Genomic DNA, 260455 nt, shown 5'->3' with positions numbered 1-260455 from the left:
GAGGAGTAAATCTGGTCTCAGCCAAATGGGTCTTAATGAGAACCACTCAATTGGCAGCACACCCTTTGCCCCACTTAACTGGGAGAGGAGTCTGAGTCTGAATCCTTACTTAAGAAAGAGAAATTTTACAGTCGTCATCATCACCATCAGGATCTAAAATGTTGATCTAAAATGCTGATCAGGAAACTCCAGCAACATTGCTCAGATATGGCTGTTATGACTTCCTCTTATGTATCCAGGATTTTTCAGGTTTGTCCTTTGTTGAAAGATATTTTTCTTCTCCTGAACTAATTCAGGTTTGTGGTATCAGCGTTTAATAGACAGTCACAGCACTGAACTTTGCAGCCTGGAGAACTGTACTGCCGGTTTTGTTTAACCTGTTCCAGTTTTAACTCTGGCTCAGATCCTTCCATGAATGCCAGTTTCATCTGAAAGGGAGGTAGGTGTTTGAGAAGCAACCACATCTGAGTATGGGCTACTGAGATCATCGCAGTGAGGCTGTTCACCATTGGAACTGCTTTCTTCTATCTGGCTCCCTACAATCACGTGTCTGTAATGTATGGAGATTTAAAAAAACACACAGTTATCAGGGATATCTGTTTGGAAGAGAGATAGCAGCAGTTTCATAAGGAAGTACATTATCAAAGTTTTTAAAAATACAGAAGATGATTCTTCTAACACAAAAGACATTGAATCCAGCATGAGAGATTCTTTTGGACTTCAGCCCTCTTTATTCACCATGAGAATCATGTCCTTACCTGGAAATGGAGTATGGACAACAGTGTCATAGTGTGAGCTGTGGCTGATATGTGGTGACTTTCCCCCTCAAGATGGGACTTTCAGTCCAGCCCTTAAGCTTGGTTCTTTAACTGGATTTTTAAGGAGGAAACTAGAAACTTTGCTATGACTTGCTCTGTACCAAGGGTGAAGGGAACTGTCATGGCTGCTCCTGGGAAAGAGAAGAGGGATGAGCTTCGTGTGACTGTGAATGGGTGTCACTGGGAACAAGAACAAGAGAGATGTGTAATACTTGGGTAAGATTCCCTGACACTGGGGTTGGGAAAAGGCAAGGCACAGCCCTAAGGGCCAGTGGGGATCTGAGGAAGAAAATGGGACAGACCTGAAAAGGAGTGGGTAGGACTATGGTAGCAGGAAATTTCCAGTGTACAAATAGTAACAATACAAAGATGTTTGGTTCTGCCAGAAAAACAAGTTAGGGGTGGGGTGGATGGAGCGATGCTATGAGAACAGCAGAGTGCACCCTGCCTCCTCCTCCCTGAGCCTTCTTCCCAGCAGCTTCCCAAACTTCACCCTTAATAAATAGCAGATGAATCCTGGCCTAGAAGCAGTAAGTTCCATTCAGTATAGCTGAACACAAAATCCCGACTACTACTACATCCTTAGGGCTTCAGAGGTGGGGAGGAACTTTACATTAGGAAGGAAAATGTAACCCAAAAGTGAGAATGAAAATGGAAAACTTCTGAAAAATCTTATTAATGTCCTGGAGCCATGGCTTTAGAGATGAGAAAGAAGACATCTTTGACTAAAAGCCAGTGTTTCAGTGGCCAGACAAACGTAACAACCAAAATCTAAAAAACAAGATAAAGTAAATGGGATGAAAAGGAAAATAATTACTTTTAATACTTTGGAGGAAAGGAAATAAAAACTTTATAGCTTCAAATTTATGTTGATTAATTGCTAATGAAACTTTAAAATATTTGTGCCTGGCAAGACTAATACAACAGGGATTTTGCCTAATGGTAATTCCAAAAACCAAAACAAAACCCAAAAGTCTCAGCAACAGGCCCACCACAGGCAGGCAGATTTGAGGTTTTCTTTGCTATGATGCAGGCATATTCAAGACACCTCTCTTCTCTCTGTTTGACAGAAGCAAGACAAAAATACTCTTACCAAAACAGGACGTTTTCTTTCCAGTCCATTAGGTAGCTAAATATCATCAGCTAGCTATCCATATTTTACAATCAGCTGGAGAACTTGCATCCCAGAGACCTGGAGACTGTCTGAGGAGAACTCTGTCCAGCTGTTGTTAATCATTAACCGTCCCTGGAATAGCAGGGAAGTTTGAGGAGGCTGGAAGAGCCCCAGTGTCCCAGTACTCAAAGACGGCAAACTGATCAAGCTAGGTCACTGTAAGGCAGGGCAACTGACCTCAGGCCCAGGAAAAATCATGGAATTAAAACTAAGATAAGATACAACTGAAAAAGTATTTCAAAGGACAGAAAAACTAATTCCAGACAGCGTGGTTTATAGAAAGACAGGTATGGTGAAAAATGTCTGATGTCATTTTTTGAGAGGGACACAATTTGAAGAATAAAGGTGGCTGCATATATGTAACTATTTAAGCTGCAGTAAGGCATTTGACTTAGTATTCCATACTGCCTTCTTTAAATAGAACTATACACAAGACCCATTAAACAGGTATTATGTGAATCAGGCTTCTCAAAGAGTAACTGGAGACTGATCTTTGACTGTGGCTGTTTCTAGCAGGGCTCCATAAGCACCTGATTCTGTTTTGCATTTTCATCAGTGACCTGGAAGTAAATGTAAAGCCACTCTGAATGAAAGATGCAAATAAAGATACAATGGGACAAGGAGGAGCAAGCAGTCATATAGCACAGACTGGACAGCTAGTTAAGATGGACCTATTCAAACAATGTTAATATTAAATTAAAATTAAATTTAAAGCCTCAGCTCTGGCATTAATATTTTTTATTGAGAACTGCAGATTTTTCATAGACTGTTCTCCCTAAAGACAGTGAATTGTGGCACACACAAAAGCTTGAGATACTCAGAAAGAAAGCAGAGCTAATATTTTGTATTTATGGATTTCTGGGGACAGACATGATCTTTGAAAGCTTGGAGTAGGTGATACTGTGATTCCAAAATTTCATATATTTATCACACTATCTATCCACAGTGATCACCTTTTGACATTCTTCATTAATGAACAACTGTAATTTTTTAAAATGCAAATACTTGTTTAGCCCTAATTTTATTGAAGAAGTTTATCAGTTAAGCCAAGATGCAATGCCAAGGCATTGTGATTTAGCTAGGCAGAGAAATAAGAAATACTGACCAACTTAATAAACACAAGAACTTGTTCTCCTCTTCAGAGACTTTGGGAGCCTGCATCCCTGCCCTCAGTGGGCATCACTCTCAAATCTCTTCCAGTGCACAAGTTGTTTGTGGTTTGGTTTATGTCCCTTGAGAGTGAGCTGACATAATCTCAGGACTGCCTGGACTGGGCATGCTGCACCCTCTGAGGAGATAATGTTGGATTTGATAATACAATTGTTCATAGGACACTATTTGAATGCATGGCTCAAGATATTTCACTCTCTTGATTGTCACTTGTAAATGTCTGTCTGGTCACTATTAGATAGAAGCCTTTTTGTGTCATTTAAAACCATTTAACAGTTTGAAAACAAAAAGCCCCATCATTTCAGTTTGTAGGAGAAAGGGCAAAAACAAGAAAGAACTTCAGAAAGCATCAGAGAACACCTTAACACTAACACAGCCTGCTTCCCAGTACCTGAGCAGTGCAGTCCACTGCACAGCCCACCTGGATGGATGTTTGCCTGGTAGAACCAGACTCGGAGACTGTCTGAGCAGCAGCCACACCAGCCTTGTTCTGACCTCACATCCAGCAAGTGGTGTCCTCTCAGCTGCAGAGTCACAGGGCATGGGATTTCTGGAGCGACATGGGCTATTGGTAAGGATCCTGGCTCTGAGTTCACACATCCATTCACACAGTGGCTGGTGCTAAACCAAACCCCAGCCCGTTAGTTTTCACTTGGAGTTATCAGTTATCTCTGAAGAGCCTCAGCACCACCCTAACAAGTGTGATACCAATCCCCGGCCTCTCTCCAGTGTCATGATACCTGCTAAAAGGTATGGAGCATGTTTCTTTAGATGACAGGAGTGAGAACACTTTCCTGTGAAGACACTGTAACTTGAGCTCTGGTGGCTGAAGCCTTATAACAGGCTTTGACAGTTCATAGCTAGCCATTTTTTACAGCCTCTCTCCTGTGGGTCTGACAGCTGCTCACATCGAAGGGAGCTGGTTCTGTCAACATGAAAAAGTTCTTCTAATGATGGAGGTGTGAAATACCACTTTATCCCTTGAAACCAGAGGCTTGAGAATAGCAAGATTATCTGCTTTTTAGATTAAATCTAAATCCCAGCAGAAGTAGGGAGGTGTACTCTGCACTGGTAAGGCCACACCTTGAGTATTGTGTCCAGTTTTGGGCACCTCAATAAGAGAGAGATATCGAGGTGCTGGAGCAAGTGCAGAGGAGAGCAACGAAGCTGGTGAAGAGCCTGGAGAACAGATCCTATGAGGAGCGGTTGAAGGAGCTGGGACTGTTCAGTTTGAGGAGGAGAAGGCTGAGGGGAGACCTCATCACTCTCTACAACTACCTGAAAGGACACTGTAGAGAGGTTGGTGCTGGTCTCTTCTCACAGGTAATTAGCGATAGAACAAGAGGGAATGGCTTTAAACTGCAACAGGGGAGGTTTAGACTGGACATTAGGAAAAAATTTTTCACAGCAAGAGTGGTCAGACAGTGGAATAGGCTGCCCAGGGAGGTGGTGGAGTCACCATCCCTGGATGTGTTTAAGGGTCGTTTAGATGAGATGTTGGGGGATATGGTGTAGGGGAGAACTTGTAGAGTAGGGCTGATGGTTGGACTCGATGATCCCAAGGGTCTCTTCCAACCTGAATGATTCTGTGATTCTGATTCTATGAAATTCAGAAACTATTGGGGAGAAATTCGGATAGATCCCCAGGAACACTGTATGTGGGAAGCCAGCTGTAATGACTTAGCTGTCTCAGCTTCTTCTGACACAAGGACAGATGCTGTAATCTATGCAGACAAGTCATGTAGACCTCAAATACTGGTCTTGTGAGGGTCCCGACCATGAGATTTAAGTACCACTGAGAAACCGCATTCTTTCTGAGTTCTTAGCCAATCTTGGCTAGGTATTTCAAGATACCTGGATGTGAGAATATGTGATTACCACTAGTGAGAGACAACAGGTAGAGATCACAGTCGACTATTTCTTAAGTGAGCTTATAGACAGACAAACTGTCTATGAAACTACTGATTCCAGGAAACAGTCTACTGTGATAGGAAAGAGAGGGCTGAAGAAAGTAGAGAACAGGAGCAACTGCCTTAAGAAAGTAGAAAACAGGAGCATGGTCTCCTTAGCCAGAGAAGTACCTCTCATGAGGATCTTGTTATTATAGTATTAAAAAGGACCTCCTCTCCCCAAAGACAAGGTAGCATGCTCAAGTAGAGCTGTGAGATGTCTTACTGTCATCTGAAGGAATATGGTGCTTTGAGTGTCAGATTCACTGCCTTTGTGTACAGAAATAGATACTTTTTTGTTACTGTAATATATGGTGGTTATATTGTTCACTAATGAATATCACAATCTTGAAGATAAGCTAAAAAAAAAACCTCTGAAAACTATCTGCCCTCATGTGAGATCTAGGATATTGCTATAGATTTTTTTTCTGTCCTAGGGACAAAAATCCCTGAGCTGTCAAATATCCAAATTAGTTCTCCAGTTCCAGGAATGAAGCAGCTGTTGCAATTGATCTGGACAGAGCAAAAAATTGAAAGAGCACCTGGACATTGTACAGTCTGGCCACCAAATCAGTGGTTATCTGTCCATGAAGGAAACTCTCACCTGCAAACTGAGAAGAAAGCTGGCTGTAGAACAAGTGTTTTCAATCCAACTCCCACATCTCTGTTTGGCAAGTGGAATCCTCAAACTGTGTTACAATATGCCCCAGAAATGTTGGGTAAAAGTTGGTGATAGTCAGGGGGAAAATATCTAAACATTGAATTGGGTTTCTTGTGCAAGAAATCTGTCTGAAGCCAGCAAGACTCATGCTGCCAAGCAGTTCAGAGTCCCTTGATTGATCCTCTCTGTGGCTACTATGACAGCAAGAAATGTCGACAAACGGTGAGACATACAGATCTTCCAACTCTCTGGGTACCCTTTTTTTTTCCTCCCCTACACTACACTGTCTGCTAGGAAAGTGATAGCCAGTAGATTTTGGATGTCCACAGCAGTCTCAGTCACAGCTGTCAGGACCGCACAGCCTCCAGTGAAATGCATGGGAAACCTGTGTGTCCTCTTAAGAGGTCCAGGAAGGAACTTTCCCTGCTCCACTTCACTGCATGAAGTTCCAGCCTTGGCCAGGAGCTGTGTCCAGCCACTACCCTTATTTTTCTGTATCATCTTGTATGGCAAGAAACATAGTTGAAGCGAATGTTAATAGTGGCTCTTGATTACAGCAGTGTGGTAATCTGCTGCCTTGGCATGCTAATGGCTTTGAATTAATTAGTCCCATGCCCCGAACCTTTTTTCTTTATTTATTTCTGTAGGGATAGTGTAATGGTGACAAAAGGGACTGGGACATAGATTCCTTGCTGCAGCTTTCTTGCAGGCATCAACCCTTCCCCCTCTCCCCAACTCACTCATCTGACTTGGCACCAAATTACTTTGTATTGCAGAGAAGAGTGTGGAGCAATCAGATCATGGACTCAGGTCCAGGACCTCTCAGTGTCTAAGGACTATGCTGTGGCATAAGTAGATCTAGTTGTTGCATATGCCTTTCAGAAGACACTTTTGACACTGACTTCTTTTCTGTGTGGATATGCAGGTAAAAAGCAGACTATACTGTGGTAGATTGCATGCCCTTGCCAAAATAGTAAGACCTTGGCATACACAGTGGTGGAAGAGATATAATCACTGCATATAATACAAGGCCAAAATGTAACCTTCAGGGACCCCCCAGAAATCCAGCTGCCAGTAAAGACAGCTGACATGCAGCGGTGGAGGTTTGCTCAACAGTCAGCTGAAGCAAAAAGGTACACTCTTATGAACTGCCAGGCATGAAAGCAGGATTGTTTCACCAGGGGGTTGAGCAAGTTGGAAGAGTACACGCTGCCCTATATCCCCAGGGCTTGACAGAGAGATGGATGAGCACAGAAACAGTGAAGGTAAAAGTTCTCCAGCCTTGACCAGTGACGTGTATGTACGTTCATTGGGTGAATGTATCAGAATTATCACTGGCAAAGAGAAGGCAGATTTCAATATAAAAATTAGATGATCATCATGCCAAGGATAATGGATGGACTGCATAAAAACAAGATGACAGGAGGATGGTGGAAGTTAACAGGAAGAACTTCTTTCAGGCACCTCACGTTTTATTGCTGGAATTGGGAGAAGTGTAATTGGAGTAAGGTTAAAAAACAAATGGAACTCAATCAAAAAGGGCAAGTTTGGGGGGGGGGGGGGGGGGGTTGTTGAATAGTCTCTTCAGTCCTAAACTTCTTCTAGTATGTTACAAGCCTAGAAAAATGATAAGACAGGATGATTTCAAAGCCTAAGCAAAGCTCATCCAGTACTGCTTTCCATTAATGATTCCTGGGCTCTCCACAAAACATTCCTAGACTTCCTTTGTTCAAAACAGCTCTTTCGATGGGCAAAATTGAACATATTATGGATAAATATAGATATTTTAAAGCCAAGTATTTCACTCAGTAACATAATGCAAAAGTGAAAATTTTTAAAAAATCAATACTTTTGTTTAAGTGTTCCAAACACTCTGAGGCTTTCATGTATAAAGACTTCTCCTGACAGCTTTTTAGGAACAGTAAATTAATGGGAACATACCTCCGTTACCCTGTAATTTTATGTCCATTTCCATGTGTTTCTGATATTGTTAGTTTGCCTCCTGCTTTGTGGTTTATTTTGGCAAGTTGCTTTTTTTATTGTTGTTGTTACCTTTTGTGAGCATGCCAGAGGCCTTAGGGTGCCAATAAATTAGAATATTAGTGCTCCTTTTTACTGCCATATTATACTTGTTTCCCTCTGCTTGTTTGTGACCTAATCTTGAACCTCTGCCTAATCTGCTGAGCTGAATTTTCTGCGTCCTGATCAGATTAGGAGGAGCAGTGGGCAAATGCATCCTTGTTTACATAAAACGTGTTTGCCAGAAAAAACTAGCAGCAAACAAAGTAAACCAAATGTAGAAAGCTGCAAACAGAAACCTGTCCTTAGACAAAGTTCAAAATCACAGGCAGCGTTAGAACTACATTCCCATTCAACATGTGGGTGCTGCACATCAGTGGGCGCTGGGTCTCCACCAGGCAAATCCACCGCAGCTGAATTCACAGGACAGGGTCTATAATCTTTTAGGAGGCTGGGGATGTGCCTGTCAACAGCGAGGTGTTTATGCAGCCCCTCTTTTCAGTCATGGAGATTTCAGGTGCAAACATGCTACTAGAATAGATTAGCTATTCCATCCATCTGCCACTGGAGGATATTTCCCTGTTTCATCAAACCCAGCTATAAAAACAGTCTGGATAACATGAACATGGGGCTCTGGGATCTCTGTCTGTAGAGCTAGATATGCTGCACACACTTAGAGCCTGAAGATGCTATTGGGCTTTACTAGGCTTTACTCTCTAGCTCAGATCCATCTCTGTCTCCCTAATGCTGAATAGTACTCTACTGAAATTTAAATTAAGGTACTCAGGTGAGAGTGACTGAATCACACCTGTAAACTTTAATCACTAATGAAATGGCCTGAGGATAATGCCAGGAGATTTTGTCCCAACAGAAAACCCAGTTTAACCATGTTGTCTCAGTCCTAAACTGACTGGTACTGTGAATGCTACACATCCATGATTGGCAGGAGTTTCAAGTCATTTCACATCCACACTTCCAACTGGTTAATACTCTCTCTAAGTGTATTTGTAGTTTTACCATGGGCTTACTATGCTGAAAGACAGAAGTTCAGATATGGGCCATCTTTGGGAAGGAAGGTGTTGTCATACTCCTTCCAGGATTTGCAAAACAAACAAACAAACAAACAAACAAAAAAAGAGGAAAATTTGCCCAGATCTTCAGCCAATTATAAGTCAGTAATTTCTGTGAGTTAATTTAACCTACAAGAACTTAAAAGTGTTTAGGGACTGAGTCATACACTTATTTTAGGCAAGAAAGAAGCTTGCCTAACCTTTTGCATAACAGGCCAGAGAAAGATGGAGCATAGGCTCCTCACAGTAATTTTTGGATGAATACAAATGCATGTTTTTCAGATGTTCAGTCACCAAGTAAAAAAAAGAATTAATCACAACCCATTTGATATTCTACTCTAAATTGTTCCAGTGAATCATTACCTTCACATAAAATATGTGGTACACCCGAGTTTGTGTAGCATCAGCTTCCAGCCACTGCATTTTAGTAGGGTACTTTACCGTCTGATAGTTATCATGGGGCTCTTGAACTGGACACTAGTGTTCTAAAAGATGCAGACAGTTCACAAGAAGCATCTTTGAGCCACTGCTCCTTGAGAAACTAATTGATTTGGGTTGATTTCTCTCACTGCAAAATATGTTTCTGGAACTCAAATCAGTTTTTTCCCCAATTCCTCCCAATTTCTTTAAAACCCCTTTTAAAGAGTGCATTCTAACATAAGTACAACATTCTTGGGATGATCTAAGCAAGGGCACACATACTGTTATCTTCCTGATCTCACTAATAAATTTTCTCTTAATTTGATCAAGGCTTACAGAATTGCTTTGGGAGCTTGCGTTCACCTGTTTTACCACCATGATTCCTACTTCCTTCTCAGGTGTGGTTTACAAGAGGTACTTTCCCATTCTGTGTGTAGAACAGACACTTACTTCCATAATATGCAACCTGGAGAGCTGGGATATGTAAAATGCATATTGTTTGCCAACATACCTAGCAGGCTAGACTGCTCTGCCTAGCCTTGTGGTTTACTGTTCTATCTTTCTGTCACCTGCAAACCTCATCAGTTATGGACTTACTTTTATCCAGGTGATTAATACAAACAGTGAATAGCTGTGGGTTGAGAGACACTCAGATCAAATGATAACATAAAAAGTGTCATCTCTGTGTGCAATTATAAATGTTGTAATTGCTGGATCACTTGAAGCAGTGAATGACTGTTTCATGCAGATTATTTTATCACACTAATCTATACTTACTTTATCTCTGGTTGTACTTACTTTACTGGAGTTGATCCAGAGCGGGACATATACAGTAAAATAAGGAAAAGAAACGTCACAAACGCAGCAAGCCCAACCCAAAAGGCTATGACAATAGAATCTGTGGACACAACACAGTAATTCTGTCAATGGTACCATAGCAAATAGAAAACACAGCAATATAATTTATGATCTCTAAGAAAGGTGTGTCATTTAATTAATTCAATGTAATTAAACCCTTGAGAGAGAGCAATCTGAGTGCCAATTTGTTAAAAGTGTTAAGAGTCTCCTAGCAGTTTATCGTAACAGTACGCAGCCAGGGCTGGGAGAGAGATTGGCAAAAAAAATCTAGTAAGTGTGATGGTGACTAGCACTATAGGTATATTTAGAAAGTAATACTGAGCCCTGATGGGCTTCACAGTTTCAGCTCTTTGCAGGGGATACGGTTTCTTTTACAAAATTACAGTGCAGTAAGCAGTGTGGTACTCAAAACTGAGCCATCACCGCTCGGCCTATAGCCAAATCCTGCTCTTAGGCGAAAAAGTACAACAACCCATGATCTTTAAGATGATACTTTTAGGGAGGGAATTCTAGCCTTGAAGATATTTTCTACCAAGAGAAATATCAAGGAAAGCTTGTTGAAAAGTGCCTGGGACCCTCACAGCACATCAGTCCAGTGGAAGAGAATGTGAACCTTCCCCTGTTCAGCTGCAATACTTCATCAACATAAAATTGTTCAAAATGCAACCTACTTTATCAGGACTAAGTGGTTTCTTTAAGGAACAACTGGATTCCTAGCACTGATGTATGGGTTCACAATTGGTTTAAACCAGCCTAAAATCCTGCCACTACTGTTATCCCTGACTCAGATGAAAACTTAGAAGTTTTTTAATTAGTAAAAGAAAAAATGATGAACTGATCCCTGACCTGGCTAACCAGTGCTAATGGGAGTATGAACTGGTTGGAGGAGAAAAGGGAGTTGCTCTTTCATGAATGAAGGCTACGGTGTTGCTGAAATGCCTGCCTCAGTTAGGGGCTTGCTGTTAGATGGGATGAATCTGCTCCTGCTCTAGTCAGTGTTTCAAAAATGCCCCTTCCTGGGATCAGTGTGGTAGTGCTGAACATCCCAGTTAAAGCCTTGAAAAGGTTGGTTGTTCTGCAGGGCACAAGTCGAGAAATGCCCCAAATTCATAACTGGCTACTCACTTAGACTGAGGTGAAAAAGAAGGGTCATTGACCCCAGAGACAAATATTGACCAAGATAAAATAAATCTTCCATCTGAAAGGACAGAAAACATTGTGTTCTTTGAAACAAGTCCAATATGTTTGATTAGGTGTTTCTTTGTGAAAAAGTTCAGGACGTGTTGTCATCAGAGCCACAAAGAGATTAGGGGGGATTATTCCAGCTCCTTTTAAATCTAAAACTAGGGCGGACCCAGCCAGAGTCTTATCAGAAAGCCAAGTTTTGGCTGGGCTACTGAGAAATAAGAATGTGGAGGGTCAGCTTATTTTACTCTTCCTCTGTTAAAAAAAGTTTTACTGAGCTTTAATTCAGAGGATGGTAAATTAGCATGTGAGGGTCAATACTCTGACCTGCTCTTCCCAAATTTATTATGGGAAAAAGCGATAGAGTGCTACTGCCCGCCAACTCCTCAAGGGAGAATCAGGAGACTTCTGTTTAAAAAAAAAAAAAAAAGAAGTAAGCTCATGGTCCAGGAATATTCTGAAAAGCTCAAAGTTCTGAAGTGTTCAAAGCCATCGGGACAGAAACGAAAGTTTGGATTTACAGAATTCCGTATCAGAGCTATTGTGTTTTCATCTTTTAAAAGCAGCTTTAATACGATTCATGGAATTCACTGAAGCTAATCAAATTTGCTCCATGTCTCAGGGGGAGTTTGAACTCTTGAGGGATAAACAGAAACTTCCTGGGTTTAGTGCTGCAATTAGGATTTTTTTTTAAACTGGGATAATGTATTTTAACAGTATATAAAAAGCTCTTCTATTGCTAAATTTTACAGCCACCTTTTGTGTGTGTGTACATATGTTTTTAAATAGCCTATTAGTTCATGGGCCAATTAAGCTTTTTATTATTTTTGTACAAAATGGAGAGAGCCGTACAACACTATTAACAGAAAGCAAGACCATGACTTTATAGCTGGATTTAGATTCATTTTCATGAGACAAACACAGTCTCACAATGCTTCAGGGACAGGACACATAACAGACAAAGAAAGTACAGAGATTCAGGTCTCTGTTTTACATTAAATAATAAAAAACCCCAAACAAACAAGCAAAACTGAATTAGGGAGCTATAATCCCATCCCAGGTGTTGTAACGACTCTATGATTCATTTGGGTTGATTCAGCAATGCACCTAAGCAAACACTCAGGTCCCATTGCAGTCGGTCAGCAGAGGCCCTCTGGAACATCAGTGCAGCAGTTATTGTAATCCCGGAGGTATCCTGCGTTTTGCCGAACTTGGAATGTTTGTGGCTATCTGAGGGGAAATTATTACATTTCATCTCCAGCACAAAGGGCAAGGACTTGCTGAACTTACTTTGGCTACACACTTCCAAGCACGTGAAGACAATAATCCCAACAGTGCCTTCTGAAGGTATAAGAATGTAAATGTTATCCAAAGACAGGAAAACCTACAAAGTATAGTCATTGCTTGACTAGTGCTTTTATTCAAAACAAGGAAAAAAATAACCAACTGTGGAATTATTTTCCTTGGTGTTTTCTTTATAACTTTTAACTCACTGTTCTCCCACTGGTATTTGGAGAAGGAAGAATAAAACTACCAAAATGATGCAGTCTCCATTCCTCCTAGACTGCTGACATGGAAAAATGTCTATTTTTATAGGAAGAAAAAAACCCAAGCAAACAACAAAAAACCCCAACCGAACAGTTTCACTTTCCTGGCTATCAGAAAACCAAGTCCAACATTTTTAGTTTAGAAATTGATACAGCCAATGTGGGCTCTTTAAAAGACACAAATCATGGAGCAGAACTCCATTTTGACAAGCTGCCTAGAAATATCTTACATAAACAGCTGCCCCAGGGAACTGAAATTGCCTTAACATTAACCTGCTGAGGGGAAAAAAAAAGTACATCCCAAACCCTACACCTGCATCTTTTTCTTCTTTGCCTGGGAGCTGAGCAGCTAAAATACAGAAGCCTGTTTTCCTACAGATTTGTTTCCCAAAGCTGAGCCCAAAGGTGATTTCCTCTGGTGTCCAACAGGTCATGATCTCACACTGCAGCCTTTTTTGTCAGTAAAGGTCTTTGCACACAATGTTCTTCCTCTATTATCTGGTCACCAGCTGTAGGAACTTACAGATATTTTGTATCCTTGAGGTCTCCACTCCTTTGTAACTAGATCCAGTTGGAGTTACTGCAGGAGCAGAGGAGATGCATAAACACAAAGTATGATTGCATAAATCATCTCCTTAGAATATAAAAAGACCTGAAAGGTGGCAGACTTCTCTACTTCTTTAGGGGGAGAGGACAAAAAAAAAAAGAGATCAGTTTACTCTGCTTTCTTAATGGAAATAAAGCTTGTGAGATCTCTCATAAGCACTCACACACTTGTGTGTGGTAATTTCCTTCACGAAACTACCAACGCATTTAAATGAAATTAAACAGAGGGTGAGCGTCTTCTCTCAGAAGCCCAATTTCTACAAGTTTCAAGAAAACAGGCAGCTGGGTAAAGAGAAATATCCTATAAATTGCAAGGGAGGGAAATGCTGTAACACAAATCCACCTCTATTATGTATCAGGCAACCCAAATGTTAGGAAGATGTTATTAATGAGAAAAAAGGGGAAAGGTTAGAATCCTGATTTTTGGGGTTTTTTTTTGCTGTCAGCCACGTGCTGGGGACCTACAGCTAGCTTAAGTCAGAGGTTTGGGGTTTCCCTGATGGAATTTGGGCGTAATTATCTGCCCTAACTTTAAAATTAAGATAATCAGAGAAGCTCCTTATAACCTGTCTGCTCCCAGCAGCACCAAATGTTGCTCTACAGCATTATGAAGCAAGATTTCATATATGGAAGGATGTAGATATTTACACCACCTTCTTTAAGACATGATGCTCTAAGTTTGCAGGCAATGAACCCTAGGTTCATCAGCGTAGACAAAAAAAGCTTTTCTAGAGGCAGTGCAGAATAAGAGTTTCTTGCTCCCTTTTCTTATTCTTGGTTTCATAACACAAGTGAAGGACATGAAGCTCCTAGCAGTGTCAGTTCAATCTTTACTATTAGAAAGACAGTTTCTTGCACTGTTAATTAGAGACATGAAAATATTTTGAAAGTCTATCACATTTTCCTTACAGAACAGATCACTATAATAACCTTGGGGAAAGCAATTTTAGTCTCTGAAACCATATCTGAACAGTTGTAGTTGTCTTCAGTAAACTAAACAGCAACCAGTAAAGCCCATAGCTTTGTCATTCGAATGAGGATACAACCATAGGTAGATTTTGGCAGAAATCAAGGGAAAATGCTGCCTACAGCATGAGTGACTCAGACATGCCTACCTGCTCTCCCTTGATCTTTGTCAGTCCATCCAACTACACTCAGTTAAATTAATCCCTCATGACATAGCTTATCATTTTTCAAAACCTAACCAATGCAGTTACATTAGAAAAAAAAAAAATTACTTGCCACTATAAGTAACCATAGAAAGGCATCGCTATCTCATTGTGCAAAACCAAGTGTGAAACGGAATTAACTGTTGCAGGGTGAATGTGGGGAATGCTATTTTTTATTATATACTTTGAAAATAAACTTCTAAACCCAGCAGCATCAGCTTCCATGGTAATAAAGTATTTTGACAATAATGTATATTATTACTTTATCTTACAGTTCAGTAGCACTAAATCAAAGGAGGAAAGGTAATAGAATATGTTTTCAGGTTGTTGTTCCTGGCTAGCGGAAACATACACTCTTCTTTTACTAAGGTTTTGAATGTTTATCAGTTGTAATGTAAGCCTTACATCCCAAGATGAAAACACAATAGTGTTACAAAAAGCTCTGCTCATTCAGTCAACTTTTCTGATAGTAGCAGGTAACTCACACCCCAAACTACAGATTTGCAAGTCATTAGGTTTCCGCTTAACAAATGGCTAAAAAAGACTCTGTCCTTCTAAATAAAAGTTAGTATCAGCAGTCTTATAATTTCAAATACCGTAAGATAAAGCAAAGAGTTTCACTATTAGCAATAACTGCTATTAGAGCACAGTCAGTTTGGATGGCAGACACCCATCCCTACAAACCACGCACATATAATCCGGCATGGTCACTATTGCAAGGAAAACAAAAAATAAGTCAGTGAGACAGGCTATGCAACATTTTTCCTGTACTAGATTAGCACCTACTACTCTACAATACTTACATTTATTAACCTTCAACTTGCTTCCATCTACTGGAATTGGATCTATATAATCCCAGTAATATTCATACGACCAAAAATACTCAGAGGAGTTTGTTCTGTTAGCCATTTCAGTGGTGCATTTTAAACCAGCTCAGAACTCCAACCAAATACTTTTTTTCATCGTACTTCAGCGCCCTCAGAAAGTGATTGCGTAACTGATGCCTATGTAAATCACTCTGGGGTCCTGCAGCTCAAGGACTGCCTTGGTACTAAAAAACATCTAGCAGCAATGAATATTAATGTCTGACAGATATGTAACAGCAGCCCTTAAAACGTAATCCTCGCTTCCTGGTGGGCGATTACATTATTCCTCAGCGTTATTTTAAATTGAGATGGATGTCAAGTAACCTAATAATGGGGTGGACAAGTGCCAGCCGGGTCACAAACCCTTTCCTCTCCGGAACTCACAGCAACACAGCGCTCTCTGGAGCTACTGAGGACAGCTGGGCTGAGAGAAATTTCTGAATTTCTCTTGATGTAAAGAAGTAGGCAAGACATGAGAAAATGACTCATAATTACAGGATGTTACGGGATGACCGCGTATTTTGCTTTGCTACTTCTTCACCCCCTCCGCCCCGAAGGCAGTGACTGGAGAGGCCGCTCCCCAGCCACGGGAGCCAGGCCAGCGGCAGGGCTTTGGCTCCCGGCAGGCCCGCGCCGTGGCAAACACACGCGTACGTGCTCCGCTGGGGTTCAGGGAACGGCTCACGCTAAACCGTGACACCGACCCTCAGCCCGCTTTTGACGGCGCCGCTGAAGCCCCCAGGGTACGCTGCAGCTGCGGAGGCCAGGGCTGCCCGTTCCGTCGTCGGGCCTGGGCACTCGGAGGCACGGCAGGGCCTGCCGGACACCCCAGGGGCCCCTCCAGACCCGGGCGCAAGGCTCGCCCGCAGGCAGCCTTCAAAACGCGAAAAAATCCCTTTTTCCCGTGCCCCCCCCCCAGCACTCGGACTCCCCCAGAGGCGTTTCGGCAGGCGCCGCCGCGGCCCCCAGGGACAGGCCGACAGAGGGGGCGGCCCTTCACGGCCGGGGGGTGGTGCCGCGGGGTGGGGGCGGGGACGCACGGCGCGTGGCCACGCCCCCGGCGGGGCGGGCGGTATTTCCCGCCCTGGCGGGCAGGGGGCGGGGCGCGCGCGCGTCGCTGCCGCTTCCGCCGCGGGCCGTTCGAAGGCGATGGCGGGCGCGCGCTACTCACCACTGGGCGTGGTGGGGGAGCTGGGCTCCCTGGCGCTGCTGGAGCTGGGCGGCGAGCGGGGGCTGCCGGAGCAGCAGCAGCAGGAGCAGCGGGCGGGCGCGGAGGACGCGGACCTGCTGCCCATGGTGTTCCTCTGCGCCGGCTGCAGGCGGCCGGTGGGCGACACGCTGAGCTGGGTGGCCAACGACGAGGAGGCGGGCTGCATCCTGCTGCGCAGTGAGTGCTGCCCCCCGCCCTGCTCCCGCCGCCCTACCGCCGCGGCCGCTGTTAGTCACCCCCCTCCTTTCCCCCCTGTCCGTGCAGGTGCGGCCACCGGCGTCTCGGTGGACGAGGAGCGGAAGCTCTCCAAGCGGCCCGGCGAGTGCGGATGGTGAGGCCCGGAGCCCCGCTGCTGCCCCGGGGGGTCCCCAGCGGTGCCCTTCCCTCCTTCTCCTGAGGGAGCCGGGAGGGCCCCCGGGAGGGCGCTGAGGAGAAGCCCGGTGGGCGGGAGTGCCCGTGTCCCCCTGGGCAGGGCCGGGGGGCCTGCTGGACCTGGGCACTTATTTCGGATGGTCTGTGCAAGGTGCTGGTGTATTAGTCTTGCTGAGCTCAGCCGGCCTGAGGAGCCCCTGGGAGCGCTGGCTGAAAGATGAGTGCTCATAGTTGCACTATGCAGAGCAGGAATGGATGCTCTAAAAAAATTGTAATGGATGGTTTTTTTTTTTTTTTAGAATAGAGATGGGGATAGGTATTTCTTTTTCTTTTCTCCTGAATAAATGTTATGTATCTTACTTACAGCATGATAGAAACATTATTCTGCTCTGGCTGCTCACTGACCCTTGGCAACATCTACAGATGCACACCAAAGCATCTCGACTACAAGAGGGATTTGTTCTGTTTTGATATTGACTCAATTGAAAGGTAAAGGCAGGATTTTTATTGGTAAACCTTGCCCACTAAACCTCACCCACCAGGCATCATACTGAGGGATGTTCCTGTTAATATTTGCAGTGTGTCTAGAGGTAGCAGTTTCTGCTGCTTTGTTCCAGGGTGGTTTTCTGTGTTACTGTTAGCATCGTAGGGCTGAAGTGTGAGAAACATCGTCTGTGTAATGTTAGACAATTTTAGAAAAAATAAAATACCAGGGCTGCCTTTTGTATAAAAAATTGCATACTGCCCAAGAAAGTAACACTTGGTACACAATACAGGAGGGTTTCTTCTCATTTGATCAGAAGAGACTATGTGTGTGCTCTGCTTTAAACCACATAAAATGAGCCTGTAGTCATAGGTAGTACCAAATAGGCCTGGCTATAAGCTATTAGAGGTAAACATTCTCAGCAGATAACATGGGCAGAGGGGCTTAAGCAGAACTTAGTGAGGTCTGACCTCTGCTAATCAGGTCTGCTTTTTCCTTGATAATGTAGGCAAAAATAAATCTCAAAACTGAGTATGTACTCGAGGCTCTCACTTAACTGTCTTACAGTCAAAAACTGTCTAGAAAATGAAGGTGTGCTATTGTGTTGGGTTTTAATGGTTTATAGCACTTTAAAATGGTCTTTAAATATTTTTCAATAACTATATCCTGAATTGAGTCTCCATGCCAGAGTGCTTTCATCCAAGCATGACTCTAGTAAACAGTGATAGGTTACCCTTATTTCTGTCTGGGCCAGTTTTAATGTTTCTGCTTTTTGTGAAGTTTCACTTTATTCTGCTGTGTCTATGTGGATGTTCACCTTCCTGCCCTGGACAGTTGGTTTTTTTCTCTTTCCACAGCTATGATGCTTTGCTTTTTCCATGGCAGTAAAATTCTCTGGAACACCAGCATGGCCACAAAATGGCATTTTCTTGGGCAGTAATGGTGATGGCTGGTCCTCCCAGCTAGTGCTACGCTATTCTCAATGTCTGCATAATTTTTCACTGTGTACTGTAGCACCAGAATTCATGATTGTCTCTTGGAGTTCTAACTTTCATAAAGTGTCTTGGTAGTTCTGTGCTTAAAACTGTTTTCATTCCACCACACAGTTTGTTTACAAATTACCAAATATGCAAGCTTTTTTTGTTGTCTCTGGAATCATGCTTCCACTTTGTTAGTGTATTAATCATAATGTCATAATTATTGAGAACAGTGGATGAGCCCTACAGATGTGTTTTGCCTTTTGAGTGAAAAGTGCATGATTTAAACTGTAGTGTATCAGTTACATTCTAGGATCCTCAGAAAAGCAAGCTCTTACTGATGAGGAACCTTTAACTCTTGAAAGTCGAGCTGTCTTGGAAGAGGTGGTACAAAGGGTAAGATTTAACCTTATAACTTTTTAAATCACCTCTAGGAAATGTTAATATTCTTACATAGTTTCTACAGAACAGCTTATTTCATCCAGATCAATTCTTTGGGTTTTAACATATGCTATAATACTTCGTGCTATTAATATCTGTGTTATGCAAGATTTTTCTTCAATTTTAATGTTAATTAGCATTTTCTGTTTATCAAGCACAGCATTAGGTGCCTCTTTATGTCTGTCAGAAATCATAAATTTAGTTTCTAATTAGTTCTGATTCACTTCTCTAGATTTTCACTTTTAGTCATGTCTCTTCTATCTTTCATGTAAACTGACTTAATGCTTTTGCTGTTACTTTGTACTGAAATATTATATAATAAATAAAGTTGACATTTTGCTCTTCTGAAAACTTGTGATTGCAGGTAGGGAGAGTTGAGAGCAAATAACGTAATGAAGTTTGCTCTGAAAGCTGATGATTGTCTAGCAAAAGATGAATGAGCAGATCTGACACCAAGGTTGGAGACAATTACAGATTTGAGAAAGTGTGGAGAGTTAATGTTAGTCGAGTGAACTTTCAAACTATGAAAGTAGCAGGAATAGAATCAAATAGGACTGGTGATGCAAGATCAAGTTTGCACACTTACTGACATCTACACGTGCTCTTTTTATTGTCAAGTTCTGTTTATAACTGAGTATCTTTACCTGTTTACAGGCAGACACTGTATTAAAGGCTCTGGAATCAAGACTGACTGCTGTTGAATCGAGTATGGCATCCCTTCACAACAAAGTCTGAAAGAAATTATGTGCAGGAAGTTTAACTGCAGGAGAACGATGTATGTGGAACTTGTAATCCTCTGGAATCTGTGGGATCGTCGCAAAAGCTGTGCGAAGAACTGGAAGGCATTGGTGGCTCATGCTGCGGTAGAACAATGCTGACTGAGTCTTCACCATAGACGAGAAGTTCCTCTCTTCTGTTAAAAGCATACCCCAGAAAGAAATAGAATTTTTTAATTGAGTTTCTGTAGACGTTTAGATTTAACTATTTATTTCGATTTTTATTTCTGAAAGCAAAACACTTATTTCCTGAGTTCCTTGCTATTCAATATCCACTGAACTGGGTGTGCATCTCCTTCCAAAACCAATTAGAAAATACATCCTTGTGATGTCTGAAGGAGCAACATGTCATTTTTCTTGTCTTCACAGCCTTTGCTTGACCTGTGCCGTTCCTGTCTGAGCACGATAACTGTATGGGTAGTTTTGTTAGTTGTCTTTTTTTGCAAGCTCAAGGCTAAAATGTCATGTAAAAGAAGGCTTTAAAAGCATTAGATAAAATGGCTTTCCACGCAGTATTGAAGGCCGTATGTTTTACAGCTTCAAGGGGAGGAAAACAAACAAAGCTGGTAGTAGCAGCACACTTTTAAGCAAAGCTTGGTGCATATATTTGAGCAATGAATTCAAAATGCTAATTGAGAACACTTGTCAGTATTTTGTTGTTTTAATGCAGATATTTCAGTTATTTGTCTTTGATCTTCTGTGTATTTAACTAATTGTCAGGGTTTCTTATATAGTGTGAGTATTCCAAGTAATTTTCTTCTTAATAAAACAAAAGCAGGCAGTTGTAGTTTTAAAGGAAGAATAATTTTGAGAAGGCTTTTTGCTACCCAACACTACTTAACCTCAATTTGCAGTAGTAAAATTTTCTCCAAAATCCTAGAATGAATTTTCTACTGTTCTCCCCCATTGGTAGGCACTGTTTCTCTTGATGACTTCTCACCCCACCTTTTCTCTTACTGCTTTGTTTTGAAGTAGTAATCAAGTTTAGCATGTAGTGATGGGTCTCGTATTCTTTCATGTTCAGGTAACTAAAACATTTTGTTCCTTGCATACCTGCCAAAGGAACTGTAAGCACTAATCTTTCTAGTCAAATTACCTGGTGTAATTTTTGAGACATTTTCTTCTGTAACAAGTTTTTGAATGCTAGTAAATGGCATAATAGACTTCATCCTGGACGTCTGAAGAGAACCATGAACTCTGCCCTTTAATTGAAGGGTGGGTGATGTTTTTCATTATATACAGAGTATGTTTTTGTTGGGAATGTTAACAGTTGATGGCTTGATAGGCCTACCTTTTCAGACATAATCCTTTTTTCAGATATGTGTGTATTTAACATGTGGATTTCCTTTTCTACTAAGGACAACTATGGGAGCGGGGACACAAGCCCAGGAGGATCTCTGTAGATTTTTTTTTTTGTAGAGATGAACATGTGTTCAATTTTTTTAACCAAAGATTGAGACAACACAGCATGATCTTTTATATCTGTATTCCAACAAAGCAGCAGCAAAACACAAAGGTGCAAAGATAAACTTGCATGTTTCTCTGATACTTCCATATCCAAATTATTGGCATGTTAGAGGAGACTGAATAACCTAATATTTGTCAACCTGGAGGTAGCTTCTAGGTGGGTTCTTGTAGTTGTTCAATTATATTATCTAAACTGTTTTAGATCTACCCTTGATAGAAAGAACCAGGTTTGGCTTCAAGCAGCACCTGTAGCTTTAAGCATGTTCCTCCATTAAATGTGGAGGACAGCTAACTGGTTCAGAGTGAGCTCCCTAAATAGATTCACCAGCCGAGTTCCTTCTGAGACTCCTTTAGATAGATTCCTGGCACCTGTCTCCTGCGTCCTGTATATTGCTACTATGTGTAACAAAAGTATATAAAAGTATATGTAAGCAAGTATTCAAAATAAGAAATGGTTGCTTATCTTAAGGTAAGCATGTGAATTCCATAGATATCCCTCTTTTCTAGCTACTTTGGGAAACATACCTGCTGAAGAAAGAACCCAGAAACCATAATCCCACTAGTATGCCCCTGAATTCACAGGCAGAAATGTCTACAAAGAATCTGGATTACAGTGTTTTCCTGTGATGGAACATACACAGGTAACATGTTTTAAAAGTGCCTGTTAAGTAACCATTTTTTCTACTTGCTTTAGTGTTATGGTCTTCCATATCTTTTCTTTAGTGAATACCTGCATTTGGCATCAGTGTATATTTAGAACAACGTCTCTTAGCATATTGTAGGTGGGAGCTTGAGTACATTAACACAAGAGTGTCTCTTAAAATAGTGTTTCCACACTCTTCAAGGGTTGCCAGCTTCTGCTTTGCTGAGGTGTGCAATGAACAGTCTAAATTTAGAATAAATTTCATATGAATGTAGATATTTATATCTGCATGGGGAAATGTGTGTATGTATATTATTACAAGAAGCTGAAATATTTACTGTGAAGTTCAGTTAGGAGTTAGTATCTTGAGTAGTTAACTGGACTAAAGGTAATAGAGAATTTTTCTGTTTAAATGTATAAATGTGTATTATAGTACACTTGAACAATTTTTAACCGTTAAGGAGAGCTGTAGCTGTTACCTAACCAAATCAGTAGCAAAGTTTGTGTGCCAGCGGGATGTACAGTATGCAGTTATGTAAAGGTTATTGCTCCTTGCTTAATAAGCAGTACCTATTACTGGGTGACAGTTCTTTCTATACCCAGTTTCTCAGTTTCTACCCTTGAATGCAGGATAAGTAGCAAGTTTAATTTTTGGGGGGAAGTGGCATGCTCTGTGGTACACTTCCTTATACTTGTCCTAGGGACTTTGTGCGTTATGTGCTGGAAGGGAGAAAAGTACCATTTCTTTTAGTGAGTTCTTTAACTTTGTATGCAGCTAAAAATGGCAGAGGTTTAGTTTAAATACAGCAGTACTTTGTAACTCACTCTAATTAGAGAGAAAGTGGTATAACATAGAATATGTGTCTTCAGAGGATTAAAATTGAGGTTTCCGTATCCCCTGATTCAAACTTTAAAACAGTCTTCTGTAACTTGAAAATGACCCCAAAACACTGATAAGAATAACAAGCAAAACTCCCCGTGTAGAGAATCCACTAGCAGGAAAGGAATGAGGTTGGAGAAGGCAATACGTTCCACACAAAGAATGTATTTAAGGCTGGATAGTGTTGCGCATGTTCTCTGTAGTTTATTAATAAGCACATCATGGAATTGTCAATTGAAGAAAAGTGTCAAACAAAAGCTGTCACAGGTGTGTTAAAAGATCTGTATATGATTAGGAAAGATGAAAATGGAGTTGGTTTAGATGGGATGAGCTCATAAGCTGTTTTTGAAGCAGGGATAGGGAATAAACAGGTGAGCTATATTTTAGTCCTAGCCTTCCTCTTATGACTGTAGAGTACTGTTTGCTAGAGTGTCAATGTGTCTGAAATACTGAAATTCTGTTAACTGTTTAACTTAAACATACCCACCCCCGTTTCCCAGTGTCTTTTGCCCCAGGTAATGCTGACAGGAACCTTCCCACCCAGCGCCTGCTGACGTCTTGGCTACTGTTACAGAAAAAAGCAATGATTTGTCTCCTTTCTTACAAATTTTGTCTATACTAGCATATGTGTCTGTACTTGAAAACTGTCCCTAACAGCTTTCTTTCCCAAACTCATCTTTGCCAGAAATGCTTGTATGACTTCAGAGGATATTGGTCAAAGCTTCCATTGGTGGTAACTGTGTTGTCAAAGCTGACATGCTGCTATTTCACAATAGTTCTGTGAATGGCATGAGCTGGGAAGATAAATACATGCTATGCTTTGTGTTCTGTGTGAGCAAAATCTAGCCTACTGTGGTCCTTAATCTTCTCGAGTTGGGGGAAAGCTGCTGCATGACAGTCGTGTTAACCATGTAGAAGTATTGATGAATGGACTGTAAAGCATTTAGCAGCACACATGTACTTGTCTGTAAGGGCCTAGGAAACCTGAGGGAACCAATATGGGGACAATCACTCCTTTCTGCATGAGAGAGTGGAGTGTCCAACAAGGATGGTTAGCAAGATTTGTGCTGAGTTTGGCATCTGGTAACCTTTCCATGTGCCTTTATCTTTGTTACAGATGACACTGATCAAGCTGCTGAGGTTAGGACTTCAAAGTTGCCAAAGTGACAGAGCCACAGATTGGGTGTTTTTTTAATTTTTTGCACCAAAATTTCAGGTTAGGCTAAGATTCATAAGTTAGGTGGAGATTGCTTTTGTTGATTTTCCAAATTTAGTACTGCATCAGAGGCTGGACATACCTTCCTGAAAACATGTCCCAAACAGGCAGTGTTGAGAGTGGTAGCTCCTGGCTAATCTGTATTATAATTGTAGCTCTTGATTTCAGGAGAGGTCTAAAAGGTGAGGGTCTCAAAATTCTCCTGGCTGTTGTTCAAGTTTTTGTTCTGGTAATAACAGTAGAAGTAGTAAGTAGGAAAGGAGCAAAAATTAATGTTCTTGTCTGTGATTTCTGCCCTAAAGAAAAGGTTTGGAAAGGGTATAGGGAGCAGTTAAGTGTGCACTACATGGCAAGGCGTGGTAGAGCAAAGGTCGAGCAGGTAGCAGTGGGCTGAAAATTGTAATTGCTGCTGTTAATCTTAAAGCACCATGGATATAGCTGGGGCTTCCTGGAAGGATACCAAGCAAGCAAGATGGCTGAAAAGACACAAGGAATAGAAAGAAGGGAAAGTGTAAAACAAAACTGCTACTCAAGGTGGGACAGACTTCACTTGGAGGGAGAAGGGAATTGGGGGTGGAGAGGACTGAGATAAAGGTGGAAACACTCTTAGGCTGTACTATGAATGCTCATGAGAAAGGAGAACACCCCTTGACTGAGGTTTCTAGATCAGAAGGTTAGGGTCCATGTGTCCTCTGCAGGCAAGGAAAGGTTTCTTCCCTGACTAAAGGTGGTGTCATCATTTAGAGACGTAAGGTAGATGTGTAAAGTGAAATGAACCATTTGGCAGGAAGCCCTGGTGTCCACTAGTGCCCTGTAGTTTATCCCATTCAGGCCTTGAGAATCCACTAGCTGGAAAACCACCCCCATCAATGCCTCTTTCCCTTCCTTTTCAACTGGCAGGATAGACAAAAGCTGAAGAGGAGCCTGAACTAGAGAAAGTGTGCCAGAGCAGAAGGAACAGAAAGTGAAGAAGAGAAAACTGGCACATAATATCCTGACAGGAAAGCATGATACTGTGGGAGTAAGCATGAAGAAAATAGATGTGTGATTCCTAAAGGAGCAAAGCACCTGAATCTGTTCAGTTCCAGAGAGATCTGAACATCAGATTCCTTTAGGCCTTGTGTATACAAGCAAACTGACTGATAAAGCTACAGGAGAGTAAACTGACACAGCAGATTGTTTCTGGAATAAAATAACTTTCATCCTCAGAAAAATAGATTTATATGGTGGGGAAAAACCAGAGCAGGCATTGTAGTGCAGATGCATGTCAAGTCCTCTATCTGAACAAGGCAACAGATCCTTTGAAAACCCTTCTCACAAGTCTTCAGGGCAGGGAAGGATTGCAGAAAATGTATTCCATAACTGAAAAAAGAAAGTCAATGAAAATTCTCAGTGAAAAAAATAACAGGAAGAAAATAGCAAAAGGAGCTTAAGTACTAGTAGATTTTTTTCCTCAATATCTGTATGATCTACAGGAAGTGGTAGCAGGAACTTAGCTCTTCTTATATGGAGCAAAAAATTGCAATGTATTAATTGCTTTAGCTATCTAGTCAAAATAGTAGCAAGCAGCTATTATTAATCTAGTTACAATGATATCAGCACTTACTGTCCAAATTTTCCAATTATTGCTAATTCCCATTAATAATATAATTAAAACTGTTATATAGAATTCTAACCATCTCCCCCTCTTCTCTTTTTTGTGATGTTCGCCTTTGTACCCGTGGTCAGAGCGGAGGGTCTTTTTTTCCTCAGATGGGATGGTGCAGGTATTTCAGTGCCCAGGTTCTTCACTAGGTGATGTACTGATGTTGGTAGTGAGGGGTTAATTAGGACAGCTTGATGTTATTCATGCACACTTCCAAGCAGCTGGCTGCTAACAACATCTTTCTGATTGGTCTACAAATTCAGTAATATAATGTTAACAGGGTAGCAAAATCCATGAACATATATGGTATAATGCTTTGGTGTAATAATTGGAGTTAAACAAAACTAAAGCTGAAAACAAACATTAAACTGCTAGGCAGCTCTGCCGTTACAGCCAAGACAAATTAGACTGTAGTCAACTGACTATTGGCAATGGGCTGATGCAGCTATGACCAAGCTAAAGAAGTTCAAGACCAGACAAGCCCCAACCATGTTTCTAAAGCCTTTTATTGCCAGGAGAATACAAGGGCTGTGGCCTGCTAATAGCAATGATGACACTGTATTGACTGTGCTATGGGGCTATAATAGAAGTCAGGTCCATTTCTACAATGCCAAGTAGCGTGATGCCATCCCCACAATTCTTTCCCTGTGTCTCCCATGGCTTCCTACCATGGGGCTAGGGAAGTGGAGCATTGTCAGCTTGAAAATGAGCACAGAAACACAATTGTGTTTTCTTTTAAATTAACAAGAACTCCAAGCTCAGCCAAGTCACCCAGGAGACCAAACCTATGTAATTTTATAGTACAAGGCTTTGTGTTTTCTGCTAGGACAAAAGCGCTGAGGACATAAATCAGGAAAGATCCTCTTGTTTTCACTCTCTGCTGGTGTGAAAGCTACATTTCCCCCCTAACCCCTGAGGGCTAGTGCTTATACCAAGATGACAGAGAAGATTTGTTCTAAATCTTTTGTAAACAGAGAAAACCCTCCCATGGCAAATAGACATTTCAAATAATAAGGAATTAAAAACCAGGAATGCATTCGACTCTTCTGGCTTCTTTTTAGCTATGCTAGACTACCAAAATTACATTATGTTATATGTTATTGCACAACTTCACATGAATCTACTCCATTAGTAGAGCCACTTCAAACATTTAAAAATTATTTTCCATGCAGTTTTCTTCTCCAATAAGAATTTGCTATGAGAGGATCCAGGTATAGATGTGTTTCTTACAGTGTTTCAGATGGAAGAATTAAATAGTGGGCACTACCCCTAGTGGCAGTAGGACAGGGAGGCTGCTCCGGTGCTGGGCAGAGGGAGAGCTGCTCCTGGAAGACCATGTTCCTGCTTGATATCCATGGTTTGAGCAGGGGAGGTGATACTGAAGAGGGCAGCAGAATGTCTTAAGGATAGAAAAAGATGCTTTATTTCATTAACAATTTTAACATTCAAACTGTTTAGCTTATCCAGGGAGTGGAAATTTTAGTGTTGTCTGTCAGTTCATCCCTGAGGAACAGAGATCTGTTAATGCAGGGACCCTCAGTCTAGCAACACAGGAGGGGTCAGTGCTTTGGACTGCAAGCTAGGCTAAAACCATATTGGAAGTGTATGATTTTTAACAGAATCAGTAAGGCAACTCCTACGCACTGATGTGCTCAAATAAAGGATGCTCCATGGCTGGCACTGTTCCCAGCTGGCTGTGGCTTTGGGGGGGGCCCTGGGCCGTAGCTGTGTGGGTGGCATGGTTTGGAGCAGCCCCCGAGAGGTGTGGGGCTTGCAGCCAGGGCTTGCTCCATCTGGCAGGGCTGGTGTATGGGCAGCCTTCCCTGGGACCCTTCCCAGTAAAGCTTTCCCTCCTGGGCCCCAGTTTAAAACCACAAACAAGAGCAGCAATAACAACAACAACAACCCCAACCCAACAGGGATGGAAACTGGGTTCAGATACACCTCCTATTTGGATGCTTGAAGGTGGTTGACTTTCAAGCTGCTGGCAACTGTCCAAATGCAACCTCAGGAGCTGAAGCCAGCTTTAGGCTCAGGTGCTCTGGCATTTAACCAGTGCTTAAATGTCCACTTGGGAGCTGAACTTCAGGCAGCCCCTCTACTTATTTAAATCTTGACCCAAACGACTTACTAATATATAACTGCCAGATTGATATGCATTCTATTTTTTTGCTTGCTAATATTACAGCAGGGTAACAGAGGCTCGCAAACCTGCTCGCAGTGCCTCTGTCCCCGGCACCTGTGGTCCATCCAGGCTTTCCTAGTGAGGCCGGGAGAGGGCACATCTCCATAAGAGATTTCACTGCCGCTTAGCAGTGATAATTAGGATTTTCTTCTCCAGCTTATTTTGCTCACTCAGGACTTTGGTTTTTCACTATGTAATGCTGCGTGTTTTTTGCTTTTCTTCACGTATTTGTTCTTCAAGATGAATTTGCAGCCCAGCTGGAAACTGCCAGCTGCCCTGCTTTGTTACTTGGAGGTAGGAGGTGTGGGTTTGTTGAATAAATACTCTTTAGGCTCAAAACTATTCAGATGGAGCCACAAATGAGTCCGCAGGACTCTCATCTGTTCCTTCCCTGGGGGTTCCTTGGGGATGATGTACCATTATTCCTGTGATGCTTTCTATGAAAAAAACCCTGAACAAGACAGGTTTTTCTGATCTTGAGAGTAGATCGAGGCTCACATCTGTCTTTTGCTTCTGATAGATGTTATAGAAGCAAAAAAATGCAGCAAGCATTCATTTAATCCATGTTAAGGAGCAAATGACCATTATTTGACAGAAACTAAAATAATTAAGCTTATCTTTACAAAGCAAAATAAGATAAGGTTGAAAACATGAAAACTTGCGTATTTAAGGATTTCTAAAGTAGACCATAATCTAGTTTTCAGTGGCACTGTGGCACTCTGGAAAAGAAGACCACAGCCTGAAGTTTGAATGACAAACTGCACACTGTTCACCATGAGCTAATTAACACTGCTGGCAAAGCCCAAATAGTTCCTAAAAGAAACAAAACATCTACCCACTGAATATGTATTTAAAAATATCCTGGAACAGAGTGACTTCATGCAGCGATTCCTGTGTGAGTAACAATAGGCTCTTCATTGTTCACATTTCAATTTTTTTCTGCATTTTTTTTCCAAATCACCAATTTTTGCATCCTCTTTTGAGCTGTGAGTAGCACGCATCCAGAGAAGAACACTGGATTTAAGGTGAACCCCTGAAAACCTATGGTTCTCTGAAACTACTGCTGTTTTTTAATGGCTGTTCTTTAAGCCTTGCATAAGCAAAGCTCTGCATTATATCAAGCCAGCAGGGCTTTTCTGAAAGCAGCTGATGAAAAAGGAGGGTTAAGCTTACGTTTCATATTTGAGCAGGAATTAACAAGGCTCGGAAGCAGTTTGCAAACACACAAGATCTTCCTGGTTGCTGCTATTGGAAGTCTTTTCTTAGAGGATCTCCTCCCCAACCCCAGTACAAAGGGCTGGGTTGGCTTAGCTGTGAAGTCCCCATTCATAAGGCTGCTGTTAAATTTCAGGCTGCTTATTTTATCTAGCCCAGTGTCTTGTTAGCCCCCTTGCTGGAGTACTAACCCAGCCCCTTAGGCACAGTGAAAGCTGGGTAGCAGGAGCCAGGGCTTAGGGACACAACTTGCAAACCACTTCCATATTTGGATGGGTTTTGGACTGCAGTGCTAGCTAGTCCCAAAGGCTTTACTCAGCAGAAATAAGCCATACCGAATAACCCACCAAAAGATGGTGGGACCAGATTCCCTTCAGGGTACTTTTCCTTGGCAAAACATTGGCCAGTGAGGTTTAAACTGCTGATTGTCTTTATTAGCTGTCCTGAGTTAAAAAAAAAAAATCTAGGTGGTTATTTGGCAATGGAGAGTCCTCACTAACCACTTTGAAGCTCCTGCATTAACATTAGTGGGTCAGCCAGAAGAAAATCATGTGAATGCATGTGTGGCACGAGACTGCCAGCCCTCGCAGCTGATTCACCTGCTGCCTACGCTCTGCCCACCTCATGCCCATACCCCACAGACATGGTGCTGCCATGTCTCTCTCGCTGTGAGATCCCATGTGCCAGAGGCTGAGCGGCACCTACTACCACAAGGCAAGCAAGGGAAGAGCCACCTCCTAGGAGTTTCCATCCCTCAGTGGCACATGCTCCTGTCACCACCCTGCATGTGGCCCACAGTACCTGAGCTTTAGCTAGAGGAGCCCTCAACACAGAAGGGCTTGTGTGGTTGCAGAAGTCCCCTGCAGGGGAATTGCATGCAGGATTGTACCTACAGAAAAGTCCATGGAGGCTCTTCTCTCGCTGCAAACCAAACTCCAGCAGTGGTGGTGGTGGTGGTGAGTTCATTTGTTTGGTCCCTGCCCCATCAGGGAGCTGCTGTTGTGTTCTTCCCCAGTCTGACTGCCTTTTCTGTCCACACACTTACTTACGTGTTGCTGCAGAATTCAAAACCAAAGAATAGGCAGTGTCATATAGTTGCAGCCTTGGCTGTGCTGCCTGTCACATCACTCCATGTGGGGACACTCACCAGCCCAAAGCTTGACTCCAAGCCCCAGCCAGAGATTGTAACAAACCGGGGTCTGTCGCACGTAGTGCTGTGGCACTGATGTCTGTGCTGGCACCTCCTCCCTGGGATGTCAGTCCCAGCTGCGAAGGACCAAGACCACCACTCACTTGTTTGAGTGCCTCTGGATGCAGAAGCAGAGTTCCCACCATGCAGCATTGTAGCTCATAGTTCCCCCCTCCGGCCACTCTGTACCCCTCATACTTGTGTCTTGCTCACCAGAGACTTCGCAAAAGCTCTTCTGAGCACGTAGGAGTTGGGAAAAGCCAAGGCAGCAGAGAGTCAAAGTCATGTGCAAAAATAACAGGCACTTGGAGGAGTGAGTGTGCTTCAGATGGCCCACAGTCCTCCCCACCTCACTGAGCCTCCTCTGCTGCCACCAGGGTCTTTGCTGAATCTATGGTGTCCAGGTGTGAAACTGGATTCAGATCAGACCAGGATTACTGAATTACTGGTGGCACTTACTGACTCAATATTGGGCACAAGCAATCATCTCCCTTAAACCAAGATGGATGGTGCAACCGAATGCAGTAACATGCATGGGAAATCATCACTGAAACTGTAAAATTTGATATGGAATTAATCATTCAGTAGAAACAGATTTTTTCCAAACTATCATTTTTGTTCTCTCCTCTGCCCTGGCTACTGCGGCAGTGGCTGAGGTATAAAAACTTGCACACTCTGTTTGTGTTCCTTTCCAAAAATCTGTCAGATTTTTTCTTGGATAGATTTTTTACCTACTGTTATTAATTTCCACTGAAAACTATGATATTTTACTGCTTCATGTTTACATGGTCAGATCAGTAATGTTCACTGAAATGGTGTTGGGTCAGGTCATGTATGGTCCTTTTGAAATGGTCAAGCTTATCTGATCCTAGGACATGTACAGGAGAAACCATGGGCATGGAACCTCATTGCTGTACACCACATCAACACAGAAGCGGATAATACAGTACGAACATTAATCTGCATAAAAAGTCAGCTTCGAAAAATATTTTAAATATACTCCAGCTCCTGGCCAAGCATGACTCCTTGGCATTTAAGAGATTTTTTTTTTTTAAAAAGATTAACTTCAGGGGTAAACAATCACAGTCATTGGCCAGTCACAAGCCTGGCCAGGTGTCAAAACATAATCCTGTTGTGTCAGGGTAAAGTCAGGGAGATGTTAGGGATGCACCAGGTCTCCCCTCTGCTGTCCAGGTGTTTTGTGGGCCCTCAGTGACCAGGTGAGCAGAGACATCCTGGCTACCAAGAGCTGTGGCCTCCTCAGGCCTTGTCACTGGCATCATTCCTATCTGGGGACTGCCTCTGTCCCTGGTGTAAGTCCACACTGTGTTTGGGATGCTGGATGTGCTTCAACCTCACACTGCTTAATGGGGGCCCAACTCTTCACCAGCTTCACCACCATCACAGTAGTCCTTTGCTGCCTTCTATCCAGACGTGGACTATTTGCTTTAGTGGTGCACTACTCCAAACCTCATGCACACCCACTGGGAAACACCTTGGATGTGGCGGTAGAGTTGAGGGTGTTTCCAGTAAGTCTTTCCTCAGTCATGTCTCTGATGCAAAGAAACCCAGTCTCCTGCCAGGACCAGCTGTGGTCATGGTGTCTGCAGGAGCTGCCTTCCTGCAGGATGCAGTCTGCCAAGGTGCCCAGAGCCATCCCGGTGCTTCCCTGGTGGCAAAGGGTAGGCATCTGCTGGAGGTCAGAGGTCTGGCACAGTTGCAGAGTAGCAGCAATGTTTGCAACACCCAACAGTGATGGCCTTTAGATTACTCTGCCCTTGCAAAGAGTTACTGGCCCAGGCTAAAGAAACCCCTTGGCATGTGCTGTTGTCAAATCTGGTGCCTACAGGGGTAAAACACAGCTTCTAACAGAAAGCTACATCAAGCCTTTGAGTCAGAAAGGAATGGGCCCACAGGGCCCCAGATAATTCAAGGCTACGTGGGTCTATCATTCACACGAGGCAGATCCCTTTCCACACTGGCAGGAGGAAATACCATTTAAAAAGTTTATTAAACAACATAGTGTGTGTAAATTTGATCAGGAAACACAGAAAGATAGCACCCCAACAGGACAGAGAGCAGAGTCGTCCAATGCAGCAGAGAGCAGCAGTAACAAGACAGAGATTGGGTTGTTATCTAATCCAGATAGCTCAGAAAAAAAAAAAACAAATAGCTTGAATTCCAGAAAAAACATACTGTTTCCCAGAATTTTTTTTTAAAATCTTGGTCATCCAGCTAAGCAAGTAGCTGCCACCACACAGGGCAGAAGATACTGAATCTGCTGGCTCCCATGGGACCAGCACCTCAGCTTCAGCATCTCACTGTGAACTGGTATGGAGCTAGCACTGCCTTGGTTGTTCATAATGCTTTTCCTGCTGGTGAGATTTTATTCTCTGCTAATCCAAAAGGCATCACCTAGTTTCTGCTTCCTCCTTTGTTTCTAAAGTATACTTCAGAATATTTGCAGTAGGAGCCCTAGTAACTCTTAAATTGCTGCCTGTTTTACCCTTAAGAGAATTATCTGTCTGCCCTCATGACACATGACACTATTTTTTTGGGAATGATCACATCCTTCTTGAAGATTGTTTTGTTTTGTTTTGTTTTGTTTTGTTTTTCTGCTCTGCTTGGAAGAAGTGGATGTTATCTTTGAAAACAGAGACAATACCATGGTAAGCCTGTCAGTAAACGGCTTCACATAGTTTGGGAGCCTGGACCCCACAGCTGGCTGTTGTATCTGGAGGGAGGAGAATTGAAGTTGGTGCAATTTTCTGAGAAGCATCTGATCTCTGGAAACTGATAACAGGCTGCCATGCCCTGTACTGGTTAAGGAGGTCATACCACAGCTTTGTGTGTGTTTCTTCTCATGCTTCCTTCCTCAAGGGAGTTTGTATGGGAGTTCAGTGTACAAATAACAAAACCCCACTGTGGGGATGGGGTGGCTACTGGGTTTGTGTGTTGGTTTTAAACCACTGTCTTGTTTGGAAAGTCTTTTCACAAGGTTGTGCCTATGCTTTCCTACGCAATCACCCATGCTTCTCACCATCCTTCCTCTCTGTTACCTCCCTTTCATTTGCTACAACTCTCTAGCTGGCTGCCACCAAACTTCAGGAGAATGAAACCTTGAGCCTGTCTGGGACATCTTAAGGCTACCTTACCACAGATGATGACATTGATAGTGATCAAAATGCATGCTTGGATAGAGTTACTGCCTGAAAATAAAGTACTTTCACACAGGAGTCACATAAGTGCTTCAAATCCTACATAGATTCTGGTGAAGTCTGTCATTTTCCTCCTGGATTTCTGTCTTGAAAAAATCATATTCTCTACAGAAAAAAGAAAGAAAACCAACTTAAATTATTATTTAGTAAAGACTTGAGAAATACTCTCCCTTATAGACAGTAGGCTTCCTGCATGTTTAAAGTTATTGAATTGTGACTGAAGGGCAAAATCACTAAAGCATTGAATGGGTCATTAAAACTCACAGAATGTTCAGAAGCTCTTCAGAGGTTGGTGTTCCCTGCAGTGGAGATGCCATCTGCCTTCATTTGCATTAACAATGTGTCCTTTAATAAGTGTGCCTCTTACCTGCTGCCTCTGTAATGCACCCCAGTCCTTGGGAACTGCAGTTTCAGGGGAATCAGTCTGCCCATATAGGAGCTGTGCTGGTTCGCACCAGCTAGCCAAGGGCCTGGCTCCATTAAAGCCAGCAAGAATATTTCTCCATTGTTTTAACCAGAAAATAATTGAGTAAAGTAAGCAAAACCTGTTGTGCTTTCAATCCTCAGGATGCTATATTGGAAAAGTGATTTTCAAAGAGGGCATTTTCCTGTGGGGGTGGAGAAGAGCTTGTCTTTCATTCCCTCATTTCTTCATCCATCTCCTGTTTCTAAATGAACATGTTCCAAGTCATACTTCAGTCACAAAGCACAAGATGGGAGTAGTACCTATCTGGACTCCATTTTCTCTAGAGAAGTCTTCTGGCTGGGTGGAAAGGACACACAGAAGGAACTTAGGGCAGATTGGGTACCACTGCCAGCTCTCTTCCTTCATGACTTCAAAAAAAGGAAAAGGAAAGAAATAAAAGAAGAGCTTTGTGAGGGAGATTTCATCCGAAATCATGCATAGCTTGTGTTAGGGTTCACAGGAGGGTTCAAAAATTATGTGTAAACCTGGTTTCTTCTTGCACTACTGTGCTACTGTTTTGGCTTGTTTCTTTCAAAAGGGCCTGGCAGAGCCTCCATGTAAAAAGATAAGGGAAAACCCAACCCTGTTCAATTGTCCCCATCACTCACACTCTTTCTTCTGATAAGAGCTGTCTGACAGAGAAAATGGTGATGGGGAAGCACTCCCGGCTGGCATGGCTGAGAGTTGGCTTTTAAGCTGTTCTGTGCCTTTCAAACTGTTATGCTGAGGAAGGGACTTGAAAAAGTTGCAACGTGTGGAAATACTAAATGGAGAGAAATCTTATCTACATTTGTTGGTGTGCTTGGCTGCCTGCGTGTATGCGCCTAGACACGAGCACATTGCAGAAGAAGGGCAATCTGCAAAGTGCCAAAATTTTCAAATATCCTGTGTGAAACTTGAATAAAAACTTCTCTGATTTTCAACAGCGTTGAATAGTACAGTGCATTAATTTACTTCTCTCTGCTTTACTGTCTTTAGGTTAACCTGTGTCTTTTGCTCACTTTAACCTAGATGGGTAAGTCTTGCTTTCCATGCAGGCTCATTTCTATTTTCTCATTCTGGTAACTTAGGTCAGTGCTGTTTGAGGTGTCAGCTCTGAAGCTTTCCTCCTGCTTCCCTTGAAACTAGTGGGAATATTGCCAGTGGTGGCAGGGGAAGGAAGATCAAACACTGAGTCTTTTGCTGAAGTGAACTTTGAAAATATTCATTAATTCAATCATTTCATGCTCACTGGTTTCTAGCAGAGCTGTAACTCCCTTCCTTCCTTCCTGGAGAAAAAGAAATGAAGACAATCAGAGTTTCAATTAGATGTATTACAGATCAATTGGCATCTCACAGCAAAATAGTTGTTTGCTGTCTCTGCTTTGTGTGGTAAGAAATCTTGGAGAAGAAATATACTAAAGCTCAGGAGCCTGAGGAAACGTGCCACGCTCACTGCCACGTGTCAGTCAGCAGGGAGATCACTGTGAGCTATCTTTTCCTCTGGGATTTTTTGTATATCACAGCCGTCATGTTTTATCAGGCTGCTGGAATTTCTCCAAGCTGCAGGAAAGATGTCCTCCCTTGGATATTTTCTTAGCAGAAGGGAGCATGTTCAAAACGTATAGCTTTCAGTTGGATGCTCCCTGAGGTTAGCTCCCTATCAGGAGGGAACAAGAAGGCAATTTCCTTCCAGGCTGCTCAACATTTGTCTGCAGTAACCCCAGTGTCTCCCTCTGGAAGTGTAATAAGCAAGGGATGGTTTTCATGGGGAGCTCCCTCACCAAGCATCAGAGTGGTATGCAGGAAAGCCGGTAGCCCTGCCTCGTCACACAGCTTTGAGTCTCCTACAAGCTGGCATGTGAACACATTTCACATGCACCGTGCCAGTCCTCATGTGTGATATTTTTTTTTTTTTTTTACTTATGGAGAGGGGCTTGCCTGTCTGCCTGTTGATTTGTCTCTCCCTGCAGTAACTTTTGATGGACATTTCAGCTAAGTTTCAGAAAGGGGTAAGAGTCTCCAAGGTAACTCTGGGCTATAAGCTTTGTGAAATTCAGCAGTGTGGTGAGGAAGCGATATACAGTGTCCTACTGAGGGAAAAGTGGGCAGAATTAAATCATTATACATTCTGGACTCATACAGCCTCAGAGGAACTGCAGCACATCACAGCTCTCATCTGGTACGGGTGTGATGGGGGACACGGAGCGGCTGGAGTTACTGCAGCATCAACAAAGGGAGTGGGGATCAGGGATATCACTCCATAAGGAATCCTGTAGCTTTTATACTGTATGTTTGGGTTTGTGGTGGGTGTCCTAATGTCTAACTGATTACCTTGGCTGGATGTGGTTTCATTATCTTGTGGATGGGGCATAATATGAAACCACATTCTTGGCGGTTTAGATTCTACCCAGCTTCTCCTTTCAGATGCCAGGGTGTGAGGTACTTATGCAGCTTTAGGGCTCCAGAGCTGTTATTCAGACACAGCAGTCTGATAATAATAGTCTTATTTTTGTCCCTTTTTCCTCCAGAGGTTTTCAACTGTGTTGCAAAGGCAGGTGAAAGCATTTGAAGGTTGGGAACCAAAGACCTTGCTTCCACATGTCAGAGGGATGCTATAAGACCAGCATGTCCGAAGCAGAAGGGAATGGCAGACTGAGCGAGCTAAGCCTCTGATTTCTCATTGTAAAATCAAGGAAAACTTTGCAGTTTACTTTGCTGGAGTCACTACACAATCCTTGACCCACCAACAATGAGATTGTGGTTTGGATGGGTGCAGCTGCAAGGTAGACCAGACCAGGAGGCAGCTGTGCCATGTCCCCCTGAGTGACAGCTAAGGCAGAGAGTGGCCTTTGATTTCAGTCAAAACAGGAGCAATGCAGTTTTGCATCAGGCTTGACCGATCCAGGTGCACAGGTGTGTCAACAACTTCCTTAAAGAAAGAAACCATGTCACCTCCCACTGAAAAAAGTGAAGGCCATAGGCATGGCTAGCAGTGGGGCAAACTGGCTTTGTGCCTAGGGCACCACACAACGAGGTGGGCTGAGGCCTAACTCCAGGTGCATTGCCGGGTTGCTGTGTTTCCTTGTCCAAATCACTCTTTGTTCCCCGCTTGGGAAGCAGGGATAGAAGAAGACAACTTTATGCCATGAGGGGACAGGACCTTAGCTCTCGAGTGCTCACCGGGTACTCCAGTGATGAACCTTCTGGGAAGTCAGTCTGCAGGAATCTTCTTATGGTCACCAACAGTAGTATTCCCAATGCAGGCGATGCTGCAATGGCCAAAAAGAAATTCCCCATTCTCCTCCATTCAAACCTGAAGCCTTTTGTCTAGCACATCATGTCACTTACCGGTATGGCAAGGTAGTCTAAAGATTTTTATAAATCAAGCTGATTTAGTGACTGTATTTTCTGATGCCATCTCAGTTTTCATACTAAAGGAAATTAGTAATTTTATGCTAAAAGAAAAAAAGAAACAGACACTCAAGCTCTAGAAATTTCCCTCAAGCAGAACTTGCTTTCATTTCCTCTCCAGACTCGTGGTTCTGTAGCTGCACAGCCATGTGTAATGCAAGCTGGCCCTCTTCACAAAGAGCAGTTATACCTTCTTGAAAGGGGGGCGGAGGGAAATGGTCACCAATTTTAAAGTTTCATATCTGTCTTTCCGGAAAATGTGAGGTTCCTGTTAGCTGCAGCAACTGGTTTAATCAATAAGCTAAATAAACAATATTCATCTGGAAAGAGTTAGCAGCCCCATCAAGCAGAGGCAAGTGAAGAGCAGTACATTTAGTGCTGCTGTGTGAGCTGAAGTGTTCAGCTCAGACTTTGGGAGAACTTCTCTGACCCCATTTGTCTGTCTTGATTGAATAGGAGCTCCTGTTGTTCGTTTGCACTCACGTGGACTCCAGCTGCTTCAAACATACAGTCTGCTTCTCTCACTCTTCATTTTACACATACAAGCCTGTGAACACTTGTGTGCAGACACACTTGCATCACAGCCATGCACGTCCACAAGCATACATACGCTTCCCCATGCACTCACAGGCACATGCAGGCACATTTTCTCTCTTAGTATTAATGTAGATTGTATTCACATATGCTCAGTGATTGCTCTCATCTCATGCTGGAAGCAGTCAGGTTAGCCTCAGCTGGAGACAGCCGTGCTACGGATCGGATGGCTCTATATGTACAGTATCTTCCCTATTAATTGGCAAAAGGAACATTGAATAATGCCTATAAGGAGTGAGGGCCACATCCCCTCATCTGGCATGGAGGTGGCAGGAAGAACCTGTCCCAAAGCTTGCCCAGGCAGAGAAACTTGCTATGAGGTCAGTCAGGTGTTAATAATGCATGGCAATTTTTCTTCTAAAAAGGCATCTAAAAAGATAATGCATGACTGATCATGAATTTCACAGAGCAAATGTCTAATTGTCAGCTTAACCTTTGGTATGCTTGGTTGACCCAACAGGGTCGCTAGCACCATGTGTCATCACCACAAAAACACCTGTCTATCTATTTTACCTGTCCTTGATCTACTTAGCTTTAAATTAGGAGGGGAATACACCTCTAGATATGAAAGTGCCTGGCTCCACATAGTGCTGCAAAAGACATTTGTATCCCACCCCCAACAGAAGGAACAGAGGTGGAGCAGGGGTAGTGAGAAGTGACACAGAGTGGAGGATGGCACATCTAAGAGCCGTGCTGGAATCCACCACTCCTGAGCGTTGCAGGGACTCCAAACACGAAAGGCTATGGGGTCAGCCCAGCTCAGCCATACAAAGAGTTTCTTTTCCTTGTCTTGGCTTCCTTCTCCATCTGCTCCCCGCCATGCCATCCTTCCTCTCCTTGGCACTCACTCTGGCAGATGAGCGAGTCACTTAACTGGGTCATGAACTTGGGAAAAAAAACTCTTGCTGCTTTGCTGTCTTCTGATGTACTGGGGAGTTTGATGACTGCCTGACCAGCTCAGCTCAGCTGAGTGGCAGGGCTACCTGAAGTGCAGCAACCACAGCGAATGCCTGGGGCAGCGAGGGAGGAGGAAGATGGTAGCGGAGGGCTGGGACCTACTCCCTTAGGCGGAGGGGAACTGCTGAGGTTGCTCACGCCAAGCTGTGAAGCTCTGCTCAGGTATTGCTGTAATGTGCTCCCAGACTGGGATAGTTTCATTACTAAAAAATGGGAAGATACAAAAGGGGAATCTTTTTTGCCAGACAAAGGCTAACAGCCCTGAGAGGTACCAAAGAGGAATCCAATCCTGTTTTACGCTTAAGCAAAACCACTAAAGTTAACCCCAGTGGCAGAAGAATGAGGCTAATCTTGGCAAGACTATCTCAAAGTAAAGCTAATGCACCTCAAATAGCTTTGTTGGGGTTGCGCTTTTGGCTAGCCCATATGGCCTGGTTATACTGAAGTAAACAGCACATCTTTTAGCAATGAAGAAAACATCTTGTTAGCTTCAGCTGCCTCCTTTCTATGTGTCTTGAAAACCATGCTGTTTTGTCCCATGACTGCTACTCCTTGTGACACACACAAGGCTAATATTTTTAGTATACTTTAAACAGAACATTTTTTTTCATTCAATTAATAAATTAAATCTAGTAAACCCAATTTATGTCCTCCAGGAGAAAACAAACCCCTGTTTATTGTACAAGTATCAGGGCTATTTCCTAAATGTTAAATAAAATCTAAAGGGATTATCACGTAAGCTTTACTGAGGATTGTAGACCCCATATTAACAAAAGGCAAAAATAGCCATCCCAGAGGAGAAAGGAGGAACAAAATGGGAGCAAAAGTCAAATAATTCCATGATTTTGTCACAAGCAAGGTAGTGATCTCAAGTCTGTAGCATTTCCATGTATGAGATGTTCTTGGGAAGTCAGCAAGACTAGTCTTGTAAGTAAAGACTTGCCCATTTGGAGAAAATAACTGGAATAGCAAGTGTCACATTAGGTTTCCCACACAGGCTATCCTGAAATAACTGCTTTGGGTGGGAACTCTTATTGAATAGAAATTGTTTTATTCCAGAATAGTGACATCTCTCTGGAAAAGTGTTAATTCTTTTACAATGATATCTGTTCTGCCATCATCGTTTTTGTTAGTTTCCCCACGCAGCCGGGCCCAGCCTTTGTTGTGTGAACTCTGTGCTAGCTAGGATTGGAGCTGCCATTCTGGGCTCAGGTGGTTTTTTTCACTTGGTGCAAAAGCAAGTTTTCTACCATTATTTTTTGTATTGCTTTTAGAATGATGGAGGTTTTTCTTCATTTTTTTTGTCCATGAATGTTCAGTAGTCCTTCCTGAGCTGGTCTTTTTTTTTTTTTTTCCCTTTTTTCTATTTCCAGACATTGATTGAAGATACTCCTTTCTTTTCATTTTTGCAATTATTACATACGTAAACAGCTTTGACTCCATTTACATTTGATGTCTGCACAGTACCATTTTTGCAGACCTTGAAACAAGAGCCAAGACCCCTCTGTTCCCACAGTGAGCTCCATGAGGTGAGGACCCTGCCCTAGCTCCCCCCCAGAGCCCTGTGGAGTATCTCCAGCTTGGAAAAGTTTCTTGAAGGGAAGACTTGGACACGTCAGGCTGCCTCGCACCTCTTTGGGGTCCAGCAGATGAGTTATGGGCTTCCTTGTCAGCAGGTTCAGGCCTGGTTTTCAGCACCAGTCAAACGGAGGCTTGAAATGGCATGTGAACCAAGATCCTCAGCCAACAGCTTTGTTGAAGAATATTCAACAACCAAATACAGCATAATTTCAGTGCCAATAAATGTGCCACATGTGAATGGATGTAAATATGAGTCAGAAAAGCTGTCCAAATAGATGTCATCATTAGCTTCTGCTATCAGTAGAGGGTTCTCTAAGCATTCAGGTATAATGCAAAGTCCTTGGGAAATAATAATTTGAACAAATCAGTAAGTCAACAAAAATCATACTAGATACTTGGATTGCATATCTGGGTATAACTTCATTAACTTTACTACATATTTATACTAGCTGAGATTTTTTTTTATCATGTGAAACAAATTTACAGGAAAATAGTATTTTGCAGACAAGTTCAACAGAAGGTGATGTGTAAAGACCATTTGCAATCTTAACTAAAAGTGAATCAGAAAAATATTATGGACTGAAGGGTCATTGAAAGTCTGCACATTTGACAAACCTCTCTGCAGAAGGATTTGTTTTGTTCTCAGTTCATGCCCAGGGGCTGAAAATCAAACACAAATGTCAAGGGTTCACCTAGCTCTTCAGTCTGCTTTTTTGTTTTGTTTTGTTTTGTTTTTCAAATGCTAAAAAAAAACCCACAAAAAGAAAGAAGGAATAGTTGTCAGAAAATGCTCTGTGAGCATACACAACCCTTTTCAGTCATATATTTTTCTTTCAGACATCTGAAGCTTTTCTTCCTGGTAGGATGTCATTAGCATATAATTAAGGTGCCAGATCTGTGACATTTTCCTGTATGCTTAATGGGGTGAGTTCCTGAGGTTTCTTGGGAGTTTTTTTTCCCCAGACTGAGGTCAAACAGTTAACTAGTCATTCCTTTCCTCTTTCTATTTATACACCATGCAAGGAGCAGGATGTAGTAACATTCTCTTGTGGTTCACCATAAGGAAAATATTCTATTTCTCTTTGGAGACAATCCTCAACAGGCCCCCACAGCAGTACTTCATTTATGGCTTTCTGAGGGAAACCTCTCTGTGTGTCCTCCATACCAGGCACAGCAGCAGAGGAAACTTCTGTCTGCCGGTAAAAGCTTTCTTCCCCTTCTCTTCTACAGCACACCTCTCCTTCCTGTCACACTATATCATAATTAATTTGAATATTAAAGCTCTTTCTCAGAGAAAATGCTGTACTTTTGCCCAAAGTCCATGACCTGATCCTAAGGACCGCCGTAGTCTGTAAACCCTGTCCAGGAATTTAAGCCAAGAATTTACCCATCTGCAGTTATATCTAAACAGGAATGGCAGTGGCTTTGCAAGGGCACCTGAAATTTTTCACGTTTGTGTTAGAGACCTAGCAGGACTGTGTCGATGCTCTGGCCCTTCTCTAAGTGCCTCTGTGCCCAGGGCATGTAAACAAAAGAGCCCTGAAGGCCTCCATAAAGGCTCCTCATTCATAGAGTGCCTGGGGGAGCAGGGGATACTGCCCAGCAATCCATCTGGAAAAGCAATTACAGTTGCCTTCCCCAGTAAAGGAGCTTACAGGCTGATCCCCAGCCCCTCCTCAGCTGCAGACAAAGAGGAGAGAAAAGAGACTCTGTGAGTCCCAAATACCTTTTCACGGGTGAGGAGGAAATGTCCCACGGGTTTTGTTTTTCCTTTCAGGCTGTCAGCGTCCTGTCCTTTTGAAATCTTTGTGTTGGGCTGGCTGGTCTCCACCTCCACTCAGCGCTGCACAGGAGGCTTTTCTCTGGGAATAACTGGGGGGAGAAAGAAGCAGAAAACGTCACTTATTTTTAAAGAGAGAAAACTTCCCCTGGGAACAGCTGGGTGCCTTTTGAGATCACAGACTTCAGGCTACCCAGCACTTGAAGCTCTTCTGCTCTTTCCTTTCCAAGATGCTCCCTGAGGTCTGTGTTCATACCTTCCCCTTTATCTAAAGCCCGAGGTGTTGCAAACAAGATCAGCACTGAGAGATAACAGTCCTTCTGGCTGGGAATCTAGGATGGCAGCATGGACACAGGATGGAGCTAGTTGTGTCCAAAGAAAGAGCAATTTGCTCTTGTTGAATTCTAACTGAATTTCTTGTGAGAAAATTTCTTGTGACCCTGTTTTGGGGAAGGCTTTTCTGAGTTGGGGAGGAGGTCTCCATCTTGTTGCTGGGCACTTATCTCTCAGCAGGTCTCCCCACTTTGGTCAGATTCTGCCCTACGTAGCTTAGGAAGTGTCTCTGGCAAACTAGTCTGCTTCAGTCTCTGAAGTCCTTCCCACACAGGCTCTGTCCTTTAGCCTTGATCTTTATGGTGTAAGAGAAACTCTTTTGGATCTGGGGGGGGGAAACAGGAGGGCAGATGAAAGCTGAAAAGGATAGATCCCTCTGAAAATCATGCTGTTGCTATTTAGAGGCACAAACACTGGCTTATAAAACTTATGCTGTACACTTAAGTTTCATAATATAACATTGGCTTCTTCATACATAAAACATGCCAAATCCTACATGACATAAGAAGGATTTTCAGTGACAACACAGCTGCTGGGAGAGGTTTAATCATTTCACACAACTTGTTGTGGGTAACCTGATGATCACGTGTCCAGCAGGGGAGGATCTGGCTGTGCATCATCAGTTACCTCCTCTGAAGGAGAACATTTTATGACCAAACACAACATCTGGGGAAGATAAACCAGCATAGCAAGGAGTGTTCATCTGGCATCTGGCAAGTGATATGAGCAGGGCATGACTGTGTTTTGCACTTTTTGAAGAAAATGAGCAAGCAATCCAGGATGTGAAACAAGTCATGGATACATTTTTGCAGATGATCTATTGACTTCCTCATGAATGACATGGAAATGGATTGTAATTTCCAAGATGAAAAACTATATAAAATATGATCTCCAATGAAATGTCTCTAAAAATAATAACATTTCAATCAAACAATTCCAGGAGGAAACAGCAATGCATTTCTCCTGTGTGCACATAGACAGTGCCAATAATGTCTATATTATTTGTTTTCAGATACACACTTGTTAGACTGCCATCTTGAACAGGCAAGGAGAAAGCTAATCAAAGCATGGGCTTGAAGACGGAAAAATCTAACAGGCTGCCATTGCTCCTGCAGAACGCATTTCCTCTTTCTACTGGTGCTTCCCAAGAGAGAATGGCAATTTCCCAGCTAAGGGCAACTGTCACCCTTTGTTGGGATACTTGTCAGCATTGGTCCCAAGGTAGATTAGAAGGTATAGCTGTGCTGTGTAGTAACCATACATATAGGCTTCACTTAGATGTCACTTGCATCCTGGAAACAGCCCCTTTTGTCAGCATAGTCCTCGTACCAAAGGCAACTGGCATGACAGCCAGTGCTCCCTCCTAGCTTTGTGCCAGTTGCAAACTCTAGTCTGGCCAGTATCCATGTCTTACTTCAGCATTTTGTTTGGTTGAACTGCTGAGATCTGTCCTAATGCCTCTAGTAGGATCAATGCACCTGGTTTTGGGGGGATGGTATCCTGTCCTGGCACAACAGTGAACACTCTAGCAATATCGCCCCATTGTTACACAGTATCTGGCTTTTTGACCTTAGTTACATGGTACTGATGCTTAAAGCATCTCGCCATGTTGGAACTTTTTACACTGTGTGATGAGAATAGCAGCTCATGAGCCAGGAGATGGGCTGAAGGAGGGGTAACAGGGAGCCCCTTAAAAAAAAAAAAATCACAATTACTCTAAAAAGCAGTAAAAAGGAGAGTCTGCAGAGAGAGCAGCAATGGGGAAAGAGTTTTGATTCCTCTCTGAGAGCTAGCACTGGAGTTTAGCATGCTCTGCTCCAGAGTCTGCTTTCCCCAGTCAGAGAGAGGCTGAAGTTCGAAGGCATTTGCTGGTAATGCAGCAGGGTGCTTTGCAGTGTCCCTGCCAGCTGTGTTCCAGCTGCGCCTCCCAGGGGCAAGGGGTGCAGTGACCCACCCAGGACCTGTTCCGGAGCAGGCATAGATGGGCCCACACCTGCACCCCTCTGACTTCACTGCATAGTCACCTTCACAGGTAGCCACCTGCCCAACTTGATATAGTTAACCACAGCCAAAACTCGGGCACCCAATTGGTTTCAGCTTTTCTGTCCTTGTCATTTCAGATGTCCAGCTAACGATCCCTGTGCTGCAGGCATGTTGTCCGTGTGCTTAGCAGCCCTCATTAATTCATCGAAATGGAGTGTGATGCTCATGGTTCAGCATTTTCCTGTGATAGCAGCCCGAAAATTGACATCCAAGTATCAGCCTTGCAACTGGTTAAAGACATTAGAATAGAACTGCCTTTCTGATCCATCCATTTAAAATAATTATCAGTTAATTTAGGAAATCATTCAGTGGAGCACTGTGAATTGACTGGAGCAGTCATACTGGCTTGAACTTGTTGACTCGACCTTTCAGTCAGACAACAAAGAGCTTGTGTTGAAGTAGCTAGTCATTGTGCTCATCAGGAAAAATGATTTCTCCCTTACAAGTGCGTACATATTTGTCTGTGTAGAGCTTGATGGAAGATTTAAAACAACTGCCTACTTGCAAGCTTGATAAGCATATTCATAAGGAAACTGGTGCACTTAAAATACCCAGACTAGACCCAAACAGCTACTGGCTATTCCAGTTGAAATGACTATAGCAACCCTAGCATCACAAATATCCTTCTTGACAAAATTACCTTCTAAGGCTTACAAAACTGAAGGGGAGTAAGAAGATTTAGAGAATTTGCATGTGAATATGCAAAATGACAGTTTTTAACCAGCTCTAATTTTTAGCTAATACAGTTGTAAAGAAAATCTTGAAATGTGGCTCAAAGAAATCCACTAAAAAAATCTGTCAATGAGGCTTGTCTGAATCTGCAAACAGCCCTATAATAAGCCTGATTCCTGGGCCTAAATCATGCATTTCAATGTATCTGGCAGTTAACTCTGAAACCTAACAATGAAAATGCAAACATTGGCACTTTTCACTATTTACCTGCTTCTCATTTTAGTGGAAACATCCAATGTACAGAGTCACTCCACATATATTCTTATGATTTCACAGTCAAAAAATCTCAATCTTTCTCTCCCTGCTAGGCTAAACATTTAGCTCCCCTCTCTATTTTCCATACAATATCCAGCAGCATGTTGAATACAAAACATGATGTGGGAACATTCAATTAATGTGATTAAGACACAGACTCATGTTTCATGCTAATCATTTCCATAATTCAACAAAAGCCTGCCCCATTTTTAATTTATCTGGAGCTGCCACCGAGTTTCCAGTCTGCTGCACCAGAGCCATCCAAAATGTAGGTCAGGCTTGCCAAGTCCACTTCTGCATGAAGCAATCTGTGTTCTTCCCCAGGGGGTGGGTGCGCACATCCTCACCGCCTCTCCCGCTGTCAGGGTACAGCCAGGCTCCTGCGGCTCTTTCTGCTGGCTGGTGGCTGCTTTGCTCTGCTTTAGGGCTGAGGGATGGCTCCTTGATGCCTCGAGTGAGAAAATGAGTAGAAAGTTACATCCTCATCGTGCATTGGCTGGCTTTTAGTTGCATCAAGCCCATGAGGGTGGCCAGCTGTCCCCAAACCTAGGGCTGGTGGTGCCATGCATTGGAGGGGGCGTCCAGGTGACAGAGTGGCAGTGACTCCAGTGCTCCCAGTCTGTCACTGAGCACAAGCACCATGTCCATGGTGAGAAAAGAGAAGGCCCATGTCAAGTGATCCTCCCAAAGGCTTGAGCACAGATTAAAATTATAACACCATACGGTCTGGTTCCTGGGAGTCACCATGGGGGTGAGGGTTGCTCCCCAGCCTTGCTGCTGTTAGCAAGGAAAGATTGGGAGCTGAAAAGGAAAAGGCCAAGGGCAGGAAAGCCCAAGCACACCAGGGAGGCAACTGTGTTTTGGACAGACTCGGTGGGAGCAAGCTCAGAGACTGGGGAAGCAGCCAAGAAAGAAGGTGGCTACAATACCCAAAATCATTATGTGTGGTGTGTGCAAGTTGCCTTTCATCACCATGACAGGCAGCTTGAGCTTCTGCAAGCTTTGGAGAAGGACAGGGAAATCCATGGTTATGCCAGGCAGTCAGGAGATCCCACATTAATTCACCAGAACTAATACTTGGTCTGAGGTTTCGATTGCTCTGTCAAGAGTCACTGCACACCCCTTGGATAAAGTGCTGTTCAGACTGTTAAACTGCATGCAGCAAACCAGCTGAGGCAGTTTCACTGGTTCCAGTAGTCATTTCCCAGGCTTGAAACAGGGAGGCTCACTCACATTTTAATCCCTTTTCATGGAACAAGACATCTCCTATATCTGATGCAAACTTTAATAACTCCCTTGTGAATGATATCATGTCCAAAGACACCTGTTTCCCAAGATAAGGTATTACTAGGATGGATTTTCCTCACTGGTTGTGTAACACAAATTAAACGAGTGACATGATAAGCATGGGTGCCCTGAAACAGATGTCAGCCCTGAGGCCTCAGCCCCATGTCTTCCTAAAAGCTACATTATTAAGTTGGAGGCTTTGAAATTCCACTGAGTACAGATATAATGTTGAGAAACTGCAAAACCCAGGTAAGATATTTAGCTGTAAGGAATCATTGGAAATCTCTCTCACATGGCTGGGGAACTTTACAAACTACCCTGAAATTCCTTAAGGTACCTTTGTGGGGGGCAGATCTTTCCTCTTCTGACCCTTTTCTTGTCTCTGACTTACAAAAGTTTGGACAGGAAAAAATTCATATGCAATTGTGAAATAATACATAACATGAAATGAAGGGCCTCTATTGATACTGCACATGTTACCTAGAGGCAGTAACTCAACAGGTACATGTGATTTCCCACCGTTGACCACTAAAGGGGAAGAGCAAACATTTTGTGAAGCTTCATTATGCTGTAGATAAATCCGGCACTAGACACACGTGCAATAGCCCAGTGTGTCCCACAGACCATCTGCCAACATATCTTACGGACTTTCATGCATCCATGTCAAACTCCCACTAAAGACTGCCCCAGGGCTCATGGCCAAGACTATGGGCAACTTGATATGACTTTGTAGGCTGTGAATCCCTGCTCTGGAAACTGCAGCTTTAGGTAGTTCAGAACTGGACATAAACTGCATTAACTGTGCAACAGTCAAGTGTAATGTCAATGAGCTTCATATATTATGTGTGCAGTCAAGGACAGTGTGGTGGACACAATCCAATGATCTAGGGCTTGTATTGCATGCTTCCAAGCTAAATTTCAAGCTGAAATCGTAAACTTGGTCCTTTGTTGTTTTTTTGATTGGTAGGTTATAAGAATTGTAAAGAGGAAGTCTTTTCTGGTCCTAAGCAGCAAGCGTAATTACTATTTTTGGTCATCACAGATGCTTAAGCTGGCTAGAAAGCAGGATGTCTGAGCTATGGACTTTTTCATCAAATTCAGAACTATTAGCAATTTTCCACAATCTCTCTGTGGAATTCCAAGGAAGTTTAATTTCAAAACAACAGTCCCAAACAAAGTCTGCCCAGCAGCTCACAGTCCTATGAGATGCAATGAAAAATTTCAGGCATCAGGGTTTCTCAGAGAGCTCAAAAGAATCCCAGCTCTCCTGGACCCCCAGAGGTGTGAATGCCTGCAGCCATGGTCCAGGCAGTACTGAAGATGTCACAATTTTTCTGTTAGTTGTTGTGGATTTCCAGGCTGCAAGATCACAAGGATGCCAGCTCCAGGGCAATGTGCCATGAATCTAACCCAGGTTCTTCCCTGTGTCCTGTGCACTGGGATGGATAATAAGCTCACTGAAGCTGCTTGTTTTGGACAAAATGTTCTTTATTCAGTGAGTCGGCAACATCAGACAGTTTCCATTTTGAGCTTGTACTGTTGACCTGGAAAGCTCTGTGTGTCTGCACAGGTTGGGAGAGGCCAGTGTGACAGACAGCTCTGAAGATCATGCAGAAGGGAAAAAGAATGAAAATAAAGAGGGATGGGAGTTCAGGGAAAGTCCCAAGTCCACAAGCAACTAATCTGACAGAATCCATGGAGCGGTTGACTTGCTACACTTGTCTGATGTGACATAGTCTGATGTGACATTGGAAGAAATACTGAGATTTTTCTTCTGCTAGCACTGTTCTGGTCTATTCATCACCTTCAGCTTTTGGTCCGGAGTGCTCAGGTTTGTTGAAAGAGAAACTGTCCACACGTTCTCTCCTTTGCTGCCGAAAGCAGGACTCCATTCAACCTTGGAAATGCAGTAACACTTCTGAGGCAGCATGCTCAAGGGCCTCTGCCTCCAGCTGACAATCAAATGGGAGTGAACCACAAAGGGAGCAGTTTCCAAGAAAGACTTGCTATTAATTAGCAATGCATTTTTCATATGATGTGTGGTGATCGTAGAGAAGCTTCAGAAAGTCAAAGACTCCTTAAACTTATTCTAGAAATGTATCTGGGCTGTAATGGTAACTAGGTTCATAACTAAAGGCAAGTTCTTATTTTTAAACTTATCGCAAGTTCTTTCAAAAGTTTGTGAAAAAGAAATAATCCCGTCTATTGGATCATCCAGAGCAGGTGAATAAACATCCTTCTTTGCATCATTTCTAAGTATTGGAGCATTGATTGTAAAGTTCTCCATTGATGGTCTTGACTAGCTAGAGTTTACAAATGCTTCCTTGGGAGCTGCTTTTCATTAAATAGCATGCCTTGTAGCAGCTATCCATTTATGGAGCATCAAAAAGGATGAAAAATGCTGTGGGTTACTACTGTCCCTGAATACCCTTTATTTATAGGACATTTGAGTCATTTTTGCAGTGGCAAGAGCAACGGTGAGTCTAACATGAACATCAGAAGCAAAGCACACAATGTAAATATGGAAGCTGGCTGCTTCTTTGCCAAAAAGCTTTCCCAGAATTTTGTTGACATCACAAAATTTTATACATGCATACATATATGTCAACATCTATACAGAAGTGTGTGCATGTGTGTGTGCATATATGCCTCTTGATGCAATCCTATGCCTAATAAATCACTATGGCCCTATAAAATCCCAATTACTAATGTGTTTAAAATAAAATATGAATGTATATTTATAACTATGTGTAATATTTTATATAACACTCAAGAACAGATGTCCAGGGAGCAGCAAAATTTTAATTAAGGTTTTTCATTGCTTTTTCTAAAGAAGTCAAATCAAAGTCCCACTGAAAGACAGGAGTGAGACATTAAGAAAAACCCACACAGTGACAAATGTTTACATGTATTTTATAACTTACCCTGTACAGGACATCTGTGGCTCATCTAGTGTAAAAAAGCCAAGACTATCTGGTATGAGGCTTTTTTCTATGTATGTTTCTGTAATGATCATGCCATGAGTAGTGTGAAAAAAGCTTTGGTGTCCTGAATTTCTCTTAGCATTTGCCACATAATTTATCAGCACTTTATAAAGAGGTATTTTAGAGCCAAGAAAGCTACCTCAGACAGCACCAGCAAACTGTGTGTTGCTGAAGCCACCAGTGCTGGGCTAGAAGCCCGGCATCCCAGGGTAACACCATCTGGGAGGGTAAGGCCACATGCCAGGCAGAGGTGCAACAACTGCCTAGAAAAACAGATCCAAATGAGCTTTAAGTAGCAAGTGTGGGAGCTGGTAAGAGTGTGGCCATGACACTATGGAGCACGGTGTGGCTTGGACAGCTGGGCAATTGCCCAGTGCTATAGGCAAGATTTGCAGTGATGCCGTTTCTACACTCTTGTGGAAGCTGCGGTAGTTGGTTTAAAGCAGACTACAAAAACATGGGCATAACATCAGGAATACGCTTGACCTCTGGGTTGACACATTTTTAAGTGTGTGTCTCAGCAACTATAACTCTGCTGGCTGAGGTCCTCACAAATTTTGTTGAATTTGAACCATCTTTAGACACAAGAAAGTCTCATGCCTGGTTTGCAAAGAGGTACCCAAAGGAGAAAAGATTCAGGTCATTGCCCAATGTCCCTGAGGATGTCCCTGAGTGCACTGGACACAGGCTAATGCCAGCCTCTTGCCCCTGTGAACTTACCAAGTCAGAACAGAGGTGGGAGACAGTGGACTCCTCTTGTACATGGAAAGGGAAATTTTCCTGAATTTAAAGGAATTACTGAGCTGGTCCTAGAGGCTGGAATAATAGTGTTTCCCAGAGACCAAACCTCCCCACCACGCAGCACTGGAGGCTGTGCTCAGGGTCCTTTCTGCATACTAGGACAACTCCTCCTATATGTGATGGAGAGGTTATCTCCAGATCCTTGTCACCTTCTCCCCCACCCCATACTCAGAGTCTGGGATCTCTCCTGGTTCCATGTGGCTGGGGAAGCCCTGCGGGACGGACACCGGAGACAGGACGCAGCAAAAGACAAACAACCAGACTGTTTCAGCGTGCCTTTTCCTTGTATATTGAAGCGGATCCGGATTGCCTCTGAGCCAGGCTCCCCAGGAGAGTCATCAGCCTGCTCAGAATGGAGCGATATAGCACAGGAATCATTTGTTTGCTGTCCTCCTAGTGTGATGACTATTGCGTGCTATCAGGGAACCATGCACTAGGTGATGTAAGTGCCTTCCTGTGCAGGATCTATTTCTTCGCAGCCTGTCTCCTCTTGGGCTAAACAGCGCTGAGATGGGTCAGATGTCACCGAGCTGGGCTGGCTCTGCAACTTCTCAGCCCTGATGGAAATGCGTATAATAGATAACCTGACAGGTATCCCCATCTAATCTGCCTCAGTGGAAAAAGGATAATATTTTTCACTCTGCTGCATTCACTTGAAGGCTTTTTTTATGTAAACATTGATTTTGCCTGACTAATGTAAGTGGCCTAATTAGACCTTGTTTCTGAATAGGTTTAGAATTGCTGGTCATTCTATGCTACTCATAAAGCAGCACTGTGTTAAAATATTCTGCTTGATTCATTTCATTCAGTATCTCAAAGGAAACTTCACAGAAAAAAATACTGTGAAATCAGTAGTAAGATGTTCACTCTTGATTCTAATTACTCTCCATGGTTATATTTAAGCATTATTAGATATGATTAAGTGCACGATCAGTAGACAGACCTGTTTTTATACCTAGCACTTAATATTCAGAGAAGGCTGCTGTGATGCGTACCTCACAATGTGAGTAATGTGATGGAAATCAATTAACAGGTGAAAAAACACGCTGGTACATGAAACACTATTTGAAAAGGGCACTCAGTTCTTCCCTGGGATCTTACTCATTAAACAACAAAAGGAAACCCACACAGATGAAGGCTAAACCATTCATTTGAAAGTTTTTAATTTCTTCCCTAAGGGAAGATAAAGAATATTTTTAAACTATATACTATCTACAGTGTTATAAATCCCTCTTTTTTGGCCTAAAACATTTGATACTATAGTACATCCTATATGCTAAATGCTTTGCAGATAGGCGCTTACTAATGCAAGGGAAGTTAACCTCACAGAACTTGTCTGGGATGGGGAATGTTGTTACTCCCATTTTACAGGTAGGAACCCTGCTGGACAAAGAAGTCAAAGATTTCACTCAAGGTCTGGAAAATCTAAAGCGCAGGTAGAAGCAGAGCGCCAGCTCCCAAAGCAGAGATCCAGCCAAGCTGGAGCAGAGCGCTGGTTCCCAAAGCAGAGATCTAGTGGAAATTTGAAGTGCAAACTACATAGTTCAGAACCATGAGCCAGGAAAGCACAAGAGATCTGCTAAGCTGTCTGAGGCACCAGAGTATTATGAAGATGTGCTGCGGGACATGCTCTTCAGGCTTTGGATGCCTCTGGCCTGTCACAAGGTCCCTGGAAACCAACCAACTGCCACCTTTAAGCACACCACAGTGTCCTGAGGATATGGACAGCATCCACTTCCAGCACAACTAGTGCTGCAGCTGCAGTTTCCAGGATGACTGCACCTCAGCAGCATCCTCGTGGGGCTCAGAGAGGGCATTTGTGGTGTGGCCCTTTTCAGTGAGATAAGAAAATATAGACCCAGAAAATAAAGGAAACAGGACAGTCCTGTCACCATGCTGGAGCCAAGGTTTTGAATGCAGAGATCATTGTCTGCATAGTTCTGGGCCAAGCAACCTTTTCTGCAAACTATTGTTTTAAGTGACACCTAAAGTCTTTCTTTTTCTCTTTTTATTTTTTTTTTATTTTTTTTTAACTTCTGCAGTGTTTACACCTGTTCTGTGAAATGGGTTGTTTTTATGAAATGGGCAACTTCCAGACTTGTGCACAACTGACTTCCTTTCCAAACTCCCCTCTACTACTTTTTCTCCTTCCTAACCTGGCAAGTTAAGTTTCTGAGACAAGAGTGCACCTAACTCATCACACTGCCAAGCAAGCCTTTTGCTTAACTACCAACAAGTTGACAAACACCTCCTGACATGCTATAGGTGTCATCCCTTCCAGACCACTTTCCTCTTCTCATAATATTCTTATTGCTCTTTCTTTTCTTTAGTCCGTGTTCTGCTCTGAAAGTTGTAGTCATTCCTCATTGGTGCTGTTTTACCTGGAAATCAGCTTTATGACACTTTTGCAACCAGTCTATCACTTCCAAGATGCATGCAATACATTGTGCACTTGTTGTAGTCAATTCAAACATGAACTGTGGCATTTTGTCTGGATTTCCCAGACATTTGGCATCTTGGCAGGTTATCGGTGAAAATTATTGTCTTTCAGGCAGAGTTATTATACCAAATCTGACAATAACCAAAAATGAGTGACATCAGACATCATGAGGACTGTGAGACACACAGTAATACCACATCCATGGCGACCACATGTGTCTGCAAGCAATATGTTTGGCCTTGCCTGGTTATCACCTCAGGCTTTGAAGAAATCGTTGGTGCTGACGTGTTTAATGCTTGTAGAGAGAGAGGCTTATAATTACTCTGGCAGAAGCAGGCCACATTCATTCAGTGGGAAAAAAAGTGGCCTTTTCCCATGCCTAGAAATGTGAATGCGTGAAGAAAAGTTCATTCAACTGGACCTGCACATAAGCCAGCATCCATCGACTGTCATCTTGAGGAAGGAACACTAGATGTTCTGTGGCAAAATCCCTGCTTCTCCACCTAGATGCTCCATGCACTCATTTCTGCATCTTTTCCTCTGAGCCTTGCTGTTAGTTCTCCTCCCTGTGCAAGCAATGACTCCAAGACATACATTCCATATTTGCATGGCTACAACTTTGCAAGTGCATGATACTTAACAAAGCAAAAAAAAAAAATAATAATAATAAAAAAATTGACAACAGATGGTCTAATAGGACAAAGCTGAATTTGAGGATTAACCAGACCATAATAAAAGCTGTCATTACAGGTTGTCATCATTGGTGAGTTATTTATTAGCTCTAAACAAACAGTGTTCCCTTCAGATACCAAATGTCAAATGTTTTAATATGTAGAAAGCAAGTCTTCCTCTTCCAGCTGCTCTCATTTCATCCTGCCAGCTGTACTGTCTCATCTTCTAAGACCTGCCAAAGAGCCTAACATTAACATACCTTATTATGCACATTATTTTGCCAAAAGAGGCCAGATGAGGCCAAATCATTCTGATAATAAGCCCTGCTGTCATTAAATACTATTATGCATGCTATTGTTGATCCTAAAACCTTTGTGGAATATTAATGAGAGCATCCTTGGCATTTGCTGCACATATTCTGGAGTAAATGGGTTTGGCACTTACTAGATCTGTTCACAGTCCGAAGGGATCTGTTACTATATTGGTCACTTCTGTAACTCAGGAAAAAAATAGGAATTGGCTGGTATGCAAAAGATTTCCAATTCTGATAAGATTTCTTTCTCCTTTAAAAACCATGCAGTTAAAGAAATAATGGTTTGGGGGAGTTGATTTGGATCCTTAGAAGTAAAGAAAGGGAGGACAAAGGAGGGAATTGCCTGAGGATGATCCAAATGTTTTATCTCTTTTTTTTTGAAAACCTTTTTTAAGGTCAGTTTGAAATGAAAATGTCATTGTGAAATGAGAAGCTGAAAATGCCATTGTGATAATAGAAACTGAAACATTTTAAATTCTCTGAATGCTTTTTTTTCTTCTTTTTTAAAAAAACTGAAACAATGTATGATACTTTGACCTGAAGTTGTGAATAGCTTTGGTTAACCTAGAACTACATTTTTCTGTGATTTTATTGCTTGGAAAAAAATAGTCACCTGCTCTAAGTGTTCTAACTTTTGGGGCAGAGTACTTGACATTTATCTTGATGTTTTAAAGTTCCTTTGACCCAAGGTTTCAGCTGTTATTGGAATCTTCTGATTTGTTTTCTTAAGTTATTTATACTTTAAAAAATCAATTGTTTTTCCTTTTGAAGTCCATTTTCTGCAAGTCTTTTGACAGTTTTTATGTAGCATGATTTCAACATGGCAGTAACACACAAAAATGGTGGGAAAAATTGCCATAAGCTCTCAATTGTAACATGACCATAAATTCAAGCCTTATATCTGTTACGGGTGGCCCCTTCTCAGATATCTAAAGGTTAAAGCCTCACTTGCTGTGATTAACTAGTCAGGATCTCAGCCAGCTGCACACCCTTTACCAGGGACCAGCAAAAGCAGAGGCAGAAAGTTATTGCGGTCATTTTTTTACTGTGCCACAGAGAGGGAGTAAAAAAGAACACCCAAAAGGGAAATATTTTCGACTCATAACATCTGGCTGGAAAGAGATTACATGCCTGTTGAAAAGACAGTTTCTGCCCCTAGAGGTGCAAAATCTTATTGTTTTAAGAATTTAGTGTTTGCTTTCTCTCCCCACAAAGAAAGTCTAAAAAAAAAAAGTGGGAAAAAAAGATAGGGGGTCTGTACACCTGGGTGCTCTGTCTGCCAGACATCAGAGGGTTTTGCTCTGGCCCTTCAGTGACCTGGGAGTTGCATTGCAGGTGACAGGCTGCCCTTCCAAGCTGCGTGGGGGCTTTGCAGGGAAGCTTGCTGGGGCACAGCGTTCCCAACATGTCCATGTACAGCTGGCCCATGCTGGGGTAGCCCACGCAATCTGGAAGGTGGAGCTCCCCAATAGCACTGGCCAGGGACTTTGAAGGAAAGCATGGCTTGGGAGCAAATGGTGTGACTTGACAGACTGGGGTAAATTTCTGTGCCTCATCTGGCATGCAATCACTCAAAGTTCAGCTCAAATGCCAAGAACATAGACCCTGAGCAACATACCTATTCTTCTTACTTGCACTCTATTACTGTTTGGTTTTGACAGCAGCTGGTTTTGGTGTGTTTGGTTCAGATTTCTCAATTTTCAGTACTTGAGCAGCCACCACTATGGAAACTAACTTAACATATTTTCCCTGACCTTTTTGTCAAGCTGTCACTTTAAGTAATTTATTTCAGTTCATACAGAGACTGCCCTTCCCAGGAGCTATGCCTGTGGTTGTTTCTGGACTATAATATTGACCTAATGTGCAGAATTGGACAAGTCAAGGTATATCTCTGCACTTCATGATCTCTTTCACATTCAAGGGCACTGTGAATGGAACAAAACTTGCAGGGATATAGGATGGAGCCACAAAGGGGCTTTTAAGAGTCTCAATGACCGTGCAACTGCCTGCTGCCATGATATTGGAGTACTAAATGGCCCTACGAAACATCTGCTTGCCATTGCTCTGCTTTGGCAACGCTGAGGGTCTTAATCATACTTTACTGCAAGTCTTTCCACATGTGTGCTTATATGCTTAGTATAAGTGTGGTTATTCATATATTTTTGTGGCAGAAAAAGTAAAATCTAGTGTTTTTCTTTTCTCATATAAACCCCTCTGCAGTCTGGTCTTCATTCAGAGTTCAGGACCTGTTTTGACAGGAGGTAGCTCTTTTTAATCAAATTTTTACTGCATTTATTTCACCATCACTTGCATCACCTGGGAAAGCTGTGATGCCTCCTCGAAGCACGTGACCACAGCAGTTGAAGGTGATGGGAGAGTGGAGAGGGAGTTTTATGAGCTGAGCATGTGGGAGGCCCACACTGGTGGGAGAAGGAGCTTTCCAAGCACAACACCTGCGGGTGGTGATGGGAAAGGGGTGAGGGACCTGCTCTTCCCCCTCCGAGACCCTGGCTACTGCTGGGACATGTGGCTGCCCTACATGGCAGGGTGGGTATGGCCTGCAGATGGGGCAGGCTGTGGGGCTGCGTGGGGTAGAGCTGGCACTGTAACTAGCACTGCCCTCCAGCAGACCCCCAGATGTGGAGCTTAGCCCATGTGAGGCTCATCTGCTTTTTAGCTCCTTCATGGCCTGTTGCTGCCACAGATGGACTTCTCTAGTAGCCAGAGGAGCTTGGCTGCATGTAGCTCAGGTGGATGTGCAATAGCTGTACAGCAGTATTGGTGCAACTCTTGTTTTGGAAGGGCTGTGGTCTCCCTGCTCCTCTGTGGGGCAAGGAGGTGTGGTGAAACCCCTAACTTGTGGGAGGTGCTGCAGGAGCCAAGTGCGGGAGCATATCACACAGTCCCTGCAAGGCTGGGGCTGCTGGTGCAGCTGAGGAGCTGTGACTAGCTGAGCAGCCTGCCATCCTGGTGTTCCCTGCCACTGTCCCTGTGGGGAGCAGCTTTCACCCAGAGCTTCCAGGGTCATCTCGCTGGTGCCCTCTTGGCCAGCCCAGAAAATCTGACCTGAGCCACTGTGCCACCCCACTTCCTGGGTAGGGAGATCCCTGGGAAGGATGTGACCACACTTTGCAGGTAGTTGCTGTCTCTTCGAGCTTTGAAGCACGTTAGTGATGCAGCAGCTCTCTGTGCAGGGGTACTGCCAGTGCCTGGGTGCATACATAAGAGTAGGGCTCTCCCACACATGTGTGGCTTTGCAGACTATCTAAAGGGAGATAAACGAGTTTGTCAGAGCAGCAATTTCTTCCCCAGCTGCTGGTGGGCCCAAAAGAGGCTGAGAAAACAGCCAGGGAGAAGAAGGTGGGAGAAGGGAAGCGGGAGGTAGATGCCAGGACTGCAGAGCTAACTCTGGAGGGAACTGTTTTGGAGGAGCTCCTTTATCAGTGCAGTAGTGTCTGGGTTTGGGAAATGGACCTGCAAGGTCAGAAGAGAGGAGCGCTGCGTGTCCAGGGTGACCGCAGCAGCTGGAGTGAGAAAGCTGCTTTCCTAGAGCTGTGTGGGGAGCACAATCCCAAAAGGCAGAGGCCAAGCACCCATAGGTGAACCCCTATTCCCTTAGAGAAATACTGAAGGTGCTTTAGGAAAAGGGTATGGCAGTATGTTAAGTGCTTTGTGAAAGTCCCCTGAAGATCAATATTTTGCAAGAGTCAGAACAAGTGTCTCAATTTAAGACTAGAAGAGAAAATAATGAGTCGTGCTATTTCTTATTCTTGTCATACTGTTCTCCATTCACTAGTTAATTTTTTAAAAGTTTTATTTTAATTGCATTCTTCTTTCATAACATCTTGGACTGTGATGTAGGTATTGCAGCCATACCATGAGATGCTTACCTTTATATGCACAAAAATGAGCTCTTGCTCATATAATATGCAAACTTTGCTGGTTTGGTCTAGATATTTAATTTCAATCAACAATTTAAGCTGAAAAGATTGAAAGTATAATCTTGCTTCCAATCAGCTATAAGACTTCTAATTGAAACTGACACATCATTTTGGTTGACATTTGAAGTTTTGGTTACAAATACAGCATTTTCATGATCACATTTAGGAAAAAATACATTTTTCGATTAAGTTTCTTTTGTATGTCAGTGTGACTGGCAGGTCATTTCTTTCTTTCTCAGTAGTTAATAAAACTGAAAGGAGTAATCAACCACCTAAAAGCTGTTATAAAATGTTGCGTTCTGCTTCTGTTTCTAATAATGATAGTCAACCAACTTACTGAAAACTTTTCAGCTTGCATCCTTCAGATTCATGATCTTCAATATATTTTTATGACCCAGGCCGCAAAACAAAGTCGTCCAGAGGAAGCTAGGGAATTCCTCTTGTCTTCAAAATCAGCCAGAAAGATCACACATCTCTCAGAGACAGAAGTGTTGCACATACAGAGCGTCAGTATGGTGTAAAACAGCATACTTTTTGTTAATCCAGTCTTTCTGCTCAAAGAGAAAATTTGGGTGTGGGCACTTTCAGGACCATTTTGCAGAAGCTGAGCTGATGGCACTAGAATTGTGTGACAAGCTGGAAAAAAAGAGGGTAAGAATTTGCTTCAGCTAGCCTGCAGTCTGAAAAAATCCCACCATAAACCTGGCACCTGCATTTCTTCAACAGACAAATGGCTATAGATTATAACATACTTTACCAATGCATAGGACATGTGCTATTCCCCAGCTGTTGTAAAATGTATACCCCAGCTTTCAGAAAATGGTTTGTGGAAAGCCCATGTTAAAATAAAACCAACAACTTCTTAGGTAACATCTTCTGTCACCAAAAAGAAATAAACACAGAGCACATGCCTAAAATCAGAGTCAGAAAAAAGGGCCAAAGTGTTTTTAGATTGTCTGGGTTCCCAGCCTATGTAAGGGAATGACTTTAATTAAATTTAGCCAAGCCTCAGCCATTCTTTCTGTGGTTGACTTCAGTTGTACATCTCACTTCTTTGAACAGCTCTTCTCAATTGCACACAGGCAGCTTTGTTTATAGCGCAGAGAAGGATCAAATGGTTTCCACTGGAGCGGGGGAAGGGAGAGGAAAGGAAGGCATTTTCTTCTCAGTGATCCTTGCCTACAGAGGAAGCTTTATAACTTCACAAGAGAGGGTACAATATGTTCAGCATATGTCAGTCTTTCCTCCCAGTAAGAGAGATGAATCACCTGTTTTCTCTAGAAGGGGGATGTTTAAATCCTCTCTGTTCATTAGGAATAGGGAACAGCTTTCTTATTATAATGCATATTAGTAATAATCCCAGCAAGAATAGTAGCATATGCAGTTGATGCTTCAGATTGACCACTGATGCTGGCAGAAGAGATCTTGAGGAAAGGCCTGTTTTTCATGAAAAATGCAAAGTACAGTGTTTGGTGTTCCAGTAATTCAAGGCCTAGGGTAGGAAGCCTGGTTCATTCTGCACGGGGTCACACTTCTTCACCGAGGGCACTAACGAGGTGGCTGGGAGCCCACTGCAGACTCTGGAAGAGGAACTCTGTCACCTCAGAGAAACAATCTGGCTCATAAACACATAAAATTAGGGCCTGGAGAGGAGTAAGACAGGCAACACCTCTTCCAGGGAAGTGGGTTTTAAAAAACACCTACAGCAAAACATATATGTGTGGACTTCATTCCTCCCCGGTTCAAGAAGGCATTTCAATACAGTGTAATAGCAACAATTCATGGGCTTAAGTCCTTGCTAAAAGCCAAGTTTCTGTCAGAAACTCCCCAGAATAAGTGTGGTTTGCAAATCAGGCTGCAAAGTTAAGGAAAACATTGCCGCGTAACCTCAAGAAGGGCTATGGAAGCTCCACTGTAAATCTGATATTTGCAATTATTTCTGTGATGACAGCACCCATCAGCCTTAGCTGGGACATATTTGTACTGAGGATGCTGAAAACAGGGAGTAAGAAGATACTCCTCGCTCCAGAGAGTTTGCAAGATGAGTATAAGACAAGCCAGTGAAGGGCAGATGGACCCCAAGGAAACCATAATATTGTGTCAACCTGAAATGATTTGTCTGGTGGATGGTTTGATTCTTTAGGCAATTTGTTGATTCTAACAAATTGCAAATATTTCAGAAGGCTACATACATCATTCTGTGATAGAGTCAGGAATTCCTCTAAGCTCATTTTACTGTTTGCTTTGAATCAACTTCTTTTAAAATTGTCATATAAAGGGGAACATAATTCTTCTCTTGTCTGACAAGAGCAGAAAGAAGTTCTACTTTGAAAAAGCCAAATGGTTTAAAATGTTTTTGCAATCAACCTTTCTTGGTATAGGAATTGATCAGTCATGTGGGAGCGAATGTCCCACTTGCGCAGACAGTCATGCCTGCACTGAGGTGAAGAACACATCACCCAGGGTGGGTCAGGCCCCTCACAACGCAGGTTTGTCATTTATTTTTGTGTGAACAAGACATAAAAACTAGCCAAAAAGCACCCTGTGTACTCAATATCACAGTTTGCTTCTGATCATGGGGCAGGGCAAGAAGTGGGGAGTTGAGTGCAAAAGAGAAATTATTGCTCTAAACTCAGATTGAACTGAAATAGTTCAACAAATGAAAATTTGTAAAGTATCAAGGGATTTAAAGTATGGAAGGGTTTATCTGGGAAGCAAGTAGTTAGAGCAAACTTTAAAGAAAGACCCTTGACTTCTTTACATTTATGATTTAAAGTGCCTCTTACTGTCTCTAACCCACTGATCCCTGGAAGTAGAGATGGTTTGCTGGGGAAGGAGCACATTTTACCAACACTGTTCTGTGTATGCCTTCCCTAAACACCTGTCAACAGGCATTCCTGGCAAGGTGAGCTAGTGAAGAGCCTGTATGTATGGATGTGCAGCTGCCCTTCTGCCCCATCCCAGGAACATGAACATGGTGGGTGTCAGGACAGTTCTTCCAATCACACTGATTTCGTATACTAAAAGTCTATACATTTGCCCTGATAGATTTTCTCTCGTTCATTTAATGATCGATTATGCAATGCCTAAGTGTTGATTAGACTGAAAACATTCCTCAACTCTCAAAGTATTTCACTGTGCTGAAAAAAAAAGGAAGATAGACACCACTGGTCAATGGGATCTTTAGAATCAAGTTTCTGATGCATTTATAGCCATCTGTAGCACATACTGTTCATGTCAGCAACTTCTTATAATATCTACTAATCATTTTAATCCTTTGTAAAGTATGCAAGGGAGTATCGTGCACATAATGTATGACCTAGATTGCTGAAGTGTTAGGAACTGTGTTTCAATAGATCTAAGATCTTAGGAAATCCATTTCCTACAAGCAGAAGAAAATAAATCTTTCCCCTGACTAATTCCATCGTGTACCTATGCCTGTCACTGAAACACTCCCTGTGCTGCCTTGGCCTGAATATTGTAGGTGGCAAATTTCTTGCAGCACCTTAAAACCTGTTTAAAGTTCTTCAGTGGTATAGAAATATTCCTTATTGATTTATACAAAGTAAACATTCTAGCTTGTGTCAGAATAATTCAGAGGATTATTCTAATTTTAAAAATATTTTTTTTTGAAGTTGAAAAGTTTAATTGTAGCCCCAAGCACAAGAGTTGTGGAAAAGCCTGAGGCTGAAACTGTACTGCCTTTGGATCTTGGATAGCCTATTTTATACGCATGATGTTTTCCTTTCTCCAAGTTGGAGAGTTAAAGCTATGCAAGTCTATTTTGGAATTAAATAAAACATTTTGCTTTTATAGCCTGACAGTTTATGGGCATTTAGATAAATGCATAGGCAGCATTTCAGATTAATACATTTACTATCAGCCTGGATATTTTACCTTTAAAAAGGAATCTGGCTGAAAGAGCTGGAAGAGTCTATTTCAGTGAGATCTCTCTGGTTGCTGACTAGACAATATTTAAAGAAGTTGTGGTGCATATTTCAGCAAGGACAGGATAACCTCACCCCTCTGACCTGTATTTATTCCCTCCATAAAACAGACCCTAATGTTCAGGTCCCTGAACAACTGCTAAGCACATAATGGCTGCTCTGTTTTCCTACAGAGTCGCTGCCCTCTGCACTTCCAATTTACACTTTATAAAGTGCCGCAGCACAGCGACTCATAAAACTCAGTTTTAGTGAAATTTGGGGTGGGAGAGGGTTAAGCCTCAAGCACCATCGAGCTATTGCACTTGGCCCATGCCCTGGGGTTTGTTGCAGGGAAGGTGCTCCCCTGAGGAGGACAGGACACCCGATGGACCCTGGGTGCTGGGGCCAGCAGAATGCCAGGCTGTGGTGGGAAGCCTGGTTGTCTGCACAGCCGCTTCCCCCACCTGCTGCTTTGAGGGGGATGAGACATCATCTGTAGTCAGTGGTTTCTCCACTGGCATGCCTTTGTGGAGAGGGCATCGAATTTGGTCTTTTGTGCTGCCACTTCTGCGGTGGCTGCTGCTGCTGCAGCCCTCCCCTGTCATAGCAGCTGGGATGGCCTGAAGAGGCCTCCAATGCTGTGCTGTGGTGCCTGGACCCAGCTCCCTCCCCACCAGCCTCCCACCACTGCTAGCTCCATCAGAGCCGAACGTGCTGCCTTGAAACCAAGATGACCTGTTTTGTCCTCGTCTGCAGGAAAACCCAGTTTCACCCCTGGGGTGGGTGAGCTTCCCCAGGGGCTGTCCGCCCCATACAGGCCGAGAGCCAAGCCAGCTCGTCAGCCCCATGTGGGTGCCCATGGTCCCACTGCCACCCCAGCTGGCTCCGAGCCCACGGTGGGCAAGCAGTGCCCGCTGTGTGGGGAGGAGCAGGGAAAATCCCCCTGGGCACTCCCTCCTGCGGGGCGAAGGATGTGGGGCCAGCAAAGCCACCATGCCCAGTCTGCCATTGCCGGTCACAGCAGAGGTTACCTGCCAGCTACGTTCAGGGAAGGGGACAAGGTTCACAGGCCTGGCTCTTTCTTCCCCCACGGCCAGGCACTCAGCCCCACAGGCTTGGTGGCAGGCGCAGGGAGAGGCAGCACAGGGGCAAGGCCGACTAAAGAAGGCGCCTTGCTGGGTGGGTTGGCTGTGTGCTGCCTGCATGCAGATTTTCTACCTCCCTGAGCTGGAGTGAAAGTACTGCCAGCCAGAGTGGCTGGAGAGGCAGCTCCATAGCACCGGGGCTGTGCAGCTGCCTGGCCCCCACAGAGTGGTGACGAGCTCATTTCTACCCAGCCAGGGGCACACAGCTCACACAGTCACTTCAAAGGTGTGTGCCAGTGAACTGGGGGCATTGTTACACACTGCATTGTGTCCCTGAAAGACCTAATAACAGAAACGGGCAATTACGTAGGCTTCAAATGGCCCCCAGGCTTCCTTGGAGCCATTTGAAATGAAAATGTTGGCTTAAGCTAGCTGGATTCATAATTGATTTATTTTTTTTGTTTAATGAAGCATTTGCATCTGCCCTGCCAGGGGTCTGGAGCCTGGTCCAGAACAATCCCCTGTGTTGGGCTCCCGGTCCCCGGGGAAGCCCCTTCCTGGCTGCCCGCAGGGACACAGCAGCAGGCAGGCTGCCACAGCACAGTGCCATGCATGGCTGGCCTCGCTGGGCAGGCAGAAAAGGGTTGGGGGGTCAAGCAGAATGTGACAATTCTCGGAATTGTCTCTACTGAGACTATTGCTGTTTTCCAGGCACTGATCTCATGGACGAAAGGCCAGGAGCAGATCACTGCTGTGCCTGTGCCACAGTCAAAGGTGGCCTGTATCTGACCTGCCTCGAAAACAGATCCTGAGCCAGTTTTACACTAACCTGCCAGTCAACTGGCCTTTCCATTTCACAGGAAACCCTGAAATTTAAAAATGTGTTTTCATTTCAGATCAATACTCAACTTCGAGTTTCACAACTGCCAGTGAATTTAGGTTGCTTAAAGATCTTTTTCAGGGTTAATTCTGAGTCCATCTACGTAGCACAGCCAACATGATTTCCATCTTTTATTACCAGGAAGAGTATCAGATGTATTAATTTAATGCTTGTTTAAAAAGTCACAGTTTGACTTTTTTAGACTTTTTCGATCACATTTCCTTTTCATGCAAAATTCATGGCATAATATTTTAAAACTCTGCATTATACCCGGATGTGTGATTCTCTGCAAATGAGAACTCGTGCATTTCAATGTATAGGTAGTATTTTTGTGTATGGAAAATCGCTTGAATTCCCTACAGAAAGTTTTCAGATTTAACATCTATACTTACTGTCTGTGGAGATAATACTTCAGGAACAGAATATTCTGTAATGTGTTACAGGGATGTGGTCTTAAGTCCTTACTCAGACAGAACTGCTGCTGATTGCAGAGTCTGGTTGTAGACAAGCAACGGGTATAATACACAGAAACCACATTCTCAAAAATGTGCAAGCAGTTCAACAGGAATTATTAGGATTTACTGCATGCATTTGCTCAAGCTGATAAAGGGCTGCATTTTCAAACCCGACTTTAAGTGCCAAAATCTTTTGTGTCTACTAATTCACTTTGTATGTACACACCAACATTTTATAGTGTTGTAATTTCTCCTGCCTGCTATAAATCTCTTTAGAAGGGATCAAGTTATACACACTGAGAATACACAAAGCATATTGAAATCTTGGCCCCGCTAAAATGAATGGGAGTCTTGCCTCTGGCTTCTGTAAGTCCAAGATTTTACCCACGAAGTTTAAAGAACAAGAGGGTTTCTCTAGGCTTAAAAGTGTTTTTCTTCCCCTTACTGGCATTCAGAGTTATACTGCACTTTTTGATTTTTTTTAAAAACATGATATTGCATTGCTTCAATAGAAGGAAAAAGCAGTGCTCTAAAGTGAAAGAGAACAGTGCCTAGTCTACTAATGAACTGTAATTATCCTTTTATTCAATAGAAATTGCACTTAACCCTGAGCAATGGGTTGCTGATTCTGAGAAGAAGCAGGTTCTGGGCAAATTTTGTACATTAGTACATGCAGAGCAATGCCTATATGTACACGCAGACCCACAAAAAATGGCTTTCCAGTACCTATCAACTAATTCATCTGACTTTTAGAGCAGCAGAATAAAACTACAATAAAAGTTATGATAATTTAGCTTTCCCACAAATTCCTTTCAGTCTGCTCATTGTGTATTTTTGTCCATTTTTCCCTGTTTTCCACATAGATGACTAGACTTGAAAATTCTTTATGTCAGTCCTCACCTTGGGAAGATGTTGAGATAAGTCCTCAGTCACTAGATTATACATCTTTGTCATCTGTGTACAGCTAAAAAACATCCATGAAGATCATTCAAGATAACTAATTTCTATGTTATGCTCATCCTGAATTCTTGTTACATGTCTAAATAATTGTATTTACTCTAGAAATACATGTTCAACAGAAATTCAATTGAATTATTACGTAATTACGCTGTCTGTCTGGGTACAAAAGTCTCTGACTCAAGTTAGTCAGACTTGCAGATTGAATTAGTTGTCTTATCTTGAATGAGAGGCTAAAAGAAGGTCAGATCTAAATTCTGTCGAGCTCAGGAATCCACTGGCTTTGCTGTGGTGGTAGAGGCCAGACCACAAAGTGCCATTTGGTCTCTGATTCACTTTTACAGGCCCAGTTTCCCTGATGGGCCCGAGTGAAATGCAACTTCTTCCCCAGTTGCTAGAGAGCTAGTGTAGAGCCACCCAGCTCAATGTGGGACCTTGCGGCTGTGCTCCTGGGGGTCTGGTAAGACTCAGCAGAGACCCGTGTGCTCATATTGCATTGGAGATACATAACCGCACACCAGAGGAAGGCATGGCTTCATTTTGGGGAGTACATAAAACAAATGGAGTCTTGGCTGGCTAAGACCTGTGCTACTTACATCAGAGCAGAATTTGGCCTTTCCTGTTTCAGATGTCCACATTCCACTAAATCCCTTGTTCTGTCACTAAAAATCCCTTGCTGCCAATCCAGATAGGTGCATTGCAGTCACAGACGTATTCATTTTGTTGCTAGTCCACTCGTACCTATTGCACCAAAAGTAGTATTTCTAAGACTGTAAGTGGCCTCGGGAGTAATTTTTCTTGGAGACAGTGGCATTATTGGCTCCTTTCAAAGAGATTTCTATAGTCCCTGTTCCTCATAAAAGTGTCTGAAAACATTACCAGGCAGGGATGATCTGGATGGATTTTGGAAAAGGTTTTTATCTACTTCAGACCCTTTGTCAGAGTTTCAGCAGAGAGGCCTTGCTGTGCCAGTGAAGATCAGTCCTCTTTCCTCCCTGTGGAAGAATGCTTTCTGTTACAGATAAGACACACATCACACATCGACTAAGTGGTGTGCTTCCTGTTTTATTCCCTTTCTCCTCGAATTAACTCTCACAGAGAGGCTGCAACTACTTTAAAGGCTAGCCACTGCAGGACTGTGACTTCCCAAGGCTGCATGCTCTGAAATTGAAGGAACTATTCATTTGCTTATGATTAGCCCAGCCTAAATGGGAACTTGATTACTTACTGAGTTCTTAAAATAACCCTCTTTACTTGCATTCTCTTTGCCTGCAGAGATCATTTGGGCCCATATGCAGCACTGATTGGTTTTAAGTTTCCATTTTGTTTTTAAGAACAGGAGGTTTCACATGCCTAAAACTACCCCTTTCCTCTCCCCGCTTTCATTAAACCAACTGACAATTGACATGTTTAACTTTGTCAATTTTTAAAAAAATATCATAAAGTTCACAGCAGGTTTATGTGTGGAAAGACTCTCCTTTCCTCAGACATCCAGCTGGACCAAAGCCATGTCAAAAATTTCCTGTAAGGAAGACATAACTAAAAAGGAGAGAGGAATTTTTCAATGACCCCTTCTGCATTAAAAGCAGCTTCATAGCACTGCCGGCTCTGCCAGCTTGCTGAGCTAGAGTCTGCAAGGTCACAGCTGTAACGGGCTTGAAACAACTTCCACGGGGGCATTTCTATAAGCGTATAGAGCTGGATGCAGCTGTTGTGTGGATGGAGAGCAGGGGTCACTCAGGAGTTACATGGCTGCTACCACATCACACAGTTGAGAGCACACGTGTGGTAGCAGACGTGGCTAATGGGACACAGTCGGGCCCTCCTATTCAGTAAATCTTCCCCTGCTTGACTTCATACACACCCTTTCTGTCCTGTGAGCACGTGTAGCAATGATCTGCTGAACTGAGGATATGAGCCTGGATTTCATCCCTGCTCCGAATGTTGCCTGATGTGCAGCTGCATCCTACCATGAGTCATTTATGCTGTGTGCAGGTTCGCTCCAGAGACCATCAGAGTCAATGGGAGACTTTCCAGCAATGTCTATGAGCTTTTAATCAGCCCCAGGGTGAAAAGCAGAACTCATGACCTGAGGGTGCTGCAGTGCCGTTGTCTCTGCTGGCAATGGCCACGTCAGCACAGAAAAACATAGCTCGTTGCCTTACTCCAGTGGGCAACTTACTGCGGAACTGTGAAAGAGGAGGCCACAGCTTTGTGTAGGACATTTAAACAGTGCATTTTGTGCGTTGGCTCAGTCTTAAAGCACAGTCGTGTCTGAAGATTAACACCGGTTTCCAGCCAGCTAAGCAAAGAACAAACCTTTCCTCTGAAAGACCTCCTCAGACTGGTATTTGAATCACACTGGGAAAAAAATTGCCAGTTAAAATTTGCAGGGGAAAATGAAAATAAAAGTGTAATGTAATGTATGTGCTGACTGGACTTATTCCTCCTTGAGTTTTCATCGTGGGAGTTGGCAGCTCAGTGCAACTCACAGCCTAGCAGTGCCTGGAGAGTCTGTATGCTGCACGTGCTATAGGAGCTAGCTTGGCAAAAGCAGTAGCACATGGAGACTGAGATTTTCTTGGCTGCCTCTCCACCATATGCAGCTCAACACTTGATTATGGTTGTTCTACCTTTAGTGTGTTATTGTTTCACAATGCTCCCTGTAACAGCCTATTTTGGACCTCGATGTGTAGGCTCTCTTTGTAGCATCTGTGCTCCTCGGGCAGAAAGCACATGCTTAGTCTCCTCTGACTCACTTTCCAAGCCTCATTGCTTGTAAGCAGCAAACGAGGTGGAATCCCAGATCTCTTGGCCGATTTAAATGGGCGGTGTCCTGCTAGGCAGCAGAATCCTAGCAACTTTGGGATGAAGCAACACGAAGCAGGATACGCAGTGTGCTCTTAGCTGTGGCATGTGGGAACAGCTGATATCACCTTCCCCAGGATGGGATTTAGTCACCCACACTGGGTACAAAGCATTAAGAGAAATCCACTGTAAACAACCACCGAGGCTCAGAGATAGCGAGAGCATGGAGCTTTAGCACTTGAATGAGGGTATGTTCTTGTCTCTCCCATGGTAAAAAAGAGCAGGTCAGGGAGTCAGCCAGCCAGCTTCCCTCCAAGGTGCAGGACTGTGGCAACCGGGGAGATGCAGAGGTGTTGAAGGCTCTGGTGGCAGCTACAAAGCCCTTGTTGCCAGATGAAAAGGGGAGAGAGTCCTGTGGTGACCGGGAACAGCATGGTGCTGAAAGCTCTGGTTTTAGGAAGGCCAGGGTCACCACAGGACTTAAAGGTCCCAGCTGCTTCAGATTGCGTCAGGCTGGAATTTAGCAAGCAAATATGACAGAACAAAACATTCACATTTGCAAAGTATTAAGTGGTATCTTCAGTGCAAGACTTGGCTTTGCTTTTACTTGCCATCACAGCTTTGTTTTATGGGGCTCTGAAGCATGGGTGTGGGTTGCTTTGGAGGGTCCAGCTTCCCTGGTGTTTGAAATGTTAGAAATCTTCCAGTCATCAAGCAGCAGTCCCATTCCTCCAGTGCATGATGCATTCCTTTTTACTTCTTCATCCTTGTGTAGCTATACCTCTGGCTGAGCAGAGAGTAAATTTCCACACCAAGAGTACACAAAAGCCTATGGAGATGATACGCCCATGGAGATGACGAAAGTGCATCATTGCTATCCCAACAGTGTCAGTGCAAATGCACAGGGACAGTACTGTGGACAGGGGGACTGCTTAAAGGACACAGAAAGATATTTTCAGGGGCATAGAAGGTTGAGATCTTTGAACTCTTTGAGATTCAGGCACTGTAGCATAAAAAAAGAGCATGGGAAGAGCTAGAGACTGAGGCGAAAAATCCAGTTACTATTATTTCTGGTCATAGAGGATTGAGAGGAGCTGGTTTGCCTTGCTCCTACTGAAGCGTGCTTAGATCCAGAGCAGAGGAAGGGACTTTGAGGCCCGCAAGCAAGAAGCAGTGTGGGAGGTACAGCAAAGGAGATTTCCCTTGCAGGGCTCTGGCCAGGGCCTGCTGAAGCTAATACGTGGTTGTTTGCCCTGGACTTTGGTGGGAGTTTCAGTCGCTGAACTGTAGAAACCAGTAAAGTCTGGTTCAGCCTCAAGTAGTTGGCTTTCAACTCACTGACATTTTGTGGTGATACCATTTCTTCTCCAGATCAGCTTCCAGGATTGCATTACTGTTGCTGCTGAAAATATTATTTTCCCCAAAACTAACAGCAGGGGTCAGAAAGGATTTCTTAACATCCCAACCAAGATCGTCAGTTAACTCAAGAAAACCCCCTCATTTAAAAAACGTAGTTAATCCCATCTTTTCACATGCCAAAAGATTTCAAACAAAACTGTGGGTGTGAACCTGTTCCTTCATATTAGCTGGAGACAACATTGAGGCAATCTATTATCTTTAATAGGTAGAAACTAAGTCAAAACTACTCAAAAGTTGTTCTCCCTCCATCTGGGAGAACCTCAGTGAGAAATCTGTTTAGGTGTCTGAATGGTGCATCCCCAGCAATTTCTTTTTTCCAATGGGAGAACAATTCCAGTTCAGATTGGAAATTCCTTATATGAAGAGGAAAGCACTTTACAGACTTCTTGTGAAACCCACAGCTTCTCTGTATTTCCCACTTCAGCTTGTAACCAATTTACAACTGGAAGGGCTGAGAGCTAAAACCTGGGTAATTCAACAAGCAATTAAAACCGACTCAATTCCAGTGCTAAACGACTTGAAAAAGCAGGTTACTGTGGCTCCACTGAGTAGCGTGTGTAGATTTTTATGCCCAGGGGAACATCACTGAGGTAATTGCCTTTCCATTTAGAATAATACGTTTTACTCTTTGCTGCCTAACTTGGTATTTTTAAAAGAACCATCTCCATTAACGTGAGAAAAGAGACACTGCTCTTTAGGCTAAAAAGCCTGAAAACTTGTTAAACAGGAATAGAGCATCTGCCATTAACTGTTTTGCAGCTGACTTTTTGGGACTTTTTTCCAGTCTAAGCAGAGTTCACCTGCATAAATTCAAGACTCCATGCACACCCCAGCATCAGCCAGTATTAGACTAAATATCTTATTTTTCATTCACCTAGCTTTGCTAAAGTCTTCTTCACAATTTTCCACCTAAATCATCATTCACAATCATGACTAACACTAAATCATTTTTGTTGCCTGCATATGTTGCCATTTTACAGTTTGTGGGGAGTTTTTAGTCATTCATAATCTTGGTTTGATTTGAATTAAATCGTACTGAATATGCATGTTTAAGTAACCTCCCTCACTTCCTGTTATTGAAAGAACAGATTGAAATAAATACCTGTATGTTACCAGGCATCCCCTCCCGAAATGAAAACATACATACAAAGGGATGATGGGATGCAGGGAGGAAAAAAAGGAAAGTATCTTTAAAAGCAGAATAGCAGAAAGATGGAAAGAATTCAAAGAGAAGGCAGTAAAAAAACACCAGATGCAGTTTGACTTAGCACTGGGGATACACTAGCTAGAAATTCCTCTGTGGATATTTTTGATCTGAGAGTTGGCTGAAAGGAGCCTGAAAACTGTAAACAAAGAAGTTGGCTTCTGCTGTAGGATTTCTACTGGGTTCAGTGCAATGGGGTTTTGTCCATCTTTTGTAAACAAACAGGTTTCTGTCACAGATCCCCAATTTCACTATCAGTTTCTCCTCCTAATAGAAACAGCCAAAAGGGCCCTGAGTGCAGCTCATGGCTTGGATCAGAAGCAAATTCTTGTCTTGCTGTGGGAAATTTCATGGGCTTACTGAGGACAGGGCTGGAAGACACCTCAGGAGGTCAATCTCACAGCTTAAATGCAAGATCAGTTGTACTTAACCCCTCCTGACAGATGTTACTTCAGCTTGTTCTCAAAAACTTTCCCTGCTGGAGCTTCCCGTTTCCCAAGGCAAGATGGTCCAGCGCTTTGTCCAAAGCTCATTAGAAAGCTTTCCTCACAACTAACCTAAATCTTCCCTTGAGGCCATTAATTCTTCCTCTATGCCCTGAGCACATGAAAGAGCAGTTTATTCTTTCCTCTGTGCAACTACCTTTTATGTAGTTGAAGATTGCTGGCATCTTTCCCTTCGTTTTTCTTTTCTTTAGCCTAAACATTTTCATTTCCTTCGACATTTCCTCACAGGTCTCGTTTCTTAGACCTGATTCTCATTGCTCTCCTCTGAAATATTCTCCACCTCACACCCTTCCTGGAGAACTGTCCCTAAAACTAGACAGAGCAAGCCAACCAACACCTTCACAACTAGACCCAACAGAGTGAAAGGATTATTTTTGTTTGTTTTATGCGTGGCATTTCTGTCTGTACCTCTCACCATTGGGAGCTTTCTTCTCAGCAGTTTGTCATTATTGATCCGAGTTCATCCTGTAATTGCTAAACCACCCAACCTTTTTCTGCAAAACTGCCCCGCAGATGGTTGTTCTGTCCTGTATTTGTGCGGATGGTTCCTATGGACACACAGAGCAGTGTGCTTGTCCCTACTGGATCGCAACTAATGTTTTTCCAGACTGGGTCCTCAACTGGACAAGATTAATCTAAATTCTGTGCCAGTCCTTGAGTTGGTTTACAGCCCTACATAGCTTCATAGTATCTGCGTAGTTGTTAGGTGTCTTATCTACCTCATCAGCCATTAATGAAAGTAGTGAGTAGCACTGGCTCCAGGACAGATCTCAGGGGAACTCAGCTCAGTACAGTCTCCCAGGTTGAAAGTGAATGGCTGAGAAATATTATCTCACTCTCTTCTCCTTCCTTCCTCTTTTTTAGAGCTGCGGGCAGGTGGCAAGGCCACTGGCTGAGCCCTGGCCTGAAGTTAAGCTAACTGAGCAGGACGTGGGAAATTGCTGGACGGGACATGAGAAACTGCCGGACTTGGGAGATAACAATGTGAGAAGCTGACATATGTTACAGATAGCCCGTAAGGTGTGGCTGGATTTTGCAGGTGGTTAAGGAGGTGTTAAGTGAACAGTGGCCAGAAGTCACAGATAACTGGAGGGAAGCACTGGGGAGTCTTTCTGGGAATAGAACATTGCAAGGACAACAGCGTACAGTTTATCATATCCAGGAACACCATATAAAGACAATATTGCCTGGGTACCAGTATCAGAAATACCAAATTTGGTACAGCTGTAGCAAAATTGGGCCAAATGAAGAAAAAGTAATTAGGGGTTGGATGTTTATTTGGAAGAAGCCTGGGGTGGAGAAAGGGAGAAACAGCACAGCAAAAAGGAGGATTAATAAATGGGAAAAGGGAGAATAAGATACATGAATCATGCAATCAGGATCCCATGACAGACAGTCCTGAGCCTGATTACAGCTCATGCAGGGCAATGTACCAAACCTGTTGCCCTGATCATACTATACAAGCCCAGCTTGTCTCTTTGGTCAGGAGGATGGGGAGAAGGAGAGCTACTTTCCCTGGCAAAACCAGGGAACATCCAATGACAGATCTTGGTGTCACCATGCCTGTGCCAACTCTGATGGCACCACCATCTTTCCAAGAATTTCCTAACACTCCTGCAGAGCTTTTATTTTTAAACTTGATCAGTTATTTGGGCCTGTTTACAGCATGGCTCCACAAATAGTTGTGGCAATGCAGTAAGGGCATAGTGTGCTGCTGCTCAGAAGTGGAAATACAAGGCCAGGAAAGGCACCTATTTAAGGCTGTATTGACACTAAAGCCTCCATTCCATTAAACCTTGGCCTGAGAATAAAAGAAAACTATTTTACACTATAGCCTTCTCCTAGCCAAGATTCAGACCTTTCTGAGTGAATAGTTATGTGTTCCTGCCTCTCATTTCCTCTCCTTTTATTCAGACATTTATTTATCATCCAAAACCAGAAACCTGGGGATTAATTTATTCCTTACAGTGTGGGGGTTTTTTTTCCTGATCTTCCATACAACTAAGAGAGAATTTTTGTCAGCTGTTAATTTGTCCCGATTCTATTTATATTTGCATTCTTTCTCTCTGTGATAGTTATTTCACTTCACCCTCTGACATTTTGTTAGTCCAAAATGGGAAAGTCTGGCCCCACTGACGTCAAGAAGAATTTAGCTATTGATTTCACTGAAAATGCAATTTCAAACAGTGACCCGACAGCCTGCAAAAAGCTATGCCCAGGCTCTCTGCATGCAGGAGGCTGTCACCTTCATCACACATCACTTTCATTTTCCACTTATCTATCTCTAGGTCCAGCTCAGAAATACTCAGAATCAGTAACAGACTGGAAAGATGTGAGCCTTGATATTAACTATCTGCTTATATAGTTTCTCTGATGTTGGCTTCAGTTACCCATAACTGGGGGTCATGCTTTGCTGCCAAGTCACTGAGCAACTTCCTCTGTTTAAATAGAATATGTAAGCCTTACTCTTTTCCAGAGTTCATGACTCTTTTGTAAAGTGTTTTATGATACAGTTGTTATAGAATCCACCATCACAGTAACAGCTACAGACAAGGCTTCACTGTGGGCCTGGCTTCAAGCCCATTTAATTGAATGGAAGTTTTTCCATTGCTATCAGTGGATACATACATCAAACTGCACCACACATCCCACTGTAATAACAACGCCACAGTGTTTTGAGGGACACGTCTAGTCACTGTTTTTCTAGGGAAAAATCAGAGATCATGAAACTAACCCCATGTGGAGGATCCACAAAAGGCTTGTGGATGTCTGAGGCCCTTGAAATACACTTTGAATGTATTTTCAGAGAGTCTTTGCACTGGTACTCAGTACGGGAGCCATGTTTAATCATTATGCATTAATTCATACAAAAGGCCCAAACTTTCTCCCTTTCGTCCATCATTTTCAGAGACTCTGTTCATATGAGATTTAATATTGACTGTTCAGTATTGAATGGTGGAGCAACACATGGAGTGTGATACATCCTTTTACCACGGTGTTAGGTCAGGTCAGCATATTAAGTCGTGGCCCTGCAGTAGTCAAGAAGTAAAGCTGGGCAATGGACTCCAAAGGGCTCAGGACTGCAAGCACTTTTGCACTTTGGGGTAAGCACAGGGACACATCCCCAGCATGTCTGTATCCTAAGTGTGACCATGTCACAGCTTTAGCAACTGCCTTTCTGCAGAGAAAACATGTCACTGTACTTCACGACGAAAGAAATACCGTATTCTTGCATGGCATTGGTTTTCATATGTGCACCATTTCCTTTGAGATATGTTGGGCGGCATTTGACTCAGCAAGTGAAGCGCCTACTGTGTAAGAGCATTTGGGAGATGGTCATTGGAGGCAATTAAGGAAAAGGCTGGATCAGCACATTGTATCACATTAAAATCACAGTACCTTGTGAAGGATGTTGGAATTCAGAGAAGCTTTTTGATGTCATATTTTTAAGTCTCACAGAATACATTTATTATTAGAGGAAAGCATAATCTTGGTCTTGGATACTTTAGATGACTTAGCTGTTGTGCAACTGGATGAATCAAAGTACATTCACAGTGTTCTTGTCCATGCAGTTTAAGCTGAATACCTAGAGGCACTCAGATGAAACTTCTACTGCACTAGAGCAAACACAATAGAGATTGTGTTTTGTAGAAACAATATTAATACGTCCTCATACAAGGAGAGCTTCTTTTCACATTCCTTTAGGTTCAGATTCATCCTTTGTAGCCTGACTCCAAGTGACCAATGCGAGATGCTGCAGAACAAGGACCGGACAATTTTTGAGCATGCTAGACAAGAGGAAAGCTTTTCTCCCACTATTAGATTGAAGCACCAGTTTGCCTAACTTCTGAACCATGTGGGGGAAGAAAAGGGGAGAGGCTGCACTTTCATAAATTCCCCTTAACATAGATCTGAAATAGTGATTTTTGTTTCCCTTATAAATGCAAAGCTATTTTCTCTTTATTAAAATTTTCTCTTTATTAAAAATGATCATGAAAAAATCATTGTGAACCGAAGATTTTAGGTCATTAGAAAGACAGAAAAATATCTCTGCTAGGGGAAACTGGACTGCAGCTAATCCTGAGCGATCAGTGCCCAGTTACCCTGGTCATCTGTTTTTCTAAAGCTTCCCTGAATGCTCCTCATAGGGGAGGATCTGGTTTTTCAGTGGTAACTGTTATTGCCTGTGCCTGAGGGAATTTAGCAAATTAATTCAATTGCTCTATTTTATTTGCTATGTTTCTGGTTTTAAAGCAAAACAGCCTGTATTTCAAAATTCCTTTGTAATGGATAAAGAAGTAAAGAGAGTCCCTCGAAGTCTGTATTAACATGCCAATTCAATTACAGTGTAATTATCCAGAACTGTTACTTGTTGAAATCCTGTCAACAAAAATAACTCGCCCTTCCCCTTCAGATTACTCCAGCAGCTCCATCTTCTTGACAAGGATTTTGAAAGAGAGACCACCTTCCCCCCCGCCCCTTTCAGACTGAAGGCAGGGAATGAAACACAGATGTGTTAATCATTATAAACCAAGGAATGGTGGAAAATGTTGGGGAAAAGGAGGACAAAGCTGTCCTGACCAACCCACAGTTGCTCCTCCAGGGCAGGATGGGACCCTTGGGCAGGCTGGACCTTGCTTTCCCTGGTGTAACACTGCAGGCTGCTGCTGCCTTCCCTGATTTACACCAGCCCGGACAGAAGGAGGCCCACTCCTGGCAAGCTTTATCTGCAATTCATTTAGAAAAGAGGCAGGTCCTCTCCTCTGACCTAATTGAAAACAGGCGGCCTCCTCCTAATTGTGCGCTCTGACTGATTCATGTGCATTAACGGAGGAAATTGGAGAGGAACAGGGTTCTGAGTTGTCATTAATTTCCCGCACTCATAGGTCCATACATTGGGAATGCTGGCTGTTTATCTATATATATCATTCATGTTGGTCTGTTCCTCTATGTAGAAACTTGACCTCAGGTAAAATACAAGCATTGGGAAATTTTTTCTGCTCTAATTCTAGGCAAGTATGTAGAAGGATACTGTTCTTCCAAGAGGCACCTCATAACCTGATGTGGTTTTTTTTTTAAAATATAAAAAACCTCGTAACTGCAAGAGATGACTGTAGAGTTAATATTGTTCATAATTTTGCTTCTTTTCCTCAAAAGACCCTTTCCATGTTTGGTTCTGGTCACCTGCAAGAAAGTGGTCTGCTTTGGTTAAAATATTACAAAGCTGAAGTGGAAAGCTTGGGGGCACCACTTTCCTTCAGCAGGGTGGCCAAGGACACCTGGAGACCCAGCAAAGCAGCGTGGGAAAACCCTGCCAACACGGCCAGTCTCTGCCTCAGCGGGGTCTTGTGGTCTTGAGGAGGAGCAGAGTGTCTCGCAGAGCCTGGAGAGCATCTGGCAAGTTTTGAAAATCAAAATGCTGGGAGCAGGAGAGGGCCTCACCCCACCAGCTGCCACCCCTCGTCTGGGGAAGGTGTCAGGCACCGGTGCCCACCCCCAAACGGGGGGTGAGCGGGGGACTCTCGGTATCTTGCCATGTCCCAGCAAGCAAATGTTTCAGTGGTGCTTCTGCCTTTGTATCTGTTGGTGGGACCACCCTGCCCACGTCTTCTGCCCACCGCCAAGGGCCTCCTCAGGCAGGGGCTGCGCTGGCCCCATGGCAACTGTCTCAGAAGAAGACACCTGTGTTTCTGCTGGTGGTCCACTTGAAAACACCTTTAAGGAGATGAAAGCTTTATTGTCCTTGCACTGTGAAAACACCATCACAACTTCTCTGCTTTTTTCTTGTTCTCTTTGTAAAATATTTTGCTATACTGTTACTCCTCTCCTTCTTCGTTCAAACTTGGAACATTTGTACCCACTTGAATACATATGTAAAATGCTGCTCTTCTTAATTTGTCCTATTTGTCCCTTTAAAATCAACCCTTTCTCAATTTAAACCTGCAAGAGACCTTAAATGTTGCTTTGTTTGAACTTGAACTCTACAGCATTGGATAACTGGCTCCATTCAACCCAAAGCCTTCAGAAATTTCAGGACCGAGATGGTCCTGGTACAGCCAGTCTGGATACACTCAGGGCATCCGAGCCCCAGCAGCTCCTGCGTACAGCCCCGCGTCACAGAGTCTGGTGTATGGGGTCCATACGGGGTCTGTATGTGTCCCTTCCAGCAGCCTGCGGGCCTCCCTGCCACATTTCCTGGTTTTCCACCGTGGAAGGCACCCGAGCTGGGTGCAGCATATGGAGCTAAGCTGTGTTTGTTTATATACCTACGCAATAAAAACTGGAACCCAGCTGTGTCTTTATGATTTCCTCATGCTACTAATGAGAAAGGCTTCATTAACTGTGCTATTAATTGTTATCAAGGCTGAACAAAAAATAAATTGCCAGCTCATAGATAGGTGTTACATGCACCTGATTTTTAAAGAGATATCAATGTGTCCTGTCCTTCAGACTTAAACTCACAGCTGGACAAAAATACACAGCTTTACCAAATTCCTCCTAGTCACTGCTAGTATGGAAAAGAAAGAAGGTTGAAGAAGGAGACATTGGACTGACAGGGAAAGTTTTAGGCAGTAACTCTACCCTGAACTTGATATGCTTATTTCTATAAGCGAATATCCAGTACAAAAGTTGATTTTTTTTCCCCAAGCTATTTTTATATATTTTTGGTCCAGTTCTCTTCTGTCTACAACTTAAAACCTTCAACAAATAGCCAACAGAATGAGGATGAGAAATCCCCCCTTCAGTCAGCAGCTTTAGGAGGTTTACATCCTACAAAGTCTTATGTGCTCTGAATACAGAGTTACATTATAAGTAGTACAAAAACAGCAATAAAACTTCTAGACAGTATTTTAAGTCTGTGTTTGTATTTTCAGTGTTCCCCTATCTATACAGGTCTCAGGCCTGGGAACTCTCACACAGTCAAATAACTTAGAGTTATTTGAAAGTCACCACAGGATTTGGAATCTTGATTGTATATATCTGGTCATGTATTGAATGTGCTTAAGCAGAAATAGAAATTACTTTTAATTGCAATCAGGCAACTGTACATACCAAAGTCACCGCAATATGCTAAGGAGTATGCTAATGTCCCCCAGCATATGCTGATGCGGTGACACCAAGAGAAAGGCAGAGAGACATTTTTTGAGTGGGAAGTAAAACACAAAAGATGAGATTGTGAACTTTAATGAAGGCAGCAGAAATTTGAAATCCAGCCTCTTGCCCAGTCTCACCCTGCCGCACCATGTAGCAGCAGCAGCCGGACCCTGGTAACCGTGTCCCCTCTGAAGCTTCCTCCTGGCTCTCTGCTCTAGGTGGTGTGTGCGGGGGCTTCTGGATACACAAAAGCTCTGCTACAGCAATGGAGGACATCTCACAGCTCCTCTCACAGCCTTTGCTGTAGTGTCCCTTCTAGGATTTTATTCACCAAACAGCGTGGTTTTGCAAGGCACAACGAGTCTTTTGGAAAATTGCTGCTTATTGAGTGCCATTTCTGGAAACCAGTGAAACTGAGGGCCTCCTTTCAAGGTTGGCATGGACCACCAAAACGGATGACGCTTGAATTATTACCTGTGCTCTTTCCAGGTCCACTAATGCATGTGAAAAAGGGAACCTGCCTTCACTGTTATGGTTAACTGCAGAGTTATTGATGGGAATTTTAAAGCTATTTGTCAGGCGGAGGTTAGGGGAGCCAAAAAGGGCAAGAGATTTAAAACAAGTCTGCTGGGTGCTGGCCAATCATGTAGACCAAGAATTGAATGTGGGTGGTCTTGGAAAAGAGCCAGTCGAAATAGGGCCTGGAGATGGTGTCATCTTTGACTCCAACACATTCATATTTTGGCTTTCTAGCAAAGGTTATTTCTTCTCTTTATTCTGCAGTTCAGCACAAACATCTCTCTCATTTTCTAAAATCTGTGGGATGACGTGTTCCACCTGCCAGGTGCAACACAGTTGACCAGAAAAATCACAGCAAATTCCTAGAAAGAAAAGACCAAGACCAGGCCCAAGAGAAAGTGTCACACCTGCTAAGTCATCCAGCTAGGAGAAAACTTGGCATTAGGCTCTCAGAAAGGTGTGTAAAAAAATCTTGAAAATTACAAAATAAAGCAGGTTGACGTCAGTGGGACCTGCCCACACACTGAGCTTTGAAACCTACCTTAAAATGTTTGTGGAACTGGTGTAAGATGGGTGTGAGGCTTTGATATCATCCCCTTAGCTGCCACCAAAGTTTTAAGCAGGTCAGCTTGACATTTTCCTAGCAGAAGAAGGGATTTTTAAAATTTTTATTTATTATTCTTGTTTTCAGTAGGGGTTGGAAGTGTATATAGGTTTTGTAGCACTTTTGAACTATTGCCAAAATCTGATTCCCACTGAGTCAAGCTGTGCCCTGCATCACCGTGTTGGTATGGCAGGGGCCTTCCCAGGCCACAGAGTCCCAGATGTGCCTCCCACTACCCAATTTTGCCCCAGGTTACAAACACATTTTAAAGATTTTAAATTATGGAGCCAAGCTAGACAACATTGTGGTTCTCATAAGCATGGTCACTTGCTCTGCCTTGCCTGACTTCACTTGCAAATCAGAGTTTCTCATCTCGGGGACTATGATTAACCAACCAAAGGGGCAACCATTTGGCTCTAACCTTGGATTTATTCCATAAATGGTTTCATTCTTAACATATATCACCTTGAAAGCCTCAGTGATTCATTTATGTTCAAGCATGGTGGAAATTTTTGTTTGTTCCCATAATTGATGCCACTTCAGTTTGTTGTTACTTTGCTACTGTCATGTGATAAAGATTTCAGGGTAGACGCATAGGTGAATTGTAGTGGTGATTTGGATTCTGTATTAACCTTTGCAGGAAAACATTGCACAGTATGTTAAATGGTATCTTTAGGGGTTATCAAAGGGGTGCAGCTACAGCTGTACCAGCTACAAATAGGCAGAGCTGTCAAAGGCAGAGGATTTGCAATTAACGAAAGAGAAAAATGTTCTTTTCCTTTTTTAGTTCTTCAAATTCACCATTAAATGGCAGGACTAGATACAGAGCATTTCAGAAGAGCTTACTGGATGCTGCTTAGGGCTAAGAAAATAAAAGTGATTTTTCAGTACATCAGCCAAACAAAGCAAATCAGCTCAAAATCCCTCTGGAGTGAACTAAGTTACAAAAGATTTTAAATTCATTTCTTCTGGGAGGAAAAAAAAATCAAAACTAAAAGGCAGCATTAATTTCTGCACAAAATAACCCCTTCAACCTGAACAAAATGCTGATTTCTGGACTTGTGGAAGAAAAGCAAACAAAAAGGAAAGTTAGGGCATTAAAAACTGCAAGAAGAAATGTCCCCCTTTTCTAACCATTTCAGGGCTGAAAGGACTCCCTGGGATGTGGGTAAATTTAGTTCTTTTCCTTCCCCTACTTGAGGAGAGTTGACTCCCACCTCCCAACCTCCAGTTTTATGAATCTCTTCCCCAAACAAATGTGTTTCCAGCCCAGAGAGTTCTAAATCTCCCGATGATTCCAGGAAGACCAAGGCCACATTTTTCAATGAATTTACTATTTGCCAATATACATACATGACTCTGCCCCAGTCTAGCACAGACTATTATAAATATCACTTATCCAATGCATTAAATGTCTATTTTTAAGTTGCTTGCCTGTGCTTTAAACAGTGAAAGCAAGTAAGTCCAACTGAACTGGTGTCTGTGAGGTTGGGTTAAAATGTTGTTCTTGAACCACTGAAGGCTTTCAGTTGGGCTGGAGCAGCCAGGTGCAGGTAGAGATCTGGCCACCTCATGAGCTCCTCTGAAAGGGACCAAAGAGGGTCAAATGTCCTGAGGCCACAAAGCATGCAGGCTTCCTCACTGCAGCATGCTGGGAAAGGGAAAAATCTTTCTGATTTTCTTTTTTTGCTTGAGGTTTTCATTGCACTTGTATAGGATGGAGAGCAAGGGGGAAAGTATTTTGTAATCACTCTGCTTTGAACACCAAAATGTCTCCCCGTGGCACTGATTCTTCGACAAAAACATCTGAAATCACTGTTGATGGGGTGGAGCAGTCGCTGTCCAAGCCTGAGCCCAGCAAGCTGGTGCATCCAGATACGTGGGGCTGGGGATGGGCAGCACCACAGGCACTGGGACAAAACCAAACACACCCTGCAACAACAGCAGGGGATAACCTACCCAGATAGGATTGGTCCTCTTGACTGCACTGGCTAGCAGTTGACCAAGGCAGTGAATCCTAAATGTTTTGCAATCTTTTTAAAAATCTTTTCCAGCATAACAGTGGCTATTTTCCACACCTGTCCACTTTTATACTCATAATGAAACTTTCACTTGTCATACTTGTGGCATTGTGTATGTTAATGGGAAAGTATTTCCTTTTGCTAGCTTTAAAGCTGTGGGATCTTTGTCCAATGGTCTCTTGTCCTTTTGTGACTGAGAGCAACACTGTCAGGTAGGTGTGTCTTCCTCCGATGTGCTCTGCCCTCGTTTCATGTACGGCACCTCATGTCGGAAGCAATGAGGGACTGAAGCCAGGCTCTGCCCTCAGTGAGGAGAAGAGAGCCAAGCACATGTGGAGGAACATAGATTGGATGGGGGAAATCTTTAGTCTCCACGTTCATCTACCTTGGAGGACCTTTGTCTGTCACACTGGAAGAGCAAGACAGAGACATCGTTGCATCTGCAAAGCAAGATATTCAGACCCTGGTGGCACTCAGCAAACACCAACCAAAGAAAGGACCCAACATTTATGGGCTACTAGCTGCAAAACACAGACAGAAACAGAATCTCCTTTAGCGGAGGAGAAAGCAAAGGCCTGTCTGTGTGAAAAGATGGTTTTAGCTATCAGCAGCTAAATTGGTCTTTAGATGTTCCTGAGGTATTTATAGAGCTTCTGGAAAGGGATTTGAAAATATGCTATAATTAAGCATTTGAACTGGAATAATGTTATGATAAATGATCCTATGGAGGTCCCAAACACCTTAAATAGCCACTCTGTGCTCCTAAAGCAGAATGTTATTGGCTCTGATCTTGATTTAATGTCCTCAAAAGGGGCTTTAAAAACAAACACAGGACAGAGAAGTCAAGCATCAGGTTTTTATTTCAGAATTCAAAAGCCTAATGAGGTAAGGAAGCTACCAAGAGAACTATAAAAAGAAAGGCAAAAGGTTGAACAGTCAACGAACTTGAATAGGAGGTGGCTGCAGATGCTCATGATATACAACACAGGGCAACTGCTAAACTTTTTATTTAGATGTTAATCAAATCCTTTCAAAATAGAAGCAAGAAAGAAGGGATAATTCCTTTTCCTGTACTTCATCAGTTTGTAGTGGGAGCACCCATCAGCTGTCAAAGAGGCTGATGGCTGCAGGGTGCTTGCCTTCCATTCTGGTAATAAGGTTTTGATGAGGAGTGCACTTTTTGACAAAATAATTGTATTACTATCTGTACTACTATATGTACTACTAACACAGATGTAGCTGAACTGGCATAAAGGTATCTTTTACCACCAATACATTGGTCCTTAATGATGATTATTCAGTAGTCATAAAATACATTTTCATCAATATAACTTCAGTCATATTAAGGAGACCATGCAGTGCCCGGCCATCTCAGGCCTTAGTTAAACTGAGAGGGCTTTACTACCACAGAGAAACCTTGCAAAAAGCAGCAAAGATCACTCTGTGAAAACAGAAGATGAGAACAATTTTATGGAAGTCTCTCCCAACTGCATTTGGGTCAGATGGCAAAATAACAGAAATTTCTGGCACATGTCATGTCCTTGAAAATGTCAAAATGCAGAAAGCAAAAGCAGCCACATTTTTTTTGGTCACAGATGACGTGCCAGTGGTAATCTGGTGCATCTTAAAACAGCCTCAACTTTACACAGATTCTTACGTGCATGGTATAAACGATTTCTGCATTACATGGCTGTACAAAACAGCAATGTTAGCAAAAATACGTCAGTCAGAAGTATGGTAGAGCTACCACTTGAGCCTTGGCCTTTTAGGAAATCCTTTCTACCTTAGACATGTGTTAACTTTCAGAATGACTGGGTGAATTTTGGAAGAGCAAAGAATCCAAAATGCAGCTGGCAATGGACAGTTAAATCTTTAACATTTTGTCACATCCTCACTTGGTGTGGCTGCTCATCAATGCTGAAAGAACTGTAACAATTAACATCTCCGAAGAGACTTCATAGGTATTCCTTCCTTACTATGCAACTACAAATAATACAACATTTTGATTTAAACTGTTTTCAGAGGTGGGATAGCTGACAGGCCTTTAGGAGACAAATGCAATAGTAACAATGAATGCTATGGTGAAAATACCAGTGAATTTTCTACGGACAGCCTTTTCTATCATCTTGTCTGCTGGCTTTTCTGACAAACTCGGGACACTATTTTTTGAAGTGTCTGTCTAGTTATGGTTTTTCTCTCTCCATAATGAAGGCTGGAGCTCAGGCAGGTTTCCCTGTCCTCCAAAGAGCCACTCAGAGCAAACTGGGTAATCCAAACAATTCCAACACTACACATGCCAAACAAATACCCTGACATCATCCTCATTTGCCACGTAAAATCTATAGCAAGCGCAAACATGCTTTTACTTTCTTTCAATTCAGCTTTAAGTATGCACAAACTTACCTTAACCCACTGTAGGAGAGATGGTCTTGCATATATTTTCCTCTTCCTGTTTTTCTATAAATAAGCTGAGTTTTGCAACATTGTCTATTAAACTAACACTGTTTTCCTTAACCTCTGTGACAGACAAACTGGATGGGATGTAGCATGTGATCATGGGGTGAGTCTGTGGTACTGTTATCTACAGTAAGTCCCAACGCTACAAACAAATTTTTGTTGACTTCAGTGAGCTGAATCCTGGCATGAAGTCTTTGGGCTGAGCAAATGAGGATATCAAAGTGTGGATCCTAAGGAGACCTATACCTTAAGAATATTAACAATGCTGTAAGAATATTAAATCTGAATTCTCCTGACTTCTGTGTATGGAGCCAATCTTTGGTTTAACATTACATTAATGGCATTTTTATGCTGTCATTCAGATGCATGAACCAAACATGCCAATATGCACATACAGATGTTAAGAGTACTTTAAGTTCCTCTAAGATTTTGTAAGCATAGGGGATAAAGCTAAATGGAACAATTATTCTAGCATAGTATTATATACAGTAATGTCCTGAATAATTCCAGATGTGTGGTGTCTCAAAGAAGTGAAATCAATCAGTCAAAAGCAATTGGTCCAGTGAAATTACAAACGTGTGTGTGGAAATAATAAGAAATGAGGGCCTTTGACCACTTCTGTGATTTTTTAAGAGCCGCTAGAGGTTCTTTGTTTGGGGTGGGTTGTTCATTTAGCATCTTGGCTTTGCTTAAACAGCCAGGAGACTTTCATATCTGAATTAATGTGTCTTTTTTGCAAGAAGCTGACATGGCATATTTTCATTTCCCCTTAATATGTCTGTGTGCATACATGTATGTGTGCATATATATATCTCTGTATCAAATAAATATGTATCTGTCAAAATGAATTTCACCGTGAAATACCTTCTTGTAGAGAGTCGTGACTAGGTTTCAGAGCCTGGCAGGGTCTTAATCCAATCTTCAGCACAGCAATGACAGGATATGCCCTGAGCTGTGGCTTGAAGCAGCTCCGCAGTTCTTCCCCTGGTACAGAGAGACAAAATGAATGATCTGTATTTCCTAATGGAATCAGTTAAAAGAGAGTTATGTCCAGCTGAGGCCACCACCTCACCTCAGCTCTCTGATGGATGGAAAAGCTGTGAGCTCTGATATGGTTTTGATGTAGCTGCTGCTTTGCTGTTTCCTTTCTTTTTCCTCCTTAAGTCAAAGCAGGGTCCAGATCCATTGGAGGGCTACTCTTCCCTCCACCCCTGAAAGCTGCTACACAAGCAGTAACTCACCCCAGCCCACTTGACTGTGTATCGACTCTGTGCGGTACCGATCCTCAGGGCACACAGATGCCTTCCTCCCTCCCCTGCCCTCGCATTCCTCTTATGGACTGGGCCTTTATCCCACTCCATGAGCTCTGCAAGGAACACCAGCCCACTCGATGATGCAGCCAAACACCAGTGATAGCTCAGCACTGCTCTTCTGCCCTCACTCTTCTGCCTTGGCACTTCATCCAACACCTCCCCCCAGGAAGAAGCTTACAGCCCCCTGACACTTGCTTTTTGGAGTTTGAAGTCTCTTTTTCATGGAGCTGGGCTCACGTCCTCAGCCTGAAAAGGAGAGTGTCTGAGGAGAGCTGGAGTACACATTCAAGATGTATGTCCAGCTCTTGTTTATGTACAGCTAAGGCGAGAACACGATTGCATCTGTGTATACAAATGCATTCAGACTCCAGGGAAATTCAGGGTTCAGACTTGCTGCTGGCCCCTCTTTCCTACTGTGAACAGAAGGGAAACCCACACACCCCACGGAGCAGCTCTGGGTCTGGGTCTGGATCTCGCAGCTGGCTGTATTTATAATATGCTTAGGAGTAACCAAATCCCATTCTGTGACAAAGATGATCGTGATGATAACAGGAACACGCTCTGCTTTTCCTGAGCAGTCAAGTTCATGGCTCTGTGTGTCGTGCAGCAGTTGCATGAGAGAAAATACAATTTATGGGCTGTATGTTTGTTGTCTATGAGTGTAAGACTTCATAAATAATTCTAATAATTTAAATCAACAGAATCATGACTTTTTAGGGTGAGCAGCTACTTATTCAGATGGCAGTAAACAATCTCTGCACAGTAGATCTCAGTAATTAGACAAAAGAGACCCTCAGAGTGTGTCACCAGTGTTGGGAAACTCCTCTTGGATTTAACCACCTAGTTCTCAGTTTTATGGATAACCCTAATGTCAGCCATTAAAAATTAGCTGGTGAACGAAAGCTTTAAGCAAGACAGGCTATGAGCATAATAAGGAAAATAATATTAATCAGGACCATGTTCAGCTTCCTACTGCTCTTGGTGGCTTCCCACTGGGCCTGTTTAATGTCTTTGCTTGCAGTGGGCACGGAGCAACTGGAGGGCAGTGAGCTGGCCACAGAAGTCAGCAGGAGCTTTCCTCTGGCCTTTGGTAGAGCAAGGCACTTGGTAATTCACCTGGACTTCTCAACAGAAAATCACAGAGCTACAGACAGGACCTTGGTATAAAGTGTTGAAGTGTTTTTAGTAAACAAGGGAGCACAAAGCCACATTGCAAATTCATCAGGTTTGCTCTATGTATTTCTAGGGCTCTCTGAGGATGACACCAACATGATCTCTTTGAAGCTGTGCAATAGCCATGGGCAAATCCGAGCTACCAGTTTGCTGTAGGAACACCAGGGGAGCACCTCACCAGCGCTCACCCTTGCTCCCCTGCTTCGCACACGAGAGCTGCCCGGCAAAACTGGCCAGCCCTGCGCAACGTGTGGTGCAGCTCCAGGCCTGTAGACTACAGCTGCACCTTGGCTGTATCTCGTGCTGCCAAAAGGCACTGGAAGAGGTCCAGCCACCTCGCAAACTCTCTTCCCTGCAAATTACCACAGCTCAAGGTTTGCGACGACTCAGCCAGGTGGACAGTATGTTGCTTCTCATTTTTGGAAGCCAAGCAAAGGACTTGACTGACTTCCAGCTAGAGCTGCAGCACATAACTTATGTTAGTGTGTGGAGTATTTGGCAGGAGGAATCCCCCATAGCAAGAGTACAAATGCACTGGCCCGAAGCCCCAGTATTTATCAGAACCAGAGGAGCCTTTCAGCGCACGCAGGAGTGACTACAAGGCCATCCTTTCTGGAGGAATTTCAACCTCCAGCCCCAGTGGAGAGGCAACCCTAATGGGGCTGGGGCTGGGGGGACACAAACCCTGCCTGATAGTTTCTAGACAGACTTGTGCCATTTCAGTAGCCTTTAGTCATGGGGGATTATGGTGCACAGGAACAACATGGGAATGCAGCTTCAGCTGTTTAATAAGGAAGGACATTTTGCTGTGCTTATAAAACTAATCAGAGTGTGTTTGTCTCTAGTTTCTGTAACATTTAGGGGGGAGGAAACAAGGACTTTGTGGAATTGCACTTGTATCTCCAGTGCATGGGATGGTTTTGGAGCAAGAATCATGTCCTGTCAGAAGTGGGTAAGACAACGGGGAAAAGGTCGATGGCAAATTTGGCAGTTTCTGTACCATTCAGTGGAGAGATGAGTAGATTTTAGATGCACTGAAAGCTTCCTCTGCATTACCCATCCTGTGACACAGTGTCCTGTGCCAGTGGGAGTCAGATGATAATAAACAGCTTTGCTTATTCACTGGGTTAGAAACCCTCATCTGGGGATAACTTTTCCATCCTCTTTAATGACAAAGTTAGAAAAGTGGAAGCATGTTTGCAAGTGAGTGAACAGAAAGGAAGGAAAACTGAAAAGCTAAAAGCCAGCTCTCCCAACAAGATTTTCAGTATCATACAAACCCTGATAAAATGTGAAATCATTCTCTTCTTGTCCATCCAAGGAGCTCAGTGAGTGAGCCAGGACTGAGGGAGCAGGTCTGGGCACAGACGACCTGCAAGGCAGCATGAGATAGGCCTTGGGGGCTGCAATGGGGCTCCCTTGGGCAGGGGTGTGCACAGGGTCCAGAGCGCGGCTGCTCAGGGCCATCTGGGACTGTACACCCAGGGCCCCAGTTATGGCTGAGTTGTTTTTTGTAGCAAGGTGAATCAAAGGTAGGAGACCAGGGAAGACAGGTTGCAAACATGCAACCTGGGCCTCCAAAGGGGCGTCTGCATCCCCAGGCAGGCTGAGACACTTTGACTGGACCTGTGGGTGAAGATGGACAGTACATCTTGTAGCTCAAGCATGTGCTACAGGATTGGACTCCTGTAGGCAGAGATTTTTCTGTCCTGTGCTTAGTCTCTGGTGGTGTTGGGCATGCCTCCATGAAGGCTTCAGCAGCTGCCTTTTCACCAGCAGCCTGGGAAGTGGTAGGGGCAGCTCATGGCGTCGATGGGGCAGCTGTGGTGGCCAGGGAAAGGCAGCCCACCTTTCCTTACAGCAAGTTCTGCTCTCATTGAGGTGCAGAGACTGACCTCTGTGTGGGCATACTCTGCAGATGAGTATTTTAATGTGACTGTCACCATCGCCCTGTCTTCGTGACCAAAATAATTTGGTTTTAAGGCATTTTCAAGCAGTAACCACAGGATATTTTTAACTGACTTGTGCTTGCAGGAAAAATATAGTGACTTTTATTTAAATACAACCTGAAATTACCAAGCCCACGTTTATAGGGCATGTCAAGTGGGATGTGTAATACCAACATGTTCTACAATCGTCATGACATAGCTATATATGGTGGAACACCCATTTTATATAAAAATCCCTGTGCTGAGCACGAAGTGAATGGCTTTTCCACACCTGATGCTTAGAGGGGGAACGCCATAAAATCAGCTGCTAAAGAGGCTTCTGTCTGTTTTGCTGCCAATACTGTGCTGTCCAAAATAATACTCTCCCTCTGCATGCAGCAGCTTAACATCTGCTTGTCATGAAGGTGATGCCTTGCACAACACAGAGGCCCTTATGCATGGAGGCTTTGGGAAAGAAACCTTCACCAGCGTTAACTATTGATAAACAGAGCTGCCTCCAGCCAGACCCAGGTCATCTGCACTGGGGCCATCTAAAAGTTTATCGCTCTTGGTCTGGCTGTTGCTGGAAGTTGTCGCTCCTGTTGCAGGGGTAACTAGGAGGTGGTGTGCCATTGGGTCTGATGGCAACTCGCATCATTGGTGGCCAAGAGGTGGCACATGAACCAGTCCATTGCCCTTGCTCTGAGGGGTTTGGCAGACAAACAGGGCTGCAGGCTGGGGCAGTAAATCAACTGAGTCTGGCTCATGGAAGCTCAGCCAGACATGTCTGGACCCCCTCACAGCAATAAATTCCTTATGCTTGTACAGAGAAACCAGTTCTCATGGGCCAAATGGGAAGAACAGAGCCCCCGTAGGCTCAACAGGTAAGCACATTGCAGACTGAGGGTCATCCTAGGACCACCTGGCACTTGAGCCATGTTCTTACTCAATGCCAACCACACTGACTCTGCTGAGGTGGTTTATATCAGCCTTGGGTCTGGCCCTCAGGCTTTACACAGGCCTCCCAGTGATTTTAACCAGCATGTGGCATGTAGCACATTGTAGGTTTCTCCATTGAGATTTCACATTATCCACTGTTGCCTAATCAGGAAGGCTCCATCCAGTTTAATTATCCCATTTGCACTAAGCTCCACAGACAAAACTGCAAATTATTAGGAACTTGGTGTCTAAAAGTAGGATGGTGCAGTATCAGAACCCCCACCTTCATTTATGATTTAAAAAAAACCCCGATTAATTATAACAAGCCATTGGAATCACCATCCTTCTTCTTCCAAGGAAAAAGTTACCATCATAAATAACAAAAAAATAACCAACACAGAGAAATATTGCATGCTCCTGTCAAGTGCAGAATTAACAGAAGATATCATTATGCCTGTATTATACCTATCAAACTCAGAAAAACATGAGGATCTGAAACAGAAATAATAAACAGATAGGAGAAATCAGCCAGAGGCACATACAGACATGATATACCATGGAGGGATTTTTTAGGCTTTGGTGACAGAAGACATTTGGATTCAGAAACATTTGCCAGGGGCCATCACTTGCTGGGAAAGCTGAGACCATAATGCCTTTCAGTTCTTTTTCAAGGCAGCCTGACATGCACGTCGCTATGCAAGGCTAACACAAGTTAATGAAACAAGTGGCAGTATTTTACAATCCGTGCAATCACTGAAATGATTTTTCTAGCATATCCTTTGTTGCTGTATTATTGCTGTGGACTCTTTTATACTAGGGTGGATCTGGACCTACTGCATCACCATTTATGAAGCCAGTATGTTCATCTGATCACAGGAATTTTTGGTGTATGTGTTCTGGTTTAATAAATGAATTTGATTGATAAAGAAAAAACCCAAGGAGAAGGGAAGGAAGAATGGCTCAGTCTTTCATCTTCTGTGAAGGTTATTGTGGGACAACGGAGGAGCCATGGGTGCTGAGCCGTGTGACGTGACAGCCTGCAGAGCCTCTGACAAATGGTCTTTGACAAGAGCAATTGACAAAAGCAAGAGCCAGTGCCTGAATTTTAAGGACTTTCTGCTTTATTTTTTTCCTTGTTTTCAGGAAGGCTGTTGTCAGACAGCTGTTTGATGCAAAGCAGACTGATATATTATACAGTCCCTGTGCGGATCTGAGGGAGATGAACGTACGATCTAGCCCACCCTCTTGCTGCCCATCTTCACTACATCACACGCAAGGTGCCCGGCGGCCCTCACCCAGACTCCTGCCTTGCTTCAGTTCTGGTGGGTCATCTCCCACCTCTGAGGGGCCCGTGAGGAGAGCTACATGCATTGCATTAACAAACAAGCCCTGCCTGATTTCCCCATGGTACTTGAGGGGAAATTCCCTCTAAACATCTGTAAAACTCATTTAGACTTTTCCTCCTAACCACCACATAAATGCTCCTTTTTGCAGGGCCTGGAAAAAAATAGACACAACTTCTGAATGTGGAGAAGACGGTTTATCACACTAACCAAAATTAACTCATTTTTACCCTGTCCTACATTTGTTTGCTAGGGGCTGCAGTATCCTTGGGAGAGAAACCATCTTCATTGTGGGTATTTGCACAGCACTTAGCATAAATTCCTCGCTGGTCCTTGACAAGTCTTCCAGGCATTCCAGCTACCCACATAATATATTAAAGCAACAAGTAGCTCTCTCACAGGGCTTTAGCTGGGACAGGCTTGCGTTGTTCGTTCCTCTAAAATCCCGTTCTCTTTGTTTCCTTCCAAATATTTAAACAAATAGTATTTTCATTTCAGGCTTTTTAACTCTTTACCACACCTTGTGGGATCTTCCCAAAGAAAAATGCTGGGATTCGCAAATCCTGATACTCCTGGTTAGCGGATATGTGCATGTGGAGGACACACACACAGAGCTTCATCTGTGCCTCAAGAACTCTATATAATCCTACCTCTGACTCTGTTTTCCCAGTGGGTATTTATCCCCTGTCTCTGTTTTCATAGCAGACATAAGCAACAAGCTTGGAAGGCAATCAACACTTGTGGACTATGCCAGCTGCAGAGTTGCTTTACACACGTAGAGTTGCATAGAGGAAAAACTAGTCCTATCCTTTCAGTTCAGTGGTTCACCTTAAAATAGAACCTATAGCTTTGCCTTGAAAAATCAGCAGCATGAGACTTCATAGCCAGCTGGTGACTGATACCATTTCAGTCAAAATACTGGAAATGCAGGATAGGAAGGGATGGGCTGGGCTAGACCCTCAGTGGTATGGACAGCCAAACCCTACCTGAGAGTTCAGAAAGGCAAGCAGAGAGTTCAACCTCCATGTAAGACTGTGCTCAGCATCTATGAAAAAAATGAATATCAGGAGTAAAAGTTTCCAAAGCCATCACTGCAGTGTGCCACAAGGAGAAAACAAGAGGGGTCAGGGAGAAAATTAAGTTTAGTAAAGCTGGAGAAACAAAGAAAGTCTGGAGGTACAGTTGGCGAGAAAGGAAGTGAATTGTGGTCTGCAAAGACAGCTTGGCTGTGTGGCATCTAGACTGTGTCTGGAGGGCCTTGGACAAAGCTTGTCCATCAATTAGCGTTAGAGTTAGGGTAAGGTTTTGGGATTAGAGAGGCTGACAGAAAAAGACTGTAGGTGCAATTAGCACACAGACAGAAAGGGAAATTTGGGTTGACAGGAAAGGCTGACTGTGAGATATTTTTCAGCTTGAGCAAAGCCCTTGTCTAGAGTTTGATCATGAGTTAGGACTACGTTTGAGAGAGGAAGAAATCAAAGACTTGTGGCTGGAATTAGGGTTGAAAGAGGCTGGCCAACGACGTTATGGGTTGTTCATAGAGCTTGACTGTGAGATATTTCTCCTTAGGGCAATACCTAGATGAGCTTGTCTGAGGGTAAATGTTCATTTTACCATTAGGTTGGCCATTAACATTGTGGTTGAAAGAGGGAGAGGGCCTTGATGTTCAGTTTTCATGTGGATGTAAAAGACCTGCCCCAGGGAACTGATAGCTGCAAAGAGAGCTTGGTTGCAAGATATTTTGTCTGGGCTATGTCTGGGTGACCTGTCCAAATGTCATCCTTCATGGATGGTTACAGTTAGGGTTAAGGTTGAGGGGTGGAGGTAGCATGGAAGTACAGTTGTTGTGTGCAACAGGAAAGTTGTCTGCAAGAGAGCTTGGCTATGAGATATAGTTTTTGCATGGGATATCTGGAGGGCCATGTTCAAAGGTTGTCCCTCAAGTAAAGGTAGGGGTAGGGCTAGGGTTGAGAAAGGAAGGTAGCCTGGAGTTGCAGTTGACTTGGGGATGGAAAGGGGCTGCCTAGAGGAAGTGTGGTGCCAAGAGAACTCAGCTGTGAGTTATTTTTCAATTTGGGCAATGTCTAGTGCACTTTGTCCAAATGTTGATCATCAGTTAGTGTTAGATTTGGAGTTTGGGTTAAGAAAGGGAAATGGCTGGAGTTGCTATTGCCTTGGGGTGGAGAAGGCATCTGTGAAAAGGAAGTGTGGCTGCCAAGAGAGCTTGGATGCAGGGTATTTTTTATTTGGGCAATGCCTGGGGCTCCTTGCCCATAAATCAATTGTCAGTTAGTGTTAGGTTTAGGGCTGAGAGAGGGAGAAATCATGGAGCTGCATTTGACATCAGGATGGAAAGGGAAGTGTGGGTTGCTGAGAGAGCTTGGCAGTGAGATATATTTTGTCTGGTTACCCTTTCCAAAGGTCAGCCATCCATTACTGTTTAGGTTAGGTTAGGATTAGGTTTAGGGTTCAGAGTGAGCCCAGAGTTGCTGTTGGAGAGGGGCTTGAAGGGGACTGCCAAAGGGAAGGGTGGCCTGTGAAGAGAGTTTGGCTGTGAAACAGATTTATCTGGGATATATCTGTGAGACCTTGTCTAGCAGTCTGCCTTCCACCACGGCTGTAGCTGAGAGAGAAAGCCTAGTGCTGCTTTTGGAAAGGGGCCACCTGCGGAAAATCTTGGCTGCAAGTCAAAGACAAATAGTTCAGGTTGTCCCATTCAGGTGCTCCCTACTTGTCTGCAGCATAGTCCAGACCCCACACTGAGCAACTGGTGCAAATCTTGAGCATTTCTGAACCAGTTTGGGTCTACCATTTTTTGTCCATATGCAGAGAATAACAGAAAATGGTAGTGTAAGCTTGAGGTTATTTTTTCTGTTTAACCTCCTCCTAATGTCTCAAATATAAATTTGTTCCTGTGTGTTGCATGGAGCCCTTACCTGGATTGCCGTGATGGTTTGAAAATAAACATTGTTTCTCTCAGTCATGATTTGGGAGTGAAGCTGTGGGAGTTTTATTAATACAGATTGGCTCAACTGCCAGGTTTTAAACAATTCTGTCTAAGACCAGTTCATTCCACCTCCCTTCTGCTACACCCCATTCCTGCATCTAGCCCCTTTTCAGGGCTATTTGGTCCTGTCCCCTCTGACAGCTCACAGGAGAACTCAGGGGCTGGGCCTGGCTCATGGGACATGGTCACAGGGTCCTAGCGTAGCACTGCTGCTGAGGACAAGCTTTTCTGGAGAAAGTGCTTGGGCAACCTTGCAAGAAGGTATTTTCCCAGCTGCAGATTGAGAGATGGCCTCTTCCCCATCACACTCCCTGGGCCATGAGGAGTGTGGGGTGCACTGGTGTGCAACAAAACTGGAAGCTCAAGAGTCAGGACGACTGCTGGGAGAAGTGACTCCTGTATCTCACCAAATTCATTGATTAAAATACTACCTACTTGAGCCTCGCTGCCAGCATCCTCTTCATGGGGACAAGTCCCTGACATTTAGGGGAGAAAGAGAGGGCGTGGCTTACCAAAGACACCACATCTGCTTGCAGCTGCTCTCTGCAGAATTTAGCTATCACCTGTAGAGGAGTAAGTAGCACAGGGTATGTTTCAGAGTGCTACCTTTACCCATTCATCTAGTATCTTTTGGAAGGAGTTAATCATGTGCAGAGCTTCCAGGCTCCTCTTCAAGCCAGGCTCAAGCATAACATGAAGTCTAAGAGCAGCGCTTACACTGTAAGTGCTGTGAGGATGCCAGCAGGGTTTTCCTCAGCTGGCTTTACCCTGCTCCACAGTGCCTAATATCACTGCTTGCCCAGGGTGTGCATACCTAAAAAAGTGCCAGTTCACATTTTGGGGTTTTTGTTTTGTTTTGTTTTTTCCCATGGAAAGGGAAAACAGTCCCAACCCAGTAAAGCACATGCTAACCTTAAATTCATGTCTATAACACATGTTTTTCTGGACTGGGGCTAACACAGACTTTTTCTTAGCTAGTCAGTGGCAGCCTTACACCAATTCAGAGGATGCAGCAGTCCAGTAGGATCTATTTTACAGACATGCCCCGGGGTTTTAAACTGTCTTGGTCTTTTACATGATTTGACCAAAACCCAAAAAGCTGCTGTATGGCTCCTGTACTTGATATTTTGGGGCTGTGTCCTCCTGCACTGAAATAGGTGAGACTGAGGAAACTTGCCAAGACTCTCAGAAGTAAGAAAAACAGGAGAGACTAGTCATTAAAACACTTAGCACCTACTTCGAATGCAATTTGCATCTCTGTTGTATTGTAGAAAGACTAGCTAAATTTTCTCAGTGACAGTCAGATATAAATGAGATGTATCCCCATTTTACACATAAAGAAAAGGAAATAAAGATTGTAAAAGCCCAGTTTTCATGCCTGCAAGGGGCCCAGTATTCCTCTTAGAGATAGTGGGTTTGTGCCTTTGGAAACACTGTAGGAAACACCTGGTGGGATATACATCCAGCCCATACCCCCAAGGGAACAATGACTCAGAGTAAAACCTCCCATGTAGGCATCCCTGCTGTGTTCCCACCCTGCTGACCTCGCTAGACTACATCAGCTCATCAAGAAATTGCAGGCTGCTCCTCATCATCATGGAAACTCTGTTCTTCAAGAGGAAATCAGAAATGCTATTTTCTTACAAGTCCTAGAATATAGGTTCGCTTGTGTTTCCCTCACGATCTCTACTGGGAAACAATGACAGAAAAAATTATGCCTGACTCATGCCTTTACTGGTTCATACCTGAGGAGCCCCAGTACTGGGAAGAGCTGTGCAGATAGTCAGGGAGAGCTGTTATTCGGTGGGTTGAGGAACATTTACATGTCTCTTCACACAGTCTCTTGGCATTTCACGGGCTGTTGTGCAGCCAAGCTTCTCACAGGAAGTCATGGGGGGCAACCTAGAAGCCCTTCACCCTGAAGTCACACAGCTGCTGTCAGTGGAGAGCCCCTTGGATTTTTCCTGGTCAGAGTATCCAGGAGAAATGGGCGCTTAGCACAATTTGTTGTCATAAGTTAGTAAGCAAGGCCCAGCAAGCTAGTACCATCTTATGCAAAGCTTTCAGGCCTTTCACATTTCGGCTTCCAAGCGCAAGAGGACAGGAAAGTACCAGGTGTGTAGGACTCCTTGCCCTATGTCCCAAGCAAAAGCAACCCCGTTCTTGGGGCAGCTCAAAAGCTTGGCAGATACCAGACCTGCCACCATCAGATACCAACCTATGTATTGCAAGAAGAGATGGCACCAGACTAGGGGCTCAGGGAGCCTGTGTCCCAGGCTGCTGCTGAAGGAGCTGCAGCCCAAGGATCACAGCCCACCCAGGGCCACCATGAGGCTCATAATGCAGTCCCATCCTATACTGCACACCTGCTATGTCCAGCTAGACCCTGTACTTTCTTGTTCATGCAGCCCCAAAACAGCACAGCTTGGTCTATGCATTTGCTCTGCCCTTCACAATCCCTGGTAAACTATGCTCCCATGCCAGAAGCTCTTGTAATCTAAACAGGATGAAAAATACAAACAAGACAGGAGGATGTCCCCTCAGGAGAGAGGGACATGGGGGATTGATGAGGGGAGGAGGGAGGGATTGATTGCAAAGAAAGGTTGTATGGCAATCATTGGCGAATAGAACTAAAATAGGACAATTTCTTATTCTGAAATCCGTCAGTGCTGCTTTGGGTGACCTTTGGCAAATCAATTCATCTCTGTCAGTGCTTCTAGTAAATGGGAATAATACAGCCTTGCTGTCTGGAGAACCCTTGGTAATTCTCAGATGAAAGATGTTTTTACTGGTACCAGTATCATCCTTCATTGTCATTAGCATGATAGCAGATCCATCACCTAGCAACAGAGCAGCAACTCTTCCTGCTCTTATTGTCCAATATTTTTCTTGAATTTTGGCTCTATAGCACTCTGCTTTTCATTTGGAGAGATTTTACAGCTTGTGACTGTTCTTCTTCCCTTAATGTTGCCTGCTATGGACAAGCACAGCTGCCATCTCCCAAGTGCCCCCCTGCACCCTTTCACTCTCCGCTTTTATCTCTTCCCAGACCTTGCTGTACATGCGAGTGGTGAGAGAGTATCCCCATCAGCTGACACAACAAACTACATTTGCTTCTCTTAGCTAAGGCACCCCAGCAGAAATCTTGAACTTTAAAATGTAAGTATAAACTTTAGGTAACCTTTAAAATATAGTTAGTTATCAGATTTGCACAAATTACAGGGGAAAAAATGGTAATCAGGAAACTTTCTAAAATTTTGCAGAAGCAACCATTTTCACAGACATTCCAGGCATCAGTTTCAAGGACAAAGACGCATGTACATAAATAACACCAACCACTGAAGGTCAGGAGTCCTGCCAAGTCCTGTGATGCTTTTAGACGTGTGATAGGAGCAGTCCTTCCGCCCTCAAGTGGTACATAGACCAACCTAAACCACTAAAACCATTAGCATCAGCAACAAATTGGAGAGAGGATCAAAGAGAAAGACAAAGAGAGGAAAAGCACTGTCCTTTCTTATCCAAGAAGGTCATTCCTAATACTTATTATTTGTGCAAGCTAGTTTTTATATCATTACTTAAGGGAAGCAGTTTTAAAAGAAACAACCAAAATCTCCAGTGCTTGAGTCTGGGTCAGAACCTGAATCCAAGATCAGATCTGTCGGTTCATTACTGTGACGAGCCATAAGTTACCTTACCTCCACTGAGTTCAGTGAAGCATCACCAACTCCCTTCAGTTGGGGATTTGGGCTAAAAATACTTTTAGTTATTTTTTTAAAGTGCCTGTCTCTTTGATTTGAGGGAGGACAATCCTGTAGCCTAAAACATGAAGATGCACCAGTTCTGCTTGTACTGCAAGATACAAGGACTGGTACCCCACTGCCCTTTGGGGGTGAGAGATCTGGTAGATTTGGCTTCTTTCCTTGGAATGACTGCTATAAAACAGCACTGTCCCTGGGTCATCAGTCTGACACTTCACAGGAGGATGATGTGCCAGCGGGATGTTTATTGCCTAGTAAACCGCATGCTGTTCCCTTTGGTTGTTGCTGTAAGGCAGAGTGATTGCTGGCATTCAATGCATATACAGCTCCTTTCTAGGGGAAGGGACAGGAGGGAGTCTGCATTTCAGATGTTTCTGGGCGCCAGTGCTGTGGGAGAAACCCTCCCTTTCTCCCTCAGATGATGCCTATCAGGAGGAGCACAGATGTTTGCTCATGGAGCTGATGCATCCATCATCATTAGGTTTCCTTTTAGAGAAAACTCTGTAAGGACCATTGCTTTTTCCACAGTGTTTGTGCTTTTGAGTGAGTTTTTTTGTGTGTGTTTCTTTCTTAAAGGTACTCTGGTCTCATGTGTGAAAAGAAATTATGTTTTTGGTGTCTCAGTTGGCTGTCAGGATCCATTTCTCTGACCTCAGCTTCCCTGAGTCTCAGTAGGTTGCTGCTTACAGCAGCTCTTCCAAGTCCTGGCAACCTTCTCCCCTTTCTCTGTTCCCAAAGAAGTGAGAAAAAAAACACACTGGAAGACAAGTAAGTGTGGAATAAACAAAAACTTCTTCCCTCCACCCCTTCCCTTTGCTCTTTGTTCAAGCACAGCAGCCTTGGAAAGGCTCCTCACTGGAAGGCAGGCTATATTTGTACTGCTTATGCAGCGGCACATTGAGGAGTAACAGAGGAATAAAGCCGCAGAGGACCAGGCCCGTTGAATGGGCACCTGAGTGCACTTGATTCAACATTGCTAAAGAAGCAGATTTTACTAGAAACTGCAACTTCTCTGAAGATCTATACAGAGGTACTCAGCCACCTCCCTCAGCCAGCAGAGACAGGTCGGCTCCTTCCCAGGGCAAACGTGGATTGTTCAGTCAAGCTCCTCCATCAGCTGACTTAGAGCAGGAGCCTGCCTCTCCCGTTGACTGGGAAGGAAGCTTCACTGCCTAATTTAATGAGCTCAGTGCAGGGCAGGAATGTCTCAGTGCAGGAGTTGGGAATGTCTCCCGAAGCCTGTGCTAGTCAACATCAGCACATGCATCTGAGTTACCAGCCTGATGAGCAACAGAGAAGGCATTAGTTAGATTTTTATCTTATCTCCCTTTCCACGGCTGTCAGAAGCCTGCCTCTCCCTCACTGGAAAACACACCTCCTTGGGATGCATTTTATACCCTCACAGGCTACTTGTTCCCAGAGGAATAGCTTATACAATGAACGTAGACTAGGGAGAAATATGGAGAAGTTGTGCACAAGGATTTTTAGAACCTGAATTAAAAACAAAAAAAAAAAAAGCTTTTTTTGGTGCTTGCTGGGGATTTGAGAAGGATTGAGATGACAAACTTAATACAGATGCTGGTTGTATTTTAAAGGGGAAAGGAGTGGGGCATCACTGCATGACAAAAAGAGTAGTTTCATGATCAGAGGGAGTAATTAAGTCAAGCCTCCCACGGATCAGTCCCATGGCCGGAGTCTGTGGAGCCCGTGGAGGACACTGGCTTTGACTGAAGCTTTGCCACAGTTGCAGTGGTCACAGCAGCTACACCCTGAGAGGGTACTCTGGCTTTTGTGTGAGCTGAGTGCAACCTGCAGCCTGTCCTCTGCAGGGAGACAAGCAATGGCTCCCTCCTCTACCTCCCGGTGTATTTTCGTGAAACTTCTAGGAACAATGTGATTTCTGCAACTACTGCATCCCTGTGAACTGGAGCTGAGCTTGGCCAACAGTGCAGAAATGACAAGACATACACACTGAGGGACAGAAAACAACTAATAATGTTGCAAGCCTGCTTCCTCCCAGTTACCTTGTGTGTGAATCAGGTAACAGACACTCACCTGTGAGTTAAAATTCATGTAGAATGATATTCATGTATAGTAAAAATGCATGAATACATGACTGTAACCCTCAGTTTATATTACTAATTTTTGAAAACTACTGTATAGTCAGTAGCTCTTCAAAACTCTGAAGGCACAACAGCTGCTCCAATGCATCAATTACTTTTTCTTTCAAAGATGAAAAAAACTGCACACAGCTATATCATGTTTCCAGGTCAGTACCTGGGCCTAAGCAGTGCCGTCACCATGGTGCTGCCTGGGACTTGAGACAGAGAATGACAACGGTAATTGCGAGCAGTTTGCCTTTCTTGTCCCTTATCACCTGAGCACAAAATACAAACCACAATGGTTTTAAGAAAACGACTTTCAAGATTTCATTTAACATGCCTAAAAGGATTTGAGGTAAGGACGCTCAGTGTAAAATGCTTGTAAAAATTGTTTCCAAGGTGTCAGCATCTCTTTAAATAGGCTGAGTCTGATCTTCTATAACTGCCACATAATCCTATCCTTCTAACATGGGATGCGCAGGTAACTAATCGGTTTTCTAATCTGGCTGTGAGCTAGGGATTTGGTGTCTTCGTTCAAAGAGGATTGCAGGTAGCTGAATAAAGATGAGACAGGACTCCCTGAAGATGACACTGTCCATGCAAGCTGCTCTCTTGGCAACCACAGTTTGAGAAGCAGAAAATATCCAGAGAAAAGGATGGGCTGGAAAGAGGAGCAGTTGCCTGAGTACACAGATGCTAGGCTCTGCCAGAATGCATCTACAAAGACAGGAAAAGTGGAGGATATTTGTTTTATGACAGCCTTTCTTCCCTGTAATGTTTGACCACCCTTAAATCATTCTTGTAAGAAGTTTGCCCAAGTATCCCACAGAACAGGCGGTGAGTGGGCTCAGGTGGATGCCACATCCCCATTTCCTAGAAGGATCGTTTAGCAGACGTGCCAACAAACACCGCGAGGATTTTCATCCTCTGGTGCTGTCAGCCTGTGCCTTCTCATCACTTATGGATTTAGATCAGGTGTGGTAGGCAGGGAAGTATCATCTTCCATGAAATCACTTCTTTGGGTTACAGGGCAATTCTCCATCTCCACCTCAGCCCCGTGCTGCCGCCCGAGCACCTTTCACAGACCTGGAGAGGCTGAGGAGCAGCAGCGGTAACACAGAGCAAGTCTGCTGAATCCAATGTGTCTCTCCCCAGTTTATTACAACCAAGGAGGCCTTCTGCTTCTGCATCCACTTTCCCTTGCCAAGTCACGATGCCCTGTCTGCGAAGGTACAATTAATCACTATGGAGACTGTTGCAAACTCACCGATTTGGGCTTAGTGTTTCAGCTGAGCACTAAGCAACAGGTGCTGGGCAGCTTTTTGGAAAGAGCTTTTTCTTCACGCTGGTGTGCAGTGCCTGAAGTCAAAGAGAGGTTTTTTCCCTCCCAGCTAGCAGTAAGTACTCAGGCCAGGTGCTTAGGTGGGATTTCCCGAAGCAGAAGAGTCCTATGACATGGATCAAGCCCCTGTCACTGGTGGAGATGGTGGGAGTGGGGGCTCATTCATCAGAGGAACAGTTGGATTCAGATTTGTTTGGAGGGTCTCCCATTTTTCATGCTATGGAGGGTTTTAACCCCACAGAAAACTCGGCTCTGTATATAAAGCCTTGCAGTGCCTTGTTCAGGGAGTCATCTCAAAAGACAGAGAGATCAGTGGGAGCTGCAGGTATGCAGGGTCCCAAGGTAGGTCTAGGGGGGTGGGTGCAGGCAGACCTCACGTTTCCATGTCAAGGCTCCCAGTCCTGTCTGGGCGGGCAGCCAGATAGCAGTAATAGCCTAGGAACACAAAACCTGCTGAACGAAACTGGTCTCTCAGCAGCTACTGCACATCAGAATGTGCAGCCCCCAGGGAGCAGCATGTCCTCCCGGGTCCCAGCATGGAATCTGAAATGCAGGAACACGACCCAGGAAAAACCTGGGCTTGGGGCGGGGGAAGGAGTATTTAGCTGTCACTTACAGGCAGGTAAATTGTTACATGCTCTAATCACAGCCCCAGGCCATCTGCCAGCCCAGCTCCTCACTCAGAGGCTGGAGCACCAGCATCTCTCATTTCTCTACCTATTGCTGTGGGTGTGACTGGTGTGGCGGTCAGACACTGCTCTGCCAAGCCCTGCACAAACACGTCTTGGAGCTGAGACTAGCTGAGACTACCTTAGACAAGTGAGTCCTTTCCTGGTGCCCCAGCACAGGCAAACTGGAGGACTGCACTCAGCTATAGGTAGTTTAAAGCACCCTTCTGGAGAGCAGACCTAAATATGTCATATTTTCCATTTGGAAAAGAGAGCACAGCTCTGAAAAAAAAAAAAAAAAAAAAAGAAAATTCAGAGCATCCGTGGGATTTGCCAGATTAGAGACAAACTGCACTAAAGCACTGTCAGCTCCTTGCTGAATTCGTACAGACGGCTCTGTCCCGTTCTTGCCCCCTCAGCAAGTCAGCATGACTTTGGACCCAGAGGAGAGGGGGAACGACAACCGTGGCTAACTGCATGGATTTATGCATCAAATGCTCTGTGCATTTCAGCAGCCTTGGAGGAGCTGAATCTACAACCTGACAGGCACTCTGTGAAACAGCAGTGATGAATAACTGTATTCAGAGGCACCCCAGGATAGCAAGGCAAGCATTTTTTAACCAGGTGCTGCTGAGGCAAACCTATCAACGCAGCTCCACACGAAACTCCCAGTGCTGTTGAAGGTTCACATCTTCACCGAGTCACCGGGAAACAACAGAGGGATCACATCCAGATGCATCCATGGATCAAATATTTAAATAAAATGCTGTGAAAGGGGCCCTTGGGGCGTGGTAATATATTGTCCTTGTAATGCACAAGACAATCTGCCCTATTCCAGGGCTCTGCTTCACCCCAGTTCTGTTACTGTAGACGTACAGTAAAGACAGCCAATGTAGACCCTGAATAATTGCCCCCCTTCCCTTTCCCAGTGGTTTCTTGATAGGACGGGCACACTGAAATACCTGTCCACAGTGCCACAGTGCTGTTTTGGCTATGAGGTGTATTGAATACCTCCTAAAGGAGATGCTGTGGAGCCCACCCTCTCCTGCTTTCATCCAGGGGCACCTAAGCCCTTAGGGACACATGTGTCTTCATGTGATTTAAAGCAGCTCTGCAGCTGCTCTGCCTGGGCTAGCCCTGAGCCAGTCTCCAGGCAGCCCTGCCTAGCAAGGACCCTCCATTTCATCTCCCTGTCTACCCTTCAGATGTTGCACCAGTCCCCAAAACTGCAATGGAGATACTCCAGACAAACTGAGCAAGTACTGAAAGGATTGCTGGTTCAGCAGAGAAACCCAAAACACAGCTGCTGGAAAGGATAAGGCATGCTTTTAAAAGCATCAGTTCCAGCTATTTTCCAAGCTCAGGAAGGTTAGAACTAGTTTCAGTTTTGGGAAAAGCACTACATGCATTCTTATCTTATCTAAGTCCGTGTTCTCTGACTTGGGCCACATGTCACCACTGTTGTGGTAGTCCTAGAAGACCACGGAGCTTTGCCTTGTTACATGTCCCTTGAAAATAAAGAAGTCATGCACTCATCAAAACTGGTCTAACAGAGGTCTGGGACAGCAAGAGCCACTGGTGAGGCAGGAATTGTCTTTCTTTAATGCTGCAATCAACAAAACCCCTGTGCTTTCCTCTATTTCTGTGCAGTTTCTACTCATTTAAAAAATGTTTATTTTCTGAGGTTGCACTGCTCTATTATGAGGAAAAAATAATTAAACTATAATTATTTAGCTCTATTTCTGCACATGAAATTCTCTTAGCTACAGAGCATCATCCAGGACACATTGTTTTGGCAGCTTTATATTCCTAAACACTTTCACTGCCCAAGTATGTCTTTTCACCCAGGGCTTTGCATCCAGCTGTCTAGCCTAGCTGCAGTGTAGCCTCTGGCAGCATCTTGAGGCTGCAGAAATTTTAACAACAGATTAAAAGCATTCAGATTCGCTTATGAAAGATTTGGGCCAGAAGTGTTGGTGACCTGTCACAGTTATCACCACATGCTGACAGAGTGTGGTCCCATTCCTGGCAACTGCAGTGACACTTTGCCACGTCCTTCTTCTACCACGCAGGAGAAACAGAGATTTCCTCTGGGGCCATGGATGTAAAAAGTTGAGTAGGCTTTGCTACAAAGGCTAAGGCAGATCCATTGCTGAAGCCAGAACGTGCAGACCAGTGCTCTTTCACATCTGAAATCTGCCTTCATGTTTAAACAAAGAAACAGGGCTTTGCTTTCTGTTTATGAGCTGTCAGGGAAGGTCTTGCCTGGGAGTAGAGGACCTGAGGGTGCAGTTCTGCTGGACTGGTCACAGGGGCTGCCCTGGCCAGTCAGGTGACAGGCACACCCACCCCACCCGTGTGCTCCTGTCTGCTCTCCCATGCAAGAAAGTATGTGGGCTCAGGGGAGCTGAAAACCAGCCCAGCAAATAAGTTAATTATTTTTCAGCTGGGTCATCTCCTGAAGTTGCTCCTTGTGAAGTGTTGGAAAACCAGCCCCAGGGTGGGAGAGGTCAGAAACAGGTCAGCAGAGCTGGAGGAGGGCGGTGGGCATGAGAAGAAAGGGATATATGGTCCAGCCGCAGCCCTGGCTTTGTGAGGTTCCAGCTGTGGGAGAGCTGCCCCTCATTTACTCCTTGTCTTTCCTCTGCCTGCTCTCTGGTTTCATTTGTCTGAGTTAATAATTAGTGCAGTAACTCTTGGAGAAAGCAAAACACGACTGTCTTTGCTGAGATGGTTTCAGTCATGCCGTTGCTGCACATAACCACAAGCAGAGGCATGGGACTTACCCATGAACACCAGTACGTAGCAGAATACAGGCTAAAGTTAGATTTCCCTACCTAACGTACAAAATAAACCCAAAGGAAGGAGCTCTACCCTGCTCTGTGCTAATAAAGCAAGCATCCAGCAGTACTTTCAGAGCCACAGATTTTATCCCGAGGTCATTTGTGGTCAGCTGTAAATGAAATCTTTCCTTCTTCCCCTTCACAACACCCATCTCTGAGGGAAGTGTCACTTTGTAACTTTTCCTTTGGCATTTCCCAGGCTCTGTTTGCCTCCAGTTCCCCCGAGTCAGCACCAATCAGCTCCACATCCCGGTTAAGCCCTGTTGAGCTGCTCGCATGCCCTGTGCATGCCCCGGCCAGCCACCACGCACCACCCACTGCTCTCGACATCACCTGGCAGTGTCAGCACCTTCCCACCCAGGAGAAACCCTCCTTTGCACATCCCAAGCCACCCTGACCTAAGTTGCCGCTGTGTTTTGTTCCCATTAAGCCTGCAAATCACACTCACTTTCTGAAGTGTATCGCACGTGTCACCTCACTTGTGGGCTCAGGCCAGTAATCAGGTTTACTCCTGCATGGAGGGAAGAGGAAGCCCCATGCAGCTCTCATTAACTGCTCCATGGGAACAATGCGGTTTGGTGTCCTCTCCCAAGGCCAAGCTCCAAGCCCAGAGCTGCGGGGGAAACGGTAAACACTGCCCCATGGAAGCTGCCAAAGAGCATGCAGGAAACCTGCTTGCTCCAAGGAGTATTTTAGCTGTGGCAAAGAGCAGGAGAGTCCCATCAGAAAGCTCCCCCCCAGGCTCCTGCTGTCAGGCTCAGGCAGGTTTCCTCCACCTTCCCCCTTGCCCTCAGCCGGTTCCCAGAGCCGGCACCTGAAGTACCCAGCCCAAAGGCCACCTCCTCCTGCAGTGACCGCCTGCTGAGTGGCAGAACAGAGGCTTGTTCTCTCTCCCTTCTCTCCTCTTCCACGGTGCTTGACAAAACAGCTGTATGCGGTAAAACGTTGGCTGCAACACCCACTTCGCTGTTGTTTTCATAAATAAAGGCTAGTTTTGTAACTTGCAATTTTGCTGTGTGCTTAAGCAACTAAATCAGAAGGTTTGCATTGTGCGTGGTTGTTAAGAAGGGAAGCCTTAAACCCACCAGTAAAAAGCCTGAAGTTTTTATCAATAGCCCTGCGGTTCAAAGTAAAATCTAATTAATCCAGAAACTGTCATAAATTGGTGGCCTCTGCAGGGACTGGAGGGTTAAGCACTGATTTAAGACATTTTCTGTTGGGATAGCTAACTCCTCCATTCAGAAGGCATGCTGTGAAAATGGACTTTTTCACTCCTCTAAAGTTGCTTTGCACTAACGTTTTACTTAATTGCTCCTTGGAAAGTGATAATCAATAAATGTGAGAGAGGAACTTTTGCTGGGGGAGTTACGGCCAGTGCCTTGATTGAAATGTTTGGGCAGAAGATCCTCCCAGTTTTACAGACATCATCTCTGGGGGGGCTTCTGCTCCGTGTTACCTTTGAGGGTGGCTTCCCATTTCCCTGCTCCTGAACTGTGATGGTGGCCTTTTGCAGGATGGGCTCCAAGGCCTGCGGGCACTGCTTGGAGGACTTCCCACAGATGCCGCTGAGTGCTGATCACATGCAGCAAGATCACGTCAGAAACTTGTCTCATCCTTCAAAACCTTCAGCAGCTCCATAATCCCATCCCCAGCTTTCACTTAGCTGTTGTGGGGGGATGGCTCTGCCACCTGCCCCCCAAAATCCCTTGCTCCTGCAGTGCCAGCTTCTTCAGGGCAAGGTCTTTGGGGAATCAAGCTGCTAAAACAACCCAGCCTCCTCTCAAAAATCTGCCCACTGCTGTTTTTCAAAGACTTATGGTCTGGTCCGATGTGGGTGGCTCTCATGGGGATGGACAGACCACTTCCTGGCACAAGGGCCACCCGCAGGCGCTTTGAAGGCTTTCTGGGGAAGGGTTTGCACTCAGACAGCTGCTCAGAGACAGAAGCTGCAAGAACTTGGGAACCTGGCAATTGCAAATCTGTATTTCCCCCTCAAGCCCTGTCCTCAGAAGTGACAGAAACATTTTAGCTGCATTAAACCAGTGTTTTAAAAGTGGAGCCTGGCAACAGGAACCAAAAACCCCTGTAATTTCCAATGGCTAATGCGCTGACGTGGTAGACAGCAATCTCAGTGTCAGGCCTGTCCAGTAGCCTGGCACATGGACGGGAGCTTTGCTGCACGAGAACCAAGTAATTTCTGGGTTAAATGCCTCACGCATTGGATACCAGTATGTGTTGGATACCGCTCCCCCTACAATAACACTCAGGTTGACATGGAGTAGAAAAGATATTTCTGTCATGGATCCCAGATCAGTCTGTCCATCCATCTGTCAGTCTCCTGAATAATGTCTGAGCCCTCCTGGCTGCTTTCAGCCAAAGGAAGTCTCTGAAATCTGAAGTTTTCACAGATTTTATAAGCATTGGTGACCAGGTAGAAGAAACTCAGATGAACTCAGTGGGGTCCACAGGAAACACGGGTCCAAATCCACACATGGGCAAGTCAGAAACAAATTGTCTGGGGGCAGGTAGAGATGGCAGAAAAAAACTCCATTTTACCTAACAGCCATCCCTATGCTATAAGCACAGGACAATACTTCTGCTTCCTTCTGTGAAACAGAAAGAGGGAAGCTATTTTGAAATAAAGCCTCTGGTGGCCTTTCTTTTCTGTGTTTTAGATTGAGTCTGTCTTTTCTGGTTGTAGGAGATACAAGGAATTGGGGGATTTTTACATTTATAGGTAGAAGGGTGCTATTCATACAAACGTTAATAAATATATTTCTTTATGATCTGTATCTCAACAATGCAGTAGTTCTGTTTTTAGATAGTAACCAAAATTTTAAAACAAGCTTAGCACCTCACCCTTGATCAATAAACTTCTTATTTCTTCTCTCTTGGGCTTTTCGGTGACCCAGCATCAGCAGGCAGACAGCAGAGATGCTCAGGTGAACTCCAAATCCTACTCTAGGCTCTATCCTGATGCCCTTTGTTTCTAACAACAGCTAGCTGCCTGTACCTCAGTAACAGAAAGTATCAATATTACAGGCTTCTTTTGATATTAAACATTGAAAAGACTCAAAATTACTTCACCTGTCTCCCCCTACATCTATCTGCAAGCCATCTTTGTGAAAGACAATTACAGGCAATGCAAACATGTCCCGGGAAACACGTGCCAATGTATGTGGCTTAGGAACCAATGCTCAATCAGCTCCCTTGACAGAAAACCTGCTGCAAATAAGACACTTGCTCACTTCTGAGTGAGCAAGTTTTTCTCAATGACAAGCAATGACATGAAGTTGAACCCTCTCCCGGTATTCCCCCACGCTATTCCTGCTTGAGACCGCCACTGATGCAAACAAGTCACATAGCCAGGATGCAGGGAGCTTGCTGAAAGACTGCAGGAGTCACACCTATTCATGAATTTGACACACAGCTGTATTTCTGCACGTGAGTGATTTGTAGCTCTCAGTCCACAGAGCTATGATAACATTTTAGTAGGAAAACCAGGACCTGGTGCTGTACCCAGCAGTTTTGTTATGCTCCAGGGAAGCTACGTGGAGAGGAAAACAAAAGAGAAAATTGACCATTTGTGACCACTGAGCATTAAAAAAGCAGAGAAGAGGCAGGCAAAATCCAAACTACTGCACACAGCAATAGTGTCCCTGAAATTTCTGCTCCCATCTTGATAAGCATGGTCCTTATGAATTCGGGGTGTTTCAAACAGTAAAGTTTAAAGCTTAATTACAAATGAGCAAATAAAGGGGCAGCTTCCTCTTGGGCTGGAGGTTTTCCTCACACCAACTGTGGAGGGGGTGTATCTGTGCCACCCTGAAACTCCCTTACCACAAACAGCAACATGCTGAGAGTTTACCCGCCAGCCTCACGCTCTGCCATTGACACACAATCTGCCCGGCAGAAGTACAGCAAAGCTACACTGACCACTGAGTCATTCTCCGTGCCCCCCTCCCTTCTTCCATACATTAACCACAGCCATGTTGCTGGCCTGGGCAGATTTGTGCTGGGCTGCCTCCGGGGAGTTGCTGACAAACCATTTTACTAGTGTACTTAAAAGTCTCTTGCAAACCTGACCCAACCTTTTTGCAGCTACTCATTAAGGGATTTTGTTGCAAAGATCAAGTGATGTCAAGTGCAAAAGTATGAAAGTAACTGTTATTTACTTTTAGGATTTGTAAATCTTGATACTTGGGAATTTTAGTATTTACCAGGCCATTTACAGGAGAAGTACAAAGACCAACACCTTTAGCAACAGATGCTGATTCATATTCTTTGCCTTGCTGAATAAATTCAACACCCATTTTTCCAGGCAGAAAAGTCTGAACAAAATCACTTGTATCACTATGGATCCTGGACTGCTGTCCAGTGATCAGTTAGTTTGCAAAACCCTCTTTAAGTGCTTCCCAGCTCCTCCATTGACTCCATTGGGTTCTGCAGGTAAACAGCACCTCAGAAAGGCCCCATAAAGCCATGGTGCTTCCATCTTGCATCCAAAGCTCAGCAGTGCTCTTTTCCCCCAGGCACAACCTGAAGTGTGAGGCATATTTACAGATCTATCAAACAGGTTCATTATGGGCTCAGTGCCAAGCATATTGCAAACACCAGAAAAAGACCTCAGCAGAATTTGGAGGTCTTTGGATCAGTTTTGGGAAACAGATTTGTACAAAGGTAGGAGGAGGAAGAAACAGTACTTACAAAAATTGTGGGATCAACAACAGAAATGCTCCAACTGAAGCTGCAAGGCTGATCGCCAATTTGCATGGCTGTCCTAAGCTTAGCAAAGGTAGGACTAGTCTCTACAAGTTGAAGACAGTAACCTCAGAGGTGCAGAAATGCTTTTGTTTATATTTGGGCGACTTCCTATGGCTGTCTAAAAGCTGAGTTCTCATCTGAACCGTCCGACCCTATTCCCTCCCTCATATCTGGATACAGATATACGTTGCTGAGGAGCAATTCCTTCCCATCATTTTGGACCTCTTTTTTAAGGTGGGAAGAACTGGAGATACCTATCAGCCTTCACTGGTGACAAACAGAGTCTCGATAATGACCAGAGGCTAGATGCACAACTTGCAGAGGGCTAATACTAAGAAGGGAAATCCAACCTCGTGTCTTTTAGCTCATTCAGGGTTTATAGGCAAGTCAGCAGCCAGATTCAAGGGAATAGTCTTTGATGGGTGAAGGTAAAGGTGCTGGCAATCTTCTTGTCACCTCACCATTCTCCTGGTTGGTTTTGTATTTAGATTATCCTTGCTACGTAGCAACCTGGCAAACAAAGTCAGCAGTCCATGGCAATCTTGTTCAAAAAGTACATATATTTAATAATGATAACAAATACATTTTTTCCCCCTGGAATTTCCACTACTGTATTTCAGTAAGTCCCTTCTATGGCCACTGCAGTTTGACTGTACATAGCTACTGTCTAAGCTGGATACATGATTATGTTTTAGCAGTGTAGTACTCATATATTCTCTATAAATATAATAAAAGATTTAACATTTCTGTTTTCATTCTGATTCTTACACATATTTACTGGGTTTTCACAAAAAATACATGTCTCTTTCCTGCCTCCCCCAACCTTTTATTGGGTTCCAAATAAACCTGAGTTTGTAATTCAAGTCAGTATCTGCTATCTGTTCGCAAGTCCGACACACGCAAAAGACAGGATTTTAGTGGTCTCCACTTGCTAGCTTTGCAGCACAAACATGTTCTTAGCATGAAGAAAAAGAAAATGCTTTAATGTTTTTAAATGAAAACACTAGCTAAAATGGACCCCTGGGAGCCACGGGTGCTCTGTACAAACAGAAGATGACATTTCTCAATCTGAAAATGAGTAAAATTATTTCAGGGCTCTCTTTCTTATCATCTTGGGATTTTTATGTATATTATTTTACAGGTAGCTTAACTACCCCAGAGGCGGGTGTCTTCACTAGACTGAAGCGTACAAGATGCATATGGACTCCCCCGTACCGAACTGATGGGTGACATCAGTGCCAAGGTGAGGGTCCCATGTGCAGGGATTAGAAGGGTGCTTTGGGCATTCACTCTTTGCTGCGTTTGCCAGCAAGCATTCAAAATACTCACAGTCCCGTTACTGTTCTGTCAGTATTTGGATTAACATCCAATTTCTTTCTTGCAGATTTTGGTTTAAGGCCTGTGCTATGCTGAGAATCAGGAACATGTGCTCAGCTATGTGCTCTGCTGGGGACCTTTTCCCCTGCTCTGCTGGCCCTCCTCCCCCAGTCCCTGTGGATCTTTCGCATGAAACTGGAAGGAAAGCTTCTCAAACAGGGGCAACTCTCAGCATTTACACAGACACCAAACCAGGGGGCCACAAAACTGTTTGCAAAATACTGATGAAAATAGGGCTTGGATTCCTACTGATGGTCTCAAGGCAAAATCCCCAACTTCCAACAACAACCCCAAGAAGAAGACAATACCTCTGCTGCTTGGATTTTGAAGTGACATTAATTGGGTGGGCAGCAGTGGGGCACATGTGGGTCAGGGCTGCCCACCTGGGAACCAGACTGGAACAAACTTTGTTGAGACATCCCATACACACAAACACATATGCAAGCACGGTACAGACAAAAGAAAAGAGTAGTCTTTGGCTAAACCTTCTAATTTATAGGAAATTGTTTGAAGACAAAAACAGAACCAAAAAAATGTTGTCAACCTCTCAGATGTATCATTTACTTAGAAAAACAAGACTGGTATGCAGAACATGGTGCCTTTTTAAGAAAGTTAATCTTCACCACTCATAACAATACCAAATTTTTGGTAACCACTGCACTACCAATCTTGCAGTATAAAATGGCATTGGTACAGGTTCATGTGTCCTTTATTAGTCTTTTTAGTTCACTGCAGTCTCTCAGAAAAGCCTTCAGGTGTGTCCAATGCTGCCTTGCTATTAACGGGCTAATGCAGCCCTGCATGTAGGCATGCCATGGAACTAGTACAGCTGCAGAAATTGGAGGTGACTGGATTGTTTAAACAGCGTGATGCAATTTGGATTACTGTTTGAAATATCCACTTGCAGACCCATCATATGAAAGGAACAAGCCTCTAGTGTGGTGAATTTCCACGTGATGAAACTTGTTTTTAAATGACCATGTTTCTTCTGAGTGATGTCATTAAATCATCATTTTCTTTAGGAAGAAAACGATTCCATTATTAGCTACTTTATGTAATTAACTGTAAAATCTGCTTTGAATTTCAATACTCCCACTTTTTCTGAATGTTTAGATCACTCGTGTCTTTATTCAAGCTTCTACCAACTTCATCTTCTTGGCAGTGCTTGTTAGCAAGTTAACTTTGGACACAGAATCTTGAGTTTTCCCACTTGTCTAGCCATGTGAACAATGCCTGCAGCAGTACCACGTACTGTGTGGCACAGGCAGATGGAGCACGGACAGTCTTACCACAGATCCTGGATGGGACCAGCATTCATGACACCACGCAGATTACCTTGATGAATCAAACCGTTAATGCTCACTGTTCTTCCAATCAACCTTACTGCAATACTAGATGAGAGCAGTGAAAATACATATTCACATAGCTCTTTCAAGACATGTTTTACTGTACAGTCAGATGCCAAATGCTAGTATTTCTTAACAGCACAAGCAGAGCCCTTTTCTTTCAACTGTAATAAGTAGGACAATGCCTTCCTTAAAGCAGGCCTCTGATTTTCTACGTTGGACCACTGTGGTGTATTACGTAGTGACAGTATCATGCCTGTGGCTTTCCCTTCTTGTTTGAAGTAAAAAAGGTTAGGTCCCAGAGAATAGCAAAGCAAATCCCAGGATGTCAGACTAACACTGGCCACTGACAGCATCTGCTGCATTGAAGGAAATCTGTGTGGGACTCATTTGCTGCAGCTGAGGCATCCTTGCTTCCAACGGCTTGTCGCTTGCCGACTGCATCGTCTGGTTCCTCTTCCGCAGCATCTGTCCAATTCCCATCATGGGGAATCTGCCTCTGCTTTTAACACAGTTGGGGCTGCCCAAGGGGTTGTTGGAAACGAGTTGAGTAGGGGACACGGCTTCTTCCTTTGCCGGATACGCTTTTTCTTCATATGTGAAAGAGACTTGGGTGGGGTGGATGGGGGATGTACTCCCTGGCTGAAAAAGCGGGGACAGTGTCCTTTCACTTGAGCTTTTGTAAGGGAAATTCATTGGTGAGCCTAAAATCCTGTACTGATGAGAGGGGGAAACCTGGTCTATTTGGTCCTCCCTGTCAACTGACTCGAAGGAGTGCACAATATTCAGGATGAGAGGAGAGTCCTTTGCCCGGCTCCCAATGCGGGCTGGCTCCTGCTGCGGAGACTCTTGCCTCTTGAGGAGCCGAGGGGTTCTGGGGGGCGGCTGCTGGACTTCGAGGTACTCCAGGGAGCTGGAAGTGACACAGCCCGTCTTGGTTGCCAGGGGTTCATGGAAAGGGCTTACCCCGCCACTGGAGTCTGCAAGGCAATCAGAAAAGGAGCCAGAAGAGCAGATTGCATTTAATAGCACTGCCTTCTCTGCCTCACGGCAGGCAGAGTCTGACATCACCTTTAACAAATTTTAGAAGAGCGTGACAAATGCACTAGCTAAAACAAATGGTCGTAGGGATATACCCAGAACCTAATTCCTTGTCTCTCATTTGATACTTACGTTGCTGTTTCACGGGCAATTTATCTGCCACTTTCCTCAAAGGCAGGAAGAGTGCTTAAACTGAGTAAGACATGGACATGAAATGGAAAACCACAGATGTCTTCAGCTGTTTGTATTAATTATATCCTCTAAGGCTATGTCTGAGAAATCTCACATTTCCCCTTTCTTAGCATAACTCTGCATGGTTTTTACTGGGTCTGCATACTGTATTCCCTGACATACCTAGAGACAGAGGGGACAACAGTGAGTTAATCCCTAATGTCTTTCTTTGCATTTTGGAACAAAATCTGTTCTTGGTTTCACACATGTAAATATGGAGTAGCTGCACTGGCCAGATTCAGGCTGCTACAGTTGGAACAGATTTGCTACATCGACTTCAGCAAGAACCTTCCTTCAGCAAGGACCAAATATAAATGGAACAATCTTTGCAGGATTTGGACCAGTAAAACAAAACAGCTCGTGGAGAAGATCTGCTTGGCTTCTACAGGATGCTGAAACTTGCTTATTTCGAGCTAGTTGAACAAAAACACATTTTGCTGCCTTTATGGGAAGCTGTCCAAGGACCCTGCTTTGCTAGGTTCCCCCTAACTGAAAGAATAGCAGACTGGCAGTTAACCACTGTCCATGAGTTCCCTTGGTCTCAAACCATCTAAAAGAGATATAAAATAATTTAGGTCTGCCAGCCTTCAGGTCACGGCCCCAAATCGCACATGTATTTCTTTTGAAAGGGATGGTCTTGGCAGGGGTTAAGACCTGAATGGATGTATGGGATGAAATCACTTGCATTGAGAGTTGTCTGGGAAAAGCAGTGCAGGTTTAATCTGACTAGTTTCTTTCCTAAACTGGTCAAAATTATCTGACCACTTCATTTGAGAAGTGTCAAAACATGGTTTCCATAAGCAGAGAAATGCTTTAGCTGAGATCTGAACGATTTTCAGGTTTCAGTTCAAAAAAGCAGGAAGAAACCTAAAGAGGAAAAAAAATTAACTAGGTTTACTTCCCCCTGTGGCTCCCTCCCAGAAGGAATGAAAAATTCTGAACAAAATGAGCATTTTTAAATGTTTGTTACATTTTTCACAAAAAGTATGTTCCATTTCTGACCAGCTCCGTGGACTACTGCTACCTTGCAGCAGAGGTGCCTGTGCTGCCAAACAAACACCATTCTAACATTTTATTAGGTAGAACACATCAAATGATAAATTATCAAGTAATGAGAAAAAGCATAAAACCACCATAAGTCACCACTCTAAATAACCCTGACATCACAGTAAACATTTGATAACGCCGTATTTCCCCCCCTCTGCTCTGTAGTGACCTCCCCTCATTTAGTTCCCTTATTTAACAGCCAGCTACATCACCTTCCTGCTCCTCAACGTCTCCCATCCACGTGTGCGCTACCGACACCCCGTTTTCCCTGCTGACTCCCCTTTTCCTCCACTCCTTTCTTCTGCCTCCTTTTGTGAGCAGCTCTCACCCATCCCTCCCAGGTTGCCTCCTACCCTGCATGATTCATGCTCTGCTCTCTTCTGTCTCGTCTTTTCCTCTCCCTGCTAATGCTTTCCCCCTCCTTTTGCTGCCTGAAATTTGCCGGGGTTGGTGGTCCCACCTGCATTTCCTCTTGACTGCTTATTTCCCCTTCCTCCACCATCAGCTGCTGCCCACTGCTTCTCCCAGGGATGCCACTGTTACCAGCACTCTCCTCAGGGTCAGGGTTTTCTTCCCGTGCTGCCCCTTAGTCCCCTCTTAGCAAAACACATTCACCGGTAGGAAGAAGCTTGTCTACCGGCTTTGGTTTGTCAGTGATCTGGGGTGGGTGTTGATACTTTCAAAGCACCAGTGTGAAGTGCAGATGATTTTGTATAAGTACGTATAAATAGGGAAAGAAAGCTTTTTTTAAAACACTGTGGGAATTCTGTCAAATAAAAACAGAAGTAAAAGTGAGGATTCATGACTGCTGAACATCGTCACGGTTTCCTCAGGATGTTTCGTTCAATGTTTGACTACATTATCCAGCCCTCTTTCAGATACCACCTCCAGAGCAGACAGCAAATGCAAGCCCACAACTATTTACTAACAAACACACAACACACAAGACGCTCTCATTAATACTGCACGTGCCCACGCATGCACATACACACAGGGATACACCACTGGTATTTCTCCCACTGACCTTTCTCTGGACCTCCAGCCTTGGTGACTTTCCGGTCCTTCAGCAGAGCCTTGGTGTTCTGTATCTGTGAGATAAGACAGGAAGAAGGCTGTCTATATGAAACTGGACTTTTCTCAGTTTTCTTTGGGAGCTGACGGTGTAGAATCTCCCCTTTCTTTTCTTGCTCTTTGAGTTTTTTGTCCTTTAAGTTGCAAAACAAACAAGAACAATTTGGTTTACTTAAGGGAAGTTTAAATGACCCCCAGACTTATAAGCACGCCACTTACCGAAGCTGAATTAAATACTATATATTTACAAGGAACTTATCCTGGCTACTCAAAATAACTAAATCTTCCATGTCTCATTTTCCTCTGATCTGTTTGACATGATTTCATGGCTCCCATCTGCTCTGATATTCATGCAGTGAGAAAGTTGGGTTTGGAAAATTAAGGGAAAAAGGCAGCTTTCTCTTCAGAGGCCATTTCTCCTAGGAGACCTCGTTGGAGCAAGCAGATACAGGTTTATGCTCTTCCATACCTGAAATTTGCCTCCCTATTTAAGCACCTAAAAAAGGTCTTTGATTTCTCTTTATTGTACTTCCTCTGACGTTTGAAAAGGTGAGCTGCAAAGCTTTAAAGAAGTTTAAACTCACTGAGTCATCTATCTTCTGTCCAAACAAGATCTGGAGGAATATGGCCCTTGCTTTTACAGCATCTCTGCAACTGCACAAGACATGGAGGGGGAGAAAATTACTGACCCAAGACTTCCCTTAGCCCTAACTCCTTTTCACGACAGGGAAGAATGCAAGCGCATACATCCTAAAAGATAGGTTTGATCTCCAGTGATGACAGAGGAAAAACAGAATCTGGGAGTGGGACTCAGAAAAGGAATCCAATTTTCAAAGCACTGTTTTACAGTGAAAATTCATTATATCTTCTTTCAACATGAATCACTAGATTCTGCAAGCTCCATAATGTTATCTACCTGTCAGTGATTTCAGGGGGAGCCAAAAGTTTATTTCATGTCAAAAAATCAGGCATCAAGACACCTAAGAGGAAAATAACCTGACTGCACTCATTACAATCACTCTCAGCTCAGAGAGAGTCCAGCTCCATGCACAGGTGGTGTCTGGGCACCACTGGGCTCACTAACCTTTGAATTTTCAGAAGTTATGGAGTCAGAAGGAAGAGCTTCAGTGAATCACGAACTAGAGCTTTTAATTTTATACAGAAAGTGCTTAGGTGACTTGGGAGAGAGAGAACCAGAGACCCTCTGTGAACTCCTCACTGTTTTCACCTCAGTCTCCCTTCATGCATGCTTTTTTTGGCCCAGCCTTCTCTCCATCCATCCCTTATCTCCTCCAATTTCTTTCCCTTTAGCTAGCTAAAGCTGGCTAACCCTTCCACAGAAACAAACCAATGCATTATGGAGCAGTCATCACTTTGCTTGAGTGATACCTCTTCATTCACCTGATGTCTTTTCTCTTGTCTTTAGAGGCTGTAAACACCTCCAGCACCGAGCATTTATTCCTCCCTGCCCACGGAACAACATGTTGCTTGGAACAACACAACATCTGATTGGTCCTAGGCACTATCTTGGCGAGCACAGTCACTACTGATGACAATGAAGTGATAACAATAGCAATAACAACAACAACAACAATAATAATAGTAATGATGCTGTGTGAACAACAACAACAACAGTAATAATAATGATAACAATAATAATGATGCTGTGTGAATAACATCCTGAGACAATAGAGTCAGTGGGAGCTGTACAGTTAGTTTTGAGCCCACCACACTATTTTTCCTCTGAAGGCTCTGAAGCTCTGCTGCCAAGTTCAGCAGAGACTGGGCTCTACTGAGTATCTTTTTTTAAAGGTACTTGTGAGGATGAGACCAAGCGGTGACTATATTAAGCCTAAAGGAGCCAATCAGGATTGTTAGAAGCTTTCTGCTATTTTGGATAGGTGAGGGAATGATTTGCATGTCAGTTGCTGCAGCATCTGTCAGAATGCAGGACATTTCAATGCTGCAATACCTTTAGCCTAATGGTGCAAGAGCTAAGCCGCAGCTCCTCACCTGCCAAGTGCTTCTGACTTTGCCTTCAAACTGCTGTTACGTTTTCTAAGTTGCAGTAACACAGTCAGTCATGACATACAATTAAAGCACCCACAAAAAAGAAAATTCACATATCCAGTGTTAGCAATTAATTAGTTTATGCTGGATGAATGTTGCAAATAGTCTTATAAGTATTTTTAAAACTTACTAACATGTTTCTCTTAGACAATTGTGAGAGGGGAAACGACCAAAATCCTAAACTCCCAATGTGCCACGTATTATTATATTTTAAAAGGAAAGATAGATTTCCTTTAGGGGAGTTATAAAAATTCACTCTTCACTGTACTGTGCACAGCCATGTAATGGCATGCTGTCACACAATGCAGGAGTTGTACCGGTATGTTATACTTGAATAGGTTTGGCATTACATCATCCTCTGCTATTTCCTGTCCTGACCTCGACCCGAAAACTTACTCTTAGTCCCAGCAATGGACTGAAAGGAAGATAAAGGGTATTTGCCTTGGCCATATCTGAAATGGTGATAAGAACATTAAAAAATTTCAAATTCCTTGAGTCTGAGCCCATTAGCTACCCTGCAGGAGGCAGGTATCCCCAGTGCTGGTCCCCTGGATTCGCTGGAGGGACGGCCACTCATCACCTGAGGCCTCTCCAACAAAAAGAGAGAGATGGAGAGAGACAGACTGCTGCCTCCCTCCTCCCTGTGCTGCCCATCTGCCCTGAGCACTACGACGAAATCAGCCTGCAAAACAGCCTGGTTACTTCGCACCAACAGCAGTTCCTGGCACCCTCAGCCCTGGTGCACTGATCCCACCACCCCAGGTTAGGAAACCTAATGGAAAAGAGGGTCTGGGCACAACCACTGCCCCTGTGCCTGGCTGCCTGCCCCAGCAGCAGGCAGTGCTGCTGGCAGGCAGCCCCCCACCTGAGGCAAAGTCTGTATTTCACATCGCTGGAGTGAGGTGAAAGAAATTCAGCCGGCTGCTGAAGCTGACCAGCTCTCCTCTCCCTGCTATTCCCATGGCAACGCACAGCTCCACAATCTGTGCAGTGGCTGCCGAGGGACCAGTGAGTGCCTCCCAGTTCCCCTCTGGAAATGGGGGGTAAAAAGGGACTCTAACTGCAGCTCATGAACCTGCCTGAGCTTACAAAATTCCTATTCCTGAGTCCCAGTGGCACCCACTGATCCCAGTGGCATAAACTAGATACTACCAGGGCTGTGTTCCCATCCACATGAAGGCATTTTAGGAGATGTCTACCATAGTTACAAATAGCAGTAGCATCCCAGGGTCTGTATTCACCCACATATGCTGCTTCAACTGTCCTGGTACAGGTAAAGGTAACACAATCGCCTTGCATAAATACACCTAAAGCAATATAAAACACGCTTTATACTCAGCTAGGCCCAGGCAGAAAGAGAATATACTGTATTATTATTGCAGTGTCTGCACCGTGATTGCATCAAGGTAACTATTTCAAGAAAGAAATGACACCCCCTCATCCTCTAAATAACTACACTGGGACTAACTCCGAGTGCAGGAGAGGCTTTGGAGGGAGCCTTTATCCCTAAGCATGCCTACAAACCAAACTGGGGTCATACAGTGGTGTTTACTAATATGTTTAACTAACATACTGTTAGTTTTCAATTATCCTTAGGGAAGTCAAACATTGGTTCCGCTCTAGGGGTGTGGAGATTTCAGGACCACCACCAAACCAGACCATGCATTTCTTTCTTGGCTACATGCAGGTAGTAGCAGGCTGGCCTTGCTGCAGACTCCCCTGCGTGGGGTGGGTGTGCAGAAGCTGCAAGCTAATGCCTGGATGGCAGGCAGAGCTGCCCGTGGCTCTCCGTCACCGTGCAGAGAAGTGACACGAGCAGCTGGAGGAAACTGGCCCAGAGAGTGTCAGGATGCACCATGCAACATCTGCAGCATTCACCTCCAGGGACCTGCCTGTGTTCCCAGGGGAAGGTTGCCCTGCAATAGCTTGAAGTAAGCTGTCAAAGAGCATTTTGAAATATTATATTCATTGAGTTGACCCATTGCTGACACATTTAAGTAAGGTGGGTTTTGATTTATGTAAGAAAAGAATGATAAATACTTTGCCCTGATATTTCCATCTGGCTTGCAGTTCAACTTGTCTTGCAGTCTTTAATATAAACAAAACCAGCCATGATACAAATTTGCCCCTGAAATTAGATCATCAATCCAGTGCTGAAGAGTAGCTTTTGAAATAGGTAGACTCTTCAAGAATACTGCTCTTTGTGTTGGTAGGTAAGAATTGCACAACTCATATTACTCTTGTAATTTTAGTGCTTGGCAAAGAATCAGCCAGGGAAGAAAAATCCAGCCATAAGAAGACTCCTATTATCTGAAATGTGTTCTCTTAATACAAACTACCTTCTCTATTGCAGGCAAAAAGACTGGAGATCGACAGAGCAAAAGGTAACCTGGTTAAATCTTTTCTCTGGCCAAGGGAATTCCCTCACAATGCAGTGGGCTAGTTCTGCGTCACTTCTAAGAAGTAAAAACCACTAATCTGGGTACAGTTTTGTGCTAATACAGTTTCATAATTTCTGGTAGTCAAGCCAGGGTTGGCCCAGCACACCAGGAAAGCCAGATGACCAGGGAGGGTCACCCTGGGTGTCACTCAGCTCTCTGCCCTACACCACCAAGGTCTTGAGACTCAAGGCAGTTATGGTCTTCTTACACCACCAGCAACTTGCTCCCCAGAATGAAACTCCAGAGCCCCCTGAAAAAGTTTGCATTATTTTGCTAAACAGAGCATTTTAAACTTTATTTTCTTCATAAAAGCTGAAAGTCACCTTTACACTTCCACCTTAGGGGGTTGCTATTTGTTCCTTCAAAGAGAAATTGAGGGGATTATTTGTCCTACACAGGCAAAACCACAGGTGTTTTTTTTCTCTGCAGGTCCAGAAACCCATTGCCTTAATCACAATTGCCAAGGATCCTCGAATTCAGTCTGCTTTCAAAGTACCTTAATGAGCTTCAATGAGCTTTACCTCATAGGAGTCTTTATTTGCCTTGTATTTTTCTATCTGGTACAGTTGGTTCTTGTGGCAAATATTGTCCTGGCCTTCAGACTTCTGTGGAGAGAGAAACACAGAAAAGTAAAGTATGTAAAATAATTAGAGAAACCTAATATTCAGTTACTGCTTAATGGACCGTATCTGCTCTTGGAATTCAGTGGAGGTTGCATCTTACTGAGATGGTGAATTTGGTCCATTACATTTTAAATATCATTGTTGGCATCATCATTAAAACAAGCTTGCTAAAAGAACTGAGAAAAGAAAAAAACTAATAAGCTCTTGTCAGATTGGAAGGCCGTTGGGGATAATTTCTGTAAGAAGCAAATGCATTAGGAAAACTCCATACAACCCACCCTCCTGCCTGTGCGGTCACATAGGAGCCTACAGGCCCTCAACTAGTTATGACTCCTTGCCAGACCGCAGGCAGCTGTGTGGAGAGGCCAAGGGCAGAGAGCGCGCAGCTTGTCTTTCTGCGCTGTGCCCATCCTAGCACGCCAGCAAGTACCATGCAAAATGTGGCCTGAGAGCTCAGCTCCCCAGGATGTACAAGGAAGGATGACATGTGGCAGCAGATTCCTGCCCTAGAGAAAGCTGCTGTGCAAACCCATCAGCAGTGTTTCTGACCCCCAAGCCGTACTCAGGGGCCAGAAAGGTTGGCAGAACACTAGGAGACTTTATATTCATGCTCTTTTGCATGTAAAACTTTCAGCTAAGTTTTCACTTAAAAACTAAATACAATCTTAATAGCTCTTAAGCTTCCTCTTGATTTTCTGAATCAAATTACATTGTGTTATTGATATTTCAAGCAGTAGAATTATCTCAACATACAGACACAGTACGCCACAAGTAAGGCTCCACGTGGCAAGTTTGCTTTCTGTACGGTAACTGCCTAGCTGGAGGGGATCTCCTATGGAAAGAGGGACTTGTGAGACATAAAGCCTGTCGGCAGTTATCTGTGCAACCTGGAGAACTCTTATCTGAAATAACATTATCAGTTTGCAAGGAATACTTCCCCTTCATGGTTACTGCTACAAAATTAAAAAAACAAAAACCTTGGGTAAAGCCTTGAGATGAAATGCTGCAAGCAGGGAAACTTTTAGCACTCTTTTTACCCTCCTCACCCACTCGTCCAAAGAATCGGCATCAAGCAGTACCTTACCCTAAGGCTTGCCAAGTAGCGCTCCAGCTTCTTATTAAGTAGAAAGTAGATGGCAAGCGTGTGACTCGCTCTGTTTGAGAGCACAGTGTTGATGACGTCGCTGTTCTTGTAGCCGAGCTTCTCAGTCATATGGAGCAGCACGCTTTGGCTGAGGTCCTCAAGGTGAATCCTGCACAAAGAGAGAGGCAGAGCACACCGTTCGTACCACCCTCCCAGCAGCAGAACCTTGCCAACCATGGGGAATGTGGCAGAGTGTAAAGAAGAGGCTTGAAAGGCTCAGTAACATGCCAGTGATTAGCTCCCTCCTCCTGTGAGCAGGCACGAGAAGGGCAGACTGTTTGGGAACCACGGGCACTGCAGGAAGCCGTGATAGCTGAATGAACAGCACTCTTCCCACCATGTCCTACCCTGATGCAAAATGGCACCGTGATGCTCAGGACGCCAACATATGTTACCCTACATCTGACCAGTGAAGACCATCAAGATCATCTGGCTGGTTTTGAAGGAAAAGAGGTAAAATCCAACTCAGGCAGCTACATTTGGCTTGCTGAAATTACTCTTTCCTTGTAATCAAACACCACTGCATTCAGCTTCACCTCTTACCTGTTACACAATATTCATTCACTAAGCAGCTAGGGAATTTCATGCCGGAGAAGGGGCACGTACAGGGAGGGTTATGACAGCAGCTCTCAAAATGGTAAAACTGCTGCTATACTCATGTCAGTTAAAAGCACAAGTACAAGACATGTTTATGTATGTGCTCTTCTATAAAGTCTATACCAGACTCAGCCAACGCAAGACATGGAGTACAGCAGCCTTGTGGAAATGGCAAAGTATCTTCTCAGTCTAAGTTAAAACCAGATTTTCCAAAGAAGTCTGCTCCTATTTAGACCTCTAAATGAACTGGCCAGCTTCCCAGATGTACCCGTCAACTCCCATCCATTTCCAAAGAAATGCTGGGTTTCATTTGGTTTCTAAAGGATATTCCTTGCTCCTAATATCAAGCCTAATATCCAGCTAAGGCAACTTAGGGAAGCTTAGGTTGTGGGCTTTTTTATAACCTGCTTTCTGCCTTCGAAAGGACAATTCTCCACCTTTCCCACTCCTGCCCTGTTGTCCCCCTGTCCTGTGCACCTGTGATGCAAGGAATGCCTGGACAGCAGTCTGGGTCCAACACAGAGGACTTAGACAAGATGTAAAACATCTCAAATAACTCTTTTCCTTTATTTGGCATGCTTATTAATATTCATTCTGCAGCTAAGGATTAGGCTTTTTTTAAGTTCAAAAGCAAAACCTACCTTGGCCATCGCACATTAAAGCATCTCGACAGCAAAAGAAATTCAAGCAATTTCTACTTACAGCACTCAACAAAATGGGAAATTTTTGCTTGCCTTCAGGGAATTTCTTTAATAAAAGCAAACTTATAAAAAGCCTGGGAGTATATTCTCCTGAAAATGCAGTTTCTTCCATTCTTCCACCTTATCTTCATGCTCTCCCCTTTCCTACCATGTTCCTGTCTTGGGAACAACGGCCGTTATCCCCAAAATGGTGGAAGAGCACTGCAAGAACTTAACACAGCTTCTTGCTTAGCGGATTAAGAGAGGGAGTGATTCTCTGCAAATTCAGCAGTGGATTTTTCAGAACTATTTTGACACATCTTACCCATATCTGCACCTAACAAAAACTTGGAGAAACTGTCAAAGCTAACTTTAGTGGTACTTTCTGAGGCAAGCTCAAAAGGAGTCAGGACATGTCTTTGAAGTGAAAGAAAGAATCTGTATGGCCTTTATCCTTTACAGTGTCACATAAAATCTGGGTTCAGATTTCTTTTGTTTTCAGACCAAATGATGAGAAAAGCAGTACAATGAGAAAGAAAGAAAGAAAGAAAGAAAGAAAGAAAGAAAGAAAGAAAGAAAGAAAGAAAGAAAGAAAGAAAGAAAAGAAAGAGAGAGAAATGGTTTTTTTTTCAATAGCAAAGCATAGCATTCCACACTGATGTTTCCTTTAAAAGTGCTTATAATAGGAAAGGATTATTATCGTCACCATATACACATACATGCATGAGCAAACATATGCCCTATCTATAGTTTGGTACTGCATTTTCTTCTGTTCTTCCATTTGATTCGCTTGCCTTTAGAAGGGAATGATTAATGGGCACTCCATAAATAAAAAGCATTGCACAGTTCTATCTAATAGCATCCAGCCTCTTCTGTAAGTCACCTACCTAACTGCACCACACAACCTGCATAAAGCCTGACAACTGCAAGCTAGGAATTAAAAAATAGAGGCATGAAAACGTACCTACAAATGCAAAAGAATTATGAAATCACATTCAAGCCCTATTTCTGTCTTTTTTCCTCTTTTCTGCAGATAAGACACACACATCAAGAGCATTAAATTACCCATACAGCTCTCAGTTATACTTACATTCACTTAACAGATGCTACATTTAGTAGATTGATTAGACTCATTATGACAGTGATTTCATTAGCTTAATGACTCATTTAGTTTACACTTGTTTTCCCTTTCTTTACCATTCAATGTTCATATGTACCATACTTCAGTACAGTCCAATACACCATAGAAACTCAGATTTCCTTTTATTGGACAGCATACTACACAAATTAACTCAACTGCCCTTAAATTTGGGCCAGTAATGTCGAGATAATGGGTCTGCCTGTTCTCATTCTTATTCCTGGTGAAACAATTGTTCGCAGGGGCCATCTTTATATTCTGTCCACGTAGGTCTGGGGATTGCAGGCAGCTGGCCTCACATTTGCCCTCCCTGTTTCTAGTGATGCCTCCAGGCATCCAAGCTGCTCACTGTCTATCCAACCATATTCTGAGAGTGGGAGACCTATTATTCTCCTCAGGTCAAAGAACTGCATAGTCAGAGTGATTCTCCATGATGCAGTACTTGAAAGTTAAGACACTACCTTTGGAAGGGAAATGCTTGCTGCTAAATTAGGGCACCTCTGTTGCCTGTCAATACAGAGGGAAAAGGGAGGTGACTCAGGTAGGAGTCCGGACTGTGTGGGCTATGACCCATAAGCCGGCCAACAGCAACGTCAAAGGGAAAGGTCTCCAAAAATTCCTAAAGGCTGTCCCTAGATTCAGGGGTCAAACTGATTTCCTATGCCCAGGTCTCAGCATGATCAAGCAGTGGCAGCGCTCGTCACCTGTTTCAGCAGTAAGAGAGGGGTGCTGCAGTTGCCTCTCAGCCCCATAGGGTTTGGACCCACAGCTCTGAAACACACCCTGTTCCCCTGGCTAGTGGTGGAGCAGAGGGGAAAACAGGTGGGAGACACTTTGACCAGCAAAGCTGTGACCTGAATGCTGAAGGCTGGCTGTATGCAAGGCTTGAGCATGCCTATGGGACCAAGTCCTTCTGGGCACCAACACAAAGAGATGGCCTGGTTGGTGAACACCAAATCATTTTTGGGTGAAGGACAGTGGTTCAGATGGTCAGACAGAAGTAAATTGCCACGCCCCTAGGCACACACTACATCTGACATCTGGTAACTGAGTAAACTGTAGGGGGGAAGTTAGGATCTTCACTTAGGGACTCTCCTCTTAGCAAGTTAGGACAGAAATTTTGGGGCACTATCAAATTTTAAGCAGAAAATTAGGCTTTATGTTGCTGTCTTTGCCTCAGTCTTACTTAGGATCTTGGCCTGCAAGCTAGTAACTCCTACAGTGAATCCTCTGCAGGCTCTAGATTGTGTATGAGACACAGCTGGAGGGCTTTGATACAGGAAGGAGGTTTTATCTGATCAAACATAGACATATATTTCTAAGTGAGTTGCCCAAGGCTCAATTTACAGTCACTGGAGAGGAACGTGGATCTCCTGGGCACAAAGTCATCCTATTGCAGAATCAAAAAGAAGTCAGATGAATCATTTTGTAAAAAGGGCCCTTATTTCTCTCCATTGACTGTAATGAGAGCCCAGGCTGGCTGGCTCATGTGTCAACTCTACACTGCACATGTTTAGAGTCAAGCAAGATTATTTCTAACCAAAGTGGACCACAAGTATCTTTCTTCTTTTTTCCTAGATGGATGTTTGACTGGACATGAGATTTGTTCTCTGTTTGCATTTAGTCATGCATTCAGCACTGCACAGGTATTCAAGATCAACAACCAACAAAGCAAGATCATTCAACTCTGACCTTTCTCACCACAGTTTGCATATTTACTTAATCTACTGAACCTCATGAATGTATCACAAATAGGCATAGCCTCTATTGGAAAGGTAGATTGGCTGTGACTGACAAACTAGGAGATCAGAACTACCTGTCACATATACGCATTCCAAGGTCTGGAGCCAATTAATCATATGATCTGTACCCCAGATCACCCTGCAAATAATGCATCGTACGCCACCTTCTAATTTACAGTGTTTTTGACCATTTCAAGCAACACATATTCAATGGCCAATCCTAATCACTTTTAGAATGGAGTCACAAAAGCAATCCCAGAAAATGCACTGGGATGCTGTCACGCGAATGGAACTGAAACATCAGAGCTGTTTTAACATATATATTGTTTTATATACATTATATAGGTATACACATTATATATGTTTTAACATATATAATGTATATGCACCCTGGCAGGCTTTCTCCACTCTTCTGCACAGTACCTGTTTGGATATGTGACATTAGGTGGTGCTCTTCCAGGGTAGTTCTCATTAAGCCATCGATTTGCAAGTGCCTGCTGGATGTTTGGTCTTTTTGCAGGATCTGGCTCTAGTAGTAATCGTAGAAAGTTTATGGCCGCTGTGAAGAAATTAAGAAAAAAAACCATAGCTACATCATCTGCTTTATGACTTAACACAGTAGTTGAGTTACTACAGGTGTGTAGCCTGACCAAGAGTATACTAAAAACAAACATTTTCCTTATGGTATGCTCTAATGTCCTTGAGAAAAAGGAAAAACTGATAACGGATTAGTAAGTAAAATAAACAATGATTTATAGTCACAATGATTTATAGAGTCATAAAGGAGAGGAGAAAAAGCACCTTTTGTTTCAGAGCTTGTTTGAAGTTTCTGAGCAGGTTAGCCAAAACTTAATTTTTGTATGAGGACAAGAAGCTGGAGTCAGGTCGGAAGCAAATCAATCAATCTGTGTTTAAAGTAGAAGGAGATGGACTGGGGATGAGTGGAGAAGAGGGATGCAGAGCTGGGAGGGAAGACACGGAGAACTGGGCTGCCTTTGACATTCTAAGGACAAATTCTCTCCTGGTTTCCATCCAACCTACAATCAGTTGTAGGAGGTTTTAGCCAAATTAAAAGAGTACAGTAAAATTAATGAGCTTTATTCTGTTTTCAAATACCGATCCTTCAACTTTCAGTGACATTCAGTCAACCCTCGATATTTTCTTGCAACAACCCTCAAAAGTAATTTTATAGTATTTTTAAGTCAAGTGCTTCTTATATGGTTAGGAGCAATGAAATCAAATGATTTGCTTAAAGACTCACAAGAACTCTATAGCTGAGCTGAAAATAGTCTCTGTTTTAACTAGATCTGGTCTTTATCCTCAAATTACCAAGGCTCCATTCAGTTTATAGACAATATTAAAGAGTTAACTATGTCCTCTACAATTCCCTGCATGAAAAATAAAGAAACCTAATTCTGGGAAAACCAAGATCAGAATGATTTTGTAGATGAGATACAGTCAAGTGAGATGATGTCAAATGAGTCCCGAATGAAGTCAATGGCAAGCATGAGGCAGAAGTCATGGCTGCGGCACAATTTTCTCCGGGTCAGATGGACAGGACCTTGGGGCTTTTTTTCCACCTTCTTCCACAGCAGAGCTGCAGTTCCCATCCTACGCTCTCCTGAACATATCGTGCCTACTTACAAGCTTACAAGCGCAGGCATTGCGGGCAGTGGCAGCACGGGACCACTGTGGTATGGGATGTGTCTTCTGGGTAAGCTGCAGTACAGCCTTGCCAACATAGCTACTTCAGCTCAGTGCAGGCAAACCTCTTAAAGGCTTGTATTACAAAGCAGATCAAACTGGATGTGCTAACGCCTCAATGCTAGAAAGCTGCGAAATTATGGACCAGTCTTCCCATTCAGCTTTACAGCCATTTGACATCACCACCACAGCATGCTGACTCGTCACCACGCCATCCCATACTCTGAAGCAGAGCAGCCGCGACGTGTCTTCTCCACCAGCAATACAGTGAAACCCTCGTGAATCCCTGTTGCCACATGCAATTAATGGAGAATAATATGTCTGCTAGTGAGGCCATGATGTCCTCATCTGAAAAGGCCATAAAAGTTAACCTAGGCACAGCGTCACTGCCCTTCACAGGTTCTCCTCTATGAGACTGCTGCCCTCCCCCTTGTTTGCCTGGCTGTCCTCCCAGGCATTTTTATCTCCAAAAGCACACCTGCATCACCCCCCACCTGCAGCATGAGACAGGACAGCTGGGCTGACATGTCAGGGCAGGGCAGCGGACAGGGAAGGAAGGATTTCTCCTCAAACAAATCAGGGTTAGACCTGACAGGAGCCAACCCCTAACAGCTTGGGTAACCCCGGTGCTCAACATCCTGCAAAAAGCAAGTATCAGATGGAGAGGGCCCTGAGAGGCTACCCATTTTGATGCAGGCCTACCGTCAAGAAGCTTATATGTGGAAGAGAGAGTTATGATTCTGTAATTACTAGTTCAGCTAAGTCTCGGATGGGTTTTTTCTAAGCTCTCTTCACAAATCGCTGATTTTTGTGAGATATTTTACTTAAAATTTCCCAATATTTTTGTTATTTTCCTACAACAGCAGTATTGCAGAAGCAGCAGGAAAAGTCTACATCCAAGTTCATAAACCTGAGTGCCCCCCTGTCATGCCTCTCAGGCACAGAACCCCCCATTATGGCAAACAACAAACTCCTCGTTCTTCCATTTCATCTCCTACGTCTCCAGCACTTCCCCCATCTCTGTGTTAAAAACCGCATGCATCCCATGGGTTCAGAGCAAACTAAATAACCCTCCCCAAACCAACACACTCCCCCTCCATCACCACTACCCTCGGTCCCCAAATCACCTAATGTCTCCTTGAAAATCTTACTTTTTTTCCCCCCTTGGCAAAAGGCAGACTAAATAAATGAAGCTTGTGAAGCACCACAGAGATCAACAGATCCAGACCCAGATAAACTAATTCTGGAGAGAAGATCCTCTCTGGGAGGCTCCCTGGCCAGCTGGACCTGGGTGACATGGAGGAGATGAGTAACAGCACCTTGGCTGATTTGAGCTGTCAGACAGTACAAGGAGGAGAGAAGCCTTTTCCAGTTAGCAACATGGCTGTGGGACAGCAAAATCAGTCCCCCAGGAAGCAAACACAAAGCTGCCCAATCGATTTTTGGACCCACTGTGTCTGAAGCCATTTTCCCTGCTGCACCAAGTAGGCTGGCAAACAAAGGGTGCTGTGAACCACCCCACCAGGACCTCGTTACCTGAGGCCTCCTTTACAAGGAGATGAGCTGGAGGACAGCACTCATCTGACTAGCTGGTGACCTGCACTTGGTGGCATTTTGTTCCCATGGTGTAATTTTTGGGGCAAACTTTGTTCTTTTGACAAATGAGAGACCAGCATCATGAAAAATAACATTTTTCTCTTAATTTCCTTGAGCGTACTGAGCTCAGTGATGCCCAGAAATAGAACACACTTCAGCTGGGGATTAAAAGACCTCTGCTGTCTTCATGTTCCTTGTCATGAATGAAACCAACTCAGTGTCTTGTTCACACTGTGAGAGTGTGCCTGGTTATAATCAGGTATATGGGTATCGCTTACAAAACCAGCCAGAGAAAATGCAATGAGGTCATTTCACAAGCCATGAGCGAGCTCCACCTAATAAAATTCTTCCTCCAAACTACAGGCATGGATAGAGGACGTCTTTTCTTCTCGTCTCCACTTCACTTCTCTGTTTCAGAAGGAAGACCATAACCATATGGAAGTGGTAAATTGAGGAAAAAAAAAAGGAATATGTGCAAGGTGAATACCAACTTCCTGAGCAACTGAACTCTGCTCACCTAAAATCAATAATCAGATAGCTGTGTTGTCTAAGAAGCTTAATGAAAAACAGTTTCCTAAATGGGAAAATCAAACACTAACTCCAAATTTTCCCTGTTGCTACACAGTTGCTTTGGGCACTCACGGTCACCCAACATTTAACTAACACAGGTAAAATATAATCTTATTTAATGATAAGACTGGCTGCTTTTATGATGGCACTGTGTGTTCAGTAACTGTGAAATTAAATACTGAAAGACAACATACTGAACAAGCAAAACATACTCCTGCAAAAAATCTCTACTCTATATGTGAATTTACAGAAAAAGAAAACCTGATTAAAGAAAAACATCCATAAACCTAAGAAGTTAATGAACACAATTCGCAGAGCAGAGGAGCAGAGTTTCTACCTGCTGACCCAAAGCCTAACTGTGGCAAGAACAAACGTCATCTTAAATCACAGACTGCCATGTCAGTGAACATGCAAGGCCGCTGACTTAGATCAAGAACCAATGTGTTCCTTTGTTCAGTGAGTAAACGTTAACATATTTAAATCTATTCCATTTATTTGCCATCATGTCTGAAAGTTCAAGCTGCTGTAGTTCTCACAGGATAAACAAAACTCCTTTCTCACCAGAGACCATAGTGTCAGTGAGCTACAAATGCTACAGAGACACATTTGTGAGAAAATTTGATCTCCGTTATAAAATGATAAGATGAATGAAACAGTAAAATGAAACCTGTCAAAAGTAATGTTATCTTTTTTGCTACTGAAGGTCTGGTCTTCTACAGGTCTTTTATGGGTGATTTAGCCTTTAACACATGAGTTGTCCCAGTGAAGTCAGTGAAATCTCCCACTTAAAGACAACTGAAAGAAAATAATGATTGGGGAAATAGTCCATTGGTTCAAAGACACTGCATAGCCATCATATAACTGCTCTTTATCAGTAAAAACCTCACTCTGGGAGTTAAGTTTTGTAAATTTTTTGCCAAACTTGGAAAATGTTTACTATGATATGCAAGTCCCTGAATTCAAGAGTAACTTTGCAATTGATGCAGCATTTGGCATCTAGATCAGTACAGCACAAAGCAGTCAGTATAAGCTTTCTTTTAATTTACTCAGTGGGGCTTTAGAGTGTGTGTTAGAACATTAAAATAGCCATTTTGTGCAACTGAATCCTAACGGGAAGTCTCCAAAATGGAAATACCAAACACTCTAATTGCGTCAAATAGATGGCAAGACTTGCAGCATCCCAGCTCACTTGTAAACCTACCACTTTACAACATGCCAGCAATATGAACTGCTGGCAGGAAAAGTGTACTTCATAAAGATGCTGAGTGAACAAGGAACAACATACTCCACTTGATCCATGGATAACCTGTGTGAGAAAACCCTTAACTACCTACTTCTTCCGTGTGCAGGTAAATCTGTACTTGGAGAATTCACCTGGTGACAAAACTTCCAAGGGCTTTTTCTTATACCCCGTAACAATGGTTGCCATCCTCAGTGTACTGAGTGAAAATGTATGCTATGTAACCCTTTTTCTATTTGCAATCTTTTAATTTTATTGAATGTCCCTTGTAAACAGACTGCCAGATAAGGAGAACAGAAGCTGTCCATGAACAACAAATTTAGCATACAAAAATAAAACCCAACTACAAAACAGAGTTTGTTCCAAATGCTGAGAACAGTCTTGCTGTAAGCTGAAAAATGATTCTGTTGCCTAGTGACATGGCTTTGAAGCAGGAATTAATATTTCTAATACTAATACCTCAACAATTTTGCATTTTGTGAGCACACAAAGGTTATCACAGGTCACTGTACCAAAATAACTTTCTGTGTGCATGTCATTATTCCATAATAAATGCAAGGTCATTCGAGGTAGCTTATCGTTAAACCCTAGTCAGGATAATGCCCAAGAATCTGTTATTCCAAAATAATGTGTTCATGCATCCATACCCTAAACTAAAATCATCTGAATGTGCAAAACTGACCAACTACTCTACAAAAGCAATTTCTCAGAATTTCACAGGTTTGTTCTCTCATATTCAGCACAACTTGTCACTTCTTCAGCTTACATACAGAAGATAAAGCAAAAGGAGTCATATTACAACAACTCCCGAAGATCTTTTGGAGGCTAAAATGAAAAAAAGGGTATTTTTCACAATTAGCATGCCATCTTGGTAGCATCTCACAATCCAGAATTCAATGCAATGGTTCTGATTGACTGGATATGAACAGGTCCCAGCACACCTCCTTGATTACCTGTAGAGAGCTGGGTGGGAAAAGGGTTCATTTCTTTGTCCACCATTTTCTGGTACAAAGCTCTCAAGCTGAATGGCTCCACGGTAAAAGGTAATGTTCCAGTCAACATTGCATACATGTTCACCCCACTAAAAAAACAGAGAAAAAGAAACCAAAATGATCAGGAACAAGAAAAAACAGGCTTAGCTTTTAGTGACTGCACTTCATCTTTAACGTCTGACAGGTACTAAAATAGACCAGGAAAAGCTCTCTCTTCTGTTGTACACAACGACTTGGGTAAGAATTCCCAGAGGTTTGCTCATGGAGGGTCACACAATGTGTAGGACATAAGCTGGGCACCACAGAACCAAGCCCAGCTCTTAGGCAACTTCTCGGCTAAACGCCACACCACAATTAAGTCTCTCCTCAGGCTGCATAAACATGCTGCTTTTGAAGGCCTTGTCCTGGTGCTGCCCTGGGTGTGGAATGACTGTCTGCACCAACGGGGACATATCAGGTTCTGGTTCAGCACCCAAAGGTGACCTCCATGGCCTCTGGTGCAGCCCAAAGATCAGATGTGAACAATTACATTTTTCAGAGCAGAAAACTTACTGCTTGTTTATGCCCAGTGAAGTCAGCAATGAAAAGTGGGTTGGGCACTCTTGTTCTTTTTCCTCTTAAAAGGGCTTTAAATTCAATTTGACTGGAATTCTTCCCTTTTGGGAATTTTCTTTCCCAGTCTGCTGAATACATGTATGTAAACAGAAAGAAACTAAACCAGTGCGCTATCATGAACTGCGATCACAGACACCATTTGTTCAGCTATAAGGAAGGGTAGGAGTTAATGATTTATTTTTTTTTAATTGAAAAAAAGAGCAGGACATTATTACTGGAGAAGTTTAAATGGTTTACAAGAATGACTGTGCTCTGTTTGACTGCATTTCTCAGGGCTCGTACTCTCAGCCTTGATGTGGATGGATGGCCCAATGCTGGAGTGAGAAATTCAGCACCCATACAATGCTTTAGCTGCGGGTGTCCTCAGAGGACAGACTGCAAACTCAGCTTCAGCAGGGGAAGTTACAAAGAACCTTAAGGAGCAACAAGGTAGCCACCGGATCAAACTGAGAGATGAATTTGACCCAGGTCCTAGTCTCATATATAAACAAAAGTCAATCTAGTAGTACCTATACCATACTTTACATTTTCCAAGCATTCCAAATACTTCAACTCTGGAATTGTCATAATTCTGTTATTTCATTGAAATTTATTCAAATGTTATTACCCCCTCTTAGTGAGGACAAATTTATCAATACTAAAGCAAAAGCTAAAACTCAACTGACTTCAGCTAATTCCTCTCCAGGATTGGCAAGGATAATTGACACCATGCCCATGGCCAACAGGAGGGTAGCGGGAGCTGCACAGTCTAAAACAGTACTGCAGATAAATTCATTGACTGCAAAACATCTTTCTGGCTTAATCTACCTCTGGCACTGGGGACTTCTGTCTGTTCTTTTGCCTGAACACTAGTAAGCTCACAAAGGCTCACAAGTTTTCTGGCCATTTTTATTTTCCCTTTAACGACTGTGCTTTCAAAATGATGACCTGACTCGATTTCACATTTCTGGTCAGACTTGACTGTGGATAGTGCATGGAGCTCATGTGAATGCCTGAGGATCCTTTGGGGAAACCTAAAAAAGCTGTTGGTCCTCTTGTGCCACAGCCATGTCTTCTACTATGTCTGAACATCACTGATCAACAGTTGTGCTTTACTGCAATCTCTCCATGCTGTATGTTCTAGCAATCTATATGCAGGTACATAAAGATCTATTTCAAAACAAGATATCTGCACAACATAGCTCACAGAGTCATACTAATTAAACAGATTTGCTTGCTCAGAGTAGCCAAATACACGAAAAATGTTTCTCATTTGAGCAATGGGTAACGATGACAGTAATAACAATTATAAACTAGAGAAGTAACTCACATGGACCAAACGTCTATTTTGGGCCCGTATTTTTTCCTTGCCAGAAGTTCAGGGGCTGCATATGCTGGGCTCCCACACTGGGTGCTGAATGGATCAGAATAACCCAAGATGCCTGCACAGTTGCTCAATCCAAAGTCTGTGAAAGGCACAGAGACAGAGTTATGAAAGAGACAGATACAGTAAAACCACGCTAGAACACAAGGGGAAAAAAGCACATTTTTTTCCAAAAGCAGAGCAATGAACTGCCTAAGAAAAAAAATCATCCACATGCAAAAATTTTATATAATTTGTTTCTCTGAGGTACTAAATAACCAGAGATTTCCACAAACAATAAAAAAGTCTTAGAACATGCACAATCATCAATTTCATACACAAAGCAACTACATTTCACTGGGAACTGTACGTCAACAACCGGAGTTGAGCTTGACCCAGGCACTACGTGATGTGCACGGGGCAGAAAACCACCTCAGGCTGTTGTGGATTCCATACTGCTGCAGTATGTTATGTAAGGCCAAGTTTAAGTGGGACTTCTTCAACATTTTCCTCTAAATCGTGTAAATGAGCCATCAAATGTAAGGCAGAGTGGGGGTTGCTTTCTGGGACTACTGTGGCGATGCATGAACGCACAGAGCTGCAGAGTCAGCATTTCAGCTCGGAAATAACACAGGGAGATCTTGGAGCAAGAAGGGGTATGTGTTGATTTGGCTCCTCCCTCCCCAACTTCTGCCTTGAATTATTGTATTTCTAGCCCCTGGGTGTATCTGACGCTCTTCTGCTGGCAATAATAACAAGGGACTGGCAAAGGCTGGCACCATGAGCTGATCGGAGACAAGAGGCAGCCTCTCCACACCGAAGGAGGCTGCAGTTTCCCAAGTGCTCTCAGCCAACCCAAGCCCAGGCTGGCGCCAAGAAGGGTGTTCCCACAGTCTCCCTCGTCTGCTCCAGTGCTGGTATGGCTGCAGGCTGAGCTAGGTTTAAGAAAGGGTCTTAACAATTAAACCGCTAAGCAAGGAAACAAAGGCAGAGTTGCACCAGCGGCAAAAGCAGCTGGGGGCAACGGGCAAGCCCACCCTGTCTAGTCGTAGCCCATGCTTGGCATGAAAGAAAGCAATTACGAAGCCACAGCCTGAAAGACAACATGGGAAGGTAAGGAGGGGTTGCAGATGGTCTTGAAAGTGAAGTCAAACAACTTGATGTGATCAAGGGAAGAAGTAAGATGAGCTTGCAAGGAGGAAGATGACATGGGCAAAGCTGACAGGCTGGGAGAACGGCCTTTGCTGCAGGGCAACATATCAAGCAGCAGAAGATCTAGAGAGGTCACAATCAAAGATGTTTGCAATTATTAATAACTTTTTACTGATGACAGCTGCAACAACAAAAATACTGCTATTAAGAACACTGACATCTGTTTTGTTCCTTTCTTTTTTTGATCCAGTCTTCTTAAAAATTCCCAGAATGCATGTGTGTTTGAAATGACAACTGTCTTAGACATAAACGAGGCAGGCAGGAGAAGCAGACCGCTGAATCCCCTTCCTATAGGCTTGTGTCTTGCATCCATGTGTCTTGTAGAACAGCAGCTTTCTGGTGTGCTACCCACCTGCCTGGTTGGGCTAAAAGCATCACATCTTGCAGGCTGAATGTAGCAGGCAACTCTTGACCCCATGCAATACTCTCTCTCCACAGAGTCATTAATTTGGGTCTCTCTCCCTTGTCTGCCTATTTATTTGTGTAAGACTTGAAGTAATGGCCTGTCCATTAGCTTCTACCCCACGTTAAATTTGGCTGAAATCAGACAGGAGTTCTGCAAGGTATTAGAAGTGCCCTGATAGGGCAGTCACATAAGCCTTGTTCTCTTACAAAACCAGGTGAAAAATAATAATGGTTACAAAAAAATGCAATTATAAAGATGACTGTGTGAGCCAGAGTGCCCAAATGACTGCACAGTGCTTTCCGCTTGACTGGCTGCATCTCTGAGAGTGAGACAAGCACAAGAAAGACAAGAATCACCATATTTAACATCTAAAGAGGCTGAAAGGGGTTTTGCTGGAGAACACTGTCAAAACTGAGGAGAGGATCAAGACAATTTCCTTGCTTCTGATGGAAAAAAATTAACTCTGGACACTGCTTAATCATCTCTGCTAGATATGTATTATCCCCAGGGTTTATCCAAATACTTCCAAGGATCCATTACTTAATTAATGTATTTATTAGCTATGGCCCGAGATGAGTTATGTCAACTGTAAAATACTTTTTAAAACTCCTAGTAGTATCTCCACAGAGTATTATTCATTGTCTTTACTGTGTCATACCACCTCAAAACTACTTGACTGTTATATAATGTTTTACAATCAAAGTATATAAGGGCTATTTTCTGAGATGGTGTAAATCAGCATCCCTTTATTATTATCAATGGAGGTATTCTCTAGTGGAGGCTTTCATTATCTTATTTGCTTAAACTATAAACATGTTATTCACTTTTTTCAGCTCATTCCTTTAATCTAGGCTGGTATGCTCTTTTTTTCTAATGCCTGTTGAAATGCAGAAAGCATGCAAACACATGCATACCGGGGACAGGGATTTTATCGCAAAAGAAATGGGAATATTGTTATTAACACTGTGGCAGCACATCGTGATCACAGTGTGATTTTTATTAAGGATGCACTGCTGATCTTGATAAGAACAGTATTACCACCAGCATTGATAATTTCACTGCCATTCCTGCCTCAGTCTTGGGCTTCCTTTCAATAAGCCGAGCTAATTACAGAATTCAGATCAAAGGCCACACTTGGTTTTCCAAAGTAAATATTATGACATGGAAACTCCACCACCCCCACTGTTCGTACTATCGAAGTATCGCATTACAGTACTACTCTTTAACGCCTCCAGGAAATCAACATTAAGTTTATGGATATATGGCTATCTCTGAAGCTGTGACAGTTGGAATAGGGAAAGAGTTATGAAACAGCAGAAGCCTTAGCACCAAGCACATGGACAAGTTTGACCAGCAGAATTCCACAGAGCTCAGCAGAGCGGCATATGGGCAGGGTCCTTCTGGTGCCATAGCAGAACGCCAAGGACTTCACATGGCCTGTGAGTGGCTTTTCACAGCATCTTTATCAGACGACTACCACCATGTACTGGTAGATGAAGAGAAGTGAATTATTTCCAGTGTTTCCAATCCTGATGTTCTTAGATTTGAGACTTTCAGACAGCTAAGTCCACTTAACACAGCAAAGGGAATTTTTACTAATACTACTATCTAAGAACATATTATAAATCAACTTGTCACACAGCTAAAAAGAGTAACAAAAGCAAGGTGCCATTAAGCAGCTGGGTGAAGAAAGGGACTCAACAGATTCAGTTTTCACTGACATGCACGTACAAGCAAGGACTTTCCGTGTCACTTCCTGGTACATTTTTAATCTTCATTTCACCTTTTATTTTTCCTTTATGATGGGTTTTCTTCATTTCACAGGTATTACAAGAGCAACATTTTTATTAGGTACTAGTGTGTTTGCTGCTGTACATGACACAGAGACCAAGCTCTCACCCCAAAGCAGTTAATGTGAGCTGGTTTTGTAGCTTAAAGTCTCTTCTCCCAACAATGAAAAGCAGCATATAATTCCTCAAAACATGTTCTTCACTCCTGAAGAACCTTCCTGGGCAGGACTATGTGATGACACAACTGATCCATCACATTTCTAGAAAGATAGACTACATAAAATATTGTACTAAGCACTGAATGAGCTGAGTGAGGGAATAGGCAGGGAAGAGGAAGAGGAGTAAATTATCTGGTCTATAAATTATCTGGTCTGTTCCACCAGCCACAGATGGGTGCTGGAAAATTCTCCTTGTCCTGGGAAACCCTGGCGGCAATGGAAAGCTGTGCTGCAGCTCAAGCACTACTTCTGCTACCACCTGGAAAAGAGGTGTTGGTGAGGAGAGGTTGCCCAGGGACCTGATGCTGGTTTCTGCAGCCCCTGCTCCAGCCTTCCCTGCAAGTGCAGCAGACAGAACATGAAGAACAGAGGCACTGCTTCTTCACGGTGAGCAACCACAGATCAACAGCACCGCTAGAAAGATATGGCATGAGCTGACTGTGGTATTAAATCTGTTTTTACTTACAGCGAAATTATTACTAATAAAGCAACCTTTATTTTTCCATAACATACCCAGTTGGATGGTGGGATTTAATTGCTTTGTTTTAAAATACATACTGTGTACAATCTGCTTTGCTTAAAACATCAGGCTGCGGACCTGAGAACAATTTATTTCAATGCTAGCAAGGCTACGGAAGATCAAACTGTCTCTTTTCTCTATTCTTCCCACACCACCCACTGCGAGGAGACCTTTCTATGCAACTGAAGCAAATGAAACTGCAGGAACAGTTCTGAAGTCATTTTTTGGCACGTGAGTTTTAATTGTACACATGTCATCTGATTAGGTCTGGGTTTGGATGTCAAGTTCACATACTGTTTTGTAATCAAACACCCAATAACAGGAAAGTTATAGAAATTCTTTAAATCTATCAGATGTTCATATAGCGCTGTTGCAAACCATCTGGTCTCACTTATCTGCTAAATCAAGATAATGGGTGGTATCCATCATTACTGATGAATGATTCATGGTAACATATCAGTATCCTCTTGACCCGTAGCTGAGGTAATGCAGAGTTCTCTTTTGCTGTTATTTTCCCAGAGTCAATTGATTTGCTACAGAGTAATGACTTAAAGTTGGGGTAATATTCCCAAAGACTGAATTCCCTAAGTAAATTCAGAATATTTCAGATTTCATTGACCATTCTCCTCTTGTTTGTTTGGAAATGCATGTGCTTTATATGTTACAGTGAGAGTCCATTTGACCTGAATGTTAAGTGTTTTTCATCACTTTTCACATCATGAAACCTTTCAAAGAAAGAAAGTCAGTCGAGTTTAAGTCTGCAACCACAGACACTGCTGTTGGCAAAAGTGTAGGCAGGGAGATAAATATAAACAGATGTTTGGGGTTTATTTTATGAAGGGAATATTTTCTTTTCAATGCCCACATTAACATTAATGGGAGTTAGGCAAAGGCAGTGAGACACTATACCCACCAATGATTTATCTAAAATGTCTGCACAACTTGAATGAATTGAGTGCTGCATACAACTCATACCTGAATACAATCAAGACTCTATCATTGATCTTTTTTATTTTTTAACAGCCCTCTAAACCAATCTTGTATTGGGTGCTGGAAGCAAATTTAACGAATATAAATATAGGACCAAATTTTGCCAGCTGCTAAAAATGTGTGCAACTCCCACTGACTTCAGTGGAAGCATATGCATATGGGGGCAGAATTGAACCCTTAGTAAATATGAAATTATCAAGATAATAAAATAAATTACTTCTGTGGTGTCAATTCTTTAATTCTTTACAAAGTTCCCGATTTGAATATGGAAGCTGCTGGTTAAAAGATGTAGGATTATTCCCATACCCAGTTAAAGCTGAATTATTTGGAACATTTTTTTCACAAGATGCTGTCAGGAACAGCTTGATTGCTATCTATACTCTCTCAGCTCCTCTCTGCAGCAACATTAGCAGTTGTCACATGAAGGATTATGAAGTCTCAAAAACTCTCTTTATAAAACTACCAATTTTAATTACTGGAATTGCCAAACTGGTTTCATACCAATAAGCTTGATATTGTTGTCTTCATCTAGCAACAGATTTTCTATCTTCAAGTCCCTGAAAGAAATAAAATATTTTGAGTGAGCCTCCAAAATAATGAAGCAGCTTCCCATCACTTCCATCAGTGTATTTACAAGATTCATATATAATAAAGCATATAATGAAAGCAACACACACACTTCCACATTCAAAGCAGAAAGCTCCATGCATTGTCTCCTCTCCAAAATTACCAGTGCTTTCACACCCAGTTTCACACCTATTCTTCAGGCACAAAATGACTTTATAAACACTTGTCAGTATATCCTGTAATTAATCAGGTTCTTCAAATTTCTCACATACTTAGAAGTTTGTAGAAATCTTATACACTGGAAACATTTCAAATATATGGTTTTGGAATTGGAGGTCACTTTCTCATTACTCTTCACAACCAAAGGCTCTTCACTGGCCACAGCTGAAGAATAAATCTTCTTCTGCAGAGATTTGAGGAGTCAAACATCTGTCCTCTGCTACTGTCTACAAGGGAGACCAGAATCAACCTTCCTTGGGGATGAAGCATCCAAACTCCTTATAGAGGTGTTCAGCTAGAGGTTAAAGCTGAGGCTGAGGGATTGAAATGACTTGCCCAATGCCGTCCGGAAGGCCAGTAACAAAGCCAAGAGAAGAAGCCACATAGGTTTTCTGAATGCCACGTTAGTGCTCTCTCCACCATGCCATCCTACCCAACCCCATAAAGCCACTGCACAGATCAGGGCCTGGACCAGTTTCAGAAGAGAGAATAAAATGAAAATGGTCTCCTCCTACAAGTCAACTGACCCTTCTTCTGATACGTACATCAGCGCATTGTTCACTTCACATGTTCGCTTTTCATTGTTCACTTTACATGTGCCTTTACATGGTTGAGCTTTCCTAAGCCATGTTCTACCTAAGAAAAATATTCCAGAGATCACCACCCCCTCCCAAACCACCCCAAAACGTGCAGACTAAGCATTAAGTATAATATGCAAAAATCATTTAGGTTGCTATACAACTTGCCCATGACTTCTAGCAGCTGGCTGTGTCTTTATCACAAGAATTCTTCCCCCATCCAGACATAAAATATTTCTAACAATCAGCATGCCAGGATATCAATAACTCAGACAGGCAGTGATGCTTCTCCCAGCACGCTTCAGAAAACTCTGGATAATAGTCATCAGCTGTAATTATGGGAAGTCAGTGACATCCATGGTATTTTGCCTTAGTAAGGCAAAGGGAGTAATGAAGGATGCCTCTATTACAGATGAAGATATAAGGCTTAATAAAATAAGACAAGTAAACCAACCAAACCGAACAAAGTACTTCCACAAGAAAGCATCTAGGAAAGAAAGAAAAATAGCTGTGGCCAACTCAAAGACTTTTTTAAAACGTTCCTCTCCATTTCATTTTATGCCCATGCTGTGTTTCAAATAAACCTGAGGCAGAAGACTACTCGCAGGTAAGATGCCACTCACTCCATCAATACAACTACAAGGATCTTCTCCAAACAGATGGTTCTACACCCCAGTGAGCATTTATTGCAGATTTTCCTTGCTTCACATGTGAAAAGAAATAGGGGAAATACTACTACATAAATCTACCGAAGGAGAGTATTTTGAAAATTTCAGGTATTCAGGGGTGATATCCAGACTTTCCTAGAGTGTCCAGCTTAAACACTTCCTGAGGAGAGGACTGCCTTCTGCACCAGTCCTCTTCTTGGAGAAGCAACGTAACTCAGTCAATAAAGAACCAGTCTGAGAGACAGGAGGAGGGTATTATGTTCCCTCCTCTGGCAGTAACCCAGTATGTTAACTTGAGGAAACCCTCCATGTTAAAAGTGACAGCTAACTTCAAATACCACAGCAGAGATGTAACCACATTTGCCCATGTGTTGACCAAGACCCAGCCTACAAAGAGCCCACTCTCCAGACCCACTCCCGCTCTGAGGTCAAGCATCAGCTCCAGGTCATACACCCCATGAGCCCAGCTGGCATCCACAGCATCCCTCTCCTCATCCACGGGAGACTCCACGTGTCATGACAGTGTTGCAGACCCACTGCCCTGTGTCCTCCAAAAGGAACTTCCCTCATACGGCAACCGCTGCCACTGAGAAATGGCTTGATACAAGGACGTGCCCTGCCAGATGGATCCAGATCAACACACTTCTGCATCCCTCTACTGCCAAAAAAGGGCTTATTTCTTCATGGCTCACATCTTTACTGCTTGCAGGTGGAGTTTCTCACAGACAGTGCAATTAGCCTCTAGAAAGATATCGGGGCCACGAATTTAACAGGAGAGACTGCCAAAAAACCAGTATGGGAAGGAGGAAAAAAAAACCCAAAACAAAAAATAAACTAAAATCAACAGAAGCACATGAAGCTTCAGGTCATACACTGCGATGCTCACTACAACGTCTCAAAGCGAGGAGAAAGACCATTTGGAAGCTCTGAGCATATTAAACATTAGCTAAGAAGAGGTAAGACTAAAAATAAAGGGAATGGGAAGATGAAAGCTGTAAGTTGAGGACAAAAGACATGCAGGCAATCAGAATAATAAATGAGTGACAGGAAGGTTAAACATAAACACAAGAAAAGATATTTTAAAGGATTCAAGGTTAAAAAAATAAAAATAAAGGTAAATATTATGGGGCATTTTAAAGCTATCAGAGGAAAAAAAATTTAGATATAGCCTCAGTATAGAGTGCAATCAGACCTGGTTAATTAAATATGTTTACCCATATGCCTATTCTCAGCAAATTTGCTGGTAAGTGATAACTGATCTTATAGCCCATATGCACCACATTTTTGTCAGCCCATGTCAATATGAAAGCACTTTTTTTTGGTGTGACACCGGGAGCTAGGACAACAGGTTTTTACTCCTTGATACAATCTAACAAGAAGATTCCACATGAACCAGCCTTAAAAATGCGAAGCAAAAGTTGTATGAAACCATACCAAAAATCCCCAGACTAAGCCACAGTTGGAGAACCGCTGCTACGCAGATGTGGACCCATGGGCAGGCACCAGGCAGGACCCCCGGGCAAGCCCATCCCCTGCAGCAGGCTGGCAGCGGGGCACAGAGGTGGTAGGTACCCGCAGCCAGGACAGCAGAAGTGCAAATAGAGCTTGTGTGATCCGTGGCCGTCAGGATAGGAGGGTTAGTCAGTGAATACTTTAGGTGACTTCAACAATGCACCAGATTACCCACTATTTCTTTTTGACAAAAAGTGCAGTGGTACAACCCAATTACATATCTGCCTTAGGCTCATCCTGCAGACAGGAAGGATTTCCCCAAACTTTCTAAATGCTTTATTATGTCAGTTCTGTCTGATTCAAACTTTAACTATTTTTTACAAAGAGAGGCTTATCTGAGTTGCTTCTTCTTTTGAATGTTTACATTAATTCACTGCAATGGGAAAAGGAGCACCATTGCACCCAAAAGTGTTAGGGAACCCTGAATTTCATGCACTATATTATAAATGGTTTAACAAATAAAAGAAAGCATACCACCTTATTTACTTTAGTCAGTGGAGTTTTTTGCATGTTTTTAATAGCTGCATACCGCAAGGGAGAATGCGAGTTACTGGCTACAACACACAGAGCAACTGCAGTCCTTGCTGAAGTCAGTGGGAAGACTCAGAACATTGAACATCACGTACACATGCTGGTCCCTGTAGACTCAAAGGTCCTCAGAGTTTCGCACATGGCTTTCTTGGTGGGTTCCAAGAGCGGGACACAGCTGCTTTGCGACTGGAAGGGCTGGGCAAGCACTCCCTTATTGCCAGCAGCATGTGCCACGCTGCATCAGGTTGAGGTGGGGAGAAGAAACGCAGTTGCTGGAGACCTTCAGTTTCGCTTCTTGAAGTAAATCTGATCTTGTTCCTTACTGTCAGAGCTCCTCAAAAAGTAGGACTAAAGGATTATTTTGTTTCTTCCCCTTAAGCAAAGTTTCAGCATTCATTGCTGAAAAACTTCAAAACACTCTCAGTGATTAAATACTAAAGGAACAACAAATCCTACCTTTTCCTGAGGGGTTAGTTCCATGATGCTGAGAGTGTCTAACTATGGTACAAGTTAGTCAAATCTATGAATAATGAAGACACTCAAGAAAGATCAAGCTGCATTACCACAATGTGGAGAATCAGCATATATTTATGCCTTGTCAGCTTGTGAAGCTAGCAGCATACAGTCAGCGTTCCCTGTATCTGAAAATACGCCTTCTTCATGGGATGGTTTGTTTGGGATTTTGTTCTGCTACTGATGGGGCTGATTTGTCTCTGGCTTTGCTTAGGGCTTCACAGACCACTTGGGAAACCCCAACTCCAGTCAGTGCCTCCACCAAGCAACACAAGCTGCTCCACTGAGCGAGCTACGCCAGGCTTCAGCTGTCAGCTCAGCATGCTTTTGAAAGAAGCTTATTCAGTGCCATTGCAAGCATCAAACAGAAAAATTTAAGTTTTTGCATTTCACGCTTTATTTCTTGTCTGGGGGAGGAGGGATGAGAAGGAAGGTTTTACCAGCAAGCAGCTGCAAAGCAGCAGTTGTTGGCTGCTGTCTCCTGCATCTTATATTTAATCAGAACAGAATCACAAAAAAAATCACTCCTTAACTACCACCCGCAAGCCCACTTTCTAGCCTCATGCAAAAGCCAGAGGTGGGTTGGAAAGGTTGCAGAGATCATCATACAACAATATACATTTCAAAGGCTTTGTTATCAAACTATTATTTATTGAGCCTGATTCTTCTATCAGACACAATGTCACTGAATTCAATGTGGTTGTCTCTGTAAAAAAGGAATCCAGTCTATTGTCTTCACTAAAACAATGTTTAGTTTGTTTACAGCAGAGTACTCCAAGAGAATGCCCAAAGGTAATCTTGAAATCTGACATAAAATAGAAAGACAAACCAGCTTTGCACTTCAAAAGGAGACTTTGTTCTGTAGTGCAGGATCTGTCATAAATATTGCATCAGCAGCCAGCCTACTGGCACTTAAAATTAATAGGATGGAAGTTATCAAAGCCAACGTGTCAAAGTAGTGGGTACCAAGGCAGGAATCCTGTAGCACCCCAAGCAACTGGATCATATGGCGCCACCTTACTCTGCTAGGGAAAGAGATCATGGAAAAAGATATAAACTCCACTCAAAACCTCGGGGTTTTTGGTGTCTTTCAAACTCCTGATCCACTTTTAATTACAAAATGGCAGTGGAAGGTATGAATATGCTGCCATGAAGACAGAAAAAGGGGGAATACAGAAAGCTATCTTGCTACCAATATATTATTAAATTCTTTTCTTTGACATCCTGACAGTAATTGCACTGAATGGGATTGAATTTTGTTAAAATTACTTTAAAAGGGTTGTTGAGAATTTCCTGTGGGATGCAGTGGCAAGCACCAAGGCTTTCACTTCATTTTCTCTGTTGTCCTTACACTCGCAAGGGGCTTATTGTTCATCCTGCTTTTTGACAGCATGAAGGTCTATGTAAACACCCTCTGAAAAGAGAAAGCTTCACCAGATACTGCCATTTGGGTTTGTTTTCCTCTGTCAGAGGGAAAGATAAATATTCCTACCTGATTCACAGCTGAGCTCGTTGCAAGTATATTTTTAGCAACCAACCAGCTCTTCTGATAGAAGGAATGAAACAGAAATGATTACATGCAATTATATATAGAATAGCGGCATTTCTTTTTTCAGTGAGTGGCCAAGGAGTCCTGAAAACTAGACACCCCTCACCGAAGATGTAGCTCCTGCACTCACAATCTTGCAGTCTTCATCCATCATAGGAGATGAAATATTTATAATTTAAAATGTGTTTATACAGTCAAACACAAGTTTTGTGGTTTTGAACCCCTCTAAATAAAATTAGGTTTCTTTAAGTTTTTTAATTTTAGGCTGTTTGCACATCAGTGCCTCTTAACAGAAGCATTTCCATTGAGTTCTGGGTTCCAGCTCTTGTCCAAAGATCCGAGTGCTTTTCTGCCATTCCAAGTCTTGATTGTAAGTTGTAAAGCTTACCAAGTAATATTCATTCAATAATGTAGCCAAATTTCATGCAACTTATCTGACTTTTTTTCATCCTGAGTTACAGAGCAGGCTAAGTAATCTATATTATTCCCTGAATGATGCAGGCAAACCCAATGATTTTTTGTAATAAAACAGTCAGCGAACACTTTTCAATGTCCTGCCCCATTCAGTGTGAACAATGAAAGCATTTGCAGAGAGATGAACAGTAGACCGCTTTCTGGCCTAGGATGCTGTGTTTTGTTTCACACGCAGCGAATGCGAACACCCACAGATCACCACATAGATGAAAGTGCTTGTTATTTTTACCTGCTTTAAAAATAACAACAATAACAACAACAGAACATTGCCATTTCATCTGGGGTGAGAATGAATCAGACTTCTGCACTATTTTTTCCCCCTCTTCAGTTGCCAATTGAGTAGCTTGTTTTTAGAATTGCCACAGTCAAAAGCCCGAGACACTGAAGGACAACTCCTGAGGTAACTATTATTCTTTCTCCCTCTCTTGCTCGCAGAGAGCCAGGAGAATAAATCTGGATCATACCACCAGTGTTTTTCTTGCATCTCTACACTGCTCTACGTACTTGCAAAATAAGTCAAGACATTGAATGGTTAAGCTAGAGAAAATACTTGGCAGATATACTGCCTGTGACTGTGTCAAATTTTATCAGTTTAAGCAGAATTGGACCTGCTCATTACCCAGACAGAAGACTCCCAAGAACAAGCTCTGTGCCGCATCGTGATTTGAGAAGTAGAGTGGATGGAGTATGCTGCCTTTGGGGTAAGGATTAATCCAATGCTACAGGGCTAGACAGACAGAGTTCAGCTGCCAGATGCAGTAGAGCATGTCAGTATTTCCAGGGCTGCTTCCTCCCTCTGCTCACAAAGGCCCCTCACACTTCAGTCTGTGACACAGAGAAAGCAGAGGGAAAGAAGGGGTGAGGGCCAAAACTGCTGTGAGCATGCAGCATCTGTATGGGAGCTCGGGCTCCTTGGGTTCACAGTCTCTCTGGACCCCAAAGCCTTGACTTCATCCCACCACAGTACCCTGCTGATTGCAGATTGTACCTAGTGAACAAACTACTTTTGAACAAAATGTGGGTTTGAATCCTCCCTGAAAAAGAAGGGAATCAAAGCCAAACCTACCAACCCCTCAATAAGTGCTTCAGCCACTGTGCAGAGGGTAACTTTTTCAGAGAGAGGAACTTCGGCTGAACTCAATACTGCTGTTAAACGCTAAATGTGGTCATCTTGTTCCTGTCGGGTTTTCCTCTGCCAATCTCAGAAACTTTGAACTTTTTCCTTCCTCTCTCTTTCTGTATGTACCGGATATCAATTGATCCTTTAAAACAGTAAGTAGACTTCTTCCTTTTCCATGCCCCAAACTTTGGGGTTAATCATTTAAAGAAGTCAGCAGTTTAGCTGTTGATAGAGAACCTGCAAAATAGACCTGGTGGCTGCTCAAATATTTATATTACAGTGGTACCAGAAATTTAACTCCAGATAAGATCTTAATACACCTGAGTTTGCATGTGCACGTAGCACCTACCCCTAATGAATCACAGAGAACATGCAGAGAGATTCAAGACAAAAAAAAGCAGTTTTCAGAGCACACAGCATTCCAGAAAGCCAGATGCACCCAACAGTGCTGCGCAGTGGTAGGCAGCTCAGCACACAGCTGGGCACAGCTGGAGGAGATGGCTGTGGGCTGTCTTCAGGCAGTTTGCCAGCTGCCTGCACAGCAGCCCTGCGTACGGGTGTGTACAACAGCTCTCCATCTTCTACAGTCAGTGCAGCCAAGGAAATTATACCCAGATCCTCAAAAGTATTCAGGTGTGTAGCTCCTACGATGTGCCTACATAACCTAAGAGGATGGGGCCTACCTAACTTGCTCAGCATCATATGGGGAGTACGTGGGAGTCCAGACTTAACACCAGTTGACCCAAATTTAGAAAGTGGAGCCTCCTTCTTAGACTATACACTATAAATACACCTAAGAACAAAAGAGGAGACATACTGGCTCAGACTAAAGGTCCACCCAGCCCACCACCATCCTGTCTCCGTAGCAGCCAAGAGCACATATGCAGAGAAAGGTACAGGCACAGGCAAACACACGTGATATCTCCACCTGCACTCTCCCAGCCTCTATGACTTGCTGCTCAGGGGCTTCAGGCAGAGGTAGCTACTCCTTAGTCAGCAACCCTCCAAAGACTTCTCTCTGATGAACTTGTCCTGTTTCCCCTGGAGCCCAGGTAAACTTTGAACTCCATAGTTAACTCCATGAAAGGGGATACATATCCTTCTTATACAGCAATTGAACAAAGGTCCTAAAGAAAGCAAGCAACGTAACAGTTTTGGATGTCTCCTGAGAAGACACTGTGAGATGAACTGAACAGTTGCATACTCTGCATTGTACTTCACAGTCTTCAGATCTGTGAGGCAACATAACAAATGGAAAGAGCAGGGAAGCAGAAGTGAGGGACTTCTGTGGTCCCATTCAGGCTTCGTCCCAGCCGCATCACTGCGAGGCTTTAGGCAAATCAGTTCATCTCCCTATACTGCTGTATTTCCACCAGTAAAACAACAGACACAACCACCTCCTCAAAGAAATAGTGAAATGATTCATTAGGTAATGTTGGTACAGAGCTTTAAAGAGGCAAAACAGTGCTACTTGCTCTACTTCAGCAGCCTTTAAGGACATGGATTCAGCATGGCTCCCATGTGCTCACCTGAAGCTACACACTTACTTAAGTGCTTTCTGCAGATACTTTCTAATATCTAAAATATCTAATATCTAAAATATAAGCATCTAAACAATATCATGAAGATTAGATAAAAAAACTGTCAGGAATATGTCTTTCTAAGGAAGTCTCCCTTACTATACAAATAAATGCCAAAATACCAGTTAGAGGCTCTGACATAAATTTTACCAGAGAGGGTTTTTAAGATTACCTGTGAACTACTCCTGCCCGGTGAAGATGTTCAACTGCCAGGATAAGCTGCCGGATATATTTGCGTGCTTCATGCTCCTCAAGTCTTTTTTTCTCGTAGATCTTGTGCATCAGATTGCCACCAGGGCACAGCTCCATGACAAGGTAGTAGCTGTTTTCAGTTTCCAGTATATCCAGCAGCTGAGCAATATTCGGGTGGCGGATCATTTGCTGGATCTGTCCTTCCCGTCGCAGATTCTTGGTGACATAGGTGTCCTTTTTGGCTCGTTTCTTGTCAATTACTTTCACTGCCACCTAATGAAAAAACAGAAAAAAGAGGGTTGTTAGCAGTCACACCAATGATTTATTGCTTTAACCTTGTATAAACAATCTCAAAAAAAAAAAATCAAAAGGATGTCAAGTCTCAGTTGATACACCATGGTTTCAGGCACAACTGCCCAGTTCAGAGAAATAGCTGTTTTTCTAACCTGACTGACAATTTCTTTCTTTATTCCCTTGTACAATGACAGACAAAACTTATTGCAAGGAAATAGGTAACAAAGGAGAGAAGACAATCTCATTAACAATACTTAATGCTGGGCATTCATTTTATCTATTTGCCCAGAAAGTCTTCAGGCTAGTGTTTACAAGTTAAGTGTAATTTTTGGCTTTTCCTACCTTTGGATATACAACTTGAGATGATATGCTTCCATGACAAGTTTCTTAAACTACAGCCAAATGTTAGTTTTGCATGATTAAACAGAATAAAAACATACTATAAAAACCAAAATAATTTTGGTACCACTCTCTTGGCACATTTCTTTTTCCTCCTTCAAAATGTACATGAAAGATGATCCCCTTGTGACTTCTAGAACTGAGCAACTCTGCAAAATCCAAGAAGGCAAAACCTTTTTTTTTAATGCAAGTTCTCAGTGGCAAACCTGCTCATAGCTGTCAAGTCAACTGAAGCCCATCATGAAAGTACATGATAAAACTAAGGAGACTCTGTACCACAATCTATGACACAGCACGTGCTAGCGCTTATCCAAGTGCTTTCCCTCTCATTGCTGGTGCAGAACACCACATGAGAGCAAAACACTGGGACACACTAGGCTATTGCTCTGTACTACACCTGAAGAACCTGGTTCCTTTTATTGTTTTAATGGATTCACTAAATAGCCGCAATAAAAGTATCTGCCTTTTTCTGCCTCAAATTTATAGCCACTTATTTATTTATTGAGATTTCTTGTTAAGATTGGGTGCTGCAGACTTCCAGGTCATCTGCACCAGACAAAGATTTAACAGCTTGTGCCAGACTGAGCAACAAAAGACATCACGAAATCCTCCTCCTGGGCTCCTCATTTCCTCAGAGCTCTGCAACAAAGGAAGTCCTTCACCACATGCACCCGGACCCCGCAGCTTGCCCATCATTACCCACGTGACAGCTGCTTGTTTGTCAGGATGAGAAGGGGGGAAACATGGTGCTTGGTATTGCTGCGTGACACTGAATTTAACATGATGTGAAAGAGTCTTGTTTGCATGGGTACAGGTCCAACAAAACGCACAGAAAATGCCACATCTGCCCCCCCAGATGGAGACACAAAGATGCTGCATCCACATCTTTGCCGTCTGCCTTGATCTGGCCTTGGAGGATCTCCTGCATTACTTTTTACTCCTACAATGAGAAGGAATAACAAATGTGGGGAAAACGTCAGACTTTTATCTACCCTAGCCTTAACACCCAGACAACAGCACAAGCCCAAGAGGCTTCCCTCCATCTCCAGCTCATACAACATCCCTCCTCATGGCCGATGAACTAACTACTCACAGCAAACTCACTTTCAACTATGGCTAACTACATCATAACAATCTGCAGTAGTGCAGGCTGGTGGGCTTCGGCAACAGGGAGACAAACATATTCAAAACATATCTGGCTGCCTTCCTAGCTTGAGAAAGTGCCAAGCACACATCAAGCACATGACAGCTCCCAGTCTGACTAGCCTTACCTTTATTTTTTCTACAAGCAAAGGAAAGGTTAAATTAGTGAACATTTTGGTTTTCCTTTAGAGAACAAAAGCCACAAAAAAATATGGTCTGGAAATATGACAACAAAAATAGATCTATACCCTTTGACATGAATGCCTTGAATCAAAGTCAAGTTTTATCAGCAGAGGAATTGAAGAATAAAACTACAGGAGTTGGGGCTTCACAGTCTGTCCTAAGAGCCAGAAGTCAGTATCACTGAGAACATTATTAGCTGGATACATTTCTGCTGCTAAAGGATCATTCTAATGAAATACCCTTGATAAAGAGATAAGGCTGAACACCACACATGAGACAGCTGTCTGGGTGAAGCCCACAGCAGCATCAAGACCACAAATGCCTGGAAGCTACATTCCTGACTAGTCACATTAAAGAAAGATCATTTAGCTGTAAGATAAAACAACAGGTAAGTCAGAGCTTAACCTCACCATTTTTGAAAGCCTCAGGTGATTCACCAAGGAAACAGTCTTAAATTAGTACGTTCTTCCATCTAATGAGATAGAACTGAGAACACAGAGGCTTGCATGGATTATACAGACAGCAAACCACAGAAGTTATTCTGGTGAGGACAAACAAATTCATGGGTTACAGAAACATGAGATGCCAGATTGTTTGCTGGCAGCACAACACACACACACACACACACACACACACACACGAAAAAAAAGCTGGTATTTTCCGCAGCTGCAGGATACAAAACACGGAGTATTAAGAGTATGGAGCAGTAAATCTGTTATCCATATCGGTAAGTCATCCCCCATTCACTGAGCAAAAAAAGCACATTACTACACATGTGCACATCTGCTGCCCAGGCTGAGCACTGCTGTAGAGACAGGGGCAACCATCTGAACCCAGGAGGCAGAGCCAACTATGTGACTACTTGATGACTTTTTCACCGTCACAATTAGCTTTCTGTGCCTTAAGGACAAATTTCCTTATTGATTTTGACAGATACTTGGTCAGTCACCCTACCTATCCCAGCAGACAAGCAAAGCTGCTTTCAGACCCATGCCTGACTCCCAGCTACCTTTCCCCCTTCAAGGCCCCTTGCATTGGGTCCGAGAGATCCACCAGCACACCTGACAGAGCTGACAAAAAAGGTGGAAACAAGAGTTTTGTTTTGGCAACAGCTTTGCATAGGGGAAAGAGAAGAGTAAAACACCAGGTAAAGCTATGGCAGACTTGCATCTCCCACACCAGGCAGGAAACTAGCTTCAGGGTGATACTACTTGCTCCTGGGACAGATGTGCGTGGGACTTTGCATCCTCTCCTAAGTCCGTGCTGCAGCACAGGGGACCCCAGAAATATCTCAGACAGGTGTTCCCCTCCCATCTCAAGGACCATTCAAAAGTCAGGGTCTTTAAAGAAACCTCTATATAGCTAAAGAAAAAAATATTATAGTTGACCTAAACACACAAGCAGCCTATCAACTTTGATATGGATGTTCTCCATAATAGCTTCTAGCATCTGTTCCTCTGTTCCTCCTGCGCCTTCTTCCTTACTACTGCTTTCACTTATTCTCTGTCCTCCTAAGCCACTCCCCTTTCCCTTGCACTGCGGTTCTTTTTGCCTTTGCTTTCTTGTAGGATCACTTTGCTTTCCGAAATGAAATGCATCCCATGCTACAAGGGTTGTGCAAAGTGTCAGCACTCTCAGGCAGCACTCCTGTGGGGTTTTTTTGCTTGTTTGGGTTTCTTGGATTTTCCTCTGATTTACAATTTACTTTGAAGCATACACAGGAAATCTAGGGATCAAACTCTGCATTCAATTACTCCAGGGTTGACTTAGCTAAATATCCCGGATTTTGAGTTCATCCAGAGTTAGACCAAGGTAAGTGAAGACCGAATGTGCCCCAACACATTTAATGTACACAGCCTCCTGTATGCTGTAGATGTCTGTGCACACATCTGAAAATTGCATTCATGCAGAAGGAAAAAGCACTCAGTAGAGAAAATAATGTAGATGTTAGATAACCATAAAATAAACACATTCAAGCTTTCATAGCCTACTCAAGACGTGCCAATTATTCAGTTTTGCTCTCCCAAGTTTCAAGTAGGGGCTCTTTGTCTCTGCATCACGCCTATCTCCTGACTTAAATTCTTGGCCAATATTGGCACAGAAATAAAAAAAATAAATGATAAAGCAAGTAATTACTCTGAATATGTAGCAACAGTGGCTCTTGACATTCAACACTTTGCTTTTGGCTAAACCTTTGCTGTGTAAATAAATAAAGGGTTTAGGTTATTCTGTGTATGAGATACAAAGATGAGTAATAGGCCATATTTTTGGTTCCTGAGTCCTAGAATTATACTGTTGGAATGAATTACTTTTCTGAAGTTTATGGTGTGACACATCATATGAGCAATTGCTGCTTCTCTCGATGGTTGCACTAAAATAGTTCAGGTTGGGCTAAAGCGTACTGAAGCGGAGGTGAGGGGGAAGTGCAAGCACCACTCTTCTCCACAGATCCTTGGAGATCGCGACATTGCTTACAGAACCAAGCAGCTAAAACACCATGAGCAAATACAGGCACGTGTCATCACCCAAACAAAGGCACACGTTTGACACACACGAGTGGAGAATTTTTGCCAGCTAGTGTTTTAAGAGGGTTTGTGAATCTGCAAGAGAGAGGTGGAGGGGGGTGGAGCTGACTGGCACCAAACTGCACAAAAACAGTCACAGCAAGGCCCTGAGAAAAAGCAAGAAGAGACAGTTCAAAGGACCAAACGTTGCCTGGAGAAACCTGGGAGCCAGGGCTTCGGTTGCTAGATCACTGCTGCATCCAGAGAAAACACATTTCACATCCTCTTTGCAAACAGTCATGCCTTAACATACAAAATTGCAGCAAAGCATGGAAGGTGGCTGACACGCATCCTAAGCATGCCCCAGCGTAGCGTCCATGTGTCCATGCAAAAAGCACATTTTGTGTTGGGCAGCTCCCCAGGTCTGAGCCCCAGGAGCACGCCGAGCCCATGGAACCAGTGATGAGCCTGTGGCACCAGGCAGGAGGAACCTCCAGGTGTTCAGTGGGCAGAGGTCAAAGCCAACTTCTCCCCCTCCCCTTCTGTCAGCTATTTATCACCCCGCCAGTGACAGTTGGAAAAATTGCAGGTCAAGAAGTAGTGCATTAGTGAGGGAAAGATCACTGTCTGACTGCTCTGCAGCACTGTCATTTTGTCAAGACTGTGGCTCAGTCTGACTGTGAGATTTTTTTTTCTTTGGACGAACCCTCCATAAATACTCCTCAGTGCTGGAAGTCTGCTTTGAAAACTCATATTTTTCAACTTCTGTTGTGCTTCAATAAGAAATTCAAGGCAGGGTATGACTGCAGTGTACTGCTGATGGGAAACCAAATGCTGGATACCAGGATGAAGCTGAACACAAAAACTTAATAATATTGGGGTGGAGGGGGGAATCCAAGCCTACTGTAGAATCTATTTTCAACTACATACAAAACTGATGGAAAGCAATTGGGTTTCTGTTTTTTGGTTAGTTGTTCCACCCCTCCCCAAGCTGCACAGAGCTTTATTCAAGCCATGGTATTACAGTAAAAACATCTGTTGCTCTACCTAGCTTTCCCTGGTGAACTTCAAGCTTCAAACAGTTAAGACACATCGTGATTCCACCTGAATAAAAACCAAGTAACAACTAGATGGCCAGCAGTGACTTCAGTCACACGATACATTAGCACTCGGGAAACACAGATCTGAGTTCAGCCTCGGGTTTCTTGCTTGCCAGATCGGATGTCTTTGCACAGGCTGTCTCTTGGCAGAAGGATGCACCTCAATGGCAGCAAGCCTTCCTGTTTGCCAGAAAAAGTGTTTTCTCAATGGCCTGTTTGCCGAGTCTAAGTCAAGAGGTCTTGAACAACACTCATGTCAGACGCTTGCAATAACATCTAGAACAGTTTCACTGTAATGGCCCCAGCCTGGCAAATAATGTTATAACATGTTTAGCTTTACAGAGAACAGAAGATTGCACGTGACCTTGCGAAATCAAGGTATGACATTTTGAGGACTTTAAGAATGTTCCCCACTTATCCAACCACTTAGAATTGTTTCCTTCTGCAAATTCTCTCCTAACTTTAAATAAGAGGAAGGCAGTTCCTGCAGATCTCTGCCAAAGGGAGCTCCAGCTGAATGGAGAGGAAACTGGTTTGAATAAGAATCCAGCAAGCACTGTGGGATTTGGCCAGGAGACCAACATAGCACAAGAGAAACAACTTCAACTATCGGAGGGACTATTCAACTACTGGAGGGACAGCCCCCCCCGCCTCTTTTTTTTTCCTTCTTTTGTTTTTGGTTTGTTATTTTTTTTCCCCTCCTCCTCTTTTTTTGCCAGCATCTACTTCTGGCAGACCTGCTGGAGATGATGCCAAGCCAGGCAGCAGCACTGACTCTCAGCACCGTCCTGGGCCACGAGAGGCCTGGTGCACCCTCAGATCACTCAGATGAAGTTCAGAGCCACAGGCTACAGGGTGCAGCTGGGGGGGACAGTCAATGGGAAGGCCTGAGAGTTGGACTACTGGACCTAAACCCACAAACCTTCATTGTCTGGTTTAAGCTTAGCCAGGAGAATGACACAAAGAGCCAGACCATGTAGATATTCTACCGCCATTGTTAGTGCAAGCCCATCTCCAGCTCTTTTTTGAAGTGCCCAAGAAAGCTCATACAATGAATTAATTTTCTTTTCTTCCTTCCTTTCAGTGATAGCTGCCTGGCATCACTTGTAGCTTTCTTTGTATTTACCACTGGTCTCCCACAAAAATCTGAGCTTAGTTTTCAAAACCGGCTGGTGATTTTGGGTGGCCAATTCAAATCATATTAAACAGACCTAACTTTGAAGCCTGCACAGTTGTCAGCACAGTCCTGAAAGCAATCCCTTCAAGGGTATCTCAGTTTGGGCAACCAACCAGCTTTTCACAACTGAATCCAAGGATTAGAAAATGCCAGCTTCATTCACTGGGTAGCACTTTTTCTTTCCTTTAGCTGTTACAGCTTAGCAAATTCTACAGTACAGCAAAGAAATAATTTTTTTTATATAGCATTTATATAGCATAGAAATAAAGCATTAAAGAAAACTCTTATCCAAGCAAATGCATACCAGAAATCAATAAACTGTACACCTTCAGAAAGGACCACACATGTACCGCTCAGGACAGCTCTTCTGTTAGGACGGTCCGACACGGATGAGTCTGGACAACACCACAGAAACGCAAACTTAACTTTCACCATGGGACTGAACACAATGAAACTGTGAGAAAGGTAACGTGCTCGATGTTAGCCATTTGCCAAATTACCTTGCGGCCTACCACTCAATTCTGAGAACCTGTCTGAAGAGGCTCCCAGGGTGGCATTTTTGGTGGGACTCCCTTCAGCTATCCTGCTTGGCTTCCCCATTCCCTAACAAATGTTAGCGTCCTACTCACCTTTCAAAAACTGCTTTCAAGGAAAACCACAGAGCATTTCTGAAAGTATGACAAGAAGGTAACCACATGCTAACCATTCTGCTTACAGCTTAGCCATTCACTCCAAGGAAGCCAGCAATCTCCCAAAACTACAGCAACATGTAAAGGCAGACTCTTCCACAAGAATAAGGCCTGTCGTATTTATTGAGGATAGAAACGGACAACCGTTCAGTGATGGCCATCTGATACCTTTTATACTTGCCTTGTATGCTTGCTACAAATGGAATAGGGAGGACAGGGGTTGAGTTAAACATGTGCATGCATGTGTACGTGTATGTATTGTGAAAAGGCTGCTCAGTAGCTTTACAATTAGAGATGCATTGAGGTTTTACATTAAACAAGCGGTATCATCTCTTTGCTTCACGTGAGTCATGATGTTCGGTCTTTGATAGCTTTTGTCATCTGCTCTTTGTAGGACACCTGAATATATAGTTTTTCTTTCGTGTTTGCTCTGACATTAGTAAAATCAGCGATCAGAACAGGTGAAGAGGAGTCACTTCTGGTAAAGTATTCTCTTTCCTTCTGAGTCTCTCACAGTGTAAGCCAAGAGTTTTGAGCTTAGCAATACATAAAACCAGCTGCTGTAGAGAGGAGTATGGGATGTCTCAGTAGGCAGGAAGCCACTCTGTTGGCAGACTAGACACAGTCAGAAAAGGTTGAAATCAGCCCCTGAAGAAATATAAATTCTTCTAAATAAGAAAGTAGTTCTGAGTATGCTCACTAACATAATTCAGATTCCGGGTAGCTTGAACAAAAAGAATCCAATTGCCAGGGAATAAAAAGGTAAATCTTGCCATTACCTACAACCCAAAGATGACAGTATCCAGCAATGCAGAAAAGGATTCAGGAGTACTTTAGATAAGCAAATGAACATAAACCCTCTTGATGCCACAGCCAATTTAAACATAATCCCTAAAAGCATAAGCAGGATGTATTTGTTAAAGTAAGAAAAGGTATTAATTACACCTGTCCAAGGCACTAGGAACTATTATTAGATTACTGTATCCAGTTCTGGTGCTAATAATTAAAAAATGATGTTAAAAAATTGGAAAGAGTTCTGAAAAGAGCTTCAGGAACAGTTGAGGTCCAAGAACTGTTTGTCGTAGTAACTGACTGACGCGTAAAATATTTAATTAGGAGAATGTTTAAGCACTGACTTGATGATTTTCTGCAAGTACCTACATGAGGAGAAGATTTCTGGTAATAGAATGCTCTTTAATCTAATAAAATAAAAATTAACCTCCCAAAAGGTAAATTTTTAGGGCAAACTCGGGCTATAAACACAATCCATGTTTTTTTAGGTGCGGTGAAGTAATGGCAGAAACATCTTATCTTACAGAGATGAACGTAGATCTTGAATTTTTCCCCTCTCTCTTAAAAGTATGCAATAGCTCAACAAAACTTTGATACAGATATCCCTGAAGACAATACCAGGGCTTGTCCTCTATAGAAAGTCAGGGTGTATGATTGCTGTGCTCCCTTTGGGCTTTGGTGCCTGTACATATGCGAAGACTCTCTGGTCCCTGCAGAGAGGGAGGGAGGGGGGTGGGGGGGGAAGGCACAACACAGAAGGATAGGAGTTGGCCTAGGCAAGACGCTCTGGGAGCCGTCAGCAGTCACATCAAGGGATGTAAATTTTGCAAGCTCTCTCCGACATCCTTGCTGGAGCTCCCCGGTGCAGAAGACATGAAGTGTCACAAGGAGTCATGCAAATATTGATGCTGCTGCAGACAGCCCACAGCTCTGCTGCTAACTGTATTGGCACAGTCAAATTAATGTTTCCACAGGGAGACAGAGTTTTGATGTGTCGAGGCACTGGTGTTTGTAAGGACATACTATGGGGTTGCTCCCGCTATGCTAAGAGCAAGGGCAGACCACATGAAGGTTTTAAGACTGTCAGAGCTGCAAGGCTGTGCACACGAACTCCTCACACTCCATCTTCCATATGGTACAGCATCTCCTGTATTTCTGCAGTTCTTCCTCCCTTCTCCTCTTACTTCAGTCAGGAAGGAAGAAAACAGAGCGGAGGCAATTGCAGATTTAACACACAACTAATGCCTTGTCTGATGTGGTCTGTTTCCACCGAGCCGTTCAGCTTCACTGGAGGAGAGCCATTCTTGGCCATATTTCTCTTCAACATGCTTTTTACTTCACGTTATATTTACGGGTAACTTCATGCCATACTTCATGGGCAACTATTGTTATCCTCTCCTGGACATGCTTCTACACCTCTGTTACCGTAACGTCAGCTGCCCCCTTCCCTCTTATCTTCTGCTTCACTCCCTTTTCAACCAACTGGAAGAAAGACATATTCTTATCTTCTAGCATCTCTGCCACCTGAAATGGCCAGACCTTTAGAGCACAGGGACCAGCAGATGGTTTTGAGGCAAGGAGGATGCCATAATTCTGCCCCTATCCAGCCGCTCTGAACAGCAACCTCCATGAGTTACATTTTTTCCTTGGTGCTATATGTCCAAAGCCACAGAATTTGTACAATGCATGGATATCACTGGGTCAGAGCACAGCCTGGGAGCCTGGGAAGCCGTAACCTGGGCAGCTACAGCACAGGCCCATCCACAGGAAGGAGAGCATGGCTTGTCTTGAGTGGGTCATGGAGGGTATCTATCTCACCTCTGGCAGAAGGAAACCAATTCTAGCGACTCTTCACCAATCTCCTGGTAAACTAATTAACTGGGTAGCCATAACTGCATCCCCCAAGGGAGAGGAGCACATTTTTACCTCCCTGGCCTCTAAAGATACCTACACAAGTCAAGAGAGATTATGCAGAGACTGATGGAAGCAACGGCGGCAGAAAGCCAGACACAGAGATACTTGAGGATGCTCTAGAGAGGTTCCAAAAGAAATCCTTATGAACTTGTCAAAATCAGCCTCTGGGCCAGTGCCATCCCCTGCAAGGAGAAAGCGTGTCTCTGAATGCCTGGGACAGCATGGTTTGCCTTGCCATTGACATGTAAAATATTCATCAAGTATCACTTCCCAAATATTAGCCGTTTTTCAGAAAACGGCTTTTGGATCCCCATTCATAAGGTAAGACTGACATCCTGAAACACCACCCAGTACTTAATGTGCAAACTCTTCGAGCTCAGGGTATGACCAGCTAGGTTGAAAGACATTTTTCAGAGCCTGCCACAAAAGTGCACAGGGAGCCTGATGTGTAGTCACTGTGGTGGATGGAAAACCTGTTCAAACCAGCAAGGTTCTTATTTCCTATCGATGAAGTTGATGGCTATTCACAACCCCTCATGGAGGAGGCCAGCATGACAACTGCTGGAAAACAGAGGTCATCTCCACCCAGACGTGGCCCTAAGAGGCTGTCAGGACAAGAAGCAGCCGCCTGAGCTGAGGCACGGCAAGGCACAGTTGATGCCTTGGTTGCAAGTGAACCATATCCCATCCAGCTGTTTCTGATAAACCGTAACTGGCCTTCCTAATGCTGAAAACTTCTTCTGTCACAGTGAGATGGATGAAGATCTCAGGTTACGTGTGGGGAAGCAAAAGCAGAGGAACGATACCAAATGACATTCCTCCAACACCGATCCCTACAGCAGAAACCTGGCGGCTCACGCCACTTCCCATTTTCCTGATCACGGACTCATAATGTGTTTCATATTAACTAGTCCCCCTTTTCACATTTTAGTGATCAAATGCATAACCGGACTTATGGAAGATGAAGTGTCCCTGATTTAAAGCACTTTAATACCAATATAGCTTTATGGCTTTAAGGAAGAAAAAAAACCCAAACAAAAACCCAAGAGCCACTGCTTTTGAGGCCCAGGTAATACCCTCCTTTGTAGTGATTTAAAACACAGCAGATAAAACATTTACAACTGTTAGGAGACAAGAAAAAGGTGTCTCCAATAAAGTTTTTATATATAAATAATATGTTCTCTCCCTTAGCTCTGTGGACATTATTCACAGAAAATAAATTTATTCTCTGAAAAAAATGTTTCCATGACAATCTTCCACAACAGGCAGAGAGCAAAGGAACTTTATTATATATAACTTATCTTTTTTTAGTTCTCTTTGTTGCAATGATTTTTCTCATAGCACTAGTAGCTCTGATCTTGCACTGCAAATGAGAGGAGCCCTGTTGGGCCTAGCGTTAAAGGTGTTGGACCTAGAGTTCAGCAGTGCAACAGCAGAGCAAAGCACTGACAGAAAAGGAAACTTTGGTCAGGGCAACACCAGCTTTTTGTTCATTTTTTGCAGGTGGTCTCCCTGAGGGACTATGGTAACACCTCCCAGACTCTTTCCATGAGGATGAGGTTTGATCCTGCTCCCTGCAAGCCCCAATCCTAAACGCAGATCAACACAGAGGTTTCGCAGGCATTCACCTTATCAGCTTAGAAACATGTACCTCTGCCCTAGTGCGGGCCCTAGAGCTGTGCTTGTGATGGTGGCTTCTCTCTTACGCCAGTAAACCTTACTGAAAAACCCTACCCAGTTCTCTACATCACCGTGACCTCCACCAGCCCCACTGAAGACACCACCACCACTAGATTTGTACCCTCCAGGAGATCAGCCATCAGAAAACCCACTGGGGAAGCACCGCAGAAGTTTCGCAGAGCCACAGAATTGGGAGGTTTGGGTTTTCGGTTTTTCAGCTTATCTGAAAATAACAGCTAAGCTGATCTGGGGCTGAAGCAACGCAAAGTATGGCTACATGGCAAAAAGAAGAGTACTCGAGATGGTCTGAATCAAGCCAGTACTGGTTTGCTTTGGTTCGGTTGTATCCTATGCCGCTAGGTGAGCACCAACACAGCAATCCACCTAATTCTTCTTCCGGCTGTATCTACCCAATCATTAGCTTTGAACAGTTTTAGATGCTTTCCACAACCTTGAAGAGTAGCACAGTCAGCACATAAACTCTCAGCTCATTTTATATTATTGTTCAGCTCATTTTATATTATTGTTCATACAACACAACAGCTTGGGTTTTAGACAGACAATTCAGTTGCCAGAAGATTTGTCACACCACTTCACCACTGCTTTCCTTCTTGGGTTATATCCTTGTGAAAAGTAAGTGCTGCTCATTAATAACCTCCATTTTCCCAACTGCAGGCAAACAAATAACCCATGAGGGCAGAAGGGCAAAGATGTCTAATGTGTTACATCCGCTGAAATGCATGAAGCTACGGTAGCATTCTCCAGCCCGTTGGTATAAAGGAGATATGGCAAACTGCAAGATGTAGAAAGCAAGACGTGTTTTAATTACCAAGACATTTATAGGTAACACATGCCTACCAAAACAGGCACACAGCTTTACGCATGATTAAATATGTTAAAAACACAAAACTTGCAAGAACAAATCAATGATCCAGATGTGAGCGTTGCATAAGAACTACACCTGGTGTCAATTCACTTGGCTTCCCTCAATCCTGCATATGCCACTAAAATTATAACAGTCTATATGAAAAGCAGCACATTGCTGACATGCACTGTTAGTGACGTCCTTAAAACTGCTGAATGTAAACTTGAAAGCAGATTATCTCAAGAGGATAAGCAACTGCCACATGTGCATGAATTCAGCTCATTGCAGAACAAGTTGCAAGCTACAGCTGAAAAATATGAAAGCAATCTTCCTGGAAGACAGACTGCATTAATGAACAGGCTCTCTTGCCTATTAAAGCCTATTCCCACTCATGCCAAGTATGCAACATAGAAAAGTGTTAGAGGGAAGAGTGTGGCTTTATAACAAGTGCCTGATGCAACTGGTTATTCTCCAGATGAACAAAGTGTTAGCAGGTGATCATATAGCAAACTGAGCAGGTAGGTGCACATCAGCAGTTTGGTGTTTATTCTGCCTTACACTCAAAATCTTGCATGCTCTGTAACACGTATTGGGGAACAGCATGCTGACACAGCAATCTATCTTCTGGTCCTGCTTGCAGCCAAGTCCTCACTGATGCTGTTGCAACCATAACATTGTCCTTCAAATAATTTTCTGAAGTACCGTATGTTAACAAAACCATATGTTTAGTAGCTTCAATACAAATTATGCATCTGCGCGCGCACACACGAACCTCTGTGAAAAGAGTAGTGTCAAAGCTGTGAAAGCAAACACTTAGAAGCAAGGAAATGTCAAAATTCAGGCTGCAGAAACACCCTCATTTCACTCCCTTGGTACATATAATTAAGAGCAGAATATCATCCAGGTGCAACAGTTGGCAGCTGTTAATGAAAGTGAACAGCATCCTGGGAGAAAGCCACCGAGCAGATTTGCAGTAAGCACTTCTCACAACAAGTTTTTTTTTTTTTGGATAGAGATAAAATTTAAAAATATGTGGAGAAACAGGTAAGAAGAGAACTACTAATTAAACACAGTGAGAGAACAAACACATCTAAGAAACTGATATACAAGTATCACTGGAGGAAGAACATAAAATAACAGGTCAAATTTCAAATTAAGAACCTGTAGCTTTACCCTCTGAACCACTGAAATCAATGAAGACATTCCAAGTTTCACAGTTTTTACCTACAATCTCACAATATTTGGGGGAGAAAAAAGGAAAGGGTTGAACTGAAAGACTAGTGACCACCTTAGAAACTCAACTTTTGTTTGCAATGAAGTAACTTCCTGGCCTGTTTGGTTGTTGGCAAGATGGTTTGAAAGTGAAAGTGACACCCCCCCCACACACACACACTCATGGCCCCCAAAACTCAGCAATCAGACAAAGGTAAAGATCTTAGAACTATATATGAGTATATACCCTATTTCTGAGGTTTTAAGCCCATACTAGTACTTGGGCAACCCTGGATCTTAAGATACAGACAGGGTTGACGATGGCAAGTCCTGGCACAGAAGCTCTCAACTGGAAGCCCCACTGGCGTTGGTTTCCCTGATGAAGAGCAACGATGTTGCAGGGGGAGGCACATTTACCAAGGGCATTAACCGGACAAGATCTCAGCTGCCAACACATCCAAAGGCCTTTCTTTGGCCACCAAATCTCCATTCCCTAAAGTCTGTGGTGGAAGAGACGGGAAAACAGTGAATTTACTCAAGGCAAAATTAACACTGTGACATATGGAAGTGTATATGGCATCGTAGCATCTACTGTTGTCTACTGAAACCACTTTTGTCCATATTCCTCTGCATTCACCTGCCTATATTCTCTGAAAAGCTTGCTAGAAGACAGAAATTGTGCGAAATGAGTTGCTCCGGTCTTTGCTTCAGGTAAGAGGTCCAGACGGGCTCAGACGAGAACTGCCTCCCCTGTCCTACCTGAGAAGAGGATGGAGCGGTCTGCAGTGGGAGGGGGCTTGCAACGGGAAAAGTGGGGTGCAGGGCCAGGGACCGATACCACCGCATACGGATTTCTCTATACTCTCACTCTCCTGCGCCCAGTCACGGGAAGCATTTTGTGAGACGGCTGCCTTGGTTGACGCAGAGCAGTCACATAACCTGCATGACCTTCATCTCACATGGAGTCCCTGGCAGGCAGCCTCAGCCCCAAGTCACTCCACACCTACTGAAAAGGCTGGGAGCCACACCACTCCCCCTGCGCTCACCAAAAATCACTTCAGAAGGTGAAGGCAGGGCACGAAGTTCGCACAGAAACGTGTATAACTTTGTGTAACGCGCACAGCACAACGTGCCGCTAGCAGGCGGCAGCCATGCAGACGCCCTTCAGAAACACCTCCCTCCTTTCAGCAGGGACCACCGGGGCAAGAGAGTAATTTCCAGCTCTCTAGGGAGGCTGCTCTGCCCACCTACTCACTCCAGCACCTCCAGGGTGCTCAAATACACTTTTTTTATTTTTACCTCTTTAATACAGAAATGCATTCTGTACACGAACCCTTCTGTGAAAAGGCCACTTTTAATATTAATTGCTTTGCCTTCATACAAGGAGCCGGTAAACTATATTTTTAGCAGCTGCTTCCCACTAAATAGTGTTGTTACAGAAAGCCACTTGACTAATTGTAACTAAAAATGTACCTTTTTTGAGCTTAACAATAGCACTAAAGGAAATGATAAGCAAATTTTTTGGTGGATGAGAAATCAAATTATTTGATTAGCCTCAATGACTCTTTTCCACGGTGCTAAAGATTACACCTAAAAGTATTAACTACTTTTAGGTGTAATCTTTAGCACCGTGGAAAAGGTACTAATACTTTTAGTACCTAAAAGTAATCTCAGTTCAAGTTTCTTTATAAGAACTTTGGCTCAATACACTGTCACTCCGCAATGCTATATGGAGTTATTCGGACATTTCACTGGGGTCCGCAGCAGATAACGCAATCTATCCGGTCTACTAACAGAGCCTCACACCACCCCCACCACAGTGATGGCAACAACCTCAGCTGTCTAAAAATGCAAAAAATCATTATCTTGCAATATCTGCCTTTGCCCGATTCCCGTCACCCAGAGATTGACCCTTCTGAGCCCCAAGCAGAAGGCTTGAAACAATCTGAGAGTATATTGTGCACAGGCTCCCAAAGTTAGCTGAATACAGCTAACTCAGCAGGGTTTCAGAGCCACAATTTGAAGTTAAATTGGCTTGCTCTTCATAGAGGAACTATGTTTCCTTAAGATTAGCAATAAAGACTGCCTGAGCTGATCTGACAAATCAGCCTTTTACCCAAAAATGTCAGATTATAGGCTGCGATATTTTTATTCAAAAGCAACGGAAAGAATAATCTGTTCAACATTCTCCTGCGCTCAGCTAAAATACACTTAATTGCATCAGGCACTACCAAACATTTTTCAAGCCCAGAAAATAATAACATGCCTGACGTTATGGCAACATAAACCACAAGAAGTACCATAAAAGATTTGATTTAAAGTTCAATGCTAAAGACGTTCATAGGGAAGGTTTAAAAATCTCACCTTAGCTCACCCTCTTGTGCTTATGTGCTCGCAGGAGTTGCCGATTCTCGTCCCACACAGGTCACTCAACATGCATTGTCCATCAGACTGCCCTCGAAGCAGCTGGTGAACTAACTAGCATTTGGCCTACAGTATATAACATCTCATGCTCTCTTGAAGACCTCTTTAGCTTCTAGCAATTTCAGGGTGAGGTAATGGCAGATTTTTGGCATCTGCTCCGCTTTGCCTTGATTCTGTACAATGCATTGTGTCAGTGCAATGGATCTGAGCCTAGCTGGGGACTCATTAATCCACAGATTTCATTTCTAAACACACAATTTTCTGAAACAATAATGCGCATTAACTCCTCCAGAGTTGCTAAAGTCTGCTGCAAATCAAAACCTGTTTGGGCCCCCCTGACTGAAGTTAGATATTTCAGTGACCGTAATGACCCAGGCTCTGCCAAAACAGCTACCAGACATTAGTATTAAGACCCCTACTTTACACTATTATGGCAATTTTATTGAAATTTAGGCCATGCCCTTGCTCAACAACGGCTTTACAAGACGAAAATCAGATGTCAAATTTTTTTTTTTTTGCTTTCAAAATACATGCAGGCACTAATCCTGGAATAATAGGCTCATAAAACATCAGCTTAGAAAAATGCAGCAATTACACTGATCCAGCGAGCTGTCCACAGGAGATGGCTTTGTTTCTACATTTTGCTTTGCTGAACTCCACTTGCAAGCACATTAAGTAAACACTCCTGAAGATTAACTTTTCCTCTGCAAGTGAATGGACTGGAAGACTATACAGGGCCCATTTCTGGCTCACCCCAAGGATGGAGAGACAGCATCAGGACCTTATGGAGCGATCTTCTCTTCCAGCCTCTGGAGGAGCATGGTGTCACTCTTGGGGGATTTTCCCCCAAGACAAGACAAGTTTAGGGATGGAGGTGGGTAGGGAGAGATGACAGAAGGAAACTAACTGCTGCATCCAGCTACTGATGCCATATCTCAGACAGCTCCGTTAACTCCAGCCTAACTTTGGCCACTTGATGTCTGGAGGAGGAAGTCTGTGCTGAGCATCGGTGTCACCTGGGCTCAGGAGCTGGCACTGCCATACACAACTCTTCAGCACCTGGCTGCTGCTCACTGAGATTTCTCAGAAGGCGCAAATATAGCTTAATCAATGGATTCGGCCCTTCACATATCAGGCTGCTCTTGCGGAAGTACTTCGCTATGGAGAGAAACCATTTCTTATGTAAAATATCTTCTTCCCACAGAACCTCCTGCCATGACCTACTGTCGTCGGTGCTCACTCTCACACCGCCTCGTGCTTTTGCTCCTCATCCCATTCCCACCCTTGCCAGCCTCAGACTCCTCTCCAACACAGCCTTGCACTCCCAAAGAAAGGAGCCTGGGTAAGCAGATGTTTTTCTTCTCTCCCTCATATCACAGGCAGAGCTCCATCGCCCGTGGTGGGCTCCATGTAGGCAGAGCTGCCGGCAGCTGTGAGGCAGAGCCAGTTTGGGCACGTTTCAGCTGCCTTTGGCTGGAGGCCACGCGAAAGCTCGGCAGAGGAATATGCCCAGAAGAGCTGAGTGTCCATCAGCTCTCTACTCGGGGTGAAATTCTCACGTGGGGTCACGCGTGGGACGGAAAGCATTCACCCCTCCGGTTAGAGAGAGGAACCTCGCTGAGGTAGGACCTCACCTGAAGCAAATCATTAATTACTCTTATCTCCTATCCATTAACTCAAATTGCTTATCCATAAATACCTGGAATTAAATAGGTGGATTTTCGGGGAAGATGGACCTTTGATTAGTCAATTTGAAACTATGCGACTGATCTTTCACCCACTGAAGTTGACAGCAAGAGCTTCCTTTGATCCCATGGTACAAGATCAGGCCAGATGGAGCTCAGAGATCATCATGCCTGTCCACAAAGACGGACACAGCGACTCAGCAGGAAGGAAGCGTGATTCTCCTAGAGTTTCGGCTTGTCACTTTGTCACAGTGTGTGTTATTCAAGACATTGAGGGGAAAAAAAAAAAAAAAAAAGAAGCAGGCCTAGGTGCTGAGACAGAGAGGCGTGTGGTGAATCTTTTTATTTTTTCCCCCCTCTTAACAGACTGAGATAAATGTAGCAATCCAAAAACGTGGAGGTGGGAAGGACGTGTGTGTGCATGTGCCTTTTATCAACTGGAGGATCATTGGATGTATCTGTTACCAAGGAGAAGCACATGCTTGGTAACAGAAGAGAGCAAAATATTTTTTTTTTTTGCATTCCTATATGATAATAATCACTAATCTTATCATTTTTCTCATGACAAAATTCAAAGCCCTATATTAAATTTCACTCTGTGACAAATTTACTGGAATGAAAAAAGAAAAAAAGAAAATATCCAAGAATGCAGGAATGCAAGCTACCAAGAGACAGTCTTAACAGCAGCACACTTACGGTGCTGCCGGAGCTGGAGGAAATTACACTGTACTTAGCCCCACTGGTCCAAGGAGCTTTCAGTAACAATAAGGCGTCCTGCTTCAGCCTCTGTTAAGGCTCTGATAAAAGAGGCAGAAGTCAGATAGCTCCGACAACTCTTCATTGGGGGGGCCCCAGCAGGCTTGTCCTTGCTCTGTTTACCGCCCAGCCAAGCCCCTACGACTCTTTATAACATTGTGACATATCCTGCTTGATGGCTAAAAGCCTCCACTGAAGGGTTCTGGATCATAAACAGAAAGCAGAGCCCCTCCGTGGGCTTTTCTTACCAGCACCCTGGTAAGAAAAAAACCATCTCGGGTGCACCTCGCGTCTTTTGCCGTGCAGCGACATCAACAACTTGTGATCGCCGACCTGTGCCCCTCCTGCAGACACACGCAGCCTCTCCCCGCGCTGCGATGAGCGCGGAGTACCGGTACGCACCCACACCCTTAAATGTCGCGACTAGACTGCACACAGTGACCGGCCCTCGGCAATACGAGTCTCACCATTAAAAACACATTTCTGACAAAAAAAAATAACCAAATAAACAGGAGGGGGGAAAAAAAAAAAAAAAAAAAAAAAAAGGAGAGGTCAAGGCAACTGAAGTGTTTCAGGAGGAAAGCAGAATCACAGCCACGGAAATCTCAGCGTGAGGAGGGAAGCGCCGTTTTCCCGCCCGCAGCATGCGGCGGGGCCGGGGGGTCGGGCGGGCGCTGAGGGGAGCCCCCCGGGAGGGGAGGGGGGACGGGTGTCTCATCCTCCCGGCCGGCAGAGACCCAGCGCGCTCATCTCACAGCCCGCCGGCACCCCCCTCCCCAGAACACACCGACAGACAGGGCCACTCCGCGGGGTGCCGGCAGCCCCCCGAGGGGTGCCGGGCGGCCCCGGCCGGGACGCGGTACCTTCTCTCCGGTGAGGACGTGCAGCCCCTCCCGGACCTTGGCGAAGGAGCCCTCTCCCAGCTTCCTGCCGATCAGGTAGTTGCCGACCCTCTTGGTGTGCTGGAAGTCGCGGAGCCGCTCCCGCGGCGCCGCCGCCGCCGCGCTCAGCCAGGCGGCCAGGAAGCTGCTCTCCGCGCCCGCCGCCGCCGCCCGCCGCGCCTCGCCCCCCGACCCGCCGCCGCCGCCGCCGCCCGCCACCGCCGGCGGCTCGCTCAGGAGCCCGTCGCCCGCCGCCGCCGGCATGCCCGGCCCTGCCGCTGCCCCCGGCCCGCGGGGCGATCACCGGGCGGGCAGGAAAGTTGCTGGGGGGAGAGCGCGGCCGGCCGGGCTGGGGCGGAGGGGCCGGGGGGCGGAGCGGGGCTGGCGGGGGGCCGGGGCTGGGGCGAGCCGGCGGCGCCGTGCCCCGAGCTGCCGCCCCTCATTGGATCCGGCGCCTCCTCCTCCTCCTCCTCCCGCCGCTGCTCTGCCCCGCTCCGGCAGCGGCTGCAGCGTGAGGCTGCCGCGCCGAGCCGGGAGGAGGGGACCGCGGAGGGAGGGACAGGCGGAGGGAGGGAGGAAAGGAGGGGGAAAGGGCTCATTCAGTTTGAATTTGCGGTAATTTAATCCGCTCGCACGCGGCGGGAGCAGATGCGGTCCAAACCCGGCACAGCCTGGGTGTTTGCAAGTCCGGCTGGTCCCTCCTTCCCCGCTCCCCCCCGGCACCCCAAACCTGGGGTGGCAGCGCATCCCTTTCTGGAATTAAACCGGGGCTCCCGGGCAGTGCCGTGGCTCTGCCTGTGTCGCTGCCCGGGAATATCTTTTGTGTTGCTTTTCCCTACCTTCCCTCCCGAGCCCTCCTCATCCCCATGTCGGGGAAACGCGCTGCCGCGACGCGATCGTGACGCTCCGGCGGGCTCCCGTCCCGCTCCCTGCCTCGTTCACCACCCGCTTCTCCATCTTATTCCTGCCGGCCCTCCGCTCTCCTCCGCCGGCGGCCTCCTCCTCCTGCTGTTTTGCAGCGCGGGGTTCCTGGCCGTGCCCCCCCCCCCCCCCCCAGCCTGCATCCCCCAAATGCCCTCCGGAGCTCCGGGAGAAGGGAGGCGAGCTGGGCGCCCCCCCGCCGCAGGCTGCGCCCAGGGGACTGTCATCTCCCCACCTCGTGGAGAGGGAGAAGAAACGGGTTTATTGCCATTTTCCCTGCCCAGCCCCCCCTCCGCCGAGCTAGAGGCTGCACTAGCGACCAGGAGGCGCACGGAGAGGGAGAGCGGGGATGGGAGACGAGAAAGAGCTGGCAGAGGTGCCCTGCCTTCAGCGGCCGGGGATGCAACCTCCAGCGCATGCTGCGGACCATCTAATAAAACAGTTCATTCACTGAAATGCCTCGTGACACGGAGGATTTTTAACTTAGAACCTATCTTTAGCATCCTATCAGCAAAAAATTAATCAAGGACCCCTATTTATCCTTAAGCTTAATCTACGTTTTCAAGTTTTGCCCGCGTTAGTTAATACTTTGGGGAAAAAAAAAAAAAAGAAATCACGCGCACCCGAACAGATGCGAGCTATGTCAGCAAAACCTCCCGTAAAGATGCAGTTGTGCCTGATAAAAACCGGCTTAGAGCTTTGCTGCAATCACACTCCCGCCCCATGTGAAGCTCCCACTAGAGGGCTGGCCAGCACAGCTCTCCCTGCACACACTCTGCCACCTCTTTTCACGATCTTTTACTCCTTCAAAATGTCAAGCCAATTTTACACCACGCTGTTGTCCATTAGCCTTTGCTTCTGCCTCGACTCCACCTCTATCAGTTCCCTGGGAGAACCCCTCTGGTCCCTTCCGCTGGAGTAGTCTGGCTGCATCACTAATCGGATTTTGGTGGGCATGGGCGTTGATTAGCCATGTGCTCATTCCACACCACCTTTCCTTGACATCACTGCTTTGGTAAAACTTCCTAATTTAAGCCACAGCTAGCAACATCATGGTTTTACCGGGCTGATCGTACTGGGTAACAATTTGTAGTCTCCCCTGTGTCAGTCCGGGCTTCCCAAGCCATAGTTAATCAAATTAAAACATACCCAGGTCTGGCTTTAGGCAAAAGGTGGGCAGCTGCCCAGGGAGGCTGGTGGTGAGATGCTCTGGGCTGGCTGTGGGGGAGGAGGCATTGCTGCTGGAGGGCTGAGCCTGGCCACCTCCTGATGACCCCACAGCTGGGGCTGGTCGGGGTGCAAGTGGGGTACGAGCCCCCTCCACCCATCGTGCAGCAGCAAGCCAAACGCTCTTTGTCAGCCCTCTTGGCCCGGCCATGTCAGGAGCCCTGCCGGTCTCCTCCCACACTTTAGGAGCAGGTCTTATCCAGACACCTTCTCTTTCCTTGCGGGGGTAAGAAAGCGTCTAGTCCACTGGGAAGAGGAGAAGAGGAGGTGGAGGGAGCGGGTGCTCACTCTGGGTGGAGGTTGTGGCTGAGAGCTGGGTGGGATGAAGGCCCTTACTGCAAGGCAGAGTACGGGGAAGGAGAACTGGGGAAGCAGACTCGCATCACAGATTTCTGGAGCTCAGCTGGCCGCCTTCCACCATCCAAATTCAACTCCCTGAAACTTTTACTGACCCCTCCAAAATGTATTCCTGGTGGCTAAATGCAGGGCGGTTCCATTGCTGAGAACCCTGGAACTGGCTCCACACCACCACACTCAATTAAATATATGTTTTCGGATGAAATTTCAAACAAAACAGAAATCCAGCACTGTCCCAGTAGGCAGAAACTGGAGAAGGGAAAGCTCCAAAGCCAATAAATAATATTCTGGTTTTAAAATAGACATTCATCCCATGCTCTGGATACATTTACAAATATTACAGTACACAGCCACCAAAACAAAAGGCTGCACGTTCTCTGACCTACCGCTATGCCAGGGACAGTGTAGGGACACGGGACCGTGACCCGGTGCCTGAACTGATGGCTGCTGTGCAGGAGTTGTGCTCCTCGTAGCTGGGGTGCACTTTGACGTGACACGTCCCTAACAGCAAAACCAGTTTCTGTCCCCGCTCTTCCCCACAGTGCAATGCTGTGACAGCATGTTTGTGCTGCTGTGCACAAATATATATATGTTGGTGAGGTGATCCAGGCTTTTTAAAAGTGTCAAGAAGTTTAAGACAACTCCTCTATTGACCTGGCCATCAGAGAAATAGAAGTGGAAATGCACAATGAGACAGCACAGGTACCTCTGCACCACACTGGGCCGTGCTGATGAAACGCTCAGACAAATTTTCCCTGTTATCAGACCTTCCTGACCCTCCTGAATCAACTGGCATTGATAAATATGGACCCCACCAAATCTGAATGATCCGGGAGAGAACTTCATTGGTGTTTCCTAAATCAAAGCTGGAAGCGGAAAGGTGCCAGGAGCATCCCTGTGTGTTTGAAGAAAAGGCGACACAATCCTTGCACTGGTCAGGACAGTGACAAGGGTGAGATCATTCACTGGTGAGCCTGGGTCCATGTCACAGACTCTCTGGTCAGCAGGACATATGTGAGGTTTTTAACAATATTGTTGTACGGAGAAAAAAAAGAAAGAAAAAAAAGAAAAAGCAAAGAAAAAGCAAAGAAAAAGCAAAGATAAAGCTGTACTGCAGACAGTTACATTGGAAGAATAGAAAGTATATATTGCTCTCCAGTTGCAGAGAGGTTATATTCTACATTATTTAAACATATGACTATGCTAAGAGGGTCTGCAACTATATTGGCTATATAGCTGTTCCTGTAATGGAGCAAATACATGTTTCAGACAGACAATGCAAGAATTCCCAAGTGTCCCCTACGCAGGGAACTGGAACAAGGAAATAGGAAACATGGTTGCTCAAGAAAATGCTGGAAGACACGCCTGGATGCAGCTTCTGGCTAATCCTTATACGCAGGGATGGAGCGCAGAGGAAAGGCGTAGCCCTGTTTAAACAGCGACAGTGTGCCCTTGGGCAGGAAGAGCTCTAAGGTAAAGGACGGGTTTGTTAGCAGCAGGAGGCCAGCTCATAGTTTAAATGGCAGTATGTGCCACGCAGCAAGAGATGCTTAGCATGCACAGGCCCGCATCCTCCACTCCCTGGCTATAGAGCTCGTCTCAGCCACCCCACGCCAGCCTCAGCGTCTGCAATGCCTCAAAAGGGATGCACATCGGGGTCAGTAAATCCTTACTGGCCTAGGAGAGGTGAGATGAGACCATGTGCCTTCATCGCCCGCTTCCCTGCCGGTGCCATCTGGGGAAGGGGGGAACCTCACACACTGCACAACAACCGGGACCCTTCCCTTGCCCAAAGGAATATGCTTTCAGACAGACAGAGGTATGTGCCTTTGTTTAGGCTCACGGCTCACAGCTAACAGAAACATGCTTTTGGGCACTGTGATGATTAAACAGATGTTAATGGTATGTTTTTCAGTCAAACACCTGAAAATCAGCCTCTTTTAAAAATAAAACTGGCAAGAAATGGCCATTGCAGCCAACATTAGGAGAGCTCTGAAAGAACCCAGTGAATATATTTTTTTAATTGACTCAGCTAGAAGGACTTAATGAGTTTACAGTATCCTTTTAAACAGGCGAGACTGCTGCCTTCTCACGATTTCTATCCTGTCCAGCTGTGCCCATCAGGGTGCAGTCTGGATGGAAGGGGGATCAAAGGCTGCATTCATTTCTGTCCATGCTTTAATTTAAATTTAACTCCAGTGTGCTTTATTTTGAGCTGCAGTCTTTCTAGGTAATGACATTTTCTGATTAACTGTTGAAATTACTAATGAATTAAAGGCAGTAGTCTGTCTTCAGATTGCAAAAGCTGTAATAACAAGCTACTAAAAATAATTTAGAGCTTGATTTAAACCCATGAAAGCAAAGAAATTCAGAGTTACCCTGACAGTATTGTCCTTTGCCATCTTCAGCATTTTAAAATACTGTACTGAGACATATTACTGTCTTGCAGACTGGGAGTTTTGTAGCCACGAGGAAGACTGAGGCCCCTGGGCACAATCCTCAATGTCAAGGTCTACCTGGGCTGAATCCTTCAAGGGGTCGAACACTACAGCCAAGTTCCCAGGCTACAGTACCAGGTCCAAGGAGGATGTGTCGGGACAGAACAGGAAAATGCTGGTCCAGCAGCAGAACATGGCACTGCAAAGGAAACGTGTGTGAGCCTGAGAGTGCGTCAGCAAAATGCTTTGCCCTACTGTGCTGTTGCCTCTTCTGGTGCAGCTGGCAGTGGCAGCTTTCCAAATACATCTCGTGGAAGCATGGGGCTGTTGCCTGGGATGCTCGAATTCTCCTCACGCTTCACCTGCACATGTGATTCACATTAATTGTTCTCACTCATCCTTCTGAAGAGATCTGAGGTCCTTGAGTGAAGGAATGATGAAATCTCAGCTCTTTTCAATGTACAATGGTAAATTAAGAAGCAAGTAAACTCATAAGTATGCTGCATGAGAGCAACGAGTAAATTCTGTTCTAGTCAAGTTAAAAGTGGGTAAGCTCCATGCATCTCCCACATTACCATGCCTTTTGAAGTTCATGGTTAACTGCTGACTTCAGTCAGGTTGTAGGAGAAACCCTGACTCAGTACTGATATGATAAAAAAAGAAAAGTCATCCTGTTATTGCTTATGCCGTCTTTGGTATTTCATTCTGCTTTAAAATAACTGGGGTTTTTGTGGTTTGATTTTTTTTTGACACCTTTGTAATATTTGGGTTTCAGATATTACAGGGATATTCATTTAAACCAGTTGGGTTTATTATATTTTTTGAAGTGAGAATGTATTTGTGTTTGTTCTTAAAGAATTTATAGGACTTGTTTTTTTACAGTGTCCGAGTTTGGACTGACAAGAAGCTAAGTTTACTTTTACTTCCACAATAACAGATGATGTACTTGGTTCAGCAAGGGTGTCCTTTCTGCCCTATACTGCAACAAGGACAGCAGTGAAGAAGACAACCCTTGCAGTATGACAGTGATGTCCAGTATCAACTGATAATGTTATGACTTATGTGCTTACATATGGGTACTGCAGGTACCATTCAGCTACAGTGACAGTGGTATTTCTAAATTCATGTAGTCTTGTAATCATAGGGAATGAATATACTTCACCTTTCAATGGTTGCAGGAAGAGGACTTCTACAGTTAAGTTTTCATAAGCTTAAAACTTGTATTTGAAAAATATTGAACAAATTTTGTCCTCAAAAATATTCTGAATATATATGTGCAAAAGTACCTAAGTAAGCATTGAAACTATATGATTACTTTTACTGAAATATGTTGGCAATGGGGTTATCTGTCAGTCTCTCTGAGCACCAAAAGCTCTGCTTTGCCTGTGCTCCCACCAAAATCTCCACCTTGCTCTCCACCCTGCAGCTTCTGTAATATAGTTCTCTGCAACCAATATAAAAATCGAGAGCGTGCAATGACTTAGAGTTATCATAAACCAAATTGAATTTAATATCAAAGTAAACAGCAGGGGGTTGCTGTATTGATGTTGTTATTCTTTTTCACATTTCATTAATTAAGAAGCTCCATTTTTGCATTTAAATTAAACTGCTGTGAAGCCTCCTTGTAGTGTATGGTGTCATAAAATTTAGGACCTTGAATTTAAGTTTCATTTACATACGAGAAAACACGAGATATTGTATAATTATGCCTATGTGAAATACTTTGTATTTTCAAAAGCCTTTAGATATCAGTGACAGATGACACGTAAAGAAAAAGGAAATCAGACTTTTGTGAATCTCTGAAATTAGTGTATCATGCAGGAAAAGGTGTGAGGTATTATGAACGCTGACAAAGCCCCTTCAGTGGCCTTCTTGGGTCACTCCATGGTGTCACGCTGGCACACTGTTGTTGTGCTCTAAGAGTGATTTAAATGTATAATGAGAATGAAGATGAGCATGTATTTGAAATAAAGCTTTACATTCGAGCAGGGACTGATGCTAGTCCAAACAATCCTGCCAATGTCATGCCAGACAACATTCAAGCAAGTAACCTGACACAATGGAAATTCAGAATCAAGATGCCCTCAAGCCCTAAGATTGTACCTCCTTACTCTTCTCCTTTTTCTTGGCAATAAGTCAGAAAATATCCCAGTATCACATAGTATAATAGAAGACTGGTGATTTTCCCATTGTTGCTGCAGGCTGAGCACCATCAACCTGTGTCTGCAGTGTGCTTGCACCTAGAGTAATCCCTGTTTTTTCAATTGAAGAAAGTCAGCTATTTAAATGCTTTCTTGCAAGAAATGTTCCAAACACCTTATTTACGTCTGTGCTAAAATGTGAACAAACCAGTGATTCACTCCTAAACTAAGACTTCTATGTTTTGTTTAAGCCTGAAATAATTTTTGATGACTGAATGAATTGTTGGAAAGCTGAGTTTTACAGTGGTAAAGTACACGTTACACTACGACAAAACTGTCACAGATATGTACTCTATACATACAGGCTATAGGAGGGTGACTACTTAGGGACAGGATATGAAGTGCTTGGGTCAAACCACTCCCTGTCTTTGCTAGCCCTGCTTTAGCCCTGCTGCAGGCTTTTTCTCCACAGACAGAGGTGTGGATATCCTCAAATACGGCCACAGAGCAGCGAGGTGTCTATCCTCACCAGCCAGATGCACGTGGGGACTAAGTCAGTCGTGTTCCTTCCAGCTCCTACCCCACCACCTGAGTTCCTTCCTTTAAGGTACATAAAGACTGCTGCACAGAGGCACAGCAGGAGCGGACACATGGGGCGCAGTCGAACACCCGCTTGCGGTTCAGCTCGGGCTGGCTTTAGCTTGAGTTACCTGTATGTTACGTACAGCAGCTCTGCACATTTCAGCTCTGGTCCAGGCTTCCTCGGTGCTTAACTGATGCAGAGTAACAACTGCTCTCCACACTGTCAATAAACAGGTTCCCATACACTCATAATATACCAGATATGTAGCCTGTTAACTTGAGGAACACTTCACCTATGAAAAATATAGAAGGAGTGATGCATCTTCCCAACTGCATAGTGTGGCAAGGAAAAACAATAGAACTAAGTTCAGCCAGCCATCATTCTGGCTGTTGCACACAAATCCCCTCATAAAACTTCTACAAATACAAATCTTGTTAGTATAGTTAGTGTTAATTAGCTTTTGGGAACCCTTATACGTTTAATCAGATTAAAACTCTTGAAATGAATGCATCCTGTACTAAGCTATGAAAATTCATCTTGGCGCTTTGCAACTGAAAACATTCATTTTTCAAGTGTCTTCCTTTATATACAGATAGACTTGCTGCATGATTATTGCAAATCTCATTTGCAAATTGTGGTTAACTTGCTGCAGTCATGTCTCTGTATGCAACTTCCCGAACTATTGGAACCACATCAAAAATTCAGAGCTGGGAAACCCAATTATGAAGTGCACAATTTTTTACAGGTGAATACTTTGGCATACATTCAGGACCTGGCACAGCCCTGAAACATTTCCAAAGTGATACTAGCTTAATAATAAATGAATTAAATCTTAAATTATGAATACTGTTTGTGTGCTTTTACCTAAATGGGACTCGGTATCTGAAATCTCTAACAAATCACAATTAGCATAAAAATCTATACGGGACTATTCTTATCTCACAAAAAGAAAGAGGTGCACAGCATTCTGCAAACATGAAAATAAGTGTGGGACCAATGCCCAGTTTATTTATGAGATTCATGTTTTAATAGGACAGCTCATGCAAGTAAAAAGGCAAAGATCTGGCTTTTGACCCTCACTTCTAGAGCTCTGCAAACACTGAAAGGCTGAAGCAGGTGTAGAGGATGAGCGGTGGAAGCAGAAACAACGTAAGGAAGGATGTGATGCTGCTGCACAGGAAGCAAGCAGCCATGCTGAGCATAGGTGAACAGAGGGGGGACTTGGAGGAACGCATCCAATTTCAAGTGAAAACAGATGATTATGCCAAGTCAGAGCTTTTCAGTTGAAACATAGTATAATCCCTTTGTGATCTAGGGTGCTTTCTAGCAGGTTTTTGACATCTGATTCCCACCAGGCTTTACATCTATGGCAAAATCCTCCATGAGTTAATTAGTACCTGTTTACTACCCTCCATTTAGTGCATAGATATTTCAATCAACAGGTATCTCTCAGCTTGATGCCTGGCTTGCGGTCTTTTCCTTTCTATGCCTAAAAGAAGAACTAACTGGACTGAAGTAAAAAAAAAAAAAAAAATAAAAGAAATGTGTGTGTTTGTCACCTTGAAATTCTTTAAGTGTTAATAAGGGCTTTCTGTCACATAGGCTTCTTCTATTTAATGATTCAGTGTTGGTTTAATCCTGAGCATATAATATATGCCAGTCTGTTGTCATGGAGGTAGTTGTGATACACTTTCTTTGCAGGATCAAGAATGGATGGCCTGGGAGAGATCACTTTCTTGCCCAAGCATGAAGAACCCTCATAGCACAGTTACCAAAAACTGAGGGGTTTATTTATTTCAATAAATTTATTTATTGTAAAATGCCTGTAAGGTAAAATGATTTTGTTTAATTTCCCTGTAAAAGTCTGGACACATATACATTGTTTAAAAAACCAGATACACACCAGGCTGGCCACTGTTCATCTTGCACACACTCCCACAGGACAAGTTAACCATGAGCTTCCCTGCCAGACCCTCAGGCAAAAATTTGAGAAAACAGATGGGCCTTACATTGTGCCCTGAAGGTCAATGGACGTCGGCTCTGCTAGGCCACTGGGAGAAGTAAATTCCTGAGCTGAGGATGTTTCACAAAGAAAGCAGAGCTTACACTCTCCAGATGTTCAAATTCAGGGTGTGTCAGCAAAAACTCTCTGGCTGTTTTCAGCTGTCAAGATAGCGCTTAGTGGAGGAGAAGAGGAAATTCCTCTGGCAGCCTCAGTCCAAGCTGTGCCGTTTCACTGGTCCAGACTGGTAGTCTTGGATTCACAGCATCAGAATCAATGCAGGAACCGATACCTGGAAACAAACGCAGTATGCAGGGACTGTGTATTTCATAAGGAACCTCTCTCTTGATAGTGTAGCTCATACGTGATATTCTTGTGTAATTATTTAATAAATTACCTGAAAGTTTCCTGCAGTATGAATTTTTTTTTTTTGGTCAACCATATTGTTTTGGTTTTCCTTCCAAAAACTTGGGGATGCACTGTGCAAAGCCTTCCTTCCAAAGCTCATTTGCATCCCACCTGTGTTTTAGTGCACAACCAAATCTCTCAACATTGCATAGTTCCCTTGCCACACAGCCACACGTCGCCCTCAAATCCCGGTTTCTGGCTTGGGCGTCCGAGTGTGCCATGCCGTGGCAGCAAGCAGCAGCTTCTCCAGAAGCTGCCCCCAACTCCCTCACAGGGAATGTGGCCAAAAGCAGACTATCTGAACAATGCCTGCTGCATACTCAAAGGGATGTTTTCTCCCATTTATTTTCTGTTTCTCCCCAGGTTATTTTTATTTTCTTGCTTATTTTTCAGTCTCAGAAGAATTAGCAACAAGCCCAAGTCTGCTATCATGTTGGTTCAAAGCACACAAACCAGTAGGAGCTCTGGGACAACTGATGGTTTAGGCCATTTGCCCATGTCTCTGATTTTCCCCTCAACAGGAAAAAAAGACAAAAAAAAAGAGATGTTGGTGAATGGATCTTTCCGTGAGATTTTCTTGCCCTTTCTCTCACTGGTGCCCTCAGTACAGAGATGGGTTTCTTGCCCCAGTCCCCAGTTTGGCTGCTGCTGTGGCCACTCAGGTTCTGGTCCCGCTGAAGCCAAGGGAGGATTTGCTTCAGACACTTAAGGGGAAACAGGGTCAGAGTTGGCGAGTGTTCGCAGAAGGAAAGTTGCACGGACTGTTAAAGTGGCTGGCAAACTACCAAGCTTGGCAAAACCCAGCAGTTCCTTCAACAGTGCCCTGCCTGGCAGCTGTAACCACAGCTGGTTCAGCAGGACATGGTGGTCAGCAGCTGGCTCTGTACAATACTCCCTTGCAGCAACTACCGGGTCTAGATAAAGTGTCCAAAACACCCTAGATCTGGCACTACCACCAGATGCGTCTTTTCAAACCCCTCAAGAACAGGCAGCTGGCTCCACCACGAGACAGGAGGTGCCCAAAACCTTTTAATAGTCCTGAGCACCTCTGCTGCAATCCTGAACTCCTGAACTTCAAGCGTACTGAGAGAAAGCTCCCCAACCTCAAAGGTACTGAGATAACGGGTTTGGAGAGGGTTTTGTTTGGTTCCCACCTTGCCTCCACATGAAGATCCTGAAGCTCCAGACTAAAACCAGCCTCCCAGCACCTCCAGGAGGGCTGGCTTTTGCACTGCCATCCAATCCCTCAGCCAGCTCACCTGCAGAGCTGGCGCTAAGGAGGCCCTCATTCAGTAATGCTAATCCGAGCATCCAAAAATCATTACTCACGCCTCCAAAACTCATGAAGTTGGCTTGAAAATAAGTCTTAGCTCTTTTTGTCTTTTCCTTCTGGGTTATGTTTTTTTTAGGTTAGTGTTGTATAGGTCATTTAGTCTAGCTCTGAGCATATGTGATCTCTCAAATATTTCTTTACATAGTTAATTCATGCCCAAATGAACACTCCTGTTTAACAAAATCAGACCAGTCCTAGTGAGGAAATTTTACAGATTAAGCCCTAAATATGTATGGAATGACCAAATCCATTTTGGGCGTAGAAAGTGCTACTTACAAATTTTCTGCAGAGAGGTTCCAGTCAACACATCCTTGTAAATCCTTCAATGAAAAACTGAAAGCTGGTTCCTGCTGGGTCCAAATAAAGCTTTTACACTTTTTACTCATAGACTTTCTAGAGAAACAGAGGGAAGAAAAACACAGCAGAAAAAAATAGTTCTGGGTTTGTATATTTACATGATTACAGAATCCCTCAAAGATGTGTTTGAATATGTCAGGATATCAGGTTGATTATTACGAAACCCAGTAGGTTATTCACTTCCGCACTTGTTTCTACAGCAAACACATACTTGCTCCCTCGAAGCAACACTGATTTATCCACCTGGCTGATGAACGCTAAGTATCGTGAAATATTTGGCAGGGAAGAAGAACTACTCATAAAAACTTTGGCTTTGATATCACTTTCAGACCCTGCTACTCCCTGTCTGCTTTTAATTTAAATGGCCAAAAGAGATAACGTGACTTGGGCTCTGGGTGCATATTTCTGCCTATCAAAAATAACATCTTAGTCCATTTAAAACATGGCCCATAAATACATACACAAAGGAAAACCAAGAAGGAGTAAAGAAAAAAGCTGCCAAATGATCAGAGTATTCTGCACTCCTGTAACCCCATCTGGAAAACTGCATCTGGTTCTGCTCTCCCCAATTCAACAAGTAAGTTGGTAAACTGAAGAAAATTCAGAAAAGGGCTATGAGACTGAAGAAATACTGAAATAATACACTTTACAGTGGAAGAACTTGGTCCTTTTAAGCCTAGCAAAGGGAGGGGGTGATTGCTCATAGTCTATATGTCTAAGTATGAACACAGGCTCACAGACAAAGCTATAATGAGATCCAGTGGTTGGGAGTCGAATCTAGACAAATTTGAGCTATAAAATAAGACACATATATTTAACAGTGAGGGTAATTAACCACCACAGCAACCCAGTGAGACATTATGGCAAAGTCTCCTTCTTTGGAATTCTTTAAATCAAAATCAGATGTTTTTCTAAAAGACATTGTATTTCAAACAGGAAGAAGCCTGATGCTGTGTGTCAAACAGGAAGGCGGGCTGGAGCATCGCAGTAGCCCATCTGGCATTACAAACCATAAATTAGAATCATTCTTTTGTAATGAACTAGATTCTCTGGGGAGAATCAAGAGAAAATGTTGCCATCGGAATTGGAAGTTAAGTTGTTGGAACAGGGACAGTGGAAAAGTGAAGTAAAGCATCATTTATACGGAGAGACACTATTTTTCATTCAATCAACTGATACAGTTTGATCAGCTTTCACTAGCTTGTCTGGAGTTTTTTCCAGCTATATCCGTTCATCTAATAAAATATTTTATCTCCTTATTCCACTTATTGTGGAAGATGACTGAAGGACTAGTCACAAGCTTGTCATTAGGAAATGCAAAGGGAGAGAGAAGCAGACTTACAATGAAGATGAGAAGAAGTTGCAAAACCCGGAAGGGTGAAGGACAAATGAGACAAAGTTGTGTTTATGTGATGAATCCAGGGATACACGTAAATACCTAGTGATTAGGTATGCAGTCACAATGCAGAAATTCTTGGTTTACTCATTACAAAGGTGCTGAGCTCCTGAGTGTGTGTGGAATTTGACACAAAATAATAGAAAAGTGACAACTCAATTGCTTTATCTACCTTTCAATTAGGGATCTCTATCTCATTTACGGAAAATAAGAGATCTAACTTCTGATGACCTTGTGCCCTTCTTCTCTTTACTTACATATACTTTGTATGGCATCGGGAGGGGTCCGACATATGGGCTGCTCACCCTTTCAGTCAAGTAACTGGAATTTCACAGATCTTCAGAAGCAGTGACTTCTGTAAAACAAACTATCAGAGCATGGAAAAGTGTTAGCTGAGTGGGCAGCAGAGAGATAAATGATTTACAAAGAGAAAACTGTGGATGGCTCTGTACAACATAAGGCACATCCTATTATTCCGAGGCAGAGCTTTCCTGTACCCACATTATATTGTGTGGAATTCCTAACCCTTCAGAACACAGACTATCATGGCTTAAAATTGCTGCTCTGGTACAAGCCATCAGTAACAAGCTTGATTTGCAGGAATGTTCAATTGCAGGACCCAGGGCACTTCAAGCTGCTTGCTGGCCCCTGAAGGACCAGTGATGGAGCAGGAAAAGCGAGTGTGATGAGTGTCCAGTCATACTTCTCATCGTCAGCTGGCTTCTGATGCCAATAAGCCTGCCCCTCACAGCAGCAAGCCTCTCACAGAAATAGCAAAGTGTTCTACTGTGCCAGACAGTCAAAGTGGGTATGAAAAACCAATCCACTGACTGACAGACAGAGAAGATTATGTAGCAAGATTATAATGAAATATCTAGTTATTAAGTGCACTGCAGCATTCTGAATCACTTAGAGTTATGATACAAGTACTCCTTTAGTCTCTCTCCTAAAATACAATAATGTAGGATGAGAAATAAGACAGATGAAAAAAAATAGATCTTTATCTTGAAACAAATAGAATACGTAGTTTTAAGTGGATCAAAGCCATACATAAATATATTTAAAGCATAGCAATAAAAATTAGTCCATTCTTACAAAAGTATATTTTTAGAAGTAACCCTATTGTTGTAATGGGATGATTTTTATATATAAGGATTACTACTTGAGGGGGTTAAAGGTTTTGACTCTCGATAGCCAAGGTTTTACTCAATTGGTTAAGCAGTAGCAATGAACAAATAAATATGTCATCCTGTGACAGATTAAAGCCATGTTTCTGAAAAACCCAGAAATGTGTACAAAAAGCATAATTACATGAGCTTAACTTTCGTAGAATTCTAAATAAAATGCTAACAAACTTCACGGTCATTCAAAGCATAATGCTCACGCCTTCACCGTACATGCCAAATGTATCTTGTTTCCAGTTGGTTAATTTCCAAATAGTGTAATATCAAAAATACAGAACAGTTCTAAGAATCTTTCCAAAATGTCAGAAATAATTACTTCTGAAGTATATCTCAATCAGTACATTCGAGTAAAATATCTAAATAAAAATCTTATTTAGAACTACATGTATTCAACATTAATATGTTTCCAACTATACCTGTATGCTTACGACAAAATATTTTTCCTAGAATCCACTATAAAGTTGCTTTTATATATTTTTACTATACTTTACTATCTTTTCAACATATCTCCTATTTGTGGATATAGATTAATTACAGGAAAACAGAATAAATTAATATATTGGAAAATATCTTCACAATGTATGTTTCTCATCACACAGAAATCCCCAGGCACGTAAACATCAGTAAAATTAAACACATGCATACACATGTGCAGAACAAGGATCACGCTAACCAAGACACTGTGGCCACAGCTAACTTATCAGTAGAGACCTTGAACATATATCAAAATTAAAAGACAGAGTTATCGATTTAACTTTAGGATAATGTGTTTTACCTATTATGCTTCTATTTATACACCCACTTACATGGTACATCAACAGAAAACAATGTACTGATCTCAAATAAATAATTCATTTCAGCTAATACATTAAGAATGCTCCTTAGAGAAACCCCTTAGTGGTACTCCAGAGTACAAATGGCACCTCTAGAACTACAAAGGGTATTGCAAATGGCCTGAAAAAAGATGCCACAAGCCAGAACCCACCTGGAAATGCCAGCCATTTGAGCTGTAACATTTTGCAAAAAACATTTTGCTCAAGGAGATGTGCGGCAGTGCTGGAGAGGGGCAGTAGCTGGGCCACAGGGCACTCAGCAGTGCCTGGCAATACAAGGCCAACCAGTGCTTTCCAAGAACACTGTTCTGGTTTGGAAAAAAAAAACAACAGGAAAACAAACAAAAAATCCCTCTGCTATGAAAAAGACTTTTCAAAGGCAGGTACAAGCCATCAGGTACTAAATTGCCATTGACAGTCAATAGGAATCAACTACCTAAGTGCTACTTCTGTCTCTGAAAATCCACCCTGAGGATTGTGCTACCACCATAAGGATGGCCAGAGAGTTTAACCTTTCTCCAGAAAGGTTTCCTTATATGCGACAAAAACATACTTAGATTTCACAAGTGTTTGAATTGCCCATCTAGCGTCCCAAAGATATCTTTTTTTATGCGGCCTTCTAACTTTCAGTTGCATATAAGGGCTCATAACACAAACCTTTGGCCATGTTCTTACTTTCTGTCCTTGAGAGTTTTCATGTTTCCAGTGAGCGAGGATGACCTCATGGCATTTACGTTTCTGTCCATATTCAATTCTTACGCGCTAACCAATACCAAACAACGTACAGTCATTCGCTTCAAGCAATACCAGAGGCAAGAGGTAGGCAAGAAGAAGGCTGGTTGCAAATGGTCACATCACCAACTACAGCTGGCACCAATTCCTGCATATTAATATCATCTGAAGAAAGGGTCATGCAAATTGCTGTTGGTGGTTGGTCGCATAGCAACAGCAGAGTGAGTGCAGAAACCCAAATATTATCAGACTATAGAGCTATGGCAAGCTCTCAGAAGGCAAGATAGTACAAATATATAATGAGTCTGCAGAGGAACAGGACAAAATAGAGGAAAACTACTCTTTTTAGCAGGAAATTAAAAATTAAAATATTGAAAAGCCCAAATGACTTTTCTGGTTCCATGAGATGCAGGAAGGTTTGGGGCTAAACACTGTGTGCAGCCACAACCATGGGACGAGTCAGGCTACACCTGGCCAGGAGGGTGATGGTGGGACTCTGCAGCTGCTCTCCCGCTTCCACGCTGCACTTGGAGCTGCTGGTGGTATTAGCAGGTGGGTGGCACTGGGACATCCGACAAGGGTCCCCTCCCCTGGATGCCCGTCTTGCCTCCCCATACACAAACCTGGGCACAGACACGGGGCATCACTTGGCCATCTAGTTCCTGTGGACATCTGTGGGACACAGACTTCTGAGTGCTTTCGTGCTTTGGGAAACACTTTTGCATTTCTAAGTCTCTGTTGCTTTTTGACGAGGGCTTTGAGATTGCTCTCAAAAGTAAAGTTTGCCATCCCTGTGAACGACAAGCACAGCTGAAGGACATCCTCCAGAATTTCTAGCACCCTGCAGGCATTATCATGCTCAAGAGTTTAATGTGCTACCACTCCAGCCTGGGATGGCTGTCTCCACAAAGTACCTCCACAAAGTAACCAAGGATCACTCTACGTTCACAGCAGGATTTCAAGAGTGCTCTTCAACTATTTCAGGAGCTTCAGCAACCAGAAAACCAACCTCCCTAACTAGAACCTTCTGATTGTCCCAGCAAAGTACATAGGCTGAATTTCCCCCTCAGCCATGGTGACAGGACACCTAGCTGTGCTATGTGACACACTGGAAGGAATTTACACTGACACCAAGCAATCTACTGCTTTTCTGCAGAGAAATACCAGGCTTCCATCTGCAGACCTGAGCCACAAGCACCCAGCATGAGTGAGCGCTAACTTCACATTCACACAACAGGATTTTTTTGTGTGTGTAAGTTAAAACAACCTACATATGCTTTGTAGGAGGATATGCAATTATCTGAAAATTTCACCTCAACAGTACATTGTTATTTTGATATATTTAATTTCAGTTAATGGGTTTAGAAGCTGTTTTTCCCTACCCAATGAAATGTAAATACATCTCATGACATATTAAGCAGAATCAAATACAAACTGATATGTACGGATGTTTTGCAGTGGGCTGCGTGAAGTCCTTTACTTGCTTCATAAACGCTAATCCACCTGGGACCTCAAAGTCTCCTGAGAGGCACCATCACCCACATCTGACAGAAGGGGTGCCATGGCCAAGGATGCTGTAGGACAGCTACAAAAAGAAGCCAGGTCTCCTGACTCCCACAGTACCTACCTTACATCCAGATCTCAGTTCTATGCAACTCAGGCTCTAACACCTCTCTCTTCATAGTACCAGAGTTTTTTGGAGTAGCACATGAAACAACATAACCATCATATAACTTGCTTTCTGTTTTTAAGTAGGGCAAGATTCACACATGCAGAGTAACGTTTCTCTTGGCAGGGTCTGTTTTACTAATTATTTATATTTGAAATGACTGTATTTCTACTTTGCCAAAAAACCCCAGTGAGTTTTGCAAATGAAGCGTGTAACAGTTCAGCTAACAGTTCATGGTCAAAGGCGGCATGGTGTTACACGTGCATTTAGTAGCAGGTACACTCACACTGCCAAGAGCTGCTTGAAGCCTATGACCCATGCAGGCGGACAGTGCAAAACAGCAGCAGAAGGCTTATATCTCACTGCCAACCACCTGCAGCCATCCAGTCATAGAACTACTGAGACCTGGTTTTCACACAAAAAAAATAAATGAAAGCATGCGGTCTGGATAACAACTGTGTCTCAATTCCAGCGAAGACCCTGTTCTGGACCATCGGCAAGCCAAGACTCCAGCACTTACGCTGCAGCCTCCCCACGGCCGGTTCAGATGCAGCCAGCCAGCCCACCCCTAGTGCTCCTTGCAGTCCTTCCTCCTTTCATAGCTCACAGTCTTTTATCTCCTGCCAGCGGTCAAGTATTTGACATTGGCATACAATCGACACCAGAGGTATTTTTCCAACTGCTTTCCCTTCTCAGACCATTGATTGCATTCTTCAGACTTCGCAAGGCCCAGGAGCCCTTTGGATTGCTTAGGGGCTTACCACTTGAATGTGGATCTTCAAAGATGGACTGGGGTTTGATATGGCTCAATTTGGTCTTGAATCACAAAATCTACCAACAGAGACAGTGGATGAACTATCCTCTGCAAGAATCCTTCTGCATGCAATGTAGAAAACAATCTGGTTGTTAGTGGCCATGGTGCAGTACCCATGTGTGTGGGTATACATATACTATGATTTTCTCACCAAGAGACATCTGATGAAAACACACATGAAATAGGTTTTCCAGTTGTTCTCACACTTAGTTTTCTGACTGAAACAGGGCTCACAGGCTGGGGAAGTTTGGATGCAAGCTGGCATTCTCCATGACAATGCTTACTGCTTCTGTAGGGAGCAAAACAAAAGGTCTGGAAGTAAATCCTGAAAATAAATCAGTGATAAAAAATGGCAGTGGGAAGAAGGCTGTGGGCAATGGCAGGTGAAAGGGACAGAAGGTCACGAGGAGTCAGTGTGGCTCTTGGTGTAATGAACTGACAACATCATCAAACCCCTGGCATACCCTGATAAAAGGTTTATTTAAAGAGCAGGTCTATAGGGAAGCTGGATCCAGACCCCTTGAGAGTGCCACAGGCATGAGTCCAGGGATTTCAGGCAGCACTACTCCATGCACAGCAGGCCAGACAAACCACTCTAGTTTCTGCTTTGATTTAGATGGGCCCCATGATCTGCACAAAGATATGCTGACAGCCTTGGGAAACTGCCCAGATGAGTTGCAGCCACTTTGTATTCTCCCCTCCGCAATCTCTTAGGTGCAAATTCAGAGCTGCATCCCTTTGAACTTGGCTACAGAAGAGCTGTATTTTTTTAACAAGACTAGTTTAGAGCAATGTCCCTGATGTTTGTCAAAGTTGTACTAGGATAAAAAAAGTTCATGTTGGGATGGCTTATCACAAATGGGTATGGGAAGTTAGTTTTGCTGGAGAACAGTACAACTCAGTCTCCGTAAAGGATATAAATACCATAATTGGGGAGGAAGGGCAAGTACAAAAACCATAGGTGATAAAGCTATTTCAGTGGAAGATCATCTTTAGACCAGGCCTTAACATGTAGCACAAAATCTCAGCTGGAATAGAAAAAAGTGCTAGAAACTGCTTTTAGATTCTTCTTCTTAAAAAACAAACCAACCAACCCACAAAAAAACCCAACATGCAGGATTTTTGTTTGATGGTTGCCTTCTGAATTCAGGGGCATATCAGATCTTTATTACTGAATAAGGATATAAAGTTTCTATGTGGAGTAACAAGTTCCTGGACTTTGTTCTTGAATCTGTGCCCCTCATGTGCTACAAGATCAAAGTGATCTTTTATCCTGTGAGTTATCATTTGCCCAAGATATTTACTGCTATTCCACAAACACAATTTCAGCAAAGATAAATTATATTAGCCTCATTTACCACTTCTTAGTGCGTACATAAGTGCCATCTTCTGGCCACAACAGGGACTGTAAGAGAAGTGGTAAAATTAAAAAAAAAAAAAAAAACAAAAAAAAAACCAACAAAGTTTTAAATCTAAGGAGTAAAGCCGGTGAAGAATTATTTGCTCTAGAGATAGTAGTGGACAAAGAGCAAGTGCCTATAGATTTAATGTGAAGAAATTTAATCTGGAAGGTGAAAGCTTCTTCCTAAAGTTCAGAGCCATCACATTCGCAAACATCCTTCTAATGTTTGTAGAGTGGGGAAGGACAGACACAAAGCTCGGCTTTTAGGTGTATTTTAATCAGATAACGTCATTCACTTCAGTTGGAAGCAGCTGCAGCCAGTGGCCCAGAAAGTCATTCTTATCCTGTGTTCCCAAGATCAACATGCTGAAACCTGAAAAGCTAAATAGATGCCACAAATGAGGATTGTGCCACCAGTACTTCTCAGTAGTACCAAGGAAAAGTTTTCAAATCCCTCTTAGGACACTTTAGAGTAGAGTTTCAAAGAACCTGGCATTTGTCAACCCTGTACTGTGGCGTTGAGCTGCAGCAGCAATACAAAGCCCTAGTGAAAATATGCACTTGAATCAAATGAATCTCAGCAATCTGTCCACACACCTCCCATGAAGACTGAGATGCCTACCTATTGCCACATCTTAAAATCTTAGGCCTAAGAATTGTCTCTTGCATATGATTTCTTTCTCCTCCCACAAGTATAATCTGACTAGAAATTTTTACCAGCAAAACCAAAAATTGCTTAAGAGTCCATTACATACTCCTTAAATACTTCATGGTTACATCCCACAGTAAATCAAGTATCACTGATAGTACCCAGAATTTTATTACACCCCATGACACCTAGCTGCCTTAAAATCCCATCTTCTGAAGTAGTGACTACATGATGACTACATGAACACCTTGATGTTAAAAAAAAAAATCTCTCTCATGAGTGTGAGGAAGAAACACCAAAAAAGCCAACTTCCAAAAGCTAGAAAGAAAATAATTACAAAACACGTCAACGGTTCTTGGCGATTTTTAAGTCTCACTCATTACAGCAGAGGAAAAAAGGACTGAACATATTTTTCGAATGCCTGACAGACAATATAAAATAAGGCACTTGAACACAGGTTTACAGAATGGGTTACTGTAAATACAGATTAAACAATATACTGCAAACAGATTATACACAAATAGAAATCTCTTTAAAACCCAGAACTCCTTTTGCCCTGGATAATATGGGGAGGGAAGGAGAGGCTAGAAGGAACAATAGAGAGCTATTTATTGTTTCAGTGCAAGATGTTTGGCACAAACTCTTTTGAGACCTAAAGTGAGCTTGATGGGTTTTGTGATAATCATGAAGGACAAAGCTCCCAGTGCTTCTGACCTACTGATGCCAGCAGGAGGTTAAGTACAGAGCAAAGGAACTGAGGCCGGCAATAATGTATCACCAAAACCTGTGGAAGCTTTATCTCAGTGAAATTCAGAAGCACAGAACTTAAATGAGGACATCAGGATTTGATCCTATTTAAAACTGATTTTGCAAAATAGGTATCAGTGCTGGAAGAGGTGAATGTTCCCAGGCTTTACTCACAAGAAACATAGTAGGCTGAAAGCTCATTTCATAAAGACAGCATTTTCTGCTTCTGTTGGCCGTGTAATCTATTTCTTCTCCTAAATAAACAAGCAAACACAGAAATCAAGAAACAGAATTCCTATCTATTTGGACACGAACAGTTTTTTGCTCCTTCTCGCCCGACTTACAGAGGGGGTGGGAAAAACCCTTTAAGTCAAATTTCATTGAATCCAAAATTAAATACTTTGTTTTAAAATACCTAACAAGAAAGGGGATAAAGAACTAGGACCACAAAGTTACCAGAAAGAGACAGAGGTTGTACAAGCAGTGAACAGTTTCACATTTCTAAAATTTTTATTGCTATTGGCTTACACATATGCCTAGAAATTGATTCAAACACAGAATGGCAGTTGCCTTAGAATTGCAGACATTTTTTCAAATAAATCATTCACTAAAAATGTCATTTGTGATTCCCAATTAAAAAAACCACTTGCTTCCGGTTGTGCAGGTTTTCTAAAGCACCGAATAATTAATTTTAATGTGATGATGTGAATACATTTGTTACTGTTGTTCTTATAATGTGCTAGACAGACTATTGACCATCACATATAAGATGTATTTCTGTATGTTTCCTTGCTCTGTGTCCTAAATTCCACATGTTCACATCATCTCTTAAACCACAGTTAAACACTGAATTTTTCAAAATACTTAATTAGTCTTTATTTAACGGCTGTTAGCTCTCAGCAGTCTCTATGCCTCTGATGGGCAGCAGGAACAGCAGTACCACAGTATTACAAGAGAGGAAGTAATTTCTGACATACTTTGATCTTCAGTCTTGCACCTACAGTAAAACCTTGTCTAGTCTCATAATCTTGCCAGCCTCCACATCAGACCAGAAGAGGTTGGTGAAATAACTATGGAGAAGCAAAGTGGGAAGGCTGTTCTCATGTGTCTACCAGCAAAAGCAATTCTAGATGCACAGAAAACCTAAATGGTGGTTTGTCTTCTACCAAGTTAATATTCTATCCCATATAAGCTTTCAAGTGCAAAACCTCCGTTCACTTAATAAGGAGTTGCACAGAGATCTTACAAAGTGAGCTCCTTGTTATTACCTTGCTGTATGATATGGAATCTCTGTAAATACTGGGGTGATATTCAAGATCCACTGGAGGCAGGGGATTAGTGGGCAGTCCCATTTCCATGCAGTTATCCAAGATATTTTGTTAAAGGCAGAGGCTTCCTCCTGTCTGCAAAATATTAAAATAAATTGTTACATTAAGCATCAGATATAGACAAGCCACACCCTCAGTGGTTAGATATCCATCAACAGCAGTTTTAGATATTGTCTCATCAGCAGTAGAAAAAAGCCAAGTATTTTTTTAACACTAAAGCCAAGCCTACAGTAGTAACATTATGGCAGAGCATAAAAATCTAAATGCTTACACAGACAAAAACCATAAATCCCCCCTGCTCCAACTTGCCTCAATAAGTAGTTCAAAAGTAAACCCCTGCCAGAAAGAAGTATTTCACACCACACTCAAATCTTGGTATTCATTGAGAATACAAGAAAAAGCCCCACAGCTAGAATATCTTAAAGTGCAAGCATCAGATCCAGCTGTCTGCACCAGGTCGCCCGCAGAATCACCTTGCTTTACTTTGGTCACTTATATCCCTCCAACAGTGCAAAGGAAGAGAGACAATCTCTAAGTGACCAGCTGTTAAACTTCACAGATTTTTCTAGGTGAGAACCTTAACTATACCTGCATACTTATGGTGGAAGTTGAAAGGTAGCTCTGTCCAAAGCTTCTGCACACTGATTTACCCCACAAAGCAGGCAGGCAAAATACTCCCTCTCCTATGAAGTTTCCACTATGGGCTGCTTGTCAGTAAAACTTGAGTTTACAAACTGTAAAAGAACAGATCAGCATCCATAAGCATCAGTTTAACTCTCAAGGACAGAATCACAGTGCTGGGCCTACAATTTTAATCCTGCCAGAGTACAGAGTGAAGGAAAGAAACTCTTTCCTCAAAGACCTATTGATTTCAGGGATCTGATTTTAGCATGGCCTGTATTTGATGCCAACATTTAGAGAACAGTAAGTAAATCCCTCCCCGTGATGTGAGGCAGAGCTACCCAGAGCGCCAATCACATTGTAAATACTTATATCATGATAAACATATACAGTATTATTTTAATAAATAATATAAAGGCATAGCAATATATTGAACATCACAGGAAAACTAGTTTTGCTTTCTATAGAACACAGGATTTCATGAAATTCTAGTAAAAAAAAAAAGTTGCCCCATAAGTTAAATTACACTAGTAAATAAGAGTAATCATGTGCAAGTGATAACTAATCCTTATTGAATGAGTCAGAAATACTGATAGGCAGACACAGATAATCAAAGAACAGGGAATATGACATTTTTATGGATGATTGGTGTCAATCATTTTCTTTGTCAATAATGATGGACAATGCTAGTAATTTAGGAGACTGAGCAAAATTTAGGATTCTTAACATCTTCAAAGATCAAGATTTAATGTTACTGCCAGAAAAAAATGACAGACATATCATTATGTAAAACTCTTTAAATGCTTAAGCTAACTGAAATTCAGTTAAACTTGAATTTTTATTATGTATAAAATGACAAGGACTATACTGAATTCAAAAACATTTCAGATTTCAACAAGCTTGAATAAGACTTGCACATGTATTTCATCAGCTGGTACAAAGACAAAAAGAATCATTACATCAAGTAACCATAATTTGTTCTCGACAGCAATTTCCATACATTGCTGTGCCCATTTATTGCCCATCTGTCAGAAACAAAAGTAAGCAAGCTTAACAAACTAAACCCATGCACCAACACAAGTCAAAACTGTTAAATGTAAGACATATGGAATAATATGGAACAATATTTTAAAATATATATTACATGAACAACAAGAGTGATATTAAATGCTCTGAGCCACACTGGATTGCATGGTCTTTGAGGCAAGGACCATCCTTTATATTGTACAAATATATAACACAATGTTGGGCACTGTACACCACGTCTTTAGACAATGCCTGATGTTGTCATAAAAGCAAATTTAAATAACAAACCTGCTGCAAGCTCCAGTACCTACAAATGTGAAATTGACAAAAGTATAATGAAAAGAACATGCTTTTCATTAAGAAGTTATACGATTGCCTCCTCTCTCTACAGGTAGTCATAATATAATACAAGCAATGGGAAATTTTCCTTAAAAATTACCGAACATACTAACTGATCTAGCAGATCAGCTTTGAATAGCAAAGCCATAGACTTGTAAAACCCAGACAAGTCTAAAGTTGCAGTAATTAACCTACTTTACCCTTTCCCACCCCCAAATCCTAACATTCAGCCCCTGAGGAATCAGAATTTAATTCTCAATGAACAAACACAAGTTGCCAGGGATAATTCTACAGATCCTAAGGATTTATCTGTACTGCAGGTGGAATCAGGACCATATTACAGCACAGACATAACCACATCAGACTTTAGCTTGGTAGGCGAGTGGGCAGAGAGCTTAGCACAGCAAGGTAGGCACTAACACAGCTAGCCCATTGAGCACCGAGGAACTGCAGCGACCAGCGCTTGTATTAGACAATTCTGAAACACACTGGGGTACAGCTACATTAGTTTTTCCCCCTGCAGGTTACATAAAATCCAATTATGCATAAAGTCTGATTACAAACATGCTACAAAAGCAGATTTTTTTAAAAAATAAGATTTATAATGTCGCAGTAGAGACGGACACGACAAACATCAGATTGTGTAAAATGACCAAAATGGCTACAAAAGCGCCTTTATTGTTCTAACAAGCCTTTTTATAACCTTCTTCAAAGTAGGTGTTCATACAGGATTGGTTTACTTTAGTAACTAACAGTTCATGATTGGGTGATAGTTTCTCGCCTGAATCGTCAGGACAGTTCCTCTTATCTTAGTTCTCTAATCTTGTTTCCATGGCACTTCTCGGGACTTTCCGGCCTCTCATGGATACACTGGAATCTCGTCAAGGTTAAATTCTTCTTCAGTTAGACTAGAGGCAGACCCGCTGCCTCCCCCGACAATTCCCCCTTTTTGTATTTGTGCTAGAAATATTGCAGAAGCAGTCTTCTGCAGGGCCCTTTGCAGAAGACTGACAAGACATGGCAACATCAAAAGCACAGTCACAATTACCAAGATCATGACCCCCACAGTTTTGACCAGAGATATCAACCATCCAGAAAGTCCCCAACCTTTAAACATCCTTGTTAACCAATCTAATCCATCTTCTTCTGTTAAATGTTTGACACCATCCTTTAGCTGCTGTATGCTTTTGAAAATAGATTCTGAGTGGTCAGACAAATTCATGCAACACATTCCTTCAAAATCTTCACATCCATGTCCTTGCGTTAAAAGCAAAAAGTCAATAGCAGCTCTATTCTGTAAAGTAGCATGTCTAACACTATCAACATCAGTTAAAAGGCCACTTAAAGCTAAAGAGGTAGCATTAGTTTGTTTGCTAAGCCAACACCCTAACTTTGTTAGTTTTTTCAATGCAGAGTTACCCAGACATTCTGTTCGGGTTGTGGAACTACCCATCCTTCACCCTGATGCAGGTTCCAGCACAGGCAGAACACACCGAGCAGGAACCCAGCAAGGGCCGGCACCTGTAGAGACACAAGCATAACCCCTGCCCCAGGTTAATAGCTCACATGGTCTACTCCACTGGCCAGTAATTAGATCTCTAACATGCACTTTGATGTCTTTTTGCAAATCCTGTTTTGAAAAAAGAGAAGAGAAATGCTGAAAAAGAGGAGGTAGAGAAGAATTATCCCCATAATGGAGAAAGTTAAGAACATAAACTGCTTTATCTAAACATGCCTGTGGTGGTTCCCCAATCATTCCCCCTTTTTGTTTTTGAAGCTGCCGCTTCAACGTACTATGTGCACGCTCAACAACTGCTTGTCCTGTTGGGGAATGGGGAATTCCTGTAACATGAGTAACACCCCACAAATTGAAAAATGTTTGAACCTTCTGTGAAACGTATGCTGGGCCATTGTCCGTTTTTATTTGGCGTGGTACCCCAAGCATAGAGAAAGCCTTTTGGAAGTGTCGAACTACATCTTTTCCTGTCTCCCCGTTATGTGCTGTTGCTATTAAGGCATGAGAATAAGTATCAATGGAAACATGAACATACTTCTGTCGGCCAAATTCATTTATGTGAGTAACATCAGTTTGCCAAATCTGTAAAGCCTGCGTACCTCTGGGGTTAGTACCAAAATACACTGGTGTGTGAGTTCCTTGGCAGTCAGGGCAGGCAGCTACAATAGACCGAGCTTCCGCATGAGACAAGCCGAACTGCCGTCGTAAAGCTCGATATCCTTGGTGAAAAAATTGATGTGATAATACAGCTTGTTGCTTTATGTTAGGAACAGTATTCAGAGCCATAGCGGAAACAAGAGCATCCGCTCTGGCATTACCTTCTGTATAAAATCCTGGTAAAGTAGTATGACTACGGATGTACATGATAAAATAAGGTTCTGTCCGTAGTTGAATACTTTTCCAGAGTTCTAAAAGTACATCAAATAACAATTGATTGTCTGACATGGTCAAAACCACTTTGTCTAGTCGGGAAACTAAGTTAGCTACATATGCTGAGTCAGTTACAATATTTACAGGAGTAGGAAAAACAGAAAAAACAACAGCCATTGCACGTAGCTCCACTACTTGTGGAGAACCTTTTTGATGTACTACTCTGTTGTTCCAATTGTCGTTTTCATACCATACTACTGCTGCTTTACCTGTTTTTCCTGAGCCATCTGTAAAAACAGTAGGGCCGTTCACTGGTTCTGGGCGGCTTAAATTTTTTTTGACCAAATCATATTTCTCGAGCAAATTTCAGTAGCGGGTGTGACGGCAGGTGATATGACACCTGTCCCTGAAAACCCGCCATGGCTGCCTGTAGTTCATAATTATTTGCCAAGCACCATTCAAAATACCAGTTTTGAACAGGTAAAACAATCGTAGTTGGGTCACGCCCTATTAGTTCTGTACATCGTTTTCTGGCTTTTATGATTACATCAGCAATAAGCTCAAACAGTCCAGGAGCAGTTTTTCGTGGTCGGAATGACAGAAACATCCATTCTAGAATGTGCAATGGGTCATCCCACTCAGAATTCCACTGCACCAAAGCACCAAATGGTACAGTTTTGTCAATTAGTACAAAGAGTTGCACCAATTGAGACAGATCTATTCGAGAAACAAATTTCTCATGTATAGATCGTTCCACCATGTGAATTACCTTTATTGCTTCCTCAGTTAATACTCTGGGTTCTGTTGGATCATTGGAATTTTTTAATAATTCCAATAAAGGTTGCAGTTGTGAATTGGTCAGTCCGAGATAGGGTCTAATCCAATTCAGAGATCCCATTAACTTCTGTACATCATTAAGGGTTTTAACTTCAAGGTTAAGTTTCACAGGTTGAAGCATTACCTGCCTAGCTGTGACTGTTAGTCCTAAATACTTCCAGGGTTCTACTTTCTGCACCTTTTCGGGGGCAATAACTAATCCATAGTGTTGTAATGAATTTCTAGTCACATTCTCCATGTCATTCAACTGCTCCTTGTTGTTTGATGCTAACAGGATGTCATCCATGTAATGGTAACAATAACTGGTAGGGAATCTTTCCCTTACAGGTGACAAAGCTTGTGCCACAAACCATTGACAAATCGTCAGCGAATTTTTCATGCCCTGCGGCAGAACTCTCCATTGATATCTTTTTGTGGGTTCTGCATGATTGACAGAAGGCACAGAGAATGCAAATTTTTCTCTGTCTTGAAAGGCTAATGGTATTGTAAAAAAACAATCCTTGAGATCCATGACAATGATTTCCCAATCTTTAGGGATCATGGCCGGTGAAGGCATGCCTGGTTGTAGAGCCCCCATCATGGCCATGACAGCATTGATCTGCCGCAGGTCATGCAAAAATCGCCATTTTCCTGATTTCTTTTTTATCACAAACACTGGAGTATTCCAGGGGCTCTGAGAGGGTTCAATGTGTCCAGCAGCTAGTTGTTCTGCCACCAATTCCTGCAGGGCCTTTAATTTCTCCGTTGGTAGGGGCCACTGATCCACCCACACAGGGCTATTCGTTAACCAGGTTAACACAAGCGTGGGTTGTCTAACACCCTGCAGCACAGTGGCCCCCGTTAAAAATCCGTAGTAATCTTCACCCCCCACTGTGACAAGCAATCTCTCCCCCATACATTGAGGGGAGCTGCTGTCACATATGGCTTAACGACTGCTTGTTGGCCCTCAGGATTGGTGATCAGAACTGCCGTAGCTGCTGTTCTTGCTCGTGCGGAGCCTCCCAGCCCCACTACCCCTGTGTCCACATCCTCTGTTGGCCAGGTGGATGGCCACAGATAATTAGAAATAATAGTCACATCGGCGCCCGTGTCTAGGAGCCCCGCAAGCCTTACTGTAGTCGGCGAATGTCCGTGATTCAACAGTGTACACGTCATATGTGGTCGGGATGATGAAACAGTCTGAGACCAGCAAACTTGAGGAGGTCCCGTAGAGCCGAAGCCTCCATCGCATCGCAGTCGCTGTTCTGCTTTTGAAACACAACTCGGAAAAAGAATAAGTTGAGCAACGCGAGTACCTTTTGGGAGTGTTACTGGTGGGTAGGGGGTTGAAACCAGCGCGCAAATTTGACCAGTAAAATCAGCATCAATAACTCCTACATGCACAATTAGTCCATTTAACGTGCTACTTGATCTTTCTAGTAGCAATGCACTCAGTCCTTGACCTATAGGACCCCTCGCATCAAGAGGGACCTTAACAATGTCTTTGGTGACTATAGTTACTGTGTCGGCGGTGGATACATCCAACCCTGCTGAGCCAGTTGTTGCGGCTGATAGCTGTTCACAGAGGGGATTTGACCTGCTGTCTGGAGGGGATTTGTTGTCTTCGCGCACCCTCTCGCGCTCTTCTTGGGTTTCCCTGTATCGGTTGCCCATTAGCATGAAACTTGGAACGACATTGTTTCGCGAAATGTCCCAATTTCCCACATTTATTGCAATTAGTTCCTGGTGGGACAGTCATGGGCTGCTTGCCTGCCGATCTTCTGTTCGGGCAATTTACTTTCATATGACCGTCTTTACCACATCCAAAGCATTTTCCTGTATTTCGCATGTTCATGGCAGTAGCTAAAGCTGCCATTTTATGTTCCACTGTACCAACCTTTGAACATGCGGCCACCATGTCAGGAATAGAAGGATCTCCTGGTAAAGACTGTATTATCTTTTGGCAGTCCTCATTAGCATTATCCTTTGCTAGCTGTTTGCACAACATTTGCCTTAATGTCTCATCTTCTACCTGTTTTTCCAGTGTGGCAGATATTTTTTTTATAAACTGCAAAAAGGGCTCTCTGGGGCCTTGGCGGATAGCAATGTATTTTTGTTTTGAAGCTGACATTTCCATGGTTTGCTTTAATGCCGTAATTCCTATATGTTGTGCCTGTTCAAGAACAATCGGAGGCCACGTAGCTTGCAGCTGAGGGTTACTAAATGGTCCCTCGCCAAGCAAGGCGTCTTCTCCGAGTCCTAACCTCGGATCGCCTTGTGGCAGTCGAGCGTTATTTTGTGCAGCTGCTCGTGCCATCTGCCTCCAAGTAGATTGAAACACTTGTAATTGTACCGGCTGAAACAGCACTTGTGCGAGATGTGTAACATCATATGGACACAACAAATCTGTGCTAATTATTCGAATAAGTTGCATGACCTCAGGAGAATTGATTCCGAATTTCTGTGCTTTATTCTGCAAATCCTGCACCACCTTCCAACTGATCGGATTGTGCTCATCATGCTCATTTGTGCCTGCAACAGCTTTATAAACAGGGAATGCACCATGAGCCTCCTTTGCTGCATCCACAGACTGTGGACAGGCTGGGGTTGGAGAGTACGGGCTGAGGCGTTCGACCAGATCCCAGTTGCCAGCCTCAGCAGCATACTTTCTAACTCCCTCCCAAAATCGATCAGGGGACCTTGGAATTACAGTTACTGTGGATGGAGGGAGAGTCCATGGCTGGGCTTTCTTCACCATGGGTTTATCTGTGATATGTAGAGTTTGCAAAGCCGTGGTTAAAGCTTCTTCTCCCTCACTTTCATTTTCGCTCTCGCTCTCTGGCTCTGTGTTACCCGCCGTATTTTCCTCCTCGGGGGGGGCTGATGGAATCAGCCCTTCTGCTGCTGCGCCGCTAGGGGCTGCCGCTGCACCGCCCTCATCGCCCCGCAAAATATTTAATGGAGGAGGAGGAGGTGGGCGAGGGCGCGATCTGCTTTTGCCCGTGAGGGGTTTCCTGCCTGCTATTCCTGAGGCTGAGGTATCCCCTGCATTTGTCCCTTTGCCACAGTCCTCCCCGTCATTGTCTTCAGGTCGAATGTCTGTTAGTTTCCCATCAGAGGCCTCACACTCTATCTTCCATTCCTTTAAGGTTTCACTCAATAAGCGCCAGGTGGTTGCCAACTCACATGCCTCTTTTTGTCCTTTAGAAACCTCATCCCATAGTTTCAATCCTACTGCTTGCCATGCGCTCACACTGAATGCAGTAACTGTTGTGGCTTCAAAGCCTTGCATCTTACTCCATAGCAAGATCTTTTTCAGGCTTTGTTCTGAGGTCTTAATCCCCTTTCTTTTTAATAGGGCTTTCCAGGTAGACAAAATTGTCTCCTCTTCCTTTGTTAATGACTGCCCCATAATTACAGTCCCGTTCCCGGTGGCTCACCTTTTTAGGTGTCGAAGTTCAGGTCCGGACCAAGCAGATTCCCTCTGCTCTCAGCTACACCGGGCTCCGTCTCCGTGGCTCTTCCCGCCGCCGTTATACTTCTCCTTTAAATGATCACTTCGCTCTAATCACGTTGGGGTCACCATTTGTCGCAGTAGAGACGGACACGACAAACATCAGATTGTGTAAAATGACCAAAATGGCTACAAAAGCGCCTTTATTGTTCTAACAAGCCTTTTTATAACCTTCTTCAAAGTAGGTGTTCATACAGGATTGGTTTACTTTAGTAACTAACAGTTCATGATTGGGTGATAGTTTCTCGCCTGAATCGTCAGGACAGTTCCTCTTATCTTAGTTCTCTAATCTTGTTTCCATGGCACTTCTCGGGACTTTCCGGCCTCTCATGGATACACTGGAATCTCATCAAGGTTAAATTCTTCTTCAGTTAGACTGGAGGCAGACCCGCTGCCTCCCCCGACATTATAATAAAACAATACCTAATACATAAATAACAATGAGGAAAACTGAAGGATTTAACACACAGTTTTTAGGAGCCACCTCTAGAGAACCTATAGGGACACCCTGTGAAAGGCAAATATATAATAAAAAAAAAGAATTTTTAATAAGTAAAAGAACTGCCATATTTAACGTGAATTTCCAGAACCACTGTCAGCTTTTCCTGTCCTGGGAAGGTTTTGTTTTTCTGTACTGTGTATAAGCTACTAACAGTGTGTTGAGAGAGCTGCATTTGCATTATCAAGTATATACTGAAGGAACGTAATGTCAGGTACTCACCATTATAAAAACAGCTGTCACCATTTAATACCTAGGTTTCAAACCTGAAAATTAATCACCAATGCAGGAAGTCCATTCTCACTCATTCTCCCTCCCTAAGCCAAGAGCCCTCAAAGAAATCAGTCTTACTTCTCAGAAAGCTTTTTAGGTGATGCAAGAACTGGTCAGAGATAACTTATGTTTTTTCAACTTCTCAGCGCATACTCCAGTTCTACCTTTGTTGTTCATGTTTTTCAAGTGGCAGAACAAGCTACCTTTTGTGAATTTTTGGACAGTGACATGAACAAGAACAGTAGTAAAAGCTACATATTAATTAATTTACCATGTTGAAAATGGCAAAAATCACAAAAAGCAAAGACACTAAGACTAGATGGGCAATATTATCTTTTCCCCCCACACTCTTCTCTAGCTTGGCAGCTTTCTTTAAAGAAGAACTATGAAAACTAGAATTATTTTTTTCTGATAAAAGATCAACCTATAGAAATTCACGACATCTGGAAGAGCTTTCCATCTGCTACTAGAACCCATTTATTTTAAAAATTCCTCTGAATATCAGCCATACAACTGTACACAAACTTCTCCTTATGTGTTCCATAATCTGAGTAGAACAAGAGTTCTTGTTACTCTGTCAACTTTCTTTGAATTTCAAAATATTTGCTTTTAAAGGGGACTAATTGCTGGACAGCCATTTATTGATGACAGGAAGAAGAGATTCCTCAGAGTAATCTGCATTTGATTAACAACTCAAACACCAGGCACAGTGTAAGAGTAGAACACAGAGGAAAGCCAAATATACTTTATGTGAGATTTCTGAAACATTCTAAGTCCCCTCTTTCCAATTTATTCCCTTGCTAATGTACTGGAGTTAAAAAATGAAATTGCAAGTTAAACAGTAACATTTTGAACATACCATATCATACAACACTCTGTAAACCTGAAATAGCTATGGTTCGACACCGATACCAAGACATTACTATAGCACCTGACAGTTTACTTAACAAACGCCCTTTTAATAGATGTCTGTAGCCAGCCAATGCCCTTGAAACTACACAGCATACGTGCAGTTCTCTCATAAACATTAGCTCCCATTGTTAGTATGCATGCAGTCATCGATTAACTATCTTCTTTACCGGTTCAAAACACTCGGCTGAGAACAGCCTTTCAGTTTTCTGGTTTATATTTAAGTACAGTTACTTCCACCGTGACAGTACTGGTCACACGAGGTATCAAAGACACTCCAGTACTGCTCCTTTGCTCTATTCAGAGTGGGGTTGAGTACGTGCTCTGTGCCACCTGCGATACACTATTACGGGGGACATAAATTTCTAAGTGTGAACATGGAAGCGAGCACAGCTTTCACTCCAGCCCCCCACAGCGCCTCGGCCCAGACGCGCACCCTGCCCCGCACCGCCCCCCCTCAGGGAGCCGAGCCAGGCCCAGCCACCCCAAGCTGCGACCTCCCCTGAGGGAACGAGCCGCAGAACCCCCTAGCTCTGTCCAGACGCCCACCCAACCACCGAGAGAAGCGGCGCCACCAACACCAGGCCGCCCGCTGGCGGTCGGCTTTATCCCCGCCATTTCCCCTCCCCGGGGGCGGGGCCGGCGCTGACATGGCGGGGCCCGGGGAGTAACCCGGCCCCGGGTCACGTGGTGCCCTCGCCGCGCGCGCGCTCCCTCCCTCCCTCTCCTCCCCCCGCCCCCCCCCCCCCCCCCCCCCCTTCTCTCTCTCCTGTGGGTGGCGCGGGGCCGGGAGGCCTGCACGATCCCAGGGTGCTGTGCGCGGCGTGGGCTCCGCCATCCCGCTGGGAGAGACGGTCTGTGCCGGGGCCCTGCCAGCGAGACGCCGCACCGAGCGAGCGAGGGAGAGCGAGCGAGGGGAGAGCGCGAGCCCCGCCGCCGAACGGCCATGTCCGCGCGCAGCCCCTGAGCGGGACCCCGCGGCCCCTCCTCCCCTCCCCTCCTTCCCTCCCCCGCGCGGGCGCCCGCCCGCATCAGCCGCTGCCGCCGCCAACATGGAGGCCGTGAACGCCTTCAACCAGGAGGTGGGAGCCGGGGAGCGGGGCGGGGGGAGGGGAGCGCCGGCCGGGGGCCCGCGGCAGGGCAAGGGGTGGGAGGGGGGGGGGTCACGGTGGCCGCCATCGCTCCCCCCCCCAACCCGCGCTCGGCTTCCGGCTCTGGGCCGTGCGGGCCCGGTGCGACGCCGTCAAGAGGCCTGCGCCGGGGAGGGCGCGGGCAGCGCTCGGCCTGGCTCGGCCCGGGGCCTTTCGCCGGCTTGGGGAGCGGAGGGGTTGGGGGGGGCGGAGATCGGGTCTCCTGAGGAAAATGGAGGCGAGCGGGGTCAGGCCCGCCGCGGCAGTTGCAACGGCCTGGAGCGTTCCCCGAGCGACGCCGCAGCCCGGGTCCCTGCACGGGCCGGGGCGGGGCGGGGGGGGCTCACTGAGGAGATCTTCGGGCTCCCCTCTCTGCCCCCCCGCCCCCCCCCCTTCCAGTTTCTTCCTCACCCCGCTGGAGAGCGTCCGAGCCGGGATCCCTGTTACAAGGCGTTCCCACTGCGTGCGTGTTGTTAAGGAGGGGGAAGCCGCGTTTCAGGGCGCGAGGCACTTTTTATTTCCTCAGAGTGGTTTGGCGAGAGACCTGCCATGTGAACAGGCGGCAAATAGGATAGGCTGGAGGTTGAATAGAGAGAGGGAAACCCGTGAGGGGGCTCAGCTCTCTGTAGAAACGACGCCTGGGGATGAGGCTAAGGGATCGACCCCCAACACTAGGGACAGGGGAGGTAGGTTGGAAAGCGGAAGGCGTTTGGTCTCCTTTCATGCTGCACTGAAAGTCCCTGTCGTCTTCTGATGATTTTTTTTTTTTTTCATTTGGATTCCTTAGCCAATCGGAATTGGAAACAAAATGGGCCGTGATTTGTTTTTTGCATAATATATAACAAAATACTCTACCGTCTACTTTATAAAGTTTTTGACACATGACTTAAAATGATTCTTAGATTAGATGACGCTCCTGCCTCAGTGTGATGATTTGACTTTTCCAGATCCTGTATGGACTATAGAATATGCATATTCTCGTTGCAGATCATCAGTTAAAGCAAAGCCAGAATCTATTCCAGAATGTTTAATATGTTTTGAAGGCTAGGTTGCTGTGCATGTTTGCTGGACAGAAACAGGAAAAATGGCAGATTACTCTCATGTGATGAAGTCATGCTGTGTAAAGTTCACTCTCTGCAACGGCTTGTCATACACGCACACACAACTGAAAATCTACTCATCCTTAACAAAATTGTAGCAGTACAAAGTGGAAAGTAGATAGCATACACCTCCTGTTAACGGTTTTATTTTTATTTATTTGCCAATGTTATGGGTGTACTGTGCTGTTTTGAACTAGTGGTATGGAAGGATACAAAGCAACCTTTCCAGATACATTAAAATAGAATGACACGCATGCAGCGTTTACAGTTTTAGTGTAAACAGAGAACAGAAGTATTCTTACCTGCCTAAATATAAACAGAAGTTCTAGCAGATGATTGCTTTCGCTTCATTCATTTCAACATGTTGCTACCTGATAAAACTTAATTGTACAGACAGTGCTTATTGTTTCTCAAGCAGTAAAAAACACTTATTTTGCTGATCTGGTGGTGAAAGTATCTGGTGAAGAAAGACTTCAGACTGAAAGCAGTGTTTCTTGGTATTCTGTGGCTAATCTGTGTTTTAGAAATGGTCATGTTTTATTTCATACATCTCAGATGTAGTAAAAGTGTGATGCTTGTGTTTGATACAATCAGAAATATGGAGCGAAATTCTGATGGCTGGCTGCTGAAAGGTAGTAAAAGACTGGATTTCATTTGAACATCAGTTATGGGGAGGAAAACTATATTTGCTAAATTCCCTGTTCTGCAATCATGTGTACGTATAACTAGTTCCATAGGACTACTTACGCATAAAGCTAGCATGTTAATAAATTCGGGGTTCGTGTAATTACTGTTCTGTTCTCAGAAGGTGTGTTTATGATATTAGCTAAGAACATAAAGTCCAGTTCTTAAACTGTTCTCTTTCCAGCATGTGTTGCTTGAAGCTGTGTGTGCAAAACAATACATACTAAAATAAAGTGTGAAACATCTCAAACTTTTTTGAGGGGGGTAAGATTTACAGTCAGATATTGTTCCATTTCTGGGCTTTCTCAGTGAAAGCCGAGAAAGTGAAAGAGCTGTTTTACAAAAGGTCTCAACGTCATTCACAGAATGGTGGGAATAGTGCAGGCCAGCGACTATGTGAGAACTCATTTTGTCTTATAATGCATGGATGTTGTGAGGACTACAGAGGTACCAGTCTCTGTTCACTGAATAGTTAATTATTTTATTGAGAGTGGAATAGCTTCAACAGCGAAGATAGGAGTATCTACAGAATACCCTGTAGGTCAAGAATTCCTGAACTTGCTGGCTGTACAATACCATTGTAGATAGAGAACTGCAGTTTTATAATGGTACTAACTGCCGCAGCCATGAGTTTTGTGCTGGACTTCCCATGTATGCTAGAGGTGATGCGCTTCCAGCTTTACTGTCCCTTCTGCAGAGGTGACAGCTGCCAGCTCCTTGCGAGTCTACGTGAAGGAAGAGATGCCACTTATTGCTTCAGGTGATAAGATTGTTCGGGATTTTTTGGGGGTTTTGGCGATTACAGCGATTTCTTGAATATGGGAGGTCCAAGTTCAAATCATGGCTGTAAATTAAGCATCCTCTAAGTTCTTAGGTTCATATCATCTTTTCAGACAAAAGAGCTTAGGGAACAAGAGAAAAGCACTAGCAACATTTTTATTTCTGTAATTTGAACTGCTTTGCTTTGGCTGAAGCTGTTCACCCAGTCCAGTAGAAACCATTAGTAGTTTTGGCTGGCTTAGGTTCCAATTCTACTCGGAAGTTGAGTTTCTGCCCTTTGGGTTGTAGGCTTCTGACAGTATGTATGATTATGTTGCAGTGAAGTAACAAGTTTCTGCCTGTCAGCTAATTGTGATAAGTACGTGATCTTAACTGCCCATCTGAACTGTGAGGTAAAACTTAAATATAGAGGTTTGAGCTAGCACGTCACACTTAGCAATTGTGGCAAGCTAGGAAAGAACATTTAGAGTCAATTAGTTTGGCTCTGGCAATAGGTGGTAACTTACACGGGTTGCGTAATTTGATCATGTTTGATTGTGTTGCCCATTCCCTTAGTCCTGTTCTTTGTACCTATATTTTGAATGCAAGTTTACCAGCAAATGTGCCTCTTAAAAATTCTCATTTTTCCACAGGAGCAAGCACATTTTTTGTATTGACCAAAACACGTTTGCTGCTTTATTTTTATCCTGCTGTACTCTGAGCAGATATTACCAGCTGAATAGGTGGGATTTGACAGTTATGTAGTATAGTATGTTTTTTAGTTCATACTGAATCCTGGAAGAATGAGTTAGAATTCACGTACTGTTAGTGTGTATGTTGTGTTAAATTAATACTTTAGTTAATTAGCTTAATAAAGTTAAATTTACTTACAGTGTAAGTAAATCACAAAAGGTAACTTGATAATGGTGCAAAACTTTGTTACATTTTTTTAAAAAAAACAAGTAATCATTTTTCTAAAACAACAAACCCCAAACTCCACATCTGCCATGGTTTATAAAGGTTTTAATCCTTGTCATGTTTTAATTTAGAGGATATGTGTTTTCTTTAATCTGAAGAATTTGAGGGATAGTTAACTGGTTATAAAAGTTAGAGATTTCTTCACAGTCTTGCTTCTGGAAGTAGAATAAAGTCAAGTCTCCTATTTTGTAATCTGACATTTGTATTGAGTAATGCAGTATATTCACTTAATCGTGTGTCTCAGGTTGGTAATCTGTACCGCTGAAACAACTGATATCCCACTTCAGCGTGCCTAGATCACAAACTGGATAGATACTTTGTGGCCTGTTTCTTTAAAGTTAGAGGTGCAACTTTCTTCTTTACTGTTTATCCGTATTCAGTGAACTGGACAGTTGTATTTTTGATCTAGTAGAGCTATCTCGTGCTAATGGTAAAGCTTCATTTTGCATGTTCTCTTACAATCTGTTGCTCCCTGTTCTTCCCCTCCCCTCCCCAGGTCCTATAAATAGAGGTTAGCAGGATGTCCTTCATGGTGGTTCTTCAGCAGTTACTGGAACTCGTGAACCCCAGTTAGATTCCCTCTGTTGTATGGCAAAGCAGCAAGGGCACAACTACCAATATCTGTGGTTGGAAGAAAGATTAACGTAGGCTTTTGTGCATTTTGGCACCCTTTGTCTCTTTTAAGAAAACAGTGAAAGCTACTACCTGTTGTAGCTGCCTGAAATGATACCCATATTCCAGCAGGTGCAATAGGCTGTATTTTTAAGTCGGTGCTGCCTCCCACATGTCCTGGGAGAGTGCTTAACCAGCAGTTCAAATGCTATTTGGATGGGGTAGAAGGACAGAAAGATAGGAGAGTGCTACTAGAGTTTTAGTGTGAATTTAGTCCCCTTTTTGGACTATGAGACCCATACTGAAATTATTGCAGAAGTAGTGTGCAGCTCTTCTGGGATGGAAGTTGCTTTCTTGCTTTTATGACTGTATCATGGTAATTGAAGGGTCATCATCACTGCCATCCTGAAAGAGCTGTGTCTGTTGCTTCTGAACTGTTTCCACAATATTAAAAGCTGTGGCATTCTTGTAGAGATTCTTGGTAAGAGAAGAAATGAGATGAACAGCTTTTCCGGGGACATGCAGGACTTACGAGCACAGCACTGATTCTGAGAGGCAGATGAGTTTCAAAAATATTTGTGTAGAAAACAAAATTCTATTCTGTGTACTTTTATGTCATTTTCATGTGAGTTTCTTTTGAAAAAGGTATTTGTCCTCAGTGATTCAGAATTTATGAATAGTCTTTCTAGGCCACAGAAATAGCTTAAGTAAAGTTGAAGTATTACTTAAAGATGAAGTACTATTTAGCTTCATTGCCTGGGGTTCATGTCTGGCAAAATTTAAATCTCACTTTATTTTCCAAAGAATGTAGCCTGACAGCCATGAATTTTATGTCGATCTCTTACCTTCAGCAGCACCTAATACTTGGTATGCTTCACAGCTGATGGTCAAGAATTTAAAACTTACATTGATCCTCTGAGACATAGCTTAGTGACAGAAGTTTAGTAGACATCATTATCTTCCTCCTTTTCTTAGTAGCTCAAGGAAGAATGGGGAGCTGAAGAGGAAGGTAAGCAACGAGTTTTATAGGGAAAGGAAAATGTATGTGGCTAACAGATTTTCTTAGGACTTGTGTATTTTTTAAAACATCTGACCCTTTGAAGATCTGATCGTGCATTAATAGTAGTGGTGTTTTGTTAACAAAATAGTATGGTGTCTGTGCTTGTTAGTCACATCTTCCATCATCCTTTTTCTGTACGCACATGAACAAATAGCTACAATTATACATCTGTAAGTGACTTGTAGTTTGGCTGTATTGGGTGGTTTCTAAATGCATAAATAAAATACATTCCAAAAAATAATGAATGAATGTACAGAGTGATGACTGTCATATGTGTGTATGGAGCCTGCTTAGAGAAATGTTCTTGAACACGTAAGACTTGATGAAATTGTTGAAGGCATGTTAGACTGCTCTGTGAAAATTGGAGATGGGAAGATTGAATGCGACAATGTATGTAACAATGACCTGAGTGCTCAATACCCGCTAATCGCTAAACACTCTTTCTTTCAGTAGATCATGCTTCTATCTGTGCTTCTTCTCTTCAGTGGGTTTTATTTAGTAATTACATAAAATGGAGCCGTAACTCTTTATTTGTAAATAAAGAGACCTTTTTATGTCAAAGAAACTTCAGCAAGAGAGCAAAGCCAGGGAAGTCAATTCAAGTCTTAAAAGGTATTTTTACGTTCCTACTATGTTATCTCATGCTTAAAACAGATAAATAGACTTAAGATCGTACATCAAGCTTGAGACACCCCAAAGGATATAAGCCTGATCTTTGTCCCCTCTGTGCCAATGGGGTAAGTCTGACTGGATGACACTGTCTTACTTCTTTCCTAGTTGCTTTAGGTTTGGAAAGTGTATGAGCTGCCTTTTTTTTCTGACCACGTGTCTTATGTTTTTTCCTTGGCATCCCTGTTCCTTCTCTACTGGCATGCACACATCACTGTCTGGTTTTGCTTTTCTTGTAATGAATTCAGTAATGAAGTGAAGCTGATAGTATTCCTACACTGCAACTTGCTCTTGTTCTGAAGACGTGCTGTGCTCAGACATGCTGTCTTTTTAGGATTCTAAGGTAAGGGTGTGGGTAAATTTGAAAATAATGATTTTCCCCTTTGCTTCAAAAACCCATAGTTCTCGGGTTTCTGTGTAAAATAGACCCTGAAAGGGCATTAATTGTAGAATGGCAGAAATTAATAATTTTCTGCTTGAAAGACTGAAAACTAAAGGCCATCATGCTATTCCTTTTCCCATTACCTACCCTTCCTAGTACACCTCACCCAGGGCTTATGTACTGGAGCAGTTTGAGTTGGAAGGCCTTCTTAGTTCACTTCTGCCACATGTTTTTTATAGTACTTCTGTACTTTACATTGAATTTAAATTTGGGGGTGGTTACTAGCTTGCTCTTTAAATAGCAGGCAATATGGTTAGACTCCCTTTTGCTATCTGCTGTGGTTTAATGAGTGGCTTATCTTTGTTACCTAATTGTATTTATTAGCCTGAAAATGAGCAGGTGATTTTTCTGCCTTTGAGGTTCTTGGCTTTATAGATATTTTATCTTGTACTTCCATACTTTTGTGAAAAGTACACAGAAATACAGAATGAATATTTTGTATTGTGGCTTGAGTTTAGTAGGCTCTTTAATACCTACACTTTTTTGTAGTGCATGAGTCGATACAGAGCAACAAAGAAGTGATTCTTTTTAAAAACATGGTGCTTTTAAAAAAGCGTGCAGCTACAGTGCACAGGCTAAAATATAGGGATGGAGGTTCAAAAAATGTTTGTAAATTCTTAAATTGAAATTGTATCCTAAACTAGAGCTCATGTAGAACAAAAGTGTGGTTTTTTTCATACTACTGGCCACAGGTAAGACTATTGTAACTGAAATAGTAAAGTTTTTCTTATGTCCATTGCCTTAATTATTTTAATAACATTTTGTGGCTAAGCCTTTCTACTAGTTTTTCTACCTTAGTTTTTCCTTGTGTATGAAAAAGCCCAGACAACAGGAGACAGTTCTTCTTAAACTATTGAAATTATCAAAACTGAATAAAGATACAAGTCTTGAATTGTTCTTAGGTAGAAATAAAGTTTCACTTCAGTTCTTTTCCCTTGCTGTCTCTTGCCCTGTGGTACCACCACATGCCAGTGAACAGGATGCCCTGTGTGGTTTTCATTGCCAAATGAATGGATTTTGGGCAGAGGGCTGTAGAAATAGAGGCAGAGCTAAACTCCTGCTTTTTTCTTTAGCCAGTGGTGTCACTGTATGGGGAATGGAGGTAGGGAACAACTAGGAGCTGTTTTGTTTTCTCCAAACATCCAGTTATGGTTGGTAAAAGCAGCAAGTAATTTCTATCAGGTCAAGCTTTACAGGGCAAGAGCATTCCAGGGACAGGCTCCTGTTGTGAGGCAGTACATTAGAAACCCTCTCAAGCTGCAAATTATTGTCTTTGTTACATCCATCACATTTATTTTTTAAATAAAGTGTAAGTTTTTCTGTCTAGGTTGTTTCCTGAGGTGATCATGGCACCCTTTGAAGGATTAGATGTGTTATTGGAAGGATGGTCCTCTGAAAATAGGGTTTTTTTCATATATTGGTTTGGGAAATGTGTATGAAAGAAGATCCAAGTCTAATTGAACATAAGCAAATGCAAAGTACATGGGTGTCTTACTGAACAGTTGCCCCTTCTAACAGTGAAAATCCATGAGAAACTAGTAAGGTTGTTAAATTTTAGATTTACATGTCTTTAAAACATGGTTTTGACAAATGTAACTATCATACTGAAAATTAAATTAAAAATCAGCTTTAAAATAGTCATTTGGTATTTTAAAATCTTACAAAAATTTAAAAAGGCAACAAAATTTTGATGCGCTATTCCAAGAGATAGTGATGGGGGTGTGTGTGAAGAGGGCAAAATACATATACACACACACATATATATGTGCATCTATATGTATGTGTGCATATATATTTATATATAAAAATATTTGCATCTCAGTTTGATGCATGTTTCAGCTGTGGTTCATCCTGAGCTAGAAATAGCTGTGTGTACTGACCTTATTGCTTTTACTATGTTTTTGTTGCTGTTGCCCAGAGTGCTGTCTGTAACAGCAAAGGAGCAATTTACAGTGATCTGCTCAATCCTGTTCTTCTAAAGCTCTTGTTTATTCCTGCCTTATTAGCCTAAGTTTCAGCCTCCTGTGTTCTTCAACTAATGCCTTCTACAAGCTACCATATTCTTTATTGCATCCTCCCTGGCTACTTCAGTGATTTCACTTTTTCCTGCCCTCTGGCAGTTTTCTTTCTCCTTGGATTTCTTTTTTTTTTTTTTTTTTTTTTTTTTTCCCCCCTTGTTGCAGCATCATTCTTGGGATACCTTTTAAGACACTTCATTTTATTTTTTGCTGCCACTTGTTTATTGTCATCTTCTGTCCTGCTATGAGCTCTCCCAGTTTCCTGGTTCTCTCCAGTTGTGTTCCTGAAATAAGAACACTGAAGTGCTGCTTTCACACTGGCTTCTTTGTTCTTGTTATATGGTACTGGCTCATTTTTCTGGAGGACCAGTTGCTTCTTAGTGTGTAAAGGAAAGGATATAAAGTGCCTATCTTAATGTTGACTCCTTTTTTCCTCCTTCATGTAATTTTTCAAGCCTTCTGGTGGTTTGTTTGTGGGTGCTGGGTTTTGGAAATTACTTTTTTTGTGTCTTTCATTACCTCTTAAACCAGATTTTCCTGAGTTTTAACAATAGCACTGACTTTGTTCATCAAGAGCCTTTGCACTTATTCTAAAGAAATATATTTTGAAATTAAAATTAAGCTTCTTTAAAAAAACAAGTCAACTCACAGACACACCTCTCCTTCTGTCTTTTATCTGACAGTTTTTATTTGTCTGTACTGTGATTTCTCAGCAATCAGGGATGTTAGCTGAAGTACATCTTCCAGTGTGAATGGCTTTGAAAAACGAACATTCTGGCACGAGAACTTGCCTTTTACGGAGATTAGTAATGAAAAGGCATGGTCTTGACTTGATGTTGGTGTTGGAAAAGGTACCTGGCTACCACTGTCTTGAAGGACAATTTTTCTTCTTTCGTATTTCCTGGATTAGGAATCGAATTAAGAAAGTAATTACCTTCTTGCCTACTCTTTGTATTTTATTGGTGTAAGGCATTTATTTTGTATTACTGAAAGTCTTGTGTCACTTTACTTGCCTTTAAATATTTGGCCAAATTTTTTTACCTTCTACGTTGTCTTTTCCCTTAACTGAGACAGTGGATAAATCTGGGTAAGTTGGTCATTTCACATGTAGCTTGGAACTTTAAATTAATAGAAAAATAAGAGATAAAATTTTAAATTACATCTTACTTTTTGTTACACTGTCAAATGAAGATACTTTTATTCTCTTTATTTTGCTTCGTGGCAAATAATTGATTACATCTTTGGCTAGTATTCAGGGGCTCTATTTTTTCTTTATTGTGTAGAGCAAAATCAAATTATGTAATGCAAAACCATTTTTTCTATGATTTGTGAGGAATATTTCAACATAAAAATCATGACAATATAATCATTCTACCTTTAGTAAGCCACAGCTGAAATAAGAAGTTAAGTTTATGGGAAGAATAGAAAATAGTATTTAATGAAGCAGAGCACCTAACCATGAGCTGTGATATAGAAGGAGGAATTAAGAAGTAGTACTGGGATGTCCTGGAGTTAAAAAGTAGCACTGGGATGTCCTAGCTTCTCTTTCTGCTTAGAAGATGGGGAGAAAGGTTGGAGAAGAGAGAATGGTCCTGACAAGCCTACGTGGATTATGCTCCCAGGTCTGTTGACTAGTAAACATAGTGTAGCATATGGTGTAGTTTTTGCAAATGGTTATTTTAAATTGTGAAATTACAACAGCAGCTTATGGAGCATATAGAATTCAGCATAGATCAAGAGGAGGCAGAGTGGTGAAATGTGCATTGGATTTTTGTGTCTTCTGGTGTGTGTGCATGTATGCTTGTGAGGGCCAGACTGTAGGACTGCTATTTAAAAACAAACCTCCACAAATCCCTTATTTCCCTATTCTCTTAAAATGCTCTACAGGAAGCAGAGCACAGTAAGAATGTCACGCCTCTTCAGGTGGTACTGGGGTCCTGAGGAAGATGTATCCATCTTCCCTCAGCTTTCTGTGTTCAGCCCTTCATGGGTGTTCCATCAGCTATGACAGTTCTGTGTGCAAGTTTTAGTTTCTCTCAGTTTCTGAAATGTGAAGCTAATGCTTGTTTCCAGAGTTAAGGTCAATACTGGAAGACTGAGAGGTGCCTTTTCTGAATGCCTTGGTTCAAGACATTTTGAAAGTGTTTTTTAATAAATTTCCTCACACATGGTGATGTCATGGTGATGCTATTTGTGAAAATGAAGTTTGGGGTTCTTTTGCTTAAAGTCATGCTTCCAGATTTGAAGAGCTGAACGTCCTACCTGTATCCTACATGTTTTGAATATAGAATATGCTTTCTGTGAATTCAGACTTTAAAAAAAACCGCAGTATTTAAATCTAGCACTGCAGAATCCCTTTTTGTGCTTAACGGTCTTAACAGAATAGCACTCTCCTTAACTTCTGATATGATTAAAACTTTTTGAAATAGTGTGCCTGGGCTATGTTTATAGAAAGGAGATCAGAATTATTCTGTAAGTCCGGTTCACAGAATGTCTCAAACTGTCATATATAAAGACTAGTAACTTCTGAAAACTTTGTCTTTGGGGACTTAAATTTTCCACAGGGTGACATTAGTGTGGAGAATAGTTGGTGCAGTTAATTTTAATAATATGGTATGGTCATAGCAAGTGAAATGATAAACATATCTATTAAAGACATTTGCAATGCCTGTATATAGTGGGATAATTTGAAAACTTAGTATTGATTTGATCACCTTGATGGATGAGAGTTGTCATACTTTTATGCACATTATTTTAAGATTATAGGATTATGTCAGTCTGGCTATCTGTAGGGCCGTTCTGATATTTCTATTTGGTAAGCTGATACTCAGGCTAATTTAAGTTGAGCTGCAGTTGTTTTGGGTTTATATTGTTTTTGTAAAATAGCAAGTTCCCATACTTTAAGTTAGCAGTGCCTGTACCATAAGTTAGCAGATACTAATTTTCAGATACAAATGGAACTTTGACAGCAGCCTTATCAAAATCTCATAAATCAGTGAATACATGTTAGTTCACAAGGAAGATAGCTTTGAATGTTGCCTAGAAAGATCTTTGTTAGTCTGTTTCAAGGGCCAGCCAGCATTGTGGTGATATATAGCGTGGAATGTCAGTAATCAATCAGTTATCTGAAATGTTGTCTTATTGGTTAGCTGCTTAAATTTCAGAATACATTTTTAATATTTGTTTTCTCTGTTTAGCTCTTTTCACTGATGGAGATGAAACCTCCTATTTCCCGAGCAAAAATGATTCTCATCACAAAAGCTGCCATTAAAGCTATTAAGGTAAAGTACAATAGAACAAACATGAAACTTTAACAGTAGCAATGTTTTATGATTTTACTTCTAAGTAAATGCATCTCTGGATTTCTCAGCCTTAGCTTCATGGATGTTTTATTCTAGTTGGCGTTAAGAATGTTATCTAGAAACAAGTGGGTGGTGAATATCATCTCTTGGTTTTAGACTAGTAGCATAATGCCAGCTTGATTTTTTTGATTCATTGCTTTTTAATGCTACACCTACTATGGTGTTGTTATTTCTATGTAATAAAATTTTAAATGTTGCAGGATGCAACTGCACCTTACATCTTAAAACATAGCAGGCTGGCTTAGAAAGTAAATCCAGAAAGCTCTCACTAGTACTCTAGAAGCAGTATGTCCTTTGTGTATACACTGGCACACTTCTGACAGAAAGGATGGCTTGTTTCTGTCTGTTCCCCTCGTGAAATCTTTTTTCTTTGTGCTTGATTAACTGCTTGATAACATACTTCTTTTTATAATGTGACTACAGTATTTCATAGACTTTTCTAAATGATAGTAAGCACAGAGTTAAAATACTTCTAAAATGCTGCACCACTGTTGAGTAGATGATAAATTAATGTGTGTATTTATTTTCCAGCTCTACAAGCATGTTGTCCAGATTGTAGAGAAGTTTATCAAAAAGGTAAAAAAAAAAAATAATCTATTGATGAAGATATTGTTTGTATTCGTTATTAGATACTATTAATAATGCTAGTAATTAAACAGAAAGGCTTCTGTTATTCAGGGATTGAGGGAGGAAATTCTGTTTAGGTGGGATTTTATACATTTTGGTATCTCTTTGTCTATATAATCTCATTTTAGTTTTGTGTAGTACATTAGGAAGGGGAGGGAAAAAAATTCTGAAATTCTGCCTTCCTCCTCTACCCAGCAACTGGGGAGGAAACTGGAGGTACTGAACTTCAAATTAATTTTCACTGGCTAAGATAAAACATATTTTCAGAAAATACATTTTTCATGCTTGCCTAGGCAAGTAGAGCAACAGGCTAGAATGTAATACTCACTAAAACCAAACTATCATGCTGCCTAAAGTAAGTTCCTCTGAGTGAACAGGAAAAACACTCTTTTTCAGTCAGAGTCCTTCAGAGACCTCCAGAGAGAAGAACTTTGCATTAAATTCTGGAGAATAAGAGTTTGTGGAAGTAGTTCAGTGCTTTGAGTGTGAGGTAGCTTGATAGCAGAGTTGTGACAGTCTGTACTGTAATGTAGTAGATCTGTTGTTGCAGTCCCATGTTGTCAAGCTAAAGGTACTTTAAAAGCAGTGATTGAGAAGATAAAGGCTGCTTCAAGCTATCCAGGTATATTTACTCTGTCACAAATGTGAAAGCATGTTTTTCTCCTTTTTCATTTCTATAAACAAAACAAAAGGAAAGCACTTAAGAGAATTCTACATAAAACAAATTAAACCAAATTAACATTTTTTTTTTCTACCCAAGTATACTAAGTATAGATATCCTGTAAGGATCTAAGATGAATGCATGTTACCTTGTTAGTATCACTGCATAATAGAAAAGTATTTTTATGTTTTCAGTGCAAACCGGAATATAAAGTCCCTGGACTGTACGTTATTGACTCTATTGTTCGTCAGTCTCGTCACCAGTTTGGAACGGACAAAGATGTTTTTGGGCCAAGATTCTCTAAAAATATTACTGCCACATTCCAGTATTTGTATCTCTGTCCATCTGAAGACAAGGTACAGCTATAATTTCTCAAGTGTTGTTGTGAATTGGTAACAGTACTACCTTGGTGTTTCCACCTATGTGAAAGCTAATTCAGTGATTCTCTATGTCCATGGTAGTGAATGTTATTAGATGAAATGGTAAAACATGATGAGAAAGATTATCAAAAGTGATAGTTAAATGCAAGTTCTAGTTAAAATATTTATTTTGCCTAACTTCCATCAGTTTTGTTTTGCTTATGCAGATACTTCAACAGTGTGTGTGACTCTGCCAAATCTTTTCTTCTTGAGGCTCCCTCAGGAAAACTTAACTATGGAAGGTAGTGTCTCCCACAAAAAGAAGGTGTTATAGGAGAAGCTCCCGTGTGAAGGTTCTGCTCCCAAATATTTTCTAAGAAAATCATCATGTTGCTTTCTTCAGTCTTTACAAATCCCATACTTGAGAATTTCATTGCTTCTCTCCATTGTCAAGTCTGGTTTAAGGCCTGGGTTTTCTTAGTTTTACTGTACTTGCTGATAGAACAGAGGCTCAGAAAGTATCCTGAATTCCTGATGGCCGAGGTTGCTACCAACAGAAGATGTCTTTTATGCCTTCTCTCAGAACAATTTCAAAAGAGTCCCAGGAAAAGTGTGTTTTAGAAGTTGCCAACTGGTTTTCAGAAAATCACCTACTTGCTTTTTTTCTTACTTGTAGTATTGTAAGAGCAAAATACTCTTTTTGAACTTTTTCTCTAACTTTCTAACTAAGCTTTTCAAAAGCTTTGATGCTCTGTAGTTTTCTAATGTGGAACATTTAGACCTTTAAGCCTTGAATCTCATATTCTGGAGCTCCTGGGTTAGTACCCTGGTGAAATGGAGCAGTCCCTTCTTTCTGTTTTTGTGGTTACCATTTTGTTCATCTAAATGAATTAGCCTATCCATCTCCTTTATGGAACTACCTGATATCTCACTGCTAAAATAATTAAGATGCTTTCCACTAGGGGAATGACACTATTTATAACGTGCTTACTTAAATGAATTTCCAGTACCTAAACAGAAAACCTGATCTGCAGATACACAACATACTGTTGATACACAAAGAGAATGATAACAACTTTTTTTAACAGCCTTTCTGTGAGATAAATATGTGACTGAAAACAAGAGTATTAAATATATTCATTTTTGGGCCTTCATGTTATTTCCAAGTCTTCTGGAGAGATAGAATACCTAAAGAAAAAAAATGCTGCTGTTTTAAAGATAACTTTTTCAGACCTAAATCTTATTTAAAAATAGCCGTTTCAGGTTTCTCTCTAATTGATCTTGTTGTAGAAAACATTTTGTGAAATTCTTTAATTGCTTAGCTTGTGAAAGTATAGGTGGATTTGCATGGGTGTTTGTAACTGAGTCACAGTAAGGCACTTCATTGTTGAAATAAGAAGGAACAGAATTCATTCTTAGCAGCTACAGTAGAAGTTAAAAGTACTTAAAATGTGCACGTGTGCAAGTCATGACTAAGGATACAAAAAGGACAGGTATGTCAATATAACATGTATTCTGACTTTTACCTGCTTGGATATTCCAACTGAAGCAGCACATCTGGTTAGATATTGTTGTTTAATACTGGGCTGAAGAAGGAAAGACTAATTTCCAACTTGTTCCTGAAAGCTTCATTGTTCTTAATGTTAAAAAAAGAAACAAGCTTAAAATAACAGCTGACAATCAGAGGTTCTAATTTAAACTTTCTGCAGTGATCGGTTGGAATGTTTTCCACTTGCTTTCCTGACTCTCTTGAATAATGATGGAGATGGGTTTCCTGGTGTCAACATAGAATTGGTTGGGTTAGTAGTAGAAAAAATATAAAGCAAACAAACTTCTATCTAACTTTAAAGCTTTGTTCTTGCATGTTATGGTCTAATTGCCCCTCTCTTCATTAGGGTTTTCCAGTTCTTCATTTTCTCTCTTTTTTCCTTGTTACATTTGTTGTTTGTTTCACCCCTTTATGACCATATGTGAAGAAATGGTGGGACTGATGTGATCTCCTCTGTTGTATATCAAACCCAGATTTTCTGATTGGCCAGAACAGGTGTAGAAAAATGGCACAAGTTGCTTTTTGTTAAAGCAGATAGTAAAATAAGTTGGCAGGTTTTACTTTTGCTGACTTATGTGATGACATAGGAGTTGTTAAATAGGTGTGCCTGATTATGTTGAACTCCTGTACTGTTCAAACCTTTCTTTTCAACGTATGGAAGATAAATTTGGAGTTTGTGAATTAGGAAATTTGTATTTAGCGTTGTTGTTTGTTTTTGTTTCAACAGAGTAAAATAGTCCGTGTCCTGAACCTTTGGCAGAAAAATGGAGTATTTAAAATTGAAATAATTCAACCTCTTCTGGATATGGCAGCAGGAACTAGTGCCACTGCACCAATGACAGAAAATGCTACTAATAATGAAGGTATGAATGACACTTTAACTTCTTTTTTTAAAAGGGTGTATGGTAAGAGTTTGTTTGCTTTCACATTAAAGCGCCTACTATTAGTTTCAACAGTAGCATATTAATAAACTCAACTTTGTTGCAGTTATGTGGAGCAGTGGAGCTCATTCTAAATAAATGCTGATACTGTACTTCAGAAATTACCAGAATGTGAATGCTTATTTGGAAAATATCTGAAATGTATGTGATGTGTATGCATAGGCACATATGTGCACACTGTACTTACAGATGACTTCAATGTCCTCTCTTAAAATCTTTTAATATTTTTTCTTTTGGTCTGAAATATTTTTCTGTTGTTTCTCAATTTTATAATTCTGATGTTATTTTTTTAATGTTAGAATGTGAAGAAGTGTGATCTTGCATGTTAAGAGCTTCATCTTTCTTTGAATCAGCTTAGTATCTGAAAGCAATAGCCGTCAGTCTCTTTCAATATGCAGCCCCGAAGTATTTAACTGGTGTTTCAAATCCAAATTCTCGAACAGTAAATTTATGCCCGGCTGTAGGCTTTTACATGGGCTACTGGTTGAAAACCACTGACCTAAAGAGTAAAATAATGACGGCCTGCCCACAGCATTTTCACTGACCTATTTTATGCCACATAAAAAGCTGGTAGTGAGGTTACTGAATTGTGGTTGAGACTATGCATACCACAATTCTCTCCTTCTCTGGAGGGCCTTCTTTTTGAGTTTGCACTCTATAACTCAGACTTAGCTTTGGTAAACTCTTTACATATTGCACTCGTGTGTTGGAGTAGGTCTGGGCAAAAACTATAATGAAGTGAGTGAGGTGTGGTGACAGACAGCAAAACAATGATCACAGCATAAATGAAATCGTCTCCAGTTGTGTTTAGGAAAGCGTATCCTATTGATGTGTTTTATAAACATGACAGGGCAGGGGGAGGGAATGCATCTGAGCTTGGGTGCAAACTGGTGGCTGTACAATTTCATTCTGATATGACAGGTGAGTGGTGCTATTTTTCCATCTTTGTCTCATCAGTAGTAGCTAACAGGTTGGTTGCCTTCTGCATAGATTTTCATGTACAGAATTACTGATTTCAATGAGATTATTCAGGTGCACCAGAGGGGATAATTTGGCCCTGAAATAAATGTACTAATGAATAATAATAAATATATTAATGCATTATGTGAAATAGAATCTGTTTAGCCTATAATGCTACAAAGTCTCTTTAGCCAAAAAAAGAGAGAGAGGGAGAGAAATGCAAATTTTCTCCCTTGAGCAAGCAAATACCCTTCTGAATATATATAGGAAATAATTTGGGAGTTAATTTATGTTTAAAAACAATCACGTATCTTTTTGCAGTATTTTTATGTAGAGTCTGACTTCTGGGAAAATATTATTCAACACGTTTGCTTGCAGCATGTCAACACGGCAGTTATTTGAACTGCAAACAGATGAATGGCTTTAAAGAAGTTGGTATTGTGAGGCAAACATATTTGCTTAGTGTCTCAAACTAAAAAATATTTCTGTCTGTGGGGGTTTTTTAACTGTCTCTCCTTGTACAGTTTTACAGTAGTCCATTAAAACATACTTGCTAAAGAATAGTTACTTGCTCACAGCACGTAGGAATTGATGGCATTACTGCTAATTTACTTTCTAGTGGCAAAACATTTATTAAAAAAAAAGCATTGTAATCTAAAGCAAAGGGAATGGGAAAGCTGCATGTGTAGACAAAGCTAATAGCATGTCTTAAAATGTGATCTCAGTTTTAGTAGAGCTTAGTGGAAATGGAAGTCTTTTCCTAGAAGAATTAGTAAAAAATATTTTTATGGTAGAAGGATTTATCTATCTCATGCAGGTTTGGCTTGTGCCTGGGCAAAAGTGGCATGTGAACAAACCTTAACAAAGAAAGAGAGTTGCTTGTGAAATAATTTTTAAAAACCTTTAATTATTACCAGACATTTCAGCAAAAGTTCACTTACAGCTAGAAAACAGAAAATATTAAGAGAAACTCATTTGCTCTAAAAATGAACCATTAGATGATTGATTTGACATATTAATCCAAAGGAATGAGCCCAGAACTTTAACCAGAACTAACATTTTAAGTGTATTGATACACTTTGCTTAACACTATTTGAGAGTAGTAGTTTTTCTCTTAACTTTTCTGAAATTGCAGAATTATAAACATCAAGTTGTGATCTAAAATACCATGCTGGACTAACTTTCAGATAGGCCATTTTTCTTTAGTTTCTTTCTCAGTGTATATAATGTGCAGATGTGAGCAGTGAGTGGAGCAGTTAAAGGCAAAATGAATAGAATATGCAATTAGGGTAGTTTAGATAGGACTTTGGGGGTTAAATAGAGTATTGTAGATAGACACTTATTTTGAGGAGGTAGAGATGTATGCACTGAAGAGTAAGATAAGTGTTTTGGAGTAACGTAGTGCTTTCTCAATTCCTATGAAACTCCCAGGTTCGCCGCCCCCTGCAGCAAAAGTTCCTTCAGAGCCCCCTCAAGTTACTACTAACTCAGTACCTACTGTGCCACAGTTGCCCAGTTCTGATGCCTTTGCAGCTGTAGCTCAGCTGTTTCAAACAACGCAAGGACAACAGGTAACTTGTTTGTATTTGGTTCCCTTCTAACTTCAGTTTTTTTGTTAAATGGGGGGGGGGGAAAAGGAAGGAAGTAATATCCTTGATTTGAAGCAAACCAAAAAGCCTCCCTAAGGTCTTTAGTGGAAAACTTGTAAGAGTTAAAGTCAGTATTTGAATTAACTGTGACCCTTCTATCCAGTAATTATGGTACTTGGGAAAATTCAGTTATAAATTCCTAAATAATTAGTTCTGAATTGATGCAGTTACAAAGTTCTAAGAACAGACAATATATCAAAGAAAATGTTGCATTTTATTGTTTGGTCACCTTAAACGTTTGCAGTGTTGAAAGGCCTGAATACTGAAATCTCAGGATCTGCTGAATTTTGCCACTGAAGTATTTAAAAAGTGACTTTTGGTCTTGCTGAAAGTTCTCCATAGTTCAGTCGGGTGGTTGGTGGTGTTCATCCTGTGCTGTAGACTGGTTTGGTATAAAATTTATATCCTACAACTCTTTCAATACTATATGTTTATATAATAATTTATACTTAATACTATATATATTTTTGTAGCTTCAGCAAATTCTTCAGACTTTTCAACAGCCTCAAAAACCCCAATCACCGGTCATAGATAACACTGTGATGGCTCAGGTTCAAGCTATTACTGCTCAGTTGAAAACTACAGCAGCACAACCACCAGAACAAAAAGCTGCTTTCCCACCACCTGAACAAAAAACATCATTTGACAAAGTAAGTCTTCATTTGTTCTTTTAGTTTAAATTTTTCAGTTCAGCAGAAGACTGACTGATGGATGCTTCCATGTCCTCCCTTTGTTAGGAGAAAAATGATGCAAATTTTGTTTCTTCTCTTTCCGTTTGGAAGTTGGCTTCCTGATTTTATAGCCTGTGCATTTTCTGAAACTGAGTAAAACTGGTTTGCGACAGTTTCTGATTCTGCATTAGAATAGAGATGCTTTTTCCTTTTTCTGTTTCTAACCTTATCTTTAATTCCAGAGCTGTTAGATATATAGTAAGACTTTGATAATAAGGATATTTTGGCTGCCAATTGTGTAAGATACAGAAAAAATAGTTGGCTCCATGTAATTTCTTTCAGAAGCTGCTAGATCGGTTTGACTATGATGATGAACCAGAAGCAGTGGAAGATTCAAAGAAAGAAGATTCAGCTCCTTCTCCTTCAGTTTCTCAGCCAGCTTTGTAAGTTTTGTGTCATAGTAAAATTAACAAATCTGTTCTAAAAAATCTTTAGGTTAGAAGTCTGATTAAATTCCAAGTTACTTCAGTGCTTAACTGTTACTGTCCAAAGGTAAAATGTTGTTAACAACTTCTGGTGGTTTGGGGTTTTTTTGTCTTTTTACTTTGGTGATCCTGTGTAGGTTTGGCATGTTGCGTCATTGATTGAAGAATGTGTTCTGTAGAAAAAAGCTCAGTTTTGGTTTCAAAATGAGTTCCATGCTTTTATTGCACAACTCAGTGTGTCAGGGCATTGTTAGTAATCAGCTGGATTGCTTTGCTGGCTGGGGGAAAAGATGCTATTCCAAACATTGTGGTAGTTTTAGCTATTAAAAAAATTAAAATTGGCTTTGCAGCTTTACATTCTCAAACATTAAATACCCACTCAAACTAACTCAGACTCCTTTCCCTTTTGATATGCATTATGATAAAGTCTTAAATTACATGATCACATACTAGTTTTTTCCACAGGACCTCTCTCTCATTCAGTGCACAGGCTGGATGGTGCTCAATACCTGGGTTAGTCAATATTTCTTTTTTCCCTGCTTCAGTATGTGGCCCCATGTCTTACTTCCTGTATATGCCATCCAAACCCTGCTCTCAAAAACAGAATCACTAACTTTGTCATTAGTTTTATTACTGTGTTTATCACCTTGAGCACTTTAATGTTCCACAAGTGTTAGTTAATTAAAATGCCTTTTATGTAAATTGGTAGTATTTTCCCTGCAATACAGTTGGAACTCTGGAGTACAGAAAGGTGAGGTAGGTCAAATATGAGCACTGCTTGTGTATGCCCAACTAGAGATCACTGGACTAGGCTTTCAGCATGTTTATGTTCTGTTTGTAGCACTTCAGAGCCTCTGTCCTTATTGCCTTACAGTTGTGTAAGATGCCTCTGAAGATTGGATTCCAGTAGTCTCATTTTGGGCACACAAAATCAGTAGTACTCTATCTGAAAAACTGATCTGTCCAGAATCATCTAAGCATTGTATGGCATGTGTCTTAAAATGCTACAAAGTTCCATTTCACATCACCATGAAATTCCTTTATCTTCCTGAAATCCTGTTCAGTTTCTTACACAAACTGCATCCTGTAAACAGGTCCTACTAACTGCACGGACCTCATTAATTGCCTGAGCACTGTCCATTCTGTGTGTTGAATCAGGAAGTGAATGGCATTACTGTAATCCTTGTGTGATACACATATCCCTTTCTCCTCTGCCCTAAATTCCTCCCAAACTGCAGATTTTTTTCCAGCAAAAGTATGGCCAACTTATTTTCCTTGAGGAAAAGGCTTACTTCTTTAGTTCCCAAAAGAGGAACTGGAAAGGAAGAAAATTAGCCTAAGGCAGACAACCTTCATGAAAAATTTCCGTAGACTGAGATCTTTAGCAAGATCATATAAGTACAGGGGGAAGAGAGGCTTAAACCTTTATGTAGCATTTCTTTAAATGTTGAAGGACTGCTCTTAATACAGTGGAGAAAAGATAAGGAAGCCACTCTTTCTCCTTTTCTTGTTTTCACTTTTCAGAGAGGAAATGGGATCATAATAAAGATAATTTTTTTGTCTAAATTTGAAGCAAGAATGTGTAAATGTACATAGGAATGTGTAAAACAAAGACTAAAAACCTGTGTATCTACAGACTTATCTCACTAAAATATTACTGGTTTTAGTGGATTTCCAGGAGAAGGTATACAACAGCCAGTATTTCCTCAACTCCCAAATATGGATCCTTTTCAGCAGCGAATGATAGGAATACAACAGGATCCAATGCAGCACCAGGTAACTTAAGGGTTTTCCCTTGTCCCTCTGTTGTGTTATGTTTTCTATCTTTTGTTGTTTTCTTTGGTGCAGGAGTAAGGAAGTGGTGTTCCTCTTAGTGAAGAGTGGATATGGCTTAGCCCTCCAACTTTCCCAAGAAACATATTTTTGTTCTCTGTTCTAGTCAAGCTTTGAAGAACAAAATTTTTATTTTATACACCTAAACACTTGACCTACTTCATCTTTCTTGGGCTTCTGGTGGTTTATTGTGACTGGAGCAGAGATACAATTTTACTTCAGCAAACTGGGGAAGCCAATGTAATTTTTTTTCCTAACTGGAAGTTTTCGTGTTTTTTCTTCTCCAAAGGTTCCGCTTCCTCCTAATGGGCAAATGCCAGGTTTTGGTCTCCTGCCTACCCCGCAGTTTCCACCCATGGCTCAGCCTGTGATTCCGCCAACAGCACCTGTACAGCAAACTTTTCAGTCTCCTTTTCCAGTACAGAGTGAATCACACATGCAAAAACCACATCAGCAGGTGAGGCCCCCTTGCAGTAAACAAACTGACTTAAATGCTCTAATACATGTCTTTCGCAAATGTGTATAGTTTGTTCAGGAGAGGAAATTTCATGATAACCATGGACAGAGATGGCTGTGAGGGTAGCTCATCTGAGAGAAAGTTGGATAGATGTAGTGCTACGTGACAAGCCTGGTATTTCAGAAGTCTAGCAAACCCAGCATATGTACACTTTATGCCTCCTTTTGTGAAAGACTTGGGCTTGCATTTTGTCCTTCTCGCTTTCCCTCATACTCCCTTTCCTGTCTCCGTCATGCTTCAAGAGTATTTTGTTCCGTGGAATTCTAACAACACAATCTCATTCTGGAGAGAAGCTGTCTGGAAAAGTTAATTTTTAAGGGCCTGGTAGATCGCTACTATAGTGGAAATGGACTCAGAAGGCTGTAAAAGTTTTTAAAAATCCAGCTGTATGTAAACACCTCTCTCTTGTTTCTAAGATTTTGGAGGATATTGTTGGTTTGGTAACTGCCTCCTGTTAAGAGGAAATCAAAGAGCAAGTCTATTTACGAGCTGGTTTTTTAAAAAAAAGAAAAGAATATATTTGCCTCTTTTGTTCCAAGAAAATGAAATCCTAAAATGAGAAATAGAGATGGTACCAAACTGTCTTTACATGTGATGTGACCTGTGATGTGTCAGGTTTTAGAAATGAGTTCTTACTTTCCACTTGGAATAAAGAGACAATTCTCAAGAGAATCTTTGTAATTAGTTTTTTAGTCTTGAATCCTGTTGAATCAGTACATTCTGAGAGACTGCTTGTTTAGATGTCCCCTGCCATGGTCACATGAAGATTATTTAAAGTTTAGACGGGACACAGTATGTTCTGGAATGGGAAGCTGTAGAGGATTTGGGCTAGGAAGGAAGAGCTGTGTTAAACTTACAGGTTTGGTTTTTTTTTTAAAGCAGGTTCTTGAATTTTATGTATTGTTTTGATGACTTACTGCTTCATTCTTCAAATTTATTGTGTTGTAATTTGCTTATATATATAACATAGTTTCCTGTAACAGCTTGGAGAACAGTTTTCTAGTAGACCTTACTTTGCCTGTGATTTTGATGACAGAGCAAGATCCACTGACTGACTTTAAGAAATATAATCATAGTGTGTGGAGAGATATGCGGTGCTGAAATTTACTAAAATGTGGAAAAACAGTAACTTGCAAATTGAAAATGAGAATTTTGTATAAATTATTTTTATTATGTTTTTGCAGTGGTTGTATTAAGTTTGTTTAATACTGGACTGTCTCCCTGTTTAGTGACCACAAGTAATGGTGAAGCTTCTGAGGAGAGTTGCATTACATTTTAATTTCACATATGTGAATATTCAATATAATTTTAATGCTTTTATGTAATTCAGTCTAGGCATAAAATGAAATAAAATGCTTGTGCTACTCACGTGTAACACCAGTCAACTTAATATTTTAGGATATGGAAGTAGAACAGCCACCTGTTCAAGAGGGAAAACGGCATGTTTCTGACAGCAGAAAGTCAAGATCTAGATCTGCATCAAGGTAAACTAGTTGAAAGTTCTTTTAGTGAGGGTTTATATTATATCAAGTATTGGATTTTAACATAAGGAAATTGAGTGTGTCATGTCCAAAGACTTGAAAATGCTTTACTAATTCTGTATGAGTACTGAGGAGAGCTATGCTGATTATCTGGAGCTCAGAGAATCTGCTGTTGTGCTGGCAGATCTACCGTGGGGATGGTAACTTCTAACTGAGATGACAGTAAATAGCTGAGAGGTGAGCTAACTCCTTGAACTATTGGTGGAGCTTGTTTTTAATGCCTTAGGACATAGTCCTGTTACCTGTATTTGGGTGCTCCACTCCACATATGTCCTTCAAAGGTCGTTCCTTGTAAGTGCCCAGTTGTGCTGTACAGGTCGGATTCTATGACTAAATGCCAAGAGACACATTTAGCACAAGAGTCCATTTCAATTTAATCTATAAGGATTAATTACAGGAAATTACTGTCTGTGTATTATTCTCTGTATGGACAACACTAGTGAAATTTTTTGGTGAAGTCACAACTGTCAAGGACTTTGTTTGAATTCCCCTTCTGGAAGAGGGAAGGAAAGAGACCCTTTCAATCTCTCACCTATGAGGGGAATTGTGTATAAATACAGCTAAAGGTTGTATGTACTTCAGTGCAGTGGTAATCAGAACCAGATTAGTGACTCCTAAGACTTGTGAACCTCTGAAAGTCATTACCTTCTACGGAAAACTGGGTATCTATACAGTTCTCTTTTATTGGTAGAGAGTAACTTCCATGCCCGTCAATACTCAGTAAATTTTAGGAAAGCAGAATATGATAGTTTAATTTTGTCTGTGCTCTAAAGACACTTTTCTTATGAAGAAATCTGTGATCCAGTGTACTAGGGACTTTGCCTGTCACAGAGGCAGTATTTCACATGTCTCAGCTGACCTAACAAATCTGGCTCCAGTATTAAAGCAAAGCTATCTGCTTAGTTACGTGTCTTCTACTTTGCCAAGTTTCATATGACTTCTTTGAAGGTTTACTCTGTCTTCCAGACTTTGAGTGGTTTAGAACTTGAACATGATGTAAAATACAGTTTCACTGTCAGAATTTATTTTTAATCTCTTTTTTAGCCATTCTTTTGTAAAAGCAATAAACATTGTCCTAATTTAAGCAGATGTAATTTTTCTATGTTAACGTTGACATAGTTTTGATCGTCAAGTTCAATACAAAATTAATAGAAGATAAGAAATTGAAAAATAATCAACTGTTCAGCTGGAGTGCATTAATAAGCTACTGTAATAATTTGTTCTAGTTCCAAATGCATGTGAATGAACTTGGGTTTATTTATTTTTTTCATTGACTGAACTTTTGCCTGGTTATTTAAATAGACAGCTGAAATGGTTATCTATCTGTCAATGTCCGGGTCAGAAAAATTGAACATAAATGGTTGTTGGTTTAAACTAGGTCACCTAAAAGGAGACGTTCAAGATCTGGCTCCCGATCTCGAAGGTCACGTCATCGTCGATCTCGATCTCGGTCCAGGGATAGGCGCCGACACTCTCCTAAGTCTCGGTCACAAGAAAGACGTGAACGTGAGAGGGAGAGAGAGCGCAGGTCAAAAGGCCTTCCTCAGATCAAGTCAGAAACTGTTAGTGGTAAGTTTACTCTTTCTCTTTATTGTTGATGTAACTCTGCAAATTCTTATAATACCATTTTTCAGATGCTCAACATCTTGCTAGTTCATATATGGAGTTTTTTTGTCTGTGCCCAATATTTTCTTTAATGAATTCTACAGTTCTGTGAGGTTGAAGATACTATAGTAGATACTATGTCTGTGTAAAATGGAATATTAAGAAGACAGACAGGTATTTTAGAAAAACTGTAAGTGTCAAAGAAATACACTTGTATCTATTAGACTTTTTTTAAAATTTCATGTTGACAAGTCCACTTACCTTCAGTATGTGATATTTTCTCAGAATATCCCAGAAAATAACTCTTAATCTGATGTGTGGGGTTTTAAAAAATTTTTTTTGTTCCTTGGGTTTAATGCTATTTGATGTGGGTTCCAAGACTCATCCAAACAGAACAAAAATAAACTGTACTGTGATTTCTGTTTTGAACTGTTGTAAAGCTGATAAGAATTAAATTCACCACACATCCCTGTAGTTCCTTTACTTATAGTAGACAATTTGGCATTTTTGGAATATCTCAAAGTCAGAAATATTTTGTCTGTAAAATGAGGAAAGAAAAAGCTGAAACACCATGTTTTTCTTTTCCTTTCTTCAAGACCTATAAGGTAAAGCAGATTAAGCAGCAAGAAGTTGAGCACACTATTACAATTTTTCTAATAATTCAATGTTGTGCATCTCTCAAACCTGGAGGGGAGCTTTGACCTGGAACACACACAGACTAATGTTCAGATTTCTGAAATAATCCTGGCTTTGCCTGTGTTTATAGACAAAATGGAGTAGTTGTCATTTGAATATTCCTGGGGAGTGTGGCATCTTCTCTGGAGTTAGCAAGTAAAATGGGAACATTCTTTTTTTATGTATATGAGGGACAAAAACTAAAGAGTTTTAACTAGCCAAAACCTTGTGGATGACAATACCATGAGTTGAAAAGGACTGCAAAAACTTAGTAGCTGTTCATTAAAAGCTTACCGGCAGTGGTGTAAGATACGCTTTTGCCAACATCTCTCCCAGATTCTGTCACATAATGTGTTTTAGGTTTGCAGTTTTATATCACACAGTGGGGAAGACATAGATGAGTATTAAATGTTGCTATAGTAGTCTTCAGCAAATGTGATACTTTGAGCTCATCTGCTGTTTTATTACCTTGAAGCATGAAGTGAGATAAGCATGTTGCTTACTCTTTCCTGAAAGAAGCAGCTTGTGTCAATAATTTTTCACTGAACTGTAGAAAGAAATGGCATTGAATAGGTCACTAAAGAGGTTAAAAGTTTGGTTGCTCATTGTAGTTGAATTGTCACCACATTCTGGAGGAAAATCTTGCTAGTGCTGGGTGTATCACCGTTAATAATCTAATTATCATCTTGCCAGTAAGTACCATCCATAACTTGTGATGGTGGCCCGTAGCTTGGATTTCATTCTAAGCAGAGTGACTTACCTTGTTGTGAAATACCCACTGTATGTGTTGCGATATTTCATGGAGCATTGTTAGCAGCAAAGCATATTTTTCCTTTTTATGATGATTTGCAGAGCTCATGATCATCAGAACTTGCAGGTCACTTCAATATTAGTTAACTAGAGAGCTTCTTAGTAAGTGTCTTCTAACAGTGATTCTGGTACAGTTGCTGTGATTAGCTGTTAACACAGCTCCAGCTAGGCAAGAAAAGAAGGGTTCTGTCAAAACACTCCTAAAGATTAAAATACATATTATTAGCTGGCTTTTTTATTTGAACTATTTTAAAATTACTCTTTTTGACATTCTGGCCTGTGAAATAGGTATTTCCAAGTGCTCTTACAATCTGTTTTAACTCTTTGATTGTAGTTTGTAGTACTACACTTTGGGTAGGACAACTTGACAAAAGGACAACTCAACAGGATGTTGGAAGTCTTTTGGAGGAGTTTGGTCCAATTGAATCAATAAATGTAAGTATAAGTGGTGCAGTGTAAGCTACTTTGATATGCCTTGGTTACAAAAAGTAAAAGCTGTTCAAGACAGCTTTGTTTTTGATACATTCAAAAGAGTCAAGAGCTCTCACTTCCTATGTGGTTGTTTTCTAACATGTACACTCAATTCATATGGCTGCTTTGTAGAAAAACAAGAAGGCAGTTGCTTTAGTTTCTTGCAATTTAAAAATGCTCTTGGGGGTAATACAGAAGATTATCCCATTTTCATAAAAATCATGCTTTCTCTGGAGAGATTTGAATGAGAGGGCTATTAAGATGGGCACAGAATTACATACTGTGCTACAGAGTTCCTTGTCTGCTCCATCTTGTTTGATTATAGAAATGCGGACTCTCCGCTGGTGTTCTTGTTTCTTTTGCTTGTTTCTTTTCTGTCATTTTAGTCATAAACATGAACTATTGTTATGTTTTGCTGTATTTATGGATATTTTTATATATAAATGATAGCTGTTCTGGTAGCTATAAGATTTTATTTAAACAAACAAACAAAAAGAAGTTACTGTAATTTTCTTCCTATTCCATAATTTTGTAAAACAACATAGTTTTTTCTCAAATGCATTACACATAATAAAAATTATTACAAAACTGCAGATAAAACTGAATGTGGAGGTGCAGCTGGCAGCTTGTATATGGAATGGAGTATTAGAGTGCCTTGTTTCTTCCAACAGAGTAACTAATTGCCAGACCACAGCGTTTACATGAACATTACTATTTAACAATTTTAAAGGACTAAATATACAAGTCGCCCATATTTTCACACGGAACAGAGTTTAAAACTTTCCACATAAGAAATTGTGTTTAATTTACTAGAAATTTGTACTTCCAGAAGATGCTGTCTATCTTAGCTTCTTAAACTTATGTTCCCTTTCATAGTTCCATAGTCCTTTTTGAAACCGCTGCTGCTGTTCCAGCTTAATGTAATTGAACACCTGTATGTTGTGCATTACTTTGTTGTGCTAGCAAAACCAATTTTTTTTCTTAAAATACAAACAGATGATACCGCCGAGAGGATGTGCCTATATTGTAATGGTTCACAGGCAAGATGCTTACCGTGCCCTACAAAAACTGAGCCGAGGAAACTTCAAAGTCAATCAGAAATCTATAAAGGTATTTCTTGGAAAATGTCAAGCTGTTCTAAAGTTACTGCAATTACTGTAATTCTTTTTCACCTATTTTAGACTTTGGGTATTTTAGACTTTTATGTATTCTGCATATGGTATTCTGTAGATTTACATGAATGGACCATTTTTCTTGATAATTATTCTTCCTGTTCTGTAATGTGACTAGTGGAACTTGTATCAGCTTCCTTGACAGATTTCCAATAACTGTCTGTTCAACCAACAAAAAAAGGTGTTCATTTAGTCATTACAGTAGAACTGTAACTATGTTTTTCTTGTTGCTGGTTATTTGTCTTATAACTGAGTTTAATTATATATGATAATCCCACAAGGAGTACTAATAAATAAGGAAGAACACATTAATGGGTGAAGTCCCTCCACTTGTAGAACATCATATTAGAGCATGCTGTTGTCCTCTGAAGGGAAACAGAATTAATCTTAGTGACTGGGAACGTTTGAAGAAACTGCCTTCATACATTTTTACAAATTGTGTGCGAGAGGCAAGCCAAAAAATAAGAACTAAGTCTGCTTTTAAAAACCTTATTTCAGACTTTTGTAACTAACCTATTTTTCCTGCTGCTTCAATTAGAGTATTCTTTTTGCTTTTTACCCTCAGATAGAGGGTAATGCTGTTCTCTGAGAACTAAACATTAAATCCATTAAAATGGAAACATTTTACTGACTGCATGTATTTTTTCCCCTCCAAGATTGCATGGGCTTTGAATAAAGGAATAAAACCAGATTACAAGCAGTATTGGGATGTAGAATTAGGTGTTACTTACATACCATGGGACAAAGTGAAACCTGAAGATCTTGAAAGTTTTTGTGAAGGAGGAATGTTGGACAACGAAACTCTTAGTCCAGGTAAAGTATTGCTACATCTTTAAATGCTTCTTAAAAATTGTCCTTTGTTCTGGTGTATTGAAGTTGGTGTGGCTGACTTTAATGACGCTGAGGTGCATATAAAATCCTTGAAATGGATGAGAAGTGCAGCACGTGCAGCCTGTAGATCAGACAGAGTTTGTAAGCAGTTCATGGCAGTCCCCCATCAGGAGTTGTGCAGCTGGGCTAAAAATGCACATGGATATCAGGTGACCTGTCAGCTGCACTGGTGTTTGCCCTTGATGCTAATACATGATGCAAGTGTGTTGTATTTGCTAGTCTTAGTCCCAGAGGCAGCTTGGGGTCTCCTGCAGCCCTGGTTTGTGTGAGGCACCCCTAGCAAAGGAGCCTGTCTTTGGAGTACTTGGGTAGCAATTGAGCTGATGGCAACTTTATAATTTCTAAAAAATGTGCCTGTAGTTTTCACACTTGTGACCTTTTCAGTTCGTTTAGCGAGTCTTGTATTTATAGGAACCTAATAGAATTCCTGTTATTTTGTATGTAAGCAGTGAAAATACCAGGCTACTATGATCGTATTAAGAAAATCACACCTGTTATAATCAGCAGCTCCAAATCAGTATAGAGTCACTAGTCTTCTGGCTGTTGTGATTTTAAAAGTAATATTAAATGAAAGTAGTACTTAAAAATTGAAATTGCCTTAAGTTTTTGAATTGGTACTCTAGACTTCTGTGTTGGTTTTAACCATTGTGTGGTGTGCTGTCTAGTTACTGAAACGTTGTTTTAGGGTTTTGTCATTCTGTCCAATTCGCCCTAATTAGGTGGTGGTTATTCTAAATAGCATCTCTTCATAATAAATACACAAAAATAAGTTGAGTGTGTATTTTAAGTGAAAGCCTAATGAATGATAAACATAACCTCAAGGTGTTCCAGCTTTCTGAGTACTTTTTCCTATAGCGCCTCTTCACTGATCCCTTTTTTCTGCTTAGCTGTCTTTTCCTGGGAAGTTCTGACAAACAATAGGGGCCATATTTCTTCTGTAAAATGAGTTTAAAGCTATATTTGATGTTTCTTTTATTTTTCTGTTATTCTTTATTGCTGTGTTCTCCTTGTTCAAGAGTTGAAAATGTTGGGTTTTTTTCAGAAATGACTTCTCAAATTAGTGAAAAAGCTGCTGCCTTCTTGCTCGAGAGCAATGGAACGCATCTGCTAAAAGCTTGTCCCAGAACAGTCTTACTGTTTTTGTTACAGCTGATGTGTTTCAGAGTCCTGGGCATAAACGCTGTCAGTGCAAAGAACTATAATGATTAATGAGAGGAATACATTTACTTGCTATGTTTCAGTAATTTGCTGTACTGTGTTTAAATTAATTTGGAATTCTCAGAAATATGTTTAAATGCTTAATTCTGTGCTTCTCCTTATCTGAATATTTTCAGTTACACCATTTTTGTAAATATCACAAAGCATGGTGGTTTTACATGGCAGTACTTGACTACTTGTCCATTTCTACTGAGCTGATACATGTATGTGTGGGGTTTTTTTTGCATAGAGTGGAAGGGGATTCCAAAGAAGTCTGAAAATGAAGTAGCTCAAAATGGAGGTGCAGAAGCTACACATAATGAACCAGTGTCGCCTATACCTAAAGCTTTACCAGTTCCAATTCCTGTTCCCATGCCTGCACCAATAACAGTACCTCCTCCACAGGTGAGAGCTGCTTCTCATTTGCTCTGGATATCTAAACAAAAACTTGCTTTAAATAATAATTCAGCATGGCAATACATAAGTTAAAGAGAGGGAGGAAATGCAATGAATGATAACTAGCTGATTTTGTGTGTGTTAGTGCGTGTGTCATGTTGTCCCTGGTTAAAAATGCTCTTGTTAGCAGACTGGCTATGCTGTCAATTTATGAAGATAACTTTCCTGTACCATAAATCGAGTATGCACCTGAAATCCATTATTTGAGCTTCTTCATGTAAAAGACCAGAACAGTCTTGTAGAAGAACATTTCTGCGAAGTCACAGTGGCAATGGAAGACTTTAAAAAAACCCAAACCCATTAGGGTTTGGAGCATGTTTTGTGCCCAGCAGGAGCAGAGTGTCTGGTTTGACTTCCCTGAAGAGGGATGTAGTTTGCATGTACCAGAACAGCCCTGGGAACGGAGTCAGCACGTGGTTAGTGGGAATGACAGAGGATTTGCTCCAAAACCTCATTGCTGTTCTAATGTTAATGTAGACAGAGCGTATGTGTGTCTGCCAGATCTTTATTTGGAGTATTGTAGGACTGTACTTCTAATACCTGTTCTCTCAGTCCCAGGTAAATTATTACAGTAGATTCTTTTTATTAATGGGGTGAATTTCATCCTCTCAATTTTATGATTGCATTTTTTTGTGTGTTTCCTGATTAATTTTTCTCACTGTTGGCTTAAATAAGCTGTAGACCTGCTAAAATATGCACGTGCCTTTCATGTTTGTTCATATTGTGTATACTCTCTTTGAACAGCCTTTGGGAACTTAATATAAAAATTTTCATACTCTTCTTTTGTTGTTACAGTGGTTCTTTAGTCAAAGCTGTATAGTTGTATATTCATTTGCTAAAAGAACACTGAAATTTTTACCATTAGTTTAAGTACCGTGTAATAATAATTACTCCCTCTGGTGTTTTATAATCTGTATTTTTTTTTTTAGCTTTACTTACTGAAAGACACATTACTACTTTTATAGTAATAGTTTCTTTCTTGTCATTATTAAAATAGTAGCATACCAATGGTTTTACATCTTGAGAAAAGGTGATATATGAACTACAGTGACAGACACTCAAAAGATCAAGAATTGAAACTATTTGAAGACATACATAATTTAGCCAGTTACATGATTTGAGAATATAGTATGTTGAATTTTGTGTTGTTTTGACACAGAATTCCCCAAATGCTCTAAGGTGTTACTAATAAATGAACACATAAGTCAAATTTCTAATTTCAGTAATAGCCATTAACTGCATTAAATAGTAGTGATTTTATTTTCCTTAAATCCATGCTGAAAAAGAAAGTGTAAAGAAAAAAACAACCAACTTCAGAATATACTGCGTATGCTGATTGCTTGTCTCAGCCTCATGCGCTTCAGTTTTTTATTATGGCAAAGAAACTTGTGTCTTTCAAATTCAGGCCAGGATCAGAGAACTGTATTTAGTCTTCATCTTTCATTTCACTGTGAACTTTTTCATGCTGTCTTACATTTGACCGATTAAGTTGTCTTCTCTGGCCATAATTTTACAGTAGCTTAATAATTTGTAAATAGTTCTTAAAACTTGCAAATGTAAGTTCAGCTGTGATGATATTGGTGGTGTTAGTAGCAGAAAAAAACCATGTTTTGTAATATACAAATGTGACCTAATACCTGAAGGAAAAAGCTCATTATATTCCACTTCTTTTGTTTAAATAGCTTTGTAGAGTACCATTGCATTTTAATTAGCTGATGTATTTTTGTCCTCCGATACAAGCACAACTGCTTTCATTTGTATTGGGCTTCAGTGTGTGGGACTGTAAGAGGTGGGGAGGTTGTAGTGGAGTGCTGGGTAGCTGCTGCTGCTGTCCAGCCTGGAATGGACATCAGTACAGTGATACAACGTTGCTCAGTCCGTCCGTCTGTCTGTGTGGTCCCCTGTTAGCCGTGGAAGGCGCCCTGCCCATCCTGGTCCCTCTGACTGGAGGAGCAGGTTTGATGCGTTCGTATGTCAGAACAGGCTGTCAGTGTTGTCGTGACTCAGGCTGCAGTGACCAAGCATAGGGCTGCCTGACAGATAACCCCAAACAGCTTTGACTGCACGAGTCCCATAACTTACTCTCTGTTTTTCTCACTTCTTGACCTTCCTTTTTATTGTGCTTTCTCCTCCCTTTCTTTATTCCAATCTCCTCCCAAGTAAACAACTCTCCCCTAATTATTTTTTTCCGTGTTGGTCTCAGTTGTGCTGCATCCCTACCCAGATTTGCTATTTATGATACGATTACCTAAGTAATATTGTCCTTGTATGGTATCCTGGAAATGGTTACTTATGCACTGTGGGCCTCGCAAGGAAGATCCTTTTTCTCCTAAGATCCCCAGTGCTCCTTTACAGTTATCTGTGAAGTCTGGCTATTGTTCATGAAGCACCCTGTTAACCGCCTGCAAAATCCAGCCATCCCTTATGCCACTACGTGTAACTTGTCAGCTTGTCACATTGTTATCTGTCACATCTGGCAGTTTCTCATGTTGTGTCCAGTAGCTTCTCATGCCCTTAATGCCCTTTCTCATGAAGCCCAACTTCAGGCCAGGGCCTAGTCAGCAGCATTGTGATCTGCCCACAGCCCTAACAGTCGCACGCTTAAAGGTAGATTGGGGAGGAGCTGCATCACTCTTCTCTCTGGTAGAGCCTGAATGGGCCTTCTGTGCTACCCCCCTGCATGGGCTGGACACAGGGCTGGAGCCTGCTCTGCTGGGCGTGACCTGTGAACCATGTAACTAACTGCAGACTGACCTCCCATTATTGCTGCTATCACCTGGACCCAAGAATGAAACCTCTATGGAGTAAGGCACTTAAAATCAATAACGTCCTTCTAAGAGTGATAGCCTGTGTAGGTAAGTCTGGTTCTTTGGCCTCAACAGAGCACACAGCATCTTCTCAGCCACAGGGTCCTGGGTTGTTAGCAGGAGAGGTGGGATACTTCTGCTGTGTTGTGCCGCTGGAGTGAGCCCTTTTCTTGCCTGTAGAATCAGATCTCTGAGCTGTTGCTGAATCTGGTCCCACTGCTGCAGGTCTGAGTAATCCACCTCAGTGGTCTGCTCTGAGGGTAGGTCTGTGTTTAAGTCACATTGCAGTATCCAAGATCAGCTTAAGTCTGTTTCTTGGCTATTGTGAGTCAGTTTCAGTTAATAGCACTTGTGATATCACTTGTATTGCTGAGGTTTTGGGCAATAGGTGTTCTGTTCTCCTGGCAAAGCTTGGTGTTACCCTACCCAAGCTGCCGTTCTTTTACAGTGAACCGTGGCTCAGGCTTTGCCAGGGTTACACATTGAAGTCCAGGGGGTTTGCTGTGGCCACCCTTTTCCATAAGTTTCCCAAACCAACCCAGAGTCCCTTTTCTTCATTTCCTGGGTTTTCAGCCAGAAACTAGAGTCCAAGTTGAGTGTGTACCTCCCAAATTTCATGATGTATTTCTCGATCCCACACACTAGGTAACTTGGTCCAACATCCATCCCGTACCCTTCCTATTGAAACTGGCAGACTCCTCCTTTGCAGTCTTCCTGCTGGAGACTCCTGGTGCCCTTAAATATATATTTACTTGTCTTGGAGTACTGTAGGTAGACTGTGCTCCTTTAGTTCACAGGGCCAATGATTCTCCTTCAAGTCTCAATCTGAGAGCTGTGCAGTAAGAAATTGTTGTACCTGGACACAGGCCAAACCCCAAGACGTGTTCATTGAGATGCACCTGGCAGTCTGCATTACAGTTATTGAGAGGTCAGTCATTCCAGTTTCCAGTGTTGCTAATAAAATACCAGGTTTTACCGTATTTGTCTCACCATTAATAAAGGGTCTCCCCAGTAGCATTTTTGGTACTTTGTTTTATCCAATTCATTAGCTATTATTCTGACACTGTTCAGCAGTCCTCTGTACTTGTTGTCCGTCAATGTTTATTAGCTATTGGTTCCATCTCTTTAACAAACAGAGAAACTTTATACTTCAAATTGTATTTTAAATTAGATGTTGTGACATTTATGCATAGATTTTTACAGTCTTTCTTCTTTCTGCTTAAAGGAAAGACTTTAATGTGTTACTTACAACTATGTATTAGAGGGCTAACTTTTTAGAAAAAAAATAAGTACAGTGGTTAAGCTTGGATAATTAGGTATGAATATCCTCTAATATGTATCTAAACCATCTTCGTTTGATGCTACTTCTATTCTGGTTCCATCATCATATTTTACTATTCATTATACTTTCTTAAGCCACTGCATACACATGCTTCATCCACAGTTTTCTCAGCTTTTAACTACTTAAGAACCGACAGCACTTAGCAAGTTTCCCCTCTTTTTTAAACCTTTTTGCCTTACCGATACTGCTCCTCAGTTCCTTCTGCTGTGTATACACTCTGTACATGAAGCACTTGCTTCACAGGACATTACTGCGATCAACAGATCTGTCACTATGCCTGGCTCATTTTGTAAGCTGTTGTTCTTTGAAGGAGTGCCCTGTAAAACAAAAAGACTTACTGAGACTGTTAGGTTACTGTTGTTTTGGAGCACTTTCTAAAGCTTTAACTGTGATTAATGAAACACCTCTATGGTTACTCAAAGTTAATGTTCATCTGGGTAGTCTTGGCCTTATATGGTACCCCTAGATATGCTACCTGTGCACTGTTGGCCTTGCAAGGTCCTAATCCCCAGAAGGTCCTCAGTGCTCCTTCTCACTGAAGTTTGGCTGTTCACATAACATCCCCTTAACCACCTGCAGAATCCAGCCATCCCTCATGGTGCCATCTGTAACTTTTGTCATCTTCTCACATTGTTATCTGTCACATCTGGCAATTCCTTGTGCCACATCCAGTAGTTGCTCACATCCTGCTCAGTTAGCTGAACTTCAGGCCAGGGCCTAATCAGCAGGTTATTATAAACCAATAAATAACAATTTAAAACTAAAAATAAAAAGTCTACACTAAAGTCTAATGACTTAAAGACTATTGTAATTAATAGATTTTAAAACTCTAATAGTACAAGTGAGCTCAGCTCACTAACCTAGTCATTGGTAAAGAACTTGGAAAGTTTGAAGTGGTATTGGGTGCTTGGCAGTTTTAGCATCTTCTCCAGGTTTAAGGAAAATATTTTGCTTACTTTGGTTTAGTGCCACTTCCTTCAGTTCTGAGAATAAAACAGTAAACGCTTTTCCTTCTTTACTCTAGAAATAAAAAGAGTCATGGAAGGGTCTTGGCGTAGTAGTTCTGAAATTTTGACGGTCATGGAGGCGAGTCAGTTACAATCACTTCAGTTTTAAATGCAGAGCGTATTTTGATTAAACTTTTTTTTCCTTTTGATTCCCACACATTTAATGTAGTTTTTATAGCAAGCTCATAAATACGAGTCTAAGGACCAACTTAATTTAAATCAGTTTTCATTCAGAGCTTGATATAAATCAAAATTAAAGTAAAATAATTAGGAAACAATAGTCACTCTGATCTACAAACTCAGGTAGCGAAAAAGAAAAAAGAAAGTGTTTTTAATTGCTCCAAAGTTGTGTGCATTATAATGAATCATGCTGGATGGTAAAATCAATTCCCGCTGCTGTGTAAAGGGTATATTTAGATGAGTTACCAGCATGCATTAATATCCATTTACCACAGAGAATAACATTATCTTTAAGAACAAAGGCAAATAAGATCGATGTTGATATTTTAAGTTGTAGGAGTTCTTTGACTGCTAATTAGATCAGTTATGTAAGTCACCCTCTTGCAGAGTAATTTAAGGTAGCTTAATTTTTCTTGTTTTGATGGACAAAGCCCAGAAGACAGCAGTCCACAGCTGAACAACAAATAATCCAGTAGGTCTTGAGGTAACATTTTTCCTCTTCCTTTTTTCTTAGGTTCCACCACATCCATCAGGTCCTCCAGTGGTCGGTGCACTCCAACCACCTGCTTTCACAGCACCTTTAGGAATCCCACCTCCTGGATTTGCTCCTGGAGTGCCACCACCACCGCCACCTCCATTTTTACGTCCTGGTTTCAACCCAATGCATTTACCCCCAGGTACATTTATATATTTTTAGGAATATTAAGTCCTTTTTTTAACCACATATCAAATAAAAGCATCTGCCATGTAAACTGCACAAGTATGTTTTGGTAAAGTGATACTCACTGTTAATACATACTTTTTTTATAGGCTTTCTTCCTCCTGGACCACCACCACCTATAACTCCTCCAGTATCTGTTCCTCACACTCCGGCAGTAAACATCCCAAATTGTAAGTGTTTAAATCTTGGGCAAGTGGCAGTAGAAGGAAGGTATCGTGCAAGCAGAAAAGCTGACTCTTTTTTTTTTTTTTTTTTTTTTTTAATATGTCAATGCATTGTTTCTTAGCTACAGCAACTGGTGTGAATGAAGACACTACAAAAGATTCATCTGTAGGAAATCCCATCCCAACAGTGGTTTCTGGATCCAGAGGGAATGCTGAAACTACCGATAGTTCCAAAATATATGGGACTGTTCCACCTCCTGTAGCACCTACTAATGTACCTGCTCCTGTCACACAAGCTATTCCACTTCTTGGTAAGTTCATTTTGGATATATTCTTCTGTTTATTGTTCTCTAAATTTAAAATATGATTTTGATTTTGCTATTGACTTACAGTTCATGGGAAAGTGAAGCAGATTTTTCTAAACTTGTTGAAATTTCTGCCCTTCTGCCGGCTTTTAAATCATTTTTAGAGGCTTGATTTTGCACAGAGGGAGCAGTAATTTTTTTTTTTTTTATTATTGAAATCTGTTTTCTGAAGAAACAAGCGTTTTGTAATGATGGAACGTTTAAGTTACAAATTCAGGACAGAATGAAATGCTCTCTACTTTTAACAAATTGAGGCTTTTACCATATAGAAAATTAACTTACAACAGAATGTCTGTATGACATATGAACTCTGGTTTAGACTCAACTATTACATGTGTAAAATTAACTCACAGAGAAACAGTATTTTTTATAGTGTGTTTTTTAAATCTGTGAAAATACGGTATACTTTTTATGTATGGAATAAATTATTTTAATAAAATGAAAAAACAAAAGCTTTTATTCAGCCCTGCAGTATTATAGGTTTTGAAACCTTTTAAACAGTATGTTACCTTATTTAAATATTACAAAATGGTATTTTGACTAGCAAAACCAAGATAACTTTGGATATCTTACATAAATTTCTTTTCACAATATATGAACTAGATCAGATTTTTGAAGAGTGTATATTGTTTCATGTTACAGAGGTCTGCTAAATATTTTATTTTAGAATGGCCTTGTATGGGTCACTCAAGATTATACTCAAGAGACTTGTTCCCTAGAAATTTTAATTACATTATTACATTTATGGGATTTCAGACCTCTTAAATGAGAGCCTAACAACTGAATGAAAGATAATTTTGTTTCAGTGTGTTTCTACCCAGAACGTTTTCAGTATACACTGAAAAAAACACAGATACTTGTCTCCCTGAGAGGTTACTGCTCTATTGGATTTAATGGCTAAATTTTCCAGACATGACTAGTGATTTTTGGAATCTTTCTTGGAAACTCAAAATAAGACCCTTTTAAGAGACATTTTTCAAAGTGAAGAGCTGCTTCTCTCTGAAAATAAGTCTGCTTTTTAAAATCTATCAAAGCAGATACGCAAAACCAGCAGCTAATTGTTTTAGAGTTATCTCTGGAAAACAGAGAAAAGCTTAAAAAAAATTCTGTGGTGACACCATGCATTGAGAGAATTTTGTAGTGATGAGGAGTATCAGAGTATACATTTAAGACATTCCCATCTTAATGATGAAGTTACACTTTTCGTAATTGAAATACAGTATTACCAGATTTTTGAAGTGTCATGGTACTATATCTTGTATGGCTTAACTTCAGCTTTTTATTCCAAGCCTTTGGAATGTATTAAGTTACTCCGCAGTTTGCTGTATTGCTATACACATAAGAAAAAGGTTTTACAAAATCAAGAGTGGAGTGAAGTAAATTCTATACCCGTATTAGTTACTGGGACAGTAGGGTTTTTTTTATTCTTACAAGTTCAAGGAAGCTAAATTTGATAAATCTGAAGATCAAGAACTAGCCTTTGTTTTTACTCACTTGTTTACTGAATAGTTCAGGCAGATAAAGTTGTCCATGCAGTCAGAGTGACTTCTCTCAATGTTCAGTCTCATCAACAAGGGGATAGGAGAATTTTTTTTTTATAAGATTGCATGTGTGAGCTTACAGAGTAGTCCTGAAGTAATAGCTTAGAGATCTATGTGTTTACTTAAGTAATAGCATTTTATGTTGATGAGTGTCTTATTTCAAGAAGTTGTTATTTACAGTCAAGGATTTAATGTAAAATCCTTCAATCCTGACACTTCAGAGTTAAGGGGGACTGTTCACAATCTGATATACAAGAAAAACAGAAGAAACAGATTATAATATTTTACATGATTAAAGATAAAAGATTAATATCAGTTGTTTTTGCTTTTAAAACTTTTCAGTAAGTTAACAGAGATGAAACTGTCTTCTTAAAACCACTTTGATTCACTTATCAATTGAGCTTAGCTCTGTGTGTGAGAGTCCAGATCTGGTCTCTCCTTAGGCTGGAAGAAAAACTTGAAAGAGATGATGTTTTCCACGACTCATGCTGATCTAGATAGTGAAGAGGTGTCCCTTGAAGTTTTGACTTCCCCATCCTCTGAGTTCAACAGCTGGCCAGGCTGCATCGTCATTCCTTCCTTTCCATTCTGTGTGTCAGGTTTTGCTCCTGGGGAAATCAAAGCATGGGAAATGGAGTGTGCCAGGGTTTCACCATGTGTGCGGACGTGAGATGCAATCTACATATGCATCCTGGTCCTGGAGCCCAGAAGTACTTGCAGGCTTGACAGTTTAAACGTAGCCTTAGTGCCTGACCTACAGTCTTGTACAGGTCAGAGGCAAATGAACTGAACAAAGTGATTGAGTAGGTACGGCATCACCCTGAGTTAGCCATGGGAAAGCGCAGACAAAGGAAATCAGATGCTTCAGACTAAAGGACCTGATGTGCAAAAGTATATGGTTTAGCATTTTGAATAGAGATGACTGCTCGTGTGACTGGTTTCTCACGAAGTCCTCAAACTGCTCGTTAAACATACCCATGATGTGGCTCTCCAAGCTGAGATAAGAAGGTGGAAGAAAGATTTGTTTGACAGCATCATGAAATATGTCATGAGGACTCTCCTTGGGGAAACAGGGATGAAGGGGCTTGAGTAGTGTAACATGAAGAATGAAGAAATGTTCTTCGGATATTTGGGCAGGATAGAAGAACTTACTTCAGCAGGCTGAATTCAAGGAGTGAAGATTGCTCTGAAGAGACTGTCAAAGAAATCTAAACCTTGCTTGAGAACACCTTATGTAATCTGTACAAATGCAGGAGCTCTTTTCTAATTTTTGTAACTTCAAAATGAAGCTTATCTGTTCAGTTTTTATATGGAAGATATGTTACAAAGTAATTCTAAATTGATTATTGTAAGATATCATATGCTTTCTTAGTAATGTAAGTTACGTTCTGTTTCATCTCCACTAATTTCATTCATTCCTCCAATGTAATTTTTTCATCACTTCCAACAAAGACATGTTTGTGCTTCAGAGGAGTGATCCCTCGTGGACATTGTGTCTGAATTTTTTTGTGCTTATTTCTAAAAACCACCCTCAGGTTGTTTTTATTTAGTTGTATCTTTGATCGTATTCGCTGCTGTTATAGCTTCTTGTTCTTAATTTGAACAAGATTATCCAGACTGTAACTGGTTTTGTGAGTGTGCGCTCATATGTCATTTTTTTAAGTGATCTGCAAAGCAGATATTTTTAGACTCCTTTTACATGTGCATATTGCAGAAAGTGACAGGCTTTTAAATCATTTTTGATTTGCCAACTTGTTCTTAGTGTTGAGCAAATGCTGTAATTTGGACCAGTAATAAACTGCTGTTGCAGATGCTATGTTTTGAATATTCAGATTCTGTGATCTATTATCTTGATTAAATACACCATATTGCAGTTTGTAGGTTCTGATCTAGTGCTTTTTACCAAAATTCCTACAACGATAATTACATATTATCAAAGATTAATTATACTGTAGTTCTCATCGAACTTGGTATTCGTTTCCTGTTAATGCATGCTGAGTTATTCTTTCTCCCTTGCTGGTTTGTTCTTAAGTAACTACCTGCTCTTTTTGTAATCTGCATTAAATTATAAAAGACAGACTACAATATTCTCTGAGCTCATCAGAGTATTACTATATTAGAAAGTGGATGCTTCTTTCACAGGAGGGATGAGCTTTTTATTAATACAGGATACGAACAGGGATAAACCTAATACATTTCCAGATTTCTTGTGATAGCCCATTTTAAAAGCACAACAAACACTGCATGTTTGCTACTTATATATATGACTGTTGCTTTCATAATACTATGGGATGAGAATTCAGAGGTAAGGGAGCATGAACTCTCAAGCACCATTCATGGAATTCAGTTTTGCCTTGATGATTCCCTTGACCTGGATCAGTTTAGTGTTTATGTTTTATAAAGCAGGAGTTTTAGAAATCTCAATACCACTAACCAACACTGTACACATAATGTAGTTTGACTTACATCCTTGTTTAAGCATCTTACATGAATAGGAGCAAGCTCCTACAGGCTTCAGTGATGGACAATGACTACCCTAAAAAAATGTTGGTATTTATGGCAAGTTATTTAAGCTGTGAAACGATATTTAGTCTCTTATGTTCAGGCTTCTTTCTTTACAGTCTTGGCCTGGTCTAAAGGATTCTGTATCAAACTCCAGAAAAAGACACAAAGACTTACAACATTGTCTCTCTTTCAAGAATTTCCTGGTAGTATTTCATATTCTAGTTTTAAGATGCAGCATTCCCCACTGGAGAACGATAGAAGGATTAAGGTGACATGCTAAATGTTGCAGAACATCAGCATCAAACTCAAAGCGTAAACCTTTATCTGGAATCGTAAGCTTTTGATTTCTTGTTCTCATATATATTTTCATCATATTTGCAAAGGAGGTGTATTTGAAGCAGGATTGCTCTGTCAGATACAGAAAACACCATTCCTCTACTTGCTTTCTTATAACAGCACAGCTGAGAAGTAATTTAACAGATTATAAGAGACACTATAATCACTTAGTGAGCAGAGTTCACTTAAAAAAAATTAATAAATCAGATGCTACACTTCTCAGTTACATTAGCATTTGTAACACTGATAACTATCACAAGGGAACATGGGATTTGTCCAGCCAGAAGAGAAGATAATCAGAAATGGAATTACTATGACACAGAAATCTGGCTTTTTACCTAATTTATCAAAACAGTAAGGATGACTCCTGTGACCTCTCTGGAGAGAAGACACTTCTTCAGGACAGCTTTAGCATTTTGGGCTGTGTCTTACGAGTAAAGTGAAATTATGAAATTTGTAACACTGTGTGATTGTTCTTGCACCTGTGAAACAACACTCGTGGTTGGCGATGGGTTTTCCTAGTACACTTGCATCTGCATTCTTCATTGTAAACACTCTTCGCGAGTTCTGAGGACCTTTTGCTATGCATCACTGGTAAAAGTTACAAATAAAAATAAGTTGTGAAAGCAATTATATTTTTACACATTTGGACAGAACAACATACCAGGTGTAAGGTCTGAGGATTATATTTCCAGTATTAAAAGCCATGTCTTGGCCAAGTTAAGCAGAATAAGCAGCTGGTGGAAGGGATGGTTGTATTCCACACCTGTAAGCAAGAAGACAAGGTTAGCTACTACAAAAAGGCTTGCAGTTATGAACAAATGAATAAAATACAGGCTGGGGCAGATAAATTCCATCACTCACCTGTACAGGTATGAGATGGTCATTAAATCACTTTATTGTTTCTTTAGGAGCTCTGGTACCTCTTTTCAAGTTTGACAAACTATTTAAATTTTACATACTGTTGTCCCCTATATAAGAGAAGGGGCTTTACATTTTCCTAGACATTGCATGTGCAATCTGTACCACTAATTTTACTGAGAATTTTCAGTAGACTTGGATGTGGTTTTGGACAGGTCTTTGAGAGTAAACTTTTAATTGGTGCCTGATTTGTCAGCACAGCAAGGAAACTCTAATAGTTCTTTCTACGGCCTCAGAATTTGAGTGCACTGATTTAAAATTAAAAGTGTTCAGCTGCCCTGCTGATGCAGTCCAGATTGAAAGAGAATGAGCTTCAGATACTGTTACGCTGATTCTGTGCTGCATTTTGTGTAGAACTAAGGTTGAAAAATTAAATTACTCGTACTTGTGAAATTTAAAAAAACTTTTCACACTTGCCTCACGTTCATGCTGTTGTAACCCACATCTACTCTGCTGCTATAGAGCAGAAGCAGTTTATCCTCTTCAGCTCATTAGATCTGTTATTCCTTTCTGCCTTATTTTTAATCTCTGGAAGAATTTACTTATCAACAAAAATATCTGCAAACCTCAGAATTCAGCAAAGTAACATTCTTGGAAGATATCATTAGCCATATGTCTGTCTCGTCAGATCTGTAGTAGTAAGTCATGAGAGGAGTTTAAACTAGGTGATTTACAGCCCTGGTTATGAACAGGAGGAGGGGGAGGGCTGTGAATTTTAAAGTTAAAAAGGAGGAAAAAAAAAAAAAAAACAAACAGAAAAAATACCCTGTTGCTGCTGGAACATTTCTTTCAAACAGTGTGACCTATCAAGCTGTGTCTTAAAAGTGACTGCTTGGAAGGGAAGGTAAGGTGATACCATGGACCGGAAGAATATTCACATCTTTATTACCTGAGTCCTCCTGATCGGCAAAATGTAATTTCCTTCTAATATGAATATAAAGAGCACTTAGATAAAAAAGTTTCTGTTAGAGATGTTCTTAAGTGCAAGAAGTGCTATGGTGAAAGGGCAGCACGTATGTTCTTCAGAAGGCTCAGGCATGTTTTGGATAAAATGCTAAATGAATCAGATGGAGGAAGAGGGAAGCTACATCAGCTGAATGGAAGGTTATTGGGGATGGCTGCTCCACTGGGCTCATTAGGCTGAAATCAAAGTGCAGATTTCACTGAGGACACTGCCAGGTATTTAATTCTAGTATTAATTCACATAGCTATTTCACATTCTAGTTTTACTCAGGGCAGGACTTAGAAAATTTTACATAATCTGCATTCTTAACTTTAATTTTTAATAATATACATGGAAATAAAACATTATTTATAGTCTCAACAAATTTATAAAGGAACGCAGGATGGATTAGGACAGATTTGCGCTTGTTCTGCTGCCAACTGTTGATTCTTTTAAATTTCAGTTTGGGAGTTTTTAAAAAAACACATGCTTTCTCAGATATGGAGCTTATTTTCAGGTAAATAACTGCTAGTGAGCAGAAAGAGCAGATAGGTCCAGTGTAAAGGCTGCAGAGAACATGAAACAGTAATGTTACTAGTTCAGACAAAAGGAGGCACATGAGATAAGCTGGCACACGCTTACTGGTATGAAGTCCTCATCTGGAGCTTGGTAATCCTCGTTCATTTTGGGTTGTTGTGTTGATGTTAACAACAAGGGCTGAGCTTTCTCAAACGGTATGTTTTGAGAGTTAAATTCTTTTACTCTTATGAAGACCATGCTAAAAACAACAGTCCAGGAATAAAAACGGAAAACAGTTGGTGTTGGATATGTGCTATAAAGGATGGAAATTTGTATTTAAAAAAAAAAAAAAAATCCAGAAATTACCTGTTGTGTTTCCTTTTAGTTTACATTGCAAGGTTTATGCTGCTAAAAGTTTATTGTATCCCCTTTCTCTGGAACAGTAAATTAAACTCTGCGATTTCCCACTCCTACTCCAGCCCTGGTCCGACCTTACCTCTCCCTTCACAGCTTACTGTATTGGCTGCCTCTTCTGCACGTTCAAAATCACGTTGATGACCAGTTCAAATCTCAGGCATTTTAGCCTGATATGATTTCGCTGATGTTTGTAATAGAGGAGTAATGTTTTAAAGCTAACTAGAGGAGGTGAGGTGGCTTTAATTAGAAGCCTAGGTAGCACAACCAATGAGGAAGGTGTTTCACCAGCAGTCAGCTAGCAAAGCAAGGCACTGAGCAGGAGATCAGGAAGAGCTCTGAGCTGCAAAATGGCAATGGCTTATTCACAAAAGGAAGCTTTTAGGACAAGTGACTAGTTACTACTATTGCAATATTAGTTATTTCTAGCATGACACAAACTTCGGTTTGAAGGCGATGCTCTCCTTACAGTATGCAAGCCAGCACAGGAGGTTTTGCAGGCTGCTCTGTTCCCCCCCCCCCCCCCCCCCCCCCCGTCATTTTGGTGTTACTCATTTAATGAGATAATTTCCGAATGTTTTTGAAATGATGAAAATGCTTTTTTCTCCCTCCTGCCAGTCTCTGATTTTACTTTGTGTGTGTGTGTTTGTTTCAGGCACTCAAGGAGTTGCGCCACCCCCGCCAGCCCCTGTTGTTGGGTTGCAGACTCCATCCACCGGCCTCTTGGGTGCCCGGCCTGGTTTGATACCACTGCAGCGACCACCAGGAATGCCACCCCCTCCTCTGCAGCGGTTCCCCTTGATGCCACCACGACACATGCCTCCCCACATGATGCACAGAGGGCCCCCGCCAGGGCCAGGGGGCTTTGGGATGCCTCCCCCCCATGGAATGAAAACCCCCTTCCCACCGCCGGGTCACTTTGTGAGACCTGGAGGGATGCCGGGAAGCGGGGGGCCGGGCGGACCCGAGGATAACAGAGATGGGAGGCAGTTTAGGAATGACAGGCAGACGTTCACGCCTAACAGAGACCAGGAAAGGTTTGGAAGGAGATCTTTCGGGAATCGGGTAGAAAACGATCGTGAGCGCTATGGTAACCGCAACGATGACAGAGATCACGAGCGACTTGGTAATCGTGACAGGCGAGACTGGGGACGAAGAAGCCCTGAGCGTGACAGACACAGAGACTTGGAGGACAGAAACAGGCGGTCCAGTGGCCATCGAGACAGAGAGAGAGATTCGAGAGATAGGGAGTCTCGTAGAGACAAGGAAGAAAACCGAGGAAAGGAAAAACCGGAGATGACAGACAGGGCAGATGGCGACAAAAACCACGAATCTCATAGCGGCAAAATGGAAGACGCAGACATTGTTTCAGAACTTGCTGCGGGAGAGTCTGAACCTACAGGTGTAAAACCTGTTGAAGAGTTAACATCGGAGGCTACCTCATCTGTGGAACAAGCAGAAAAGGATATGGGCTCAGTGGCGGAGGCGCCTCGCTAGCGACTGGAAGTTGTCGAAAGACGACAGTGACATTTGTTGGAGTGTAGAGCTTTAGAGTTGTACAGTCTGCTGTATTATATTTGCTTCTGCTTTTATCACAGCCCCTCAGTAGTTGGCGGGGAATTGTAAGCAATTTGATTGCTTCCCTTCTATTTAAAATAGCCACAACATAACACAAAATACTGAAGATATGATTAAAATATTACCCATTTTTGCTGTAACTTTTTTAAAGTTTTGACTTTAAAAAGTTTACAAATCAGAAGTAGAAGTGCTTTCTATTTTTTTTTTAATTTAAGAAAAGGTAACGGTGAAAGCTCCTCAAAACAATAGGGATGTGTTTTTAATAAACTCTATTTTCGTAACAAACTTTAACGTGTGCTATTCTTCCTACACTGCACTGAAGTGGAAAAGGAGTGTTCAACATCTTAAAGTCTGAACTGTTAATGCTGTACTGGAGTCTAAATTAGACTGTTTTGTTTATATTTGTTAAAAGAAATACATCTGTTTGTGTAGCTATTCACAGAAGCAAATTTTTATTTGTAATAGTCATCTTGATTTTTAGATTGCTGCATTTTAATGATCTACTTGACCATACTAGGTAAAAGCTAGTGGTTTTAAAATGTTAATTAATTGAAGAGTTAACTGTTTAGTGTTTGCAATGCAATCTTTTTTTTTTTTTTTTCTTTTTTCCCCCCTCCAACTGGTTCTGTGGTAAATGTTGCCCTAATTAGCCTTTTTTTTTTTTTTTTAAAGTGGACACCTCCAGACATACTTAGCCTGCTCTGCTTGTGATGTTATAAAATTACTGTGTGGTGGGCCAGGAAGCACACCAGTTCAGCATCTTTTGTACTTGTTATTCATTGATGCTTTTTGAAAAGTGGGGTGAAAGAGAAATCAAAGACACCAAAACACAATATAAAATGCTATTTTTTTTAAATGGGGCTGGGAAAAGAAGGGAGGCGGGAGGGTGTGTGAGGATTTTAAAATGCTGCCTCTTCATTCACACGAATCTGGGCTGCTACTGTTGGCTGTGTTAACGATGTCTACCTCCTGTAACCCTGCAAGAGGTAGGTTTAAAACTTTTACCCACCTAGTCTTGTACCTATTGGACTGATGGACAAAGAGTGCATTTTGTTGTATTTGTATAAGTTTTACCATCTTCTGTCCATATCACTTCAGTAATTCTGTCAAATTTTAAGAGGGCAAATACTAGTTTTTGGTGGCCGGCCCTTCAGGCACAGAGATTTGAAACACGGCCGCGCTGCAGCGAGTGGAATCAGAGCCCCAGCAGTTTTGCCCTGAAATGCACTCGCTCGTCGATCGGCCACGCACCAGGCTGCCAGGCTCAGTTGAAGCTTGTTTAATTCTAGAAACAGTGGAAAAAGTGTATGAATCCTGTGCATATTTAAATTTTTTCTTTTTTTCTCCTTGATATAGGTGTGTTCTACTTTTAAAGTTGTTTTTTTTTCCCTGAGTGAAGGGCAGCTGCTTTCTTACATCAGTACTTTTTCATAGCTGCTCTGCAGCAAAGGGAATTTTTTCTGGGGGAGGGAGGGGGGTGGGAAAGCAAATGAGTTACGGACTGGGGAGAGGACATATATTTTTATGTTCTTGCAATAGCAGAATAAAGAGAGAAAAAAAACTGTTTACATACTTGTAGTGAACTCAACTTCCATGTGTTAAAACTTGTGTCCTTAATGTTTGTTTCATGCTGGGCCAGCAGAACTAACTTTTTTCATACAAAGCCAGACACTTATGTCTTACGTTTAAGACTTGTCTTAGTAAAAACTGCCATAATTCTGTTAAGGAGGTAGGAATTTTTTTTAATGAATACACTTTTATTAAAAGATCTGAAGACAAGAATGAGAGAGATGGAAGGCTTATCTGTTCACACAAATGCCACCTCACATTCTCTCCATTTCCCCTATTAGGAATTTGAAAACAAAGCCTAGGAAAACCTTGGATGTCTTTTGCCAAACAATTTCTTACTGCCTTCTGAAGCAGTGATTGTATAACAGACTTACTATCAATGCATCATCTTTACAGCATCATCAGTGTAAGTGTATCCTCCCCTTCTACAGCTTCTGTATTTCTGGCTTTAAAATAAGCCAAGCCAGAAATTTGTACGTAAAGGTGAATTAGCTTGGTGCACGCATCTGTTACTGATAAAGGCAATACAGCATTAGCAATTAACACCTTGGTGACTAAGCCTATGCCTGCCAGTTACAATGATTTGTACATAAACCAAGCATTTCTAGGTCCTTCAGTACAGCACTGACTTTAGGCAAGCGTGCCACCTGGCATTTAGCCCCACCTGAGAAAACACATTTGAAAGTAAAGATCTGCACACACCCGGCTTCCAAAGCAGCAAGGTTCAGTACCAGGAATGGCCGGAGAGGCAGCAAGCGGTCAAGCTGCCAGAGAGCTCCCCTTCCACTACAGCTCGACCTACAGTTGGCAGGTACTTGCCCTTTTCCCCCCTTAGGGAACTGAACTTCAGAAACCCAAAGAGGTGATGGTGGTGTTTGTGGGTATTCAGCATCCCCTGGTGCTTAAGGAGGGAGCTGAAAGGTGCAGTCACTGTCTTAATTCTGCTGGAGCAGCTGAATCAGAGCCTAGACTAATCCACTGGAAGAGGTACAGGTGCGTAAAGACTGTACACACAATTGTTTGCCACCTGCAATGAATTTAAGTTTAAAAGTGTTTTTACAGTATTCTTGCTATACTACCAAAAGCCATTTGTAACATGCTACACTGGAATCTGGGTGTCTAGAACTACAACCAACTACTTCCATGAATATCTCTTATGTACAAGATAAAGGAATGTTGATACAAGTCTTCATTAAAATTAATAATTTTCTCTATTAAGGACTTGGAAGTCTGTGTTTAAGAGGTACATAGAAGAAAATGAAAGCTGACACTAGTATACTGTATATACATGTAAATATGGAACTTCTGGCTATGTATCTCCTTTTTAAGGAAAGGCCTATTCCTCACCAGACACTCCTGCATAGCTCAAGGAAAGGAGCCGTCCTCACTAACACATCCATACTCACTGCACACCAGCCCAGAACAACCCAGCCCACACAGCCAGAGGTCCAGATGAGGCACAAGGACACATGCTGGAGCCAGACCACTTTATGTGCTTAAGGCTTCCCCACCACACACACTGCACAGTCACATGAGTGTCACAAGCATCACATTTTACAGCAAGAAGGTATTTCTGCAAAGCAGCAACCATTCTTGGGTACACAGAACCCCTGGCTGTAACATGCAGGTGATATCTGGTTGTTGCCACAGAACACGGGGTAACACATGACAGCACAAGAAACACACTGAGCTCAGATCTCTGTTGTTCCCAGGTTACCGGCCAGAAGCAACTGGGTGGATGCTATTGTGTCCAGCAAATTAACTACTGACATGACTACTTTTCCCTGCCAGCAAGTCTGCAGGTAGGGGTCTGGTGTTTGGTTTTTACAGACAGCAAGACCAAGGTGTATTTGCCCAGCAAGTTTATTACACAAGTTTGAAACCTACAAATGCTGCAACCTTGCCAGGAGGAAGCCCCAGTACACACAGTGCCTACTGCCCTCCAGTGAGCTGGCTTGCCAAAGCTTGTAAGGCTAATCCTCCAAACCACACAGTATGTTCTAGAAGTTCTGGTGTTCAGGGTGTGACCACTACTAACACATCTTCCATTACACAGATGGGGGTTCCAGTTAGCAAAGTTATACTTAATGGTTACAGCAGATGCTTTAGCAGAAGACTACAGAGACATTCCATCAGGGTCACTTTAATTGCAACATACATCATACAAAATTAAGTCAGTCTTCACCAGTTTAAGTGATACTCAGAACACAGAGTAGTAATGAGATTAAGTGATAAATCTTTTGCTTGCACAAGGAAGGGCAAGTACGGCATTTGCAGTGGAATACAGCCCATTCACCACTCATCTTAAGCATTTCAGGTACAATACTTAACTCTTTGCTATTCCAATTACACCACAAGCTAAACGAGGGCCAGCATTTCCAGTTAATTTGCTCTCATTATCTCCCCCTCTACCCAGGTCATCGCATTTTTCATGGACCTAAAAGAGAATTGAAGATATCTTAATTCATGTTATTGCACAACTCAAGAATCAACATTTTTCACAACTGACATTAGCAGCAGCAGTGACAAGCTGTATCACCAGCTACCAGCAGGGTGTGTTACACAACAGAGAACCAATTGCAGTTATGCAGCACTGAATGCCAAATTGATACTCATGCTAAAAACTTAAGACAACTTATCTAAAAATATAAGTTCCCTTCAGCTGAATTTGTTTAAACTGTAAGTCACCAAACCCCCATGTTTCAAGAAGTTATTACTAGTCCAAGAGCAGACTTGGACTTGATGTCCAAGGTCACCATTCCAGCACAGGGCCGCCTGCCACACTGAAGGTGCGGTGCCTTGGCCATGCCACACACCTCCCTGCGCCTGGGCCATCAGTCCAAGCCTGTTTCATGCAGGAGTACAGTGGTCTCAGCACACACGAGTCCCCAGGGAAACCAAATTAACAATGCTCACAGGTGGCCAAGTCCACTCAGGCTCTGCCTCCCTCCTTCCCCAGGAGGCCACGGCACCAGTTACACCAGCAGCTACCAGACCAGTGCAAGTGAGCAGTGGCCACTGCTGTGCCTTTCAGGGACAGCATTTGTGCCAGACTGCCAGCTACTTCCTCAAGTCAGGCTGCTTTAGTCACTCACAGCTGGAAGAAGCAATGTTAAGTGGAGAGGCACATCTTTGGAAGGCAGGCAGAAGATCTCACAGCAATGAAGTGCCATACTAATACACAGAGGACTTTCAGGCAGGGCTTCAAAGAAATCCCCGCACTGGAAATCCTGCACTACGAGTTCTGTAACAAACACCAGAGACTGGCCTCCAGCATCAAAGAGTCTCCCTTCACTATCAAGACTGCTCTGGAATTCCTTAAAGCATCCAAGTAGGCCCCAAGACACTTACCACCATGGTACGTCCAATGATGCTATGTGGTCCACTAAGAGAAATGATGGCATCTTCTATTGCCACTTCTGCCTTTCCTCCTTTAGAAGTCACATTGCCAAGGTCTCCCACGTGCCTACACAAAGATGCAGAGAAACTCATAGAAAACTTGGTTGAATTGAAAGCTCTAAGCAATGGCCTGGACAATACAATACCCATAGTTACTACACTCAAGTACTTCATCTACCTTACACAGCACATATGTTCTTATTTACCACCATGAGTCAACCTTGAACACTTCCACTATTTTAACTCCTTTAGTTCAAGGGAAGATTAAAATTAATTCCTAGGTAGAACTTGAAACCAAAAGGTTAATCCACTTTGGGGAAGGGATGCCACCACTCCCTAACAAGCCAAGCCAACAGTGCACAACTCCTCTAGCCAAGAATTCCTCCATGCTGATGGCATCTCCCTCTGCTCAAAGAAAGTCTCTCAAATTAGGTGAAATAACCTTTCCTGCACATACACTGTTTGGTGTAAACACTGCCACTATTGTTAAGAGCTTTTAGTGCCTATCACAAATCAGCTATTCCACAAGCGGCTTCAGGTTTAAACAGGATTAGTAAAACCAGTTTGTTAAGTGACAGGTCAAAGGGGAAGCATTAAGTGCTAGCTAGGTTCTAATCAGTACCAGGGATGACTGAGTTTGCCTGCCATCTTCCCATGCACTTGGCATTATACCCTACCACACAGTTTTTGCCAGAGCTAGATCTCCACCAGGACTTCCCTTAAGGCTTAAGCCTCAAGCAGTTCAGTTTTCACCAAAATTCTGGCCATTCTGGCATATTGTTTCCTACACATCTGCCCCAAATAAACCATTCACTCAGACAAGTTGATGATGTTAGCAAGTCTCCTCTATCCAGATTCAGAACCTTGAACACCAACTTGTTTGTACAGCTCTCCATGCATGCAGCATGACCAGCTCACTCACTGAATGCCGACTACCAGCTGCTTAGGCAGCAGAATGCCATTTTCATGTTTTTAACCAAGTCCTGTAAAATCAGGTCAAGGGCAGTTTTCCCTTTAGGAATTCACTTGATTTAAGCTTCCAAGAAGTTTCAGTCCAATTGTTTCAACTCCACACTGATACAAACACCATCTAGTTCTTATACCTTCCTAAGGAATTCCCCAGCCTACAGCTGCCTGAGCAGGCAGGTTACACCAACAGCAGGATTTGACAAAGCAGAACCAGCAGAAGTCACGATCTTCATGCAACTTTGACCTTTAGCACTGGAGCAGTTGGCTGCCAGTGAAGCCTGGGAGCACACCCCTTGATGCTGCTCTGCCATCCAGAGAGCTGGCTAGCAGCCAGCTTGCTTGGTCTGCCATGCAACTGATCACTCAGGTATGAATTCATCAGCCACAGAAGGTACAGTTATGGACATAAATGTGAGCATCTGAAGGCTAATCGCAATTCCAAGTTGGTCCCAAGGCTAGTCCAGACCTGCGCAAGACCAGCCTATCTTTGACACTCACTCCCAGCTCCACTCACTCCCACGCTGGCCTTCAACTCTTGTGCAGCCCCCTTCCAGTCTCCAAAGCCAGTCAGCACACCATTTAAACCAGCTGCTCAGGCACCGGGTCTCAAACACTCCAGGGTTTCCAGAAGGTAACTGGACTGTAAAAACTGCTGCCAGGGGAAAGAAATAGGTCCCAGCTCCCACTGAGATACACAGATATTCAGCATAAGCATCAGCCCCTGTACTGACACACAGCACAGCCCCTGAGGAGTACATACTGCAGGCAGTGCAGTACCTAAGCCAACAGGCTAAGAACAGCCCAGCACACCCAGTAAAAAGCCACCATGCCCAGGCACACACAGCTCTCTATTCATCTAGCAGTCTCCTCTGAAGCCTCAGCACCTTCCAGTAACAATCCTGATCTGCCACATGACAAGCCTGCATACAGCTCAACAATTGACAGTTCAGGGCCCGCTGTCAAAAGCTGGCCTTGAAACAGAAGCAAACCACTACTGGCCAAGTAAGGCTTTAACACATAAATTTTCCCCCTCCCCTCACATGCTGAGTAACCCTCACTCAGGAAGATCCTTTATTTCCTCCTCTCCCCAAGCTATGATAAAACCAAGAATGTCCCAAAGACTACATTTTACCCACACTTCTGGAGCCAAGGTGTCTAACAAATCACTGTACAGTTATCAGAGCCATTGTTAAGTGACCCCAGGAGTCCTGCAGGAATTACCAGCTTTCTTCTGGTATTGTCCCAGCATTATCCATGAAGTGGCCTCTCAAGCATGAAGTAGCACCGAGATGGCTGCTGCCTGGAACAGCTACCCAGTAAGAGACCAGGCACATTAAACTCACCGTTCTTCATCATTTGGTCCACCATGCTGCTTGCCTTCAGGATTGAAGTGGGAACCTGCACTGGTACACCCTGAAACAGAACACAGCCATCAAAAGTAGATTTTTGTTCAGTAATGAGTTTAAATCTGTTGCTTATACACTACACCAAGGTAGTCCTCCTATAGTCAGAGGAAGCAGCCACTAACCATGAAATAGTTACTCTCCTGTTAGATGTTCTACTAATTCTCTGGAGGTAAGTAACCTACTACAGACTTACAAGTCCAATAAAGTAAGATTACTCATTCTAGAACACTCTGAGCTCAGTTGAAAGCTTTCTTATTTCTTAACATTTGGTTATGAAAGTATCTAGGTTAGTGCTCAGTATGTCAGATCTTGAATACCAGCCTAAACATGTTCAAAGTATTAAACAGGAAGCAATTCCTTAGGAAATATCATAATTTCTCAGCACAAATTTTCAGTCATGAGACTTAAGTACACCTATACTAGTTGCTGCTGCAACACTAAAAGAAACTCATTAAAGCTGAGCAATCACATTACAACTGTAACTCAAAAGCTTGGATAAGCATCTTACCATTTGTATTGTCACCAAATTCATGGACATGGAAGCCATGATCCCCATCAGTCAAGCCACGGATTTCTCCAGTAACTTTTACTGGTCCATTACCCTTTAATGGAAATAATTTATTATTACCAAAATGACTACAGCATTAAGCAGCCTTGTGGTCAAATGAAGCTTCCTAGTCAACAGAAAGCACTGGAGACTCCCCTACAAGTTTAGTTACTGAGATATGAACATTCACCTTACATTAACTAATTCTATACACCAATACAGTATTTCACAGAATGTTTGCATTTATTTAGCCACCTAAAATTTACTCTTCCAATTGTGCATCAACAGGCAAAAGGAATGCCTTTTATCAGATTGCTTGCTTTTGAGAACGACCGTGTACTTCAATTTGGAGCAGAAGGAACCCTGAAACCATTCCTCCTCTACGGACACAGCACTGCCTGCATGCAGCCCTAACCTCCTTACTGCGCATAAACGGCTGAGTGTTAAAAGGCCTCCGGCCATTTAGCAACTGAAGCTCCGTTAAGCCCGACTGCGATGGCGGTAAACAAGCTCCGCAGGAAGACCAAGAGCCGGGCCCCAGCGCTGACCCCGGCTGGGCAGGAGGCACCGCTCGCTGCCGGACCCCCGACCGCCCTCCCAGCCCCTCTCCGCACTGCGCCGGGGCCCGGGGGGCTCCCCACGCTGCCCAGGGGCACCGGGTGGGCCCAGCCTCACGGCAGCCGCCCGCTGCCTGGCGCCGGGGCCCCTCCCACCCCCGGAGCGGCGCAGAACCGCGGCCCAAGGCAAGCCCGCCCAGCGCAGCCCCCGCCGGGGAGTAAGAGGAGGAGTGGAGGAGGAAGAACCGCGCCGCCCGCCCCGCACCATGACTCAGCGCTGCGGCCGGGAGCCGCCGGCGGAGGTGCAGAACCATAGGGTCGCGCCCATCGCTACCGCCCGCCCTTGCCTGCTGCTCGAAGTAGATGAAGCCCTTCACCGGGCCGTCCCCCTTCATCACGCACACGGCCTTCAACGTCGCCATGTTCCCGCGGCCGCCGGAAAACAGCACCCGCACCCACCACCAGCGCCCGCGGACTGGAGGGACCCGCCCCCCCGCGGCCCTTATATGGGCCGGCCCGGCAGCGCCGCGGCCAATCGCGGGGCGCTCGCGGGGCTCCTCGCGCCGCTATTAAGGGGGGTTCGGCCAATTGAGGAGGATGGGGGGGCCGGTCCCGGCAGCGCGCGGGCTCGCGCCAATCAGCGGCACCCGCCCCCGAGCCAATGGGCGGCCGTGCCCACCCCCGGGCCGCGGGGCCCGCGTGTGGCGGCAGCGCCGGCGGCCGAGGCCGAGGCCGAGGCCGAGGCCGAGGCCGAGGCCGAGCCCGAGCCCGAGCCCGAGCCCGAGCCCGAGCCCGAGCCCGAGCCGGCCCCGGCGCCGCGCGGGCAGGCGTGAAGCGGGGCCGTCTCGGCCGGGCAGTGCCCGGGCCCGGGCAGGCTGGGCAGCGGGGGAGGAGCGGTCAGACCCTGCGCTTTGGCCTAATCTGCGTCTTGTCTCGAGGGCCTGAGGGAGTTTGCTCCTGCGTTTCACATCGTGGTGGCACTCGGGCCCTGAGGAGACCCCGCGCATTAAGCGGTCTCACTTTAAAGCTTTCTCAAACCATCGAGCTTCAGTGCCTCGGTCATCTAATGTTACGCTTTCACCCCGTTATCAACCTTTTCCTTTAGGCATGTCCTAAAGTAGGGACACGGGGAGGTGCTGCAGCAGTGTTGTTTTAATTTTCTTCAAACATTTTTCTTCTAGTATCTCTGCATCTTTTTCGCTCCCCTGGAGGCTATTTTCCAGTATTACCCTGGCTGAGGTGTGTGGCATCATGAACTCTCATCTAAAAGTCGGAATGGGGTTTTGAAGTTGCCCCTGAATAGCTTTGCATTTCAAAATAGTTGCTCTGCCCAGAAGATGTTTTGCGTAGAAATCGTCGAAGTTACCATCTGATGCTGGTGTTGCTCAGCTGCTGACTTTTCAGAGACACCTTTGCACATCCAGCGACAGGCTGGCTATGTAGCATGCAGCTCAGAGCTCAGCTTCAAATGGAAAGTGTCTTGGTGTAGCCACGGGCCACTCCTCATCCGAGGGATGTGTAGGGAAGAGATGACAAAATAGATTCTCTCCATGCTGATAACACTGGCAAACCTTAGACTACAAGGCAGGGTTAACTTGGGGAGCATAAAGCTCTGCACTTCTGTTCAAAGATTGCAACCTTCAAGCATTTTAAGAATGAAAGACTGCATTTAATTAATTTCTGTGGCAAAACCTCGATTGTTTTTCTGCTGTGTTATGGATGGAGAAATTAAATCAGAAGCACAAAATGATTCTACAGTACCCTGTGACTTTAGGTAATCTGTGTATATGACCAAGGCATAAATGACTTAAAGCTGTTAAAATGCAGAGGCAGAGGTGAAAATAACTTTTACAAATTTATTGCAATAAGAACAAGTAAAACAAAAAGGCTCGGTGTAGGGGGAGCAGGGGGGTTTCTGCTCCGCACCGACGGACAGCAGCTGGGGCTGTGCTGCCGCCGCCCCCCCCCACCTTATAGTCTACCCTCATGCATATTCACAAAATGGGCGTAATTCTTCCCAAAAAGTTTCCACCTCCTGACTGTGTAAGCGCAATAGAGTTTCTCGAACCTTCCCCTGTCAACACATGCGCAGTAGAGTCTCTCGAACTTTCCCAGGCTTTCTGGTGTTGCTAAGGGCTTCTGACAGGGGTCCCTCCAGTACTTTTCCATTGTGCAATAGCAGTCCGTAGGAGTCTGTGTTTACAGAAAAAGAACTCCGAACCATTTTAACAACAAAACCACAGTAAATCTCCTTTAACTTATGTACATGGCAAAATACCAGCAGCATACCTGCTCCTCACATTAAAGTCACTATATTTTTAACACGAATCACCACCATATTCTTCACAAAGCCCAGGTGGTTTTAAGTCATGCGGTTGAGAATGCCATATGGTCAGGGAAGGACGTACAAGGTTTGTTTCACACATCAGAGGCAGCCACGACACCTGACTCATGGCTCAGGTGACATGACTGAAACAAATGGATTTATTTTCTTGAATGCTGTATTTCTCTGCTTGAGAAAGAAGCATCAGGGGAAAAACCAACATAAATACATGGAAACTGTTTTGAGAGACTGTAAAAATTTGTAGTTTAATCCTGGAAAGAAGCTGAGAGGAGAGCTGGGAAGCTTCCTACGTAGGAGACATCTTGGCACTGTGAGTTAAACACCCTAGAATTTCATTCCTGATGTGCCCGGAGAGAAGAGACTCTGTAAATTACTTGTGAACAAACAGGTCGGGGCTGATGGCACAACATGCAGCACCCTGAGTGCTTGCTAGATCAAGAGGAAAGATTCCAGTGCCCTCAAGGCGAATCTTGTTTGATTTAAAATGGTTTGTAAGCTTGGAGGGATAGTACTGACTCATTTTACTTTTGGTCACCTTTGGCTTCCCGTATCACTATCTTTACTTGTCGGTGACCTTTCATAAAGAGGGGCATCTTGAGTGCTGTGTTATAGTGCTTCCTCTTATTTTTAGGCGTATCTCCAAATCTGCCTTGTGTTTTTATCAGACAGGTTTATTCCTTCCTTCCTGGAAGTAAGTTTTCAAGATCTGCCCTTTTTCGTGCCTCTACATGCATGTAGGACAAACAGATGGATATGTCAGGGTTCTTAATATGTGAAGTGAAATAGCCTGAAGTAATGATTTCAGACATTTATCACATTAGGCATCAATGTCAGGTTACCTGTGAAGCTACCCTGAGGTGCCTGATGCTTAAGTTAGGCAGAATGCAGCTAACAAAGCTGACGTGCTAGAAGACACCGTGGTGAAGAGATCAGCAGTAGGAGGCTAAAGAAGGGATGTGAATTTCAAGGACTAATATACAAGAGTTTGTATGGTGCATGCAGAAGGAGATCAGTAATCTTATATAGGTCATGGCCTCATCCTTTAGAGTGTTTTCTATTGTTCTTTTCTGTCACAGGTACAATAGAGACACAAAAGTATTCGTTTACAGGGGTACTCTTTCACATAAGTCTTATGCAAGAAACCAAGGAAAGGGTTTGGTTTTGTTTTCTCCCACACACTTCCTTTTAACTAATTTATTTCCTTAAATCTCACCAGCAGGTGAAAAAAATCCACCACCAAAAAGCTGAACAGGATGTCTGGTAGCAATACCTTATTTTGTTATTTGGAGTATCAGAGACAAAGCAGAGAGGAAAGAAGCGAAAGTGCAAGGTGGGATTACAAACATTGCTAGTAGAAACTATGGCAGGACAGAGGATCTGGCAGGCAGGAGAAAGACTGGCACCTCTTGCTTGACATCCCCTTTTGCCCCATACCCTGATTCTGCCATCCCAGCTTGGAAGAAGCCTAAAG

General features: G+C 42.6%; 5 protein-coding genes and 2 long non-coding RNA genes across 21 annotated transcripts; 3 read left to right on the top strand and 4 right to left on the bottom strand.

The window, feature by feature from the left end:
• The first annotated feature begins 16660 nt into the window (after positions 1-16660).
• MIS18A (MIS18 kinetochore protein A) lies at positions 16661-25651 on the top strand. Its single transcript, XM_074858191.1, has 5 exons — positions 16661-16899; positions 16987-17053; positions 17461-17583; positions 18858-18951; positions 19651-25651. The coding sequence occupies exons 1-5, from the start codon at positions 16662-16664 to the stop codon at positions 19729-19731; spliced, it is 603 nt and encodes a 200-aa protein (XP_074714292.1). The 5' UTR covers position 16661; the 3' UTR covers positions 19732-25651.
• An 85318-nt stretch (positions 25652-110969) lies between these two features.
• Positions 110970-169056, bottom strand: HUNK (hormonally up-regulated Neu-associated kinase). 3 transcript variants are annotated; one of them, XM_074858189.1, is made up of 10 exons: positions 168902-169056; positions 148345-148637; positions 139363-139418; positions 133693-133828; positions 131730-131857; positions 126090-126225; positions 121450-121618; positions 120264-120347; positions 115185-115365; positions 110970-112821 (listed from the first exon to the last, which is right to left on the bottom strand). In XM_074858189.1, exons 2-10 carry the CDS (start codon positions 148548-148550, stop codon positions 112175-112177), a joined length of 1743 nt encoding a protein of 580 aa, XP_074714290.1. In that variant the 5' UTR covers positions 148551-148637; positions 168902-169056; the 3' UTR covers positions 110970-112174. The 3 variants fall into 3 exon arrangements, with proteins under 3 accessions (XP_074714290.1, XP_074714288.1, XP_074714289.1); XM_074858187.1 differs by lacking the exon at positions 168902-169056 and adding an exon at positions 168045-168326; XM_074858188.1 differs by lacking the exon at positions 168902-169056 and adding an exon at positions 168045-168326 and having other exon boundaries at positions 115185-115248.
• Positions 169057-172548: 3492 nt separating this feature from the next.
• Positions 172549-176015, bottom strand: LOC141939107 (uncharacterized). 2 transcript variants are annotated; one of them, XR_012627476.1, is made up of 2 exons: positions 175857-176015; positions 172549-173204 (listed from the first exon to the last, which is right to left on the bottom strand). It is a non-coding gene; the product is annotated as an uncharacterized LOC141939107 (long non-coding RNA). The 2 variants fall into 2 exon arrangements; XR_012627475.1 differs by having other exon boundaries at positions 175872-176015.
• A 1482-nt stretch (positions 176016-177497) lies between these two features.
• On the bottom strand, positions 177498-200541 carry LOC141939104 (uncharacterized). 7 transcript variants are annotated; one of them, XM_074858181.1, is made up of 9 exons: positions 193677-200541; positions 191180-191317; positions 190524-190654; positions 189430-189509; positions 186609-186746; positions 186405-186519; positions 181483-181592; positions 179749-179865; positions 177498-178023 (listed from the first exon to the last, which is right to left on the bottom strand). In XM_074858181.1, the coding sequence occupies exon 1, from the start codon at positions 199181-199183 to the stop codon at positions 197351-197353; it is 1833 nt and encodes a 610-aa protein (XP_074714282.1). In that variant the 5' UTR covers positions 199184-200541; the 3' UTR covers positions 177498-178023; positions 179749-179865; positions 181483-181592; positions 186405-186519; positions 186609-186746; positions 189430-189509; positions 190524-190654; positions 191180-191317; positions 193677-197350. The 7 variants fall into 7 exon arrangements, with proteins under 7 accessions (XP_074714282.1, XP_074714283.1, XP_074714281.1 ...); XM_074858182.1 differs by lacking the exon at positions 186405-186519; XM_074858180.1 differs by lacking the exons at positions 186405-186519; positions 186609-186746.
• On the top strand, positions 193138-194467 carry LOC141939105 (uncharacterized). The gene is made up of 2 exons (XR_012627474.1): positions 193138-193823; positions 193985-194467. It is a non-coding gene; the product is annotated as an uncharacterized LOC141939105 (long non-coding RNA).
• A 1202-nt stretch (positions 200542-201743) lies between the features above and the next one.
• On the top strand, positions 201744-249914 carry SCAF4 (SR-related CTD associated factor 4). Of its 6 annotated transcripts, none has more exons than XM_074858172.1 (21): positions 201744-202048; positions 213616-213699; positions 214312-214356; positions 215263-215424; positions 217704-217839; positions 220309-220448; positions 221000-221176; positions 221543-221640; positions 222148-222195; positions 223350-223458; positions 223805-223972; positions 225431-225516; positions 226952-227142; positions 228998-229098; positions 230131-230244; positions 230963-231119; positions 232645-232799; positions 238701-238863; positions 238997-239077; positions 239194-239382; positions 247271-249914. In XM_074858172.1, exons 1-21 carry the CDS (start codon positions 202019-202021, stop codon positions 248110-248112), a joined length of 3276 nt encoding a protein of 1091 aa, XP_074714273.1. In that variant the 5' UTR covers positions 201744-202018; the 3' UTR covers positions 248113-249914. The 6 variants fall into 6 exon arrangements, with proteins under 6 accessions (XP_074714273.1, XP_074714272.1, XP_074714278.1 ...); XM_074858171.1 differs by having other exon boundaries at positions 221540-221640; XM_074858177.1 differs by lacking the exon at positions 247271-249914 and adding an exon at positions 241421-242850 and having other exon boundaries at positions 221540-221640.
• A 1693-nt stretch (positions 249915-251607) lies between these two features.
• SOD1 (superoxide dismutase 1) lies at positions 251608-257143 on the bottom strand. The gene is made up of 5 exons (XM_074858178.1): positions 256988-257143; positions 256045-256138; positions 255474-255543; positions 253114-253228; positions 251608-252199 (listed from the first exon to the last, which is right to left on the bottom strand). Exons 1-5 carry the CDS (start codon positions 257060-257062, stop codon positions 252089-252091), a joined length of 465 nt encoding a protein of 154 aa, XP_074714279.1. The 5' UTR covers positions 257063-257143; the 3' UTR covers positions 251608-252088.
• Positions 257144-260455: the final 3312 nt, after the last annotated feature.

This window comes from Strix uralensis, chromosome 2 (assembly GCF_047716275.1).
Source record: "Strix uralensis isolate ZFMK-TIS-50842 chromosome 2, bStrUra1, whole genome shotgun sequence".
Classification (NCBI taxonomy): Eukaryota; Metazoa; Chordata; class Aves; order Strigiformes; family Strigidae; genus Strix; species Strix uralensis.
Note: the sequence above shows the minus strand (reverse complement) of the source record. Positions and strands in the feature narration are given on the sequence as shown.

What these genes read in the sequence shown, in the direction of transcription:
- MIS18A (XM_074858191.1), top strand. Translation starts at nt 16,662, where the DNA reads ATGGCGGGCGCGCGCTACTCACCACTGGGCGTGGTGGGGGAGCTGGGC. An exon ending in GGGCTGCATCCTGCTGCGCA is followed by an intron (nt 16,900 to 16,986) that starts GTGAGTGCTGCC and finishes CTGTCCGTGCAG; the next exon opens with GTGCGGCCACCGGCGTCTCG. An exon ending in TGGAAGAGGTGGTACAAAGG is followed by an intron (nt 18,952 to 19,650) that starts GTAAGATTTAAC and finishes ACCTGTTTACAG; the next exon opens with GCAGACACTGTATTAAAGGC.
- HUNK (XM_074858187.1), bottom strand. Translation starts at nt 168,326, where the DNA reads ATGCCGGCGGCGGCGGGCGACGGGCTCCTGAGCGAGCCGCCGGCGGTG. An exon ending in TCCCACCCAGCTCTCTACAG is followed by an intron (nt 126,226 to 131,729) that starts GTAATCAAGGAG and finishes ATTTCTTCACAG; the next exon opens with CGGCCATAAACTTTCTACGA. An exon ending in AATGTCACATATCCAAACAG is followed by an intron (nt 121,619 to 126,089) that starts GTACTGTGCAGA and finishes CTCTTTGTGCAG; the next exon opens with GATTCACCTTGAGGACCTCA.
- LOC141939104 (XM_074858181.1), bottom strand. Translation starts at nt 199,183, where the DNA reads ATGGGGCAGTCATTAACAAAGGAAGAGGAGACAATTTTGTCTACCTGG.
- SCAF4 (XM_074858171.1), top strand. Translation starts at nt 202,019, where the DNA reads ATGGAGGCCGTGAACGCCTTCAACCAGGAG. An exon ending in AGGATCCAATGCAGCACCAG is followed by an intron (nt 223,459 to 223,804) that starts GTAACTTAAGGG and finishes TCTTCTCCAAAG; the next exon opens with GTTCCGCTTCCTCCTAATGG. An exon ending in ACAAGCTATTCCACTTCTTG is followed by an intron (nt 239,383 to 247,270) that starts GTAAGTTCATTT and finishes TGTTTGTTTCAG; the next exon opens with GCACTCAAGGAGTTGCGCCA.
- SOD1 (XM_074858178.1), bottom strand. Translation starts at nt 257,062, where the DNA reads ATGGCGACGTTGAAGGCCGTGTGCGTGATGAAGGGGGACGGCCCGGTG. An exon ending in ATTTGGTGACAATACAAATG is followed by an intron (nt 255,544 to 256,044) that starts GTAAGATGCTTA and finishes GTTCTGTTTCAG; the next exon opens with GGTGTACCAGTGCAGGTTCC. An exon ending in TCATTGGACGTACCATGGTG is followed by an intron (nt 252,200 to 253,113) that starts GTAAGTGTCTTG and finishes ATTCTCTTTTAG; the next exon opens with GTCCATGAAAAATGCGATGA.